At 43.0% G+C, this 288,358-nt stretch overlaps 7 protein-coding genes and 1 pseudogene across 39 annotated transcripts in view; 4 read left to right on the top strand and 4 right to left on the bottom strand.

Annotated features, from left to right (window-relative positions):
• Positions 1-5,242: 5,242 nt before the first annotated feature.
• Stxbp3 (syntaxin binding protein 3) lies at positions 5,243-52,565 on the top strand. The gene is made up of 19 exons (NM_011504.1): positions 5,243-5,325; positions 18,123-18,172; positions 18,638-18,719; positions 19,663-19,739; positions 23,152-23,230; positions 23,857-23,957; positions 29,266-29,420; positions 32,777-32,867; positions 35,744-35,868; positions 40,412-40,507; positions 40,630-40,687; positions 42,134-42,199; positions 43,554-43,634; positions 44,872-45,010; positions 45,584-45,690; positions 46,429-46,521; positions 48,279-48,364; positions 50,792-50,943; positions 51,881-52,565. The coding sequence occupies exons 1-19, from the start codon at positions 5,277-5,279 to the stop codon at positions 51,970-51,972; spliced, it is 1,779 nt and encodes a 592-aa protein (NP_035634.1). The 5' UTR covers positions 5,243-5,276; the 3' UTR covers positions 51,973-52,565.
• A 10,870-nt stretch (positions 52,566-63,435) lies between these two features.
• On the bottom strand, positions 63,436-106,186 carry Aknad1 (AKNA domain containing 1). Of its 7 annotated transcripts, XM_011240149.2 has the most exons (13): positions 105,893-106,186; positions 101,733-101,796; positions 93,096-94,195; positions 89,250-89,289; positions 88,859-89,004; positions 88,442-88,504; positions 80,508-80,635; positions 73,738-73,835; positions 70,646-70,768; positions 70,452-70,559; positions 67,441-67,519; positions 64,495-64,624; positions 63,436-63,828 (listed from the first exon to the last, which is right to left on the bottom strand). In XM_011240149.2, exons 3-13 carry the CDS (start codon positions 94,071-94,073, stop codon positions 63,694-63,696), a joined length of 2,028 nt encoding a protein of 675 aa, XP_011238451.1. In that variant the 5' UTR covers positions 94,074-94,195; positions 101,733-101,796; positions 105,893-106,186; the 3' UTR covers positions 63,436-63,693. The 7 variants fall into 7 exon arrangements, with proteins under 7 accessions (XP_011238451.1, NP_808527.2, XP_006501671.1 ...); NM_177859.3 differs by lacking the exon at positions 101,733-101,796 and having other exon boundaries at positions 105,893-106,087; XM_006501608.4 differs by lacking the exons at positions 101,733-101,796; positions 105,893-106,186 and adding an exon at positions 101,281-101,450.
• A 17,227-nt stretch (positions 106,187-123,413) lies between these two features.
• On the top strand, positions 123,414-167,475 carry Gpsm2 (G-protein signalling modulator 2 (AGS3-like, C. elegans)). Of its 2 annotated transcripts, NM_029522.2 has the most exons (15): positions 123,446-123,704; positions 134,165-134,468; positions 142,659-142,880; positions 143,211-143,346; positions 143,858-144,000; positions 144,735-144,858; positions 144,966-145,081; positions 146,672-146,827; positions 148,109-148,217; positions 148,667-148,796; positions 155,909-155,979; positions 158,746-158,925; positions 162,920-163,073; positions 163,522-163,739; positions 165,942-167,107. In NM_029522.2, the coding sequence occupies exons 2-15, from the start codon at positions 134,413-134,415 to the stop codon at positions 166,164-166,166; spliced, it is 2,040 nt and encodes a 679-aa protein (NP_083798.2). In that variant the 5' UTR covers positions 123,446-123,704; positions 134,165-134,412; the 3' UTR covers positions 166,167-167,107. The 2 variants fall into 2 exon arrangements, with proteins under 2 accessions (XP_006502319.1, NP_083798.2); XM_006502256.4 differs by lacking the exon at positions 134,165-134,468 and having other exon boundaries at positions 123,414-123,704; positions 165,942-167,475.
• Positions 166,905-191,867, bottom strand: Clcc1 (chloride channel CLIC-like 1). Of its 7 annotated transcripts, NM_001177771.2 has the most exons (13): positions 191,694-191,818; positions 190,995-191,153; positions 184,250-184,390; positions 183,712-183,813; positions 182,114-182,221; positions 177,561-177,782; positions 176,906-177,046; positions 174,750-174,843; positions 172,828-172,925; positions 172,318-172,464; positions 170,782-171,108; positions 168,767-169,060; positions 166,905-167,205 (listed from the first exon to the last, which is right to left on the bottom strand). In NM_001177771.2, the coding sequence occupies exons 3-12, from the start codon at positions 184,376-184,378 to the stop codon at positions 168,809-168,811; spliced, it is 1,620 nt and encodes a 539-aa protein (NP_001171242.1). In that variant the 5' UTR covers positions 184,379-184,390; positions 190,995-191,153; positions 191,694-191,818; the 3' UTR covers positions 166,905-167,205; positions 168,767-168,808. The 7 variants fall into 7 exon arrangements, 5 of the variants coding, with proteins under 5 accessions (NP_001171242.1, NP_663518.1, XP_030108456.1 ...); XR_001783688.1 differs by lacking the exon at positions 190,995-191,153 and having other exon boundaries at positions 170,970-171,108; positions 191,765-191,867; XR_001783687.2 differs by lacking the exon at positions 190,995-191,153 and having other exon boundaries at positions 170,970-171,108; positions 191,694-191,827.
• An 8,158-nt stretch (positions 191,868-200,025) lies between these two features.
• Wdr47 (WD repeat domain 47) lies at positions 200,026-254,522 on the bottom strand. Of its 20 annotated transcripts, none has more exons than XM_006502417.4 (15): positions 254,148-254,522; positions 235,702-235,868; positions 234,306-234,389; positions 231,328-231,412; positions 226,453-227,255; positions 222,296-222,422; positions 221,010-221,188; positions 218,285-218,542; positions 215,978-216,053; positions 212,527-212,684; positions 208,585-208,754; positions 207,682-207,858; positions 206,988-207,119; positions 202,465-202,683; positions 200,026-201,299 (listed from the first exon to the last, which is right to left on the bottom strand). In XM_006502417.4, exons 2-15 carry the CDS (start codon positions 235,857-235,859, stop codon positions 201,157-201,159), a joined length of 2,769 nt encoding a protein of 922 aa, XP_006502480.1. In that variant the 5' UTR covers positions 235,860-235,868; positions 254,148-254,522; the 3' UTR covers positions 200,026-201,156. The 20 variants fall into 20 exon arrangements, with proteins under 20 accessions (XP_006502480.1, XP_011238612.1, XP_006502477.1 ...); XM_011240310.2 differs by having other exon boundaries at positions 222,296-222,419; XM_006502414.4 differs by having other exon boundaries at positions 231,307-231,412; positions 254,148-254,497.
• Positions 241,357-243,380, top strand: Gm12517 (annotated as a pseudogene).
• Positions 254,523-263,676: 9,154 nt separating the features above from the next.
• Taf13 (TATA-box binding protein associated factor 13) lies at positions 263,677-274,046 on the bottom strand. Its single transcript, NM_025444.2, has 4 exons — positions 273,997-274,046; positions 272,787-272,865; positions 267,532-267,629; positions 263,677-264,738 (listed from the first exon to the last, which is right to left on the bottom strand). Exons 1-4 carry the CDS (start codon positions 274,021-274,023, stop codon positions 264,568-264,570), a joined length of 375 nt encoding a protein of 124 aa, NP_079720.1. The 5' UTR covers positions 274,024-274,046; the 3' UTR covers positions 263,677-264,567.
• A 9,232-nt stretch (positions 274,047-283,278) lies between these two features.
• Tmem167b (transmembrane protein 167B) overlaps positions 283,279-288,358 on the top strand; it is a 6,042-nt gene continuing 962 nt past the window's right edge. Inside the window, exons 1-3 of the mRNA NM_026198.2 lie at positions 283,279-283,474; positions 285,427-285,558; positions 286,785-288,358. The exon at positions 286,785-288,358 is cut by the window's right edge and continues 962 nt beyond it. Of these exons, the coding sequence (NP_080474.2) occupies positions 283,465-283,474; positions 285,427-285,558; positions 286,785-286,867 (225 nt within the window). The 5' untranslated portion in view covers positions 283,279-283,464 and the 3' untranslated portion in view covers positions 286,868-288,358. The remainder of the gene's footprint in view (positions 283,475-285,426; positions 285,559-286,784) is intronic.

Genomic DNA, 288,358 nt, shown 5'->3' with positions numbered 1-288,358 from the left:
TGTCTCAAGCCCAAATAGCAGCCATAATGCAAATCCCCAGTACCAAGTAACAAGTTAGGGAGTTCCTGGGAACTGTTAGATATTTCTGTCTTAGGATACGTGGGTTTGCTGATATTGCCAAATCCTTGTGTTCTGCTACAGCTGGGGCAACACCCCTTTGGAATGGACTGAGGAACATGAACAGGCCTTTAAGAACTTAAAAGAGACTCTTGTACAGACTACTACTATAACTCTCCCTGATGTCTCTAAGCTCTTTCATCTTTACATCCATGAAAGAAAAGGCACTGCCAAGGGACTAGACCCTGGGTCTCTGGGAAAGGCCAATGGCTTATGTCTCAAAGAGACTGGATCCTGTAGCCTTGGGATGTTTAAGAGCCATCACAGTTACTGAAATTCTTGCAAAAGAAGCTGACCAATTCACAGTGGGACAGACTCTAGCTGTAACAGCTTTGCACATTGTGGAAACCTTGTGGAGGGATACTGTACTGGCTGGTTTTGTGTGTCAACTTGACACAAGCTGAAGTTATCACAGAGAAAGGAGACTTCCTTGAGGAAATGCCTCCATGAGATCCAGCTGTAAGGCATTTTCCCGATTAGTTATCAAGGGTGGAGGGCACATGGTGGGTGGTGCCATCTCTGGGCTAATAGTCCTGGATTCTATAAGAAAGCAAGCTGAGCAAGCCAGGGGAAGCAAGCTTCTGATTCCACTTCTGCCTCCAAGTTCCTCCCCTGTGTGAGTTCCTGTCCTGACTTCTTTTGATGATGAACAGCAGTGTGGAAGTATAAGCTGAATAAATCCTCTCCTTCCCAACTTGCTTCTTGGTCATGATATTTGTGTAGGAATAGAAACCCTGCCTAAAACAGATGCCATCAACCGGTGGATGTCAAGTGCTGGCTTGACTCAGCACCAGGCCCTTCTTTTACACAAGGAAAGACTGACCTTTGATACATCTGTGGCCATCAATTCCAGCATTCCGCTGCCAGAAGACAGATGACCCTGGGGAGTCCATCCATGACTACCTGGAGATGCTGGATGTCATCCAAGATACCGGACCCGACCTGGCAGACATCCTACTCACCACCAGAGATTTGGATCTCTACACAGCTTCATTCAAGAAGGTATCTGGGGACAGTGGTGGTCACGGGCTGGAAGGAGGTAAGTCATTGGGCACAAGCCTTGCCCAGGGTCACATCCATGCAGAAAGCAGATATAATCACTCTAAACTAGGCTTTAAGATGGGCAGAAGGAAAAAAAAACGGTGAATATCTACACAGACAGCCAACATGCTTTTGTCATGGCTCATGTTCATGAACAGATATACAAACAGAGGAGTTTACTCACCTCAGAGAAAAAGACTACTAAAAATAAACATGAAATTGTCCAGTTGCTGGAGGCTATCTGGCTGCCAGCTGAGCTTGCTGTAATACACGGGCCAGGACACCAAAAAGACAAATGCTCCCAAACTCAAGGTAACAGCTATGCAGATCAAAGACCAAACTCCAGACCATCCTGGAACTATCTGCCGTCACGGGACCCCGCCTCTGCCTCCAGGAAGATGTTCTTGAGTACAATCCAGAAGAGATCAAGCCATATCCTAACTTGGGGGCTCAGGGGAGCCACAAAAGATGGTGACCTTGACAGATGAAAGATTCTGCATGCCGAAGGTGCTGGGTCAAAACTAGCTAAAGCTTTGCCTCACTCCATGCGCTTGTCTCCTAAGAAGATTTCAGAGCTCGTCTCCCCTCCTGTCTGGATTCTTGGACACTGAGAAAAACTTCAGAGCATTCCAGATCAATGCCTGACCTGCGTCCAGGCAAATGCAAAGAAGGACATGCTTCTCCCAGAACAATGGAGTCAAGAAAATGTACCAGGTGAATTTTGGGAATTGGACTTGACTGAAGTCAAGCCAGGACTCTATGTCTACAAATATCTGCTGGTCTTTGTCAACATCTTCATAGGCTGAGTAGAGACCTTTCCATCGCTAATACAAAGAACCCAGATGGTAGCTCAGAATATTTTTTCTTTTTCTTTGTTTTTTCCTCTCTTTTCTTTCTTCCCTTCCTCCCCATCCCCCTTTTCTGTTTTTGTTTTGTTTTGTGTTTTGTTTTTGAGACAGGGTTTCTCTGTGTAGCACTTGATGTCCTGGAACTTCCTCTGTAGACCAGGCTGGCCTCAAGCTCACAGAAATCTATCTGCCTCTGCTTCTAGAGTGCTGAGATTAAAAGTATGTACCACCACCAACTGGCTAAGAAATTAAAAATGGAAATTATTCCCAGATTTGGCCTCCCTATATTTCTGGGGTCTGACAATGGCCAGCCTTCACAGCCAAGCTATTTACTTAATTGCTCTGTAAGAATCATAACATTAATTAGAAACTTCACTGTATGTATCATCTTTGGAGATCAGGAAAGGTAGAGATGGTGAATAGAACTTTAAAGAAAATTTTAACTAAATATACATTCAAGATTGGTGGTAACTGAGTTGACTTTGTCATATTCCTATCTCAGAGTCTGATGTATCCTATACCAAGAAACGTTCATCCCATATAATTTAGTCTATGGACAACTACCTCTTGTGATCCCTTGGGTACATGCCTCTGTTATCAAATTGTCCCTCTTCAATCTCTGAGTCCTCAAAAGGATTGCAGCTAATCTTAAATAAGATTTTCCTTCAGGTTCAGGCTGTTCAACCTGGTGGGTACCACACACCTGACAACCCATTCCAGCCCAGAGATGCTATATTGGTCCACTATTTCAAAATCGACAACTTGAACATAGATGGAAAGGCCCTTACCTTGTAATTCTCCAGGCGCCTATTGCTGGGTTCCTCTCTGATTCGTCCCTCACACCTCAAGAAGGCACCTGAGGGACCTGTGGAGGAGGACAGACCCCTAGAGGTAAAATGTGACTGAAAAGGGACTATTAAAAAAATCAAACGCCGAGCGTGGTGGCGCACGCCTTTAATCCCAGCACTCGGGAGGCAGAGGCAGGCGGATTTCTGAGTTCGAGGTCAGCCTGGTCTACAAAGTGAGTTCCAGGACAGCCAGGGCTATACAGAGAAACCCTGTCTCGAAAAACAAAACAAAAAAAAAAATCAAACATTTGGACTGGAGAGATGGTTCAGTGGTTAAGAGCACTGACTGCTCTTCCAAAGGTCCTGAGTTCAATTCCCAGCAACCACATGGTGGCTCACAACCATCTGTAATGGGATTTGATGTCCTCTTCTAGTGTGTCTGAAGACAGCTATAGAGTACTCATATAAATGAAATAAGTAAATCTTTAAAAAGAAATCAAACTTTCTAAGGTTTGACCATCTAACATAACTTTAAATGTTGTGATCTTGCTGTTGGAATCTATACCATGATTGTCCTATGGCTAACGGTTTTGCCGTCTTATTTTCAAGCTTTGCAAACAGAATCTAAACGCATCTTGAAGGGGGAAATAAAGGCAATCCTATTATAGGGAACACCCTGATACTGTCTTGTTATGAAAACGATTGCTTTTATCCACCATGGATGGAGGATTCTAGAGATGACCTATTCTAACTGACCAATCCCAAAGTAATAATACAGACTTTAGCATAATCAAATATTCTCTAAAGGGGTCTAATAGTGGAAATCACAGGTGTGCTAAAATAAGAAGCAGAAAGGAAGACTCATCAATCACCTCGATTGAACTTAGCATACCCAAAGGAACCCTGTGTGTAACTAATAGTTTGGGGTATAACCTCTGGCTCCATCTACCACCAGATAGATAGTCAACAAGGAAACTCTGTGTCAGAAAAGATCCCTCTTACCTGTTACTTAAATGTAATCTTGGTTGTCAGCAATTTACCGAAATGTGCTGTTTTAGTATCTCTGATTCTTCTCATACTATTGACAAGTATTGATGGAGAAATAAATAAACAAAATCTTTCAAACAAATGTTGACCGACAACATGGCTAAGATGGCTCTCCCCTTCTTTGGCCTGCTAATGTTTCTACTGGCTACCATAATTGGGCCCTGCATCCACCAAACAAGGCTAGAATCATTGCCACTTGACAACATTATTAAAGACAGTCCCCTATCAAGGATTTGAGAAGGACACAAAGGTCAAGGGGAGAATGAGAAACCTGCCTGACTCCATTTTTAAGGTAGGAGACATTTTGTTGTATTGTTAAACACAAAGTTTCGTTTATTGTAAGAGTTGAGTTTCTGTTTTTAAGTTTCTGTTTCTTGGAACCTGCCCTGCACCACCCTGTGACCATGACTTGTTTTTGAGAACACTTTGACCCTCCCTTATCACTAAGTACTTGGTTTTTGTCCTTTTGAAATTTTCCTATACTTCCCAACTGCCCTGTTGTCTTGCTTCTGTAACACTGTTTTGCAACTACTTGTTATTTTGCTCCTTAAAAGGGACTCTCAGCACTTCTCTCTCTAACCCCTAATTGGCCAGGTCTCTGGTGCTCCTGGATATAATAAAGCTTGCTTCAATTTTAGCTCTAAAATTATGGTAGTGGTCTTACTCCTGCCTTGTGGAATTAACAATTCTAGGAATCGTGCTCTATAACTTAAAATGTAAAATTCTTCATAGGAATAAGAGGGTCTCTCATTTCTTAGACTTTTCTGAAACTCTATCACAGTTCTGGGAACACTGGTGGTTACCTTACAGCTTAAATAATCAATGATCTTCAAAAATTATTAAAATGAAGTTGAGAGGGATAGACTTCCCATATGGCGGTTGAACAGGCTTCTGAACAGTATAGTTTGAATTGCTTTGCTGAATGAAACATTATTTTGTAAAGCATAAAGTCTCCGTATTGGGGATGGCAGGATGTGTCTTGACAACTTAGGTTCCATCCCAAGACCCACACTGTGGAAGATGAGGTCTTCTGACCTTCACCTGCGAGCCTTGGTATGCACACATGCATACATACACACAGATAAATGTAAAATAAAAAAGACCCGGTATGTATAAATTCATAATTGTATAAATTGTGTTAGTTCACATATTTGCTTTCTGATGCCAAATTGGACACTGAGATATGGGTTATAGTAGGCTTCCGCTAGGGGGCGCCAGACAGTGCACAGAAGTCTGACCACACTACGCAGCCGCAGTCCAGGCACAGGCGGGACACGCCCTAGTTGATGCGCGTGACGTCACCTGAGGGCGCGGCCCGCGGAGGGGGCGGAGCCTCCCCACCGCGAGGGGAAGGGCCCGCCCCCGAGCGCAGCTTTCAGGGCCAAAGTAGGTTGCGAGTGGGAGGCGGTGGCTGTAGCTCCACGGCTGGGGGAAGATGGCGCCGCCGGTATCGGAGCGGGGACTGAAGAGCGTCGTGTGGCGGAGTGAGTGCGGAGGGGTCAGGGATGAGGCCGGGAAGGGTCGGCTGTACGGGGGTCTTCTTTCCCGCTGCAGCTCTGCAGCCTCTCTGGGAGCTGCATGGGCACTTGTTGCTTTGGGACCAAGTCCCTGGCTTGACTCCTTCCGGCTTGCCCAGAGTCGGGTTTCGTGCCAGCACCAGGGATGGGCGGGGTGGCCAGACGCGGCCTTCTCCGCGGCTTTGGCCAACTCTCACCCCGGTGAGGTTCTTCCGCAAAGCCCCACCCTTGGGCGACCTGACTCGGGCCGACTTTCCCTCCCAAGTCCCTGTGCTGTCCCGGGACAGCTCTTCCCATTGCACCCCCCTCGCCACACCAGGCACGGACGTCTCTCCATCCGACACAGTCTGAGCTCTGTGTTACTACTCTGTCCCGCCCTCGTCCCCGTGTTTTCAGAAGCCGCTTGGTGTCCCATATTCATGTTAGCACCGAGGGTTTTTACTACCATCCTTTTCAGTGTCTTGTCCTTTAAAAAGTGCAGGCGTAGCTTTTCAAGAGCGCCTTCTGCCACTGTTCCAAGAGAATATGACTTGCTTTAAAAAAAAAAAAAAAGAGTTCTTGAGAAAGCAACAGCGGACTGTTAAAGTTTTATCTAGTATCCGGTCCCTGCATAGTCTGCTCCTTGTGTTACAATTGGTCTTCTTGTTGGTTCGACCAACTTTAATGACTTTTATTAAAATGACACCAAACCTAGGTCTGCCAGGTTAGAAGAGCAATGAAAGCAGCAAACCGGAAGGACCTTCCTTGTTTGGCATCTCTGGGTTCTAAGTAATTATAGTCTAGTAGTAGAAAAGGAATAACGTCTTATTAGTGTTTCTTACTCCGACTTGGGGAACAAGGAACAGAATAGGAATTAGCCAACAGAATTCTGCCTTCAAGAATTCCTTGTATAAAATTAAAATCCAAAACAGTACAGGCATGGTGTTTACCATATAGAAGGTACTAAATAGATAAGTAGACTTTGTGAAATACAAAATTATCCTTTCATATTTATTATTTTCAAATTTATCCTTTCTGGGGGCCTGCAAGGTGGCTGAGTGGGTAAAGGTGCTTGCTGTCAAGCCCAAGGACACGAATTGCATCCCCAGGGACCCACGTGATGTAAGGAAAGCACTGACTTAGGCAGATTGTCTATATTGACTCTCATACGAAAGTGGGTGACAAATTGTGCTGAAGAAATTACTTCTGAGTTATAATGGCACCTTATATCAGGGCTTATGAGAAAAAGATACCGTTATGCTAGTAACGCCAGTATCAATAGCATGAAGATAACAGGCTTTCCCTGTTCTTGTTAACTTAGGGTAACACCAGGCTCACCACATGGAGAGTAGAATATAGATAGGCAGGCTGGATGAAAGGAAAAAGATGTAAGGCTGTAAAATAGTCTTAGGACCGCCTGTAACTCGAAACACACAACCAAAAGACAAGAATAGCCCAAAACATATACACATTAAGGGGCTGAAGAAATGGCTTAGCTGAAAAAATAAGAATAGGTCACCTTTCCACAGACTGACGCATGGCGTAACAGTGCACATACAAAGGAATACATGTCTTTTTTTTTTTTTTCAGTAAACGTAAGTACAATGCTGATATATTTTATGCTACTGCATCTTGGAAACACGCTAAAGAAAAAGCCAGTCACAAAGGGCATAGTATGACACCATTCATGAGAAAAACATCCAGGACAAGCAAATCTAGAGAAACAGGAACTCCTTCCTGTGTCCCAGCCTGGAGAGATGGGATTAAAGGGATGGGGTTTCTCTTTTGGTTTTTGTTACTGTTGTTTTGCTTTGGTTTTTGGGTTTTTTGAGACACCTTCTTGCTGTGTATCCTGGGTTGTCTTTAAGCTATGTAGTCTGGGCTGGCCTTGAACTCATAGAGCACCTGCCTCTGCCTCCTGAGTCCTGGAATGTGCCACCACACAGAGCTTTGTTACGTGTTTGAAACAGGGTCTTGTGTACCTTAGGTGGCCTCACACTCAACTTTGTAGCCAAGGATGACCTTAAACTTCCGATTTCTCTGTCTTCACCTCCTGAGTGATACAATCCTGGGTAAATCCCACCATATCTGGTTTTATACAGTTGTACTCAGAGCCTTTTGCATGCTAGGTGAACAGTCTGCCAGCTGAGCTGTGAACACCCCCAGCCCCAGGGAATGAGGCTTCTTTTTAAAGTAGTGTTAATGTTCTCAAAACAGTTGTGGTGATGTAGTAATGGATGCGTGACAGAACATACATACTGGAAACCTTTAGAGTATATACTTTTGAGTGAGAGAGTTCTGTAGTTTGACATTTTTATTTTGATAATGCTATTAAAATGAAACCTGACAAGAGCTATTAAATCTAGACCTAAGGGTCAAGCCTGGTGGCTTGTGCCCATAATCCCAGCACTTGGAGGTAGAGGTACAACTATCAGTTCAGCTTCATAGTGAGTTTAAAGCCAGTCTGAACTTGGAGGCCTTGTCTCAAATAAATAAAATCTATACCGAAGATGTACACCTAGCATAGAAAGAGTTAATGTTTGACCTGTCTGTGGCTTAAATTTTAAACCTTCGTTTAGGATCTTATTTTATACACATCATATTGCATCAGCCTCGAAATGAACCTCAGAGCTCTCTCCTTCTCTTTCCTTCCAGTCCATCCAGCAGATAGCTGCCAGGATAATCTCTTCTAATAACTGCCTTGAAGACCTGCAGAGGCACCCAGTGCACTATTGACTATTACCTAGCTCTAGTTTCCATTGTATAATATTGATTTCCCCCCGAGCCTCAACTGACTATTCCCTCTGCAGTGTCTTATCTTCCCATCTTATCTTGATGGCCCATTCCTCTGTCTTTTGATCCCTTTTCCCTGACTTTTTCCCTACTCAAATTTTAGTTTAGACAGGCTGGCTTTCTTTCACGCACCCTCCTCTGTTTTAGTGTTTAATTTGCCTTTCTTACTGCCTAAGAGCGGTCCCTTTTGCTTTGCTTTTTTGTTTGTTTCCTTTTGTTCTGTTTTCAGACAAGTCTTCCTTTTTAAGCCCAGGCTGGCCTAGAATTTGTAGTAGCCCTCCTGCCCTCTGGATGGTGAGGTTATAGGCATGAGCCTCCATTTACAGTCAGGAGTTTCTTGAGAAGCTTTGAGATGGTAGGTCCACTGTTTTGTCTTACAAGCTTTTAAATGTATGTGTGCATACCCAGATGCATGCTTGCAAAGGCCAGAGGTTGGTGTCGGAGATGAAGTCTCTCACTGAACCTGGAGTCCCCGTGGCTAGGCTGGCTGGTGAGCTCTGAGTCTTCAGCTGTGCGCCACCAGACCTGTCTTGTATGTGTGCTTGGATCCAAACCCGGGTCCTCACGCTCTTGGTAGGCAATGTTAGCTGAGCCTCTCATTCACCTCCTAGGACTGTAAGTTCTTACAGGCCCCAGTGATAGGTAGTGATTTTTTTTTTAATTTTAAATTATTTTACAATTCGTTTCATAAATTTTCTCCATTCCATAAAAGACCCCATTTGTGCAGCACTGAATTCCTATAGGAGAGTTCCCAGTGCCCTGCAAGCATTCAAGTGGGATCTAATAGAACAAGAAGAAAACAAAGAGTAAGCACCGCCATCCCAGCTTGTGATACACAGGAAGAGAGGCCACCCTAAACAGGTGGATCAGGAAACGTTTATCTGATTAGGTGACACATCTCAGACCTAAAACACAAGAGGGAATCCACTATTAGGAACTACCTTAACCCCTCTAAACAAAAAACTGAGAGGATGAAGTTCAGTAGATAAGGGGCCTGTCTCAAGCGTGAGGACCTAAGTTTGAATCTCCAATACTCACGTAAAAGTCAGGCATGGCAGTGTGGTCTAGTCAAGTAGATGATCTTGTTCAGTGAGATCAGTTTGTTCAGTCCTGTGTTGGAAACTAAGGCTGAGAATGATGGAGGAAGACACTCAGGTTGACTTCTAACCTCCTTGCACATGTGCACACACCCACAGGAATTCTTACATACACCACATGTAATGCAAGGCATTTGTTACAAAGGATACAGGGTACTGGACCAAAAGGTAGGTTGGAGCCAGTTGTTAAATGGTTTAGATATTCCCTGTGCAATAGAGAATCATTCAAGATGACTTTCCCCCTTCTTCTCAAATAGCAACACAGGCATGTTTGCAGTCTCTTAATGCTAAAAGGAAAACATTTCTTGGTCCTATTTTTAGGAGAAATTTAGTTAGGTGTAATGGTAAGTTATACTAATGTTTAGTGTACACTTAGATAGTAATTTTGTTCACATAACTACCACCCAATCAATCTATAAAATGTTTCTAAGCACTCTTTGGTTTCCCAGCACAGACCCACTCTTCCCCCACAAATGAACACTTCTGACTTACATTATCATCCAGTGATTTGTGTTTTTACCTGTACACTCATGTTTCAGAGAGCATCCTTGAAACTGTTCAATAGATTTTCATATGTGGACATGGACTGTTTTTGCTTTGGTATTTGTATTTGCTGTTGGTGTGTGGGTGTGGGTGGGTGCTGTGTGTGTTGTGTGTGTTTTGTGTGTGTGTATGTGTGTGTGTGTTGTGGGCTGAATGGAAACTAAACCCAGGGCCTTCTATGTGCTAGGCAAGAAGGCCTCTGTCACTGGGACACTGTCATAGAAGCCCTGCCTTGTATTTAGTTCTTGGAGTACTCCTCAGTTTCATAGGTTTTGCTTTCATATACTTTTAAACTAAACATGGATGGTTGAAGAAAATATCAGCCAGACATCATGTATGGAAGATACCTAAAATTGATTAATAATAGTTAATGTCCCATTAGAAAGATGAGCAGAGGAAATTAAGAGGCAGCCTACAGATAGAGTAGTCTGGTTTTGACTTTGAAAAATGCAAGTTAAGACCAGTTTCTCCCTTTAACCTATCACATCGACAGAATCGGTGATTGATGTCATGTAGCAGTTGGAAAGCTTGCTGGTGGGAATATTTACAGCATGTTGGGAAAGCTGCTGGTGATAGGTAATGAGACAGGAAGCAGTACTGTGTGATCTCAGCAATCCCACTGTGGGCCTTTCTGTAAGTAAAAGTGATAAGAATACATGCATACTTAAAAATTCTTTTCTCAAAAGATCTTTAAATTATACTTTTTTTTTGTTTGGTTGGTTTTTTTTTTGTTTTGTTTTTTTGAAACAGGGTTTCTCTGTGTAGCCCTGGCTATCCTGGAACTCACTCTGTAGACCAGGCTGGCCTCGAACTCAGAAATCCACCTGCCTCTGCCTCCGGAGTGCTGGGATTAAAGGCATGCGCCATCACTGCCCGGCTAAATTATACTTTTAAAATTGTATTTTGAGCCAGGCATGGTGGCGAACGCCTTTAATCCCAGCACTTGGGAGGCAGAGGCAGGTGGATTTCTGAGTTCGAGGCCAGCCTGGTCTACAAAGTGAGCTCCAGGACAGCCAGGGCTATGCAGAGAAACCCTGTCTCGAAAAACCAAAAAACAAACAAAAAAAAATTGTATTTTGGCCGGGCGTGGTAGTGCACGCCTTGAATCCCAGCACTTGGGAGGCAGAGGCAGGCGGATTTCTGAGTTCGAGGCCAGCCTGGTCTACAGAGTGAGTTCCAGGACAGCCAAGACTACACAGAGAAACCCTGTCTCGAAAAACCAAAAAAAAAAAAAAAAAATGTATTTTGTGTGCATGCACATATACCAGTGCATACATTGGCACATTGTGGAAGTCAGAAGACAACCTGCAGTTTTGGGGGGTCATAGGGATAGAACTCAGATCATTAGGTATGGCAGCAGGCACCCATAGATTCTGAACCTTTGTTTGTTTGTTTGTTTTCTCTGTAGAGCTTGACTGACTCTGTAGACAAGGATAGAAATCCTCCTGCCTCTGCTTCCTGAGTGCTGGGAGTTAGCACAACACAGTTGGAGAACTGTTAGAAGCAATTCTGGAAAGAAACATGTTTTCATCCAATTTTGACATGGAGTCAGTGGGGAATAGTGTCACGAAGAACATGGGTCTTGGCCGGACCCTGACCCTACTCTTGGGTTATGGTTGGAGGTGGTGGCTCACGCCTTTAATCCCAGCACTTGGGAGAAGGTTAGAATGTAAAGGGAGATAAAGAGAAGACAGATAGTAGTGGAATGTTCTGTAGGAGCTTGGAAGATAATGTTGAGAACAGTGCAGAATATGGAGGCCTGGCTTGTGAAATTTCAGAGGGAAGATTAAAGACTCTTATCAGGGCTATTGCTGTTTTGATTGTGAAAATTCTGTGGTTTTGGTTAGCTAGGGCTGAAGAATCAGCTGTGATTAACAAGATACCATAAGGACTAAAGCGGAACCTTTGTATTACTGGGACTATTGATGCTGGTTAGCTGGAGGTAAGAAATTAGTGGTGGTTAAGAAGAGACCAGCATCATTGAGGTGAAATCTTCTGGGAAATGTTTTCTGAGAGCACAAAGAGCACAGTGTGTTCCAGAGAGAGTCAAGGTTGTACCTTGTGTTGCAGCTGGATTTTGTAATGTGTAAGAGTCAGTCACCCAGGCAGTACTGGTTTTGAAGGCATGAAAGGGTCATGAAGAACAGCTGAGGCACAGCACTGTGAGAGGCCATGGAAGGCCATAGGTGAAGGTGCAGCCTCAGTTGCAATTGATGGGCCAGGACTGAAGGGGTCATACAAAGGAGTTGGGACTTGGCATCACAAAGAGAGCCTAGGAGAGGTTATTGGTGAAGCCTAGTTGCAATGGAAGACAGCAGAGTTTTGGAGATGCCAGTACCATGAGATGACCACCAAGAACAGCAGCAGCGCCGGGCGTTGTGGCACACGCCTTTAATCCCAGCACTTGGGAGGCAGAGGCAGGCGGATTTCTGAGTTCGAGGCCAGCCTGGTCTACAAAGTGAGTTCCAGGACAGCCAGAGCTACAAAGAGAAACCCTGTCTCAAACAAAACAAAACAAAACAAAACAAAACAAAACAAAACAAAACAAAAAGAACAGCAGCAGCAGTGGAGTACAGGCATCTGGAGCCTAGACAACAAGGTGTGTGCTACAAAGGGCATGGCAGGAGACGAGACCCAAGCCTTTGGAGGAGCCCAGAAGGTCGTGAGTGGATCCCAGACATTGGATGGTTGGAGGTTGATTTTTGCTTTTGATTGTGACTATGCCCTGATATTTTTCCCTCTTGAAGGAAGAAAGTATGTTAGTGGAGCCCACAGTTAAGAGACTTTTAATTGTAAAAAGACTGAATTTTAAAAGAGACTGGATGTGTTAAAGGGATTGAAATTTTAATATGAATTTTCAAAGACTGTGGGACTTTTAAAGTTATTTAGATCTTGGGGATGAATAAGAAAGTAAGGGTTGAAGCTTAGTAGTAACGTGTTTGTATGTCAAGTTGACAAGGGGTCGATTGTACTGGCTGGTTTTGTATGTCAACTTGACACAGGCTGGAGTTATCACAGAGAAAGGAGCTTCAGTTGAGGAAATGCCTCCATGAGATCCAGCTGTAAGGCATTTTTTCAAATAGTGATCAAGGGTGAAGGGCCCATTGTGGATGGTGCCATCCCTAGCTGGGAGTTCTGGGTTCTATAATAAAGCAAGTGAGCAAGCCAGGGGAAGCAAACCAGTAAAGAACATCCCTCCATGGCCTCTGCACCAGCTCCTGCTTTCTGACCTGCTTGAGTTCCAGTCCTGACTTCCTTTGGTGATGAACAGCAGTATGGAAGTGTAAGCCAAATAAACCCTTTCCTTCCCAACTGCTCCTTGGTCATGATGTTTGTGCAGGAATGGAAACCCTGACTAAGATAGGAGCTACAGTCATCCTAAACTGACATCTGGTCCAGGAGACTAAGTGGTGATGTTGCTGTTTATTGATGAAGAGGAAGGAAAGATGAATCTGGGGGAAAAGCAGTTCTGAGTTAAACTATGGTGATCATAAGTGGCAGTTTGGGTGTCTCATGGGCATTGGAGATGTAAAAGTTTACAAAGTAGAAGAAGGCGCTGAGTTAAAGATCAGGATTTAGGTCATTTTGTATAGTAGTCATGACGCCGTGGATTCAGATGAAGCAGAGCAATTAGAAAATAGTTACCTTTTCCAACCAAAGTAGAGGTCTCTTAGAACCAGCAGATTTTCCCCCCCTCTTATTCCCTTGATTGCGGTTCCCACATCATTTAGTTTTTCTTTTTAAAATATCTTTCTTTTTAAACTCTAGTTACTCAAAAATTATTTTGCTTTCTAATGCATTGCTATCATGTTCTCCACTTTTTCTCTGTGACTTAAGGTCACATATGAGTTCTGCTGGCACTGCTCGAGTACACGGTCCTACGTTTCTCCCTTCCCTGGTTCTGTCTTTTTCATCACAGTATGCGTATTTCCTTTTGTGCCTCAGAGAAGCCAGTGAGAACAGGTGGGTAGCGGTCCTAGTGGGTTGCTGTTGGGCTAGCATGTAGGCTGGGTGAGAGATGAGCTTACAGAGTAGGTAGAAGCCAGTCAGCGGCAGTGCCTTAAATGGTAGTGTTTAGGCTTCCCTCAGTGAGTGCTTGAGGGCCTTTTGAGGTGGGTATGGTTATAAACCATGGGTTATGTTTCAGGAAGGTGACTAATGGGTGTGAAGAATTGAGATTGTAGGTAGAAAACAGCAAAGCCAGATAGGAGAGTATTGCTCAGTGAAAGATGTTAGGAATCGGGGTATTGTCGATGTCAGTGGTCCCAAAAATAATGGCCAGAAGCCGAAGAACAATCAGTAATGCCTAATGATTGAATGTGGGGCAAGGTGAAAAGAGCCGCAGGCTGTGGCTAAGCATGACAAACTACCGAAATGCAGCCTAGAGCAGTTCTATGGAACTGTGTCTCCATGAGGTGTGCAAGTGCTCACACCTGTATCGTGTGGTTGACTAAAGTCCAGGAGCGGAGCTCTGTAAGACTGTTAAACTGAGGGGCTGAACTAATGGATGAGACGTGAGTAGTGAGTAGAGGCTCTGAGGAGAAGCATGGCGGAGGTAGAGCAAAGGTGAAGGAATTGAGTTTGGGGTCCAGTTTCAGTTGCTGAAGAAGAGGTTAAGGGATTTTCATTGTATTAGTGCATAAAGGGCCTTTACACTCTGCCATAGCTGATGAGGTCCCCACCACTCTCAGCATAGACCTGCAGTCCTGTCACTGTTGTTGAGTGCTCCTGGTCTCCCCGCCCACAACCGGTTATTTAGTAGTTATTTTTAAGATGTTAACATGGTTAGCATGCAGGCTGTACTGTCTACACAGAAAAACTGCGATATGAACTGGGTGAGGTAACTTACCATTTTGTAGTTAATTGTATTAAAAATATAGAAGTAAACAAAATTAACTAATATATTTTATTTAACCTGACATTTAAAATATTTAATGTGATATGAGAATTTATAAAGCAAAGGGAAGAGAATTCATAGGATATTTTATATTTCCCCCTTTTTAAAACTCCATAGTCTTTCTGTTTCTCATTTTGTTATGCTCGGGATCAAATGGGGCCGCACACATGCTAAGCTACATGTGCGCTCTGCCTCGGAGTCACAGCACAGCCTTCTCTCGTGTTATTGTCTTTCTCATGGAACTTTGTACATTTCAAGTGATTTGGTTTTTTTAAGCCAAGTTTCACTCTGGCCCGGGCAGGCCTGGAATGCAAAGTGTCTGCCCAGCCTCCCAAGGGCTAGAATCTCACAGTGTGACCGCCGCACCTGCCTTCTACAGCTCTATTTCAAGGGCTCCGAGGTCACGTGTGCCTAGTTCCTGTCATCCAGGCAGTGCAGGCGTAAGGTATCAAAGTCTAATGCTGTGACTTGTGCTCCTGCAGCATTCGTTCCTTATGCAGTGTCTTCAGTTTTCAGCTGTGGCACATACAGTGAGGCTGGCTTGCAGGAAAGTCGCCTGTCAGGGTCTGAGCTCGGCCTTACAATAGCGGACATGCTCATCCGTCAGATCTCAGAAACCTTTGCTTCCTGGACTAATTACAGTAAAATACTTTAGGGTTTAAAAAAAAAAAAAACTTGTTATTTCCCCTATAACATAACTACCTAGTAAGCAATATATAACTGTCTTTACTGACTTCCCTCTTTCTTTTTCTGGAGGTGACTGGGTGTGTATGCACCTGTAGGCATGTAGAGCCAGAGGTTGGCATCAGGTGTCTTCCTCCCTAGTTCTCCACCTTAGGTTTTTTTTTTTTTTTTAATTTGTTTGGTTGGTTGGTTTGTTTTGTTTTTCGAGACAGGGTAGTCCTGGAACTCACTCTGTAGACCAGGCTGGCCTCGAACTCCGCCTGCTTCTGCCTCCCAAGTGCTGGGATTAAAGGCGTGTGCCACCACTGCCTGGCCTTCCACCTTAGTTTTTGAGACAGGTTTTCTCACTGGCCCTGCAGCCCATCTAGGCTGGCGGGTGGGGGAGCTCTGGGATCCTCCAGACTCTTCCTTCCCCCACAGCTGAAGTAGACTCAGAATTAGAATCAGTTTCCTGTGCTTGTTCAACACACACTCTACTGTTTTGTTTTGCTTTGTTTAGGTTTGGATTGAGATAGGATTTCTTGTAGCCCAGGCTAGCCAACTCTGATGATAATTTTGAACTCCTGATCTTTCTGCCTTGTCATCCAGTTACTGGTCATTCAGGTACCACTCCACCGCACTCAACTTTTTTTTTTTTTAAAGATTTGTTTATTTTATGTATATGAGTACAGATGGTTGTGACCCGTCATGTGGTTGCTGGGAATTGAATTCAGAACCCCTGCTCGCTCCGGTGGGTCCCGCTTGCTCCTGCCCAAAGATTGATTGATTGATTGATTGATTGATTGATTTTTATATCTAAGTACACTGTAGTCTCATTACGGATAGTTGTGAGCCACCATGTGATTGCCGGGATTTGAACTCAGGACCTTCGGAAGAGCAGTCAGTGCTCTTAATCACTGAGCCATCTCTCCAGCCCCCACACACTCAAGTTTTAACTGTTATTTCTTAACACTTCATAATCTTCCTGAACTCAGGAAGTTCTAACATTCCATTTGTTGAGTGTGTGTGTTAGAGCAGGAGCACATAGGCCACAATGTGCCTGTGGAGGTCAGAGGACAACTTCAGGGAGTCGGTTTTCTCATTCCATCAGGGGACTTGGGGATCGAGCTCAGTTTGTCAGGCTTGGTGGACAAACACTCTAGCCACTCAGCCCATCCCTCTAGTCCCAGAGCACAGCTTCTGTGATGGGTGTTAACTACTTTCCCCAGAACACTTCGAACAGCAAAGATGTTGATTTTTTTTTTTTCCTTCTTACTAGCCAGTTCTCCAGCCCTGCAATTCAGTAGAATTCTGACTGCTGTGCCAGCCTTGGCAGGCTTAAGGATTCAGAGCCGAAACTCAGTTCAGATGCTGGTAGCACCACACTCCCTGCCTGCCCTTGCAGCGCAGTAATTCGTACCTTACAAGCTCTAGAAACTACTTCCTGTTTTCAGGGTTCTTGTTGTTGGGTGTTTTTTTTTCTTTTTGTTGTTTTTCTAAAGTACACAAATAAACAGCCAGGTGACAGATATAGGCTGAGGTCTAGAAGGGTTTTCGACATTGGCACTTCCCTGCCTGTGGGGCTGGGTATATCACCATTGCCACTCATGGGTGTATTCAATGACGCAGAAACTGGATGGGTTATGGGCGTTTCATTATGTAGACTTTCCTGATGAAATCTTTGGCCACTGGTAATTGAACACAATCTCTAGTCCCTGATGCCTCCTTAGAAGTCATAGTTTGGTTCTGGTGACTAACTGCTTGCTGAAGCTAGTCACGGGTCATGTCACCAGCATACCATAGATCTGTCACATAAGAAATTTCAAGGATTTTAGATTTTTTCCAGGAACTAGAAACCCAGACCAGATTTTTTTTTAAGATGTATTTTTACTTTTAATCATGTATATGCTTGTGTGGGTATGTATACAAAGCCATAGTTGTCTGTGGAGGCAGGAGGAGGGCTCAAGATGCAGGCAAATGAATATGAGCCACCCTACTTACTCACAACCACTGAGCCATCTCTCCAGCCTCCCCCCCCAGATATTTTTCATTATGTTACAATAACACCTATTGATAAGATCGTTACAATTGTATCTTTTTTAACAGGTGTCAAAATGTGATGGTAATCGCCCAAAAGCATTTGCTGAAAACATATACATTTAAAAATAGAAATGTGTAAACAGATTAGAGTTGGGCACGGTGGTGCATGCTATTATTTGGAAGGTAGAGGAGGGAGGGGGATTGCTTCAAGGTCATCTGTAAAGGATGTCAGATGCCTTGAAATTGAAGTTTACAGGTGATTCGGAGATGCCTGGTATGGATGCTCACAACTGAACCCAGGTCCTTTGCAAGAACATCGAATGTTCTTAACCACCAAGCCATCTCCCCAGCCCCAGCCTACATGTATTCTTTAACAAGAAAGTAAATGAAGATGAAACCTGTATGCAGATTAGATTGTAAGATGTAATTTAGCCATGAGCCAGTTAAGGACCTTCCTGAGAATTGTTTGTTTCTTAAGATTTAAGAAAGAAGGAAAAGCTAAATTGAATAATAGTTCAGAAATAGTTTCTGACGTAGTCATACACTTATGTCTGAGAATCCATTACAGTTTATATGTATAGGTTAGATAATATAGCTGCATTTTTACCTACAGCTTAATATATAGTATTTATATCGTTTAACACATTCCAAGTTGCAGTTTTTCTCTCATTTTGACCCTTTTGCATAGACTTACATTTTCAATTGTTGCTTTAGATTACTAAACCCTTTTTTCTTTTTCTTTTTCTTAACAGAGATAAAAACAGCCGTGTTCGATGACTGCCGGAAAGAAGGCGAATGGAAGGTAGAAGCTGTGTGATTGCTCCTCTGTGGAGGGAGGGCTTCAGTGCATTGTGCTTCCATAGGACAGAGGCCTGGAGCTTCTCCTCAGACCGAGCTTTGCCACGAGCCGTGGCACCTTAAGCAAGGCGCATAGCAGTCCCTTGCTTCCTTGTCTAGAGGATGGGACTGCAGCACATCGTAGCTGCAGATGCTAAGCGTTTGCACAGAGCTCTATAGCGATGATTCTGTAAAGGACATTACATTTTCAGAAAATTTGATGTTAAACATTGATATACTTACAATGAACAAGCTCTGCTTCAGAATAGAAATATTTCTATTTTATTACCTGTATGAAATATCTCCATGTATGTGTATTGAGAAAGGACTCCCACCAGATCAAGCTAAAAGAGGGATTTCTAAAACTCTGGGTTTTTGTTAAATCTTGACAGTCACCTTTATGCTCTTTCCTAATTTCCTTTGTTTTAAGATAATGCTGTTAGATGAGTTTACCACCAAACTTTTGTCGTCATGCTGCAAAATGACAGACCTTCTAGAGGAGGGCATAACTGGTGAGTAGTGCTGCCCTGCAGGTGTGAGATGGGGAAGTAAGCCCAGCATTCTCCAGAAATCCTCATCACGTAGGACCGAGGCTTTGATCTTTATGAATAAAGTGATTTATTTGTTACCTATTGCATACTCAATTTGTATTTGCTATCATAATAGCATGTTTTTAACACAATTTTTTTATTTTTAAGTTTTATCACATTTTATTAGAGAGAGAACGCATGCGTTGCACATGTGAAAGTCACAGAACGACCTTCAGAAGTCAGATCTGTCTGTCTGCTGTGGGGTCCTAGGGGACTGAACTTAGGTCACCAGGCGTGGCCAGTCTTTACTGGCTGAGTCATTTCACTGGCCCCAAGAATCACTAATTAAGCCATGAGGAATCATTTTTCAAGCTTACTTGACAGCAGATAAGATGTTGAAAAGCATTTTAGAGAGCACACAACTCTGCGATGTTCTTGATGTCTCATGTAGTCACCTAGACTTTCTGTGTGTGTGTGTGTGTGTGTGTGTGTGTGTGTGTGTGTGTGTGTGTCCCTGTGTGTCCCTGGGTTTGTATTTGCTTGAGTTAGTTCGTCTACTGTGGGGGTCCTGAGCAGCAGGTTTAGGGCATCGGCCTCAGTAGTAGGTTCCTTTACCTGCTGACCCAAGAATGATTGTACTTTTTAACATAGTTCTTTGTTTCTTCCTCACATTTCCATTGCTTATGCTGTATTCTGGCACAGCTACCTATGTAATGACTCCGTTGTTTTTTTTCTCATAATTCTACATAAAGTCTCAGGAGATACATTTTTTTAGGACTTAATAATTTAGCAAATGAGAAAAAAATAAGCCCAATGTATATAAATGTGCTTTTTATTATTATTATAAATGGAAAATACAATAAAGTTTATTTAAAAATATTTTAAACTTTGGTTCCATCAAATGACTTTTTGTTGTTGTTCTCAGTTATAGAGAATATTTATAAGAATCGTGAACCTGTCAGACAAATGAAAGCTCTTTATTTCATCTCTCCAACACCAAAAGTGAGTATTCCCAGGCTTGAGCGTGAGTTTTTAAGCTGTGGTAGAGTGCGTGCTTTTCATGTGCAAGACTCATTGAACGCTTGTAATTTTCCTGCTCTTTTTTTTTTTTTTCCGTATGTGCACACGTGTGTGCAGGTGCCCATGGAGGCTCTCAGAAGAGGGTATTGGATCCCCTGCCACTGAAGTTAGAGGCCAGCGTGAGCTGCCATGTGGGTGCCTGGGAACTGAACAGGTCCTGTGCACGAGCAGCACGGTTGTAACTGCTCCAGCCCCTTCGCCCTCGTTGTAAAACAAACAAGAGCCCGTTTCTTACGCAGAGAATTAAGTTGCCTTATTAGAAGACTTGCTATTAGCTGCTTATTAATAAACGTTTTCCTGTGTTCTACTATTTTATTTGTACTGCTCCCAGTGAGAGTATATAAGGAAAGATTTCTTTTCTTTTAGCATGTGAAAGCAGAATTTAATGATATAAAAATGATGGTTTCTTTGCAGCATTTGAGATTCACATAGCTCCTGTTGGCCCTTAATTTTGGAAGAGACAGAAATGTTTTAAAAAACTTTTTTAAAGGGGGTATTTATTTATATTTTATGTGTATTAGTCTTCTGCCTACATGTAACGTATGTGCATTGTATACGTGCTTGGTGCCCATGAAAGCCAGATGAGGACAACATATCCTCTGGAACTAGAGACACAGGCCTTAGTAAGGGTCTCTCATCCCCATTGTGGTGCTGGGTCCCTCTGGATAAACTAAGCACTCTTGACCTCTGAGCCGCCTTCTCCAGCCTTAATAAGTCTTTTACTTATTTTAGTGATTTTTCTATAGTATACATGTGTATATATAGATTTACATATTTGTGTGTGTGTGTGTATATATATATATATATATATATATGTTTTTTATGTTAAAGATTTTTTTTTTCAGTTTTTTCCTGTCAGTATGACTTGCTTCTTGAGCCAAATCTCAAATATAGTATTGAATTCATTTTTTCCTGTGTAATATATCTTCTTGTTTGTTTTTTGAGACATATTTTCATTATATGTCCTAAACCAGCCTGGAAATGACTGTTTATAGTCCAGGCTGGCCTTGAACTCACCAACTCCTGGTTAAGCCTCCAAAATAGTAGGATTACAGGCCTGAGCTCTGAGAATGCATTCTTGACGCTGTTTTTGACTCCCACTGTTAACTCTATTAGATATTGGAGAAGCAAGCAAACAGAAAACAATGCATAAAAATATATCTGCATATAGACTCCTAGGAACAGAATTTTTTAATGGTATTTTATAATTTATCAGTCAAGAAAAAAATTCATGACTGGAAAAAAATTGCAACCTAAAAGCTGAGCATGTGACTCCGGCAAGCCTTCAATTCCAGCTCTTGGGAGGCAGGAGGAGATGGATCTCTGTGAGTCTGGGGCCTACCTGGTCTACGTAGCAAGTTATAGGCAAGCCAGGCCTATATAGTAAGACTGTCTTAGAAAAGAAAGAAAAGAAAACCAAACCAAACTAAACTACTTTTCATCTTGCAAATTGTTGAAAGGAGTGTTTGTGTGTGTGTGTGTGTTTGTGCGCACACACACATCCTTTCTCTAACTCTCTCAGTTACTTTAGCTATCCATGGTTAATGAAGCAAAATTTGCCATATTCTCCTATACTGATAATGGGACTTTCAGTATGCGAAAATGGATTTGCCATTTTCAAGAAGCTTTTTAAAATGTTGTTTGGAGTAAGGAATAAATGGTTGAATTAAGACGATAGGAATCAATCAATTAAGTTCTGAGAATTGATAAAAAGTGGTATAAAAGACCATGTGGCCATTAACAATAAGGCTTATGTGAATCTCATGACTCGGGAATTCATTCCTAATGTTCAGTGACAAAAGGATGCACAGCTCCATACTCACTAAGTAGCAGAAGGTTAGAGAAAGCAGTACCGACTGGGACCCTTTGTCTGCCTACAACCAACCTCAGGTTTTCTCGTACCTTGAATTAGTTGCCTGCTGGCCCTCGGAGCTTCTGTGAGCAGGTGAGGCCCTGCTCTTTGGGAGCACTGTGAAGAACCATATTGTGAGATTGGCTTCCCTAGAGCCTGAGAGCAGCTCCAGGGCTCCCAGTGCGACACATAGGCAGCTGAGGGAGGTCCGCTGGTGTCAGAAGGGCCTTCGTGCTGTGTGTACTTTACTTTGTGGTTTGCCCTTGGGAAGAGAAACTTTTTTGCCTTCCTACTCTTGTAGAAGTGGCTGTATTTAGGATCTTCCCAAAGTTAAATCTAAGTCCCACATGATTGATAAAGCATCCAGCCACACTCTTAAGGTCAGGCTGCCAGAGAGAGGCAGTCTGGTGAAAGGAAGAAAACATCCAGTTAGGGAAAGAGCTGCTTGAAGAGTTTGCCACCCTGAACAAAAAAATAGGAGAGCATGGAGAGACTCCCGCAGCTCCTGAAATGCTTCCTAGAGCTCAGGGTGTGAGTGCTCGCTCGGATGGAGATGGGAGGAGGGGTTCTCTGGAAATTTGAGTGAGTGAAGGCAGAGAAATTAACTTGCTGTCTTCATTTTCCCATCAAATGAATGAGTGTGTGTGTGTGTGTGTGTGTGTGTGTAAGTGTATAATATTTAATGCTACAAAATGATAGTTTCTTTACAGAATTTGTGATTTTCATAGCTCTTGTTGATCTATAAATTTAGAAATGGGAATGTAGATGAAACAAGTCTTAGAAAAATAATTTATTTTTGTTTTCTGTGCATGTGTGTTTTGCTTGCATGTATGCATGAATACCACACATGTTCATGGTGTCTCCACAACCAGAAGAGGGCATCAGAGTCCCTGGCATTAGGGCTAAGGATAGTTGTGGGCAGCCATGTGTATGCTAGGAGCTGAACCCAGGTCCGCTCTTAACCACTAAGCAGTCTCTGCAGCCCCTCATTATCTTTCTTAGTAAACTTAGCACATTAAGGCACACACCGCTAGCTATATTATCCTATATTATGCTTCCTTGAGACAGCTGTTACCAGACTCTAAGCCTCTTATTGTAATGTCTTAGCAGTTTTAGCTCCTTGCTTACTAACACTCTTTTTAACATTTCTTCAATGATATTGGTAATTTTATTTCCATATAATACTGCCAGTACGTTGGCTTCTCAGTTCCTTCAATAATCTTGTCATCTGTTGTCTTTGTCCTAGACCTCCTCATTCCAATAATAGCATCTGGGTATTCATATTACCTTCCCGCTTGTTACCTTGTCATGTTGCCTTAATAGCTATCACTGGCTGGAGACATGGTTATTTAAAAATCAGGTTATAAGTTAAACTTAGTAAAGGCTTATTTTATTGAAACAAAATAATCTTTGTTACTTTGAAGCCAGCATATTTAAATCGGTATTTAATAAACTGTGTGTTAACATCTCACTCTTTTTAAGTCTGTAGATTGTTTCTTGAGAGATTTTGGAAGTAAATCTGAGAAAAAATACAAAGCAGCGTATATATACTTCACTGACTGTAAGTGCCTTTCTGAGGTTCTTGTCTGACAGCCTGCTAACTGTAGAGTGTCTGCCTTTCAGTTTATGTGTTTGAATACTTTGCAGTCTTAATCAGAATCCCACCTGAGGGTTATTGTGTTATGAGAAAGAAGCCTATGGGGAAGTACAAAGAAATAGCCTTTTCATTTCACATATTTATGGGAGAAAATCCGTCGTGTTTTTCCTATGGTCCACATTTTCATAGCAAAAGTGAGGAACAAAGCCCCCAGACATCTATGTTCTATGTTGTGTTGTGTAATTATATTTTAATAAGTATGAAGCCTGGTGTGGTGGCACATGCCTTTAAACCTGGAACTCAAGGGACATTGACAGGTGGATCTCTGAGTTTGAGGCCAGCCTGTGCTACAGAGTGAGTTCCAGGACAGCCAGGGCTACACAAAGAAACTCTGTCCCAGAAAAACAACAACAAAAGATGCCCGCCTTTTTCCTCACCTGCCTCATGTCTTGTCATGGGCATCTCCATCCACAGGGTAGCCTGCTTTACCAGAGCCCAGTCAGCTGTTGTACACAAAGTGTTCTTGCATGTTGGGATGACTGTTTAAAATGAGTAACACTTAGATGGGCTTATGCTTTTTCCTCCCTCAGTTTGTCCTGACAGTCTCTTTAACAAGATTAAAGCATCTTGCTCCAAGTCAATAAGAAGATGTAAGGAAATAAACATTTCCTTCATTCCACAGGAATCTCAGGTACTGGTAATTTTTACTTTAAAATTTTTGTTCATAATGAATTTTCAGAACTAGTTTTATGAGCTTGTTACTAGAGCATGGTCTAAGGGTGTTATAGTTGGTAAATTTTGTGGTTAGTCTTCTACAAGCAAGCATTTTCATGATAAATGGAGAAACATGGACAAAAATTGGAATAGAACATTAATAATGACAAGGGGGACTTACATTTCCAATTAGCACCAAAGCCTGTGTTGTGTCTGTTAAGTTCCATCACCGTTAGATGATGAAATTCAGAGACTTTTAGCTTTTCTAATCCTTTATGATAGTTAGACAAACTTTAAAATAAATACTTGATATCATATAACATAACTGTGGGATAAATGGTGTTCATTTGTTTTGCCTTTGGCACACTTAATAGTAATTTAATGATGGTCGTAGTAACCGCCAGTAGAGTATTGACTCTGTTAGATCGTTTTCTTGGTTGCTTTACATAAATTTAGTCATTGCATCTTTTCAGTAGTGCTGTGGCTTCTTCTGTTCTTCTGCTTTGCTTGTTCTGTTCTGTTCTGTTCTGTTCTGTTCTGTTCTGTTCTGTTTGTTCTGTTTGTTCTGTTTGTTCTGTTCTGAGACAAGGTCTCACTGTGTAGCCCTGGCTAGCCTGGAACTTACTATGCAGACCAAGATGGCCTGGAACTCATAGAGAGTCACTTACCTCTGCCTTCTGAGTGTTGGGACTAAAGGTGTACAGCTCTGTGCCTGGCTTCTGTACCCATTTTAAAGGTTGGAAATTGAAGAGGTTAAATAACTTACCGAAGTGAAACAGCCAGTGAATAGATCGGTTTGTTATTCTCTGATCTCTCTTATTCCTCTATAAGATTTTATAGAGAAGTATTTAGAGATATTTGCAAACTACCAGGTCAGTATTTGGGGATAGGAAGATCTTAGAGAGAGGGTTTTTCTTTTAAGCTTTACTGTCTGTGACAGAGACTATAATCCAAATCATAAAATTTTAACAATCTGTTGAAATTTTCTTAAAATTCATCCTTCAGCACAATAAATATATAAGTTTAGTGTAGATGGAAATAGGCTTCCTAAAATCATGTGTGATATAAGCAATTGTGCAGTAAATTCTATGAACATTTCTAGAACATTACTTCATAACAAACAAATACAGTTTTAGTCCCAAAACTCATTAAAATCCTATAGTTGCTGTGTTTGCAGGAAAGGAACTTCATAGCAACATGACTTGAGTTGATGACTTTTGGCAGAAAATATGTAAAGAAGTCCCTTGAGAAAGTTTCACTGCCACTCTGTGAAATAGGATTATTTAAGGTCCTCTCCATGTATTTTTTCTAAGTTTTTTTTTTTTTTTACTCCTAGTTCACTTCCTTGATCTACATCTTATGAGAATTTGCTTTTAAAAATTATTTTGAGCTAGTATCTGATTCTACTTACTAAGTACTGTGTAAGTAATATCCAATACCATACCTGGTTTTGCCTAATAAGTTTAATTGATACAGAATAATTATGGTGAGAACAAGAAATCATGTGAAAGATTACTAAGTGCTTTAAGCTAGGAACAGAGGCATATCTGAACTGTAATCCTAACATCTTTTCAGAGCCAGGCATGATGGAACATGCCTGAAGTGCCAGCACTGGGGAGGCACAGGCCATCAGAAGTGTAAAGCCAGCCTGGTCTACAGTGACTAGAGACTATCTGCTAGATCAAGGCAGTCTTCTCATTTCAGAACTATGAAAAAGATACAGCCATAGCCAAAAGTTGTGTAAATTAGAATTAGGTTCACTGAGTACAACAGGAAAATCTAAACTTTCAGTTGCCTAAAGTGTGAAAATGTATTTCTTGTCCTATGAAAGTCAAGAAATGGGCTTGATAAGCCTTACACAGTAGAAGTACAGAATTGTCGGAGCCTGTTCTTTTAGGCAGTCACTCTGTGAACTAGATGACTATAGAATTCCTAGATGAGATAGCAGGACAGCGGAAGATATAGAATAAATAGACAGAATGAAGAAAGGATCTTCATTTATACTGTATCAGCTAAAATTTAGTCACACTACACTAAGCACCTGGGAAACCCAAAGTGTCATATAGCATCCTGTAGAGCTATACTCTAATGAGCTGGAGTCATTTCTGTATAAAGTAAGCAGAGTTTATTTGCTGAGAATATATGTCACAGTCAGCCACAAATGAGTGTTTACTAGGAGACTGGGGAAGCATTTGAAAAATGAATACAATTTGACATGGTAGCAATTAAGAGAGATAAGAATAATCTGAATGCAAAGAAGCAGAGCGATGTCGGAGCAGTGGGGTGTGGGTCACAAGGAGAGCTGTGTAATAGGCAAGGCTTTCCTAAGCTGACTGAGCCTGTAGACCACAGCGGTTCCTGGTCCCACAGGACAATCGTTGCAGATGAGCTGGTGCAGAACACGTAGGAGAAGTCATTGTGATTGGCTGCAGTTTCATTTTATATCCTCTATATTCTGGGACCTAATGGATGTGTAACCAGGAGAAGAAAATATGTTGGAACCACACAGTTGTTTATTGTGGCTCTTTTGCTCAGTCATTTTTGTTTTGGGGATTTGTTTGTTTGTCTTTGGTAAATGTTAGACTCAGAGCCTTGAATAAGTCAGACAAGCGTTCCACCACTGAGTTCTTACCATCTGCCCCGCACACTCCTGAGCACATGTGCACACATGGACACACAGTGGTTCTTAGGGCTTCTTGCATGCTCCATCTCTTCCACCGTGACTCCATCGTCAAGGTATCAGTGGGTGGGAATAAGTTCCCTTAGGGCAGGGGTTCTCAACCTTCCTAATGCTCTGCTCCTTTAATACAATTTCTCATGTTGTGGTGATCTCCAGCCACATAATGCTGTTCTCCGCCACTTCATAACTATAATTTTGCTACTGTTATGAATTGTAAATATCTGATGGTCTTAGGTGACCCCTGTGAAAGGGTCATTTGACCCTCAAAGGGGTTGTGACCTCCAGGTTGAGAACCGCTGCCATACCGAGAACTCTTAGGTATAGGATAATAACATTTCCTGTTGCACTGGGGTAGTAACTACAAGGTGACAGTCCATGTACAGAGTGCTTGCCAGCTGGTAATTAACACAGCAGTTGAGCCTTTGAGAGCAGAGGCCCTGGGCTGGCACAGCTGAACTTGAGTCTATGTTTGGGCTGCAGCTATTGGTAGATGGTTATATTCTGGGAGTAAATGACTCTGAGTGAAAGGAAAAGCAGGGAAGTGTATTCACCTCTTGTTACATAGCCAGTGTTTGTTACTTATCCATTCCTACACCCAATGCCTTAGCTAAATGGAGAAGGGATTACTCCTACTAGTTTTTTCCTTTGAGACAGGGTTTCTCCATGTAGCCCTGGCTGTCCTGGAACTCACTCTGTAGACCAGGCTGGCCTCAAACTCTCACTGTGTTTGAAAACTCCAAACTTAGTTGACTGAGGAACTATCTCTCTCAGAAAACGCAGTACTACTAGACTGCTAGCCCAGTTCTTTGCACATAAGAGAGTGCATTTGTTAGTTGAGTAAGTGACTATATCTGTGAGATTTCATTGTATTTATGTGGTCTTATGTCTTTCATGGTGACTTGTGATTTGGGGAAGAAATGTTAGGGTGTGACTCCAGCATATATGTATGGACCTTGGGAAGTTTGCATTGTCTGCACTGGGTTAGGCTTCTTTATCTTTCTGCCAAGCCTTAGATATTTGTAGTTTGACTCCTCCCTACTTCAGTCTTTTCTCTGTTGCACAGGTGGTAAAAAGCAGTCAGCTCCATCTGTATATGAAAGAAAACATGAAGGAGTCAGGCAGACTAAACAAGGGAGGAGGGTGAGAAGAAGATGAAGGAAGACAGGGGAGTGAGGCAGAGGAGAGATGAAGGGAGACAGGGGAGGCAGAGGAGAGATGAAGGGAGACAGGGGAGGCAGAGGAGAGATGAAGGGAGACAGGAGACAGAGGAGAGATGAAGGGAGACAGGAGACAGAGGAGAGATGAAGGGAGACAGGAGACAGAGGAGAGATGAAGGGAGACAGGGGAGGCAGAGGAGAAATGAAGGGAGACAGGAGACAGAGGAGAGATGAAGGGAGACAGGGGAGGCAGAGGAGAGATGAAGGGAGACAGGAGACAGAGGAGAGATGAAGGGAGACAGGGGAGGCAGAGGAGAGATGAAGGGAGACAGGGGAGGCAGAGGAGAGATGAAGGGAGACAGGAGACAGAGGAGAGATGAAGGGAGACAGGAGACAGAGGAGAGATGAAGGGAGACAGGGGAGGCAGAGGAGAGATGAAGGGAGACAGGAGACAGAGGAGAGATGAAGGGAGACAGGGGAGGCAGAGGAGAGATGAAGGGAGACAGGGGAGGCAGAGGAGAGATGAAGGGAGACAGGAGACAGAGGAGAGATGAAGGGAGACAGGAGACAGAGGAGAGATGAAGGGAGACAGGGGAGGCAGAGGAGAGATGAAGGGAGACAGGGGAGGCAGAGGAGAGATGAAGGGAGACAGGGGAGGCAGAGGAGAGATGAAGGGAGACAGGAGACAGAGGAGAGATGAAGGGAGACAGGAGACAGAGGAGAGATGAAGGGAGACAGGAGACAGAGGAGAGATGAAGGGAGACAGGGGAGGCAGAGGAGAGATGAAGGGAGACAGGGGAGGCAGAGGAGAGATGAAGGGAGACAGGAGACAGAGGAGAGATGAAGGGAGACAGGAGACAGAGGAGAGATGAAGGGAGACAGGGGAGGCAGAGGAGAGATGAAGGGAGACAGGGGAGACAGAGGAGAGATGAAGGGAGACAGGTGAGACAGAGGAGAGATGAAGGGAGACAGGGGAGGCAGAGGAGAGATGAAGGGAGACAGGAGAGACAGAGGAGAGATGAAGGGAGACAGGAGACAGAGGAGAGATGAAGGGAGACAGGAGACAGAGGAGAGATGAAGGGAGACAGGGGAGGCAGAGGAGAGATGAAGGGAGACAGGGGAGGCAGAGGAGAAATGAAGGGAGACAGGGGAGGCAGAGGAGAGATGAAGGGAGACAGGGGAGGCAGAGGAGAGATGAAGGGAGACAGGGGAGGCAGAGGAGAGATGAAGGGAGACAGGTGAGGCAGAGGAGAGATGAAGGGAGACAGGGGAGGCAGAGGAGAGATGAAGGGAGTCAGGAGAGATCTGAGGAAGAGAAAGACAATGGCTTCAGGAGGCAACCTGCAACATTTGTCCTGTAATGTCTCAAACAGCAGCTGCATTTTTAAAAATATATTTTCAGAGTCGAGTCTCTAGATTGACAGTATAACTTTTTTGGCCCAACTTAGGTTTATACTCTTGATGTACCGGACGCATTCTATTACTGTTACAGTCCAGACCCTAGTAACGCCAGCAGGAAAGAAGTGGTCATGGAGGCAATGGCTGAGCAGATTGTGACAGTGTGTGCCACTCTGGATGAAAACCCTGGAGTGAGGTACAAGAGGTAAGGCTTATGTGCATCCTGTTCACTCATGCCGAGGCCGACACACACACTGAGACTCTGCTTTTTCCTTTGCAACATAGATTTTCCTTGTGTAGTTGCCATGCCCTGCATAAAGAAGATTTAAGGTGTAGGCTCCAGGTCATAGAGTAGCTAACAGCCTCTGCTACTGAATTTTAGAGCTTAAATTTGGTTCCATTTATTTATAGAAAGTTTTCTTATACCACATGCCTTTATTTACTTGTTTCTTTATAAAAATCAACTTATAGTAAAGTGCATTCAATTTATGAAGGTTTGTTAGTTTATTCCATGTGAACAGCGTTTGCTCCTCCTGTGACAAACAGCATCTGCAGTTTCCCAGAGGCCCCTGCTCTCCCAGCCGCTCCCCTCCTCCCTCCTCCCTCCTCCCTCCTCCCTCCTCCCTCCTCCCTCCTCCTGCTTCCATCCTACATCCTCCCTCCCCAGAACCAGCTGCTGCTCGCTCTCCTTTGCCATGCAGCTCAGGATTGCCTAATGTTGAGCTGGTGTAGGTGGGATCATAGGACCGTGTGTGCAATAGTTTTTGTCAGTCACTTGGATTTAATCCTAGCTCTGCAACTGGCTGTGTTTAATCTAGTCTTAGAGTTATAAGTCTCAGAATTTATAATTTTAAAATAGGAATGATGATAATAGTTTTCTCATGGGGTTGTTAGAATGAAAGGAATTTGCCTGTAAATGACTAAGAAAGATAGTAACTGCACTCTACTGCTACATGGAATGAGTGTGTCTTTGACTTTTCCTTCAGCAGGTTCTTTTTCCGAATATTGGCATTTGTCCAGTTGATTGGGGACACATTTAACTACAAGTTTATGTACTACTACTATAAACTTCATCACTCTTAATGTACACATTTTAAAATCTGCTGTTGGGGACTAGCAAGATGGCGCAGCAGATGAAGGGGCTCACTACCAAGGGCTGATGGATACTCTTGGTTTTAAGCTACAGGACCTGTGTGGTAGAAAAAGAAAATCAGTTGTCATAAGCTGTCCTCTGGCCTCTATACTTGGCACTACTCCATGCTAGTGTCCATAGATAGATAGATAGATAGATAGATAGATAGATAAATAAATAAATAAGGAGTAAAATCTACTGTTAATTATTAAACCAACATAATAAATCTCTTTAACTCAGATACACCTGGACCACTTTTTACCTTGGGAATTAGAACACTTGTAAATAATATGCTAATTACAATCAGTACTTATGGAGCTGGGTTAAATGGTTTGCCTCTTGATGGAGTTTAGTGTCCTTTAAGCTTCTACTGTTGATGGTGGGTTACGCTAAGAGGAGAGAGCAACCCTAAACCATTTTACAGGCTAATAGTTTACCTGTAGACATATTTTGAATCACTAAAAAACTGAAATTTTTGATGAATTTAAGTATTCTATTATTGATTCTTCATACTATTAATATTTTATTGATATCAATTATTAATAGCACTGATGGTTGTACTATTAATGTTTCATTGTTACGTGTTTTATTATTGCTGATTATTATGATTATGGTTATTAAATTTAAGTGACATTTTAAAATTCTGGTGCTGAGAGATGGCTCCATTGATAAAATACTTGCTGGGCGAGCATGAGTATAAGAGTTCAGATCAGCAGAGGTCACATAAACCTGGCTTTAGTGGTGCTCATGCCTGTAACACCCGCACTCGGGGAGTGGCCAGCCAGTCGAGCTGAATGGGTGAGCGCCACATTTCAGTGAGAGACCCTGTCTTAAAATAAAAAATAAAATAAAATAAAGAACAGAGGAAAGGCCCAGTGTTAACCTCTGGCTTCCACAAGCATTCACACTAGTGAGCTCACACAAACACACACACACACACACACACACACATACATATATACACACACACCAATACACAAATTCTACCTGTTCTTTAAGAATATGCTGTATTAACTTTTAAGGTAAATAAATAAAATAGAATTATTTCTTTTTAAAAACATTTTTCTGCAAAAAATATATATAAATCACTCTTTGTAAGTGTACCTTTATTTTATTTTATTATCTTATTTTATTTTTGGTTTTTTTGAGACAGGGATTCTCTGTGTAGCCCTGGCTGTCCTAGAACTCACTTTGTAGACCAGGCTGGCCTCGAACTCACAGAGATCCGCCTGCCTGCCTGGGCCTCCCAGATGCTGGGATTAAAGGCATGCGCCATATATTTTTATGTGTACATATATTTTTAAAATATAAAGCCGAAAGATTCTTAAACATTTTAAAAAGCCTTGGGCCTGGAGAGATGGCTCAGAGGTTAAGAGCACTGACTGCTCTTCCAGAGGTCCTGAGTTCAATTCCCAGTAACCATATGGCGGCTCACAACCATCTGTAATGGGATCTGATGCCCTTTTCTGGTGTGTTTGAAGACTATGACAGTGCACAAAATAAATAAATCTTTAAAAAAATAAGAAGCCTCAGATGGGGACCCCCCCATTCCTCTTTTTCTCGTGTTAGTGTTCTAGTCGAAAAGCATTTTCCAGCATTTTTCTTGTTGCTTTATAAAATATACTAATACCACTGATCATGAAGTTACCATTTGAAGTATGATGCTGCCATCTTATTTTTTTACTGTTAAGTATTTGTTTACTTTTATCCAAGTTTGTGTCTGTGCCTGTATGAATTCATGTGCACCACAGGTGTGCAGTTACCCCAGAGGCCAGAAGAGGACTGGAGTTACAGGCAGTTGTTAGCTGCCTGATGTGGACTCTAGAAACGAAGGCCAGGTTCCCAGCAAGAGCAGTGAGCCCTTTAAAGCACTGAGCAGATCTCCACCCGGGCCTCCATTTTATAAGACAGAGCATGACCATATTGGAAGACTGAGTCAAGTAGAGTATGGGAGGGAATACCACACTGCCAGTGGGACTGTCACTGTCACTTCTTCACGTGGACAGCAGATTGGTTGTGTTTAGAAAAGTTGAAAATGCGTATACCCTTTGGCCCAGGATTCATACCTTCATGTGCAGTGGACATGGAGAAATGGGTCAAGCATCCTGGCTTCCATGTTGTTGATAATGTATGGAATTGAGAATGGTTTCAGTGTCCTTCAGTGACTTCCAGGGGACTGAATGTATCGATGGAAGGAGGAATACGGGGATGGCACTTTGTGTGCACTATTCTATTTCCTCGTGCTAAAATGTCTGAAGCGCGTGCTGAGGCAGCAGCAATCACGTGACGTTTGATAGCTGAAGTTTTCCATGTTTATAATTTTTATTTTCTAAACCTAAGGTTGCTAAGTCTTATTTTAGAATTTAACTGTATAGTATTGTAAAGTGTGTCCTGACAGATAATTGTTAAACCATTTGTTCCATTTTTAGTAAACCTCTAGATAATGCCAGTAAGCTTGCACAGCTGGTTGAGAAAAAGCTTGAAGACTACTACAAAATTGATGAAAAAGGCCTAATAAAGGTAATTTCTAAATGGCAAATAATGACTACATAAAGTTTGTTTTTTCTTTTATAAGTCAACAGCAACCTGTTCATTCATTTTCTAGAATTGATTTGGGGACCACTAAGGTGGGTCTGAAGTTCTGATTTGAGAGTCCTCAAGTGGAGAGCTTAGTAGACTGTGGTTTGACAGTGTGTGGCCTAGGGGGAGGCTGGAGGCTTTGAAGTCAGCAGTGAGTCCATATCTTGGCTCTGCTATTTGATTAATAATTATGTTAATTATGGCAAACTACAGATCTTTGAACTAAGTTTTTGTCTCCTGAAAGTGGAAATAAAATGTCATCTTTAAGCTAATGAAAGGATTAAATGAGCTAATGTCTGTGAAGTCTTCAGAACAATGCCTTCTACTAAGTTAATATTTAATAAATGCTGGGATTCCTACTATCTGCAGCCTTGAGTTGCTTCTCATCTCTGAAATGAATGGGGGTAATGTGTGCCTTGCTTGGGTGGTATGAGAATTAGGTGAGGGAACATCCAACTATTTTGTACATGGAAGAGTAATAAATAGTGACCTTTGTTACTGTCCTATAAAAATAATGCAATGTAGCCAGAGACCAAGGTTGGGACCTGGGGAATGCCAGCACATAAGTGTGGCCAGAGAAGGAAGAGCCCAAGGAGGGAGATGGACAAATAATGTCAGGGCTGAGACGTCACATCTCTATAGCTACAGAGTAAAGGACAGAACTATCCTAGTCTAGAAGAGGAGGTGGCCAGGGAACCATCGACTGGCAGTGCCGTGCAGTAGGTGGCTTGAAAGGAGTATACCGAATATAGTGGCAGCACAGGCTAGGATTACCTTACCTGAACTAGACCTGGAAAGCCTCACAGGACGAGGCCCGTGAGCTTCAAGAATGGTGAGGGCATAATAAAGGGAGTTTTTGCAAGAGTAGCAGGAGTCTGAGTAGAGACATAGAAAGGTAAAATTCAGTATTAAACAACGTGGATGGAAGATGTCAATGTAGATGCAGTGCTGGTTACTTGAAAAGTTAGTGACTTTTGGCTTAGAGGCCTAATGAAAGCTATTATTCTGTTAGAAAATAGAATGGCTTAATAAACATAGTGGGCAGTGAATGGAAATATTTGTTAAGGCAAAGAATGATAATATCTCTTTAGTCATGCACAGTTTCAGTGGGAAAAGGCAAAAGTTTTCTCTCTCTCTTTCTCCTTTTTATTCTTTCTCCTGGGAAATTATTCAGCCTTCAATGCTCAACACCTTCCCTTTATTCAAGCACTTGGTAGATAAAGGCTTGCCTCTCTTTGAAGCCCTTCCCGACTCTTCAAGCCAAGTGCTACCACCATGGTCTTTCCTGTCCTGAGGCTTTTATCGCATACACATAGTACGTTTCCGCAGACTCTCACTCGTGTGTTGTATTTCATGGGACTGCATTTAACTTCACAACAATCGTGCAAGGGAGAACTTATGTCATTTTGTGTCGTTTTAGTAATAGTAATGTATGAGAAGTTGAGAATCTTGGCCAAGGTCATATAGCAAGAAACCAAATGTGGCTGAACTTAACTGATTTGACTCCAAAATACTCTCCTTATCTATCACTGTACCTTACCATTTTAGCCTTTATTAGCAGAGTCAGTAATTCATTCAAATGTATTTGGAAAGTCTAGTGTAGCATACCTCTGTCTGCTATGTGTAAATGAGTAGGAAGTGTTGTCTGAGTTGTAATCACCTTACTCCTTTGACTAAGAAGCTAAAGCATGAGGTACTTTTCCGAGTGAAGTGTGAACCAGAGTTGGCAGCACAGACCTGCGAGTAATCCCAGTTACTGTGGAGGCTGAGGAGGGAAGATCACAAGCTCAAGGACTGCCTGGGTACAGCATGAGCTCAAAGCTGGCCTATCTCAAAATCACAGTGGAAAGGGCTGGGACGTAGTCCAGCATCTGCCCGGCAGGAACCCTGTGTGGTCCCCACCACCTCCTCTTCACCCCAGAACTGTAATGAGTCAACCATTGGCAGTAGAATTGCCCAGCAAAGTCACTCACTCACTGTGGAGTGGTACATGTTGTATTTAATTAATGTTAACAGGGTTTTATTATTGTTTATAATTCTAGCTTTGATAATATGATCTCTACTCTTAAAATAGCATAATAGTTCAAAGTACAAGCCATGCATTTACAAACTCAATTCGGCCAGTTCGCAGCTGTGTGTGACCTGGAGAATGACTTAATCCTAAGCTTTAATGGCCTCTTTTGTCACATGGATATAATATCTGTCTCAAAGAGGAGCTGTAAGAACTGTGAGGTAGTGCCCCTCTGAAATAAAATGTCTTTCTTGGCTAGCAAATGCCTAATACAAAGGACTCAAGTACTAGCTACTATTCATAATTTATATCAGCCTTCTTACTTGTGGAGCTGAGTGTACAAGAAGATAACTTTGACAAGGCATAATAGTATTTGTCTGTAGGCCCAGCATGCGGGATGTGGGATGGCTAAGACCAGATGGTGAGTCCACAGCCAGCCTGGTCTACATACATAGTGAACACTCTATCCCAGAAAAACAAAGGAAATAAAAAGAATTTAGGGAGAGCCAAATATTACTTTTGTAAAGAAAAAATTGGGATTTGTATATTGTTTACTTAGCCTCTTAACCTAATTATGAAAATGTTAGTTGTGTAGCCTTGTTTTCCCTACTATGCCACTCGAATTTTTGTTTGTTTTAGTATAGCTTCATCTTCTTAAGGCAGTTATTATTTGTTTTGTTTCATTGTGTGTTTTCGTTTTATTGTGTTTTTGTTGAGGGAAAGGATAAAACTTTCTAAGATATTAAAAATGTGTTCACATAAAGGTACTAAAATTTCTTAAGATAATTTTATCTTGTTATTCTAGGGTAAAACTCAGTCCCAGCTCTTAATAATTGACCGTGGCTTTGACCCTGTGTCCACTGTCCTGCATGAACTGACCTTTCAGGCAATGGCATATGATCTACTACCAATTGAGAATGATACATACAAGCAAGTATAAACTGAAGGGCTTATAGAGGGCGTGTAGACAGACTATGAAATGACTGACAATGGGGGCAGAATCTGGAAGATCTGGAGCCTGCTTATTCAGAGACCTTCCCTCTCTCTCACTCCCGTAACTGTAACCCTGACAGAAGCTAACGGGCAGCTTGCTTCAGAGCTTTGAAGTGGACTGGTTTCCTTAACTATCCTATGATAGCAGTGCATTTAAACAAATTGAATTCAGACATTTTACTTACATTTAGAGTAAATACCAGACCCATTATTATATTTCATATATGTTATATTCAAGATGATTAAGCTGTGTTTATTCTAAATCATATACCCCAAAATTATTGATGTAACTTTTAAATAGGAATATTACTTGGGCAAATAACCAAAGTGAGCAACTTTTCTTAAGAAGCTGCTTAGGTGTCACATGATTTACACACTCACACACACACTCTCTCTCACACACACACACACACACACACACACACACACACACACACATACACATACACACTCATTGTGCTTTTTGACGTCATGATCTCTAAGTCCACATAATCTTTTCCTGGCCAAGCTTTGCTTGTTGAGGCCAGGCGTACAGCCCAGCCCGCATCTGTAACTCGGCACTCAGGAGCCTTCAGCAGAAGACTCAGGAGGTTGTGCTAACCTGGGCTGCATAGCAGCTTTCAAGGCAGGCAGATTGACTGCTTTAACGTGCAGTAAAGATGAACATTAGCTTGATGAAATCTTGTTTGGGTTCATCTGCAGAGCCGGGTCCTGTGGCTCAGACCTGTAATTCCAGCTGCTTGGAGGCTTAGGCAGGAGGATCATGTGTTCAAATGTGCCAGCCTGGGCAATTTAATAAGACTCCCAACAACGACAACAACAAATCAGATTTAAATAAATGAACAAAAAGAAGACATGTCTAAGGCCCTACAGTAAATCCATTGTACCACAAAATATCCTAATTAATTAGTTAATTAATAGTAGTTTTATTAAACAGGTACTTTGATAATTATACTTTGCAGTTTTTCTTAATTTTTGTATTTTCCATTGTGTTTTTACTTGCATTATAGTTAAATCCTGCTTTTTTATTCATTCATTCATTTTTAGTTCTTTTGTACTGTTTGTATCTACATTAGGAAATCAGCAGAGGCATTTTTCTATTATAAAAACTGTTTCCTGCAGTTCATTTGGAATTTTGAGAAGTATTTTCCACACCCTTGCTACCCTCTAGGTCTCCAAGATGGATCGCTCAATAGGTCTTGAAAAGAACCTGGTATCAGACAACAATTAGACTGGATAGAAGTTTTGGACAGTACTCACCTATTATAGAAGTGTGTTCTTTCCAGGTTTGCTGGCAAACAATTGCTTAAGAGTTAGGAAGGGAGTTAATGTTCAAAGACAGCTTTACCTTCTTTCACTGAATCACCCAAGTTCTGAAAGAAGACTGATATGGGACTATAAACTCTGCTCCATCCGTTTTTACATAGGAAATGATTTCTTATTAAAAATGAAGTACTGTGGTAGTTTACTGTGCATGTGTTTGTGTGTGTGTGAGAGACAGAGAGAAGCGGGGAAGGGTAAATGCAGGTACGCATGTGCCCCTCCATGCATGTGGAGTGTGTGTGTGTGTGTGTGTGTGTGTGTGTGTGTGTGAGAGAGAGAGAGAGAGAGAGACAGAGAGAAGCGGGGAAGGGTAAATGCAGGTACACATGTGCCCCCTCCATGCATGTGGAGTGTGTGTGTGTGTGTGTGTGTGTGTGTGTGTGTGAGAGAGAGACAGAGAGAAGCGGGGAAGGGTAAATGCAGGTACGCATGTGCCCCCTCCATGCATGTGGAGGGTGTGTGTGTGTGTTTGTGTGTGTGTGTGAGAGACAGAGAAAAGCGGGGAAGGGTAAATGCAGGTACGCATGTGCCTCCTCCATGCATGTGGAGGGTGTGTGTGTGTGTGTGTGTGTGTGTGTGTGTTTGTGTGTGTGTGTGTGTGTGTGTGAGAGAGACAGAGAGAAGCGGGGAAGGGTAAATGCAGGTACACATGTGCCCCCTCCATGCATGTGGAGTGTGTGTGTGTGTGTGTGAGAGAGAGAGACAGAGAGAAGCGGGGAAGGGTAAATGCAGGTACGCATGTGCCCCCTCCATGCATGTGGAGTGTGTGTGTGTGTGTGTGTGTGTGTGTACAGGTACACATGTGCCCCTCCATGCATGTGGAGTGTGTGTGTGTGTGTGTGTGTGTGTGTGTGTGTGTGTGTATGTGTGTATACAGGTACACATGTGCCCCTCCATGCATGTGGAGTGTGTGTGTGTGTGTGTCTGTGTGTTTGTACACATGTGCCCCTCCATGCATGTATAGTGTGTGTGTGTGTCTGTGTGTAGGTACACATGTGCCCCTCCATGCATGTGGAGTGTGTGTGTGTCTGTGTGTAGGTACACATGTGCCCCTCCATGCATGTGTAGTGTGTGTGTGTGTGTCTGTGTGTAGGTACACATGTGCCCCTCCTTGCATGAGGAGTGAGTTCTCTCCTTCCCCGTGGGATCCAGTGGTCAGACTTAAACACTCAGGCTGTCAGCCTTCTGTTGTGAGAGCTTTAATCCACTGAGCCAGCCCAGAAATGCCTTTTCTACCTCTGTTTTACACAATCCAAAAGTCTGACCCCATGCTCCTCCTTAATCCCTGCTTCTTAGGGCTGGAATGTTCTGGTATTTAGTCTGGGGATTCCGTGTATACTTTCAGAGTCACACTTAAGCCAAGGTTTGTCTTGGCTCCCACATTCTGTATATTCTGACCCTCAGCCTCAAGTCTGTAGTGAGCATCTTAAACTTGTGTGTCCACACCTGAGTTGCTGGTACCTTCAAAGTGCACAGCCAGTGCTCCCCACAGGAAATGCAACTCCTGTCTCCTAGTTACTCAAAGCAAGATTTCAGTCATGGACAGTCAAGCTCAAAAACACTCAACTGAGTAGGAAATATTCATGACTACGTTTTAAAGACCGATCTAACTTTTTAACTGGAGAGCAACCTTAGCCTTGAGCTCATGGCGTTACCCGACTGACCTCCAACTCGGTCTTCCTGCAGGTTTCTGACTGGCCTCTAGTGCTCTGCTTCTGTCTCTCCCACCACCCTTTACGTCTTTCCCCAACTCAGAGGAGAAAGAGTCTTAGTAAGATCTCCCTCTGTGCTCTCACTTCTCTCAGAACCTTTAAATGGCTTTCCATTTCTTCAGAGAGAAAGGCAAAGTGGATGCAGTAGTCCTAAGCTCATCTCACCCCTGCTCCCTCCCACCCCAACTGCAGGTCAGGCCCATTGCCTGCCCTTCACCCTGTGTTCCTGCTCATCTCTAGCACACATTTCCTCCCAGGGTCTCATATAGCCCTGGCTGGTGTGGATTTTATCATGTAGACCAGGCTGGCCTTGAACTCACAGAGGTCCACCTTCCTCTGCCTCCCAAGGTCTGAGAGCATTGCCCCTGTGCTACTGGTTTGCTTATAAGCCACTTAAACAGCAAAGGTATTATGTAAGCATACATTGGTATTCCGCATGACAAAGGGCTTCCATCCTTAGGTGAGCCTTGTAATTAAACATAGCCATTTTATCTTTAGCTATCTTAGCTAAGACCACATAGGAAGGTTGTTTTGTAAATGAAGCTTGTAGTTTGGGAGTTATAGAAATTATTGCATTTGTACAGCAGAGAAAAACTGCATGTATTGTCCATAGTTCAGAACTGAGGAAACGCTGTGTAATCCTAATATTGTCCCAAGAAATTAACATTCCCAAGAACAGCCTAGTCTTCCCCACCTCTAAATGGAAGGAGGGTATTCATTAAAAGGAAAGTAATTACACTAAGGAAATTGGTCAAAAGGCCCATTGTATGGGTTCCGAGAACCTCTTGCATTGTTGTGGACTCCAGCAGAACTTGTTAAAGCTGTCATAACATTTTTTACAAACGAATTAGCTTTTCTCATTTCTTCCTATTCTTTAAAAGAGGTGCGACTCTAGGGTTGGGTAGAGTAAAGCAGCAGATGGTGTGTGGTGTTTGAATTTTGTGCCACACACTTTTCAGCAGCCTAGCTGTAGTGGCAGCTCTTTGCTTACCAGATGCTTGATGGTTGAGCTGAGTTGTTAGCATATCAGTCATCTTAAGCGGTCACAGACGTCACCTCTTGTGCATTCAGTATTGCTGGTGGTGGTTAGGTTGTCTTCACAGTCTTTGCTATTTGGAATGGGTGCCAAGGTGTAACTCAGGCTGCCCTGGATGAACACTGTTATCAGGTTGACCTTGACTCCAGTCCTTCTAACCTCTGCCTTCCGAGTGCACTATACTTAGTCTTAAAGCTGACTGTCGGGTGCTGAAGTTTTGCCTTGCAAGGTGATGTTCTGTCAAGACTGTAACCTAACATTTGAGAGGAGAAAGATATTATGTTTTTGGGTTTTCTGCTTTGGGGTTTGATCCCTTAGGTAGCAGGCTGAATCTGTACTCCAGTTTGTAAATGTTTCTTCTGCCTTCTGAGATAGAGAATCCAAAAATACTCTCCTTGGTTTATCATAGGTACAAAACAGATGGAAAAGAGAAGGAGGCAGTTCTTGAAGAAGACGACGACCTGTGGGTGCGGGTTCGACACCGGCACATCGCGGTTGTGTTGGAGTACGTGAGCTTGTTCTAACTTTGTTCTATAGTTTTTAGGTACTAAATTACTGAAGTATATTTTATAGCCTTAAAACAGTTTTGTAAAGAACTAACTTAGACTTTTTCTGAAAATCTGACAGGGAAATTCCAAAGCTTATGAAGGAAATTTCATCAACAAAGAAAGCTACAGAGGGGAAGGTAAGAGTCTTTCAAGGCGATGCAAGGCTACATTTTTTAAAATTATTTTTAGAGACAAAGCCTCTTACAGCTGACCTCAGGTGAGTTTACTGTGTACCCTGAATAGGAGCTCCTGCCTCCGTCTCTCCAGTACCACAGGACGCTTTATTATCTCGTGTGTGTGTGTGTGTGTGTGTGTGTGTGTGTGTGTGTGTGTGTGTGTCCTTCTGTCTGTCTGTGTCTGTCTGTCTGTGTGTCTGTGTGTATCCTTCTGTCTGTCTGTGTCTGTCTGTCTGTCTCTGTGTGTGTGTGTGTGTGTGTGTGTGTGTGTGTGTGTGTGTGTGTGTGTGGTGGGGAGTTGGTTTCTCTCTCATCCTCACATGTATTCTCATGTAAAGCTCTCAGGCAAGTGCTTCGTCCACTCAGCCATTCTGCCGTTCCCACAAAGGTGAATCATAAACACAGTTGACAGTGCAGAAGATGGAGATCACCATTAACTGTCTATCTGGGGACATTTAATACCGAAGTAGAGAAAATAAAGTCCTATGCAACCATTACCTCATTTTCATAACTTAGTTACTCCCATTAAAATGTAGTTGTTAAAGGCCATTGAATCAGTTTCATCGGTGCATAGAAACTGAGTTTGTTTTGTGTGGGTTCTGGGGTCATGGCCAGCACTTTGACCTGTTGACCCATCCCATCAGCAGCTCTATTTAGACTAGTTTTAGATTTAGTTTACTTGCTCACAGTTTTAATGCCCTTCTCCTTGTTTGATTTGATTTTTCCAGCTCCCTGAGTTGGGCACTCAGAGTACTGATGTGTAACTCTCTCCCTCAGCATCTATTCCAGGTATTTCCTGGTCACTGTTGCCTAGTCTCAGAGCCGGGAAAAGCATTCTTTCTCTTTCTTTCATTTCTGGTGTTAGTTATTTGAGATGTGATCTGAATGTCTGGAGTGTTTGCTTAAGGCTTTTTGTTTTGTCTACTCAGAATGCTGCCATGTCCTTAGCACTGAGACTCTTCTGAAATCCCTGTCAGTGCTTAGCTCCCTAGCTGTTGTCCACCGGGCCTTGGAGTGCTGCACCCGTAGTTGTACAGGATAGGGGTGTTAGGACAGCCACTGCAGTGCTCTTATGTTCTGGCTGGCTCCTTTCTCCCTGTAACTCTGAGCCTGTGAAACCTGCCTATGCAGCCCTGAGGGAAGCATCCCTAGGGACCGGCAGGCTGAGCATGGGATCAGCTGCGGGGCTGTCAGCTGCCCAGAAGGTTCTGTTTTGTCCAACTGTCCACAGGGAAGAAGAACTCAATGGCAGCTGCTTTACCGTGGCAGTCAGAAGCCCCCAAAGTTCTTTTAAAACCTAGCATATTTATTAAACTTGCTAAGTTTCTTAAGACTTAAGAGTGTGGGTGGAACAGCTGTAATGTGGACTGTCTGAAGCACGGGTCTGTTCCTTTTGTTTGGTTCCAGACATCACTTAGCGCTCTTACCCAGCTGATGAAAAAGATGCCGCACTTCCGAAAGCAGATCTCGAAGGTAAGCAGGCTGCTCTGCCTTGTCTGTGTGACGCCGTGGGCCAGCTTAGCAGGGTCCCTGGAACAGTCGCTGATACCAGCTTCCTCCCTTTACTGTGGTTCTGAGAAATGCCCAGAGTGACCGAAGCAGCCACTGACGTTTCCATCTACATCGTTTGGATTTTGTAAACGCTTTTTAAAAGAGACTTGTCTTGAACAGCTGAACAGAACAATTTTAGTGTTTCTCAAACTCATAGAAAAATTCAGCGTGAGATTAACTAGTGGCATTTTGTCAACCCATATATTTCCTTAAATGAATAGTTACAAATGAGGTTTAAAATGCTTAAGGTATAGCTGTCCAGATAAATTCGCTCACTTCCTTTCCATTCTTTTCCCTTCCTATCTCCCTCCCTCTCTCCTTCCATCCATCCGTCCAGTTATCCATCTGTCCATTCATCTTTGGTATGGGGGAGGTGGGTCTCATTCTAGCTCTGACTGAACTGGAACTCACTCTAGCCAAGGTTGTGGTCAGACTTGTGGTAGATCCTCCCACCTCAGCCTTGAGATTTCGGGCACTGTAGGTGTGAGCCACCATGCCTAGCCCAGCCTTTTCTAGAAATCACTATCTTTTCACACTTTTATAATGTTGTATTCCAGTCAGAAACCAATAATATAGAAGAGACCTTTGTTGCGCCTCTTTAGGATTTGACTTTTCTTTTCTCTTCCCTGTGCCTTCATTATTCTTCAGACCCCACGCAGTCTCAGCACTGTGCTCTGTGTTTGCTTCTGTTGATTACGTCTAGCATGTTGACTCTCACCACCTCTCTTTTCTTTCTTATTTTTCTAATTTTAAAGATTGATTTATTTATTTATTATAAGGACACTGTAGCTGTCTTCAGACACAGTAGAAAAGGGCATCAGATCCCATTAAAGATGGTTGTCAGCCACCCTGTGGTTGCTGGGAATTGAACTCAGGACCTCTGGAAGAGCAGTCAGTGCTCTTAACCACTGAGCCATCTCTCCAGCCCCTCACTTCCTTTCTTGAGCTGTTTCTTTTTTTTTTTTAATGTTTCTTTTTTACACTGAAACCCATATTATCTTAAATTGGGGCTGATGAGAAGGCTCAGCAGTTAAGGGCACTGGCTGCTCTTCAGAAGGTCCCAGTTCAGTTCCCAGTACCCACATAATGGCTCACAGTCATTTGTAACTCCAGTTCCACAGGATCTGATGCCCTCTTCTGGCCTCTGGGCACTAGGCCCACACATAACTCACACCCATGCAGAGAAAACACCTATTTATTTTTTAAGTTTAATATTATCAATTATACAAAAAAGTAATTCGAGTATTGTAAATAACCAGTGTCTTCTGGTTTTCAGCAAGTAGTCCATCTTAACTTAGCTGAAGACTGCATGAATAAGTTTAAGCTGAATATTGAGAAGCTCTGCAAAACTGAGCAGGTATGTACAGACCCAGAAACACCCACATCTGTAATAGATTCCCAGAGTGACTTTGTAAGCTATCACATAAAGGTTTTGCTCAATACAGCGGTTGAGTTCCACAGAATCATAGACTCTTAGAAGGGACTCGCCTAGGCAGTGTGTGGTGCCTGACGGCTCTGTGTTACTATAGCAAACCCTGAAATGATAGTCTACTGAGAAAAGGCTGATTTTGTCTCACAGGTTTGCTGGTTGGGTTTGGTGCTGGGCACACTTGGTTGAGAATACTTGAGACGTAGGGTCTTATAAACAATTGGCTTCACTGCTTTTAGGCATGTGGCACATCATAGCAGGGATGTCTGACAGAGCACAGGAGCTCACCGCATGGTAAGGACACCAGGAGGTAGACAGAGGCGAGGACAGTTGTCCCCTTCAAAGGCACAAAAAGACCTGAAGAGCTCCCTCTAGGTCCTGCTCTTAGATCCTTCACCTCTCAGGGACACCAGAGTCAGCCTTATCATGGGGCCCCGGGGTCACTCAGATCACACTGGAGCCCTCCAACACTGGCACGAGTCCCTCCCCTGTGATCTGCAGTTTGAGCTCTGGAGTGCTATGCTAGTGGAGCGTTGCAGGGCCTTCTCGGGGGCTGCGGTGCATGTGAGCTGTCCCACAGAACTCTGCACCCAACGTTTCTGTTTTGATTCTCTTGGTTTTTTTTTGTTTTGTTTTGTTTTGTTTTTTAAATATTCCTAACCTGTTCAGAATATGACACTAAGAGATATAGAATGCATGTTGCATGCAGTACTAACTATTCTGATAGCCACACTACAAAGTTAAAAAGAAGCGCAAGTGATTGCGGTGATAAATCTAACCTAACCCAATGTGTTCACACTATTGTTTGAACATGTGCTTAATATTAAAGGTGTTGATGAGGTATTTTCTGTTCTTTCACAAATCTTCAGAAGTCCATTGTTTTGCACCCAGAGCCCATCCTGACTCCGATGGAGCACATCAGAAGTGCGCAGACTCTCATTCTTAGTGGTGACCTTAGTGTCTAGCTCAGGTCCACATGACTTTCTCTCCCGCTGATTGCTTTATGACCTTTTATGTTTTGTGAAATGAATACTTTGCATCTAACGTTCCCATCTCCTGTGAAATACCATCTGTCCCACCAAAATCTGACAGTTTAATAGTAGATACTCCTATCGGGAAAGCAAGCATGGATTGTAGAGCACTGTCTGCATTTTACTGTCCTTAGGACCTGGCACTTGGAACAGATGCTGAAGGCCAGCGGGTGAAGGACTCCATGCTGGTGCTCCTCCCAGTGCTGCTCAACAAAAACCATGACAACTGCGACAAAATACGGGCAGTCCTGCTCTACATCTTCGGGATTAATGGTAATGGAGTGTGCGCCTACTCGGTCCCAAGACTGCATTAAAGTCCTAGCTCTAAGATCACTCAGCGTAGTCACACTTTACATTCAGTTGGTATAAATTATTTTTGTGTGTGTGGTGGGAATGGTACGGTATGTGTCACAGCCTGTGACCGGAGGTGATTTTATTTCCAGATTACAGCACCCACAGGCATGGCCAGTCCCCACGTGGTGTCTACTCTGTGATCTTGCGGTTCTGGTTACATTTTGAGTTTCCATTTTCTCCTTCACCATGTGGGTTTCAGGGATCAAACCCAGGCTGTCGGTCTTGGCAGAAAGCACTGTTAGCCTCTGAGCCATCTCCGTGCCCCACAAGTCACATTTTTATAACTAGCTTGTTACTACTCAACGTAAGGGAGTTGTGGAGACCTCAAAAGTAATGCTTAGTAAGGTGGAGATAACAGAACTGTCTTAGAAAGCTGAGAGAAGCCTGGAGGGATAGCATTCCTTTAAGCTTTAGTCCCTGTGTGAGTCCTTCAGTTCTAGAGTTGGTTTCCGTAGCAGGGATCTGACTGCATGCCTGTCTCACTTCCCTAAGGAACCACTGAAGAAAATCTGGACAGACTGATCCACAATGTAAAGATAGAAGATGATAGTGATATGATTCGTAACTGGAGCCACCTTGGTGTTCCCATTGTTCCCCCAGTAAGGAAGTGTGTGTGTCTCTGTGTCTGTCTGTCTGCCTCTGGCTGTGTGTCTGTATGTGTATCTGTCTGTCTGTCTTTGTGTGGGTGGGCATATATTAACTACTTTTGAAGTCAGACACACTGCCATTCCTCCATGAGGTCTCTGTAAACTACTTTTGTATATGAGAATCTTGACTTCATCTTACAGAATTGGATTATTAAGTAAGCAATTATGGTTTTTTTGTTTTGTTCTTGTTTACATTTTCTGAGACAAGGTTTCATGTAGTCTAGGCTGGCCTCAAACTTACTATGGGAACCAAGGATAACCTTGAACTCTGTCTTTACCTTTCAGTGATGGCTACAGTTGTGTGCTACCATGCCCAGTGTCTGTGTTGCTGGGAACTACTGGGCGAGCACTCTTACAGGAGCTGTGTGCCCAGCCCAGAGTTTTGTTTTCATATGTAACCTGAGTGCATAAAGTTTTCTAGTGGGTTTGTATTTTCTGGCGTCTACTGTAATTTGCTCCTTACACTTGTCTCTTTATGATTCATGTGTGCCAATGGTTGCATTTTACATGCAGCCTTTTCTACACACTGCTGAGGTACAACATGCTGTCCTGTGACCAGCATGTCCCAACCTTGTATGGTGCTTTTTTCTTTTTCTTTTTAAAAGTAGGCAGTTTTGCTGTAATTAAAGCTTTGTTAGAAAATATAATTATATTATTGAATGAAATTATTTGTCCCTTCAATTATATCAGTCCCAGCAAGCCAAACCACTGAGAAAGGATCGGTCTGCAGAAGAGACTTTTCAGCTTTCTCGATGGACACCTTTTATCAAAGATATCATGGAGGTAAACGTCCCAACCTGCCTGCTGACCCCTGAGCACCTCCTGCGGGTCATTCCTTCCACTTCGCTGTTTACCTGCCGCTGTGGCCTGGCTCTCAGGCCCTGCAGTGCTGGAAGGTCACACAAGATGTCTGGGTCTGCTGGGACTTTATAGGCAGAGACGCTTCTTAAAGTCTTAAGGACCTCAGAACAATTCTCCACTGTCTATGAATGAATGAATAAATAAATGAATGAATGAGCACATGCCTGCTTCATGAAAAGAGTCGCTGGGTGAATATGCTTTTAGTGCTGCGGGATCTTAAGAAAATAATATTAATTTGTAGGAATTATAAACTGAACTAATTTTAAAATTGCCTTAGGCGCTAAATGAAAAACATTTTTTCTAGCTTTCCTCTGACTAATTATAGTTCTAATTTCTACTTTCCTTTGTGTGCTAATAGTTTTACTAGTTTCCCAATTTTCAAAATTTTATGTCCTCGTCAAATACATGAGCATATTGGAAAAGTCCAAAGAACTTAGACTTTGTTTGCTGCACTGTAAGTCACCTCCCACCCCGGCAATGATTACAGAAGTAGTTATTTCTTTTCTTTTGTAAGATTTACTTTATGTATGTGAGTACACTGTTGCTTTCTTCAGAAATACCAGAAGAGGGCATCAGATCCCATTACAGATGTGAGCCACCATGTGGTTGCTGGGAATTGAACTTAGGACCTCTGGAAGAGCAGTCAGTTTTCTTAACCATTGAGCCACCTCTCCAGCCCCCCAAAATAGTTTTTCTTATGATTGTTTTTTAAATGAAAACCAACCTGTTTAAACCCTCTGACAAGGTTTGCATGTGAAACCCAGAGACTGCACTTGGATCTGTGGCTGACCTGGGCTGTTAGGTTTTCTCCTAACTTAAAACAGTGCTTCTTCCTCTGGCAATCGTACTAAAACCCTCCTGAGTTGCTTTTCCTTCTTGTGTCCACTTTTCACTACCTTTGTGCATCATCTATAAAGCAAGTTGATTGACTAATAAAAAGTGTAACTATAGTAAATTGTGAACATAACCCGTTGATTGACCAAACATATATTACTGTATTAATAAAGCATTCATAATCTGTTTATTCATCATAAACATATACAAAGGTCATAAAACATAGCCCTGAGAAAAGAAGGGTTTTTTTTTTTTTTAAACGTAGCAAACAGGAAAACATTCCATAATCATTGGACTGCCTTCAGTGTCTCGAGGTTAGGTGTGTGCATTCTGTTTTGAGGAAGTGCTATGAAGGACCATGGCCTGTGGTGCCATTGAGAAACCTCTCACTTCCCTAGAGCTGGACAGTCCTCAGCATTGCAGAACCTTCCAGTAAAGAAAGGCAGATCTCAAGTGCACGTTTAATATGTAGTATGTAAACTAGTACATTAGTTTTTAATTTGTTTTTATTATTTTAACTAGGCGTGTATATGTGTGGGCATGTGCACACGAGTGCAGGTGCTCACGGAAGCCAGAGGCATTGATGCCCTGGAGCTGGAGTTGAGGCAGTTGTGAGTGTCACTGTGTGGGTACTGGGACCTGAATTTCCGTCCTCCAGAGGAACAGTGATTCGCTTAACCACTGAGCCGTCTCTAGTCCTAGTGTATTGATTTCTACTGCAGTCAGTATTCATAGGTATAAAGAAGGGATAATCTTAATATTTATGCACCTTTAATGTTCATCAAGCTGTGTATAAAACAAATCCCTGAAATTTTCTTGATGGTGTTAATAATTTTCTTCCCTAGGATGCCATTGATAATAGATTAGATTCCAAAGAGTGGCCGTATTGTTCCCGGTGCCCAGCAGTGTGGAATGGCTCTGGAGCTGTGAGGTAAGCCTGTAAGGGGAAGCCACTGTGGTGGTTCGCTGGGATGCTATAGACCAATGGTTAGAATGCTGCTCAGCGCTCTCCTTGAACAAGGGCCCTTCCTGTGTGAAACATAGAGTAACATAAAAGGTAGTTTTTCTTCTATTGTAACCTAGTTAAATAAGTTCAGGAAGGCATACTTTATAATGCAGAATACTTTTATAAAATTGCATCACCTCCCACACAGCTTCTTTACAGCATAGTTGCTTCCTTCTCCCTCTGGTTTCTTCTTGTTTTTCTTTTCCTCTTTTCTTTTCTTTTCTCTTCTTTTCTTCTTCCTCTTCTCTCTCTCTCTCTCTCTCTTTCTTTCTGGAGGCAGGATCTCACTGTGTAGACAGCCAATCCTCTGAGTAACCACACCCAACTTGATTTAACCCTTTTGATAATTGTGTTAATTATTTTCAACTTCAGAGAGACTATGTTCTCGTGCATGCCCCTGCACTCAGAGCCCAGCTTAACAAATTAAATATAATCCAAGCTTTCTGGGTTTCAAGCTCTGAGGTTACTCTCCCTCTTTATCAGATCTGTCGTAGTTTAATCATTCTCTGCATGTCCCTACCTTTTCTGCCTGCCCTGTGTAATGTATTGAATTGTTCCTGTGTGTGGATGCACACATGACAGAGCATGTACGGAGGTCAGAAGACAACTTACAGGGAACAGTTCTCTCCCTCCCCCGAGCGGGCCCTGAACATTGAACTCAGGCGTGCAGCCACTCATGACCTATGTGGGGCTTTTTCTTGAGATTTGGCTTCTATCACATGGACTGTGCTATGTTGACACACAGGTCTCTCCTGTTTACTCTTCCTGGGGTTTGCTGTGTTGCCTGCATCTTCATCAGATAAACAGGGTTTGGGGTATTGTATTTCTGAGGTGTTTTGTTGTTTCTGGAGTCACTGGGGTTCTGTCTCTCCTCTCCCCTCCCCTCCCCTCCCTCCTCCCCTCCCCTCCCCTCCCTCCTCTCCTCCCCTCCCCTCTCCTCCCCTCCCCTCTCCTCCCCTTTCTCTTACCTGTTTATTGTAGTTCCTTCAAATGGCACAGCCGCTCGAGCTCATCTCTGACTCCATGTTTCATTGTGTGGCAGATTGGTTCTTGTAGTTTCCATTTCTGCTTTTGTTTTGTGGTTTGTGGTGCTGAAGGCAAAACCTAGGCAAGCACTGACTGCTGCTTCCTCACCAACTTTCCTATCGTTTCTGCTGAACCACAATCTTACATTCAGATAGATATAGATACATAGATATGATGTAGGTATAATCTGCTTTAAAGTCTTTGCTCAATCCAACCTCTACTTTTACAAAACTAAGTTTCTACCACACTGTTTCTTTCTATATCTACAACCTTTGATTGAAAACAGACCCTTTTAGCAACTCTGAGTTGCTTTCTGTGGTGAGTTTTCATGCTTAAGTCTGTTTCGTTTTCGATTTTTGAGACAGTTTCTCTGTGTAACCCTGGCTGTCCTAGAACTCACTCTGTAGATCAGGCTAGCTTTGAACTCAGAGATCTGCCTGCCTCTGTCGGCCTAGTGCTGGATATATGTAGGTTGGGGGAAGTATGTACATGTGTGTGCAGGTGTCCACAGAACCCAGAGATGTCTGGGTCCCCTGGGGTTGGAGTCACGGGTGTGAACCAGATCCTCTGCAAGAGCAATACTGACGCTCTAAGCCATCTCTCTAGCCCATCGTGGTAGCAATTTGTGTAGACTTAAACTGTTGGCTTTCTCTCTTGCTGTGAATGGCCACTTCAGTCTTTTGAGTTTTTCAGTTTTTCAGTTTGGCTTAGTGGTTGTTTGTGCCTGTGTAGTTGCAGTCAGCCAATTGTCTGGGCAGACATTGTCAGACACTTGAGGCATGTCCCTTCCATCCTCCACTGATCACTGAGGATTTAGGGATACACTGATCTTCCAGAGGACCCAGGTTCATCCCAGCACCCACAACCATCCGTAACTCCTGTCCCACAGGATCCAGCACCCTTCTCTGGCCTCCACAGGCCCTGCATGCACATGGTGCACAGCCTTACATGTAGGCAAAACACCCATACACAAAATAAAAATGTTTTAAAATTTTAAATATTAAAATAAAATGTTCGCTTTATAAATAAAAATACTAAGCCTAGACTGTGTGGTTTTTACTATACTTTTTGGAAATAAGGTTTTATATATGTCTCCTAGATCTAGCCTTGATCTTTTTCCTACTGTCTCACCACAAATAAAACTATGTGATCTATTCAAATTGAAATCTGAAAGGGGGGGGGGGTGTGCAGCCTTTGCCTAAATTACTGTAGGGAAAGCACCACGGTTAGATTGCTTCGTTATTGCTTCCAAAGGTGAGTTTGAGATGCACGCCGCGTGGCTTTGGGAGTGCTGACAGCATGTTTGCTTTGTGTTTTACTTTCTAGTGCTCGCCAGAAACCCAGAACTAACTACTTAGAGCTGGACCGGAAAAATGGGTCAAGGCTGATTATTTTTGTAATTGGAGGAATTACGTACTCTGAGATGCGGTGTGCTTATGAAGTTTCCCAGGCACATAAATCCTGTGAGGTTATTATTGGTAAGATTTTCATCTTTTTTGTTTGTTAATGTTTAAGGCAAGATTATGCATGGGAAAATTTAAGACTATTATTACATGCAGAAAAAGAATTAATTATAAAACATTTGTAAAATTGCCTGAAGGTTTTTTTTTCCTGGTTGGTATTTTAATACTCTTATTTTTAAATATTCCAATTTTAGGAGCTTAAGCTTGCTCCTTTAAAACTGTGTCTTCTGATTTTATTTGCTTGGATCATTAAAAAGCTTTTATGACATATTAATACATTTTTACTTCAGAAGCATTTGGTTTTGTGTATATGGATCTGACATTGATGAGGCCTGTGTAGGACTGAGCTTTAAAATATCAGTCTGGACCAGCAAGAGGGCTCAGTGGGTAAAAAAAAAAAAAAAAATTGCTGAGCAAGTCTGACAACCTTCACTACCAGAACTCACAGTGGCAGGAGAAAGCCTACTCCTGAAAGGCATCCTCTGGCCTCCACGCGTGAGCCATGACATGCATGTGCACACACGTGTACATGCATGTGCACACACGTGTACATGCATGTGCACACACGGTCATAGTAAAGTAAATTAGAATGTTTTCCAGTGAAGCCGCTGCAGATAGAAAGCCGCCTAGCCCAGACAGCTGCAGGAGTTGTATGGCCTGCTTACAGTCTCTGTGTGAAAATGACAACTGCTGCAGTTCTGTAACGAGGCTAGAAAAATCCATTTTTCTCTTTACTAGACACCAATAAAGTACAAATCAGACAAAACACTTGTGATGGGCAAAATTTCTGAAGAGTTACTGAGCATGCTCAGTGACAAGGGTTGATGTGAATTTTGGAGACATGCTGTTAGAAGTATTGTTCAAATGTACCAAACATTTGTATATGAAAGGGACAAGATCTTAAGCCAAAGAAAATGATTTCATTCTGACAATTTACAATTTCTTCCACCAGGTTCCACACATATTTTAACACCCAGAAAGCTCCTGGATGATATAAAAATGCTGAATAAATCAAAGGATAAAGTTTCCTTTAAGGATGAGTAACTTTTTATGGTTGTCGTTTAGAGGTTTTGTTAATACGATCGGCTACAGCAAATGTTGCTGTTGTAATTTAAGCGGTGTAAATAGTGTATGGAGTAATGTGGTTTTCAAGTGTACATCTTACAGAAGCTTATGTGTTATGGATTTGCCATTTCTAATAATTTAAATACTGTTGCTGCTTTGTACAAGATCTGACACTACAGGGCTTTCTAATCAGGATGTCTTCACCCTAGGGACAGAATCTGTTAGGAGGGATGGGTAGTTTTTACAGCCTGCTGTATACATACTAGTTACTGTATACTTACGCTGAAATATAGTGTTGGGGGCAAAATGATTTTGAATGAAGAGATTATAAAAGTAAAAACTGTAAATGTATGTATGATAGAATTATTTCTTATAAGTGCAGTTTCTTAAAACTGAGATTCATAATTTTTTATGTGTAAAATAATTCCAGTGTTTAATATGATTTCACTGTGTATATTACCTGTGAAATAATTCTAAAGAACACAATTTTATATGTTTGAGATCATGTCTGCTTAAGTTAGACGCCAAAAATAATCATGAACATTCTAAGAGAAAATAAATATATTATTGTCAAAATTTTCTGAGTTTTTCTTTCTTTTCTTTTCTTTTCTTTTCTTTTTTTTACTCTGAATTGGAGCTAGAAAGAAGCAAAAGAAGATCCTGCGATATTCCCATGAATACAATACCTGATGATTTTCAAAAACAATGTATTATCTGTGAGGTTGGGTAATATACATAGGCCCATAGGTATCTGCATTACAGAAGAGAGTGTTCTAGTTAGGGTTTCTATTGCTGTGAAGAGACACCATGACCAGGCAACTCTTACAAAAGACATTTAATTGGGGCTGGCTTACAGTTCAGAGGTTCAATCCATTATTGTCAGGGCAGGAAGCATGGCAGCATGCAGGCAGGCATGGTGCTGGAGGAGCTGAGAGTTCTACATCTTGACCTGAAGGCAGCCAGCAATAGACTGTAATTCCACACTGGATGGTGCTTAAGCATAGGAGACCCTAAAGTTCACCCCTACAGTGACACACTTCCTCCATCAAGGCCACACCTACTCCAACAAGGCCATGCCTCTTAATAGTGAGTGCCATTCCCTGTGGGCCAAGCATTCAAACACATGGCTCTCTGAGGGCCATACCTATTCAGACCACCACAGGGAGTCTTTATTTCAGATCTCTGCCTGACCTCAGAGCATTCTAACTTTGAATTGCTCCTGCAGACTTTTATTTTTACAGGGAATGCTGCATTCTGTGGATGTGAATGTCTGCCAACTTACATAAATATTCCATAATGCAAATTGCTACCAGTGGCACAGCATGTGTGTGCTTGCTTACACTGTTAGTGGATGGAATCACTGTTGTTGTTTCTTCCAATGCTAGGGATTTAACACAGGCTCTCACCGTGTTCAGCAAGTGCTCTACCACTGAGCCCCAGCACTGCTTCACAACTGAGCCCCAGCACTGCTTCACAACTGAGTCCCAGCACTGCTTCACAACTGTATTAGTCAGGGTTCTCTAGCGTAACACAACTTACAGATTGGGTTAGCTCTCGATGGATGGATGGATGGATGGATGGATGGATGGATGGATGGATGGATGGATAGATGGATAGATAGATAGATAGATAGATAGATAGATAGATAGATAGATAGATAGATAGATAGATAGATTGAGTGAAGTATTAGAGGAAGAGAGAGATCAGAGATATTTATTGGAATGGCTTATAGGCTGTGGTCCAGCAAACCCAACAATGACTGGCTGTAAAACAGAAGTCTACCAATCCAGTAGTTGTTCAGTTGGTCTTCAGTATGTGCCAGAGTCCTGAAGAAGTAGGCTCTAATGTCAGTGAAGGAATTGACTTGCTAGGAAGGGCAAAAGCAAGCAGGCAAAAAGCAAGGGTGTCCTTCTTCCATGATCTTTATATAGGCCTCCAGCAGAAGGTCAGGCCCAGATCAAGGGTGGGCCTTCCCAGGTCAAATGGTCTGGATTGAAAGTGTGTTTTCTGACCTCAGAGGTCCAGCTTAGAAGTGGGTCTTTCAGTTCAAATGACTTAAGTAAGCACAAATCCCTTGCAGGTATGCCCAGCCATTTCTGGGTTTTAGCTAATTCCAGATGTTGTCAAGTTGACAGCCAGGAATAGCCATCACGGTGGTTATGCAAACATAGCTTTTCCATTTTTGGCTTCAGAATTGCACTCTAAGATTATAAATTCACACAGTTCCTTTGATACGGTTTTGACTTTTTGCAGTTACTTTCAACCATCTGGAATTGATGTTGCTGTAGGAATGTGTATGTTTAATGTTGTCTCCCGGCAGTTGGCGTTGTTGTGCCTTGCTTCCTTCCCACCATAGCACTGAGAGGAAAAGCTGGAACGGAAGGTTTATAGACTCTGAAGCAGGGGTCTGCCACTCATAGGCATTTCTTTTGTCAGTGTTTGGAAGGCAGGAGGGAGTCGGAGCACCTTTCCAGCTGCACTAGTGAAGCCAGTTATAGCAGCTCCACCCAGTGCTAATGCCCTGCTACCTGCCTCCTGCCTGTGACACAGCGCTCACTCCCTGTCCTCTAGCTCATAGATGGTGACAGTGACCTAGTTTCTATTTTCTGTTACTGCATGCTTATAAGTATATAAATGTATATAAATACATGATCCTAAATATAACCTGTTTAGCCTGTATAGTACTTTCTCTGAAATGCCTTTAACATAGAGGATGGGACTGGAGAGGTGGCTCAGAGGTTAAGAGCATGTACTGCTCTTCCAGAGGACTTGGGTTCAATTCGAAGCAACCACGTAAGTGGCTGTCGCGTGTATATGACACACTTATATACAAGGGTGCAGAACACTCAAAGTTAATCAGAAAATCTTTAAAGAAAAAAGATACCTGCAGAACTTTGTTTCCTAAAGAATCCCATGGTGTGGCTTCCCTCTTGTAAGGAAACTGACTGTTCACAGGAGCCCCGACCTCAGGTAGGGATGAGCCCCTGGCCTCAGTATCAGCGATACAGTTTTTCATAACTAGCTGGTTTTTCTGGTTTGCTAATGGGACAGAATTACAAGAAAGGACAGCCCTGAGCTAGAAGACAGGAGAGCACAGGTTACAGATTGAGCAAGTCAGAACTTGGTGGGTGTTCTCCCAGAACTTTATTTAAAAAAAAAAAAAAAAAAAAAAAAAAGACCAGGATCTTTCTCTGTAGCCTTGACTGTCTTTCATGGCATTGCCCCATTCCTTTATTTCTTGAGTTAGCTGCGTTTCAGTGAGTTGGCATAATGATCAAAAGAAGAAAATGAGGGGGCTGGTGAGATGGCTCAGTGGGTAAGAGCACCTGACTGCTCTTCCGAATTTCCAGAGTTCAAGTCCCAGCAACCACATGGTGGCTCACAACCACCCGTAATGAGATCTGATGCCCTCTTCTGGAGTGTCTGAAGACAGCTACAGTGTACTTACATATAATAAATAAATAAGTAAATAAACAAATAAGTCTTTTAAAAAAAAAAAGAAAATGAGATTCCCTGAACTTGTCTCAAGGAATCCATGATTTATTTATTTATATTTTAGTTATTTTGCCTATATGGGTGCCTGTGTACCATGTGAGTGCAGGCCTGTGGAGACCAGAAGAGGGTGTCAGATCCCCCGGAACAGGAATAACAAGCTTCTGTGTGCCTCCATGTGGGTCCTAGAAATCAAACCATGTGGGTCCTAGAACCGTCTGGAGAAGCAGTCATCTCTCTTAACTGCTGAGCCATCTTTCCAGCCCTTATCTGTGAATGCTTTTCAAAAAATGTGCAAAATTGTGTAAATGCAGTTATCCCCTTTTTGTACCTAAGGGAAGAAAGGCTTGGTAACTTTATCAGGGTCTCAGAGGCAGAACCCCAAACAGATTAGGAACTGATGAGTTACACAAGAAAGTTTAAACCGAGCCAGAGAAGTGTGCGATTAAAGCATTTCATTATAACCATTTAGGTTTTTGTGTGCATGTATGGTTGTTTACCACACGCATGCCTTATGCCCACAGAGGCCAGAGAGAGTTGGCTTCTCTGGAACAGGACTTACAGACAGTTGTGGGCTCCCGTGTGTGTGTTGGAAATTGAACCCAGGTCCTCTGGAAAAGCAGTCTTTAACTGCTGAGCCATCTTTCCAGCACAGCACAAAGTGTACTGTTTTACATTTTCAGCTAATTATTTTTTATTGGGGCTGGGGGTGGCTGGTGTTGAGAAAGGTCAGAGTACCGCTTGTGGGAATCAGCTGTCTGTGCCATATGGATTCCAGCTGGGGTTGTCAAGCTTGGCAGAAGGTGCCTTTTCTTAGCCATTTCAGCAGCCCAGCAGTGTGCGATTCTAAATTCGGGGGTGGGGTAATGATACTTGTCAGGTATCGTCAAGTCATAGTTAATGCAGTTATGTTCTGAGAGACAGCCCAGGTTACAGAGTCTAAAGGTACCCTTGTAAGTCCCAGGGCTTTCACAGGGCATTGCCTGTGTTACAGTCTCACCATGAAGTGCTCCCATAGGCCATGTCTTCATTGATATTCATTCCCTACTTGCTGATGCCATTTTGGGAAACTGAAGAACCTGTAAGAGGTACAGCCAACCTGACAGAAGACAGCCAACCTGACAGAAGGCTGCTACTGAGAGCAGTGAGCCTTGGAAGGTGAGCCATGGCCTGAGAGGTCCCTGCCGTGCTCTCTGCTTCCTGGGCCACCATGATGAGAACAGTCTCTGCCACACTCTGCCATCATGAGCTGATCTGCCACACCAGCTGGGATGCTCTGAAAGCCTCCAAAACCAATGAGCCAAAATACACCTTCCCTCCCTTGAGTTGTTTCTACCACAACATAGATGTATATCTACGTTATCAGTGTCAGGTCATAGCACCGCACAACGTAACTAACACAAAACATTTCATCAGAATATTCTTCCAGTACATTGAGTTGGATGATCTGATTGGCTTTTGGTGCAGTCGTGAATTGGGGAGCATTAAAAGCATAGAGTGCATCAAGAGAGCCTACGGACAGAAAGAAAGCCAGGGCCAAAAAAGCCAGTTGGTGCTTTCAGTCCTGCCCCTGGTGTAGGGCAAAGCAGAGATTTCTTTAGCATGCTACCGCAGATTGGCTAGCCCTTGTCTGAGTGGTGACTGAATCTCCTGGTTTAAAAATTAACTAAGTGGCCCAGTTTTATACCCAGGTGAGTGCTTAGCCCCTGGCATGAGTGGCTTTGTTCTGGTTTGCTCTGTTGAAGCCCAATATAGGAGCTTGGGAAAATAAATGACACCCCCACCCTCGCATTGCTGTTTTCAGCAAGTCTCATTATAGATAGAGTCCAGGCTAGCCTGAAGCTTACTATGTGCACCAGGCTGGCCTCAAACATGCAGCAGTTCACTGCCTGCCCCTGCCTCCTGAGTACTGGGATGACTGGTGTGCCCTGGTCACACCCACTTACTTCCCGTCAGTTCTGACAGCACACAGTTTATGCTTCCTTTCCTCTCTCGGGCTACCACCATGGGTCTTTGCTCTCTCCTTGCAGTGCCTCAGCCTGAACGAAGCTTAGCCACAAACAGACATCTTCAGGCCAGCCTCTGCGTTATCTCTAGGTACCCTGAACCAATTCCCAACTTCCAAAGCTAGAAATAACTGCTCCGAGTTAGACAAATAGCAGCTGCCTTGGTTGGCATGAAAACCTCAAGTGAGGTATTTGTGCCGTCTCAGAGGTCAATAACCTGCCACTCTGATTATAAGGAAGGAGCTCAGGGGCCAGCAAGATGGTTCCGAGGGCAGAGACGCTTGCCTCACAAGCCTGATGGCCTGAGTTCAGTTCCCAGAACCCGTGTAATGGTGGAGGGAGAAAGGCAAAGCCACAGCGTTGTCCTCTGACCTTTACGTGTGTTCCTCGGGGGCACAGCTACACCAGCACACATGCCAATAACAATAAAACATTTAAAAGGCAGCTGGGATTTAAAAGCTTTGCTGGGATTCTAAGGGGAATGTTACAAATTTTCATTAAGCCCAGTGACAGCTATTCTTGGTTGTCAACTTGCCTACATCTGGAATTAACTAAAACCCAAGTGTTTAGGCACAACTGTTGGGATTTTTTTTTCATAATTAAATCATTTGAAGTGGGAAGACCCACTTTTAATCTGGATCTTTTGAGGTGTGAAGATCCACCTTTAATCTGGGCCACACCTTCTGCTGGAAGCCTATAATAAGGACATAGAAGAAGAAAGCTAGTGCTCTTTGCTTGCTTGCTCTTGTACTCACTGACAAGCCTAGTCCTTCACTGACATTAGAGCCTACTCCTTCAGGATTCTGGCATATACTGAAGACCAGCTACACACACACACACACACACACATATTTTTTCAGTCAGTATGTGTGCATATATATAAATATATATGTATATTTATGTATATGTCAGTCAGTGTGTGTATGTGTAAGTCAAATAAAAGATCCACATATTCCACCTGAAAGCTGTCCTGGGTCATGTTTTGTCACAGCAGCAGAAAGCAAACTAATACAGAAATAGCACTAGAACCCCAAACAGAACAGTAAAGGAGGGGAAACAAAAATTCCTTCTTTCTCCAAACTAAGCTCCATTTCATATATTTCACTTAAGGTTTCTGCGCATTATTCAAGAAAATATGTAAGCCCTGTTTTAAAAAAAAATGTACAACTGAAGTCAGGCGTAGTGGTGGGTTTTAATTTCAGTACTTGGGAGGGTAGATCTCTGTGAGTTTGAGACTAGCCTGGTCTACAAAGCAAGTTCTAGGACAGTCAGGGCTACACAGAGAAATCCTGTATCAGAAAATAAACAAAAAGTTCAAATGGAGCCACTGCACCCATTGTTAGCCGCCTTTGCTGTTGTCTTGGCTACATTTCCCTTTCATTGCTGACAACATGGCTAACAAAGGAAAGCTCCTTAAGGACGGAAGGGCTTGTGTTGCTCACATCTGAGGGTTCAGTCTATCGTGGCCCGGAAGTGGGGAAGCAGAAGTGGGACACATCCTTGCATCCACAGTTGGGAACAGAGAGATGGATCCTGACTCACCACTCACTTCCTCCTGCTTATCCGGTACAGGATCCCAGCCCACAGAGGGTGCCGTGCAGCCTGGATCTTCCCACCTCAGTTGAACTCTCTAGAAATGCCTGCACAGACAGACACCCCCAGAAGTCATCTCCTAAGCAAGTCCTGTCAAGTTGACAATCAAGATTAACTCTCACAAGCCTGCCCCTTGTCAATTTGATGCTCTAACACATTGTTTTAAATCATAGCATTCCACTCCTAGACCCCAAAGTCTCATGTTAATCTCATGCAAAATGCCTTTAGTCCATCCTTGAAGTCCAGGCCTAGTGTTGATCCATGGTGAAGCAGAGGGGACTTGCTATGTCAGCTCAGGTTGACTGGGCTTCTCTGAGAATCTGCTGAGACTCAAAGAAATCTCTTACCTATAAGCCCCTATAAAATCAGCAAGTTCCATACCTTAGGTATACAGTGGTGCAGAGGTAACATCATCTCAAAAGGGAGGGGTGGGGGTGTAGTGAGTATTAGTAGTTAGTCTTCTATTGTAACAGGTCCCCAGACCTTAGCACAACTGATTCCGTGTCAAGTGCACCATTCTAACCTTAAAACCCAGCATCTAGGCCCCAACACCCTCCCAAACAGGAACAAAGGCCTAATCCAAGACCTGCTCCATGGTTCCAGGATCCAGCAAAGTCCCTAAGTGTTCTAACCTTGCTCTTTGACTTCTGTAGTTCTACTTCTTGCTAATGGAATTGTGCCAACCAGAATGTGGACTTCGTGCATAAAAGACAAGGAACTATGGGGATCGGGGCTGCCTGATTTGGGCAAGTTACCCCAAGCAGCTGGCAAGCAATACAAACTTTCTATTTAGTTTTAAGAATGGCTGTGTGTGCTCTCTGGTGGACTTACCTCAGACTTACCTCTTCTTGGAGAAGAACTTACTTGGCTTACAGGTTACAGTCTGTCATGGAGGCAAGTCAAGGCAGGAACCTGGAGACAGGAACTGAGACAGATTCAATGAAGGGGTGCTGCTTACTGGCTTGCTCCCCATGGCTTGCTCAGCCTGCTTTCTTTTCTTTTTTTCTTTTTTCTTTTTTCTTTTCCCAAGACAGGGTTTCTCTGTGTAGCCCTGGCTGTCCTGGAACTCACTCTGTAGACCAGGCTGCCCTCGAACTCAGAAATCCACCTGCCTCTGCCTCCTGAGTGCTGAGATTAAAGGCATAGGCCACCAACGCCCAGCTCAGCCTGCTTTCATATAAGTGATTTTAAGAACAGAGTGTTTGGGTGGGAAGGTTTTTGTGACAGTTAATCTTGGTTATTAACCTAACAGGAGTTGAAGGACCGCTTAGGAGACAACTGTGAGCTTGTCTGTGAGAACGTTTCTAGAAAGTTTAACCAAGTGGGATGACCCCAGGACAAGGAGTTTTGAAGAACACTTGAATAAACATCCTGGAGTCTGGCACAAGAGAGCCCAGAATCAGCACATTTAAACAGCACAAGACAGCCTATCAATATAATGCATATTTCAGCTCCAAGTTCTCAGGACACGGGAAGAATGCAGCCAGATTCTTGACCAGAGTGTGACATGAAGACTCTAGGCCAGTTTCCAAGACAGTCCTTGCTCCCTTCCGAACCCCCACTGTCCACATGTCTCTCAGCATTCAAGATTCTTCCTCACCCATCTGAGGGGCTATAAGCTCTTCTGTGTCATGCTAGCACTTCTGTAGCCAACAGCTTCAGACTCCTCCACATTCCTCCGTCAAACCAGTTCCAAAAGCGTTTCAACCCCATAGTCAGGTTCATCTCAGGCCCCGCCTCTCACTACCTACTCTCTGTTAGTTGCTTTTCTCTTTGCTCTGACTAAAGCAAGTTCTACAAGGAAGGTCTCATTCTCATGATGTAAGGGTACCTGCCTGTGGTGGAGGAGAGCATCCGACAGCTGGAGTGGGAGGCAGTAGGTCACACTAGCGGTGAGATGGTTGCGGGTGCATCCATTTCTTCCTCCTATTATTCAGCCCAGGATTCCAGCCCACGGGGAGCATCCTCCATTCTGGGAGGCCTCCTCAGTTAAACCTGTTTGAAGATGCCTTTCTAAGCCTGCCCAGGGTGGTCATACAGCTGCTTCTCACTCCTGTCAGAGTGCTTACCCGGCACATCTGAATCTTGTAGATCTCCACCGCATTCTTTCCAGCGTCTGCAGAGTATCCCTGGTTACCTACTGTGTGAACAAGTAAGTAAAATGCATTGTCTTTCCTGGTAGATGATGTGAAGAAGTTTTATCTTTAAGGAAATATAAAGACATCATCTGGCACAAGTCCCCGCCATTTTTAATGCATTCAAGGTTGCTTCTTCTTCTCAAAAGTTACAATTTGCCTGGCAAACACTCTTTCTGGCTAGCCTTACATTTTGCTTTTCATCTGAGCCTCCTTTAAGTTAGACATCAGCATCTGAGGGCCAAGCTCTTGGTCACACAACAGTGTCCTTTGGACTAGGAATAGAAACCCCGCAGGACTGGCAAGGGATGTGTGATTGCCCGACTCGTGGCTGCATTGCCCAAGTGCTTTGGGTGGTGTGGTCATTCTCCCAAGACCCCACACCTCCTGGTCACCATATAGCCACATATAGTTCTCCTTGAAGTAAGAACCCTCAGCAAAGTTGAGGCCATCTTGCATTTGGGAACATTCTGTGAGCTGTCTGAGTTTTCTTTAAGTTCCTAACAAGTGGGAGTACAGGTCAAGGAAGTGCTTTTTGGAGTGTATAGAATTTGGTAGCTACAGTCTTCAACTTAGCAATGGTTGATGTGGTGGTTTGAATATGCTTGGCCCAGGGAGTAGCACTATTTATAGATGTGGCCTTGTGGGAATGGGTGTGGCCTTGTTGGAGTGGGTGTGGCCTTGTTGGAGGAAGTCTGTCACTGTGGGCATGGGCTTTAAGACCCTTGTCCTAGCCAGTCTTCTCCTAACAGCCTTCAGATGAAGATGTAGAACTCTCAGCTACTCTTATACTGTGCCTGCCTTTAGGCTGCCATGCTCCCACCTTTATGACAGTGGATCAAACCTCTGAACCTGTAAGCCAGCTCCTAATTACATGTTGTCCTTTATTATTTAGTTGCCCTAGTCATGGTGTCTGATCACAGCAGTAAAACTCTAAGACAGTTGAACATACAATTTTTTTTGTCAACTAAATAGCAGTGTAAAATTCATATGCATTCAGTTGAAATTATTTCTACTTGGATTTTATTTGTTGGTTTGTTTGCTTTCAAGACAGGGTTTCTCTCTGTGTAGCCCTGGCAGTCTTGGAACTCACTCTGTAGGTCAAGTTGACCTCAAATTCACAGAGATTGCCCATCTCTGCTCCCTGAGTGCTAGGATTAAAGGTAACCCCCCCCCATTTGAATTATTTTTAAAGATTTATTTATTATTACTAAGTACACTGTTGCTGTCTTCAAACACACCAGAAGAGTATGCCAGATCTCATTATGGGTGGTTGTGAGCCACCATGTGGTTGTTGGGATTTGAACTCAGGACCTTTGGATGAGCAATCAGTGCTCTTACCCACTGAGCCATCTTACCAGCCCCCCATTTGAATTTTTAAAATGTTATATTTATTTAGTGTGTGTGTGTTTATATAGCATGCACAGGTCAGAGGACAACTTTCAGGAGTTGATTCTCCCCTTTCACCGTACAAGTCCCAGGGATCAAACTCAGGTTGTCAAATGTTTGGCAGCTAATAAATACCTTTACCCGCTAAACCATCTCCCCAGCCCTGAAATTTGGATTTTATCTTTGCCTCAGGCCAACGGTAAGTCAGCAAAGTACTTTTCTGATCCCGGGCAGTGGTAACTCCCAGGCAGCTGCTCACTTGCAAAGAGAAACAGGGAGTATTTTACGTTATGTATGTTACTAAGCAATTGTGTTCAGTAGGTTGTCATATTCTAGGCATGTTTTACTTTAAAAAACCCCTTGACTTTGTTAGTGGGTTTGTCAGGATCTCCGTCACCTTCCTCTGCAGCAGCACACGAGATCTGTTTCCCATCTCACTGACCCAGATTCATGAAACTTTCCAGACTAATAGATAAAAAGTGTTTGTTTTTCAGACGCAGATGTTGGCAGTCAACCTTCGGACTGAACACAGGGACCCCAGAGGAGGAGTTAGGGAAAGGACTGAAGGAGCTAAAGGGGTTTGCATTGCTCCAGCCACAGAGGATGGCCTTATCTGGCATCAATGGAAGGAGAGGCCCTTGGTCCTGTGACTGTGAAGGCTCAATGCCCCAGTGTAGGGGAATGCTAGGGTGGTGAGGTAGGAGTGGGTGGGTGGGGGAGCACCCTCATAAAGGCGTGGAGAAGGGGGATGGGATAGGGGGTTTGTGGAGGGGAAACTGGGAAAGGGGATAACATTTGAAATGTAAATAAATAAAATATCCAATAAAAAATAGAAAAAATAATAAAGTATTTGTTTTATTGTTTTTATTTTATTATGAATTAGGAAGAACATAGATTTATTTTCACATAAAGATATAAATGCCAGAGGGCTTGTTTTGCTTTTTTTTCTCCATTTAAGCACTTCGTATAACTCATTTCTTAAAGTTTTAGTGTTTTCTCTAGAAAACTATCTTCCTACATTATCTCATAAGTAAAATATTTTGGAGAGGACCAAACATTTTAACCCTTGGCTGCCCGGGACTGAGTTAGTAGTATCTTAGCTGGTGTCTCCATCCTTGTGCCTTGGCGAGGTCTTCTGCAATGGATCTAATCATTTGGTCGGTGTTTTTTTTCAATATGGTTGCTGTCCTTAAGGCATGCTCCAAGGGCGAGTTTAAAATCTACAGAGAAAGTCCACATACTTTAGTCACCTAAACTTACTAACATCTCTGATAATTGGATTCACTCATTATTAAACATTACAAGATGGAATTTTTGAAGCATTCTGTTTCTACACGCTTTTTATTTCTGTTTTTGAAGGTTGGTCTCCTAGGCAACCAGTTGGAGATGGAATGTATTTGTCAAGGGAAGGGAGAGGAAAGAGGTGAACACGTGACTGAGGAAAGTGAGTCAGAGGGTGAGAGAAGCAGCCAGATGCCCTGTTCCTGCCTCAGAGTAGAACAGCTCAGGGGCCAGCGACGAGGACTGAGAGTGAACACCAACTGATACCACACATGCTTAGGAAAGTAACCCGAGGTTGGTGTAACCAGTCTGAACATAGGTGGTACCCCTAACAACAGTCACTGGATCAGACTGGGGTCTTCAAGTCTGGGCCAGGGGAATCCTGCAGAGGAGGTACCACCCACCAAATGCTTTCTCCAGGAAGCTTCCTTTGGCTCCAGTTTAGGAATAATGCAAACCATGTGGCTGTTGAGGGTTAGCTCTGAGCAGAACTTGTTCTTAGCAGAACGTTTTCTGAAAGCCCATCCTATACTGACGGGAAAGCTAGCCATTCTGTGCTCATTAAGGCCGGGTGCCTGAGCTGCGGGGACTTTCTCGGTCCTCACCTTAGATTCCATTTCTTCCATGTTATCACTGGGACATAAGGACTGGATTCTAGGAATTCCCAGGCAGCAGAGGTGGGGTGAGGGTGTTGCAAGGTCTGAGGTAGAGATCATATAAGTCTTGGGATATTTTCTAGAAGACAAAGGCATATTGTTAACCTATGTATGGTTTACACACACACACACAACACACACACATGCGTGCTCTAGACTCTGTGAAGGCTGTGTGCATGTGTGTATGCATGCACTCGTGTGTGTCTGTCTGTCTGTAGTTGAGGGACCCTACCTTTTACAATATTCACAGACCCTTGGGACCACAGCTGAGCTTCAAGAAAAAGTGGTTGCTATAGTCAATGACGTCTGCTCTTCTAGAACTGCCTGCTTGTTTGTTCTTTTGTTTTCTTTCGTTTTGTTTAACAGAAAAAGCCAAGACTCCAACCTTTTATCCTGCATATTTATAAAACAAATGCACACAAATGCCAGCGATAATGCCTTGGCTTGAGTTCACCCAAGCACCAGTGATCATGCATGCCTAGGCGGTTAGGAGATGAAAGCAGAGACTCTAAGTCAATGGTCCCCTCTATGCTACCTACTGTCCTATGTCTGTCATGTGATGGATGTGGTACAGGGACACTGGATTCAGGCTGACCACTGCATAGCTCTGCTGAACTGTTCTCTTAATCTATATGAAGAGGGGCTGCCACAGAAACTTGCCTGTAGAAGGCCTATGGCAGAGCCTCCTGCATATGGTCCCTTCGCTAAACATAATTTTGGGACAGACATGTGTGAGCACCTTCAGGCTGTCACCTCACATGCACGTCATCTCAGAGTCTCTTGCCCCCTATCATGTTCACGTCAGTTGGTTCTGAAGTTCAATCAGCACATCGGATGGAGCCATTTTCCAGGTGAGAGGCATTCTGCCTCAGGGTGTGGCAGTGTGGTTCAGCAGGAAGTGTAGGGGCTTTGGAGCCCTCCCCTATATGGAGCGAGCGCTCACTGCCTCCCACAGGACCACAGTATGGTTGAGTACTTCACTTGTAAGTCTTTTAAATGTGTTGCATCATCATAAGTGTATATGACGCATTTGTATGATGCGTTCTGATTCCACTCCCCCTTCTGCCCTCTCGGTCTCCTCCCATCAGCTCCCCTGCCGAGTCCCCATCCCACTTCAATTCTTTGGGTGGGGGGAGGTATTTTGAGATCCAGTATCATTTTAATCCAAGTACCATTCTTGGTGTCTTATGTGTAGTCTTGGTGAATCTGGTCCTATCACTCTCATTTTACAGGAAAGTAGAGGCTCAGGGAGGGTGAGTCACCTTTCCAAGGACAGAGATATGACATAAACCCAAGATGTCTCCAAAAACTACATTCTTTTGTTGAGTTGGCTTTCTTTTTTTAATGATCTATTTATTTGTGGGGGGTGTGTGTGTGTATGTGTGTGTGTGTGTGTGTGTGTGTGTGTGTGTGTGTGAGAGAGAGAGAGAGAGAGAGAGAGAGAACTCACACACTCATAGAAGCCAGAAGAGGACTGTAGAGCTAGAGTTTCAGGTACATGTGAGCCCCCTGGTGTGGGTGCTGGGAGTCAGACTTCAGCGCTCTGTTTTGGCATTTTGTTTTCGTTTTGTGTTGTGAAAGAGTCACCTTTATAAAGCCCTGTTGCCCTGTCTTACTCTGTAAACCAAGCTTGCCTCAAACTTGCCCATTTTCTCACCTCCACCTCCGAGCTCTGATTACAGGTGACCTGTGCTGTGCCTGACTTCAAATATTACATGTTAAATCACTGTACTTTTCTGTGTAGCTACTCAGGCTTGAATTTGTCTGAGTGGATAGCCTGGACTATTGACTCTAAGCCCTTGGTGCCAACTCTGTCTTAAACTCCCAACACACAGCTTCTCGGTATCACCCTGAGCCAACCTTCCATGACCCCAGTGGACTCTCCCATGGCTGCCTTGTTTGGCCTCTGGCTCCAGTTTCTGCTCCTCTAACCCACTTTTTGTTCCTCACTGGCTGCAGTGATGTTTTGTTTTGTTTTGTTTTGTTTTGTTTTGTTTTGTTTTGTTTTATGAGACTGTCTCTAGCTGGCCCAGAACTTACTGTGTTACCCAAGCTAGACAGAACTCCTACCTAAGCCTTCTGAATGCTGGGACTGTAAATGCCAGCCACTCTGCCTGACCACTACAGTGATCTCCTACAGTTCTATCAGAGTCCCTATTTTAAAAGTCCCTTGGCTTCCCGTTTGTTCTGAAGAATCTGAAGACCTGCCTTCACTTGCTCCATCTTGCCCCTGCCACTCCCCTCTGGGCTCCTGGCACACTGACTGACAGGTTCCTGAACTTGCTCAAAGGCCTTTTCTCCTCAGAAAGCCTTAACCCCGAGTCCTTCACATCCCTCCTGATGTCCTGGGATAGCTCCTTCAGGCTTTGCCTTTGAGCTCAGGCTCCTAAACCCCCTAATAAGGTCAGCAGTGCTCCTCACACTCCCTTCTGCCACTCCCAGCTCCTCCATCAGAAAACAGCTCAGGGGCAGACACTGCTGTCATCTCGGCCTCCACACGGAACACAAAGTCCTGCTTTGGGCACTTCGACATTGGCTGAATGAACAAGTCAGTGACTGAAGTCACACCAGATAGGTCTAGGCTTGAATTCCCAGTCCAGGACAAGCAACTGTCTAGGTAGTTAAGTGGTTTAGTATATGCACCTGGGTAATGAAACTCAATTTCGTGTGTGTGTGTGTGTGTGTGTGTGTGTGTGTGTGTGTGTGTGTGTGTGTGTAATTTTTAGGACAGAGTCTTATTCTGTACCCCACTAGCCTCAAACTCACCATGTAGTCCCAAGTCTAGACCTAAACTTTTAGTAGGCCTTCTGACTGGGCCTCTCAAGTTTTGAGGAGACGGGCAAGAGCTGCCATACCTGGCTCTGATTTTGTTCTTAGTAATAATGAAATACTTACCCTGCCGCAGGATCGGGCTCATCTTGAACGGGTTCTGAGTTCACTCTCCAGGACCAGATCCATTTTGCTTTTGACCAAGCTGAAAAATGTTAGCTATGATTACATTCAGAGCATCAAAATGGCCTTCGCCGATCTGTGAGGTGGGGGCCAGCCTGGTACACACTGCAAGTTCTGGGGCAGCAAGAATGACAGCCTGCTAAAACCAAAAAGCCAGAGAACTCCAAATGGTGGGGATGTCTTCCTCAACTTTGCAGTATGGATGAAATCGTTCATAAAAACGTAACAACTGTGTAAGCAACAGAGTCAAGGAGCACAGAAAACAGAATTTTCTCTCAAGAACTTGGAATTCGTGAAAAGAAACTCAACTCTATTTTTAAATTTGCATTGCATCTATTGATTTATCATGTGCAGTGTGCACACGCCACTGTGCTCATGTGCGGGTCAGGGGACACTGGCAGGTTCTCTCCTCCACCACGAGTCCCTGGCACTGGACTCACACCAGCAAGCTTGGCAGCAGGGACCTTCACCAACTGAGCCACCTTAGTGGCTCTGTTTCTGGTATGTTGAGACAGTCTCACTCTGTGTCCCTGGCTGGCCTTGACTCACCGCAGTACTCTTGAATATTAGTTTTCCAGGTGTGAACTATGATGACCAACATGAAACTCTGGCATACAACTCAAGTAGAACTCTGAAGACGGAGGCAGGAGAGTTGCCATAAACCCAAGGCCAGCCTGGGCTGGAGGGAGAGAGAGAGAGAGAGAGAGAGAGAGAGAGAGAGAGAGAGAGAGATCGATCCTGTCTCAAAGTAAGAAATAAATATTTATATGTTTTATATTCATATAAATTATATTTTATATATTATTAATAGATATTATATAAATATTTACTTATTTACATCTAATTTACTTGTGGATATTTATTTGTTTATTTACTAGCCAGTAAGAGACCAGGAGTTTATATTCCCTGGATGTTCATTATGTGACCAGATATTTTTTTTAGCTTGGACCACTATTTCATCTGGTAAGCATAGAGAAGGTACTGCTCCTGAAAGGTGAAACCCAAGTGCATGCTAGACTCTTCATGAACTTTAGGAGCAAGGATTTTAGGAGACAGAAACTAATTCCAGAAGAGAAACTAAATGATGAAGAGAAACATGGACCAAGGAAACCTCCAAAGAAAGGAAGAGATGTTGGGGGGGCGGGGGGGGGGGGTTGCACTGTCTGTTACAGAGCATATCTGAAATACACAACTGTTCCCGCCCCTAGCCCCCTTCACCCATTTGAACACGTGGTTGCCAGTTGATGGGATGCTTTAGGAACCGCAGACACTTTGGGTGGAGGTAGGACTTAGCTGGAGTAGGGGAGCACTGGAGGTGGGTGTAACGGGTTATAGGCTGGCTCTGCTTCCAGCCAGCACTGTTTTCTGACCACGAAAGGTGTAAGCAGCCTCCTCCCACCCCTACCTCCATGTTCTCTCCGCTGTACCCTTTCAGCCCGTGAGCCTCAGCAAATCCTCCCTCAAGTTCCTTCTGTCAGTTATAACACGACTGTGATAAGTAACACTTCAGGTGCTGAGGAACCCCCTCCTCACCTTCCTCGGTCCTCCTCCCTCCTCCCTCCTCCCTCCTCCCTCCTCCCTCCTCCCTCCTCCCTCCTCCCTTCCCACTCTGGTCTCAGTCTCTGGTATCTCAGAGAGAGGCTCTGCTCCTTTCCACCAGACAACGGCAATCAGCAGAGACTGTTCCTCAATGTTGGTCATGAACACAGGTGCTAATGACGTCGATCTCAAGGGGCAGTTGTCTGTAAATGTGGCTTGGAGATTACTGGAAACAGAAACACACATCTAAAATGGATTCAGTTCTAGACCAGACTGCAGATCACCATCAGACGACTACACTGTCTCTCAGATGAGGAGCCCCGAGAGGCGGGTCCATCAGCTCCCTTTCCTGAAGGGTCTTTTTCAAGACTGAAGGAAAGTTGCTCTCTCATGGTATCTACACCCGTAAGACACTCCAGATCTCCTAAGGGAGTTCAGGATCACACGCCAGTGATTCTGTGGCAGTTCTCATATGTGGATTAGAAGTCCAGGTCTGGAATATGGTTCAGTAATAGGTCATTTGCCTTACCTGTGTGAGGCTCCAGGCTCCATTCCTAGTACCGTAGAAGGAAGAGAAGAAAGGAGGAGGGTATCAGGGGGATAGGAGAAAGGGGACGTAGAGGAGGAAGAGAGGCCGAAAGACCAAGAAGATAGTAAAGAAGCCCACTGTGGGCCTTCTGCAGGATCATAGTGGCTCACTTGACTTGTCACCTGGGGAGGTGGCAGAGGAGCCTGACTAAGTCACATAAGTGGCATCCTTTGGTCTCTGGCATTGGTAGTTGTGAAAAGTGAGAAACATTCTGCCTGATGCTCACCTCAGAGAGGAAGAATTCTAGAGGGATGGAGGAAAGGACCTCTCTGTCAGAGGAGTGGGCGTAGCTGGCTGCTGAATGAACCGGGATGTAGCTCCTCCCTGGCTCTCCTCCTCCCAGCATCCTCAGGCCTGGCTTTTAGTACTTATCACATTTGCTTTGAGCTTTCGTCTCTTGGGTCCAAGTCCTTTTCAATTAGGGACGTCTTGGGAGGGAGGTGCTGTGTCTCGGTCATCTTTATAAACAAATGTGGAGTTTCCATTTTTTCCCAACGATTGCAAATGTTTGCATTAGAAATTAACAACAGCATGCCTGAGGAATGTACTCTGGACAATGAGTGGGGAGAGTGATAGAGTCAGCCATTCGTTGGTTCGGAGTGTGTGCTTGCCGCAGACTTGACAGGTACAGCAGCTCTAACTTCAGAGCCTCCATGGCACCGATAGCAGTCACCAGTCCCCAGCCCCTGCTCAGCCTCTTTGCCACCCCCATGCAGACCTGAATTTGGAAGTGTCTCATAAGTGCAGGAGACCCAGGCAGCCTTCTAGAGAGGGCCGACAAATGCGGTTACTGACACAGACAGGGTTATACAGGAGATGTACTTACAAGATGCAGAGATTTTATTTTCATATAAGAAGTGAGGCTGGACAAAGATATATCCTCCACCATGATTTAAGTCATCTTGTCCTGGAGTGTTATATCTATAATAAAATTCTAAAAGGAAAAGATTGAAGATACAGTCTCTTCCCTGGGAAAGATGACTCTCTCTACCGACCCCTCCTGGAGTCAAGCCATCTCACCTTTTGGTGGGTCTTCCTCACAGACTCTCTGGGAGTTCTGAGTCTTGCTTCCGTAGGCTTCACATTTGTTACTCTGGAGCCCAGTACCAGGATCAGGACAAAAGTCGGGTCCTGGATCAGTACCTAAAAAGGTGCCCAGAGTGTAGGTTTGTTAAGCACAGTCATGCAAAGTATGGAGAGCAGAGCGCCGATGTGCTGGGCATACTGTGGCTTTGACCACGCCAAGGAAGACCAGGGTATTCAGAAGGGCAGGCCCAGGCAGGGGAGCGTGTAAGCATGAGTCACAGATGGGGTGAGTGTAAGACCTGGGGTTGAAACCTGCCTCTGCCACTTATTAGCTGTGTTGATTCTTTCATATCTTTTAACTATCTTATCTACCTATCTATCTATCTATCTACCTACCTACCTATCTACCTATCTTCTATTTATTTATCGAAGCAGGCTCTCCCTACATAGCTCTGGATGCCCCAAAACTCACTCTGTAGACCAGGCTAGCCTCAAACTCACATAGATCCCTTTGTCTTCTGAGTGCTGGGATTAAACGTGTGCACCACCACACCCAGCCAGTACTCTCTTTGAAAGATGGCACCTAGGCTAGGGTTTGACAGTAGAACATTTGCCTGGCATACATAATGCCCTGGGTTCCATCTCACCACTACAGGGGAAAGGAAGGTGTTGGTCTGAACCCTCGAGTATGGGTTTGTGTCTAACAAAATGAAGCCACAATGATAGTCTAATACCCTTCCCCCTCCCTCATCCTTGCTTGTGAGGAAGCTGTCTGTCAGATATCAGTGACAAGCAGAATGGCCTGTTAGAGGCTCCATTGAGTCTCCCTATCAAAGACCATGTGAGCCAGATCCTCTGGTCTCTAGTGAAACCTTCAGGCAATCTCAGCCCTGACAGATATCCTTCTAGGGAACTCTGCACCTGAACCCTTCACTTGTTCCCAAATACCAGAGCCACAGAAATTGCCAGGTAATGCTGGTTACTATTTTGAGTCATTAGGTTCTGGGGTACATTGTTATCAAGTGGGAGGGGACACCAGGTCTTTGAACCAGTTAATTTCTCTGAGTTGTATTTCCTTACCCGTAAAATAAATATAATTCCCATCTTACAAAGGTATTGTAATAATGAAAAGATACTATGTCGATGCTCCTTGCCTTAACATTGAGGGCTCTAGGGGATGGAGAGCTAATTCAGAAGTTAAGAGCATTCGTTGTTCTCACGGAAGGGCGTTGGTTCCCAGATCCAAATGGGCGCTCAACACAGTCTGTTACTCCAGTTCCAGGGGATCCGATGCCCTCTCCTGGCTTCCACTACTGTGAGATATGCATGTGCTGTGCATATACACACAGTCAAACATACACTTAAAAACTAGTAAGTCAGGCATGCTGGTGCATGCTTTTATTCTCAGCACTTGGGAGGCAGAGGTAGACAGATCTCTGTGAGTTAGAGGCCAACCTGGTCTACATAGTGAATTCCAGGATAGTCAGAGCTATGTAGACCAGCTCAAATAAATACATCTTTTTAAAAAATGTGTTTTTTATCTTTTTATATGGTTTTTATCTACTATATATAAGAACATAAGTCATTTTATGTACCATAAAAAAAATTCTCCCAGAGGCACACATGGCTGCTAAAGCCCATAATAATACCACTTGGGAGGCAAAGGCAGGAGGCTCAGGAGTCCAAGGCTGACCTCATCTGCACAGAAAGTTTGAGGCCAGCCTGGGCCACATGAGGCCTTGTCTCAAAATTAAAAAAAAAAAAAAAAAAAAAAAAAAAAAGAAGCCTTCCCCAGTATGAAATCACCATAGAATATTTAGTCCCAGCTACAGATAGACAGACTCGGAAAGGTATCTTAGTATGTAACGTGTAAAACAGATCAGGATCCAGATCTTCCTCAGGCTAAATGATCAGTTCTGAGGATTTTTAAAGTTTAAATTGAGACATTACAAATACTTTATTGTTTCATTTAAAAATAACAAGGGCTGGGGATGTGGGTCAGTAGCGGAGCACCCACTTAGCATGTGTGAAGCCCCGAAGTCAAACCTCTGCACCATCAGTGACAGCAGCAAGAAGTGGACAGTGCCACCTGCCTGTCATCCTAACTGCCTACAGCATAGGTAACATGGCAAGACATCCCCTTTGAAAAAGAAATATAAGTAATGAGTTCATCTTAACACAGTCTTATATTTTCAGAAAAAAAAGTTCCAAAAATGAAACCCAAAGCTAATGAGAAGTGTCGTTATTTTATGCTTTGGTAACTATCACACACACACACACATACACACACACACACACACACAAGTATACACTCAGGTGTTCATGGAGGGCCAGAACAGGGCTTTCGATTTCGGTTGAGCCTCCCAAACTTGAGTTCTGGGAACTGAACCCTGGTCCTCTGCAAGGCCAATAAGCATTCCTCACTGCTGAGACATCTTTCCAGTCCTCCAAAGCTCTTATTTGAAAGTATACCATCCCCAGAGAGGTCAATTCAGAACCAAGTGGGATCTAACAAGATGCTGAGTGCCCGCAAGGCTCTGGACACAGGGAGCATGCGCATAAGCATGCTGTGTCATCTCTGGCTTGCACCTCCAGCTCAGCTATGAGGAACCGATGCTGGCAAGTGCAGGAGCTGCCTAAGCAGGCAGGCCTCTGGGTCACCTCTCTATCACCCGCAGCGGTTTGGCCAGGGTACGCTCCTCAGCTTTAAACTGTCTACAGAGAGAGGTTCTCATGAGTCTCACGTACTCACGCCCTCTTTGCCTGCTCCCACCCACAGCTCCCTCTGCCTCTGTGCGATGCATGGGGATGAGTCAGCTGCGCCTTCCACAAGCCTGGTAACTTACCCGGTGCAGTTATGAGTCCGGCTCAGAGCGCAAGTTGCCGGGCATAACTAGAAGCATGTACTGGTACTTTACTCTGCTTAACCACTCCTTAAACAACCCATTACTAGTTCTTCATGTTTTGAGAAAGGGAAACAAACATCATCCTAGTCAAATGTCATGCTATCGCAATGGCAGATGGCAAGCCGGGACTCACAGTGAGGGATCACTAACAACTATGTACACCCAACCCCTCCAACTTACCGAGAGCCGAGTCTTGGGGCAGTGTTTTTTCATGGATGCTACTGGAAAACTTCCCACAGTTAGTTCTTCTGTGGCCCCTTTTCTCCATTTTCTGTTTCCTTAAAAAAGAAAAAAAATAATGTCTCAAAAATTTAGCACTAGTGTGGGAAAAATGAAGACTTAAATTTCCCTGGTATTCTCCAGGCTGGTGAGGTAGTTCAGTGGATAAGGTTGCTTGCCACCAAGCCTGATGGCTTAGGTTTGATCCTCAGAGCCTACATCATGTAGGTAGACAACTGACATCTACAAGTTGACCTCTACCCTCCACATATAGGGCTTGGTACATGCACACACACACAAAAATAACAAGAATTATAATTATAATTGTTATAATTCTGTACTACAAATTCTTTTTTTCTTCATAATACCATATCACAATTTTGTGTGTGTGTGTGTGTGTGTGTGTGTGTGTGTGTGTGTTGTGGATTTTTGGTTGGTTGGTTGCTTTTATTATTTTCAGGCAAGATCTCACACTAATCCAAGCTGGTCTGTAACAGCAATTCTCCTGCCTCCAACCTTCGGTACTGGGACTTCAGGTCAAGCCATCTCAGAACAATTCTTGTTTAGGGAAGAAGGCACACTATACATTAGCACTGGTACACATCGCTCTAAGTACATGCTAAACAGAGTCCAGCAAAGTGGATTTTGTGGCTGGGAGCCTGGAGTTCACTTAATAGCATATAGCCACCAGGGGGCATCAGAAAGACACAACTACTATCAGGAGACTTCTCTGGCCTGTGTAGTTTCAGCCTCCGCACAGATTCTAACTCCTCCAAAAGAATTTTAATTAATTACAGCTCTTAACAACTCTCTTGCTCAGCCCCGGGATACACTAACAGTCCCTGGAGGAGAGTGCATGTTCTTGTGTGAAAGGCATGGAGTCTAGGACATCCTGAGACAGATGGGACAGGTTTGCCCATGGCTGGTTGAAGAACTTGGCAGCATTGCTGAGCAAACATATTTCCCTCCCTCCAGCTGTGCCTGAGACTGATGGTCATGGAGAGAGGACCCCATTTGGGGTTGGAAGCCAGGCTCTTTCCAGCCCTTTCCAGCCCTTCCCTACTCTTGGAAAAACATGTCCTCCTCCTGAGTCATATATTTCCTCACACCTCATTCTGTCTCCACCCTCTGCCTCCGAGGCCTGTGAACATCTGCTCTCTGAGTGGAAAGCTTGGATATGGTTCAAGTGAGTTCAGGCCAACGCATCGATTACATTTCTCTGCCACTCTTAGACTTCTCTCCTCACTCAGATCTGGCCAAACAGAAGAGCCAAGAGCAATTCTACAGGAGGCGGCCATTTTCCAGGGAGACAAAACCGGTAACGTTTACTCTCCAATCCCAAGGCCTGCATCAGAGACAGAGCTCGGGATGTGCATTGATATATCCCATCAGAGTGTTTGCATTTAGGCAAGGCACATCATAAAGACTACAACCTGCTGACGACAGTAAATGGGGACTTAGATGAAGACTGCACAGCGAATAATGCCTCGGGACTATTACGGAGGTTATGATTCCAGTTCCCAAGTCATATTGTACCCAGTAACTTCCCACAGCGAAGTCACGAAGTCTCGGGTGTGATTTTACTTTCCTCCCTCCCCCCTCCCCTGCCCCCCTTTTAAACACTCACTCTGGAACACTAGCCCCAGCAGAGGCTGATATATTTTTGTTTTTGGACTTAAACTAGGAATTTGGAAAAGAAACAATTGATATTTTACACTTAATCAATTTTTTTTTTTAATTTTTGAGTCAGAGTCTCATCCTGGAACTATGTAGACCAAGCTGGCCTCTAACTCATAGAGATCTCCCTGCCTCTCCTAGGATTAAAGGTGTGTCACCACGCCCAGCAATCAAAGTCTTTTATAAATGTCAAAATATTTCATTAGGCCTAATAAAAATCTTTTTTTAAAGATTCTCAAATCTGGATTGCTAGTTAATTCAATCCACTAAAAAAAAAAAAAAAAAAAAAAAAAAAAAAAAAAAACAATCCCAAGCCTGGGCTGCCCAGGTGAGTAAACTCAGTGGTACCCTGTGTTTAAGGGATCGATCAGAGCTGCAGTGGGACCAAAGGCTGGAAGCTCTCGCTAGTCCATGCCAGGCAATTCATAGGGCTTTGGAGCCCAACCCCACGCTCTCTCTTTCTCTAGGGACAGAAACTTAATAAAGCACTCATGACAGGTCACTCCCATGGGACAGGTCACTCCCACGGAGGCTGGCTCTCTTAACAGGAAGCTACAGTCCTCCAGACCTCACCATCTACTCCTATCAGAGGATGTACTTAAACAGTGGTTGCAAACAGTTCCTCCCTCCCTGACTCTTGACCTTTCCAGGTAAAGCAGCTGAGGTAAAGCACTAGGAAGTGGTGCCTCTCCTAACTGATAGGAGCTACAAACAAATGTCCCGCAACCACCTCGGAAGCCAGCTGTTGTTTCAAGGGGTGTTTCAAAGCGGTACTGACTTCTCTTTAGGGTTTTATAGCTTACAGCTTGTTAATGCCAGAGGATTTTTGATTTTTTCCTTATGAATTCAAAGATCTGTCTAGAGAAGAGGAATGGAGCTTGCTTTCGATGAGACCCAGTAGGAAAGACTCTGTGTGTGTGTGTGTGTGTGTGTGTGTGTGTGTGTGTGTGTGTGTGTGTGTGATGAAGGAGTATGTCAATGCACACACTGACCGACAGAGGCGACTGCTGTTTACCTTATTGCCTTGAGACAGGGTTCCCTGATGAACTGGAAGGCTGACCGGCCTCCTTCTGGGGTAGGGCTATAGCTCTGTGGCAGAACCCTTGCATAGCATGGATTTGTTTGATCCTTGCAACAAAAGAAAATCCCTACAACACCCCAAATCTGTTCATCCTGGGGTGAAGGGTGGAGGACTTGGAAAGTGAGCTCAGTGTGGGCTCTGCTTCCTGTCTGGAAGAGCTGCCTGGCAGTTGTCTCTGGTCCTGATGTGGCCAGGTCATCCAGGTCTGACCTCATCCTGAGCTGTGTGTGCTTTGTGGCCCAGGAGAATCTTAACAGTGCCGGAGGAAAGCAGGCCTTTACAAAGATGGTGGCATACCATCCCCACTGTGCTTCCTGATGCCCACTCCTTGGTGGGTGGGGCTTCTTGAGGATGGGTAGGAGGCCGTGGTGGGTTCATAATTCCAGTGAGAGTGGATGCTAGCTATGCCAAGCCATTGGTTAGCTACTGAGGCCTGCATCAAGGGACTGGGCTCCCTCACCATGAAAATCTGCCATTGCTGGTTCTTTACTGCAGAGAGCATCAACATCCTTGCAGTTTTGAAAATAACGAACACGACTCACCCCGCCTACCATGCCAGAGTTGCTAGGAGGGGCTAGTTCGGTAGGAGCCATGCTTTAAAGTGTCCCAGGTGATTCTGATGAGCATTGCCCTAAGGAGGCGTACCCCTCAGCACCTGCAACATGCTCTTCAGTTGAACATTGCCCATCGTGGGTATTTCTGCTCACACTGAAGACTTGATCTCACTTGCACTGCTATCCATGGTGAGCAACAGTCTTTCCCGGGCTGGGGAGATGGCTCGGATGGTAAGAATACTTCTTGTACAAGCATGAGGGTCTGAGTTCGAGTCCCCAAACAAACTCCTACCAAATGCACGGCATGGCTGCAGAGGTCTGTATCCCTAGCATTTACAGGCGTGTGTGTGTGTGTGTGTGTGTGTGTGTGTGTGTCACATGCCACAGTGCATGTGTCGAGGTCTGAAGACAAGGTGCAAGTGTCCCAACCCACCCACTTTCCACCTTGCAGAGACAGGTCTCTCTTGTTTCTGTGGATGCCCTGTGTAGTCCAGGCTAGCCACCCTACCCAGGCCACTCTCCTGTCCCTACCTCCCATCTCTCTGAAGGAAAGCCATGACATCTGAGGTTTCACATGGGCTCCAGGGGTCAAATTTGAGTGGCCAGGTTTACATAATTAGCATGTTTACCTACTGAGCTATCTTCCAGCCTCTAGAAGATTAAGTTTTAAACCAATCTGACCACTGGCTACTCCAGTGATCAAGAGCTGATTTTTGTTTGTTTGTTTGTTTGTTTGTTTGTTTTCCAAAGAAATTTATCCATCATGAATTAATACAAGATCTGGGGGCTACTTGTATCATAAATGCTGGAAACGCACGGAAACACTGTTAACACATACAACGGCACAGCAGTTTGACTGCCATGTAGTTTGACCGTGGCCTTATCCTTTCATGTAAACAGAACATCAATGTCCCTTTTCCACCACTATAAACAATGCTGGCCCAAGCCTTACTGGCCATGTAGGTTTTTCCACATTCTGAATTACTTCCTGAGGAAACATCTGGGCCAAAGGTTTTGAGTGTGTTTGTGTGATGACACATTTTGCCAGACAGCTTTCTGCACGTTTCTCGATTGGCTTACACAGCTGCCAACGATGTGGGTGACTCAACTAGACCACACGGTTCTCGCACCAAGAATTATCACTCAAAAATGTTTTCGCTCACCTAACGTGTGTGTGGGCGGGGGAGTCATGTTGCTTAGCATCTTTTCTAGAACCAAAGGAGGTGAATACTTCGCTTATGGTCATATTTTGGTTTTCTTTCCTACTTACAACTTTTTAGTTCACATCCTATTTGCTCATTCAATTTTTTTTTTTTTTTGAAGGGCTTCAGTGTTGTCATTTTTTCTTTGGTGGAGACAGCTACAGTGTTTGATTTCCCACTGTGTTCCCGATGCTTCTCATACAGCCTTCTCTGTGACTCTCTGTGACTCTGGACTCCAGCTCTAATGGTAAATACAACTAACACAGAGACTGTCACAAAGTCAGTCACAGAGGGCAAAGCTGCTGACCCTATAGTGCGTGACTCATGAGCACGTGCTCTTGACCCCAGTTGTGCTTTCTTTGTCAGAGCGCTGAACAGAATAAAGATTTCCACACCAGCATTACACACGGTTCCTATTTTCTTAACTATCTGCCTTTTAAAACACTATCAGTAGCTGAGGTTTCGGTGTTACGAATGTAGGTACAGGGTTGGTGTCCAAGAGAAAGTGTGAATAGCCAATAAACAAATGGACACTGGTGAACTTCACAAACAGTCAAAAAATGAACAGGGAGATGCCAGGTTTTATGTCCCAGCTTGGCAAAGGTTGGGAGGAAAAGACAATTGGATGGACTGAGGTAGGAAAGCGGGCATTCCTGTGTAGGGGTGAGTCCTGCACACTGGAGCTACTTACTTCATGAGAAGGTTCTGTGTGCACCCTCCCTACAACACTAAGATGTGATTCTAAGATATATATATATATATATATATATATATATATATATATATATTATAAAGCTGGGTAGCCCATGAAGAGCAAGCCAGTAAGCAGCATTCCTCCCTTGTCTCTGCGTTTGTTCCTGCCCTGACTTCCCTCAATGATGGACTGCAGCCTGTGAAGTGAAACAAACCCTCTCCTTCTCCCGTTGCTTCTGATCATGGGGTCTTTATCACAGCAATAGACACCCAATCATGATACAAATCCAGGAATTTCCAATTCATTCACAAGGAAATAACCCCTAGACCTTTGCTACTCAAATGGTCATCCCCAGGTGGGAACCAGCAACAGTTGGTACCACCTAGGAGCTTGCTGTAACTGCAGAGGCATGGGCTCACACAGACCTATTGCATCAATGCCCACATTTCAATAAGATCAGGTACAGAGAACTTGGGAAGCCCTGGTCTAGGTCCTCTCCAGGACCTGCAAATCCTCTCCAGAACTGAAAGGGTGGGAAACAGCTATAGCAGCAGCACTGCCTCTAACACCAGTTTGTGCACCAGGCCTGTGGCAGAGGAAGGGCTCAGTGGTGAACTGAATTTAGAATGCAGAGACAGACCTGGAGATCAATGCCTAGCAAAAACAAAACAAAACAAAACCTAAAGAAATGACAGAAGGGAGGAAGGAAGGAAGGAAGGAAGAAGGAAGGAAGGAAGGAAGGAAAAGAGGATGGAAAGGGAGAAAGAGGACTGTGAAGGAAGGAAGAGGGAAAGGAAAACAAGTGAGCTGGGTGAACTTGACCATTTTAATGTCCGCTGTTGTATTCCTCAAAGGGTTTTGGGATTTGAGGGTTGAGCACTGGGGTCGAACCTGGGTCCCCTGCGTGCTAACTCTGCTCCACTCCTAAACCACATCCCGAGTCTTCTCCAGTTGTTAACAATCTTGAATCAGGTGCTCATGAAGCTGCCCTGGCTGCTCCAAAACTCACACTGCAAACTGGGCAGACCTTGGATTTGAGACCCATCTGCTTCGGCCCCCGGAGTAGCCGGCATGCACCACAGGCCTGGCAACAGGAAGTTTCCAGGTGATACTCTCAGGACCACAGCAGCCCGATGGCCATTTGACCAGTTCAACCCTGGGCAGCTACAGCCACACTTGGCCTATTTTGGTAAATAACTGGGCTTGTTTGTTTATTTGTTTGTTTGTTTTTCAATAAAAGAGAAGAAAGGACAGTGTATGTTAACAATTCTGAATTTCCTTCTCCAGCTGGGGGAAGTCCCATGGAATTTAAATCCATGCTCCTCACCCTGTGGAAGGAGCCACCTATGAGACACCATTGTGTGAGCGCCCTGCAGCTACTCGACCTTTGTCATTCTTTGCTGTGTGGGACTCTTGCCCTCTGCCTCTGGGCTGTGTGGCCAGATGGAGGCGATTCCCCACCCTGACCCCAGCCTATGTTAGGCTTGACACCAAGTGGTGGGAGGCATTGGGAGAGGACTCACATCTTCAGGGCCAGTTCACTGAGCTCCTTGGAGGTGGCCTCCTGTGGCCCTCCCCTCGGCAGCCCTGTCACCTCACTTCCTCGGGAGCCCCAGGGCCCTGGAAGACTGCCAGCATGTTCCTTGTTCATCTGCGGAAACATACAGAAGGACCCATTAGGCCACGGAAAATGACTCAACGAAGTCAATCTAAACACTCCAAGGTGCTTTTACTCCCTGTCCCTTGCCTAGACGCCTCACCTAGCTGGGGTCTCACTCACCTCAGGACTTAGTTTAAATGCCCTGGCCACCATTTGTCCCTTAGGATGCTGGCCTCCCACGCTTAGTTTTGGTCACATCCCATTACTAAATAGGCATGGCAAGCTAACACCCAAGAGCTGTGCTTTCTCGGGTCCCTGCCCTGTTTTAAGTACCTTTCCTACATTAACTCATTTAAATGTGCTAATAACCTTGCTGGGCAGGCATGATTATCCCCATTTTCCAGAGGAAGAAACTGAGGCTTAGAAAGGTTGCGTAACCGTCCCAAGATCACAAAGCAGATAAACGATGGGACGAATATCTGAACTGAGGTGGTTTGGCTTCAGAGTCATGCAGAAGTATTTATTATTACCCTTGAAGCCCTTTATCATTCTGATCCCATTTGCCAAGTATAACTCTTCCTCACAGAGGCATACACATCTTCATGACAGGTGATTTTCCGTACTATCCTACATCTGTTGAAAAGCACCTAACATTTATCAATAATTGCTATAAGAATGGATAAATCAATTACTTCACGTATAGTGTCATCCGTAGACTCGCTCTTAGGGCTACACATTGGACTTGTGGGTATCATCACTTCATAACAGTTGCTGAGAAGCTACCAAAGTTGCAAAGGCAAATCCAGGCTTGTTAGGCAATGGCTGGGCCTACTCAGGCTCCCTCCCACTGCCCTAAAGCTAACTGAGCGCAGGCCCAGTGGGACATCATGCTGAAAACCTGAAGCCAAGTTCAAGTTCAGGCCCAGTAGGGTACCATGCCCACAGAGTGGGCATCTTAGACAGCACTGAGATATGAGCTTCTGATATGCAGAACCCACTTCATGTCTGGTATTCAGGATACAAGCCAGACTCCGGCTAAGATTCTACAAAAGATGGAACAAGGACTCCTGCTTGGTACTGGGGGCACAGCACAGAGAAGGCCACCCTTTGAAGCTGGGCTTTGAATAAGAGAGACTTTGCCAGGAAGCAGGTCCCTGAAGGAAGCAGGCATACTTTGATGCAGGATTTATGTTTACATGATATCTTGGCTCTAGCCCATAAAAGCCTCACTCAGATGTTGAATCTCTGCTTCAGGCTGGGTCTTCAATATTGTAGGAAACTAAAGAGTCAACTGAAGGCAATTATTTGCATGACTCAGTTTCTCAGAATGTTAATTGAATCTGAATCGTGCTGACAATCGAGGCTAGAAAAACAAAGGCTCAGTTGGGTGTGGCAGCTCATGTCTGCAATCCCTGCACTCTGCAAGTGTGAGGATAGCCTTGCCTTTGTGGTAAGTTCTAGGATAGCCTGGACTACACAGTAAGACCCTGTCATTAAAATAAATAAATAAACACAAGGGAGGATGCTCAGCTTATAAAGGGCATGCGGTATAAAATCTAAAAACCAAAAAGCATAGAAATCTACTGGTGGTTGATTCTCAAGCTTGCATGTACAGAAAATGCAAAGAACTGGGAGGCAGAGTACAGAACTGGACTCAGGAAAGCATCCGTTTACTGAGCTTGCCGTTTTGTATTTAAAAGAGGGAGTATAGGAGTTGGAGAAATGGCTCAGTGCTAAGAGCACTAACGAGCTGCTCTCACAGAGGAACTGAGTTTGGTTTGATTCCCAGCATCCACATAACATGGCTCATCTTAACTCCAGCTCCAAGGAGATGCTAACACCTCTGGCCTCCCAGGGTACCTGCACCCAGGTATGCATGTGTACTTCACATATCCACATAATTAAAACTAACTTTTTAAAGAGGGAGAATAAGGTTAGAGAGAGAGAGAGAGCAGCTTTCCCACAAGGGATCCACGAGAGTTTTGTCACTTATCCTGCGAAGCCAGCTCTTCGGTGGTTTGTCATTTTGAACTGCAGCATTGGATCCTAAGCTAATAAAGTGTTCCAAAACTTAACACTTGAAATAGCTTCCAATCATGAAAAGCTGGCTCCATTTTAAACAATATGACTCATGAGGCTTTGGCAAGCCAAGAAGGATTAAAACAGAATCGGGCATGTCCATGACTTGAGAGTCTACATGTGCGCAAACAGCCTTTCTCCCAGTGCCATGTTAGGCTGCGGGCTGCTATATTACCTCATCTGAGGCTGAAGAGGATGGGCATGCTCCAACTTTCAGGATGACTGCCGAGCCTCTGGGAAGAGGGGGTGTCTAGTGCACTGCATGCATCTGCTTTCCCTTTAATGTCTTGAAGCAGCAACTTGAAAATGTCACCTTCCACCTCTCGGAGTAGACATAAACAAGCAGTTGTCTTCTGGCCTGTATAGTCAGCCTTCCAAGCAGGGACAACAAACAGCTCATCGATAGGACCCGGGCCATGCTGTTGATGGCAGGAAGGAAACAGCACATCTGCCCTGAGTAGCAGCCTGTTTAGAGTTGCATCCCAGTGCTCCAGACGCTAATCCTCAGTTGCTGCTTCCAGCATCCTTGCTCTACCCTGGCATGATAAACCTAGTGCTTCTCTAGCTGATGATGTCAAGGTCCCTCATGTTTGCTTCACCATCACCATCATCATCACCATCACCATCCTCTATGTGTGTGTTTCTGTGACTGTGTGCAAGTGTGCCACTGCACTTGTGCAGAGGTCAAAAGACAACTTGTGGGGGCTGATTCCTTCTATCTGCAGGTTCCAGGATATAAACTTAGGTCATTAGGCTAGTTGAGCCATCTGGCTAGCTGCTAAGGAAGATATTCGTTCCTCCTGAGTCCAACACTAAGTCTTTCTGCTGAGTTGTTGAAAGGGACCCCAGTTTTGCATTGAAGATCAAACCTCAGTGAGCCACATCCCCAGCCCCAACTCTTACCATTCTAAAAGCTGGGATTCTGAGGAAATAATTGTTATGTAAACTTTATAGGAGGGTAAATAAAAAAATCTACAAATAATCTAGTTAATGAGTCTTTTTATTAACATCTGTACATATTTATATAAGTTTATATGTTATCCAACACTCATCTAAATAACTTTGGATTAAATAGGAAATAGACAATGGGAGTCAGAGCTGACAAGATGGTAAAAGTACCAACAGGTAAAAGTACTTGCCATGCAAGCCTAACGACTTGAGTCACCACGTGAAAAGCTAGATGCATGTGGGGTGCACAGCTGTAATCCCAAAACACCTGCATCAAGATGGGAGCATCATCCACAACCTTCAGACCAAGTAGCCTGGCACAGACACAGCCTCACCCAAGGAGGAGGAGCTAGCCAACACCCAAAAGTTGTCCTCTGCCCTCCACGTGCATGCCATGACACTCATGTATGCACATTCACACATAGTCACAGGGCCACACACACACACACACACACACACACGCGCGCGCACATAAATAATTTTTTAAAAATGGAGCTGGGCAGTGATAGCACATGCCTTTAATCCTAGCATTTAGGATTAGATTTCTGAGTTCGAGGGCAGCCTGGTCTACAGGGTAAGTTCCAGGACAGCCAGGGCTACACAGAGAAACCCTGTCTCAAGAAAAAAAAAAGGAAAACAGAGAAAAGAGACCATAACTTCAAAGACAGTTGAACTTGAGAGCTAGAGACAGTTCAGGGGTAGAGTGCTTGCCTACGTAATTAGTCACTTTTCTGGGGCTGGGATAACATACCCTGACCAAGGAAACTTACAGAAGGAATGGTTTTCTTGGGCTTACAGTTTCTTGGGGATAGAGTCTGTCATGGCTGCAAGCAGCAAACGTTGCAGCCAGAGCATCAACAACAACAAAAAGGGAACCTGGGATAACACAAGTCTTAAAATTCTCAAAGCCTGCCCCCCCCCCCCGTGACACCCTTCCTCCAGCAAGGCCACACCTCCTAAATCTCCCCAAACAGAGAAACGGAGGCACGATCTGGGGACCAAGTGCTCCAATACATGAACCTGTGGAAGACAGTCTCCTTCCAGCCACCACGCTTAGCCTACAGACGGCCCTGGATGCAAGCCCCAGCAGGAACAATATTGAGCAGAGAGCAGCCCCCAGGTAATGTAAAGTCGGGGGCTCAAGGATGTGCCTGGACAATAGATCGTAACTGAAGGGGAAAAGGACATGGAGATATAGGAAATACATTCAGGGGGAAGTTTATGTTTCTACGCAACGGAAGACAAGATTGTATTCTGTAAATACCAGGGAAAGGGATTTATGCAGGTAGACGCATGTCTTGACTCCAGATTCTTCTGTTAATATGTAAAAAATGCAAACACATCATATTTATTCTGATGAGCAAGACACATCAGATCCAAAAATTACTTTTTGCATATTAATTTGTGTGTATGTATGTGTGTTATGTGTGTTGCTAGAGCTTTGTGAATGCTAGGTTACTAGGCACACTGTTGCTGAGATACATGCTGGTTTTCATTTCCTTACCTGAAATGGAGCCTCATGTAGCCCAGGCTGGCCTGGAATTCACAGAATAGCAGAGGATGACCTTTTGTCTCCGTCTCCCCAAATGCAGGATGATAGGTGTGTGCAACTGTATCTGATTTTGATTTTGAGATAGGATCTTATGTAGCCCAGCCTGACCTTGAACTCACTATGTAGCTAAAGCTGGCTTTGAACTCCAGATCCCCTTGTCTCCCTCTCTTGAGTGCTGAGGTTGCAGGTGTGCAATACCGCATCTGGCTTCAAAGGTAATACGGTTTCAATGAAGGCGCATCTGCTGAAGAAGCAAGTGATTACAAAACAAATTTGCCAATTTCTGTCCCTGCAAGTTAGCCATTGGGTGGATCCTCATGAAGATTCTGTGCTCTGCAAGACCCTGAAGTGTCACAGGATGACACTCCTTGCCCTGTTAGCTCACGTGAGACTGGGAGCTCGTCTTGAGCTCTCAGCCCTTGTTTGTCCTGATGTGGCTTCAAATAAGGGTGGGGAAAGACTCAGTCCCTCCCTTAGCCCAGAGAGAGAGCTTCTCCCGTATATGGGATATAATTGCAGTTTAAACGCTTTTGATTTATATTCATACCAGACACAGTGTGGTTGTAGCTAGGATATAAATAAACATTGTATAACTTTGGTCTCAATGTGGACGGAGGCCTGTCTTGAAATTGGCTGCCAAAATGAATGATTCCTTGGAAAACAAATACACTTACTCTCTTATATATAGAGAAAAAAGGCCTCCGGAGGGAAAACCAACATTAAACTAATTGCTGTTGGCTAATTGCGCAATATTGACCTCAGGTAGACAGCTTTCATTTATTTTTCTAAAAACTGAAATGAGGCCTCAGGGAAAAATACCTCAGGATGCTGTTTCCAAACATGAGTCATTAAAATATTTTGGCACCAAAATTTCCTGTTAAAATGCTGTGAGTGGAAAAAGCTGGACTTGACACATATTAAGCCTACTCAATGGATTCTTTTACTCCATACCGGGAAATTAATGAAAATAAGCCTGGTCTGGAGGTCTGGGATGGATTTTAAAATGATTTGGAGTGAAGAGAGGAGAGAATGAACCCGTTAAAATGGAAAGTTCACTGTGAGGGTTAATTCAAGTATCTGCCGCGACAACGGAGGCCATTGTTTAACTTGAAGCATTTGTAGTTGTCAGGATCTATGGGTCCGTCAACAGGAATCTAAGCCATCTACTGAATGGCTATCACATTTACATCATGTAGAGTTGAAAACCTGGTAGGTGAAACTACCTTAAGTCAATACTATCTGTGCACACTCAATACATTGTAGCTGCTGTTACTGCAAATTCCTGTTCATATAGAAATGACTAGTCATTGTGCCATACACCTTTTATCCCAGCACTTTGGAGGCCGAGGCAGAGGGATCTCTGTGAGTTCAAAGTCAGCCCTTGTCTTTGGCTGCCCTGGTGAATGTTTTCCATTTTCTCTCTATAGCCACCCTCTGTTTTTCTCTGCAGGAGGCTGGCCCTGACTCCACTGCATGATCAGGAGCCTTCTACTCTGGCTTCAGTTCTTTCTCATCAATAGAAGATAGCAGCAGGAGAGAGGAGTTGGGGACAGTCTTTGACCCTTTCCACTTATTACCCTGAGACCGTTTGGCTGGGGGTATCTCACCCACACCAGAACTTCAGCCTACAACTCTGCCAAAATGTCATTTCGGACCCAAACACTGCCCAAGATCAGGATATCACTATGACTTCCTACCGCTAGATCTTCTCATTTGCCTGTCCTCAAGGGGACCTCAAACTCAATGTCCTAGGCCAGCCTTGAGGCCCAGCCTCTTCCTGCTTTCCCTACCCTTTCTGAATTGGATCCTTCACTTTGGTTTCTGATTTCAGTTATCCAAACCAGGACTCTGTAACTATCCACACCTCCTCCTTTTCTTGACTTCATTCCTTTAAATCTATCACCCGCTGCCACGGATGCGGGTCACTACTGGAGTGGATGTGGCAACCCCCCTCTCCATCCTTCAGACCCTCATAACTTGCCCAGTGTTGGCTTCCTATTATTCCTAGCCTACAGTCTCACCCCCATGGCGCTTGCTATCCCTTGGCTTCAATTCCTGTTGCTCCACCATCACACTCAGGATGAAATCCAAGCTCCTTCCATGACATGGTCCTTGCCTGGTGCTCTGGTCTCCATGTGCACTCTGAGCCCTGTGCCTGGTGCTCTGGTCTCCATGTGCCTGCTGGGTTCTCACACTTGTCGTACATAGCCTTTGTGCTGTTGCCCACGCTGGTCCTTTTTCTGGAAGATTCTTGTTCCCTATCCTGCCGAGCTCACTGTTTCTCAAGCTGTAGTACCCAAGTGAGCAGGCATTCTCAGGACCACCCAAAGTCTCCCCTCAGTGGCAAAGGATGAACTCCTGCTAGGCTGTGCATCTGCTTGCCAATCTGTTCCTAGTAGAATAAAAGACACTTGGGAAGGAGGTGTTTCTTGGAATCTCTGGTGCCCTGGACAGGCATTCAAAAGTGCTTGCTAAGTGTTTTCTGAATGAATAGAGCAGCTAGCTAATCAATGTGGTGAGCAAATGAAGGATGGATTGGTTAATTAATATGATGAGTGAATAACTAATCACTGGGTTCTGTCCTGGGTTTGGCCCATAGTGTGGGGTTTCTGCAGCACAGTTTGCCCTGAATCTTGCTCAAGCCTTCATCAGGTCTTCTGGCTGTGGCCAGTGCTGACCCCGTGGCCTAAACTCCATCTTCTCCATCTTCAGCTCATTTGTTCTGCTCAGTTTCAACCTTTTCCCCCTTGCTCCATCTCCATTTCTTATGACAGCAAAGCTGTTCTGGTGACAACATGAATTAGTCATTCAATCGACTGTGATAACAAGCCAGGGTGTGAACGTGTGGCAAAGGTGAATGTACTGAGCCACGAAGCCATGCACTGAGCTTCCTCGTTAAGCATCTCTGGAGTCTCGTGTCCCGAGTTGTCAGATACCAGGGACTTTTACAGTTGAAATCTACCAGGGCCCATCCGATGTGGACAGATTCACCACTTACGAGGATTTTATGTTCTTCTCTGGAACAGTCCATGGTCTGGGGTTTATTATACAGTAACTGGTGAGGTAAGAAATAGCTTCCTTGGGGAAAAAAGAAGGATAAATACATCTAGAAGCAGAATTCTAAACCATATAACTCCAGAAACTGAGATGGTTTTAATTCCCCTTCTCCATTTCCTCGCCTACCACTGTGCAGACTATTCATGGCTATGGAAAGCCTCTCTGCATTTACCCACTGGAATTTCCAAATAAAGATTAAAAAACCAGATTAAGTTCATTACCAGTCTTATGTCTTGCAAATGGCAGAAAGAGTCCTGTTTTATTCTTTTGGAAAATTCTTGTACCTGCAGTTTAAAAAAAAATGCAACATTTCATTCACAGCATGGCCTCTCCTGTGTGGTGTTAGTTGTCTCTAATGCTACTGATAAACTTGAAATGTGTGTGGAGCTGGTGAGATGGCTCAGTGAGCAAAGACGCTTTCAGTTAGCTTGGCAACCAGAGCTTGATTCCCCAGATGCCCACAGAATGGGAAGAGGACCAGGTCCTTCAAGTTGTCCTCTGACTCTCTCTGTCTGTCTCTCTCTCTCTGTCCCTCTCTCTGTCCCTCTCTCTGCCCCTCTTTCTGTCTCTGTCTCTCTCCCTCCCTCCCTCCCTCCCTTTCTCCCCCATGTCTCTCATACATTCTTAATAATGATTACCTTATTCTTCAGTTGGTCAGTCTGTTCTTTCAGTTTCTGGCACATCTGTTTTCCATGGGAGATCTTTTGAAATATGTAAGAATTTGAGAAAGGATCTTTTTGAGGTGTTGGTGTCAAATTCAAGCAACATTTCTCAGGTTCAAGTCCTATGCAAAAAAAAAAAAAAAAAAAAAAAAAAAAAAAAAAAGAAGAAAGAAAAGAAGAAGAAAAGAAAAGAAAAGAAAAGAAAAGAAAAGAAGGCCAAGTTTAGCTAACATTCATTTCTTCTTACCACTGTTTTACTAAATGTTACAAATAAGAGTCTGTGCCAATCAGCACCATTTGTTTTGCTTTTTTTTCTTAAAGTTTTTTCAAAATTCTTCTCTGAATAAAAATAGTTTTAAGATACTACCTGTGAGAGGTTCTTGGCAGGTGTGTGTGGCAGGCTGCACCTGCAAAATTAAAGAGTAAGGAAGCCTAGTCAGCGACAGTATCATTCAGAAAGCCTTCTGTCCTGGTCACTGAGGAGGCAGCACAGTGCTTTGGTCCAGACTGTGATTGCCATGCTGAAGATGAATGTCACTGTGACACTGTGAGTGGCTAACACAGGAAATTGATCATCACTATGAGCCTCAAATTTCTTAGTGGTAAGGGTGTATGTGGGGGGGGGGGATGATAGAGAATGTACCTTATAGAGCTGCTATCAGGGCTATTGGAGTAGATATTCAGCTGATATTATGATTGCCCTTGAGGTTAGATGTATAATACTCCAACACATCTCTTAGACATAGGCTTCATGAGAGCAAGAGCCATTGTCAACCTTAGTACAGCTCAACAGAGCTCTGTTGATGATTAATGCAGACTAGTTAATGCAGACTAGTTAATGCAGACGTGGCAGCCAGACTTACTGAATAATACACTCTGCATTAAATGCTAAATGCGTTGACGCAGTGGTGGTTCCTACTGCTGCAGGCTAACTGCACAAGGTTAAACTCCTGAGTCTTGCTACTCCCAACTTATGGAGCTGAAAAACATATACCCACCAGAGAGACAACTGACTGTGCTCAAAATCGACTCTAACCAGGATGAACACCTCCAGTACAGGATGATAAGAAACCTATTGGATCCAGTTCTCCAATTTAAGCTGATAGGACTGGGGGTGGGATGGGGCGGGGTGGGGTGGGGACCAGAAGCCTGACCTAAAGCTTCTTGATAAGTTCAAGCATTGCTGGGGAGACATGAGTGGACACCTGCTTTGCTCCCACAAAACCATGGGCTACCAAGAACTAGTAGAACATTCTGCATGAATGTTCTCTTATAAGAAGAAAGAGAACCCCCAAGGCTTTCCAGTACCATAGGAATGTAGATTTCTCTAAGACAGAAAACAGCCCAGTCAGGCCAAGTGGACTGCTGGTGCGCGGTGTGCTGGGTAGCATTGGGTATCTGCTCAAATCTTCAGTGTGTTCAGTTGAACTGGAAGGATGTTGTAGATGAAGATAGAAATAGAAACACTCAAAATAGTGCTATTCCACCCAGTATGACTGTCACACAAGGCTTAAGAGAAAGACCATTCAGTAACAAAGAATTAAACTTTTTCCTGTGATTTTTTTTAAAGATGAATTTATGGAACTATTGAACCTTAAATAATCAATGAGATCCTGAACCCTAACAGGAAGAGAAGTTAGGTGGAGATGAGAAGACAGGGACACAGAAGGGAGAAGTAGCATAGATTAGCCATGAAAAGGTGTCATCCTAAATGGGCACTAACATACTGTTTGAATTGTGGTATAAAGAGATTAGCTTTAATTCATTTGGCATGGATAACTGAGGGAATGATTGATGTGGGTCACAAGGCCAGGCTCTGGGAGACAGCAATGGAAAGAGTGAAGATAAGGTTCGTCAGAATTTACAGATCTGGCAGAAGACACGGGTATCCCTAGGCTATTATGACTCAAATCAGGTGGAGATGAACTGAAAATAGAGCTCCTATACAAACTTGGATATTCACCCCCAAATCTCCAGCTGAGTGGCACATCATTGTTTAGTGCAGTGTTGTTCACAATAGCTAAGTTATGGAACTTGCCTAGGTGTTTGTGATGGTTTGAATGGCCCGGTGGGTACACAGGGAGTGGCACTATTGGGAGGTGCAGCCTTGTTGGAGGTGTGGCCTTGTTGGAGGAAGTGTGCCTCATTTTCTTCCTGCTGCCTGCAAATCAAGATGTAGGACTCTCCTCCTCCATAGCCATGACTGCTTGCCTGCTGCCATGCTTCCCACCATGATGATAATGGACTGAACCTCTGAACTGTAAGCCAGCACCAATTAAAAGTTGTCCTTTATAAGAGTTTCTGTGGTCATGATGTCTCTTCACAGCAATGGAAACCCTAAGACAGTGTCCAACAACACAAATGAATAAAGAAAACATGGATTAAATGCATAATGGACTTTTTGGTCATGAAGGAGGATTGAGTTATGTCACTGGCAGGATGGATATAACTAGAGATAATCACATGAAGCAAACTCAGCCTCAGAAAGACAAATATCACATGTTTTCTCTCATTGGTGGAGTCCAGATTTTATACAAATATGTAAGGTCAGAAAGTGGAAGTGGGGTGATCTAGGGAAAAGAGGAACTAATGGAAAGGGAAAATGGGGAGAAAGAAGTTATAGGGTATATGTGGGGGTGGGCAAAGATGATAATGGTGATGATGGTGATGAAGTAGCAGCAGGTAAGTGGAAGCTGTGAGCTGGAGGATTTGAGGATTTTTGTGGCCTTAGGGAGAGTTGAAGGAAGCTGTGTGAATGAAGATTCTTTGGTAGGTCAGGTTAGGCGGGTGCATGCCTGTAATCCCAATTTTGGGAAGATAAGTTGGGAAGATCAGAGGTTCAAAGCCAACCTGGGCTACACGAGATTTAAAAAAGCAATCAAAGCACGGGTGTTCCCTGTAAGGAGGAATCTGGAGAACTTGGGGTTGAGAAGAGCCATGCACTTGAAGAAGACTCTCGGGGAGGGACTGAGTTTAGAAGTCTAGATGAGGGCTGGAGAGATGGCTCAATGGTCAAGAGCACCAGCTGCTCTTCCAGAGGACCTGGGTTCGGGTCTCAGCACCCACATCATGGCTCACAATCATCTGTAACTCTAGTCCCAGGGGACCTAATGCTTTCTGCAGGCACTAGATATGCATGTGGTACACATGCATACGGGAAGCAAACACCTCTCCACATAGAGTAAAATAATAAAAACTAGCATTAAAAGAGAGCAGATGGGGCTGGTGAGATGGCTCAGTGGGTAAGAGCACCTGACTGCTCTTCCGAAGGTCCAGAGTTCAAATCCCAGCAACCACATGGTTGGTGGCTCACAACCATCCGTAATGAGATCTGACTCCCTCTTCCTGAGTGTCTGAAGACAGCTATAGTGTACTTACATATAATCAATACATAAATCTTTAAAAAAAAAAGAGAGAGAGCAGATGGAAGTGGTAGAGAAAATAGTGGAGGAAATGGGGGAGGAACTAAAAAAGAAAATGGGGTGAATTTTATTCTATGTGTGTATGGAACTCTCAATAAAAATAAATAAATTTTTTAAAAACTCTAGATGAAGTTAAGAACTATATTGGAGACTGGACATGGTGGCAAATCCCTTTAATCCTAGCACTTAAGAGGCAGAGGCAGAGGCAGGAGAATCACTCTGGGTTCAAGGCCAGCCTGGTTGTACATTTTGAGTTCCAGGTCAGCCTGGACTACATAAAGGAACTCTGTCTCAAAAAACAAAAACAAAAACCAAACCACCGGGGCTGGTGAGATGGCTCAGTGTGTAAGAGCACCCGACTGCTCTTCCGAAGGTCCAGAGTTCAAATCCCAGCAACCACATGGTGGCTCACAACCATCTGTAACAAGATCTGACTCCCTCTTCTGGAGTTTCTGAAGACAGCTACAGTGTACTTACATATAATAAATAAATAAATCTTTAAAAAAAAAAAAACCAAACCACCACCACCAGAAACCAAAACCAACAACAACTTAGAATAATAAAAAACCAATAAGAAAGGATAATGGGAGAATTTTGAGGGCTTTGGGGTTGTATCTTCCTCTGTTTTCCTGAATCTAGCCTCTGATTCTTCGTGAGCTTCCGAGAGGTTGGTTCACTTGCGCAGGATAACCCAGCGGCCTAAACCTCAGAGCTACACCGAAGCTCTAGCTACGAGCCCACCCTGGGATGACTACCCTGGGTTAGCATTGACAGGGACCATTCTTGCTTACCTGTATTTGTTGCGAAGGTTCAGGAAATTTCCATTTCTGCTCCGGTTGTTTTTCAACACGATTTGACCCAGACGTGGTTCCTAAATTATCTTGCACAACTGTTGATTTATTCGTCAACCTCGGAGAATGGCCGCCTTCGTTAGCTGTGGTAAGTGGTTTGCTAGAGAGTTTCCCTTTGGGAGAAACCTTAGGAAAATCTGGAAACTGGTAGTGCACTTGAGCCTGGCTGTATCTGAGCCAGTCGCCTGAATTTGCTTTGTCTGGCAGCTGTCTCTGGGGTGTCTGCCTCAGGCAGCTTTTATATTTATCACCTGGACCTTTAGTCCTGGTTAGAAAGCTTGGATCTTCCTGATGGGTGCTCTTCCCAGCAGCCACTGCTTCTTCTAAGGGAGAGGCGTTTTCTTCTTCTGTGCCAGGGGAGCAACAGGGCTTGCTGCTATTTATTGAACCATTTTGGGGACTGGGCTGGCCAGTGAATTCTGGGATTTGTTCTTTGGGGTAATACTTTTTTGCATAACATGAAATGATATTTATAAGAGTATCTGAGCCTTCAAGACTGTCAGCATTCGAGGTCTCTGGGAGAGTTTCATAGCCAGCACCTGGACCCCTGAAGAATTGCTCTCCGGAGAGATGATGGAGTAAAATATCTGAGACGTGGGACTTTGAGGTATCTTCTTTATCAGCTGGAACAGGAGAAGCCAGGGCGCATTGCTTATCTTTATCATGCCTATTGCCGACAAGTTCAGTCATCTTATCCCAAGTTGCCAGCAGAGCTGTGTCCTGGCGCACCTCACAGTTAGAAGCCACTTCCTGAGGGTCTTCTCCTGCCAGAACAACTTCTGCTGAGACAGGAGAGGTGTCATTTGTTATGGTAAAGTTGTAAGAAGTGCACATCTTCATCTGGGAGAAGTCCCCATCATAAGGCAGGTCCTCCTGTTGTTTATAAGTCATATCTTCTGAAAAGTCGGTTTCGTCCATGATGGTGTGGGCTGATGTCCGTGGTCCTCTGCTGCCTGGTCTTGGTGTTCTTAATGCTCAAAATGTGTTGTCTGGTTTTCATTGCATTTCATTCATTAAATGTCTGCACTGTGTGTTCTATGCTGTAAGAAAAGAAAACAGCTTCATTTAGTAAATATACCAGAATCATGGAGGAAGCTAGGATCTGGCTTCTTCGGGGGAACAGAAACAGATGTTTTTCATTTAGATTCAATTGCAAGCCTGAACACAGAAACCTCAGCCAAAGAATAACTCATCCTAAATATTACTGAGAAAAAGAATGATGGAAACGTTATAGTTTTTATCCATTAAGTTCTGAGGAGGTGTGGTCTGTACTTAATGGCCATATCTTGATCTCCCACAAGAGAGAGCCATACAGTTTGGCGGTTGTTCTCATCACTTCTCGGCTGCTTTAGTGAAGATCAAATGTGGAGTTTTTTCTTACACATCTCCCTGGCGTCCCTGAGTCACGTGATGCTGGAGGAAAGCTCAGCTCAGACACGGCCATGCATCAGAGCCAGACATCCCCATTCTGTTGCCTTTTGTAAATTGGTATTTTATTTTCTAATTGACACATCATAATTGTAGATATTTGTGGCACACAATATGGTGTTTTGATATATGTATATAAAATAATGGAATTAAAATAAATAAGTTCTCACTGTGTAATTCTGACTGACGTGGAACTCACTATGTTAAGTAGGTTGGTCTCGAACTTAGAGATCTGCCTGCTTCTGCCTCCAGAATGGCATGATTAAAGGTGTTTTGCCCCCACACTGGGCCTAAGAGTAGCTTATTTATCACCTCAAACATGGATTTTTTTGTAGTAAAATATTAAAAATCTTCTTAGCTATTTTGAAATATTTATCATTGTTAAGTACCTAATTCTGTAACAGAATATCAGTAATATCAGGATGTATTCTTCCTAGCCTAACTTTCTAGCCATTGACCGGGTCCTCCCTGTCCCTGTAACAATTCTGCTAACTACAGTTTTGTGTTTTGCTCTTTGCTTCAATAGGATCAGCTTGTGTGTGTGTGTGTGTGTGTGTGTGTGTGTATGAGACTACTGATTGCATGAGTATGTCTGTGTGTGGGTATGCTTGTACCCATATTCATGTACATATGCACATAAAGGCCAAAGGTAAACATTGGGTGTCTTCCTTACACTCAATCTTGCTTTCTGAGACAGGGTCGCTCACTGAACCTGGTACTTACAATTTGACTAGACAGGCTGGCCAGTAAGCCCCAAGGAGCCTCCTGTGTCTGTCTCCTTAGCAGTGGTACTACAGGTACACTAGAACACATCTGTCCTTTTACATGTGTGTTGGGGATTGAAGTCAAGTTCTCAATACCATGCATCAAGAGACTGAGCCATCTCCCGGTTTCAGATTAGCCTTTCTGGGTTGTACATATGAATGAGATCAAGTACCTGTCTTTCAGTGCCTGGCTTATTTCACCTCTCCTATCTCAGTGTTCCTTCCCCTATGCTATCTCCTAGTGGTTTCTTCTTTCTTTCTTTCTTTCTTTCTTTCTTTCTTTCTTTCTTTCTCCCTTTCTTCCTTTCTTTCTCTTTCTTTCTTCTTTCTTCTTTCTTTCTTTCTTTCTTCTTTCTTTCTTTCTTTCTTTCTTTCTTTCTTTCTTTCTTTCTTTCTTATGGAAGCTTCCATTATTTTATTATTCCCCTCCCTTTTTTATTAGATATTTTCTTAACTTACACTTCAAATGTTATCCCCTTTCCTGGTTTCCCCTCTGAAAACCTCCTAACCCCTCCCCCCTCCCCCCCTCTCCCATCTCCTGCTCACCAACCCACCCACTCCTGCTTCCTGGCCCTGACATTCCTCTACACTGGGGCATAGAGCCTTCACCAAGACCAAAGGCCTCTCTTCCCATTGATGACTGACTAGGCCATCCTCTGCTATATATGCGGCTGGAGCCATGGATCCCTTCATGTGTACTCTTTGGTTGGTGGTTTAGTCCCTGGGAGCTCTGAGGGTACTGTTGGTTCATATTGTTCCTCCTATGGGTCTGTATGCTCCCTGGGTCCTTTCTCTAGTTCTTCCAATAGGGATCCTATGCTTAGTCCAATGGTTGGCTGAGAGCATCCACCTCTGTATTTGTCAGGCACTGGTAGAGCCTCTGAGGAGACAACTATATCAGGTTTCTGTCAGCAAACACTTGCTGGCATCCATAATAGTGTCTGGGTTTGGTGACTGTATATGGGATGGATCCCCAGGTGGGGCAGTCTCTGGATGGCCTTTTCATCAGTCTCTGCTCCACACTTTGTCTCTATAACTCCTCCCATGGGTATTTTGTTCCCCCTTAAGAAGGACCAAAGTATCCACACTTTGGACTTCCTTCTTCTTAAGCTTCATGTGGTCTGTGAATTGTGTCTTGGATATTCTGAGCTTCTGGGCTAATATCCACTTACCAGTGAGTACATACCATGTGTGTTCTTTTGTAACTGGTTACCTCACTCAGAATGATATTTTATAGTTCCATCCATTTGCCTAAGAATTTTGTAAATTCATTGTTTTTTAATAGATGCATAGTACTCCATTGTGTAATTTACCCCATTTTCTGTATCCATTCCTCTGTTGAGGGGCATCTGGGTTCTTTCCAGCTTCTGGCTATTATAAATAAGGCTGCTATGAACATAATGGAGCATGTGTCCTTATTACAAGTTGGAGCATCTTCTGGGTATACGCCCAGGAGTAGTATTTCTGGGTTCTCAGGTAGTACTATGTCCAATTTTCTGAGGAACTGCCAAGCTGATTTCCAGAGTGGTTGTACCAGCTTGCAATCTCACCAGCAAAGGAGGAGTGTTCCTTTCTCCACATCCTCACCAGCATCTGCTGTCACCTGAGTTTTTGATCTTAGCCATTCTGATTGGTGTGAGGTAGAATCTCAGGGTTGTTTTGATTTGCATTTCCCTGATGACCATAGATATCTTTTAAATCCATTTGGTCCAAAACTTGTGTTAGTTTCACTGTGTCTCTGTTTAGTTTCCGTTTCCCTGATCTGTCCATTGATGAGGATGAGGTGTTGAAGTCCACTGCAATTATTGTGTGAGGTGCAATATTTGCTTTTAGTTTTAGTAAAGTTTCTTTTATGAATGTAGATGCCCTTGCAATTGGAGCAAAGATTTTTACAATTGAGAGTTCTTCTTGGTAGATTTTTTCCTTTGATGAGTATGAAGCGTCCTTCCTTATCTTTTTTGATGACTTTTGGTTGAAAGTCAATTTTTTCTGATATTAGAATGGCTACTCCTGCTTGTTTCTTGGGACCATTTGCTTGGAAAATTGTTATTTTCCAATATTTACCCCTTTACTCTGCAGTAGTTTTTGTCTTTGACACTGAGGTGCATTTTCTGTATGCAGCAAAATGCTGGGTCCTGTTTATGTATCCAGTCTGTTAGTATGTGTCTTTTTATTGGGGAATTGAGTCCATTGATGTTAAGAGATATTAAGGAATAGTGATTGTTGCTTCCTGTTATTATTGATGTTATTCTTATGTTTATGTGGCTATCTTTTGGGTTTGTTGGAAGGTTATTACTTTCTTACTTTTTCTAGGGTGAAGTTTCCCTCCTTGTGTTGGCGTTTTCCATCTGTTATCCTTTGCAGGGCTGGATTTGTGGAAAGATATTGTGTAAATTTGGTTTTGTCATGGAATATCTTGGTTTCTCTGTCTATGGTAATTGAGAGGTTTGCTGGTATGAGAGTCTAGGTTGGCATTTGTGTTCTCTTAGTGTCTGTATGAGATCTACCCAGGATCTTCTAGCTTTCTTCTCTGGCATAATTCTGATAGGTCTGCCTTTATATGTTACTTGACATTTTTCCCTTACTGCTTTTAATATTCTTTCTTTGTTTAGTGCATTTGGTGTTTTGATTATTATGTGACAGGAAGAATTTCTTTTCTGGTCCAATCTATTTGGAGTTCTGTAGGCTTCTTGTATGTTTGTGGGCATCTCTTTCTTTAGGTTAGGGAAGTTTTCTTCTATAATTTTGTTGAAGATATTTACTGACCCTTTTAAGTTGGGAATCATTACTCTCTTCTATACCTATTATCCTTAGGTTTGGTCTTCTCATTGTGTCCTGGATTTCCTGGATGTTTTGGGTTAGGAGCTTTTTGCTTTTTGCATTTTCTTTGACTGTTGTGTCAACGTTTTCTATGGTATATTCTGCACCTGTGATTCTCTCTTCTATCTCTTGTATTCTGTTGTTGATGCTTGCATCTATGACTCCTGGTCTCTTTCCTAGGTTTTCTATCTCCAGTGTTGTCTCCCTTTGTGATTTCTTTATTGCTTCTATTTCTATTTTTAGATCCTGGATGGTTTTGTTCAGTTCCTTTACCTGTTTGGTTGTGTTTTCCTGTAATTCTTTAAGGGATTGTTTGTGTTTCCTCTTTAAGGTGTTCTACCTGTTTACCTGTGTTCTCTTGTATTTCTTTAAGAAAGTTATTTATGTCCTTAAGTTCCTCTATCACCATCAAGAGATGTGATTTTAAATCAGAGTCTTGCTTTTCTGGTGTGTTGGGGTAACCAGGGCTCACTGTGGTGAGAAGTAGTCTTAGTTTCTGTTGCTTATGTTCTTGCGCTTGCCTTTCACCTGGTTGTCTTTGAGGTTAGCTGGTTTTGCTGTCTCTGACTTTGGCTTATCCCTCCTGCAAGCCTGTGTGTTAGTACTCCTGGGGGACCAGTTCTTTCTTGGAGAAATTTGGGTATGGAGAGCTGTGGTACAGGGTCAGCTCTGTGCTCACAGGTGTGTAGGCACTCCTGGGAGACCAGCTCTCTCCTGGAGGTATGTATGTAGCTCTGTGGCACAGGATCAACTCTGGGCGCAGACAGAGACTGGAAGACTCCTCTCCCAGGCAGCCCCTCTGTTCCTGTGTCCTGAGGGTTCCAGGGGGTTCCTCTGAGCAGCAGTGGAGGTCCTCCCTGCACTCACAGGCCTGTCCACACTCCTGGGAGACTTACTCCCTCCGGCGTTATTTGGGTATGGAGCCCTAAAACCTCCTCTTATATTTCTTAAAGAGCATAGAAGAGTGCTTCTCAACCTGTGGATGGCCACCTCCTGGGGATTGTATATCAAATATTTACATTACAATTAATAACAGTAGCAAAATTACAGATATGAATTAGCAACAAAAATAATTTTATGGTTCAGGGTCACCACAACATGGAAAACTGTATTAAAGGGTCGCAGCATGAGAAAGGTTAAAAACCACTACCATAGAAGGATTGGCAGAAATATAGCCAGGGGAGGTCTTTTGAATATCAGGCTGCAGCCAAGCATTCCCTCTTCTCCTAGGACCCAGGAAGGAAGTCTGCCAGTGAGACTTTGCCTCAGCAAGTCCCTAGTAGCTGCCCCAGCCCAGAGGACATGGAGGTGGCAGCCAAGTGTCTTGGGGATATTTCTGAAAATGGTCAGGGCACAGCTGATTGCCAGTGGGCTCAAATTCTTTTAAGAGAAGCCACAGCATTCATTTAGAAGACACTCTTCTTGTTGGTGAACAGCACCTTAGAAGTAATAAAAGCATCCCCGATTTTAGGTACGATGACCAGGGTTATTGGTCCCCAAGAACAACAGCCAGGATCTAAGCTCTACTAATTCAGGGTGACCATAACCACTGGCTGGCCCTGCTCATCTGGTGATGGGGTTAGGAGAACAGGTCTTTGAGGTCCTTCTTCATCCAAATTTTTATGTCTAAGAACTTGGGATTTATTAGTTAGCCTCAAAGGCTAAAATAACATGTTTGACAAAGAAAAAAATGAGAAAAGCTCCCTCAAGAAAAGAGGAACACGAACTTAGGGCATCTGGAAAACATCAAACAAAGCCCTCGTTCATAGTCACATGCCAGTGTTACAGAGGCCAGACTTTAAAAAATAAAAACTGTCCTGGACAGGGGAGCAAGAGAAAATTGCCACAAGATTGCTTTAAGCTATTTAGAGAGACAAAGGCTTACTACAGAGTGGGGAAGGCGTGTCTGTGTGAGCAGGGTTCCGGGTTATTCACACCCAAGTTGAAGGGGTGGGAAGAAAAATTTCCCTGGAGAGACAAAGACACAGTGGGAACTCTGGAGTCCACACTGGGTTTGGTTCCTATACCTCAGTTCATTAACTGTATGGCATCTACAGCCAGTCCTCCCCTTCCTCCTCCTCTACCTTTTCTGTTGTTGTTCTATGATAAGAAATCACTATATCCAGCGGGCCTCAAACTCTTGGGCTGAAGTTGTCCTTCTGCTTCAGCCTCCTGAGTATCTGAGCCTACAGGCATGTGTCTCTGCATGTTTTTTATCTAACTTTTATGAGTCTGATTCTCTTTTGAACAAGTAGGCACGAGAGTGCCCAGCTCACTGGCTTCTAGATGATGGCAGGACATGAGGCATGTGAGGCATGTGGCACGGAGTGAGAGTGCAGCCAGCACATGTTTAAAAATAAAAGATTACCAGGTGTGGGGGTGCACACCTTTAATCCTGGCAGGGGCAGGGGCAGGGGCAGGGGCAGGGGCAGGGGCAGGGGCAGGGGCAGGGGCAGGGGCAGGGGCAGGGGCAGGGGCAGAAAGGCAGAGAGATGGAGGAGAAGTGGAGAGGCAGAGAGACAGAGGCAGGCACATCTCTGTGAGGCCAGATTGGTCTATATAGTGAATTCTAAGCCAGCCAGGGGATACATAGACATAGATAGATAGATAGATAGATAGATAGATAGATAGATAGATAGATAGATAGATTAGATAAGAGACAGGTAGATGATAGATGACAAATAAGATAAAGGATGATAAGATGGCTCAGTAAATAAAGGTGCTTGCCACTAAGCGCCTTCAGAACCACATGAAGGAGAGAAAAAAAAAAAAAAACTCCTGAAAGTTGTCCTCTGACCACCACATACATGATATGGTACAACACAGCCACAGTATCTCTCTCACACACACACACACACACACACACACACACACACACACACACACACACACACACACACACACTTTTGTCTTAAACAAAGAGAAGACCTCACAAAAATAAGCCCAAGGAATTCTCTCATTACACACAGGAAGAGAGAGAGAGAGAGAGAGAGAGAGAGAGATTAGCCTCAAAACTATTACTGTTTCCCCATCCATGTATACATCCAAACATGGCGAGGCCTTTTTCTAGAAAAAAAAAAAAGTCACCCCACACCCTTTGCTGTAGCCCTTACAGGTGGTGGGAAAGGACCGGAACATCTTCCTGATACTACCCAGCTCAGTCTTGGAATCTGAAGGTGTCTTCTGAGAGATTCTGATCAGAACCCAACAGAACTTTTGGTGACACAGCTGTCCTTGCAGATGATCAGAGCATTGTGTGCTCAGCTGCAGCTCATAGTCACTTTGCAGAACAGAGGGACCCCAAGGCACAGCCAGCCCTGAGCAGAGGGGCACAAATGCCCACTATGCCAACAGCCCTTCCCAGTGTCATTGACAACATCATGAAATCTGAATAGGATGCTAACGTGCTGGCCTAAGCCCACAACGTTGCCGGTGGAAGAGATGAAGCAGGAGTAACTGGATTCTGAGGAATCAATTAAAGAGCTATTCAGTTTGGGGGGAGGGAGCACCTGGTGTAGGGGCAAATGCTCCTGTCTCTTCATTAGAGTTTTTATTATCATCTCACCTTACAGCTCTGAGGTCTCACTCGATCACTGAGGGAGGTCAGGGCAGGAACTCAAGGCAGGAACCTGGAGGCAGGAATTGAAACAGAGGCCATGGAGGAACACTGCCTACTGACTTTCTCCTCAGGCTTGTTCAGCGCCTTTTTTTTTTTTCACCCAGGACCACCAGGTCTTGGGTGGCACTGCCCGTAGTGATCTAAACTCTCTCACATCATTCATCAAGAAAATACACCACAGGCTAGCCCACAGGCCAAGCTGGTGGAGGCCTTTTTAAACTGAGATTCCCTCTTCCAAAATGACTCCAGTTTGTATTGAGTGGGCATAAAATTAGAGCGCTCAATTGACACCTTGTTAGCTTGACACACAAAAGCATCAGTGTTAAAACATAACCTTTCCTTGTCCCAAGATGTCATAGCAACCAATAGCACAATATAAAATACATTCCATCTTCTTGATTTTCATGTGTATTATGAATTGTATCTTGGGTATTCTGAGCTTCTGGGCTAATATCCACTTATCAGTGAGTGCATACCATGTGTGTTCTTTTGTGATTGGGTTACCTCACTCAGGATGATATTCTCCAGATCCATCCATTGGCCTAAGAATTTCATAAATTCATTGTTTTTAACAGTACTCCACTCTGTAAATGTACCACATTTTCTGTATCCATTCATCTGTTGAGGGACATCTGGGTTCTTTCCAGCTTCTGGCTATTATAAATAAGGCTGTTATGAACATAATGGAGCATGAGTCCTTATTACATGTTGGAGCATCTTCTGGGTATATGCCCAGGAGTAGTATTGCTGGATCCTCTAGTAGTACTATGTCCAATTTTCTGAGGAACTGCCAAGCTGATTTCCAGAGTGGTGGTACCAGCTTGAAATCCCACCAGCAATGAAGAAGTGTTCCTCTTTCTCCACAGCCTCAGCACATCCTCATCTGCTGTCACCTGAGTTTTTGATCTTAGCCATTCGGACTGGTGTGAGGTGGAATCTCAGGGTTGTTTTGATTTGCATTTCCCTGATGATTAAGGATGCTGAGCATTTTTTTTTTTAGGTGCTTCTCCGCCATTCGGTATTCCTCAGGTGAGAATTCTTTGTTTAGCTCTGTACCCCATTTTTAAATAGGGTTATTTAGTTCTTTGGAGTCTAACTTCTTGAGTTCTTTGTATATATTGGATATTAGCCCTCTATCGGATTTAGGAGTGGTAAAGATCTTTCCCCAATCTGTTGGTTGCCTTTTGGACAGTGTCCTTTGCCTTACAGAAGCTTTGTAATTTTATGAGGTCCCATTTGTCCATTTTTGATCTTATAGTACAAGCCATTGGTGTTCTGTTCAGGAATTCAAGAAGAAGGAAGACCAAAGTGTGGATACTTCGGTCCTTCTTAGAAGGGGGAACAAAATACCCATGGAAGGAGTTACAGTGACAAAGTGTGAAGCAGAGACTGAAGGAATGATCATCCAGAGACTGCCCCCACCTCGGGATCCATCCCATATACAGTCACCAAACCCAGACACTATTGTGGATGCCAACAAGTGCTTGCTGACAGGAGCCTGATATAGCTGTCTCCTGAGAGGCTTTGCCAGTGCCTGACAAATACAGAAATGGATGCTCACAGCCATCCATTGGATGGAGCACAGGGTCCCCAATGAAGGAGCAAGAGAAAGTACCCAAGGAGCTGAAGGGGTTTGTAGCCCCATAGGAGGAACAACAATATGAACTAACCAGTACCCCCAGAACTCCCTGGGACTAAACCATCAACCAAAGAAAACACATGGTGGGACTCATGGCTCTAGCCACATATTTAGCAGAGGATGGCCTTGTCGGTCATCAATGGGAGGAGAGGCCCTTGGTCCTGTAAAGGCTCTATGCCCCAGTATAGGGGAATGCCAGGGCCAGGAAGCAGGAGTGGGTGGGTTGGTGAGCCTGGGGGGGGGGAATAGGGGGTTTTCGTAGAGGAAACCAGGAAAGGGGGTAAAATTTAAAATGTAAATAAGAAAAATATCAAATAAAAAAATAAAAAATAATATGTTCCAAACTTTAAATATCCCATGGTTATTAAACATTCAAACACTTTAGAAGTTCAATATTTTAAAACATCCAAAGTATCAAAGTTCAAATCTCTCTAAAATATCAAGGTTCCAAAAAATCCACAGTCTTCTAAGAATTCCAAATTCCTAACTATGAGCTCCTATAATATAAAAACCTGGTTAAATAGTTTTCTTCTAGTCCTCCTCCTCCCCATCCTTCTTTTCTCTTTCCCTCCCTACAGGGTTTCTCTGTGCAGCCCTGGCTGTCTTAGAACTCACTTTATAGACCAGGCTTGCCTCAAACTCAAAGATCTGCCTCCCTAGTGCTGGATTAAAAGCATGTGTCACTGCTACCCAGCTAGTTAAGAAGTTTCTTATACAAGAGAAAATAATCAGGGCATAGTCACAGTCAAAGCAAAACCAATGTTCAAGGGTATAAACAGGTTAGTGTTGTCTGGGATCCACTCACGGTCTTCTGGCTGGGACTTTGCTAAAACTGACTGCACCTTAACCAGTACCCTCTCCTGGGCTCTCTTCAGGAACTCTGACCCTGTCTTAGTTGCACTCCATGACTCCTTCAGACTTTCAAAGCCACTACCCCCAAGTGACTTTTGCACATTGCCAAGTTTGGCTGCCAGCATGAGATGCAGTCTTGGCCTCCTCTGGTCATTGTGTGATGACCCTGAGTAAAATACACCCAGCTTTATAATCTTTAATGAGGCTGGTCTAGTTCTTTTCTAATTTCTCAGCTCCAACTGTCCAGCATCAACTGTACCAGCAAAGCAAAGTTTTGCATTGGTGGTCTTATAGTTACAGCCAACTCTTCTGCCATAGCCCATGAGAGCTACAGAGTCTTAGTTCAAAATACCACTAAAACATGTCTAATAGAATCTTATTTCCCTCTGCAACTTGGAAAGTCAAACCTCTGACAAGTGGGTTGCCTTCAGCTTTGTCTTCTAAACTCCCACAATAGCTCATTAAGCTCTCAGATCATCCACTGATTTTTTTTTCCAGCCCAAAGTTCCAAAGTCCTTCTATAATCCTCACCAAAACACAGTCAGGTCTGTTAGCAATACTCCACTCCTGGTACCAATTTCTGCCTTTGAGTTTTTATTGCTGTGATAAAACACCAAGACCCAAAACAACTTGGAGAAGGAAGTGCTCATTTTATATTACGATTCTCAGGCTACACTCCAACACCAGGGGAAGTTGGGGAGGGAACTCAAGACAGGAGCCTGGAAGCAGGAGCTGATGTGAAGGCCACAGAGGAACCCTGCTTACTGGCCTGCTCCTCATGGCGTGTTCAGCTTGCTTTCTTAAAGCATCTAGGACAACCTAGTGGGGGCATTCTCTCAGTTGATGTTCCTTCTTCCAAAACGACTCTTGCTTTTATCAAGTTGACATAAAACTAGCCAGTACATCGTGTCTCCACTTCCTGAGCTGTGGGGTTACAGGTGTGCCTCATCCTGCCAAATTTATGCTGGGATGAATCTGGGGCTTCCTGTATGCGTAGCCAGCACTTTACTAATAAAGCCCTCATCTTATCATTTGGGACAGGGTCTCTGTAAACTGCCCAGCTGGCCTGTGACTCGTTTTGCAGGCCACAACAACCCTGAGCTTGTGATCATCTTGTTCAGTCTCCTTTATGACTAGAAATATGGTCCTGCACCACCAGGTCCAATTTCATGGCCATCTTTTGACCTCAGAACTGTTCATTTCATGTTCTGTGAGCCAGATAGATGGAAAGATGCCTGTGAGCCAGCTGTGAAAGTGAGAGCCAGGATAACTTCTACTCAGCCTCATCTCTCCACTCCACACCCTATCAGGTACCCGTTAGTTCAGCCGCATCTCTTCCCCCTCATGATTCTAAATCCATGCTTCTGAGATCAACTGTGCTGACTGAAACAACACTGAGAGAGACCTAAGTGTCTGAGGCGGTGACAGAGTCGTCCCTCCCTGCTCCTCCCTACTCTGGCCTTTAAAGTATGATTGGCAAGGAGTCAGGAGCCTTGAGGACCTGTCCCATAACAGTTTTGTTCTGCACAAAGTCACATGCTGCTCTGTCCTCGCCAAAGCAATGTGACAGTCACCACCAAGAGGTAAAACAAGGGCAGGTACAAAAGAAACTCACCTGCATCTTAGGGTCCCGACATCACACAGTGAAGAAAGAGTCTTGCACCGCAAATGAGCCAGCCGTTAACTGAAAATCATTTTATTTCTTTCAATCACTGGGAAGTTGGTTGCAATTGAATGGCAGAACAGAAATAACCCTTTAAAGTTGTGGTGTGCGTCTCCTCCTGCATCCCTCTAAGGAAGAGGTCACACTGAAAACTCACAGGGAACTTCTGATGCAATCTAAGCTCTTTGTTTTAAGAGCAGTAAGAAAACAGTTGGTTTCACTCCTAATCTTTATGTTCTCTGCCTCTATATCTAGCTGTTGATTTCTATTTATCCACGAGGAGGAAAAAAAAATACCTAGCAGCTGGCTCAAAATAAGTCCTAAGCCACACCCAAGGGTCAGATATCCAGGCATTTTTTTTTTATCCAGTCTATATTGTTTCTAGATTAAAATATTTGCAGTGGTAATGCGATGCACACCTCCTCTGTGCCTGCTGCATTGGATTCCAGGCTGGTAATCGTATCAGTTAACTGGACCTCAGCCCTGTGGGCTGCCCACAAATGCAGTGTCTATAACTGTAACCGTAGCTCATTCTGTGTAGTGGCCCAGCCTCGTCTTGTCATTTTGGAGTGACAGGGAAGCTGCAGTGGAGCAACAGAGCAACCCAATCCTCCCTCGGGAGCCAGGTGATGTATTATTTATAGTCAGGCGGGAGGGCCACCAGTCTTCCAGGAGTGGGCATGAGTGTAGTGACCAGCTGTTACAGGTTATTTGTCTAGAGACTATTTTTGAAACTGAGCAAACCAGAATTTGGAAAAACACCTTTCCTTCATTGCCTTTTTTTTTTTTTAATCTAACTTTCTGCCCACATAGCCCTGTTGTCACCATAGACAGTTTTATCTGTACCATGATCCCACAGACATTGGCAATGCTCAGAGAACATTTGGAAAGCAATTGATTTTCTGAAAATAATTGTCATGATAAATTTGCTGTGTGTGTATGAAGTGTACATCCATGTGAGGGGATTGTGTGGGGTACAGGTGCGTGTGCTGAAAATTTTAGGGCAACCTCCAATGTAGGTCCCCAGGCACCTGCCATTTGTTTGAGACAGTCTGTCACTGGCTCGGAACATATCACCACCACTGGGATCAGAGCTGTGGGATACTGTACTTGGCTTTTTATGTGTATTCTGGGGATCTGAATTTAAGTCTTCTCATTTGCAAAGCAAGTGCTTTTATTGAGTGGTCCATCTCCCTGGCCTTCATAATAAGATTTTAACCACCCTCAAATTTTAAGGAAGTATTATGCTAATAACTCCTGAGCCAGTAAGATGGTTCAGCAGATAAAGGGACTTCCTGCCTGAACCTGGAGACTTGAGTTTGGACTCTGAGATATATTGCAGGCTTGATGCACCTTTACTGGCTGAGTAGCCTGAAAGAGATGGACAAAGGACTACAGTGCCAGCACTCAGGAAGCAAAGGTGGGGTGGAGGGGATCACAAGTAGGAAACTAGCCTGCTCTACATAGCAAGTTCACTCACTCAATCATTCACTCAATCAGCACAAATGTGCTAGGGATGTTGGTGGAAGGTTGAGAGCATGATGGTGAGGCTTAAAGAAGCAGAGCTGTTTAATATACATGAAATAATGAGGGGAGAAATCAAACATGTGTGTCTAATACATACGAAATGATTTGGGCAGAAACTAAACAAGTGTCCGTCCAGTACATATGGAATATTTTAGGGAAAATCTATACAAGTGTCTGTGTCCAATACATATGAAATAATTTGGAGAGAAAGTCAACAGGCAGAGGCAATGTGCTTGGGAGCGCCTGGGAGAAAAAGGGAAATGAACCTGCCTCCTTGACCAACCTCCTTGGCCACACCTCCCACTGTTTCTAGTATTGTACTAAGATCATGCAAATCAGTATGCAAATTATCTCAATGGGCAAAAGATGTAGAGTAACAGAAAGAGAAACCACAACCATAGGAAAAGATTATCTGTATGCTCACACCTTTGATAAAATTTTCTACCTTAGGCGCTGAATGCATTTGTCCTCAACTAAGCTTTAGTTTTCAAAATTACAATTATAAATTGTTTTTGAGACAAGGTTTTTGTGTCCTAGGTGGTCTTTAAACTCCCTATGTAACAGAGGATGATCCTCAGTGTGCTGGGATAGCAGGCGCTAGGAATCAAACCTAGGACTCTGTGCGCAATAGGCCAGCACACTACCAACTGAGCCACATCTCCAGCCCTACCCTAGCACAAAAATATAAAAAGGAATGAGAGGACTTTTCAGACACAGCACACCTCCCAGATGAAAGAGAAGTCTCAGTGACCTAACAAAGCTGTATCTTTGTTTTGTTTTCAAAACAGGGTCTCACTATGTAACCCTGGCTGTCCTGGAACTTCCTATGTAGGCTGGGCTGACCTCTAACAGAGATCTGCCTGCCTCTGCCTCCTGAGTGCTGGGAATAAAGGTGTGTCCCACTATGCCTAGCCTGAAACTGTACCTTATTTTTTTTAATCTTCATTATTGCTTTATTTAATGTGTATGGGGCATTTTTTTTCTCCATTTGTGTCTGTGCCCTGTAAGCATGTCTGGTACCTATGGAGATTAGAACAGGGATCCCTTGGAACTGAAGTTACAGATGGTTGTGAGCCACCATGTGGATACTGGAAATTAAACTCCCGTCCTCTGGAAGAGCAACAGTGCTATTAACCACTAAGCCATCTTTTTAGCCCCTATATCTTAAAAGTGTTTATTGGTGGTGGTGGCATCTCTGTGTGTGTTTACCTGAGTGTGTATCCCTGAATGTGTGCTTCCATGAAGTGCCCTTGAAGCCAGAAGAAGGCATCAGGTTCCCTGGAACTGGAGTTACAGGTAGTTGTGACCCACCTGATCTGAGTGTTGGGAATTGAACCTGGCTCACTGGAAGAACAGCAAATGCTCTTAACCCCTGAGCCAGAGCTCCAGCCCTAAAGCTGTATCTTCATGCACATGAAGTCTGAGTGAAAGTGAAAAGTGAATATGCTTTTCTGGAAAGATTGAGGCCATCTAAAAAAAAAGAAAAAGAAGGAAGGAGGCAGAGGAGGAGGAAGAGGAGAGAGAGAGAGAGAGAGAGAGAGAGAGAGAGAGTCTTTTGCATGTACTAGGATACTAGGTACTAGGATAGGAAATGGACAGCCACTCTGAAGTCTTGAAATGGGTGTACAATACACATTGTCTTCATCCTTGCCTGACTTAGCTTGATCTGATCAGGTTTCTCTTTTTATGCATGCACATGCACACCTGTTTTTCCCGAGGAGCCATAGAAGGGTATCTTGGCTCTTTATTCACAGCTTCTACTCCTATACCTGGAAGAGGAGACCTGCCTTGCTCGCAGGAATGAAATAAGTCTGGTAATGTCTTGACTTCAGTTAGTGTATATATCAGCTTAAGTAAGATCGACTCTCCCTTATTCAAGACATCACAATTGCCAAGAACATTGTTCAAGGAAGACAAGTTCTGAGGACTTCTAGACAAAGATCTGAATTCTGCTACTATTGTGTGTAGCTCTTTGCTACCCTGCCTTAGCTCCGGGAAGTGGCCATGCTACCAGCCCCAACCCAGCTTCCCTGGAATCTAAGGATAAAAGACACACACACAATTGTTCCCTTTCAACTTGCCTTCTTGGCACAATTGCTGGGCGTTACTATCTCCTGCCTGGAAAAGTGTGCCTTTATTACTACTCGTAGTTCTGCACCTCCCATCTGCCCTAAACTTTAGTGGCTAGTCCAACTAGGACCTGCTAAATGCCCCTGACCACCTGCCTGTAGGAGCAGCATGTGTGGTCACTTCGGTTTTTTAGATCTTACATGGCTCTTCAACCTTTCTCCAGAAGAAGCATGGCAAAACTCTCCTCTCCTCCCTTGTGGGCTCTTTTCTACTCCAGGGACCTGGAAGTCCTGCCTGTACCTTCTGCCCAGCATTTGGTCCATGGTTTTCTTTACTGACAGATCAACAACCAACTGAGGAGCAGGACCTTAGCGTCAGCACCACCCCTACATCTCTTCATTTTCATCTCTCCTCTTCTTTTCTCTTCTCCTTTCTTTACCTTTTCTTTCTCTCTCTCTCTCTCTCTCTCTCTCTCTCTCTCTCTCTCTCTCTCCCTCTCTCTCTCTCTCTCTCTCTCTCTCTCTCTCTCTCTTTCTTTCTTTCTTTCTTTCTTTCTTTCTTCAGTGCAGCCCTGGCTATCCTAGAACTCACTCTGTAGAACAAGTTGGCCTCAAACTCAGAGATCTTCCTGCCTCCTCCTGCCTCTGCTTCCCAAGTTCAGGGATTAAAAGCATGTGCCACCACTAACAGGCATTAGGACTTTCTAGTTTTACAATTTGGCGAAAGTTAATAACTTCTCTGATTCTTACTTTCATGCTTTGTAAAATCGTGGAGATAGCTGGCTGAGTCCTGCACAACTTGATCCTGGCAACCAGACTGGGTGACACAGGAATTAAGGACAGACACATGTACAGGAAAACTGGGCTCAGGTAGGCTGTGCCTGCTCTGATGGAGTGGCACTTCATGCATAGCAACCAGGAGCACCATCATGGACACAGAGCCCAAGGAGGAGGGTTAACTAGCCTTGGCAATCTCTGCAGTGGAGCAGTCTCAGGCTGTGACATCTGAAGGAGGAAGCTGCAGTCCATGCTTTCTGGACACTTTGTCAACTTTCGCACACAGACCCCAGGGAAGAATTTACCAATTCCCCGAGCATGACCTGGGTCAGGCTTTACCAATTGCCTGAGCCTGATGGGAGAAGGCTTTATCAATTCCCTGAGCCTGATAAAACATTGGAATATTTGTCAATTATAATATTTACTTGGGATTTCCTCTGCTCCTCACAATTCCTCCGAGAATAAGAGAAGAAAATGTGTTTACTTCACGTACTATGGGTCATACTGAGGAATGGAAGCCATTCCTACAGAGCCAAAGTCCTGGGCCTTAGAAATACTTCTCCACCCTTACCCCAGCATGAGCCATCCTAACCCAGCTACATATTGGGAACATTATAAACAAGTAAATGCAGCACGTTAGGGTTGGGCTGTGTCTATTTTAGGTTTAACACATGCATACAATTTAGAGCAGTGCTTGCCATATAATGTCTCATAAATACTAGCTTTAAAACAACATTGGCTGAAGCCAGTAGGACAGCCCAGGTAAAGGCTGAGGCCACCAAGTCTGGCAACCTGAGTTTGACTCCCAGGATCCAGATGGCGGAAGAAGAGAACAGACCCCTCCTCCCCCAAAAGCTGTTTTCTGACCTTCCTACAGATGCTACAGCATAGGGCACACCCATACCATGTATGCACAGAGAATAAAATTAATTAAACTGTAAAAAAAAAACATTATTAAAAGAGCTGGGGATAGCTCACTAGTGGAGCACTTGTCTAGCATCCCAATGACCCCAAATTTAACCCCTACCATTGTCAAAAGAAGTATAGCTATTATATAGAAATCTTAGTATTTCAAATGTTTAATTTTTGTTGTTGTTTTGTTTTGTTTTGTTTTGTTTTTCAAGACAGGGTTTCTCTGTGTAGCCCTGGCTGTCCTGGAACTCACTCTGTAGACCAGGCTGGCCTCGAACTCAGTAATCCGCCTGCCTCTGCCTCCCAAGTACTGGGATTAAAGGCGTGTATCACCACTGCCCAGCTCAGTCTATCACTTTTAAGAGCTAAGGATTTGAAATTAAAACCTGTTATAAAGTATATAAAATATTACAAAGTTGTAAAGTAGAATAATGTCAGTTATCAGTACTCCCCTAGCCCTTGTAAATAAACAAAACTACATAGTTCATTTCAAATACATTAGAAACCCCCCACGATTAATGAAGTATTAGCCCAGCTGGTGCTAAAATGCCAACCTTTATTGGACAACTTTGGCGTCTGTATTATATACCAGAAGTGGAAATGATGCTTGTACTTAAGGTAAACAAGCCTCATTTCGCGCTGTGAAAATAGGCTTGTGTGGGCTTAATAGGCATTAAGTAGTTAACTCCTAGGGGAGGTATTTCTTTCCTCTCTCAAGCAATGTCATCACTTAAGAGGTGGAAGCAGTATGATGCTGGACAATTTTGTAGAGGAAACAATTATCTGCTCAGAGCATAACAGCGCTCTGTACCTAAAACACACTCTCAGCTACATCCGGCCACACTACAAACCTAATTAGACACCAGGAGGGAGTTAATGGCGTTACCTTTTATATTCGTGGACTGTTCAAGAGAGAGGAAAACATTTAGGTAAAATCATGTCATGGTCAAGAGCCTTCGGTGCCCTGAAATCAAATGTTTGCCGGGGAGGAAACTCTGTTGGAGCCCTAGTACTGTTTTGTAGGTACCGTCTTAACATCTCACAGCTCTCAACAAGCCTCCTGGCTTCCTCTCCTTTTACCATGTGTCTCAAAGAAGAAACAAACAAACAAAAAAAAAAATCACAGTTATGCATTTTGCTGTTCCTTCCCCCAAATTGGTTATTTATTAGTTTCCTATTGTTACTGTAACAAATTGCTAAACAAAAATGTATTTTTTAAATTTTGTATTTATTTATTTTATTAATCATTCCATTAGTTTACATCTCAAATGATATCCCACTTCCCGGTTACCCCTCCACCAACCCCCCCCCATCTCATATCTACCCTCCCCCCTCTCTTTTGTCTGTATGAGAGTGCTACCCCACCCACCCACACTCTTCCACCCCACTGCTCCAGCACCCCCCTACACTGAGGCATTCAACCTCGGTGGGACCAAGGGCCTCCCTCCCTTGCTGTCGGGCAAGACCATCCTCTGCTACAATGTATCTGGAAGGTTTGTGTTAGTACTCTCAGTTATCAACCTGACTAGACTTAGAATGGCCTATGAGACAAACCCCTGGGTCTGTCTAAGAAGAAGGACATTTCAAGAAAGGTTTCATGGGGGTAGAAAGACTTATCCTGAATGTAGGTGGTACCATTCCATGATGCAGTGTCCCGGACTAGATTAAAAAGGTGAGGACCACGTTCATCTTTCTCTGCTTTCTGACTGTGGATGCAGTGTGACCTGTTGCCCCGTGGTCTCACCTTGATGAACTGTACCCTGTAAGTGTGAGCTAAAACCCCACCTTTCTTATTTCTAACTCTGTTTTTAGCAGGCATTTTGTCACAGCAACAGAACAAGCAATCTAATTAGCTCTTCTTGGTGCCTTGAACTTCAGAATAGCAAGTTCCTCCTCTAGGTTGGAACAGCAGGCTTTCCAGACAGGAACGGCTGGAGAGCAGAAACATAAAGGGAAAAGAGTCCACTGGGTTCAAGGCTGCACACTCCCACTTATGGTTAAAGCAGAGAGGGTTTCCTTCCCATGCCCACTTGGGTTGACTGGACCCCTTTCGATTGGTGCCTTGGAGTCTCTCTGCTGGCTTCTGAGCTCATTTTGAATACCTGGCACCTAGTATGAATACTTAAGGCCTAAGACAAGAACTTAATATAAGACAATAACCTTCCACACATCTTAAATAAAATTATTACAAATTTAGTGACAACAGTACAGAACAGTACAGAACAAATTTGTTTATCTTTCAGTACTTGAAGCTGGAAGTCTGACATTAGAATCACGGACCAGGAAGGGAGAGCACGGGCATCGCTACACTCCTTCTGGGGTCTGCAGAGAAGTCTATCTGTCATTCCCTTGTCCTTTTCAGCCTCTAGAGACTATGCAGTCTGTGACCCTGACCCCATTCTCCATCTTTAATGACATCACAGCATCTTCAATTCCCCTGCCTTTGATATTCCTGGGTCCCTCTATCACTTATCAGGATCCCTGGGATTTTCTTGAACCTATCCAGATAACCCCCAAAATATCTCCTCCTGGAGACCCTAATCGTGTCTGCATAATCCCCATTGATGTGGGGTAACAGATTTGCAGATTGGGGGGTTAGCACGAGGATAGCTAGGAGGACCATTTCACTCACTGCCGTGCCCTTTTGTGATCTAGAAAAGAACTGGTCTTCTCTTATAGTCTCCAAACAGCATCCTTTGTGTCTCCAGAGGGCACTTCTACCTCCAGAGCCCTTCCTGATACTGGGCTTTGTCACTCATGAAACCACTAGGGTTTGTTAAGTAGAAAGGCATACCTCGAAAGCGGAAGTTTAGAATCAGTTTTTAATTAAAGCTATTGATATACGCAAATACATGATGAATCTTAGTTATGCTACTTGAATTTTTAATGTTTGAAAAAAAAGACTATATATCACATTCTATTTATATAAAATTCCAGAGAAAACAAATTAGTAACTACTGGAAGTAGGTGCACAGTTGCCTAGGATAGGAGTGGAGGTTGGTTGGAGGGATTTCCAAAAGGCAGGAGGAAATTTTAGCGGTGATACCAGATAAATTGGTTTTGGAGATGGTTTTCATTAATTTTTCGCTATAAGAACTTCCCTCACAGTATATATATATATATATATATATATATATACACACACACACACACACACACACACACACACACACACACACTGTGATCTGCCATGTTGTGTCTTTATCTGTGCACTGCTTATTGTATGCTGGCTATACCAGTTCCATATAGTATGCTTGTCCAATACACACAAAGCCCTGGATTCAGGACACACAAAGCCCTGGATTCAGGGCTGGAGATAGATGACTTTTAAGAGGTTGTATTGCTCTTGCAGAGGCTGTGCAGGTCTTCGTACCAATACCAGGCTGCTCTCAACAGCCCATCCAGGGAGATCCGATGCCTCTGGCCTCTAAGAGAAACTTCATTCATGAGAACATACTCCCAGCCCCCTGACATATACACATGATTAAAATAAGCCACCACCCCCACAAAGTCCTGGATTCAATCCTCATTAACACATAAACTGGGCATGCCTGTAATCCAGGCACTTGGAAGGTAGAGACAAGAAGATCGGGAGTTTAAGGTTATCCTGAGCTACATAGCTTGTTTATTGCCAGTCTGGGCTTCATGAGATACTGTCTCTCAAAAAAAACCCAAAAAAGTGTGGAGGAAGCTGTTGTTGTGCCTCAGTGGTAGAGTATTTGCTTTGCAAGCATGATGGCCTAAATTTAATCCCCATCATTACTAAACAAACAAATCCCTACCCTCCAATGCACACAGGAACTTCATAAATGAAAACCAGGGAGAAACACGCAGCGCACCAGAGTAACCTGATCTATAAAGCTCAAATACTTCATTCAGATGTTGGTGTTTCTAGAGGAATGAAGAGTTGAGACTATCTCCTACACAGTCAAAGCTCCCTAGCTTCCAGTTGGAGCCTCTCTGTGACCTGAGGCGCCGACTCCGCCCACCATCCGTCTGACCACACCCACCGACAGTCACGCTTCAGCAGTTCCGGGTCTTACCTGGTGCTTTCTGCCTTCCTGTCTTTGAATATGCTGTCCGGGAAGCCCTTCTTCCCCGGCCCTTTTAACTAGAGGAGTGGCCCTTTCTCCACTTGTCACCTCCACCTCCCGTCTGAGCTTATAATTTCCTCACCATCATATAACTAAGCTGTTCATTACATCTCTGTCACGATTGTGCTGCCAACCTGGGCATGTCTCGGAGAGTCACCATTTATTTTATAGAATATTAAATGCTGGAACCATCAATGTGTCTGTACTCGAAAGAGATCTGGTAAGGAGAAGTTCAAAGGTCACTGGGTGAAGGGACAAAACTGCTTATAAAGTTAAGGGCAGTCATCCTCCTGCAGCAACTAGAACAACTGGTACTCAGAAGAAAGGCAGGCCAAATCCAAGGTGTCAGGAAATGGAGAGTAAAGGCTGGCCTTTAATACCCGCATACCCAGTTAGAAGCAAGACATAGAATGGTCCTGTACAATGAACAGCTCATCCAAAATGCCAGTAAGGTTATCATTAGATACATAGATAGATAGATAGATAGATAGATAGATAGATAGATAGATAGAACATGTTTTCTATGGACAGATCAGGATTAATCTCTTCCTGGGTAGTTGAGGTAGGTGTGGGAACCGTGAGTGGTGATGGCCAGAATCTTCTCCCCAAAGGAGCGGATTTTCTTAGACCCCTGGCCTGCCCTTCCTCAAATACACTGTCCCCTGCCCACTGTGGGCCATTTCTTCACGCCATTCTCTCTGTGAGCATCCCCACACTAAGGCAGGGTCCTCTGCTGCAAGTCTTCAAAACCCTTGCTATCTCCATACTGATATATATATATATATATAAAGAAAAGGAGCAAGGAGAGTGAGGGCCAAGAGGAGAGAGGTGGGAGGAAGGGATGTGTGAAGAAGATTCACTCAGGTGCTTGAGGAGACTGGAAAAGCATTAATTCAAGAAATACTTTGGGCAATGAGGGCATAGCTCCATTAGTTGAATGGTTGTTTAGCATGCATGAAGCCCTGTATAGTTTTAATTTTTCTCAGCCCTACTTTTAATAATGTTTTTAAATGCTTTAACTTCCTTTCTAGCCCACCACCCAACAGAGGTAGTGGGAAAGAAAGGATACAAGGAAGTGGACCTGTTTAGAAATGGTTCTTTGGAGCAAATCTTATTTGCATTGTCAGGAAATTGGCCGTTCAGTTCACAGGTCAGCATCAGCAGCTCGATCCACTAGCAAATATTCATGAATATACCAACAGTTTGGTAGAGTCAACAAGTGGTGGCACGATCTAGCAGGAACAGCCAGGCCTCAGCTGCATCAGCAGAGGTCAGCAGGAAAAGCCAGGACCCCAGGGATATCAGAAGTTCTTGGCTGTGCCTCTCCCAGTGAAGTGAAGATTAGCAAAGATGTGAGACTGAGAAGTACTGCAAAGCTAGCTCTAAAAGCAAGTCCCTCTCACAGCCTGTTGAGTCCTATTTATACTCCCTCCAAACATCACATATCCTCCACAGGTCTTGCCTCAGCACATGAGTATGTCTTAGCAAAACTCTCCATGAGTCTGTATCAGGTGACATCACTTTGCCAATCAGCCTGAGTCTGCAGAAGCGGCAAGAAGCCACCAGCATACCACCCAAAGGTTTTTGGTGCATTTCCCTCTATGGAGTCCCAACCAAAGAAGCTCAACTATACAATGTAAGGCAGAACAATTCAGGTGTGTCATTAGTGAAGAATCCGTCATCACGTGTCCTTCCATGTGCTTGCATTCACCTGTGAACATCCTTTCACCTGTGTCCACTTCAGGAAAGCACAGCTTCACGTGATCTGACACAGCTGACTTTCCAAAGATTCCGTCGGTGTCCACGTCAGCCCTGGGTTGTATCCTCAGTACATGGTAATGTGCACTTGGGAGCACTCGGGAGGTAGAAGAGGGATCATCACCAGTTACATGGTGAGTTCAAGAGATACACAAAACTCTGCCTCAAACTAAACAAAACAGGTCTTGAGAGGTAGCTCAGTGGGTAGAGAATCTCGCTGCCAAGCTTTCAGATCTGAGTTTGAGCCCTAAGACACACAAGGTAGAGGGGAGAAGTGTCTCCTGCAGATTGTCCTCTGATCTCCAGGTACACACTGTATCCCAGTGGATAAATACATGTTATACTTTTTTTTGAAAACACGGCAACAATAAAAACTAGAATTGGATTCTTAGCTCTGTCTTACTGAGGACCTTGGTAAGCTGTCTAGGGGATCTGTCCTGGTTTTTCATCATGCACAGAATTGGGAGACAGGCTTGTATGGGAATTAATGAGATAAGTAGACAAAGTAACTTCTTCAATGCCTAACAAGTATGGGTGCTCCATAAATAGGGGTTACCCCCCCCTCGGCCTTTCTTTCCTCTTCTTGCCCAATTGCAGGCATGTAATAGTGGACATTAAATAAGAAATCTGGACTGAAAAAGAGCTTCGAAGCTAGTGTGGGAGAGAGAGGAAGTCTGTAAGACTTCTAGATGACTTGACAAAACCTACTTAAGCAAAGCCTGTGGTCAGGCGGTGGCAAATGAGCAAGTTTTGAGTGAAAACAATGAACAGAATTCCAGATACTTGTGTGTTATTATTGTCCAAGTATTTTTAAGAGAGCCATATTGTCTTCATAATTCCAGCTAGCACATTGGTATAGTTGTCTATCAGTGTCTATGGGGATTGATTTTAGGACCTCCAGGGATGCCAAAATCTACCTTAAGTTCCTTATATAAAATGATGTAATATTTACATGTAACCCTCACACTCTTCCTGTATATTTTGAATCATTTCTAGGTTACTATACTTGTGGTGTTTGAATAGGTATGACCCCCACACACACACACACAGACTCATGTGTTTGAATGCTTGGCCCATAGGGAGTGGCACTATTAGAATATGTGGCCTTGTTGGAGGAAGTGTGTCACTGTGGATGTGGGCTTTGAGGTCTCCTAGGCTCAAGCCCAGTGTGGTTCACAGTTTCCTTTTGCTGCCTGCAAATTAAGATGTAGAACTCTCTGATCCTTCTCCAACACCATGTTTCCCATCATGATTGTAATGGACTAAACCTCTGAAACTGTAAGCCCACCCCAATTAAATGTTTTCATTTATAAGAGTTGCTGTGGTCCCCCTAGGAGGAACAACAGTATGAACTAAACAGTAACCCCAAAGCTCCCTGGGACTAAACCACCAATCAAAGAAAACACAAGGAGGGACTAGTGGCCCTAGCTGCATATGTAGCAGAGGATGGTCTAGTTGGTCATCAATGGGAGGAGAGGCTCTTAGTCCTGTGAAGGTTCTATGCCCCAGTATAGGGGAATGCCTGGACCAGGAAGCAGGAGTGGGTGGATTGGGGAGCAGGGGGAGGAGGGAGAGGATAGGGAATTTTCGGAGGGGAAACAAGGAAAGGGGATAACATTTAAAATGTAAATAAAGAAAATATCTAATAAAAATAAATAAATAAAAGCTTGAGCCATTAAAAAATAAAAGAGTTGCTGTGGTCATTGTGTCACTTCACAGCAAACCCTACCTAAGACAGTGCTTAACTGTGATAATCAGTTTTAATTGTCAGCTTGACATAACAGAACTGTTTGTGGAGAGAGTCTCAATCAGTGATGGTTTAGAACTGCTTGGTCTGTGAGCACATCGGTGGGAAATTGTCTTGACTGCCTTAACTGACCGGGAAGAACCAGCCTGAAAGTGGGTGGTAGAATCCCCTTGGTTTGGGTCCTGTGCTGTGTAAGAGCAGGCAAAGCTAGCTGAACGTTATACGGTTATGTGTCCATGTCTCTCTGCTGCTGAGCAATGCACAGCTATGTGTCCATTTCTCTCTGCTCTTGGCAGTGGGCGTGATATGACTAGTTCCTTCAGATTCGTGCACTGACTTCCTCAAAATGACAGAGCTGTGACCTGGAATTGTGAGTTAAACCCTTTCTCCCCTAAGTTGCTTTTTGTCCGAGTGTTTTATCACAGCCACAGAAATGAAACTAAAGCACCAACAAATTCAAAACCACATCACAGACGGCCTGACTTGGTTGCTAGAGAAGTGACTAAGTAGAAAATTGCTGTGAAAGACACCAGGACCAAGGCAGCTTATAGACGAAAGCATTAAAGGGAGCTCACAGTTTCAGAGGATGAGTTTACCTATGGTGGGGGAGCATGGCAGCAGGCAGGCATGGTGCTAAAGCAGTAGCTGAGAGCTTACACGTTTCGACAACAACCATGAGACAGGCTTCCCAGTCTCTACAGGGAAAAGAGAAGAGGGAGGGCGAGGGGGAGGGGGAGAGAGGGGGAGGGGGATGGAGAGAGAGAGAGAGAGAGAGAGAGAGAGAGAACAGTAACTGGGAATGGCATAGGATTCTGGAACATCAAAAACCACCCTCAGTGACACACCTCCTCTAACAAGGCCACACCTCCTAAATCCTTCCCAAACACTTCCACTAACTGGGGACCAAGTATTCAAATCTATGAGCCTATGGGGGCCATTCTCATTCAAACCACCACATGGCCCACGAGCAGTTGCTGCACTATGTTTTCTGTGAAATAATTACAAGTCTAGATATGAATGGTAACTCAATACACAAGTGGTTGAACCTACAAGATATAGGACTCATCAATTTGGAAGCCAAGAGTATCTATCTGTAGGGTGACTAGACCTGGCTTCTTGAGAAGTGAGATTTATCTTGATAGTGGCTTCCACCAGGGCTGAGATGTGAGGATTTTGGTAATTTTAAAGTCAGTATGTGCTATATAGCACACACCAGCACCGCCAGAGTAACACATAGCAAAAAAAAAACAAAAAAAACAAAAAAAACGTACTTAGGTCTTTCCATCAGTGAGATACAGGCCCTACAGAGGTCATGCTGGTTCAAAGGCCAATGTCTGGTAAGCATCCGTGACAAATATTTGAGGTGGAGTGTAACCACTGAGAATAGAAAGAATTCCTTATGATGATAATTTAGGTTGCTAGGATACTGTGTCCAATGGGACCTCTGGGCACATTTGCAATCCCATAATTAAGACTGATAATAGCATCATAAAACAGAGGAATTATCTTCAGAGGAGAACATCTGAGTAAGAACAGCGAGCCAACTCTTTAAAGTTGGACTCAGGACAGTCATAGGAGACTCCTGCGTCTCTTCTATGCAACTTACCCTGCTAAGTGGTCCTTTGAGCAATAAGGTAGTTCATTTGTACATGGCACCACGGGAGCCAAAAGCACTTGGTCTCATCTGCTGACTGGAAGCCTCCACATCGTCCCAGCCATTGTGTTTGCATTATTTAAAAGCTGGAGAAGCTGAAGTGCCTGTGGAGACCCACTGTAGCCACTGGGATTTCCATTGCAAAGGGCTGGTCCTTCTCTTGGGTTGTTGCCTTTGTTGATATTAGATCACTTATTTCCCTAACAGTTCTTTAAAAACTAAGTATTTAGTATTAATTGAAATACTAAGTATGTAGTGTTAATTTAGCCATTCACATATGCCTGTACTTATTACTTCTTCTTGAATTAGTAAGGGACAGTAAAGAGAGATGTCAAAAGCATAGCCTTGAGACAGATTAGCTCTGTCATTAACTAGCCAAGTAGATACACTTCACTGTTCACTAGCTTTCTGTTACTATGACAAAATTCCTGAGATAATCAACTTAATAAAGAAAGGAAATGTACTGGCACTAAAAGCATGCACCACTATACCCTGCCATTTATTTTATTTTATTTTATTTTATTTTATATTATATTATTTTATTTTATTTTCTGGTGTTGGGAGTTAACATGTGCCACTGAGCTGTGTTCCCAGCCTTATTTTTGAATTAAACTTTTTTTTTTTTTTTAGAACATTATATGAGCGTTTGACCTGGTGTACCACCCGCCTGGTGCCCAAGAAAGTCAGAAGAAGGCGTCAGATCCCCTGGAACTGGAGTTCTGGAGGGGTAGAAACCCACCACGTGGTGCTGAGCTACCTCTCCAGCCCCATCATCTTAGGTTTTAACTGGAAACGTGTTGGGGCATCTCAGTCTCTTTCCTCGTTTCTCTTTTGTTTGAGAATGGTTTCCTGAGTTGCACCTCATGCATGGCTCACTTTTCATCTCTTAATTTGTCAAACCTGTGCACTGAACTTAAAATGTCAGTTGCTTCCCTATTATACTAAAAGTTTCATTGGAATTCTCCTTTTCTTTTGAAAACCTTCCTGTTCTTGTCTCTTTTTTTTCCAGTTCTTGATTCATGCTTTTGTCTCTTTAAATACATTAACCTTCCTTATTTTATTACCTATGTCGTTTTGCACTTCAAAGTCTGTGTGGGCTAGGTTCTGCTGCCCTTCTGTCCTCTGAGGATATTTGTATAAGCTATCATAAATATATACATATATAGTTATATATGGTTTATATAGAGAGTTTTGGGTTTTTGTAGTCCTTGATTCATTTATTCTCATGCTTTTCTTTCTTTAAATATATTAAATATTCTATGTCATATTTCAGTTTCAAAGTCTGTGTGGATTTTATATTACATATATAATACTCTCAACTACACTTATTAAAAAGTAGGTGTATATAAATATATATTCTATTTTTTAAAAGACAGGGTCTCACTATGTAGCCCTGGTTGTCCTGGATCTCACTGCATAGATCAAGATGGCCTCAAACACACAGAGACCCACTTGCTTGTGCCTCCCAAGATCTGGCATTAAAGGTATGTGAGACAATACCTGACTCTTGTTATTTTTTGTTTGTTTGTTTGTTTGTTTTTGTTTTGTTTTGTTTTTTGACCATTAAATGTCTTCAAGTAGAAGAATGGCACAATCTCATGGATGCATGCGTTTGGAAAGAAGATTTACAAAACAGTTCAACTGATTAGGAAGATAGACATTGCTGATAGCTGAGATAAAAAGTCCAATCTATGAGAGAAGGGGGCACAGGAAAGAAACGATTCGCTTTGGCTATGCAGAATTTAAAATACTTTTTATTGTGGTTTACTGTACCAATTCCCACAAAGAATTTATGAGTATGGAAGAATTATAATATCTACCTCTGAAATAGTACAACCAGCTAATTCAGCTTTTTATAAGAACTTGGTATTAAGGGTGCTCGCTGATAATAATAAGAGAACCACTTATTGAACAGCTTCGATGTGTCAGCAGCTGTGTTAACCATTTCATAAACTTTACCTCCTGAAGCATCATGACAGACCTTATTAGAGGAGGTCTCATTATCTGTGTTTTACAGCTGAGGAAGCTAAGGCTACAGAGGACAGACGCCTAACTGGTTCAAAATCAGTCAGTAGGAAGAGGCCCGAGCTGAAATTCAAACCCAGGTCTGGCTGGTGCTAACACTATCTCTATACAGTTTTCCATGACACACATATAGTGGTCACGGCCATCACCACAGAGATGCTGAAACTAGAATTTCTTTAACAGGTGCCCAATCCTGTAAAACATTAAAATTTCATCCCAGTGGAGAAATAGGCAGTGGCTATAGATAATGTAATGTAACCAACGTCATCAGCTTCACAGCAGAGACTCTAGTTTAAACATTTGATGAACAAGCTAAGATCTATTTTTTGGTGAACTTGATATGAAGGCATGAATAGAATGGGAATGCAAGCCGCCGGAGCGGATTAAATTCGCCATCTCTGCTTTTCCTGGGAACCAGCGATCCTGCAGTCAGAAGAAGTTTGCTTTCCCAACATCTGGAAACGCCAGAACTGTGTGTGACACTGCCTCAAGAACTGAGGCTCCTTGTTCAGACTTTCACACGGGACCCTCTGTTCCTTTCACACAGGCCTCTTTCTTTCTCACATCTGCCTCTTGGAAGACTTTCCCAGGGCGGGACTGAGCCTGCAGGGAAAGAGGCAGTGGACTGGGGCTCCTGGGTTCAAAGTCTGAACTAGACCCAGCTTGAACTCTGATGTTTATTGTCCCACTTTTCGCCATCTGAAGGAGAAATTCGAGGACAATAAGCTTCTAGTTGGCGGAGGATCTATCCGCAGCAGAGGAGAATCAAGCGCTACAGTCCGAGAGGCAAACCCCACACACAGATCTTTAGAAGGAGGGAGCCCTGGCTCGTCTAGCCCCGCCCTCCACCCGCCTAGCCCCGCCCCACCGGTGCCATTGGCCGGTCCAAAAAACGCGGGGCGTTGTCAGTTTGAATGGGCGAGCCTGGAGCTAGGCGCAGGCGCAGAGGAGTACAGGCGCTGAGGGAGCCTTGCTGGCGGTGAGACCCTCTGAGAGGCCAGGGGGAGGCCGAAGCTCTGGCCCACGTGACCTGCCGGGGGCGGGCGCCCGGGGCGCTCGCCAGCCTCCCGCGGTGCCCCTGCTTGGCTCGGCGTCGCCGCCGGGACCCGACTTGGGGAAGCGCCGCGGTTCCTAGTCTACGGCCAGAGGCGCTCATCCCTGCAGCGGTTCCTTGTTCTCAGGAGCCGCGGGCCGGAGGGAGGTGAGCGGAGCCTGAGGGGGTGACCCAGTGGGGTGTGTGGGGGCGTGGGGCGGGGGTCTCTGGACCACCGAGGCTCGACGGGCTCGGGTGACGCTGGGACCCGGGAGCTCCGTGGGGGGCTTCGCACCCGCACCATTTAGGCTGTTGTCCCCTAAGTGAGGGGAGACTGGGGATCGGGCTTCTGCAGACCTTGAAAATACTTGCTGGGATGCAGCGACTTCACGCGTTTTCCGAGCGTAACAGACGGTGGATACAAAGCCGAATCCCAGTGGATTCGAATCCCAGGCACGTCGCCGGCCCCGGGTCTCCACACCAGACACCTTTGTCAAGTCACATTTAAACTCCTGAACTTTTCGGATCCCAGACTTACTGGCAAGCGAAACTGATAGATCGTTGTAACCAGCTTTATAGCAAGCGTAACATGTTTGAGATCTTAGCCGGAAAGCTGTAAACTTAGTATCTTCAGATGAAAAGTGGAAAACGTAATTTCCTTGTATTTTAATGGTAAACAATTAGGTGGCTTTAACAAGTATCATTTGAACTCTGTTGAAACGAGTAATGATGGCAATGTTTATTTGCCTTAATGCATTATTTAAACGCCGGGTAGACTTAGAATAGGTAAGTTCTTGACTCTCCTCTCGGTGCTTTGTGTTGATTGGACTGCTGTGTGGTTTGTGTTGTAAGTTTTTGTCACCAGCGAAGCAGAATTTTCAGACTGCCTCTTTGGAAGGCTAAACTGAAGATTTTCCGGCTTGTTAGTAACCATCGTGATTGCTTCTGGTAAAGAGCACTTTTGCCTGGGGTTTCGACGTGCTAAGAGCAGAGATTCGTTCCGCCTAAGTTCAAAAGCGAAGGTTCCTGTCCTTTGACTTGAGGGCAGTGGGGGAGTTCAGGGATGCCCGGCCGGTTCTAGGCATTCATAGGCCCCTCTTGCAAACTATTTCTAACTTACAATTCGAGGATTGGACTGGTTATGAATTCAGAGACTGTGGAGTATTGTGGAAGCGTGTCCCACGGAAAAATAGTTTAGCTGAATTTTCAGTAGGTCAGACATACACTATTACAAGTATGTTTTGATGTAAACCTGAGATTTAATAGTAGGCTAGTTACAAAGGTAATGCACTATATATAGTGTGGCTCCCCACACCTCACCTCCTCTGTACTTGGGTTTGAACTCTAAACCATGTGAACACTAAGCAAGAGTTCTATCACTGAGGTAATTCCAGATTATTCATTTATTAATTAATTAATTCATTCATTCATTTATTTGAGACCTATTGTTGCTAAATGTTTAGGGCTGGCCTGGAACTTGGAATCCTCCTGTCTCAGCCCAGTAGCTGGGATTACAGCTACTGGGCTGTAATATGTGCACAAATTCCACCTGGTATGAAATGGCTGGCTGACTTTCTTCTTCCTTCCTTCCCTCCATTCATTCAGTGTAGTTTTGAGACAGGGTCTCAGATAGCTGAATTTGGCCTTGCACTCTTTGATTCTCTTTCTCCATCCTCCCAGTGCTGTGATTACAGGTGTGCACCATACATGCTTAGGGTCAAATCCAGGGCAGGTGTATGCCGAGCAAAACCAAACCACATCCTCAGCCTTCACCTTTCTTACCCATAAAGTACTCCAAGACTTACCTAAAAACAAACAAACAAACATACATACCCCCACCCTCACCCCACACACCTGTGGGCATTTGTTTTTAAAACTGTGTAATTAATAGGCTACTGGTGGGATTGAGACTACTCCCTAATCTCAAAGCACCAGCTACTGCACTTAAATGGCCATGTGTTTCTGAATCCCACTTGTGGCACATAATTCTACTTAAAACCACAATACAGTCGGTGGTTTGTTATGAAGTGTGGAGGGATCTATCTACCCTTGTAACGATGGTCTCGCTTTGTGTGTGTGTTCTAAAGCAAATAACACTTCCCATAGCTTTTAACCTTTCCAAAGACACAGAGCAAAGTTTACTTGAATCTGCAAGAATATAAATATAGTCTTCTCCACTGTTAGAAATGTGTTATAAACTCTGTTTTTGCACGGTTACAGAATTCCCTTTTATCCTGATGGTTGAACCCCAGTTCTTGCCCTCACCTGCTTCCTGCTCTGCTGAGCTACACCCCAGCCTCATTCTCAGACCTAGATGGTTGGACATCTGTGGTGCACAGAATATTTACTGATGTCCTGAGTGGGCAGAGAGGCTCCTTAGTCAGTTTTGAGTTTTTGCAGTACTTTTCACCTTGTCTCCTCATCTGGCCCTGTGTGATGCTGCCTGTTTCTTGTCCTAACATGTAATTTTGCTATTTCTTTGTTGGAAAAAAAGAATAATAATAACCCTACAAGTTTCCCATTGGAAAACACACACACACACACACACACACACACACAGAGCCTAATAGGTGCTTCAGCCAGACAGTGCAAGCCTCACAGTTTGGTCATGTTCTCTTCCACTTCTGACCAATGTGCTTCCCAGGAGTGTCTACACACCCCACCTCTTTGCTTCAGTTGCTTCCCTTAAATAGAACGCCTTACTCTGTTTGCCTAATAAGTTCTACCATAGGAGCGCCTGCAGTACACATTTCCTTATTTCCACAGAGGGTTTGGGGTTTTTTTGTCCTTTTAAATTAGAGTTCTGCTATAACCTCATAAAATTAAACTGAGTAGAAACATTTCCTTCCATAGAAGGTGCTTAGTAATATGTTTTATATATAAGATTGTGTTTTATATGGGTTTTTTTCTTTTCCTACAAGGAATTCTGTACTCACTTTCTAGAGCCCTTCTTTGGTTGGATATAAAGTTTTGCAATTAAGATTCATTTTTGCTTTAAAATGTTTGAAGTTGGTACTGCCTTTTTAAGAGAACTGATCTAGTGCTGTTTACCGAGGAAAGGCCAGTTCTTTTGGGTTTCACTGTTCAGCTTGTAAACTGTCATGCACATGTATTGACTGATTAAAGTTGATGGTTGAGCACCATTGGTACAGTAGCCTGTTATCCTCAGGGGAGACACTTTGAAGGCCTCCAGTCTTGAGACCTTGAGTAGCTCCTAAGCAGTCTTTTCCTATATAAACATACCTATGATAATTAACTTATAAATTAGACAAAGTAAGAAGTTAACAATAACTAATAATAAAATAAAGCCATTAGGGGCTGGAGAGATGTCTCAGCGTTTAACGGCACTGAGAGAACGGGGTTCAAATCCCAGCATCTACATGGTAGCTCACAACTGTCTATAACTCCAAGATCTGACACTCTCTCATAGACATACATGCAGGCAAAACACCAATGCACATAAGGATGAATACATACAATAATTAAAGCAACTGTGGAAATATAATGTAATGAAATTGTCATCATCTGTACTCTTGTGATTTGAAGCCATTATTAACTAAAATAAGATGACTTGAAGGAGGACTTGTGACATCTGCAGATCAGGGTAGTTACTGGTAAATGACTAACAGGGCAGGTAACGTATACAGCATGGATACACTGGACACAGAATGATTCACGGTCTGGGTAGAATCGGGGCATTTCATCCTGCTTCTCAGAATGGTTCATAAGTAAAGTCTTAAAGGTACATTGGCTTTCTGGAATTGAGCATGTAATAGCCTTGGACTACCATTGACTGTAGGTAATTGAAACTGAAAAGGGAAGTCAGAGGTGAGAGAATTGCTGTGATAATGAATGGCTGTGGTTTTCAAGCGGTTTGGTATCTGCTTTTTCTTAGAGTTGTATACTTCCCATTTGTCTTAGTTACAGTTTTACTGCTGTGAACAGGCACCAACCAAGGCAACTCTTATGAGGACAACATTTAATTGGGGCTGGCTTACAGGTTCAGAGATTTAGTCCAGTATCCTCAAGGCAGGGAGCATGGCAGCATCCAGGCAGGCATGGTGCAGGAGGAGCTGAGTTCTACATCTTGCTCTGAAGGCAAACAGGAGACTGGCTTCCAGGGAGGGCCTTAAAGCCCATGCCCACAATGACACACATCCTTCACCAAGGCCACACCTCCTAATAGTGCCACTCCCTGGGCCAGGCATATTCAAACCGTCACACCATTGTTGACTAATATTTGTTCCTTTTTTCCTCTAATAATAGTAGTCATAGGACTATTTTATACGTATTTCTTTGAACTCTTATATAATGTTTGTTTAATTTGTGTGGTCTCTAGAAAGGTAAAATTCAAACACATTTTTACTAACTAAAAGACTACAAATAGGAAAAGGTAACAGCATAAATATTTTTTTTTTCTTTTTAGAAATTGGGCTTAGGGGTCTGGAGAGATACCTTAGAGGTTTAAGAGCACTGGCTGCTCTTCTAGAGGTCCTGAGTTCAAATCCCAGCAACCACATGGTGGCTCACAACCATCTGTAATGGGATCCAATGCTCTCTTCTGGTGTGTCTGAAGACAGCTACAGTGTACTCATATACATAAAATAAATAAATAGTTATTTAAAAAAAAAGAAATTGGGCTTATTTTTCGCTTTTAGTATTTTTGGATTGCACCCTTTCTTGTGATCTCTTGGGTGGTTTTGGGTTCTCTTTGGTTTTGTTTTTGTTTTTGTTTTGCTTTGTTTTGTTTTTTAATGTTTGTTTTGTCATGAATAGTCCTTTAGAAAGTACAGAATATATATCATTATGTTTAATTAAAATTTAGGATGTCTTTTTTAAAAGTCTCTGGATTTTCTGCTGGTACTATGTGAATAATCTGTAAAGAACCAGGACTCAGGTCAGTGCTGAAGTGCATGACCGTATTTATTTTTATTTGCTTGGATTGTGTCAAATACTATATCTTGGCACTTATGCCGGTTAATAGTAAAACTACACTTAGGACTTAGATAGCGCTGGATAATGTATCTTGAGTTAGTTAATCACCAGCTCATAGTACTCTGTCTGTAGTTTGATTATGTTACTGGCTTACAGAGATGTTAAATGAAGAGTGAGGAATTCTACATATTATTACCTTGATTTATTTTTACTCCTGGTGGAATTTCTTTTTAATTTTGCCATTGAATTACTTTATTAAATTTAGATTTCAAAAAGAAGAAAGAAGATTGAAAGTTCTTAAACAGCTTTTAGCTCTAAAGATGTGTGGAAATTCAGGCTGTTGAGTTTGCTCCCTGGACCTCATGGTGGAAGGAATCACAATGGTAAAAGATAAAACCCAGGAGCATCTCTCACTCCGACCTTTCTTCCTCCCAGACCTTTACCTGGTTTTCAGGTTTTTGTATGTCTAGCTTGAGATGCTAATGTTTTAGCTATCATTGGTGAATATGTACTTTGTGACGTGCAAGTTTAACAGGTGAAGACAGTCCATGTTTTTCTTCCGAGGTGTAGTTGTAATCCAGTTTGCCGGTTGCTGTGGGCGCCATTCCTCTTTCCCTGGTCTTGGAAGTTCTGTCAGCTCAGTTCACTGTCAGCCTTGGCCCCTGGCTTACCTCGTGGGCCCTGTCTTCATTTTCCTCTGATGACGGGGTCCAGGTCACAGCTGTTCTCAGGTTTGACCAGCTCTCTTTGGGTACTGGTTTCTCACGTTAGTCCTGTGTTCTAATGTCGGGTTTGCCATTTGTTGACTTGAGCTTTTTTATTGATTGACCACCATAAACTCAAACCTATGCTACCTTTAGGCTTTGTATACCATGCCCTTTGCCTTTCCAGGCAAACACGCTTCTTAGGTTCCCCAGTATCAGCACCCTACTCTTGTTTTGTGGGTTTTTTTTTTTTTTTTATATCAAGAGTTTGAGATTCTTTTTTTTTTTTTTTTAAGATTCATTTTTAACCATGTGTATATGCACATGTCTGTGTGTGTGACTGCAGGGGCCGTAGAGGCCTCAGGTCTCAGGTCTCCTAGAGCCAGTGTGACAAGTGGTTGTAAGCCCCCTAACCTGCAGGCTGGGAATCAGACTTGGATCGTCTGCAAGAGTAATACAGACTCAGAAGTGCTGAGCCATTGCTCTAGCGTGTGTGTGTGTGTGTGTGTGTGTGTGTGTCCACACTCAACTTCCTTAAGTAAGAACACTTACTGTTCTCTCAATTTTGCTGATATTAATTTTTATACTTGGCAACTTGTTTCCACTTGTCTTTCAAATAGAGTTTGAACAGAGGTAGAATTTGAAGAGGGAGCTTAGGATGTAGCTCAGTGGGAGAGCACTTGCTTAGCATGCCCGAGGTTGTAGGTTCAGATCTCAGCACCAAGGTGGGGTGGAGTTAGATTACTAAATTCATGTCTGTTTACAGACACATCGTTAGAAGCAAAATGACCGGCTTACCTAGGAGGGAGTTTATTCTAGAAGCGGCTGTTTTGGCACTCCGCTTTACCCCTTCCATAATTACCATGATGTTCATGTGTTACTAACGCCTGTGCTCTGAATTCTAATAGAGCAGGACCTTGTTTTGAGTTTGTGGTTGAATATTCATACATATTCCTGCTTATATTGATAGAAATGTTAAAACTAAAGGGACTTAAAGAATTTGAATAATGTACCTTAGAGGCAATTAATAGGATGTAAAAGCTTACAGAGTTTAGGTGACCTGACTCGGAGGTAAGAAAAGTAAATTATCTAATGAGTGTTGCCAATATATAGATTTTTAAAAAAATATTTATATTATATGTGTAAGAGTTTTGCTTGCATGTATGTATGTACACTGCAGGCATGTCTGGTACCTGCAGAAGTCAGAAGAGGGCATCAGATACCTTGGAACTGGACTTATGGGTGGTTGTGAGTCTTGAGAGTGGAATGGAGCCTGGGAATGGACCTCAAGACCTCTGTAAGAGCAAAAAGTGCTGGTGACCACTGGGCCATCTCTCCAGTTGCATTTATGTGTGCCTTTGAATGAAAGAAGCAGACCAAAAGTTACTGTCCTTTACATCGAAATAGGAACACATAGTTTAGATAAACTCATAGATGCTGAAAGTGTAGCTGTGTCCCGTCTGCTCCCCACCCCCATGGTGTGGTTTGTGAACTTTTGTCAGTGGGGTAATCCTGGGCAGGACCTCTAATCTACAATGGCTGTGTACCTTGGACAGTGGCTGAAGTCCACTAGCGGTGTCTGGGGAGTTTCCCTGTGTGAGTTTCTAATCAGAGTTACATGTGAGCCAGAGGTGCGTGCCACTTCTTTCTGTGTGCTTCTGCCTGTTTCTGGAGTATGGGGGAAATTCTGCATTCTCTTTGTTTCTTTATGGGCAGAAAAACTGCCACTGCTGACCTTGTTTTTCAGAGCATTGTTGGGAGGTGCTTCGGGCATTACCGTTTTTTTTTTTTTTTTTGGTTTTGTTTTGTTTTGTTTTTTTTTGCAAATGACGGCTTCTCTCTGTTCTTTCTGTGTGCAGTTTCTATCCTTAAAATCTCTTATTCTAGCGAACAGTGTAAAAACTTGTGAATATAATTAGTGTTGTTTTATATGTGTGTGTGTGTTCATATATAATGGATGTTTCTTTTTAGTATTATGGTATATCAGTATGCATATACACAAGTGTAGTGCTAAATAAGAGCCGTTAACTATGTAGCAAGGAACATAGCAAACACATAGACAGCTGTGCTTAGAGCAGTGAATCAGGAGTCAAGAGTTGCCTGTCTGCTCAGTGAGTGGTTTTAAGATGTCAGGGCCTTGAATCCCAACACTCAGGAGGCAGAGGCGGGTAGATCTCTGTAGTTCAAGGCCAGTCTGGACTATCGAATGAGCTCTAGGACAGCCAGGGCTTCGCAAGAAACTATGTCATGAAAACAAAACAAAACACAAGTCAGCTCTAAGAGCACTTGTGTAGCATGGGAGGACCTATGTTGAAAGAGGAGAGAGAATAACATGCTACCCAGTTGTTGCAAAGAGTAATGTAGAGTGAACTTGGGGGATAAACATGAGAGTTCTAAAACCATAACAACAATTGACTTAGGAGTCGTTTGTGGGGGCATATGTTAATCTCAGGACTTTAGAGTTGGAGGCAGGAGGATGAGGAGTTTCTTGCCTAGATAGGGAGTTAAGGCCAACCTGGGCTATATGAGATCCTAGAGTAAAAATATCACACAAATCAGATCACTAGTCACTCAGGCGATGTGGTTTTATGTGCGTTTTTTCATCAAGTAAGGTATTTGACAACTTCATCTGTATGCGTTTGCTAATTTGTTAAACATGGAAACAGCTTACATTTTTACAGCGTGAAGTTAACATTTTTTTTTTTTTTATCGAGACAGGGTTTCTCTGTGTAGCCCTGGCTGTCCTGGAACTCATTCTGTAGACCAGGCTGCCCTTGAACTCAGAAATACGCCTGCCTCTGCCTCCCGGGTGCTGAGATTAAAAGCGTGCGCCACCACACCCAGCTTAACATTTTCAGTTATTAGTAAAAGTTGGAATTTCATTATTATCTCATAGATGACAAGATAATTAAATACACCTTAATTTAAATTAGACAGATCCAAATACCTTTCCTTGCACCTCATTTTATACATGACTGGCTGAACCTCACAGTGAATAATAGACAACTGTCTGGCTGCCCTTTCAGCTACTTGTGTAATCTAGATGCACTTTAGAGCTATTGTTCTGAGCAGCTACACTAATTCCCTTCAGTCAGGTTTTTAAAGGGGAGAAAGATACACAATGGGATTGGGGGAGGGGGAGGAAGAGAGTTGTTGGCTTGATAGCTGTGACTTAGTCTTTTCATCTTTAAGTTATTGCTTCCTTTGCGGGAGGGGAGAAGGAAGAGGAAGAAGAATAGTGTTATGTGCCTGACATGCCAAGCTGGTTGTTTATGTGAAAGCCTCATTTCCTCAAGGAAACATTCAGGCTCCCAGGCTGAGCCCCCCTCTCCTTACTGCTCTGCCACTGGAACACATTCCCTGCAGAGCAGGGCTTGTTCATTATTTACAGTCCGGCTGTGCTCTAGCCAGATCATAAGACATTATATGGAAGTAGAATTGGGTTTTGTTATATATGGCAGCGTGAAGAAAAACCTGGCCAGATGGATAGAAATGAAGGGCCTGCTAAAAATAAGGGACAACCTTGCAGTAGGACTCAAAACAAGCAACAGCCGTTCACCTTTTGCAAAGGTAGTAAGGTGTTGGGCAGTCTCTCGTGTAAAGGCTTGTTTACAATGCTGAAGGTCCGGGACTCTACAGTTACATCTTTATTTCTCTTATGGTTTCCCTCTTTTGCTGGTTCCTGTGGAGTATCTGTCTGGGCACGGGGCATCTCTGCGGCTGGTCGGGGCTTGTGCTGTTTCCATCAACTGATTGGTGCCTCTAAGTCTGGAGGCTGCTCCACCTTTGCTCCTGGAGATCGTATCTACTCCTCTTTCCTTCTGGTGCTCCTGTTACATCCGTCCGAGCCTCTCTTCTCCTTCCTACTTGCCCCCAGTGCTCTGTAGGAATTTTTATTCTTGTATTCTTCTAATTATTTTTCTTCCTAACCACATCTACTCTGCTGTCAAATTAATAATCATATTATTAATAATCTTTGTAGTGATTAATTTAATAAAAGTAAAAAATAGAAATAGAAATTTTTACAATCCACATGCCCATCAACAGCTGATTGAAAAATACACTTGCTATATAATACACTTGCTATATAATACACTTGCTATATAATACACTTGCTATATAATGCACTTGCTATATAATACACTTGCTATATAATGCACTTGCTATATAATGCACTTGCTATATAATGCAGTGTGATATGGAGATGAAAATACGCAAATTAGAACTAAGGGGAACAGTGACTTAAGTGAATCTCAGAAAGAAAATGTTGAATGGAACCATAGAAAGTGGAATGTGTTGCTTAGGGCTGTGCACACCTTGTGGTAAAGTTAAGATAAGCAGGAGAATGAAAAGCAGAGTCCAATCCGAGGTCCTCTGACAGGAAGCGAAGGCAGCAGAAAAGTGGGAATATCCAGAAGTCTCAAGGTAGTGGGGATTCATGCTGTCTTATATTGGGTCAAGTAAATATTTTGTTGCCTCATTCTTTCTCATATATACATATTTTCCAAATTCTTTTTGTATCTATTTAATATTAATGCAACTATTTTAAAGAACTTAAGTAGACTATACGTGTAAATTAATGCAAATATAACGTAACTACCAGTGTGCTGTCACCCTTGAAAGAGCAGATTTGCAGTTTCGTTGGCTTATGCAGACAGTTGTTGGATCCTCACTTGATCTGTTAATAGCAGTTTTTAAAAGCTTAAAGAATCATGATTTTATTTTAAGGTATTAATCTGATACATTGCTTTTTCCCGTGATTCCCATAATAGTAATAATTACATAAGATGATTACAATCCCAACCAGTGAAGTGAACTTCTCAACCAGACCTCCTAAAGTCACATCGTGCCTCCATGTTGACCGTCCTGTCTGTAGTGACTGACCTGTCTGTAGTGGATGGCATTAGCTGCGTGATCGTGTACAGCTCAAGTTACTTTAGGTTAATCTTAACAGGACTTCCAGCAAAGCCTCTTCTATTCCTTTTACAGAAATGTTGCTGAAGTGCTGCTGAAGGGGCCAGCGATGCCAGGATTTGGGACACATTTGAACCTTTAAGCTGTCTGACATTGACCTCCTTTCATTATTAATAAAGAAGAAGCAGGGGCTTAGGATGTATTAACACCAGCGCATTACTATACTAACCGGACAGTGCTCTGCAAAGCCCTCTGCACTCTAAAGGACTGGACTGGCCCAGGACACAATAATTTCCCATTTTCTCAGCTTATAATATGACTGGATGGAGGGAAATTTGATAAGCATGAGGGAAGACCATTCCTTTCATGTCCGCTACAGGTAAGACTGCCGCTCGCTTAGTGCATGGCTGTTCATCTGTTTAGATGTGCATTTAATTCTTGTCCAGTTCAGTTTTTAATTTCAAAGTTCTCAAAATATACCAATTAAATTTAGTCTGTTCTGCAAGCAGAGTTTTGTGGTAGTGGAAAGTTGTGTATCTTTTGTGGGAAGATGGCAGTAGAGACTGTACTGTAATTTATTAATGTTCTCTGGGAGAATTTTTGCATAGCTGCTTTATATTTTGTAACTTGTACATTAAAAATACAAAAATGGAGTCTATATTTTACTTTTGTGGGTACTAGGTGGACGAACTGTTGTGACGGCTTCTAAGTGGTGATCTTTCCTAGTTAAGCTTTCAAGACAGACAAGTTAAATAAAGTGGGAATGAGTATATATTTTCTAAACATGGCAAATCAATAGCCAGCCTAATATTTAGTAATAAAATACTAAAGACATTTCTGATAGAATAGGAACAAAGCAAACATATCTCTGTTGTTATCTGACATTTATTCTAGAAGTTCTAGTCAAACCAGAAAATGATTATTTAAAAAGATGAATATATAACAGTAGATTCATTCTCAAAATGTGTTAATGCAGCAGACACCAGAGGCTCATTAGTGCATGCCATCGTGCATAGTGGACAGAACTGAAGTCAGTGTCTGTCTCTCTCTGTTTCTCTCTTGCTGGAATTGAACCCATGGCCTTGTGTATGGTAGGCACGTGCTCTGCCACTGAGTTATAGTCTTGGCACTCAAAATCTCCTGGGTGAAGGTGTTTGTTATTAAATCCTCCATGTCTTAATATGTGTTTATTAGGAGACTTACACTGTGAAATAGATGGTTTGGGTTAAGGCAGTGCCAAGAAAGGTTCTCTTCTCCCCTCCTTCCCTCCCTCCCTCTCTCCATCCTTCCCCTCTCTCTGTGTGTGCACATGTGTGTTGTGTGCATGTGGAGGCTAAGGACCACTTCAGTGTCATTTCTCTGGTGCCAACTACAGTTTTTTAAAGATGGGTCTTTGATGGCCTTGAGCTCACCAGAAGCGGGTGGTAGATAGCAAGCCTAGGGCCCCGCCTGTCTCTGCCTTCCAGCACTGAGAGTCCACGTGTATGTATGTAACACCTGGGCTTTTAATGGAGGTTCTCGACTCTAACTTTGTAACTTTAAAAACATATTACATTTATTTAGTGTGAATGCATCTCTCTCTCTCTCTCTCTCTCTCTCTCTCTCTCTCTCTCTCTGTGTGTGTGTGTGTGTGTGTGTGTGTGTGTGTGTGTTGGGGGCAGGGCTGTGTATGCCATGCTGTACATTAAGAAGTCAGAAGACAGTTTGTGTGAATTGGTTCTCTCCATCCACAGTGTGGGTTCTGAGGATGAAACTCAGGTCACCCGACTTGGTGATGAGGACCATTACCCACTGGGCCATCTTACCAGCCTAGAACTCATGTCCTTACACAAGCACTTTGGTGAGATGGCTCAGTGGAAAATGCACTCGGAGCGTAAGCTGATAACCTGAATTTAATCCCTTGGTGTGCACATTGCCTTGAGAGAACTGACTCTCAAGAGTTGGCTGTACTGGTGTGCTGTGTACATGTATATAAGTGCGTGCGTGTGTGCGTGCGTGTGCGTGTGTGTGCGCGAGTATGTGCATACAGACACAATAAGTAGATGTACCTTTTTTTTTAAGTCTGAGGTATGTGGCTCCTACCTGTAATGTCAGCACTCAGGATTGAAGCAGGAGCATTGCTATGAGTTCAAGGCCAGCCTGAGCTATACTAAGTTGTAATCTAGGCTATAGAGTAAGTAAGACCTTATCTCAAAAGACAAAGAACAGTGTAAAATAAAGGAGAACGGAGGGCATTCGAGCTTGGAAAAGCATTTAGTGTGAAGTACCATCTTGTTAACCTGAGGCTGGGTCTCCCACACCTGAATGTTTACTCCCCTCTTTTCCACACTCTGCCCATCCACAGCCTTCCCACCCTGCACTGGTTCACGCTCCCAGTATTCCCCCCTCCACTCACCTTCAATTTGCCACTTGGGGACTCAGTGAAAACAGACGATCTGTACAGCCCAGGGTGGCCCCTAGATGCCTGGGCACAAGCCAAGCCCAACACCTGCCTTACCTAAAACTGTGCCATACACACCCGACGCTTGCCTCTGTCCGTGGTTCTCCACCTTGTACTTGGAGCCCTGCACGTTGTGCTGCTCCGTGTCTCAGTGCTTTTGCTTACGCTGTGCGTGGTGACATGAATCCCCTTCCTGCTTTCTTGGCAAAGCTAGTTCTACTGGGTGTCTAAAAGATTCCGCCCAGAGACCACAGATAGGAACCTTTTCTAAGCTCCTTAGTTTGCTCCCATTGTGACCTGTGCATTCTCCTGTCTGGCTGTCCTTCCTCCTTTCCGTTCCCTTATTTCTTTGGTTGTTAGTGCCTCAGGGCCCCTCAGTTGCTTAGCACTTGTTTGCCTCCTGTCTGTTGAATGTGGTTGGACATAACCATCAGATGACCCTGGATGTTTATCTGTCTGATTGTTGTGTCACACCTCTGATACAGTATAAAAACTGCACATAAGTCAGAAAGGATTGGACCTCTGCCTGAGGACTATCTTAGCTTTCTTCTTTTCCATCACAGGTCCCACCTGGTTTCATGTTGCTATAGGACTTCACTAAGGAAAGACTTGTAACTGTCTGTAGTAAAAATATACTGAACACATCCCTGGCTTTATCAGCGCTCCAGTAGCCCTACCTTTCTTCCTAGTCCTTAATGATATTCAAAATACTTTTAGTAATGCACATTAAGTGTATGAGTACACACGTCCTAGAATTTACTTCAAGATAATCTGGGGTTGGAGTCAACTTTGGAGTAGAGGTGAAACGTTGATTGGTTGGTAACTGAAGTTGGAAGATGGGTATGTCATATTCATTACACTTGTTTTTATAGTTTTGTATTTCTTTGGGACCTGTCCTTGTTTGTCCTTGTCACATAAATAATAACCACTTCAGTATTTTCATATTGTAAAAGTAACACTAGTGCATTCAAATAAAAGGAGCAAACTACAAGCTGGAGAGATGGCTCAGCAATGAAGGCTTTCTGCTCTCACAGAGGACACGGGTTTGATCCTAGCACTCGTGTCAGGTTCACAACCACACATAAGCCCGTCCAGCTCCAGGGGATCCGCTGCTCTCTTCTGGCCTCTTCCCGCATCCACACACGGCACACACACACACACACACACACACACACACACACACACACGGTTGGGGGTGTCAAAGGAGGCGGTGGACAGTACTCCTGAATGGGTCCTAAGTCCTGACTCCCATCATCGATCCTTGGAAACTGTGGAGTCCCTTTGCGGAGTCAGATCTGAACATAATCTGTATTATTAGATATTTTTAAATGCAGCATTGGCATTTTTACCCTCTTTTGCTTTGACTGATCTAACATGAATGTAAGAAATTAAAATGAAGGAGGTAATGAAGATGCTAGATGTAGAGATGAGAAAATGAAAGTTGAGAAGTCAGATTAGCACCAGTGAGGAGTTACACTAAGTGTTTGATCCATCTGTAGCCATGAAGACTGTCACACAATGCCTGACCAAAACTTGACAATGGGAGGGTCTGTTTTGGCTCACAGTTTGAGTACGGTCCATCAGGGAGGGGAGTGGTGGGGAGGGCGTGGCCGGAGCCTGAGGCAGGGGCTGCCTTCAGTCCTTAATCAGGAAGCGGAGAGCAGTGACTCTGATTCTGATCACTTCTCCGTTTATTCAGACCAGTATCCCAGCCTGCGAAAGGCACTGCTCCGGGTTAGGCTGAGCCTGCCTCAGTACAGAAACCTTCACAGATGCGTTCAGAAGCTTTCTCCAGGTGATCCTGATTGACCAAACCATCGCAGATGATAGGTCCGCTTACAGTTATTCAGAGTAGTCCCTTGCATTATACAGCGAGACAGGCCACCCAGAAAGGCTAAAGAAGCTTTGTAGGAGAGGTATTGCTCTGGTCTGTTTCTACATCTGAGCATGTTCTTGTTTTCAACCCCACTGTTAGACAAATGAGGCTACTCTGTTCTCTCCCAATGACAGACAGGATAGGAAACTACTTGCTGTCATTATTATTATTATTATCATCATTATTATTTAGTGCTCTTCTGAAAGTGTAGAAGCTTAACTTGCAGTGTTTTGCCGTTACAAAATTTGATTGGAATTGGGGGTTTTGGCATAATATTAACTTGTTTCCTCATAACATATAATAGAGCCATAGTATGTCTCTGCTTTAACATTCCCCAGGAGAGTTTCGAGTTTTATTCCAGACATTAGCTGCTATAATAACTTAGGATTTCCTATGATCATTCTCATGATCTCAGAGGACAGGGAGGCCAGCAGGGTTCCAGTTGGCTGTTATGGTTTCTGGCGACAGTTACAGAAAATGTCTTTTAAAGCATGTAATTTGGGCCTACAGTCTGTGGGTAAAGTGGGTTACAGCATGAGGCCTGAGTCCAGCACCCATGTAGCAGCTGGGTGTGCTAGCACACGTGTGTCACCTCAGCACTGGGGAGCAGACACAGGTGAGTCACTCACTGGCCGGACAGTATGGCCAAAGTAGGCAGCTCTAGGTTTAGGGGCAGACTGTCTCAAAAGTAAGGTGGAGAGCGATGGAGAAGACACTGACTTCAGCCTCTGACTGCCTAACTTTACCACAGACAAGCAAACCTACACATGCATGCATAAACAAAAGTGTAAGTCTATTTTTAAAAATATTTTTTGTTTTGTTTTCAATAGATCCTGACCACAGTTTGTCCTCCCTCTAGTCCCCCAGTCCTCCCCAACTCCACTTCTCCTCTCCCCAAGATCCACTCCTCCTCTATGTCCTTTCAGAACAAAACCAGCCTCACAGAGACTTCTTACTGTACCAAGATACGATAGGACTAGGCACATACCATCATATCAAGGCTGGGTGAGGCAATCCATAGGAGGAAAAGCTTCCCAAGGGGAGGTCAAAGAGTCAGGCTCCCGAACTCCCACTGTTAGGAGTCCAACAACCATAACATAAGCAGAGGACCTAGCGCAGACCCACACAGGTTCTGTGATTGCCATTTCAGTCTCTGTGAGCCCCTAGGATCCCCGATTAGTTGATTTTTAGTTGATTCTCCTGGTGTCCTCAAGCCCTCTGGCTTCTACACATCCCACTCTTCTGCAGGGTTCTCTGGGCTCCAAGTAGAGGGACCCAATCGCTCGAGATCACCATTTTGGGCTCTCTCTGCCTAATGATGACTGGCTGTGGGTCCCTGCATCTGCTCCCATCAGCTGCTGGCAGAGCCTCTTGGATAACTATGGGGCTAGGCACTAATCTGGACTCGTGACAGCCAGTGTGGTCTCCCAGAGTGTGTAACTCCCAGAGTGTGTAACTCTTACGTTATCATTTTGTCTACAGCTAAATTTTGTTGAGTATCATGTCATTTGGATAGATGGTATCGTGTTGTATAAATAAACATGCAGCCTTTGATCCCAGCACTTGGGAGGCAGAGGCAGGCAGATTTCTGAGTTAGAGGCCAGCCTGGTCTACAGAGTGAGTTCCAGGACAGCCAGGGCTACACAGAGAAATCCTGTCTCAAAAAACCAAACAAACAAACAAACAAACAAACATGCAAGTCCAGAAGGTCATATATTTGTACTAATGATATTTTATATGGATGTTTGCTTTATACAGGTGGCATTTGTTTTCTATGGATGTAGACAAACATGTAGCCCTCATTTGTAAATGCCCTCCATAGGAATAAGTGTGTTTGTCTCTGATGTCCTGTGTAATCCAGGCACCCTGAATTGAGGGCACTGTTGTCTGTGACTGTTTCCCTGCTCTCTCTACCTCTGTGAAATCATCTGCCATGTTTGGTGGCACATCATTCATTCATTCATTCATTCATTTATTGTGTGTGGGTGTTCTGTATGCTGGTATTTCTGAGCACCATATGCCCAGTGCCAAAGGAGGCCAGAAAGAGGGTGTCTGATTCCCTGGGACTGGAGTTCCAGATAGCTATGAGTCACCAAGGAGGTGCTGGGAATTAAACCCAAATCCTCTAGAAGACCATGGAGTGCTCTTAACCACTGAGCGTCTGTCCAGCCATGCTTGTAGTTACTTTGACCAGTACTCTCCTGATGGATACTTATTAGCAACATTTTAATGCTGTAAACCCCCTTGTATAGACATCTAATGAAATTCTGAAACTTAATTCTTAAGTTCTGTTCCTAGAAGGGAAAATGCTTAATATATATTTCATACAATTAGAATATTTGGTTAAAATTTTAGAAGAAAGATTTTATATATATATGTATATATGAGTATATATATACATACACATACACACACACACACTCAAATATGCATACATACACGTTTTCTCTTTTCCGAATGGTTTCCTCTGATAATTCTTAGCTTTTCATTGGTTTCAATATTAGACAAACACAACAGGTTCAGATGACTCATCTAGCACCTTCCATGTAAAGGGAAGTTTTCAGTCATGAAAGACAAGAAGGAGCTTTATTAATGTCAAGCCTGCATATAAAGAAATGTAAATAGCTGTTTGAGGAGGTCTTTACCTGTGAATCCAGCACTCTGGAGACTGAGGCAGGAGAATCTCCAGTTTTTAAGGCCAACATGGGCTACATAGTGAGGCTGACTCAAGACAAAGAAAAGAATGAGGAAAAAAAAAATCTACAAGGTTAGCTGACTAAATCCCTGCGCCAGACTGGGCCCAGCATCAACATTCCGTCATGGACTGCGGAGGGGCTCTTGAGACCCCACCTCTTCCTGAAGAGCTGTAGGCAGTTAACAGTTGCTGGGAGACAGGAGTTGCATTGGTTGTAGCCACTGGTAAAGGTGCTCAGCTCAAGTAAAGGCCCCTCCTCGTGCTCTTTCAAGCAGCTCTAAGTTCAGTAGGTCAGCAACACCCCCCACACCCTTGCTTGTCGGGAGGAAGAATGGCTGGGCAGTGCGGGGAGGGGGTAAGAGAGGCTGTGGGCAAGAGTGCGCGTCTACTGTGTGGCACTGTGATGAGAGGATAAGTTAGCTCTAAGGATGTAGCTGGTTATATCCTAATTGGACTGATGTTATCTTCCTGTGTACTTAGTTCTTGCTTCCTCTGTCTAATTGATTTCATCTAATGCTGAAACAAAATGTCAGAACCTTGAGTATATTAACTTGATTGCCATTATAAGCTCATGTGTCCAAGGCACTGTCACCATTATAGAACAAGCACTAAACATTGGCTAGGTCTTTAGAATTGTTAAAAACCTGAGTATAAAGTTGAATGTTACCTGTTAGAGATTTGGGGTAAGTTTCCTGTTGTAAATCCAGAGTCGGTTTTGAAGCTTGCAGCTGGCTCTGTTGATCTGAGTCCTTACTTTTTCTAACTCCGTCAGATTTATTTTCTACTTTATAAACCCTAAGGACAGCCTGGTGTGCCATTCTCAGGAGGTCCATACATCTCCTATGTCAGTTTCTCATTGCTCTAAAGGTCCTACCTTGACTAGACTGGCCGGCCAGCAAGTCTGTGGACCATTCCTTCTCCAGTGCCGGGTGACAAGCATCTGCCACATCTGGCATTTATATATGGGTCGGGTCCTCATGCTTGTAAGGCAGGTGCTGTTATCAGCTAAGCTCTCTACCCCTACTGTGCCAGCAAAGCCCTCCATCTCCACCTCAGTTACTGACATTGGGATGTTTCTTGGCCTTTAGTTCTCTGTGAATCAAGATATTTGGTTCCTTTATTCTTTTAGACTGTAATTGCTTATGTGCGGTAAAAAATGGAAAGGGAGTAAGGCGTATGTCTGTGTGTGTGTGTGTGTGTGTGTGTGTGTGTGTGTGGTGGATGAGACTGATGTAGGTGGATGGAATAATGGATGGGTGGATTGAAACACTGCTTTAGATTGCCTCACTAGTAAAGTGGGTTACTCTACACAGGCCAGTTAGAACAAACTATATAAGACATTTAGCAACTCAGTTGAAGAGACCTCTGAGGCTCAGAAATCGGAGTAGGCACATTGGCTGTTGCTACAGTTAAGTTTACTCTTTTGTCAGTAACTTGTTTGTAATTCAACTAAGTGTTGGTTTGATTGGGGGTAGCCACAAAGTCCACATTTATTATAGTATTGGGAGTTAAAATCACTGATCCAGTTGTAATGTGTCTGTCATATATAATTCTGCAGAATGGAAGCTTCTTGCCTTGAGCTGGCCTTGGAAGGAGAACGTCTATGTAAATCAGGGGACTGCCGCGCTGGCGTGTCATTTTTTGAAGCCGCAGTTCAAGTTGGAACTGAAGACCTCAAAACACTCAGTGCTATTTACAGCCAACTGGGCAATGCTTACTTCTACTTGCATGACTACGCCAAAGCGTTAGAATACCACCACCATGACTTAACTCTTGCACGGTAATTTCAGCCTTTTATATTCTGTCTAAATTCACTCTTAAAACAAAACCTTCTATTCACCAACAGTATATCTGAAGTGTTTTAATTTATGATATTGCTTTTGAAAACTAACTTTTAGGCAAACTAGTAATGGAGCAACCCTAGAGTTTAATTAAATGCATGAAAATTAACTAGGGAAGGCTGTTTCAATTTGTATTTAAAATAGGTTCCAAGATGAATTCATTTTATCTTGGGTCGCTTGTCCCCTAGGAAAACTGGTCTTTTACGTCTTTGTCTCTTATGTTTTAAAAATAGTTTTAACATCATTTGTCTTTCAAATGTATTTTCCAGGACTATTGGAGACCAACTTGGGGAAGCTAAAGCCAGCGGCAATCTCGGAAACACCTTAAAGGTGCTTGGGAATTTTGATGAAGCGATAGTGTGTTGCCAGCGACACCTGGATATCTCCAGAGAGCTTAATGACAAGGTAATAAAGATGGCGGGCCAAGTGACGGTGACTTCGCTGAAGTAGTTTTGTGTTCTAGCACTACTTCCATGGTTTGCCTACAAAGGAAGGTGTGTTCATAGACAAAAGTCAAAGAGAAAACAAAAGTATTTTTAAAATAGGAGAAGCAAATAGCAAAAGAACCTTCTTTGTGAGTGAAATCACGTGTTTGACTTTCTGTGGATGGGCACTAGGGACCCGTCCTTTTCTTGATAATAGTACTGGGAATGTTGTACACATGGGGCCGGTAAGATGGCTCACTGGGTAAGGACACTTGCCGTGCAAGCCTGGTGACCTTGCTTCATTCCCGGAACCTGCAGAAGGCTGGAAGGGGCGCACTCTGAGTTCCACGTGTGCTGCGGCACACGCACTACCCACACACATCGTGCACACACACGTGGTGATAGCACATTAAGTCAGTACGTGGCAGAAGCAGTGAGAACCCCATGGCCTCTGACTTCAGAATGTAAGCTTTGTTGCCGTCTCCATCTAGGTGGGAGAAGCAAGAGCGCTCTACAATCTTGGAAATGTCTATCACGCCAAAGGGAAAAGCTTTGGTTGCCCGGGTCCGCAGGATACAGGAGAGTTTCCAGAAGACGTGAGAAATGCCCTACAGGCAGCTGTGGATCTCTATGAGTGAGTACAGTGTGGTCCTGTGGGCCCAGGCGCCTATGGGGTATGTGTTTACTCAGGAGATTTCCAAGTTTCTGAAAGATGTAAAAATTGTGAGATAATTAATTGACTGGGGTAGCACATGCCTTTCCTCCCTGTTTGAAAGTGGCCTGGTCTACATTTTGAATTCCAGGACAACATTGTGACCCCTATCTCAAACAAAACCAAAACCAAATACTGCAATCAATCAATCAATCAATAAAAGGCTAATATGAAGACTAGAAATAGTTGTTTAAATGTTATTAGTGCCAGAAATCTACAGTTTCACTGAAACTGCAGACTAGTGCCCCTTAGTGGTAAAAGCAAGAAATATCAGTGCTTAAATTTATTTGGGGTAAATTTAGTGTTTGACCAGAAGAGCTTCATAGACTTGCTTAGCTATAAGGCTTCAAGGTCATCTCTTGATGACTCTCAGTAAAGATCTACAGTAAATGTTTTAACGAATTAAGAATCCAACCATTTCACAACTGCCCTGCCTCAGAATGTACCTTTAAGCCCCTGCACATTATATATAAGCTTGCTTCTTTCTGATGAGTAAAGTTAACCCTAGGGCTGGAGTTATAGCTCTGTGGCTAGTCTTGCCTAGCACACATAGGCCCTGGCCTTACATCCACCGCTATGAGAAGAACAAACTACCTGTAAATGAGCTAAGAACTTTTCCTAAACTTACATTTTCACCACCTTTTGTCATCACTAAGGGAAAACCTGTCCTTAGTAACTGCTCTAGGTGACCGAGCAGCACAGGGGCGAGCCTTTGGGAACCTTGGCAACACACACTACCTCCTCGGCAACTTCAGGGATGCAGTTATAGCTCACGAGCAGGTAATCAGAAGGCCTGGGAGTCTGGTCATCTCCTCTATTAGGGGTGAGGGCCATGACCGGGATGGTCTTAAGTTTTGTGTATCTCTGATAAAAGTTTTCTCTTTCAGCGTCTCCTAATTGCAAAGGAGTTCGGAGATAAGGCGGCTGAGAGAAGAGCGTACAGCAACCTAGGAAATGCATACATATTCCTGGGTGAATTCGAAACTGCTTCCGAATACTACAAGTTAGTCAGATATTTTTTGTGGATGAATGTCAAATGAATAACTATGCATCCCATAAAATCACATTGGCTTTGGAGCCGAAACCTGGTTTTGATGATGTGTGTCAGCATCAGGGCCAAGACCTTCACACCTGTCTCACCTGTGGCAGGCATCAGGTCCTGGATCTGGGGTTGTTGTGAGAACTGGGTAGGAGGATGTGTTAAGAACTCAGCAACTTGTGCTAAGTACTTACCTGGTACACACAGTGCTCAAGAAACACTGTGCCCCCGTTTTATTGTTTTCTGAGAGTCTCACCTGGCGGCCTTGAATTGGCAATCCTGTCTCTATCTCCTTAGTGTTGTCATTGCAGACACACACCATCACATGTAGGCTTTCACCTGATACTTAGTGGCAGCTGTGTGACTTCTGTTATGTTTATTTTTGTCTTTAAAACTTTTTGTTTAAAGTTGTGAACTTCTCAAGTCTTTTATAAGCCCGTTGTAGCATGTATGGTGTGTATGCTTTATCTCACTCGGTTATGAGTTGTGGCCAACTTGTCTGAAGATAAAAGTTTTCAGAAAGCATAGGTCTTAGTGTCCACTGATGATCACCGAGTTTTTCCCTACTCCCCCAGACTCTTAGCCAGCGTTTACCCTTCTGCCTGCATTGACTGTCACCAAAGAGAAGGGGCGCTGTTCATTGCCAGCCAGGCTTCTGTGTCAGGGTCCCTCTGGACCAGCAGCAGGATAGCCAGGTTTAACCTGCTTCCAATTGTTGCCCTGTGCCTTCTGGACTATTCAGGGTTTTCTCTGCTTAGTGGGGTTTGAACACTCATCCAGACTGAACCTAAAGCACAGGGGGTGATTTGTGTTGAAGCTTTAGAGATTCCCAGGTGACAGAATTCACACAACAACAACAAAAACAGTCCTAGCTTTTTGGTGTATGCCTTTCCCAGACCAGTAATCTAGTCCCATTTCTAGAAGTGCCTATCTTTAGTAAACTTTCTCTCTTTTTTTGTTATTTAAAAAAGAAAAATCTGGCACACACCCTTAAGCAGTATGGGCAGGTGCATCACTCTGAACTTGATGCCAGCCTCATCTACAAAGTGACTTTCAGACCAGTTTGAGGTACACAGTGAGACCTGTCTCACATAAAGAGAAAAGAAAAGGCTAAAGTTGTTTTAGACCATCTAAAACATTAAAGGATGCCGTCTGTCTTTAAATATCTGCCCATGGTTAATATTTGTTGGTTGATTATTGATTAGCTGAGTGATTCTCTGCCTTCCCAGTGCTGCGATCCTTTAATACAGTTCCTCACGTTGTGGTGACCCCCAACCAGAAAATGATTTTGTTGCTACTTTATAACTAACTAGTTTTGCTAGTTATGAATCATAAAGTAAATATCTGATATGCAGGATATCTGGTAGCCGCTCCCTGTGTTGTTGTTGTTGTTTTACTTTAAAACATCTTTTCACTTTCTCTAAAGTAATAGAAAATATATTGGACCTTAATACAGACTTATATAAAAGGCAGCAAAAAGCAACAGAGGTAGAAAATGTTAATATGATTCTTAGGACCAGAATTTAAAATGAGCGTTATGTGAATTGGTTTCAGGAAGACACTGCTGCTGGCTCGGCAGCTTAAAGACAGAGCCGTGGAAGCTCAGTCTTGCTACAGTCTTGGGAATACATACACTTTGCTTCAGGACTACGAGAAGGCCATCGATTACCACCTAAAGCACTTAGCAATCGCCCAAGAGCTCAAGGATCGGTGAGTTCGGCACTCTGCTCCTAAGTTCTGGTAAACGCAGATGCACTCACTGATAAGCACTCTGGCTTCCCCCTGGCTCTTTCTGTCTGTCACCCTCCTAAGGAGTGTCCTGTTTGATGAGACTCCACTGCATGTTACTCTTTTTTTTTTTTTTAATTATTTTCATTTTATGTACATTGGTGATTTGACTGCATGTATGTTTGCCTGAGGGTGTTGGATCCACTGGAACAGGAGTTGTAGACAGTAGTGAGCTGCCATGTGGGTGCTGGGAATTGAACCCAGGTCCTCTGGAAGAGGCCTCTTAACCGCTGAGCTCTCTCTCCAGCCCCGCATGTTACTGTGTCAAGGGCCAGCCTGTGGCCAAGCATTAGTGGGGATGCATAGGACTTTGAGTCTGAGTGAGTGACTAGGTCGCAAGCTTAGCTGCCTTCCCAGAAGTTGTCCTGTGAAGCTCAGTGGGCATTTTGGAGAACTTAGAAAATGCTGAGGTCAAGGGATACCTGCCACTTAGCTCCAGCAGTGTCGCCTGTGGGGAACACGGGTCCTCAATAGAAGTTAGAAGTCCTGTGACAGAGATGGATCTGCCTGTTGAGTGCTGGTGCTAAGTCGATTGTTTTGGTTTGCATTTATTTATTTTTATTGTTTTTCTCTATATGGAAAACAACATCTATGGAATGTTAGTCTGCAATATTTATTTGAGAAGATAGATTTTTACCTCAATTTGAGAAAGAACTTTTCAGTGTAGTTATTCAAAATGAAGTAGATGTAGGGGAGCGAATTTTGCTAACTGTTCCCTCCCCCGATCCTGGGTTCGGACTACACCGAATGCTTACTGATAAGGCTGTAATAGGAAGATAATGTGGTTAGGATACAAGTCCTCTCCCTGAGAATTGTTGTTTCATGATGCAATGAGTGTGTGTTGTGTGTGTGTTTTGTTGTTGTTGTTGTGAGACAGATCTCACTGTGTTAGCCCCGGCTGTTCTGGAACTCACTATGTAGGCCAGGCTAGCCTCAAAATCAGAGCTCTGCCAGCCTCTGCCCCCTGAACGCTGATTAAAAATACCACTGTGTATTTGTAAAGGATCTTTCCACGTTTTAATATTTGACTTTGAGTTTGATACTCAGTATTCTCATTTCTCTGCCTAGAATCTGCATCGCTCTAGCTGAAAGGTTAAGTAAGCCCAAGGCATATTTTATACCGTTAATCATTGCTGGGTCGCTTTATCCTCTGTGAGGACCTCTTTTTGGATAGCTCCGTGTTAACGTTGAGTTCTGTTTTAGGATTGGTGAAGGAAGAGCGTGTTGGAGCTTAGGAAACGCATACACAGCTCTGGGAAATCATGACCAAGCAATGCATTTTGCTGAAAAGCACTTGGAAATTTCAAGAGAGGTATGAAACAAAAGAAATCGCCATGCATCCTGTTAGACTTTTCAAGTCAGTGACGGGGTAGGGTGTTTTCCCAGTGTTCAGAGAGCTGTGTAAACAGATAGATGACTGTATTGCTGGACCTAGGGAGACAGCACAGTGAGCTGAGCCACGTGGGGATAGGATGCTATTACTCCATCCTCTTTGTTTCATGTCATAGTTTTTAAAGAAAATATTGGTTAGAACTAAGGACTGACTGGCTCGTGTTACACCTGATGGGTATTTGAGCTTAGATACCTCTTCTCAGCTTCATGTCCCGTCCCTCGTATAGGAAATGGGAATGGCCATAGATCCTGTGGAAGTTGGGTATGTACGTATGTATGTATGTGTGCATGCATGCACGCATTCGTGCATACACACATGTGCATGGTGAACTAATGTCACTCTGACGTGGAAAATGCTTGTGGTTACAGGTTGGGGACAAAAGTGGTGAACTGACTGCGCGGCTGAACCTCTCAGACCTGCAGATGGTTCTTGGTCTGAGCTACAGCACAAATAATTCCATGATGTCTGAGAACATTGAAATTGATGGCAGCTTACATGGTAGGTAGCACCCTGAAAACCCCACTTCTTTCAGAAAAATTTAAAAAATAAATTTTTTTAAGTTGCTAGGAAGCATGTCGATTGCACGTAGAGTACATGTGTGACTTCTCCCACCCTTCTTGGTTTTTCAGTTCAGTTAAACCTGTCAGCATATAGAACATAGCATTTTATAGTTCTTACTGAGAACATAGGAATACTGAAGGTATAATTATTTACTTTGGTTAAAGAATATATAGTCAAGTGCTGTTAAATTAACTTACAGGGTAATTCAGAAGTGTATAAATATGACGATGCTAGAACTGAAACCTTTTGTCTACCTTTTTTTAATTCAAATAGTTATAATATATTTGGGTTTTAGTAAACGCCATCCATTTCACTTCTGGTAAAACAGCTTGGGGTTGTTGTCTCTTTTTTAAAGTCAGGAAATCATCTACCTGTATCTATCAGCTGCTCAGACCTTGACTCTGGAATACATTTTTAAAGCTTGACTCTATGAACCACAGGCATGGCTAAGTGGGTAAAGCACCTGCTGACAAGCCCTGTGACCCAGGTCCAAAGCCCCAGAACCTGTGTGGTAGATGGAGAGAACCAGTTCCTAGAACCAGTACACCCCAACAATATATATATATATATATATATATATACACACATACATACACACACACATATATAATTATTAATATATAAATATAGTTTTAAAAATGCCTTGATTCCTAAGCTTAATGGAATGTGGCTCAGGGTTAGGAGCACTGGCTGCTTTTCCAGAGGTCCTGAGTTCAAGTCCCAGCATTGACCTAGCAGCTCAGAACTGTAACTCCAGCTCCCAGTGATCTGATGCCCTCCTCCTTCAGTGCCAGGAATGTTTCAAACTTGAAAGCCAATAGAAAAAATTAGCTTTGTCATTGGCTGTTTTTTTCTCTAAACTGGGAGAGGTAATAATGAGAAATCCATACTGATAATCCTAAGATATTCACAGAACATTCCATAAGAGATTCTAAAGTGAGGGATGTGGAATACATAGCCGTTGTGCTTAGTAATTGGATAAACTGAAGTTTTCTGTGTTTGACTTGCGAGTCGGTACGTTGTAAGAATTCTCATCGTAAAGCTTGTCTCCTCATGACCCCCTCTCGGTTCAGACCCATGTTAGTGTCTCCTCCTCCTTCCCAGGCACTGAGGCCTCATGGTTAGCGCATGTGTCCTTGTCTAGATGTGCAGTGTTTCCTGTAGCTGGCCACTCTCACCTGCCTCCTCCACACGCAAGCTGCACACAGCTAGCTCTCCACTCACAGCTCTTTGTGCTCCTCTTCATGCTCCATCCGACACATCTGCGGTACCCGGGATGCCCTCCCTCCTCCTTCCCTCCCTCGAAGTTTACCATCTATCATAGAAACAGATCTTATGCTTCTTCCTCCTCTCCAGGCTCTAGTTCAGTGCCTTCAGTAGGACATTTTAGAATGGTAGAGAAGTTCTCAGGGCAGGAAGATGCTCAGCAGTTAAGAATACCGGCTGCTTCTCCAGAAAACCCAGGTTCCATTCCCAGGAACAACATGACATCCAACACCTGCATTCACAGTTAAAATTTGGTTCTTTAAGAGGTGAGCAAATCAGCCAGGTGGTGGTGGCGCACGCCTTTAATCCCAGCACTTGGGAGGCAGAGACAGGCGAATTTCTGAGTTCGAGGCCAGCCTGGTCTACAAAGTGAGTTCCAGGACAACCAGAGCTATACAAGGAAACCCTGTCTCAAAAAAAAAAAAAAAAAAAAAACCCAAAAAAAGAATGTGAGCAAATCTACAACAAGATTCTTTTTAAAAAGAGAGAGGGTGAAAGAGAGAGAGAGAGAAGGGGCATAGCAGTGGATGTACAGACTGAAGGGGTGAGAGCTCAGAGTAATCTTAGGACAATCCATTTCAAAACCTGGGGGAAATATCAATTTCTAGAATCATAACAATAGGTCAGTAATTAAAAGTCTTCCCTTGCTGGGTGGTGGTGGTACATGCCTTTAATCATACATAGCACTGGGAGGCAGAGCCAGGCAGACCTCTAAGTTCAAGGCTAGCCTAATCTACAGAGTTCCAGGACAGCCAGGGCTACACAGAGAAAGCCTGCCTTTTTTTTTTTTTAAGATTTATATATTTGTTTTATGAAAGTACACTATCACTGTCTTCAGACACATCAGAAGAGTGCATCGGATCCTGTTACAGATAGCGGTGAGCCACCATGTGGTTGCTGGGAATTGAACTCGGGACCTCTGAAAGAGCAGTTGGTGTGCTTAACTGCTGAGCCATCTCTCCAGCCCGAGAAAGCCTGTCTTAAATACCTACCCATCCTTCCTCTAAAAGCCTCCCCCTGGAAAGCCTGAGTGCTGAGGCTACGCACGAGCCTATTCGCAGGTGGGCAGAATGCACTTAGCATGCCTGGAATACCAAACATCAAAGCTAAGCAGTGCCACTGACTGTGGAGTGTAGGTGGATTCTCTGGTGATCCGGAAGCTGCCTCCTACTCGCGGCTGCCCAGACCATGAGAATATCCTGCTGCGTTTACCTGTGTTAAGATCCAAAGTCAGTAAACAGTTCCTGCTGAATGAGTCATTTTTATATCATTTAAAGTGAAAAATGTTCATAAGCCAGGGACCATCTGTATAACTGTTTACAACATCTTACAGATCACTGAGAAACTTCATCACCCTTAGAAACATATAAACAGTACAAGACGGCTAACTGAGAGACCAGCTTCACTCATGAATGTAGATTCAGGCCAGGTGCGGGGGGGGGGGGGGGGGGGGGCAGGCAGATTTCTGAGTTCGAGGCCAACCTGGTCTACAGAGTGAGTTCCAGGACAGCCAGGGCTATACAGAGAAACCCTGTCTCGGAAAACAAAAACAAAAACATTGAATGTAGATTCAAAATTCCTAAAAACAAAACAAACAACAGATCCAGGAAAGTTATTTTAAAGCAGACAGGTTTTAATGGAGCGTGCTGGATGCCTCTGCAATTTTGTTTGAGTGACTGCAGACCCTGGAGTCATCGCTCCTGATGATGCACAGCGTGCTCTGTTATTGCACTTTCCTCCCCCTTTTCTTTTAATAAGAGCAATAGGCCACCCATATTAATGAGAGTGGAGATAGAGGTCAAATCCCCAGTGTGCAGGTAAAGGAGCCATGTACAGGATTAGCTCTTAGGCTCACAGGCTTTTACCCAGAGCAACCCTGACCTGCTCCCGTGTCATTTTTCCTGGGGGAAGGGAACTAGGACACTGAACCTTCATGAAAGATGACATGTCTCCCTAGAATAGGCTCATATATGCCGCAGAGCCCTTCTACTGCAGTGCTTAGCCGTGCAACTCTCTCGGGCTGCTGAAGCACACTCACTCTATCCCGTGCAATGAGACTAGCCTCGTGGGGTGCAAGAGCTGAATGGCCAGCGACCTATTGCTTAAGCATAGATATATCAGGGGAAGCACCATGTTCTAGAGCTGCAAGTGCCTGGGCAATAACCACCTTGTCTCTCCTAGTTTGGGCCTTAAGCTTACAGACCAACCAGAGAAGCAACACTAATCCACAGCAAAGTGTATCTCCAAATAATATCAATCCCACCCATTCTTTAAAGAAGGAAAATGCTGAGGAGATCCAATTGGGTAATCCTTTGGTCAGGGACAGGTCCAAGCGCGTGGAGTTGACCTGAATGATGGCAAGTCTCAATTCCCGAAGGGTCTGTTCAAATTCAGCCGTCCAATTCTGTAACATATACTGAGAAAGACTTTTTAACAAATTAGCTGCCCTAGTAAATTTCTCATACTGAATGGAAGTAACGCACAATCCCGGAAACTTTTGTTCACATTCCAGCTGGGCTATTTGCCATAATACATCTAGTTGTTCCTGGACAAGATCTATGAGTTGATTAATTTCTGCCCATGGAGCGTTTTTGGGATCGGAGGATGGCAGCCGCTAAGCCTGCATTAGTGAGAGGTCCCCCAAGCTCCCGACAAACCCTGAGCCAGTCTTGTAAACCTTTGTTCTTTCTTGGGGCTATGGCCGCTCTGCATTCCTGTGTGGCTTGCTCATAAATAAGCTATTCTACCAGAGGTGCGGCTTGCTCCAAATCTGCAAAAATACGCTCTGCTGCCTCTGTCATTCTGGCCACAAAATCTGAGAATGACTCCTGAGGTCTCTGGACGATCTTTGTTAGTTGTCCAGTGGCTTCACCTGCTCCGGAGAGCGCCTTCCAGGCCCTAATAGCCTTTTCATCTGATTCAGAACTACTAAGAACTGGCTCCTTGAGCTCACCTAGTGATGAGTATAGGCTCCTTCTCCTAGAGACCTCCGCTGATTGATCTTTTTTCTTTTCTTTTTCCTTCTCCTTCCTTCCAATCTCTCCCCAGGTATTCTTACCTGACCTAAACTTTTCCTCGGGTTCAAGACCCGTGGAAAGGCCTGTATACTTATTTTGTGCATCATATTTCCTCTTTGCTCCTACTCTCTCTCCCCGCTTTACTTCTGATAGATTGCCCTGAATTTCATCCAGAATTTTCAGCCCTGCCTTAACCACTTGATAACATGTGAAAAGGAACAAAAAGGCTCCTAACACTAGAGAAAGTTCAAGGCCAAACATACCTTGTAAAGCTATTTCCCACTTTACTTCTGATAGACTGTCTTGAATTTCATTAGAAAGTTCAAGACCAGACTTACCTTGTAAAGCTATTTCCCACTTTACTTCTGATAGACTGTCTTGAATTTCGTTAGAAAGTTCAAGACCAGACTTACCTTGTAAAGCTATACTTACGCGTACCCTGTTCCCCAGCTGAAGAGTTCTGAATTCACGCAGTTGAATCCTTCTCAACAGTCTGTTTTACGGGAACACTTCATTACCACCGTTCCCCAGCTGAAGAGTTCTGAATCCACACTGGATCCTTCTCAACAGTCTGTTTTATGGGAACACTTCATTACCATGACCCGCAGTTCTGGTTCCGGAATGAGGGATCTTCTTTGCGCCAGTGATGGTAACCGTCCCAGGTTTTCTTGTCCCAGGTCTTCTCGTCCCGTCCCGGGTTTTCTCGTCCCAGGTCTTCTCGTCCCGTCCCTTTTACCAACTCTTACACGCGTTCTCACGACCGGCCAGGAAGAACGCAGCAAACCGGAATCTTCTGCGACAAAGCTTTATTGCTTACATCTTCAGGAGCCAGAGAGCAAGAGAGCAAGAGAGAGCAAGAGAGAGAAAAAGCAAGAACAAGAGAGAGAAAACGCAAGAACAAGAGAGAGAAAAAGCAAGAACAAGAGAGAGAAAAAGCAAGAACAAAAGAGAGAAAAAGCAAGAACAAGAGAGAGAAAAAGCAAGAACAAGAGAGCAAGAGAGAGAAAAAGCAAGAACAAGAGAGAGAAAAAGCAAGAACAAGAGAGAGAAAAAGCAAGAACAAGAGAGAGAAAAAGCAAGAACAAGAGAGAGAAAAAGCAAGAACAAGAGAGAGAAAAAGCAAGAACAAGAGAGAGAAAAAGCAAGAACAAGAGAGAGAAAAAGCAAGAACAAGAGAGAGAAAAAGAATGGCAAAACCCTGTCCCTTTTAAGGAGAATTATCCTCCGCCTAGGACGTATTACTCCCTGATTGGCTGCAGCCCATCGGCCCAGTTGTCATCACGAGAAAGGCAGAACACATGGCGGGAAAACTGCCCCTGCACGTGTGCAGATTATGTTTACCACTTAGAACACAGCTGTCAGCGCCATCTTATAATGGCGAATGTGAGGGCGGCTCCCAACACTTTCCCACTGCCAGCAAATGTGCAAGGTTTCATCTAATTGTAAGATGGAAAATAGAAGGATGAGAAAGGGTTGTCATACCAGGCCCAACCAAAAGGAGATAACTGTGTTATACTGGATCCAATGTCCTTAAGATCCAAGGGCTGTGCTGTGCTGTGTCTCTGTGGTCGCTTACCTAGTGCGTGCCAGGTGTAGGATCTCACACTGAGGGAGAACTGATACAACGACAAAGGTGGGATTTATACATAGTGGGACTTGCACAAGGAGACTGATACACTGGCCATATTTTAAAACTGGGTGGTAGGCATCAGGTATCCTTTATATTAGACCTTTTGTTGGAGGTATAATTGGTGCTTTGTTATTTTGAACAAGGTCTTGCTCTGTAGCCCAATCTGTCCTTGAACTCACTATACACTCAGACTGGCTTTAAATTTTGATCCTCCAGACTCAGCCATCTGAGTGGTTGTCTCTCAGTCATGCACCACTGTGTCCAGCTATATTATGCCTTTAAAAAAAATACTGCTTAGGGGCTGGAGAAATTGCTCAGTGATTAAGAGCACTGACTGCTCTACTAGAGGACCTGGGCTCAGTTTCCAATACCCAAATGGTGGCTCACAACCATCTGTAACTAGTTCCAGGGGCACCAGACATACATGTGCTACAGACAGTCATACAGACAAGACACTTACTTTTTAAAGGATTACAGTCATAGAAAGTCTGTAATTAATATTTAACAATCTTACTGGAAAGCCATTTTTGAGAAACTTTGCTTTATTTTTTTGACTTGTGTCCTGACTCACTACACACTAGAGCCTGTCTGGAAATGGAGAACTTAGAAAACCCTGTGTAGAAGTGGGGAGTTATTTTCAGTTCCCTCAGAATTGAAGGCCTGCAGCTTTCCCATGGGTTTGCTTACTTTGACCACAGTACGTTTGGGTTTCTTTGAGGCTGCATGGAGACTAGAGAGCAGTGATTATAAAATGCCTTTTCTAAATCAAGGGAAATATGAGTAACCAGTGGTTACTTGGCAACCAAAACGCGTCTTCTGACATCAAAGCATTTTAGAGGGACTGTTTTCATGAACTGTGGGAAATAATAATTACTCTTCAAAAAATGAGTGTTCCTTCCATGTGGATTTGTGAATCATATGGTAGAATAGAGTCATGTGGTGGTGCCAGCTGTGCGTCCTGAAGGGTTCCTGGTTTATTTGAGTTAATTTGTGTTTCTGTCTTTCTTTCTTTCTTTCTTTCTTTCTTTCTTTCTTTCTTTCTCTCTCTCTCTCTCTCTCTCTCTCTCTCTCTCTCTCTCTCTCTCTCTCTCTCTCTCTCTTTCTTTCTTTCTTTCTTTCTTTCTTTTTAAACAAAGGTGCAGGCGCCAAGCTGGGACGGAGACACAGTATGGAGAACTTGGAACTTATGAAGTTAACACCAGAAAAGGTTGGCGGTCTCAGCTTTCACATTCCAGGGACTGTTAAGTAAAAGCGTTTAAGCCTTGTCCTTTGTGGGTATCGCTTAAGAGTTTGCTTTTAACAAGAGCCAGGACAAGTCCAGTGCCAGGGGGACGAACAGCATGCTGTCGTGTGCTTAATAAACATAAACACATGTATACTCTGTAGATTCATGTAGCATTTCTGGGAGAGTACGTAAGAAAAGTTACAGTTACTGCTTCAGCAGAGTATTTGGGATAGGCTAGAAATATTTTATAGGCTATTTTGAACTGTCTGAACATTTTCCCTTGTTAAAAAACAGGTCTTAATTGAATGCATACCAGGTAGCACAAAAGCAAGAGCAGTACTTCTCGTTCAGCTACATAGCCACATCAGTACAGAGCTGTGTGTGTGAACATGTGTGTGTGCGCGTCCCCAGGCCACACGTGTGGAGGTCAGAGAGCAGCTTCAAGGAGTCAAGTCTATTCTTCCAGCTTTAATAAAGAAAGCATTTATGCGTGCCAGGAGGTTGGAGGGCCCCTTGTGGGAGTTGGCTCTCCATTCTGTGTGTTCCAGGGTCATTAGCCTTGGCAGCAAACAGTTTACCCACTGAGCCATATTCAGCCCCCGCCTTGCTTTTTGGGACAGTGTCTCTTCCCTACTCCTCTCTCCTTCCCTCCCTCCTCTGCACAGAGTATCCCAAGCTAGCTGGCTCACAAGCTCCTCACTGATTCTCATGTGTCCACCCCATCCCATACCCCATCCCAATCTGGGATTACAGATATGCACTGCTACTGGCGTGTGTGTTTGTGTGTGTGTGTGTGTGTGTTTCTGAGACTCAAAGCAGCAAGCTTTGGTGGATGTCAGAGGACAGCTTTCAGGAGTCGGTTCTCTCCTAATGCTGGATTAGACTCAGGACTCAGGTCTTCAGGCTTGCAGAGCAAGCAGGCGCACTTGTCTGCTGAACCATCTTGCTGGACCTGGAAGAATTACTCATGTGGGGGGTTTCCTCCATAATAAAGTTAACAGTTAATTATTTCATTATTCTTAAGGTATAAATAAGGAAGCAGAAGGCTGGAATCAGGTGCTTCCTGGGGAAATGGGTGCAGTATGAGAGAAGAGAAGTGTGAAGGTGCCTTCTCCGGCTCTCATTTCACTGATCAGATTTTGCTAACTATTAGAGTCTTGGTTTAGGTGTGTAGGTAGAGCATGCTTGAGACGCTGAGAGTACACACACACACACACACACACACACACACATACATACACACAGACCACACATGCACCCCAACACCAACCAAAACACCGAACAAGAATAATTGTTATTCCTTGATAATTCCATGTATGCGTATCATGTATCTGGGTCATTTTCACCTCCATTCTCTTCCCTTTCTGCTGAGTTCTTTCTTTCCAAGAAAGTCTCCTCCTCTATCTCTTTAAAAGAAAGAATTCTTGGTTAGAAATAACATGCCCTCATAATTTTTAAGGCACAGTTCCACTTGAGTTTTTAAAATTTTATTAAAATGGATTTTGAGGTATAGTTTTATGTTCTTAAATCCAGGCCATTTTTTTCCACTTATAAGACCATGAAGCTACGCAGAGAGATCTTGTCTCAAACAAAGAGACCACAAAGTTCCCACTAGCATGTAATTCCCCCTTACAACTGAGCCTGACTTGCTGGCTGTGTGCCTCACTCCTGTCAGCCGTGGAGCAGGGACTACCGTGTACCTCACAAGGGACTCTCCTAGGTTGGTGGAGCTGTTCTGTGTCTTGATTAGAGTGAGTTACACGGTTCCCAGTGGTACACACAATACTTGCCGTGAACCCTCTGTGATGAGCTCAAGCTCAAGTGTACACATGAACTGCAGACTTCCCTTCCCTCAGTCAGGCTTCTGTGTTTGCTAAGACTGTATGGCTGTATAGCCTAGGCTGATGTTGAATGTCCAATTCTCCTGCCTCCAATCCTGAGTAGCAGTCATTGCACCTGACTTAAACCTATCTGCCCATTTGTGTACTGAAAATGTACAAGTTTCTAGCTGTAACAGATTTTTATTTGATTCACATCCAGAATAATACTTTATCTTCTCTGACCATTCAAAATATATTTTTAAAGAATTTGGTAAACTTCATTTGTTTTTTTTTTTAAACTCATAAAAACATTCACAATATGCATTTGATACACAATGTTGAATATGTTGAATGGATTCATTAAGATTGTGAGGCTAGGGGGCTGGAGAGATGGCTCGGTGGTTAAGAGCACTCACTTGCTGCTCTTCCAGAGGTCCTGAGTTCAAATCCCAGCAACCACTTGGTGGCTCACAACTATCTGTAATGGGATCTGATCTGATGCCCTCTTCTGGTGTGTCTGAAGACAGCTACAATGTACTTATAAATAAATATTTTAAAAGTATATTAAAAAAAAAAAGATTGTGAGGCTATCTGGACATGGTGGTGCGTGTCTTTAATCCTGACAGTAGGAAGGTAGAGTTAGGCAGATCTCTGTGAGTTCGAGGCCAGCTTGGTCTATGAACCCGGACAGCCAGGGAAGTTATACAGAGAAACCTTGTCTTGGAAAAACAACAACAAAAAAGGGAGCTGAGGCCAAAGGTTCACAGGGCCAGATGAGCCTGGTAAGGCTACCTTACGAGACCCACCCTACATCTAAACACAGCAGTAAGAGCAACAACAACAAAGCCTCTCACGGATCTGTGACTGTCGCATCCTAATAGAAGTGTGAAGGTGGCTTTCCTCACGTCTTTCCACTGTCCATCTGTAGGTGCCGAATTGGAACAGTGAAATTCTCGCTAAACAGAAACCTCTCATTGCCAAACCATCTGCAAAGCTCCTGTTTGTCAACAGACTGAAGGGCAAAAAGTACAAAAGCGGCAGCGCCTGCACTAAGGTTCTCCAAGACGCCAGCAACTCCGTGGACCACCGCGCGCCACGCTCCCAGAAGGTACGCTTCCGTCCGGAGCGCTGTAAGGCCCACGTGTCGTACTTGTTTCCTTGTATTCATTCAGTTGTTGGTAAGCACATAACATGTCCTAGTGAAAGAGTGTGTCTCTCTCAGGCTTTCCTGCTCCTCAGCTAGGGCCCGTTCTGTTCATAGAGAAGTTGTTCTCTTGTTTTGGACAGTAGTTATTACTGATTTAAGTCACTGTCTGCAAAAGTACTGTTTCTCTTACTGTTGTTCTCTAGTAAGACTAACTCATGTTTGAAGCCAGAAAAACACTGACTGCAGATTCAGGGATTTTTTTTTTTTTTTTTTTTTTTTTTAATGAATCAGACCGTGTTACAGCACTGTCTCACCTAGTGGAAACAGACACCAGGGGATTTTTTTTAATCTTCATGGATTTTTAAGCAAACACTATCTCAGAGAAAAAAATTTTGGTAGCATCAGCTTTTTTATTTTATTTCTTTACAGTCTAGTCGTTACCCCCTCCTGGTCTACCCTCCCACAGTTCCTCATCCCACTCCTCCTACCCCCTGTCTCCAAGAGGATGTCTGCTCCACCCACCAGGCTTCCCTACTCAAGTCTCTCAAGGGTTTGGTGCATCTTCTTTCACTGAGGGCAGACCCGGCAGTCCTCTGCTGTATATGTGTCAGGGGCCTTGGACCAGCTGCTGTATGCTGCCTGGTTGGTGGCTCATTGTCAGAGAGATCTCAGGGGTCCAGGTTAGTTGAGACTTCTGTCTTTCTATGGGGTTGCCCTCTTCCTCAGCTTCTTCCAGCTTTTCCCTAATTCAACCACAGGGGTCCCCGACTTGTACATATCTGCATCTAACTCTTTCAGCTGCTTGTTGGGCCTCTCAGAGGACAGCCATGAGCATCAGCTTTTATTTCATCTTATTATTGGAACCTTCACACACACACACCCCATTTCCACTCCCCAAGTCAGGGTTTCTCTGTGTAGCCTTGACTGTCCCGGAACTCGCTCTAGACCAGGTTGGCCGGGGACTCAAAGCTTCACCTGCCTCTGCCGCCCGAGGGCTGGGATTAAAGGGGTGCGCCACTACTGCCTGGCCATGACCACTTCCATATTTAGACATTTATCTTAGGGTTTCTATTGCTGTGAATAGGTGCTGTGACCCTGGCAACTCTTAAAGAGGAAAACATTTAATTGGGGCTGACTTACAGGTTCATTATCATCATGGCGGGAAGCATGGCAGCATGCAGGCAGACATGGTGCTGGAGAAGGAGCTGAGAGTTCTACATCTGAGTGGGCAGTCATCAGGAAGAGAGAGACAGACTGGGCCTTGCTTGAGTGTCTGAGACCTCAAAGCCTACCCGCAACAACCCTAACCGAGAGACTTTCTCCAGCAAGGCCACACCTCCTAATAGTGCCGCTCTCTGTGGGCCTACGGGGCTATTTTTATTCAGGTTATCACAAAAGTACACCAGTTTATTGAATTTAACATACTCAGAAATAAAGGCACCATTGACTTAATGGTCATTATTAAAGAACTCTTTAAGCTTACCTAGCTATCCTCTATTCTGATAAACAGGATCAAACTAAGTCAAAAAGAACATTATTATAGGAGGAACAACAATATGAACTAACCAGTACCCCCAGAGCTCCCTGGGACTAAACCACCAACCAAGGAAAACACACAGAGGGACTCATGGCCCAGCTGCCTATGCAGCAGAGAGTGGCCTAGTTGGTCATTAATGGGAGGTCCTGTGAAGGTTCTATGCCCCAGTATAGGGGAATGCCAGGGCCAGGAAGCAGGAGTTAGGTGGGTTGGTGAGCAGGGGGAGGGGGAAGGGGGTTAGGGGGCTTTCGGAGGGGAAACTAGGAGATAACATTTGAAATGTAAATAAAGAAAATATCTAATAAAAAGTATAAATAAATAAATAAATAAATAAGTAGATAGATGGATAGATAAATAGGTAAACTAAGTTATAATTAAAAAAAAAAAACAAAACATTCTTCACCAAGTACCATTTTTAGTCAAGGAAGGTCTTTTCAAAAAACAGAATTTCAGGGGTTTCAATCAGAATTTCGGGGGTTGGGGATTTAGCTCAGTGGTAGAGTGCTTGCCTAGCAAGTGCAAGACCCTGGGTTCAGTGCTCAGCTCTGAAAAAAAAAAAAAAAAAAAGACAAAATTTCACTAATGGCTATATACCCCTTGAAGTGTTTTTTCAATGCTTTTTGGCTAATAAACGGAAAAACTATAGGGCTGGGTATAGAGTGACTGTCCAGGGATGCAGAACTAGGGCTCTAGGCTGTCTTCAGCAGGCACTCTGAACAGAGCTAAAAGCTCTGATCTTTTGAAAGCTACTGTGTTTTTTTTTCATTTGGGGGCTGTTTTGAGACAAGGATTTACTCCCTGTGGACCAGGCTGGTTAGTATTACAGATATTGTCACCATGCCCAGCATTGTACTATGTTTTTGATGTTCAAAATTGTACATTACAGGCTTTTTGTACCTAGAGCAAGGTCTTGGTGATGACGTATTGGCTATAGCTTAAGCACTCCATTCGCAAACATCAGATTCAGCGTAAGTCTGGAGTCAACTACTCCTCCCCTGTCTTAGTCAGGGTTTCTATTCCTGCACAGACATCATGACCAAGAAGCAAGTGGGGTAGGAAAGGGTTTATTCAGCTTACACTTCCACACTGCTGTTCATCACCAAAGGAAGTCAGGACTGGAACTCAAGCAGGTCAGGAAGCAGGGGCTGATGCAGAGGCCACGGTGGGATGTTACTTACTGGCTTGTTTCCACTGGCTTGCTCAGCTTGCTTTCTTATAGAACCCAAGAATACCAGTCCAGGGATGGCACCACCCACAAGGGGCCTTTTCCCCTTGATCACTAATTGAGAAAATGCCTTACAGTTGTATCTCATGGAGGCATTTCCCCAACTGAAGCTCCTTTCTCTGTGATAACTCCAGCCTGTGTCAAGTTGACACACAAAACCAGCCAGTACATCCCCTGACTCATTTTAGGATGCCATGCTGTGTCTCCTAGGAAGCTAGGTGTTACTCAGTTCTCTTTCCTGCATTAACCACACTTGATCGTTTTGTTCTTTAGATTTGAATTTCTCACTTCTAAAACATTCTCTGTACCAAGTCTTTTTCTAACACTTAACCCCTCACGTAGACTTGTAGACCAGACACTTGAACGTTTGTTTCTGCTGCTCGGATCCACTGGAGGGGCCAGCGTCTGGGCAGGAGTGTTAGAACTAGCTGTACAGCCACCGAAGGTCACAAAGCTCACAGCGGTTTTGCCTGAGAAGACTGATGCTTTCTTGTCTTGGCTTTTTTTTTTTTTTCTCTTTTTGTTGTTGTTGTTGTTTTTAGTTTTGGTTTTATTGGGTTAGTTGTTTTTGAGACAGAGTTTCTCTGTGTAGCCTTGGCTGTTCTAGAACTCTCTGTTGACCAGGTTGGCCTCAAACCCAGAGATATACCTGGCTCTGCGCCTCCCTAGTGCTGGGATTTAGAAATACACCACCACTGCTAGGCTTTTAAGAACGATTGATTGATTGATTGATTGATTGATTGGGGTGTTTTGCCTGCTTGTATATCTGCACACCAGAAGAGGTAATTAGATCCCATGAGTATAGTTAGAGATGGCTGTGAGCCATGTGGGTGCTGAGATTTGAACTCAAGATCTCTGGAAAGACAGCCACTGTTCTTAACCAGCCCCTGGGATTCTTCATTTTTGGTTCTAGAAGCAGAGATTATAGTATGAGTGTCCAGTCCAGGCCTCAGATATGTTTTATTGGCCTAAGAAATACAGGAATTAAAAGTTAAATAAATAAAAATGGCTTTTTATGGGGTGTATACGGGAGCATTTTATTACCAATTGCCACTTAAGCTCTTTTTTTAAATAAAAGGCCAGTTTTTAAAATCTGTATCCTTTGCCTTTTCTGTTTAACTACATCATGGTGTTCATTGATGACCTAAGGCCAAAGAGGGATAATTAAACATACTAGATTTTCTTTGTTTTAGAAAATCAGTTCAGACACGATTGGAGATGAAGGATTCTTTGACTTGCTAAGGCGATTTCAGAGCAACAGGATGGATGACCAGAGGTGCCACTTACAAGGAAACTGTCGCACAACATCCACAGCAGCTGCTTCTGCTACCCCCAAGTTGATGAAAGGTAAGCCTTCTTTGCTCTCCTTCAGTTTCGGTTCATCTTATGTATCTGAGGCATAGCCCAGGCTAGCCCATTAGGTAGCAAGCAGTAGGCCCTTCATCTGCAACACACACAAAGTCAGATCATGAGACATTTCATATCTGAAATTTAAAAATCTAAACTATATTACTTATATTGTTACATTTCTCTACTATAAGATGATTTCTCCCATAGATTAAGATCGGCCAGTCTTTTGACTTCACTAAATGATTCCCATCCTGAACATGGAAGGAACAAAGGAACTTATAAAGGAAAAGACAACTGTTTAGTCGCGTTCCTCCCCACTCTGCTGGGGAAGGCCACACAGCAGCAGTGCCCTGCAGGAGAGGAAAGCTAGGTGCATGCGAGTTATGTGCAGATAGAAATCTCAACACGTTTGTAACATTTCGGTGTTATTCTTTCCTGTCCGTAGCACCGTCTGTCTCTGTGGTGTCCCCCAACACAGATGAGTTCTTAGATCTTCTTGCTAGCTCACAGAGCCGCCGTCTGGATGACCAGAGGGCCAGTTTCAGTAATTTGCCAGGGCTCCGCCTGACAAAAGGCAACAGTCCATCTGTACTTGAGCGCCTGATGACAAATGACAAGAAAGAGCCTGATGAAGACTTCTTCGACATCCTTGTAAAGTGCCAGGTAAGTGCATTCTGTGGAGTGGCCTGGGCTGCTGTTGGTGGCCTGTGCTGCTGTTGGTGGCCTGTGCTGCTGTTGGTGGCCTGTGCTGCTGTTGGTGGCCTGTGCTGCTGTTGGTGGCCTGTGCTGCTGTTGGGTGCTGGCCTTTAGGGAGGTGCCAAGACACCACTCAAGGGGTGGGAAAACGCAGCCTAGGATATGGGAGGCCAAAGCTTGGGGTTCCTTGACTCCTGGGTATCCAGTCACTGCTGGGAAACTGCAGAAAAGCTGGGAATGAAGTCCTCAGGCCACGAAGAGGCTGGCCAGGACTGGATGCTCCCAAACTCTTGGACATCCAGGCGCTGCTGGATCTCAAGGGTTAGAAACAGAATTGGAGGCCTGCAGGCTGAGGATGCTGAGGGTGGGAGCTCCAGCTTAGTTCACTGGTGAAAGTCCTTAGCTTAGCAGTGGTTGTCTGGGAGCACAGAGGCCTTCTGCAGGATGTGGCTTGGTATCAAAGGCTTTCTCCATGCTCCCCACAGCAGATAGACAGTCCACGTTTATCCATGTTTATTGACTGTTCAGTGTGGAAAATGGGTACATACCGTACCAAACCAACTCCTCAGGGTGGGCCAGAAATTAAATACCTTTTGCAAGGAGGAGTGTCTAGGGAGGGAAGCCTATTGGGTAAACCCTCAGGGTCTCTAGGTACCTCATTAGCATGGAGAACTGTTTTGGTTCACGTGTGAGAGGTGTGGCACATGTTCTAGGCCAGGAATCCAATAGGGAGGAGGGACACCCCTACAGTCTCAGGTAGGTGCCTGGGTGTTGGGGACTCTGAACCCGCTCAACCATCCCACGTTTCCTGGCATGGTCTACTGTCCCACAGGGCTCTTTGTGGATCAGGCATTATTTACTTGCCTGTCATTCAGAAGGCCACTAAATGCCTTTGTTACAGGGACGATTTGGGGCACCAGGATGCTCTTGCATCATGCATCTAAGTGGAAAGTCAAAAGTGTGTACAAAGAGCAAGCGACCAAGCCCGCTCAGTCAACAGGTTCTCCAGCGCGGGAGTGAGGATTAAAAAGAAAAAAAGACAGTTTTGTAGCATGACCCCAGTCAATTCTGAGACTGAAGGCAAATTTAATTTTCCCAGTCCATTTTTTATACCATTTTAGTTACATGCAAGTATTAAGGGTGAGCAGTACAATAAGGAACTAGCAAGGCAGTGGGCAAAGTCCCGTGATACTCCCGTGACAGTTGTTTAAAAGAGCTTGTCAGAATGACCGAAATACTTGGGCCCACTTCCTTGTCCAAGCCCAAAATCTTGCCTGAAGCCTACTTCTTTTGTTGCACCCGAAGATTAAAATTCCTGCCTTACCCTACTTCCCCATTATAGCCTAAAGTTAGATTCTTGCAGAAACTTACTTCCTTAGCATATCCTAATGCCAGTTCCTGCCTGAGCTTATGTCCCTGTCATGGGCAATGTCAGATTCCTGCCTGAAGCCCATTTCCTTGTCCTTGGCCAGTGTCAGACTCCTGCCAAGCGGCACCCCAAAAGGCTCTCCACAGGCAAGCAAGAGACAGTGTGGCAGTGGTACTATGAAGAAAAAGTAAAGGTTGAAGGGCTAGTGGGTGGTCAGAATAGGTAGTGACTTGGGGAACATCTGTTTTGTATACAACTGCTGTTTTTTTAGGAAAAAAAACCCTCTGCTGGGCCGTGGTGGCACTCGCCTTTGATCCCAGCCCTTGAGAAGCTGAGGCAGGCAGATTTCTGAGTTTGAGGACAGCCAGGGCTACACAGAGAAACCCTGTCTCGAAAAACCAAAAAAAAATACAAAAAACAAAAACCAAAAAACCCTTCTGGGTTGCCATTTGAATCATTTGTGCAAACAGCTTCAAACATAGGCAGTAGATTATAATTTGTTGGCCCCCTGGCCTAGGCCATTCTAGAAACACATTATAAAGAGAAGATTTTAATTTTGAAACTGTCATACCTGACATTTTAGTGTCAAATCATTTGTGACCAGCTGTAGTAGTATAATATACTTACGAAGCCCATTTCTCCATACTACTTGCTTTAGTCCCATTCTATCAAGTTTCGGGTCTGAAGACAACTTTCTGAAAAAAGCTAAAAGAAATGCTTATGGATCTAACTTCGAACAGATGATACAGCTTGGCATTCTCCTTTCTGACTGTTATGTTTCAATTTGTCTCCATCTTTAGGGGTCAAGATTAGATGATCAAAGATGTGCTCCTCCATCTGCTGCCACTAAGGGGCCGACTGTCCCGGATGAGGACTTCTTTAGCCTCATCTTACGCTCTCAAGCTAAAAGAATGGATGAGCAGAGAGTTCTGCTGCAAAGAGATCCAAACAGAGACAGTGAGTTTGGACTAAAGGAACTTTTGCAAAATAACGCTTTGTTGGAATTTAAGCATTCGGGAAAATAACTAGCAAACCACAGGATGGTGTGGTAACCTACTGAAGAAAAGGACTGGTCCCCTCAGGACACTGCAGGGAGCTCGCCACTGTAGCAGTCACCACATTTTTAGGGTGTGAATGTTGAGTACTGAGGGACTGACATTCTTCTGTCTCAGGGCAGAACGTCCTGTAAGGTGCTCCGTCAGCTTAACTGACCTTGAGATTCTGTGTGCGTGACTAGATTCCTTGGCTAGGGTTTGTGTAATAGGGATTTAAATGACTCCTACATTAGAACTCAGTCTTTTCTTACAGAGGCCATCTTTAAGGAGCTAGTTGACAGGGACTTTTTGTACCTGCCCATGAATATAGCAGATTGCATTGTTTATTGGAAATAATGTAAATGTCCTATGTAAAAAAGATGAAAATAGTCATAAAATTCTAGTTTAAGAAAACTATATTCAATATATTTTTAGGCAAAGCCAGTGAGGGAAATGAGAAATAAACTGCTTTTAGCATGCTCTGGGTTATCTGTCTCCTTTATTACATAACACAGTTATAAAGTAGCACAAGGCCTACTTTTAGGAGATGTACTGTTAGGAAAACTACATAGGCAGAAAACTCACAGAAAGTACGCAAGGCTTAGTTAATGTTAGACCATGAGCCTTCATCTAACGAGTTTACGAGACAGTGATCTTCTGGCCCGCATTTGGTGCAGACACTTAGAAGAAAATTCACTAAGAAAGCAAAGACTGCACACCAGACCAAAATAATGTAAAAATAAGTGTTTATTTTGTGTTTACAATGGTTAAGCATTCAACAATTATTCTGTTTTAAAAAGTGCTTTAACAACTACCTACCCTGTTCTTTTCTTAAAAGCCAGTTACAATGTGCTTTAACCTCAGATAGTCACACTAATCACTTGAGACAAGCCGCTTCTCTTTTCTGCAATAAACTGGCCTTGATATCGTCACCTGTGTTAATCAAGTCTTCCCTGAATTGCTGTAGTCACTCAAGAACAGCAGGTTGCTTTGCTAGCTGTCAAGGTAGATTCCATCCCCAAATGGGCATCTGTAATGAGAAATACAAAGATGAGATTGTGAGTGCTTTGAAAGGGGGTCACTTTGGATGAAAGCCATCAGCAGTGCCCACAGTACTTCTTTCCTCTCTGTTAAAGGCGGCAGTTACTTCTCTTCAGAATTATACCAGTGCTCAAAGGACACTCCCTCCCCACCTTGGGCGTGCATTTACCGTTAGGGTGAGTGGGTCCCTCCCGTCCACAGAGAGAACTGCTTTGTACACAGATGGTCAGAGCCTGAATAAACTGCTGCTGTCCTCTCATGCATTCGTTACATGTCTGCTACGATACTGTCTTAATGCAAAATCCTTTTGTTTGGGGGAAGTTTTTACCTTCCTGATAAAATACTAAGGCATTTACTCTTCTCCTCTCTTCCCTCTGTCCATGCCCTCTCTCTCTCTCTCTCTCTCCCTCCCTCCCTTTCTCTCTGCCCCCACCCCTCTCAATGGCAATGTCTCTGGCCTCAATTTCCAATAAACCTGCCTTTAATATGATCTAATCTGAAAAAAAGAAAAAGGCATTTACAATGATAAACAAGAAAGTTATATTGGCATATAAAGTTGGTTTTTCAGATACTGAGGTAGGAAAAAAAAGGAGGATCACACATTTGTAGAAAGAAATCAAAAATCAACTGTTCAGACAAAATGTCCTTGTTGAAGCAGCCTGCCTGGTAATTAATTTCAAGACTTAATTCTTGAGCGGTCTCATCTGAATAAAATGTGCAGTGTAGATATGGTTGCAACAACAAAGGACACCTGCGTGCACAGAAAGAGTGCTAGCTAGGACGTGTACAAAATACATAAATTGCTTTTTTAAAGGTATAAAATGGAGAATGCACTTTAAAATCACCAACATAATGTTGACTCAAAAATGTTAATACATCTTGTTCTCTATCTACACCTCTCTGAAAACCAGAATTACATTTAGCCAAGACAGTATAGTAAACTGAATAGCATCAAAGCAACTGCACGATTCCAAACATGAAAATGGGGCTTTCTAAATCTGGTACTACATGGTAGAGAATAAAGCCATTCCCACAGTCACTGACAAAGTGTGAAACTCAAGTATCGCTAGAACCAGACCATCCAGGCTTGTCTTAGTAAGACCTAATGTAGAATGGATGACAAGGAGACAGGCCCCATAACCAGAAAGTCACGTCGTTCTGCAGGTAGCCTACATAAAAACACAGGTGCCTGACTCTGTGGCAGCAGCAGACCCAGCCTGCATTAAATACCCTGTTAGTAAACTAGGTTTCAGAGGACTTCTGTCAGCCAACACACTTTGATCAGTTGGCTCCTGCTTTGCTAGCTGTCATGTAGCAGTGTAGCCAAAGAAACATTTAATGTTAGTTAAACGCCTGATAGTATCAGCTCACTTAATGGTGTCTATCTGCTAAAGCAGTAACTTAAAAATGTAAATTTTATAAAACCTTGTTCTAAAATATGAGCTATATCCTAACAGCTAAGAGGTACTCTGATGGTCTGTAAAATTACTAATTTAAAGTTGGCAGCTTTGTAGTAAATTTGTAAGGAAGGATGAAGAGTCAATACAGACTTCAAAGATGGCTGGAGCTGTGGTTGCTCTGTGCATTGTTCTTTAGCCACATGGGCTGCTGACAGGTTCAGTCCCGTGTGCTGCCACTGCAGCTTCCTTGCTGGGTGGGCAGCCTCCTGGTGGGCTGCACTCGGAGTCTGTCTTCAGCTGGGCCTTGTCCACTGTGGGTGAGCTTTTGCCAGCGCTGGGAACTTGGCCAGAGACATCCTTGGCAGACTGGCTGTATTCTGTCGGGGTGCTTTCTCCTGGGAGTTCACCAGTCTCAAGGTTTGTGTTCATAATGGGTGATTTATGCTTTAAAATATAGAATTATATTAACTATTTAGTAAAATGTAAAGTTTCATTGCCAATTCTTATCCAAATCTATTGTAGCTTACTCTAAGTATTTTAAATTCCTGGTTTTTCATCTGCATAATTAAAGCACTAAGTGTCACAAAACTACATGAAGGAATGGAGACACTTTGAGGTGTTAGACGGTCTGCTGACCCTGCTCAGGAAAGGTCAAGAAGATTGGCTACCAGTAATGTGTCTCTTCCGGCCTGGTGAGAATAATTATTTCACAAATGCTTGTTGACCCTGTTTTAAGTTCTAGGTGCTAGGAATATTGAAGGAGCAAAACACAAACCCTGCTCCACAGTTAGTTGTGGGGATGAATCAGGCAGGGTACATAGGAAAAAATAAGGTGGGTGGTAGGTAAATTATGTTCAGACTGCAGTTTAAGATGATGTGAGTAAAGGCTGAAGACTGTGTGTGTGTGTGTGTGTGTGTGTGTGTGTGTGTGTATAAACATACAGTGAAGCACAAAAACAGACATCCAGTCACAATGGCAGAACAAGCACACAAGACAACAGATCAGTATGGTGGTGGACGTGAGACATGGTGAAACAGGGAGTCCCTGGGCCACTGGTAGATGGCTTTTGGAAATGACACTAGAGAGGTTTGGAATGAGTGACAGGTGATCAACAGGAAGAAGAGTCTCAGGTTATCTAGATACATCAGCATCCATGGCTAGATCCCTCATTTCTCGAGTCTCATGGACTTACAGCTTTCTAGAGGTTTCTAGTTACAACTATGACATTACACATCATTCCTTTCTAAGGCAGAAATGGAAATGTCCCTTTAAAAAACAATAGTGGTGCTACAAAATGTAGTTCAGTGGCCTAACATCGTGAGACCCTAGATTCAATCCCCGGGACTGCTAGTATACAATTATCAATAATGAAGAACTTATCACCTTGCAGATAAAAAGCCCAGTCCAGCCAACTGTGCTATTACTTTCTTCTATACTATAGAATTTATGGGGCTTCTCTTCCATCCAGGCTGGGCCACCAGAGCTCTACAGCTAGTCTCCTCGCACTCTTAGGCCCTAAGTGAGGCCTCTGATCTTGTTCTTGTAAGTTTCCAAATACCATCTGTTATAAAGAATACAGTCAAATGGTATTTGACATACAAAGAAAATCTCCATTTTCTGAGGAAGCTGGACTGGTGACAGTGAGAAGAGATGATGACTAATCATGTCATTAATGACTTGACTGACAGAGGGTGTACTGGCTAGTTTTGTGTCAACTTGACACAGCTGGAGTTACCACGGAGAATGGAGCTTCAGTTGAGGAAATGCCTCCACGAGATCCATCTATAAGGCATTTTCTCAGTTAGTGATCAAGGGAGGAGGTTTGTGGGTGGGACCATCCCTGGGCTGGTAGTCTTGGTTCTATAAGAGAGCAGGCTGAGCAAGCCAGGGGAAGCAAGCCAGTAAGAAGCATCCCTCCATGGCCTCTGCATCAGCTCCTGCTTCCTGACCTGCTTGAGTTCCAGTCCCCACTTCCTTTAGTGATGAACAGCAATGTGGAAAGTGTAAGCTGAATAAACCCTTTCCTCCCCAACTTGCTTCTTGGTCATAATGTTTGTGCAGGAATAGAAACCCTGACTAAGACAGAGGGTACAGAATAAAAGCAATCAAAGCTCTGTAAAAAGCACTTGGGCCTAGAGTAAAAAATAGACAATTTCTGACTTACGCTGGGGACCACTTCTGGATGTTCTTGTGCCTCTGTGTCAGGTAAGTCAAATGCCCGGAGCACTTCAGGGCTCTTGTTGCCAGAGTGAAATCTCTGTCTCAAAGCATCTCTCTTACTCGCATGCATTTTGTCATAAGGGCCTTGCTCGATGGAGCCAGCTGGGCCCCTGTAAGAGAAATCTGCATCACCTGCTCCACCATGGAGTCTATAGTCAAGTCCCTTCTGTCGTCTTCTGTCATCTGGCTCAAGTGCTCGGGGAGGTTCTCTGTCAGGACCACCGAAGTGTCTCAGCATAGGAACTGACCTTCCAGCACCATAGCAGAAGCTCTGTGAAGAAAAGAAATAGGCTCCAAGGACTCAGTAACTGACAGATGATAAAGTAGGAACTATGTTATTCATAGTTAACAAAAATGTCTAACTGTATGTATGTATGTGTGTGTGTGTGTGTGTGTATACACACACATATACACACATGTTAATTTCACTCTAATTAAAAACCTCTTTATTAGAAGCCAAAGTAGCCAATAAAATGTACATAATAACTAATATTAAATACAATTTTCAATCAGCTTGACACACTTTGAATATGTAACAATCACTGAGACCTAAAAACTTAAATTACAGAGTTCTAGAAATTTAAATTTAAAAGCATGGTCATTGCTTGTGTTTCTGTTCATACTCATATGGGCAAATGATGAAAATGATTAACTGCATCTCATAATAAATCATTCACCAGGACAAAACTGAAAAGGAGACAGTTCAGTCAGTGTGCATAGCACTATAGTCACAAATCCTGGGGCACTCTCTTTTTTTAAAGATTTATTTTATATGAGTGCTCTGTCTTCACTCACACCAGAAGAGGGCATCAGATCCCATTACAGATGGTTGTGAGCCACCATGTGGTTGCTGGAGATTGAATTCAGGACCTCTGGAGGAGCCATCCCTCCAGTTAACAGCATGTATTCTGGAGAGGTCATGGCTACAAACAACAAGATGCTGAACTGGGGGGATAACACATGACAAGGTGCGTGCATGTAAGAGAGACGTTTTGAGACAGAGACACATTGACCTTAGATTTCACTCTGGCAACAAGGGCCCTGAAGTGCTCTGGGCATTTGATTTACCTGAGGCACAAACACAGAGCCATGGGGGAACTAAGAACAGTATTTGTAATATTTGCTCTTGGAGTCCCAACTGCTTTTCAGGGTGCATACACACTCTTGCACCCTCTCTGCTCTCCTGCTCAGACTAGAATAAAAGCCCCATTTCTTCACAGAGGAAGCAGTCAAACAATTTCCTGTGTATTCACATTAAATTTAAAAATAAATTATTCTAAACCATTGCTATGATGCATACAAACTCGAGAACTTCTGATTAGAGGAATATATGAAATCTCAACTCATTAAAAAATCACCTTATACGTGTAAGCACAGCATTATTACTCCAGTTTGGTCTACAGCAGAGAAATCGAATGCCTTGAGAGTTGCTTTCTTTTTTATAAGCCGTATTCACTGTGAGCAGTGCTAAGGTACTAACCAGGACAGCCAGCGCCAGGATCGCCAGCACCGGAATCTGAAGTAACACTGGAATCTCCTTCATGAGCGCTTTAATGAATTCACCTGCTCCTTTTCCAATGTGCTTTAATGGTTCCGTTACAAAGTTAGTGAATGTAATCGCCAGAGCCTAAAACCAAAGACCAGAGCAATTTAACTTCAAGACTGAGACATCCACATGCAAAACTTCACTGTGCACTGACGCTCAAATTACACAAATTAACATACATGTTTTTATGTCTGTCTGTCCTGAGAGTGAATCTCTCATAGAGCTCAAGCTCAAACTATAACCCAACCAGGCCTTGAACGATGTCCTCCCGCCTCCCTCCCATGTGCTAGTATTAGAGGCACACCTCCAGGCCCACCTAAATTTGAAAGCTAATGTTTAATGGAACTATTTTTTTTCTAGGACAAAGGTTTATTATTAGCCCTATCCATTATAAAGGCAAAGAATTTGTGATACACTGTAATTATTACAAAACATATTCTATACCTTTGTTGGTGGAACCAACCAAATAGGGTTGACTATTAGGAGCTCATAGTACTTTTGGCATGGGTCATCCTTATAGGTCCATGAACTTGTAAACCATTCTGTATGGAGAAACAGACAAACCATCAAGGGAAAAAGAACAGAGTTGTATTTCTTTCACAAGATCAGTTTGGTTTTGACTGTGCCCACCCACTAGTAAATTGTGAGTTGTTTTATATTTTAAATAGACTCTCTATAATGTTAATTATTTCATCTCAAAATCATATTTTCAAAATCCATTCAAACTCAACAAATTTTATGGACATGACAAAATGTCTGCTTTATAGATTTTCAAAGGGTAATTAGTTTTTTACACACAAAAATAAATATATAAAACTGAGAAGTGGGAATGAGACCAGTCATTAATATCCTGGCTAGATAGCAGTGTTGTAGCTGTGTAAAATGTAACAGGGAAGAGACCTATAAATCTCCAATCGTTTCAGCAAAATTCTCTTTAAAAAGTGAGCTCTAGGGGCTGGAGAGATGGCTCAGAGGTTAAGAGCACTGACTGCTCTTTCAGAGGTCCTGAGTTCAAATCCCAGCAACCACATGGTGGCTCACAACCATCCATAATGAGATCTGATACCCTCTTCTGGGGTGTCTGAAGACAGCTACAGTGTACTTACTTAAAATAAATAAATAAATTTTTAAAAAAAGTGAGCTCTGACACATTTTCTTCATTAATTTATTTATTCACTTTATATCCCAATCACAGCCCAACTCCCTCTTCTCCTTCCCTAACATAATTTTTAAGTAGAATATTCTCTTAATTTTTCTAGAGCAGCTTTATGCATGTTTGGAATCTGGCCTGCACTAGAGGAAGCATCCTGTCTCCTGAAGCCAAGAACCCACGCTGAACTGGGTTAATCTCACAACTTAAAGAAGGGGAAGGAGGTCTGGAGATGGCTCAGGGGTTAAGAGTGTTGATGCTCTTGCAAAATAACCAGATTCAGTTCCCAGCACCCACATGGGCACTCACAGCCATTCCTCCAGTTCCAGGGGATCCAATCGATGCCTTTTCCTGACCCCCTTGGCCACTAGGCACACATGTGGTGCAAAAACATACATGCAAGCAAAATATTCAAACACATTTTTTACAAATTAAGAAAAAAATTTTGAGTTAATTTTGGGACCTACTTGTAGACTACTGAGAATCTATTCTGTGTCAGTCATCACAGACTGGTGTTTATATATGTCTGACTACTATGCTGTTCCAGTCTAGATTTTGAGAGTTAGTGGTTAATATTAGAGTTTTTATAAAGTCTTAAAGGATAAAAAACAACTTTTCACTTAGGAACAACAACAACAAAAAACTATAAGAAAGCTTTATGTCAAATCTAAGGAGATTAAAGCTAAAATAGCTATTATTTTACATATACATTCACTTTTAGTAAATTTCTGCTGAAGACCTAGAAAATACCGTGGCCTAGGTGATGAAAAGGGAGCCTAGGACCCTTCAGTCTAATGCAGTAGACTGAAAACACCATGCCACCACACCACACCACCACATCACGTTCACGTGGCTGCTGTCTTTCCTGTGACTGTGGATGAGCTCAGTAAGTCACTACTTTTTACATTTAAAGAAGTAGGCTTTATCTACAGTTGTTCTGTTTATTCCTTGGGGAGGGATCAAAGCTAGGGTATTTCAGGAGGTGGGCAAGCATGCTAACATGAGCTGCACCCATCCGTCCCTTTTAACTTTGAGGCAGCTGAGCGTGGCTGGAGCCTGTGAGCCTCTGAGTTGCTGGGTCACTGCAATCCCTCTCCCCACCTGCCATACGCAGGCACCCTGTTCACATCTCATATTAAAGACTCAGTCACAGGCAGCTTCCTGGGGCATTTCATTTTGTTATTACTGGTCATTTTGTTGTTGGTTTTCACCTTACCCCAGAGACTTCCAGTCCAATCCATCTTCTTAGCACATAAATTGTCGAAAGGCTCCATCCCAGCAATGTTAGCCTGATGCTGAGCAAAAGCCATCTGTGGAGCAAAGGGAACATAAATGAAACTGAGGGCAACCGAGCTGGGAACGCAAATCCAACAAAACTTACTTTAGCACTTTCTATATCATTTAGCCAAAAAGACTTTAATGTCTTTTTTGTAAGTTTTTTGAAACTGTCTCACTGGCTGGCCTGAAACTTACTATGCAGACCCTGTGTCCTCAAACACAAACCCACAAAGACACCCTGCCTCACAAATGCTGAGATTAAAGACTTGAACCACTATTGTCAGGCCTAAACTTTTTTTGGTTTTTCTTTTTTTTTTTTTAAAGATTTATTTATTATTATATCTAAGTACACTGTAACTGTCTTCAGACACACCAGAAGAGGGCATCAGATCTCATTACAGGTGGTTGTGAGCCACCATGTGGTTGCTGGGATTTGAACTCAGGACCTTCAGAAGAACAGTCAGTGCTCCTAACCGCTGAGCCATCTCTCCAGCCCTTTTTTGGTTTTTCGAGACAGGATTTCTCTACATAACCTTGGCTGTCCTGGAACTCACTCTGTAGACCAGGCTGGCCTCGAACTCAGAAATCTGCCTGCCTCTGCCTTCCAAGGGCTGGGATTAAAGGCGTGTGCCACCATGCCTGGCTACAAATGCAGTCTTAATGCAATAAAATGGTTAAAAAACGAACTATAACACTTCATACCATCTTTGTATATAAGTATGATGCAGAAAAACTAATTTTTTTGGTAATTTTGGGGGGGGGGGTTCAAGACAGGGTTTATGTATTGCCTTGGCTATCCTGGAACTCACTCTGTAAAGCAGGCTGGCCTTGAACTCAGAAATCTGGCTGCTTTGCCTCCCAAGGGCTGGTATATTAAAGCCTTGTACCACTTCCACCCAGCATGACTATTTTTGAAAAGGAATTCACATATGGTTCATGTCATGACTGAAAATATTAACAACAATTCAGGATCTTTTATAGTTCATGATAAAATGGTAGTTTTCTCAGGGTGGGTTTAATATAGATGGCTGCTATCAAATAGGCTGAAAAACCTGCACAAGTATTAAACATGTATAGCTCCTTACACTGTATTAGGTAGTATACATGACCCACAGGTAAGGTGAAGTACCGAGAGGATACACATAGCTTATATGCAAATGCCACACGACCCCTTTTATCTGTGAGGTGGAGGCCAGACCCAAGCCTCGTTCCCTCTAAGGCAGGTGTACAGCGTCCAGCAAACCACACTCCCAGAGAACTCCCTGAAGTAAGTAGCACTCCACCAGGCAAGGCTTAATGAGCAAGCGAACCCAGAGCAAAGGGGAAAGAAGTGTAACGCCGCCATCGTCCCCGGAATCACTGCCAATCCTCACCCACCCTTGTCAGGAAGACTGAAATTAAATTTTCCCTTCTGTGATTATACTATTCTGCTACAAGCAGTAATCTTCTTACATTCCTACAGTCTATTCTCATTTTGAAAGATAAGAAAAAAAATCTGGAAAAAAAATAGCCCTCAAAAATCAACAGGCTCGGTGTGGTGGCTGACGCCTTTAATCCGAGAACCTGGGAGGCAGGCAGAGCTTTGAGTTCCAGGCTAGACTGGTCTACATTGGGAGAGTCGCAAAAAAAAAAAAAAAAAATAATTTAAAATTCAACACTAATTATTCATCAGTAATGTGATTATTAAAAATTTGAAAGTGAGTTTATCTATATCTTAGTTTTTCAATTTCTCTATGGTGAATATACCCAACTTTTATATTCAAAAAGCCAATCTTTTAGGGATAACCTTTTTAATCATGACTGTGGTATCACTTCTAAACAGAGAATAAAAGCTCATTTCCCGAATTATGAGTCTCTAAAATGTGTCCATTTTGCTGTGTGCTAGGCAACAGTAAGCCAGAGACAGAAGTCGAGCTGTGTCTTTTTGCTAGGATCTCTAAATCATCCGTGCTGACTGACAGTGCTCACTGACTTCCACTGCTGAGAACCCAACCAGAGTCTTCAGCAAATCCGAAGCTGCTGAGACTGCTGAGTGGATAAACGTCTCCAGTTACTCTGAATTTATATTTAATTAAAAAAAAATGTATTTAATACCTTATACAGATATATCCAATTCCATGCTAAACTCAAGAGAAAGCTGATGATGAAAATCCGTTTCATCTGTGTGTACCAGCGAACATAAGTCCACAGCTCTGTAGCCACCAGCACCACAAGGCAGAGCAGACACAAGAGAACCTTATAAACAGAAATGGGAATCAGTCATCGCTAAGTGGTTTTCCCCACCAAACCCCAGCAAAAATCAGTTTGAAAACAAAAAAAGGCTAGACTCGGCCAGGGAGATGACAGCTCGCGAGGTTAATGAACTTGTCATCAGTCCTAACGAACTGAGTTCAGTCCCAGGACCCACACAGGAGAGAGAGAAACCAAATCCAGCAAGCTGTTCTTGACCTCTTGAGGAGCTCTCTCTCTCTCTCTCTCTCTCTCTCTCTCTCTCTCTCTCTCACACACACACACACACACACACACACACATACACACACACACACACACACACACTACACACACAGAATAAATGAATACAGCAGTGAAACAGCCCTAAGAGACCCAGCTTCAGATGAAATGACCTGTACATTTACAGCTATATCATCCCTATAGTAAGGGACTAATAAGCATAGCTTCTTAATTATGTTCATTAATTTTGGAAGTACTTTTTCAAAGGAAGTGTCCTGTCACCCTCATGCCATCTTACCATAAACACATTATATGGATCTACTCCAAAATAATCTTCAAACTGCCACTTCCATGCTTCTGAATCATGGCACTTAAAATTGATTAAAATGTCACTTAGTGCGTCGTCCAGGGCTCCGGGCTTCCACTCCTCTCCGCTGAGGAACTTCTGAATCTCCAACAGTGTCTGTCTGCTCAGGAGAATCTCAGCATCGTAACGCATCTCTACTTTGTTCTCATCAGGCTACGTCAGTTACCAAGAGACCAACAACAGAGAAAGAACTGTATTATTACACCATTCAATGAAACATCAAGTTTAAAACTGGTTTGGGTCCAACATGGTGGGGCACATCTGCATTCCCAGCTCTCAGGAGGATGAAAAGAACTTTAAGTTCAAGGTTAGCCTTGACCTTATCTCAAAAGGTAAAACCACCTTGGAACTTGATGTAACAAGGTGTAAATAGTTATAGGTGCCAGAGCCACAAAAACCATCCTTCTCAGAGGCTGGCATGGAAGGCAGATACACATAAGAAGCATGAGAAATGGTGCAGACACTTCACCGAGGCACAGCTGGCCTCCCTGTGTGAGGTACACAGGGTCTACAAAGCCACTGGAAGTCTGTCCCACGGTCCTACACAAAGCATAGGGTTAGCTCTCTGTGCACCCCTGGCCATAACACTTGTCAACTGATCAATATATCTTTGTTTCTGTTGACACCTATGTCATAAATAAGACGGAACACACTGCCAACCATCCTATAATGAATGCCTGGATATTTATATAAATGTGGGGTTTGGGTTTTTTTTCCTGTAGGGTACATCATAGGCTTCGTGCATTTAGGGATAGTAGGTGGCACTTCACATTTGAGATGTCCCAAATGATGAAATGACTTTAAACAATGGAATCCCTCCCTACCCTGAAGTGTGGCAACCTTAGCACTTAACAGCCACAATAAACTGCAGGGATAAAGACAATGGCTTCAGTATGAGAGCGGAAACAAGGCAGCAGTTGGGTTGCCTTGTTCCACCTTATATGAGACCCACAGTATCAAGCAACTCCAACTTGCACATGTACAACAGTGACCACAGAAGCACCTCAGGGATGCTCAGCTGGCAAGGTGCTTGCTCTACGAGGATCAGGACCTGAGGTTAGATCCCCAGCAGCACATTACAGCCAGTCGTGGAGGGGCAAGCCCACAATCTTACCCAAGAACACGAGGTCGGGAGGACCCCCGGGCTTGCTTCTCCTGGCCACTTAGTCTCGAAATGATTGAGGAACACACTCCAAACTGAGCTCTGGCCTCCCCATGTGTGAACATACATGCATGTACATGTGCATGCACACACACAACCAAAGAAAAAGGAAAACTTTAAGAAATGAGTAATTTTTTAAAAATCACCATGTATTGATCTTGATGGGACAAACTTTAATGAACAGGTTGTAAGGAAACTGCAAAGAATAAGGACAGATTGAATCTTTATAATTCAATCTGAGTTTCCATTTGCTGACACAATTTTCAGATAGCCTAAAATTTACAGTAGGTCAAATAAAAAACATGTTTTAAATTACTGAAAACACAGATAGTTTCCTTGAAATATAAAACATTTACCTCTTTATTAGTGCAAGTTCAACTCAGAGAAATCATTGAAAAAAAAAACCTGACATTCACTGACAAATTGATACACAATTTAGATTTGATTTGATTTTTTTTTTCTGAGACAGAGTCGTGCTATGAAACTTGTCTTAGGGTTTCTATTCCTGCACAAAATCATGACCAAGAAGCAAGTGGGGGAGGAAAGGGTTTTCAGCTTACACTTCCACATTGCTGCTCATTACCAAAGGAAGTCAGGACAGGAACTCATACAGGGCAGGAACTTGGAGGGATGTTACTTACTGGCTTGCTTCCCCCTGCCTTGCTCAGTTTGCTTTCTTATAGAACCCAGGACCACCAACCCAGGGATAACACCACCCACAATGGGCTGGGCCCTCCCTCCTTGATCACTAATTGAGAAAATGCCTTACAGCTGGATCTCATGGAGGCATTTCCTCAAGGGAGGCTCCTTTCTCTGTGATAACTCCAGCTTGTGTCAAGTTGACACAAAACCAGCCAGTACAAAGCCCAAGAAGGCTTCACGCTCCTGAGCACAAGGATTATCGGCATGTGCCAGCACACCCGGGTTTTCCAGTCTGGGTGCTCAGGATCCCCCAAAGGGCCATGTGCTAAGAGCTTGGTGCCCATGGTAACACTATAGGAATGTAGTTCAACTTTTAGGAAGTAGGAGTTAGTGCAAGAAGTTAGCTGACTTAGGGGTATGTCCTTGAAGGGAATCATGGGAGCAGTGTGCCTTTATCCTTCTCTTTGGCTTCCTAGCCATGATGTGAACACGTGTGTTTCATCACTTGCTTCCAGCCATGAACATCTATCTGCTATACCTACTAGAGACCAGATCATCTAAGACTGCAATGCCGAAACAATTTCCTTCTCTCTCTCTCTCTCTCTCTTTCTGACTGTTGTTTTTGTTTTGGATTTTTATTTGTTTTCTGTTTCTGAGACAAGGTCTCATATATCCTTGACTGGCCTTGAACTTGCTATGTAGCCAAAGATGACTTTGAAATTCTGATCCTCCTACCTCCCATTGAATGCTGGGATTGCAGGGATGCACACCTACGCCTGACTTATGGAGCGCTAAGGATCAAACCCAAGGCAAAGACTACCAACTAAGCTACATCTCCAGGTCTTTTCTTTTTTTAATATTTTATTTATATGAGTACACTGTAACCGTCTTCAGGCACACCAGAAGAGGGCATCTGTCCCCATAACAGATGGCTGTGGGCCACCATGTGATTGCTGGGGATTGAACTCAGGACCTCTGGAAGAGCATTCAGTGCTCTTAACCTCTGAGCCAACTCTCCAGCTGTTTTCTTACTGGTATTTTTTTAATTGTGAGAAAAACTGCCTAGTATTACAAATAGGACATTTCCTGTGCTTGCTTTGGCTGCCCATATACTACAGTGGGAATGGAATGATAGAGATTAGTATGACCCTGGCAAGAGGATGACATGCAAATTCCATACTTTCCTTGGCTACATGGGACACTGTCTCAAAAGCAAAAATTGGGCTGGAGAGATGGCTCAGTGGTTAAGAGCACTGACTGCTCTTCCAGAGGTCCTGAGTTCAATTCCCTGCAACCACATGGTGGCTCACAACCATCTGTAATGGGATTGGATGCCCTCTTCTGGTGTGTCTGACAGCAACAGTGTACTCACATACATTAAATAAATAAATAAGTATGGAAGGAAGAAAGGAAGAGAGAAAGAGAGAGGAAGGGAGGAAGGGAGGAAGGGAGGAAGGGAGGAAGGGAGGAAGGGGGAAGGAAGGAAGGAAGGAAGGAAGGAAGGAAGGAAGGAAGGAAGGAAGGAAGGAAAGACGGACAGACCTACTTCTGGTGGCTGGCCCAGACCAAATAAAAGTCTGCCTCTGCCTCCAACCCCTAGACCAAGTCTGGTGACATAAATAATAAGGAAAAAGGCCTTCTACACTTACAAATGAGCTTTAGACACCACTTCTCAGCCTTCTGACTAACTGTAAAAGTGAGCTTTGTGAGTATGATGTAAGATGCAAAATTATAAATTTTTATCATGTCTTGATTTCCTAAACTGAAACAGTAATTCTTAAAAAAATTATGGGGGGGGGGGGCTGGCGAGATGGCTCAGTGGGTAAGAGCACCCGACTGCTCTTCCAAAGGTCCTGAGTTCAAATCCCAGCAACCACATGGTGGCTCACAACCATCCATAACAAGATCTGACTCCCTCTTCTAGAGTGTCTGAAGACAGCTACAGTGTACTTACATATAATAAATAAATAATCTTAAAAATTATGGAATGAATAAATAAATAAATAACATAAGAGCTAGGGTTAGTGCCCAGTGGTAACACTATTGCCTAGCATGTGTAAGGCCCTGGATTTGCTCTGCATCACTACAAAATAGTATAAGGTACTCTAACCAGTATAAGTAACACATGAGGAAGACACGCAATCCCACAAAAGAGAACCTACCACAATAAAGAGACAGACTACTAAAACACACTTTTCTGTCCTCAAATGATGACTTACATTTTATGGCTCTGAAAGTAAGGGAACAGGGAAATGACAAGAAAGGTTAGGGCAGGATTATTTCCCCATCACCTCAGTTCCATCAGTGGGGCAACCGTGCAGTTGACTGAGCAAATCCTCAGAGGCCTAGGAAAAACCACAGTGCTCTGTACTGCTTACCTTCCACCAAGCAACACTGTAATGTCAGGGGGTCCTAAAATCTGTGTCAACAGCCTTTTGGGAAAGTGTCAAGCAGTATTTTCTGTTAAAGCACGTGAGGTTCCATTACTTCACTTTTTTGGTAGGGATACAGGCTGGGCTGGAACTGGAGATCCTCCTGCCTCAGCATCCTAAGTACTAACTAGGACAACAGGTGTGTATCATCAGGCATGGCACACAACTTCTTACACTGGGAGAAACAAATACCACAAATAATGAAAGTATCTACTACAATGATTAGGATCTTGTCATCAAATACTTACGAGTCCAAGCTTGCCAGCTTCAATTAAAATCTTATTTAGATATCTCCTGAAAACAGGATTACTTTGACTTTCATAATCTTTCATTTTCTTCTTTTCACAACTATCAACCTGTAATCATACAATAAAGTCAACAGCATCAAAGGCTACCAAGAAAGTCAAGTTCTAGATTGATAATGCCCTTAGAATAAGGAGTTGGCTGTTATTTTTTGTTTGACAAGTGTGGTGGTTTGAATATGCTTGGCCCAGGGAGTGGCACTACTGGGAGGTGTGGCCTTGGTAGAGTAGGTGTAGCCTTGTTGAGGGAAGTGTGTCACTGTGGGCGTGGGTTTTCAGACCCACCTAGCTGCCTGGAAGTAGTCTTCTGGTTTCTTTTGGAACAAGATATAGAACTCAGCTCCTCCCATGCCATGCCTGCCTGGATGCTGCCATGTTTCCTGCGTTGATGATAATGGACTGAGCCTCTGAACCTGTAAGCCAGCCCCCAATTAAATGTTATCCTTTATACAAGTTGCCTTGGTTATGGTGTCTCTTCACAGCAATGGAAACCCTAAGACGACAAGGTTAGGATTTACTGTAAGTATGACTACAGAAAGCTTGGCCAGGACACGTGTGGGCCTCACTTAACCCTCTCCCTGCCTCCCAAGATAGACGCAGCACTTGTCCACTCTGTCTGCCTATCGTCCCTTATCCACATCTCTCTCTTCTCTTCACTGCTGTCACTATGATGTCAGCACTGCTGCACCTTCTCAGTGACCACAGGGTAACATCCCTCCCCATTCCAGGGCCTTTCCGTAGTACAATGTCACTCATGGGTATATATATGTAAGTATGCATGCATGTACGCACATATTTATATTTATAACCACCCTTCACATTTGGAAGAACGACTACAACCTTTAATAAGCCAATTTACTCAGCTGCTCATCCCTTATGTTATCAACAGCGCAACAGTATGACAGGTGATAACAATCAAGATAAAATCTATTCCTTGGCCCAGCAGTGGTGGTGCTCGCCTTTAATCCCAGCACTCGGGAGGCAGAGGCAGGCGGATTTCTGAGTTCGAGGCCAGCCTGGTGTACAGAGTGAGTTCCAGGATAGTCAGAGCTATACAGATAAACCCTGTCTTGAAAAAACAGAAAAACAAAACCAAAAAATTCTATTCCTTGTACCAACAAGTTTATAATCTCAAAACTATATTATTACAAAAATACTAAGTACTATTTGAAAAAACAAGATGCAACTAAAAATTATACTAATAAAACATATACTTGTAGAGTACATAGAAACATTACAAATATAAAAATTAGCAAAGACACATAAACAAGTAACCGTCTCAGTCAGGATTCCATGGTGTGATGACAGACCATGGCCAGAGCACCGTGGGGAGGTGACTCCACATGGCTGCTCATCACTGAGGGACGGCACTAAATGGAACCCTATAGGCTTGCCTGTAGCCTGATCTTATGGAGACATTTTCTCAATTGAGGTTCCCTTCTCTCAAACTACTTCAGTTTATCTCAAGTTGACATTAAACTAGCCAGCACAGTAACTTAACATAAATAATATCTAATTTGTGAATGGGAAAAAAAAAATCACACCTTGTGAGTTAAAGAATCCAGTCTGTGCAAACAGTCTGACAGTTCCTCGGCTTCTGACGAGTCAGGGCTCACTTCCTTCTTCTCTGATGTTCCAGACCTCACCTAGATCAAAGCAGAGACTTTATTCTTTACGCTTCAGTTGTAAAGACGGGCTCCAGGGAAGAAAGACTCAAACTCTATCTCTTATGACTTGGCTTCCTAAATTCTTCACTTGCATTAAACCACCAAAGAGTAAAGTCTCAACGACACAGTCTAAGAACCAAAACTAAACCGGCTTTCTCCTCGATGGGCCTGAGAGTCAAATTCAAACTGAAATAGCCAGATGGATGTGAGGGTTTGTCTAGCATCTCAACACCCAGCATGGAGGAAAAAGAAAAAAGTACTCTGCATGACAGCTAATCCATCGTTTGTGACTCTCACAGCTCTGCATAAAACAGCAAAACTGCACTATTCCCATCACAACAGATAAGGATTTATCAGTGCCAAAAAAAAAAAAAAAAGTAACAACAACAAAAAAAAAGACCCCAGACCCAAATACCTGAGATTTCCTCATCGTTCCTGAAGCAGCGTCATAGTTAAGCATATCTGTTGGGTCAATCCAGTCGTCATCATGAGCATAACCCGTTATCAGCAACAGACATTCACAAAGGAGCAGCCGACACAGCATCCTGAATAAGGCCTAAACATAAAAAGCAATGAAATACAATTTTTAAATAATTATTTTTATTATTGTAATTGTAATCAATTGTAGTAAAAACTACTTCCTTCTAGAGCTAACACTTTCTGAATAAAAGACAAAAAAAAAATGTAAGTTAGGGCTGGAAAGATAGCTCAGAGGTTAAGAGCACCAGCTGCTCTTCCAGAGGTCTTGAGTTCAGTTCCCAGCAAGCACATGCGATCTGATGCCCTCTTCTGGTCTGCAGGCATACATGCAGGCAGAATGGCAGAATACTGTATACATAAGTAACTCTTAGGAAAAGAAAAGAAAAGAAAAGAAAAGAGAAGAGAAGAGAAGAGAAGAGAAGAGAAGAGAAGAGAAGAGAAGAGAAGAGAAGAAAAAGAAGAATGCACATAAAAGTCAAACAAAACCACCCAGTAAATGGCTGCAGGTATAGCACAGTTAAAAGAGAACTTGGCCAGCAAGTACAAAGCCCTGGGTTCAATTCCAGCCCCTCCAAGAATCCATGTAAAGACGGAAGGAGAGAACTACTGTGGGGCTTTCAGGAGTCCCACCTGGGGTTCAATAAAGACGTAGAAACATCTGTATAGTATAAAGCTACTGGCCTGTTTGCTGGGGCAGCCATCAGCTAGCCTCCTAGCTAAGGGAATTCTCTGCCATTGTGTCTCTCCAGGTGGCTCTCACTGCCCAGCTAGCTCCCTTTTCTGTTCCCCTTCATGTGTCTGTCCTGCCTGGCTTCTGTCCCACCCAGCTTCTCTCCCCCTCCCCAGTCTGCCTGGCTGTTCTGCCCCAGGCCCTAGCTCTTTATTTACAAAACGCTGCATTCCTTATTCGTCCAGAATGAACCAATCACCAGCAGAGCAATGCCCTGTCCCTCTCTCTTCCTTACCTTTTGGCATTGAGGGCTACAGGATCTTTACTGTGGCTGCTTGCTTTCTAACATGATAATCTCTGAGAAGCATCTCTTGGGCAGTGAGAAACAAGCATTTACATATAGAAGGCAGGTGATGGACCATAGAAATGACAAAACCAAATGTCGGCCAGCACTTGGCTCTGCCAGCACAGCAATTAGCAAAAGAAAATACAGGGGCATATCTACATAGCCATCTGATACAATGTGTGGGGGAGTGGGGGTAGGTTACCTCAACAGGGAACAAAGCTGTCCTTAGTGCCCCCATGCACATCACACACACCCATACAAAATAATAATAAAAAGTCAATGAAATAGATTTATATACACACATACGTGTGTGTGTGTGTGTGTGTGTGTGTGTGTGTGTGTGTGTAGTATGTGCCTTAGAGCACAATACAATTTGCCAAAAAACAAGTATTTCTTTTTAAATTTATTGTATATGTGTATAGTATATGCGTGTTTGTAGGGTATGTGTTGAGGTCAAAGGTCATTATCAGGTATCCTCTACCGCTTTCCCATTTCATTATTGAGACAGGATCACTCACTGACCCCAGCGCACATCAGTTCAGTCTCTAGCCACTGAGCTCAGGAATCCTCTGCCTCCAACCCTCTGATGGAGTGTGAGATTCAGGCATGTGCCATTGAGCCCGGCTTTTTAAATGAATTCTGCAATATCTAGCTAGACTCAGATCCTCATGTCTGAGCAGCAAGTACTTTACCAACTGAACCACCTTCCCAGGTACTTTAATCAGACCTACCTCACCAATTAAAAAGAAACATTTATGGGCCGGCCAGAGGGGGACACATATTAACAACCACACACACGTGGAGGTCCCAGGACAACCTATAGCAGTTGGCTTTCTCCTTCACCATGTGGGCTCTGAGATCTGAAATCAGCTCTCTTAAGCTTACCGACAAGAGCACTTACCAGTTGAGCCATCTTGTCAACCCTTCCTTAATTTTTGAAACAAATAATTTTAAAAGATATGAAATGAATGCTAAAAGAAGTATCTAAAGCAGTGTCTCGTTGGCTAAGAGCACTTGCTACCTGAGTCCAGTTCTCAGCATCCACACAGGGTGGCTCGGAAGTGCCCATAACTTCAACTTCAGGGGATCCAAGCTTCTCTTTTCGATTCTGTCGGCACTCACATGCACATGCACCCACATAGACACAGATGTGAAAAAAAATTTTTTTAAAGACTCAAATGAGGAGAGTGAACGCCATATCATTCAGAGAATATCCTGCTTGAGAATCCAACTTAGTCGTTATGAGGATACCGAGCACTGGAAACATACCTAATGTGAAAGGTTGAATATTTTAACTGCCACATAATCTTAAAAAATCTAACTTAAACTCTTCTCTGTGCTTCCACAATACTTTATTATTATAGCAAAACACACGACTGAGCCCTATACTTGTCAGTCTCCCATCAGCACAGGGTCTCTCAGCTATGGCTATATACTGACCATCCAAAGAGCTCTAACACCCACAGCTCTGGCCACTCCCCAGTTAAATCAGCCTCTCCAGAACTGAAGCCCAGCCAGTGGGAGAGTTCACTGTGCAGCCCGGGTAGAAAACCTCGTGCTGTGTGAACACGTACGTCACTGAAAGGGGGTGTCTCACCCACATCTATACTCGCCTCCCTCACACATCCACATCGCAAGCCGAGCACCCAGCCTTGGAGCTAGAATGGAGCTCAGTAAGTGTTAGGAAGCAAATGCAGATGGCACAAGCCTTAGCAAGGAGCCCAAGGGTTTCAGAAGTTCAGAAATGAAGGAAGCTTATCTGATTATGAAAATCCAGGAAGACTTCACTGAGGAATCGCAACGTTAGTGAAACCTCAAGTACAGGGAACCTTCTAGTACTTCATGATACGGAAGAGCAGAGTAGACTCTTCTGTGACTGTGAGCCAAGGATGAATATGGTGGAAGGGGGGAGGGGAGGGAGAGGGAGAACTTAGCAGTGATGAGGATCCCACTGTAAGAATTTAATAATTTCACCTGTGGATGAGCGTGTTCAAGAATTAAGAGAAACTACTCTATTAAATATCTACTATTGGGCCGGGCGTGGTGGCACACACCTTTGATGCCAGCACTCGAGAAGGCAGAGATGAGACAGGTGATCTCTGTGAGTGTGAGGTTGGTCTGGTCTACAGAGTGAATTCCAGGAGAGCCAGAAAGCTACCTAGTGATACCCTGTCTCAACACACACACACACAGAGAGACAGACAGACAGACAGACAGATCACAGTAAGGCAATGTGAAGATGCAGGCCATCTACAAACCATCCTGCAAGCTGCCGCCTCTCCATCAAACCATTCTCTTCCAGGGAGCCAGGCAGGCTCACAAGCCTGAGGAAGCCCCTCTCTAAGCTATAAAAGTGGTAAACGATTGCTGGGGGGAGGGACTCATCAGAGACATAGCTTCCTCTAAGTGTCTCACCCATGGTACTGTGTGCCTTTTCCTTCTATAGATACATACAGTTGCCCCAGTCGGTCACCCACGCACCATAAGGAGCCCCAATAAAGCCACTGTTCATCAAGCTAGACTTGGATGGAACTGTTTCTCCGGCCTGTCATTTACATTTTTAATCTGAAGGGAATAAAAATAGAATTGTCAAGGGGCTGGAGAGAGAGATGGCTCAGCAGTTAAGAGCACTAGCTGTTCTTCCAGAGGTCCTGAGTTCAATTCCCAGAAACCATATGGTGGCTCACAAGATTGGGATCTAATGCCCTCTTCTGGCATGCAGTCATACATGCAGACAGAGCACTCATACATAAAAAAAAAAAACAAAAACAAAAAACAAAAAACAAAGCCTGTCTTGCCAGGAAAGTCATTCAACAAAAGCCAAGAAGAGAGGCCTCAGGAGAAACCAACCAGGCTACACCTTCCGCTGGGTCTTCTTGGCCTACAGAACTGTCAGAAAACTAGTTTGTTATTTACACTACCCAGTTTAAGATACTTTATTACGGCAGTCCTAGAAAACTCATACAGATTTCTTTAGACACAAAAAACTAGAGGTCTATAACCCACAGTCTCCTCTTATGATATATAAACCCCTATGCAGAACAAGGGTACACAGAGTAGCTAAAACAGTGACGATCAGGAATCGATCAAAAATAGTAATATGCTGACTAGCTGATACTTTTAATGTTTATGCTTGAAAACAAACTAACTAAATACTAACTGATGTGTTTATAAAAGATAAAGAGATGTAAGATATGTTCATGGGGATGTGGCAAGGTGGGGGTGGTAAGGTGCAGGAAGGGGGTATCTTGGCGGGCCCATGCCAAGGCATCCCTTCCCCGAGGGACCAGCCACACGGTATAGCATAGAACAGAATTTAATCAGGGCATGGGGAGGGGAGTTAAGAGGGTAGTAGAAGCAGAGAAAGGCAGAGAGAAGGAAAGAGTACAGAAGTAGAGGCCGGCCATGGTCATGAGCACATGGAGAGAGGGGGGAAGAGAATGTGGAAGGGAGAGGGGATGGGAAGAGCCCAAGAGGGCAAGAGAGAAGCAAGAGAACAAGAGAGGGAGGATGGGGGGCAAGCAGCCTCTTTTATAGTCAGGTCTACCTGGCTGTGGGGAGGAGCATACCTGACTGTTGCCAGGTAACTGTGGGGTGGAGCTTAGACAGCATGCTAACATTAACATCATCTCATACTCTGGAGACAGAAAAATTGAATAACTATGTGATTAAAAGTAAAGATATGAAATAGAGCCTTAGAAGAACTACATACAGAAGAAAGTGGAGGCTTAACTAGAGCAGCCAGCAAGCAAGAAAGAAAAAACAAAAAAACAAAAACAGCAAAGGGAAGACATCAGGGAAGGGGCCGGAGAAGCTACTCTTCCAGAGGACCCAGCACCCACACAGCAGTTCAGACCCGGCTGTAACTCCACTTCCAGGGCATCTGACTCCCTTTTCTGCCCTTTTGTGCACACACGGTGCACAGACATACATACAGGTAAAAGACCCATAATTTTTTTTTTTTTTTTTTTTTTTTTTGGTTTTTCGAGACAGGGTTTCTCTTTTAGCTCTGGCTGTCCTGGAACTCACTCTGTAGACCAAGCTGGCCTCGAACTCAGAAATCCGCCTGCCTCTGCCTCCCGAGTGCTGGGATTAAAGGCGTGCGCCACCACGCCCGGCTATAAGACCCATAAATTTTTTTAAAGGAAAAAAATTTTAAGGAAAAAAAAAAGAGGAGGGGCTTGGCTGAAAAAAACAAGTATTGGTTATACTCAATATGTCAAAGACATTCAGTAAAGCCCAAGAAAAGGTCACTTGATGAGTTAATTAAATAACCACTTACTGAAAGAGTAATAGGGAAAGGACCAGTATTAATGAGTGAAGAAGTAATTAAGAGCATATAAAAACTGAAATAAGGGCTGGAGAGATGGCTCAGCGGTTAAGAGCACTGGCTGCTCTTCCAAAGGTCATGAGTTCAATTCCCAGCAACCACATGGTGGCTCACAACCATCTGTAATTGGATCTAATGCCCTCTTCTGGTGTATCTGAAGACAGCAACAGTATACTCATATAAACATAAAATATTAAAAAAAAAAAAAAAAACCTGAAATAAAAGCTACAGAAACGGCATCCTGTATCCCTTTCGTGGGCATGGCATACTTCTTCATCAACAGAACGAGTGAGAAGGAAGACAAATTTTCTCAGATAAAAACAGGAGTTTAGGGTGAAGGTAACGGACGTTTAGAAAACAAAAGCAAGAGGGCATCACTTATGGAGGCTGACAGCCTGCCAAGTACCACTCACAAAGTTACACCACGGGCAACCACGTGACTTTCTCCAATAGTGACCAGCAGGTGAAGAGTTAACCAAGACTACAGAATGAATAAAATGATGGAAGGCAAAAAAAAAAAAAAAAAAAAGGGGGGGGGGAGGCAGCCAGAGTTAGATTCCACACCAGAATGAGCTGGGAAGTCAAAAAGGGGGGGGGGGGGGCTATGGAAGAAACCAAAACCACAATCAATTGGAAATTCAATCCCTCCTGTCAGAGGCCGGTGGTCATCTAAGACTAGAACTCTTTGAAAACAACAACACTTAGAACTGATCCCACACTTCCTCCAAAGTTGCAATCTGGACCTGCTTCGAGCTTATTTTAAAGACAAGTCTCTGAGATAGGGCCAGCCAGTGCTACATAGACTGACTCGGAAAAACAAAAACATCACAAAAATCTTCCTATGTTGCCTCAGTTTATGAAAAAAACCTGCGTTACTCTATGACTTGTCGGTGGACACCAGTTAGTTTGTATCATTTTCTCATTGCCTCAACTACAACACATGTACTCCAGTGCGCACAATAATAGTATATAAAAAAACATACTCATACAATAATAGAGGACATTTTGTTACTGAAACATATGCTCCTTTAATCCTTACAAAAACTCTTGGAAAGGGCACCACTGTCTCAATCCCAGAAAAAACGGGTAACATGCCCATGGCCTCTGAGCTCTGAGAGGTTCCTTGGAGGTTAGGGTTCAAAAGCGGGTGAGGAAACTCTGCTGGGTCTTATCACACAGGTGGGAAAACCAGAAAAGGGGCTTCTCACAGGGGCGGCCTCTGGCTTAGCTCTTAAGATGTGCAGGCTGATTGACAGCCACGAAATGGAAACCCTCAAGAAAGTCACTGATTTCAAAGAATCAGAGGTCTAACCAACCAGCCAAGCAGGACTAACCGGGTTAAGGGAAGTCAAATTCTCGGTTATCTTAGAAGCGGGAAGTCGCTATTTAGCTCACGCGTGTTCTTGTCCTTTCCTGGCAATTGAGGTTGTTTTTTTCTGTTTGTTTGTTTGTTTGTTTTTCGAAACGAGGTTTCTCGGTGTATCCTGGAAACGCTGTAGACCAGGCAGGCCTCGAACTCAGAGATCCGCCTGCCTTTGCCTCCGGAGTGCTGGGATTAAAGGGTGCCCACCGCCCACCAGACAATTTTCATTTCCAATATGTGCCCAGACAACGCTGAGAAGAGCACTTTTATAATCAGTATCATGGAGAAAACCTGACGTTTTGCACCTAATTATAAACCCACAGACTTACAGCATCAACTAACTTAATATACTCAAATTAAATTTGGAGTTTCATACCATTACTCCAACAAATCCAATATATATATATAATTTTTTGGCCGTCAGTATTTGTTGCAGATTCTGCCAAGGTTTCAGATAACACAAGCAAGGATGCTCTTGCCCCAGGGTGGGCCGCTCGGTATATTCGCAGGGTTAGCCGAGACAAGGGGAATGACTGGCGGGCGCTGTCTACCCGCGTAAGACGGAACAGGGAATCGCCACGGGCCCAGGCCCCGGCACCTCTCACGCTGCCGCGCCGCCTCCCACGCAGACCCGCGGGCCGCCCCGACACACCGAAGAGCGCCCACTCACGTCGAGGGTCCTGCCTGCTCTTTCAGAGGGACCCGGGCCAGCCCGGCCGCGGAAGACGCCGAGCCGCCTACCTCAAACACGGTGCACTCGGACTGGAGTCCCGAGCGGACTCATCGACTCGCTCGGCCCGCAGCTGTGCGGCCTTCCCGCGCGCGTTGCTGATTGGCTGCGCCGCGGGGGCGGAGGCGGGGGCGGGACCAGGCCGCGCTCCTCTGCTCTGAAGTAAGGGCTTTTCAATTACCCAACCACCAGTTCAGTTCAGACGGTCGTGGCTAAAGGAGCCAAGTACGTCTAAATAAGTAAATAAGTAATAAGTAAATAAGGAAAGAAAAGAAAGAAAGAAAGAAAGAAAGAAAGAAAGAAAGAAAGAAAGAAAGAAAGAAAGAAAGAAAGAAAGAAAGAAAGAAAGAAAGAAAGAAAAAGAGAGAGAGAGAGAGAGAGAGAGAGAGAGAAAGAAAGAGGGGGGAGGGAGGGAGAGAAGGAGAGAGAGAGAGATAGAGAGAGAGATCTACTTCGAACATAACTTTCTAAGTGGAAGATAATGGTTAACTAGTACTATATATAGTGAGGGAGGCAAATGGGAGTTTGGACGTAAGGTTTGTTTTGTGTTTATCTTCAACTTCTGGCTTTGCAGTTTCCAAAGTGTCCAAAGAGGAACCCCACCCCAGAAATGAATACAAAAACTAACTGGCAATGAGACACTGTTAGTATTTAATTTGGTATTCTTGGGTATACATACATCATTTACAACTTTTTAAGATTTGTAGTCGTTTTAGATTTATTTCATATGTATGAGTGCTTTGCTTCATATAGTATGTGTTCCACGTGCGTGTCTAGTACATACAGGGGTCAGAAGAGGGGGTTGGATCCCCCTAGATAGGAAGTCCCAGATAATTGTGGCACCAACACGTATTTTCTTTTTAATTCTGATTGTGTTTCTGCATATGAATGCAGTTGCCAGCAGAGGTCAGAGCTGCAGTTGCCAGCAGAGCATCAGGTACCTGAGATGCAGAGTTATCGGTGATCTTGAGCCACAAAACTCGGTTGCTGGAAACCGAACTTGAGTTCTTTTAACAGCTAAGCCACTTCTCCAGCCCCATTGCTACTGTGGCTGGTAGCCTTTCAGATGTAGATGATAAGATCCTACTGCTGTAGCAACCATGTGTGTACAGAAGTCAAGATGGAACTGGACTGAATGCTTACTCTGGAAGGTTAGCTTTCATAACATAAGGATGCCTTATGGAAGAAGTCACCAGCAGTCTTGCCCTGCTGTGACCTTGTATGTTACCCGGCTGCCCTCCCAGGCAAGATGTACCCACATTTGCAATAGTGGCAAACTGTTAAGTGGGTAGCCATCTTCTTTCCAGCTTGATTTGAGGCCCACTCCATAGGAGGGGATTCATGTCCGGCACAGTAGACCTGATCAAATCTGCGTCTGGGAGGTCAATGCCCTAGGGGGGAAGCTACTGTTCTTTTGCTGACTAAATGTATCATACATATCAAGCAGCCTTCCAAATATTTATGTTTACCCAAACATTAGTACTGCCTTCAGCTTTGGGCAAAGAAGCTTCATTTTGCAGTAGTAGTGCTTAATACAGAGACTCATAACTGCTCAAAGTGCTGAGAATAAGTGGCTTGAATGCTCAGCCCTAAATGAAACATCTAACTTGCTCCTTCCAAAACTCAAAGAACATCATTTGGTGGGTTGGGGGGTGGGGGTGGTAATGGTAGAATCTGAGAGCCAGAGGAAGGGTAGAAAGGTAGGCGTGTTGTGGACTCTTGTCTCCCTGGCACGACATGAACTCACTAGTAGCTAAGAACTGTTACAAGGCAGTATCTGTCTTGACGTTGTGAACATGACATGTGAACATGGAACAGGGCTATGGGCAGTTAATGATTGCTTGAGGAGAGGAGGTATTTTCTTCAATGGTATAGCAACTAATTAAGTTGCCAATCTATACTGTAAATAACCTTTCACCTTTGCTCACGTAACCAACCCTAATTAAACTTATATTAGCTGAGTCTCCACTCTTCTTTTTAATAGCATGCATTAATTATAGATAATGGTTTCATCGTATTTTCATGTTTATAATGTATTTTGATCAAACCCACTTATTATAACCCTCTTTTGTCCCCTTCCCCCTCCTCCTGACCCACTTTCCACATCAGTTCTTGTACAGTCACATTTTATTTGTGTGACTCAATAGGTTTAATTATGGATGCTTACACATGAGCATGGATAAGGAGGAGAGATTATGAAGTTAAGGTTATCCTTGGATATAGGGATTTGGGGCCACCAAACTCCTTTATCCATCTTTATTGGTTATTTTCCTGTTGCTGTGATCAGAAGCTCTGACACAAGCATCTTAGGGGAGAGGGGCTTATTTGAGTTCAGAGTTCAGGGGAAGACTGGAAGTCATGAAGCAGGAATGTGACACAGCTAGTCACATTAGGTTCTTGATCCGAAAGTAGAGTGACAAAGGAATGCTAGTGCTCCACTTGCTCTCTCCCTTGTAGCCAGTCCAGTACACCAGTCCATGGGGTGAGGCTGCCCACAGTTAAGGTGGGCCTTCCTACCTCTGTGTCTTAGTCAGGGTTTCTATTCCTGCACAAACATCATGACCAAGAAGCAAGTTGGGGAGGAAAGGGTTTATTCAGTTTACACTTCCACATTGCTGTTCATCACTAAAGGAAGTCGGGACTGGAACTCAAGCAGGTCAGGAAGCAGGAGCTGATGCAAGGCCATGGAGTGATGTTCTTTACTGGCTTGCTCAGCCTGCTTTCTTACAGAACCAAAACTACCAGCCCAGAGATGGTACCACCCACAAGGGGCCCTTCCCCCTTGATCACTAATTGAGAAAATGCCTTACAGTTGGATCTCATGGAGGCATTTCCCCAACTGAAGCTCCTTTCTTTGTAATAACTCCAGCCTGTGTCAAGTTGACACACAAAACCAGCCAGTACACTGTTAATCTAATTTTGAGATATGCCCAAGGACTGTTTGTCAAGTAGACAGTATTAGCTGCCACACTATTCATCCAATCATAGCCAAGTTGATTATCCTGTCCTTTGTCATCTTTGAAACATTAGGATAGGTAGTTGAGTCAGGCACATCAGGACATAGAGACAGAACTCTGGCCCTAAAACTCCATTAGCATATATGTTAATGTTTTTTAAAGATTTGTTTTATGTGAATGAATGTTTTGCCCATGTGCATGTATGTGCATCACACATGTGTACCTGTTAGCTTCCCCTGGAACTGAATTTACAGATGGTTGTGGTAGTATTTTGAAAGAAAATGGCCCCTGTAGGCTCATAGGCAGTGGCACTATTAGGAGGCATGACTTTATTGGAGTAGGTGTGGCTACTGAAGAGTGTGTCACTAGTGGGTGGGCTCTGAGGTCTCTGAAGCTCAAGCCAGGCCTAGTGGCTGAGTCTTCCTTTCTGCTGCCTCCTATCTGATACAGAACTCTCAGCTCCTCCAACACCATGCCTGCCTGCATGCTACCATGGTTCCCACTATGATGACAATGGACTAAACCACTGAACCTGTAAGCCAAGCCCAATTAAATGTTTTCTTTTACAAGAATTGATGCGGTCATGGTGTCTCTTCACAGCAACAAAGCCCTAAGACAGTTGTGAACCACCATATGGGTACTGGGAATCGAATCTAGTTATCTGCAAGAGCAACAAGTGCTGTTGACCACAGAGCCATATCCCCACCTTCAGTGATATATGTTTGAATTACTGCTGAGTAGTATTTTTCTTATTTTTATTTCTGTATTTTGTAACAGGGTCTTATTAGGCAGCCCACCAAGCTTCCAGCTCCTGATTGCCCTCCTCAGCCTCCCAGTGCTGGGAATGCAGGCAGGTGCCACCACAGCTGGCTCCAGTTTTAACTTGGTAGGAACTGCCAACATCTCTATAGATCAGTGATTCTCAACCTTCCTAATGCTATAACCTTTTAATACAGTTCCTTATGTTGAGATGACCCCCACCACCACAAAATATTTCGTTGCTCCTTCATGACTATAATTTTGTTTTGCTGTTATGAACCATATTGTAAATATCTAATACATAAGACATTTGATATGTGACTCCTGTGTTGAGAACCACTGCAGTAGAAAATAATTTTGTGGGCTGGAGAGATGGCTCAGCAGTTAAGAGCACGGACTGATCTTCCAGAGTTCCAGAGGTCCTGAGTTCAATTCCCGGCAACCACATGGTGGCTCACAACCATCTATAATGGGATCAAGTGCCCTCTTCTGGTGTGCCTGAAGACAGCTACAGTGTACTTACATATAGTAAATAAATAAATCTTTTTTAAAAATTGTGATCACAGGTGTGCCCAAGGGGGGGGGGGGGGAAATATCCTGAATCCTCAACTGTTTGAGTCTTTTTTTTTTTTCTTGGATAATATCTTTTTTGTTGCCCAGGCTGACCTCAAACTCTTGTGTTGTCTTCCAAGTCCAGCAGTGAATCTTTTCATGTGCTTCTTTGGTGAATTCAAATCCTTTCTAACCAGGGATTTTGTTGGTTGGTTTTGAATGTTGTTACATTTTAGTAATATTCTGTCTCTCTTGTGTGTTTAGGACAGGAGGGACATGCCCCAGAAAGGCCTGAGATTTACTATGTAACCCAAGCTGGCCTTAAACTTGTGGCAATTCTCCTGCCTCAGCCTCCCAACTGCCTTGTCCAAATAATTTTATATTCTTATTCTTTTGGTTGTGAGCCTAGCCTTTAATAGTGGAGCCATCTGACCAGCGACAATTACATAGTCTTAAAGATTTGTGAATGCTTTCTCACATTTCATGGGCTTCCTTCACTGTTTAGTGTATCTTTTGGGCTTATAGTTTTTGAGGAGAACGAAATATCTTTGATTGAAAAAAGAAAAACAAAAAGAAGGGGGAAATTTTAATTAGGCTGTGAAATTTAAATTAGACCTGGGGAGTCCGACACCTCTTTGGGACAAACTCCTTTCTCACATGCTGAGAGCAGCTAGAAGCACAGACACCTTGGCCTTGGCAGTTCCTTTTGTGTATAAAGTTCAGAATCTGTTCAACCCGTGGGGGAAGACAGTGTAGACAGACAGAAAGTGAGCGCATGTACCTGAATAGTTGCTAAAATCATTTCTGGTGCTATAAGACAATGCAATAAAAGAAATGAAATGGAAGCCAGTGAGTGGCTCAAGAGTAAAGGTGCCTGGCCACAACACAAGCCTGACAACTTAAGTCTGACCCCTGGAACCAAAATCTGTGCACACACAGAAGCACACACACCTACCCTGTGTGTGTGTAATACAGACAGAAAAGTTTAAAGATGAACTTCATACTGCATCTGAGGGTCCTGAAAGCTTCCTGCCTCACAATTTAAGTAGGATATATGCTTTATGAACTTGGGGGAGGTATGGGGAGTGTTGAGAATCAAACCCAGAGACTCATACATATCAGTAAGGGCTTTACCATAGATCTATATCCCTGGCGCTCGCTCTCTCTCTCTTTCTCTCTCTCTCTCTTTCTAGATAAATGTTTTTGAGACAGGGTTTCAGAACCTCCAACACGCTATATAGGAATATAACACCATGCATATCTGCTGTCATGAAACTTAACAGGGCTATATTGGTAAAGTTTTGGTATTTTATTATATGTGCCCTTCCCCCAGCCTTGAGTAGGCTAAATAAACCTTAAGCGTTTGCCACTGTTGAACCTTAACTACTGTCTTAGTCAGGGTTTCTATTCCTGCACAAACATCATGACCAAGAAGCAAGTTGGGGAGGAAAGGGTTTATTCAGCTTACACTTCCATGCTGCTGTTAATTACCAAAGGTTGTCAGGACTGGAACTCAAGCAGGTCAGGGAACAGGAGCTGATGCAGAGGCCATGGAGGGATGTTCCTTACTGGCTTGCTTTCCCTGGCTTGCTCAGCCTGCTTTCTTATAGAACCAAGACTACCAGCCCAGAGATGGCACCACCCACAAGGGGCCTTTCCCCCTTGATCACTAATTGAGAAAATGCCTTACAGCTGGATCTCACGGAGGCATTTCCTCCACTGAAGCTCCTTTCTCTGTGATAACTCCAGCTGTGTCAAGTTGGCACAAAACTAGCCAATACAACTACCTAGGTGGAGTCTACTGCCTAGTGGCATCAGCTTACAGGAGTAGACTGCCTGCTGAGTTTGCTTTGCAACGTAATCCAGCTGAAACAAAGGATGGGATCTGTGGGCTCTTCCTATATAAATGCAGTGCTTGATCAGAGACTTTGTCTTGGCTTCATCCTTCTCCCGGCCCCGCCCTTTTCTTATTTCCGCCCCCACTTTCAGGTATACCCAGTTGGTCCATAGCCACTGGATAGCTACAATTATATACTAAGATGACAACACATAGTGAACCACTTCAAAACGCAGGGAGAAAAAAAATATACAAAGGAGTTGAAAAATCTCACAGTATCCTATAAATACAATTTTAATGGAAAAGAAGGTGGTGGGAGGGAAGGGGAAAGGGAGGGGAAACGAAAGAGTCAGGTAGGAGGGAAGAACGACCTGCCCTACAAGGTCTGAGTAAGGGTGTACATGGAGGTCCTGAACACAGCTGCCCGGGGAAGCTCCCTGGCTCTTCCTTTTATAATATGTTTTATGATAAACGAGTAATTTTGCGTTCAGGAAAAGCAGCCCACAGGGCCTGTGAAATCTGCTCTCTACAGAGAGCTCAGTGCAGAGCTAGGGGAGGGCTGCAGCTATGGTGGTGTCCCACGCAGACCTCCAGCAGCAGAGCCTGCAGAGGACAGCAAGGTGACCCAGGTGACACCTGCTCTACAATGCATTCTTGCTAAGCAACACTTCTGGGCTGTCAGAGCACAGCAGGGCAGAATACCTAGCCCATCCATGAGCAAAAGAGGCTGCCTTTAAATAACAACTTCTGCTCAGGATTCCCCACACACACACACACACAGGCCCCCCCCCCCCCCCCGCACCTGGTACAGACCACAGGAAAACAGCAACACCACACTGGGTGTACTCAAAACCAAGTGGACAGAGGACTTCAGTGACACTCATGTCCCACATCCCCTACACACCATGCAGAGAAAGCTGTGTGTTTTTTGAATGTTCTAATTTCCTGAAAGGAAAACAAAGTCACTTTCACTTGGTTTGGTCAAAACTCTCTGTTGTCCAAGGATCAGGAAACCAAGCTTGACTTGGGAAGGAGGAGCAGCGGCATCACATCGGTAGCTCCCTTTTCAAAGTAGGGTAAGATCCTGTCTGCCTTTCCCCACCCAGGCTTTAAACTTAGCAAAAAGGACCTTTCAAAATTCCTCAAATGAACAGGGCAGTGGTGACACACAGCTTTGGTCTCAGCACTCAGGAGGCAGAGGCAGGTGAATCTGAGTTAGAGGCCAGCCTGGTCTACAGAGTGAGTTCCAGGACAGCCAGGGCTACACAGGTAACCCTGTCTTGAATGAATGAATGAATGAATGAATCCTAAAATGGGGCCTACATTTTTAATCCCAGCACTTGGGGGGCAAAGAGGATCTCTGAGCTCCAGGCTAGCCAGGGTTAAGAGTGAGACCCTGCCCAAAACATCAAAACAAAAAGACCTAAAACGTGTGAAACTGGGCCTTAAACCAAATTAAGGAGATTTAGTTTCATTCAAGATGGCCTGCGGTTTGTAGCATTCCCTACCCCCTACCGAGTCACTCACTGTGAGTGAAAAATCTGTCCTTGTTAAACATTCAAAAGCTTCCAAACCCTGCCAACGCACGGTTAGAGTGTGTGTGCTTTCCGAGGCCCACTTTACTCAGCCTGGGTGTTTATGTGTTTTATAGCTCTGGGACTGAGCTCAGGGCTTCTGCATGCTTAGAAAATCCTTTACCAGGCATTGTTCCAGCCCCTGCTGTGCCAGGTTTTGTTAACTAGAAATCACAACAAAAAGCTGGGGAGGCAAGCTGGGCATGGTGGCGCATGACTGTAATCCCAGCATTTGGGAGGCAGAGGCAGGCAGATTTCTGAGTTCGAGGCCAGCCTGGTCTACAAAGTGAGTTCCAGGACAGCCAGGGCTACACAGCAAAACCGTATCTCCAAAAACCAAAAACCAAAAAAAAACAAAAAAACAAAAAAACCTGGGGATGCAGCTGGGGTAGTACACTGCTTGCTTAACGAGTGCAAGAATGGAGAGGACAGAAGTGCTCTGTGTCGCCAGGGGCTTCAGGAGTCAGGAAGAAGCAGAGCTAGGATCCACTCCACATCCAGGAAGTCTTCCTTCCCTTGGACCTACCTTCTCCAAGTAAACTGGAACAGCATGAAGAGAATGCCATGGACTCAGACCGTGAGAAAAGGACAGATTGAGTGTCAAGAGGTCTTTATTGAAATAAAAAGCACAGTTACACTTCTATTACCTCCCACTTGTGTACTATAGATTTAAAATGCTTGCTACATATAGTGCACAGACAGGTCAATACCACTGCAGCTGAAATAAATAAAGTAGCCTATTTAATAACTTAAAGTAAAATACTGAACAATATGAAAATAAAGATACATAAAATGTTAGGATATATAGTACTGTACAAATAAAATCATTATTCCTCATTACACAAAACTGTGCAAGAAAATCCGAATAAGCTTCTGGAGTGCAAAGTTTCAGTTTTCCATTTTAAATTATCATGCAAACATAGCTTTTCAAGCCATGCTAGGGTCATGGCAAAGTCTTAATTTTGAAGAGGAAAATGCTACCTGGTAAGTTAACCTACCATTGACTATTGTTCCACGTAACAGCTGCCGCTCTGCTTCTACAGTGCTGTTTGGAGGGGGGGGGGACCTTGTGCATTCAAAAAACTGAAGTCAACAAGTTCCCAAAGCAAAATGGTTATTACCTTTTAGCCTGAAACAAAGTGACGTGTCAAATTAGCAACCACACCCCTGGGTTAAGAGGAAGAAGCAGCTCTCCTTTCATCTGGAGGCTCTGTGGTGAGCCCTATGCAAAGATGATCAGGTAAAATTGGAGACTTACCAAACCCTGACCTCTAGAAGACACGTGATACAGTATGGGATCGTGACAAGAGCAAAGTCATTTCTGAATACCTCTGTTTTAGCTGGGGGAGAACCTGGACCTAGTATGTGTAACAATTACTTAAATTATAATTCCATGTCAGTGTGAGTATAAACTGTGACCTGGGTAACACCCAAGGAGTGCACTTAATAACCATGAACCCATCCTGGACCATGACTTGGGATGCAAACCAACAACATAAGAGCTCTTCTGCAGACTTTGGCAAGGAAACTACACAGCAGCATGAACACACATGGAAGACTGAAAACCACCACCCAACACCTTCTGTTCATAGGAAATGGTAATAAGGGGGCTTCCTCCACTTAAGCTCTTTCTGGGGCAGGACGCGTTCTTCAGGCCTGTAGTCCTAACAGTTCAGTAGTCTGGGGTCTGTGTTTGCACGGCATAGGCCAGTGCAGGGTGGCCTCTAGCCACTGTAAGTCCAGAGGGTCACAGTTCTGTCCGCAGAGGATGAGAGGAAGGAGAGATCCTGGGTGTGCCATCTGCACTGGATCACCTTGTCCTTGTGCTCCCCCACCACCATGAGAGGAAGCTGCTTGGTGAGGTCCCCTAGATTGAGAAAGAAGAGATACTGGCTTATAAGGAAAAAAGCAAGTGGACACTCAGATTATACAGACTTCCTGTTACTGAGAGGGCCAGGGTTTGGTAAAACACACAGGCATTACCTGTCACAACTGCTACTCTCCCCACCTCCTTCTCCAGTGCGGCTCCACCGCAATCAAATCAAGGCCCTTCCCTGATTTCCCTTCCTTTCCCAATTTAAAGTTTGGTGGAATCTTAGAGTCCCCATCTTGTAAATTTCTTCTGTCTCCCCTGTATCTTGCTTCCTCTGAAATTCTATCTCATATCCTGGGCGTTTATATGCCTATGCTTCACACTCACATTATCTCCAAATTTAAACCTCCGGTTAGGAAACAATAATCTGCAGGGAGGAAAGCCGACCTAGCTTGATTAAAGGCCCTGGTGTGACTGTATCGAATCCGCTCCTGACTGGTTTTTTGGGGTTCACGAACACACCCTTGCTACCACATCTCTTTCCTGGGTTGACTATGTTCCAACACGTCAACTTCCTACAGTGTCACGACTGTTCCAAGTCTGCCCTGCCTCAGCACCCTGTATCTGTTGTGCTCTTCACTGAGGGTCTTGGTACAGTCTGTTCCTCCTCACTAAGGTCTCTGTGCAAACGGCATCTCTGCAGAGAACTACACTTATCACCCTGTCTACAACAGCCATCCCCTAACTGTAGTCACTATTCCTAGCAGCTAATTTATAATCACATTGGCAATACCAAAAATTACATCATTTGTTAGTTTATTTTTCACTGGCCTCTAAAATATAAGCTCCATTAAGATAAGAGTTACTTCATCTGATCCCAGTTACTATTTAACAAACATTTAGTTAATGAATGTTTAAAGATAAAACTAGACATTGAAGAACTAACCATACAAATTGTACAATACTATTTTTAAGATGTTAAAGTAGTATATATAAACCCATCACTTATAACACAGAAGAAGTCATTGTAGTAAATCAAATTAATAAAATGTATTTTATTAAACAAATTTCACTCAACTTACTACAAGAAATCTTAATATAGTCTTCGCAATAACTATAGAATTAAAGCTTAAAAAATGTTAGTCAATCATATCATATTAGAAAAAAAATCTACAAATAGAATAGGAAATTAAAAACAAAGGGAGCCAGTCTCCATCACCTTGCAGGTCTGTCACCTTTATTTTCATATCGTAAGAGCCTGTCAGCAGATAGTGAGCTCCAGGAGAGAAGCGAACAGAGCGAACGTCACTGGAGTGAGGGTGGTAACTCTGGACCATTCTGCCTCCTCTTATGTCGTACAGCATGCAGCTAGAGTCCTCCTGACCTGTAGCTAAGAGACGGCCACTGGGGTCCACAGCCACAGATGCCACTGCACTGCCTATAGGGGGAAATGAATGTTGCAACACAGAAAATTAATACTTATGCCACAATGTAACTCCTCAAGTTCACTGAACCACACACTAATGATCTGGTATAGCTTATCGATACTGTTGTAGTGATCTGATAAGGAAAAATCAAAATTAACCAATAACCACTGTATCTTTTTCAGAAGCCAGGATAAAACAAGTTCTGGAAGAAATGAAACACGTCTGTCCTGTGAGTTGAAGACCCACCAGCATAACATATGTATAACTACTAGGGCACGTCCTAAAACTACCCCGATGCTCAGCTTAGAGCATTGAACAAGGGAACAAGGAAACTCACAAACAAGGTATACTTTAAAGAAACAGTGTGGAAATATCTAAGGCAACCCAAGATCTATTAACAACAGAAATTAAGTTCTGAATCTGAAGGATATAGCCCTAACTTTACCATGTATTCTCAACGGGGATATTCATAACCCCCAAAACAAAAAAAGATGGTGGTTAAAAAAAATGCTAACAAACCTTGTGGATCTAAGCAAATGTTATTATTTAGCATTTAGTTTCCCTTGTTAGGATAAAGATTTGATTTTTCTTCTTAAAGAAGAGCAATCATAAAAATAAGATTGAAGCCAGGCAGTGGTGGCACACGCCTTTAGTCCCAGCACTTGGGAGTCAGAGGCAGGCGGATTTCTGAGTTCGAGGCCAGCCTGGTCTACAGAGTGAGTTCCAGGACAGCCAGGGCTATACAGAGAAACCTTGTCTCAATAAATAAATAAATAAATAAATAAGATTGAAGAGTTGTACTCAATACCCAAGTAGTTCAAGTAGTCTCTGGAAATTGCACAGAAATAAAAGGATATAAATTAAAACTTGAAAAACGGTAAACAGCATAAATAATGGTGTACATGAATGTCCAAACATAAACACATCTATGTAAACTAAGATAATCTTTTCTTGAAACTTTGGGAGAAAAAAAAGAAAATATTATTGGCTGGAAGAGTTACATAAGTAAACATTTAAATGAAAACCATATAAAAGCTGAAAGGCTCGAGTAGTAAAAGGAAGAAAACAATTGGAGCTGAGACATGACAGGCAGGCTAGGGCCAGACCGCTAAGCACCTTGCACTCCATTCTAAGGGGTAGGATCAGCGAAGCACCTCTGCAAGTTTCTAAGCAAGAGAACTGAATGATACACGATTAATCTAAGCAAAAATGTGTACATAATTAAAATAGATTATTATAAAAGGAGAAAAAAGCAAATAATGAGGGAATCAGGGCTGAATGAAAAACTAAAGGATAAACAATATCGGAAGATAGCTACTTGACTGGGTCTTTAAAAAGTATAAATGGGTACTAGAAATCAAATAAAACAGCTCTCTGCAGACTAGTATCTAGTCATTTAACAACTCACTTAAATGCCTGACCTCAGTTGCATGAGAAAAAAAAAATTAGAATGAGCCATTGTAGTAAATAAATGATCAAAATAGGAAAAGCTGGTCCAAGCAGAGCACAGCAGGTGAAAGTGCTTGCTAGGAAGCCGGACGACCTGAGTAGATTCCTGAAACCCACATGGTGGAAGGAGAGAACTGACTCTCTCTAAACTTGTCCTTGACCTCCAGGAGATCATATACACCGGCACCCCCCACATACATACATACAAACACACACACAAAGTAAATATCATCCACTACGACTTTTTATTAGAAAAGCTGAGGACCAAGGGTATGACTTAGTGAGAAAGTGAAAGACCTGAGTTTAGATCCCTGGTGCCATGGGACTGCAAGGCCAGGCATGCACATGTGTGACCTTGAGCTGATGGTGGAGGCAGGCTCGCTGGCAGGCCAGTCAGGCAGGCATGGCAAGCTCCAGAGTCAATAAGAGATCTTCAAAAAATAACAGTCATAAGGTGGCGAGTAATAGATGAGTCACCTGATGCTAACTGACCTTTGGTCTCCACATGCATACACAGTGCAAGCGCATCTGCACACATGTGAGCACACAGACACTACATATATAAACATGCACAAAAGAATTAGGGAAAATGAGAAGAGCTAACACACAGGAAAACTATAAAAATTTGAGTTTAAATATAAAAATATTTATTGTGCCAAATTTCAGTTTATTTCTTTAAAAAGCTAATGATTAATTCAGTTGTCCCTTGGGCCAGGCACTTTACAGAAGGTGGTTTATCTATTCTGAAACATGAAGCAGATATGATCACTTAATATGTATTATAAGAGGCAAGCGATTAATAAGGATAAACATTTTAAACAGATATTAAGAGTTCTGTGACAGAACATAGTGGTGAGTTCAGAATTAGAGCAGTCAAAGGAGGCTTCTTCCGGTAACGAGGAGATGCTGAACTGAAGCCTAGAGATAAGGAAAAAGCCTGGGAAAGAGACGACAAAAGGACGAACACGCATGCGGCAGAAGCAGCATGAATCACGGAAAATCTTGGAAGGTTACAAAAAAGGAAAACAAACCAAACGTCCGAACTAAGACTAAGGGGGCATGATGCCAGGTCAGGCTGGAACCTGAAATTACCTCTCCCCTCTCCTACAGCTTCATGTTTTGAATACTTTTGGGAGGCTATGACATATTTAGGAGGTGGGGCCTGGCAAGCAGAAGTGGGTCACTAGCATCAGGTGTTGGAAGGTCATGAGAAATGAAGAAGGCCTCTACATATTTAAAAAGAGAACAATCCACCAAGAAGATGCACATTACATTTTCTTTCACCCAAATATCAACAGATTGTTTGTTTTAGGTTTGGATCAAGTCTTGATAGAATAATAGTGGGTGATTTCAGTACCCTACTCATTTCTAAACAAATCATCCAAATGAGAACCCAGCAATGAACATTAGAGATAAACTATCCCTTGCTGGGCAGTGGTGGTGCTCGCCTTTAATCCCAGCACTCAGGAAGCAGAGGCAGGTGGATTTCTGAGTTCAAGGCCAGCCTGGTCTACAAAGTGAGTTCCAGGTCAGCCAGGGCTACACAGAGAAACCCTGTCTTGAAAAACCAAACCAAACCAAAATAACAACAAAGACAACAACAACAAAAACTATCCCATACATACAGTAAATGGACTTAATAGGTATTTAAAGAATGTTCCATTCTACCAAAACGGCCCCCTGAACCCACACTAGATAAGCATACTTTTAAATAAAAGACATAGCTGGTTCATAAGAAGGAGCTGGCACATGAACATTCTTCAGGAAGTAGTGAGGTTTATAAGAAAGGGCTTCAGGCCATGACCTGGCCTTAGGTCAGAAAGCATTAGAAAGAAGAGGTAAAATATACTAAAAACAGTGCAGCAGAGCTTTAAAGGTAGCCCCGAACTTCAAACCTAGAGCGTGAATTTTGTTAAGAGAGTCAGAAGAGGCTGCAGAGATGGCTCAATGGTTAAGGGCACTCGATGCGCTTACAGAAAATGAGGGTTTGCTCCCCAGCACCCACAAGGTGGCTCCACAGCCTTCTGTAACTTCAGTTCCAGGGGATTGATTGTCTCCATAGACAATGCATGCACATGTGCACAGACATAAAGGCAGGCAAAACACCCATACATAAAGTAAGAATAAATCTTTAAAAAGTAATTTTAAAGATCTGGAGTCATAGGCCCAGTGAGATGGTCCAGACAGGTAATGAATAACACTTGATGTCAAGCTGATGTCAATTCTCATGACACAGACTGTAAAGACAGAGTGACTCCGTAAGTTACCCAGTGACCTGCAAGTGAACACATGCCCTCACATAAATAAAGAAGGTAATTAATTAAAAATGTTATATATGTAGACCTAGGCAGGGGATGGCTCAGCAGTTAAGGAGACTGCATCCAAGCCTGGACTCAGACCAATCCCCAGAGCCCGCAGGAAAGAATGGACTTCCACAGTTGTCCCACATGTACACACTCACATACATCACATATAATAAACAAATGAATATACAGTAAAATTGCCAATTTGGAACACAATAGTTAATCTAATATCAGTTTACAAATACAGTAATGTATCAAAGAATTCTAAAGGAATTGAAACTAAGCAATAAAATACAAAGTCGGTCTTCCCTTTAACACCCACCCCCAGCATCCTTTTCTTTTCTTTAAAGCAGTCTCTTGTATCCCAGGCTGACTGGGTCTATTCAGTACTACGAATTAAACTCAGAGCTTCATATAAAGTAGTCCAGCAATCTATCAGTAAGCTACACTCCCAGCCCTACTTCTCTTTTTTTACATGAAGATGGGGCTAGGGAAGCAGACACTAGAGTCATTTATAAAGTTCCTTTCTCATAGAACTTCATTCAAATCTATGGAAAACTTACCAGTTCCATGGAATGTTGTGCCAACCACACGAACACAGCTTGGTACACGAAGATCCCAGAATCTAACAGTCTTATCCTGGGAACCAGACGCAATCATCCACCCACTCCAGGTATAAAGTGCTAAAATGTGCCCTACAAAAGACCAGAACCACGAAGTCACTGATGTGGGAGAGGCCCTTCCACACGTGTGTAAAAGCAAGTTCTTCTCATCACCAGCTAACCAAATATGCCATATCACAGAGACTGTAGAGACTAGAAAGTAGATTTAAGGATTTTTAAAATTCATCAAAACCACTCTGAACAAATTCAGTCCTTCTTTGGTGACTCTATTAGAAGACTAAGTTGTTTCTGTATTTCAAGATATAGTAACTAGTAAAGACAAAAATCTGTCACTTAAAATAATGGCAACTTATCTGAGCTGTCCCTTACCAGCTTCACCCCCTGTGCCTCACTTTCTTCAAATACAAACAGGGATAAAGCTTCCTACATCACATAATGGCTGTGAAGCTAAAGTAAAGGAATCCCGTGATGACTAAACGGATCGTAGTGCTATTAATATTTCTCTGATAACCAACACTCACAATGCAAGTTTTTGAAATAAAAATCTGTCTCAGAAAGATCCATTACAAGGAGATCTCACTGATAAAACAGCACACAGCACAGACTGAGAAAAGGAAGACTGAGTATCACATACCAGTGTGTCCACTCAAAGCATGAAGACCCTGTCCTCTTTGACAGTCTGTTGTATAAATGTTACAATCTCCTGCTCCAGCACTTATTAAAATAGCTCCACCACTTTCTGGGCCTTCCATAAATGCCAAATCTCGAATTGTCCCATCATGCATGCTAAATTCCAGATCTGGTCCTGAAACAGCAATAAGAATTAAAAAAAAAAAAATGCTGCTCAACTTACTGTGTGAAGAGGATGCTAAACTGCCTAAGCTCTGGCCAAGGGTAACACAGCAGTGTTAGAGCAAAGCACAATGACACATCTGTAGGAAAACATCATAATGAAACCCATTATCTCATGTGCTAGGCTATGCACTAACATACTTAATTTAAAAAATAGTGCAATATGATTTATATTTATGGACTGACATAATCAATTCATTTACTGAACATAAAACTTCAAAACATTAAAATACTGATTATTAACTAATTATTACTGCCTTTAAAACAGAACTACAGAAAATTCATTGCTTCCCTGTCTTTTACTTCAAACAAAAAAGGAAAGATACACTGTAGAAAACACCCATTAATTCAATGATGGTAGTTATTTAAAAGGCTCTCTTAGTCTCTGTCTGTCTCTTTCATGTCTGTCTGTCTGCGCATGCACACTAGGCAAGTGATCTATCATTCAGCTACATCCCTAGTCCTTAAAAATTATTTTTTCCTTATGCTTTTCTAAAATTCATATACTACTTAACTAACCTGTAAGACTTATTTAAAAAAATAATGCCTGTTTGGATCAGAATAATCAGAACAAAAAGTAATTCTTCAAGACAGTGTTCTTGGATGTCATCAGTGAAGACAGAGAGACAGAGGGACAAGCGTACATGCACACTGGCGCGTGAGGCACTGCTGCACCGGGCCCTACCTGTTGCATTACATGTCTCTGCATTGAAGGGCAGCACTTTTACATATTTGTCATTTGATCCTGTTGCTAACAACTGTCCACACGGACTCCAAGCCACACAATAAATAGATCCTTTATGATGTTTGTTTCTTTTAAATCGCACCACTGGCTGCTTAGGATTGTCGTGTGCACTGGAAAGAAAAAGCACATAGAGATACTTCAGGCTCCTGCTTTTGAAAGTTAGTTAACATGAAATTAGAATAAAAGAAGGAGGAAAAGAATATCCAGCACCAAGGCTTTATTTGGGGAGAGGCTGGATTACTTGCTTCTTGAGATATATCCTACCAAGCCTTGAGATATATCCTACCAAGCCTTGAGATATATCCTACCAAGCCTTAAGATATATCCTCCCAAGCCTTGAAATATATCCTACCAAGCCTTGAGATATATCCTACCAAGCCTTGAGATATATCCTCCCAAGCCTTGAGATATATCCTACCAAGCCTTGAGATATATCCTACCAAGCCTTGAGATATATCCTACCAAGCCTTGAGATATATCCTACCAAGCCTAGCTCTGACTCAATAATCTTCCTGTCTCAGTCTCCAGAATGCTGATGTCAAATGTGGGTACCACATGCCTGACAGCAGATGATTAGATTTTCAAAATCATAAAAGAAAATATTATAAATCACATTTAAACCAAATCAGTAAAATTATAACTATTACATGAATCTATCATTTCAGATCACATAATAAATAGGACATACAGGTTTAAAAAAAAAAAACTCCATTTATCTTATTTTTTCATATATTTTCCAGGGGGGCGGGTGGGGAACTAGGAAAGTGAAATAAATACTTATTAACAAATAATAAACAGTGTGCCTGGGTTTAAGAAAAGGTAAGAGGTGGGTAAGAATTAAAAGGACAAGGCCTCTTTGGAGAATTTAACAACTTAGCTGGGGTGATTATGGTAAGGTATGAAGTTCTGAACTCTAAAAGTCACAGAAGAGCTGCAGGGAAAAGACGACAGAGATGTGACAGTGCTCGCTGAGAATGTAGCATGGACCCCAAGCTCAAGGCCAGCCTCAAAACAAAACAAAACCCTGGTCTAAAACTCTGCTGTCTCTTTTCAAGTATTTCTACTTAGTAATACAGAGCTGGAGAGACAGTTCAATGGTGAGAAGTATTTGCTGCTCATGTGGAGAACCTGTGTTCAGTTCCCTGCACCCACATGACTGCTAAAATCTCTCTGTACTCCAGTTCTAGGATCCCACACCTTCTCCCAGCCTCTGTGAGTACTGCATTTAAATGCATTATGTGTTGCATTTAAAAACATGTAAGAACACTCATACGCTTAAATATAAATAAATAAATCTACTTATTAATAAAAAGAGCAACAAAAAATGAACACTGAATTAACAGGGTTCTATTATTCTTTTTCCTAGTTTTTAATTTTTATTATGTGTATATGTGTAGTCTGCATATGTGTATGGCTATGTGCATTCAGGTGCCCTTGGAAGCAAGAACAGGATATTAGACCCCTTGGGACTGCATGCAGTAAACAGATGGTTGTGAACCACCTGCCATGAGTACCAGGAAATGAACACTGGTCTTCTGCAAGAGCATCAAGTGTTCTTAACCACTGAACTATCTCTATAGCCTCTTATCTAACTCTTTAAATGCTTTCACAGGGCAAAGATCAAAATTATTATTTATTTAATTATCACATGTGTGTGTGTGTATTAAAAATACTATGAAAGCCTCCATCAATTCTATTCTATTAGGGTTATAATAAGTCTTAAAGTGTACTTTAAAACTTATTATACTGCTAACCTAGTCAAAAGCTCAGATAAGGGGAAAACACAGTCCCTGGGAGGTGTTTTGCTAAATGGTCACACTGTCAAACTGTCCTCTAAATATTTATGTTGAAACCCATAGATCTGTGCTGGTCTCAACATTAGTCTCAAAAAAGAACCTTCTTTTTTGGCAGAGGCAACAGTTAATACAGAGATGCATAACTAATCAAATAAAATGAGACAGCTGCATGAACCAACACAGCATTACAGAAAGGGAGGAGTGCTGTGAGATGGGGTCGTCCGTATGTGACATGGCCACTGCACTCAGGAACGCATAGCAGCCGTGTTACCTAAACTAGACCTGCAAAAGGTCAAGCTGCTCAAAACTGCAGCAATGGACCAGAGATGAGCTCAGGATGGCCCACAGCCAACTGGAGCTATTGGCAGTTGACTGCTGTTAGCAGAGGGACAGTCAGTTCTCTTTGGCGTGTGGATACTAACAGGTTAACCATGCCCCAGTGCATGGCCCCCACACTCATGTATATGGGAAACACTGACTAGATTCAGTGTGTATTTAACTTTTTAAAAGTGTATAAAGTTGGGGGTGGGATGTATATCTGGGGGAGGCTTACGAGGAATTAAAGGGGAGAGGAGTGAATATGATCAAAATACATTATATGCATGCATGAAATTCTAAAACTAAGCAGTACATTTAAAACTTTGCTTAAAAAGCCAACATAATATGCTGCATAGTACCTGTTAATACTTTTAAAGCCTTCTATAGCTTATTTGCTTGGGTATCTTTCCTTTAGTATGAAAATGAATTGTTTCTAAATAGGCATACTCTCAGACTTTTTCTTTAATTTAAACCAGCAGTATATAAGCTACCACTTGAATAAGAAGCAACTGTTCTAACAGGCCCTGTGGTTTCTAGAATACTAATACAGTCTTATTTCTCTAGTCACAAAATTTTACCAAATAGCTCATAATCTTTTTTATATTCTGGGTTTTTTTTTTTTTGTTGTTGTTTTTTGTTTTTGTTTTTTTTGGTTTTTTTTTTTTTTTTTTTTTTTGAGGCAGGGTTTTTCTGTGTAACAGAGTCCTGAACTCCTTTTACAGACCAGGCTGGCCTCAAACTCACAGAATCCACCTGCCTCTGCCTTCTCAATGCTGGGATTAAAGGTGTGTGCCATCACATCCAGTAGTCATAATCGTTATAATACTTTTTTAAAAAAAATGTATTTCATGTGTATGAATGCTCTGACTGTATGTATGTCTGTACCTGACACTGGCTCTCCTGGAGTTACAGAAGGTTATAAGCCACCATGTGGGCACTGGGGCTCAAACCCAGGTCCTCTGGAAAAAACTCTTTGCTCTAATGCGACTTTACTCATAGCAGACATTTAATAATAAACAACAAAAAGACAAAAATAGTACCTTATCACAAAGATCCTATCTAGATTCCTGTGAAGTTATATCTAAAACAAAAAATATATTTTTTACTTTGCTGGGGACTGAACCTAGTCGAGTGTCTTATGCACCATAGGTAAATACTATATCACTACTGAACTATAACTAATGAATATTACCATTTCCATGCCTTGTTGAGGTTTCCTCTGTTGCTAGAACAAGATAGTAAAACCATTGTTAAGTTAACCAAATAAAATTTTAATTTTTGTAGGTTTAAAAATGCCCAATATCAGTAATTACTATAATTTAACCATAACTCCTCTGAAACTATAAGAAATGTAATTCAGGTTATGATGGCATGTACTTGCAAAGGAAAAAAAGGCAGAAGAATCTAGGTCTTAAGGCCAATCAATGCTACAAGTAAAATGCTACCTCAAAAGAAAAAAATGTGGATTTTCTCAATCTGTAATGAGCCATGATCTAGTTTTTGTCTTGCATCATTTAGATGGACTATAAGAACTCTGTAGATATAAACGTTTTAGACATAATAAAGACTTTCTGATGCAAAATGGCATACTCAGAAATATTTTATAGGAAAATGAATAAATTACTAATGATGGATATTGTCCTAGGCACTGATTAATAAAGTTTAACAGAAGGAAAGGAAGAAGTGAACATTAGTAAATGGCGACTCAGAGGCAGTCAACAGAGCCAACTGCAGAACAAGGCAGCAGAACACAGACAGCTGCTCTCACCTTGCATCCATTTTTTCTGGATAGGCACACACTCTCAGAGTTTTTGAATTTGAACCAACAGCATATAAACTACCACTTGGATGAAACGCCACGGCTCTAACAGCCTGTGTGTCTTCTAGGGTATTAATACAAACAAACTGCTTTTTCGACTTGTCATCCTATGGAAAGAACAAATATAAAAGTCATTATATGGAAAAAACAAGCTTGAGTTACCTTTATTCCACTTTAAATCAATTACCATATTATACCTGTTTGATAATTTCATAGTAGCTACTAATAATCTTTTAAGTGACAAGTCCAATTAACTATAATGTTAGTAATTTTAAACCAAAGTCAGATAAAAACAAAATATGGGGTCTGGAGAGAAAGCTCGGCAGGTAAGAGTATTTGTTGCTCTTGTAGAGGACCTAAGTTCAATTCTTAGCATCCACACAGCAGCTCAACATCATGATAACTCCAGTTCCGAGGAACTCATGCCATCTGACCTCCTCAGACACCAGTCATATATGTGATTATATACATACACACAGAACATGAAGTACTGCCTTGAAAAAATATGTATATATATTCTCAATCTGTAATGAGTCTTACTATTTTTGCTGTGCATCATTTAACTGGAATATAAGAATGTTACAGATAAAATATATAAATGTGACAGAAATAAGATTGGGGGTGGGGAGTGGTGGAGAGATGGCTCAGCAGTTAAGAGCACAGGCTGGTCTTGTAGAGGTCCTGAGTTTAATTCCCAGGAACCACATGGTGGCTCACAGACATAAGATTGTACTGAATGCACAACACTCATAAACAACAGTTAAGAGCACTGGCTGCTCTCCCAGAGGACCTCAGTTCAATTCCAATCAACCACACATTTATAAATCCAGCTCCTTTACTGGGCTCTGTGGACACCTGGCACAACATGGTGCACATATATAAATGCAGACAAAACACCCATGCACATAAATAAACACTGAAATTAAAATAATTATAACATTAGAATGTATATTCCCATCTTAAGCTTTCTTTAACTTTCAAGGGGGAACTCATATACATAGTTTTAACAACAACAACAACAACAGAGCTTCATTTGTGTTTTAATAGGAAATTCATGGGCTGCTAGTTGAAACTGAGGCAGGAGAAGTAGTTCTAGATGAAAGCGGGCAACACAGACTGCTCTCTCGGGAAGAAAAGAAGAAGAAGAAATATAAAAGGCTATTATTAATTTGATACAATTACAATTAAAATCAGACAGCTTATGGCAATTAGTATCTCATTATTTCACACTGAATTGTAGAATGGCCTTTTAAAATTATGAAAGTGATTTTAATAAAAATATTTGAGTTTCATGTTTACTTAAAGTGTCAGTCTCTGTCCACACACTCTCAGAGAAGTGAGTTGAAGCAATTTTATACAAAGACTCACAGAGCTCTTGCTCAATGTCCTTTAAAACAGCACTGCTAACTTGAGCAGGACTGCCTGGACAAACAGGGGTCTACAGATAGCATGGCTGACAGCCTTAATGTAATCTTGTCTTTGGGAAAGATCAATGTCAGGTTTGCAAAAATGCAAATTGTTTCAGCTCTGGACACAGCCTGAGAACTCAAAAATCACAATGACCAGTTCACAGACTCTTACTACCCAAGCTTTTATGCATACCAACAATGGGCTCTCCTTAGGGAAGCAAGGGATGTGTCTAAATATGTGTATAGATATGTATTTATACAATATACGTTTAATATGTATTTTTCTTATCTAACTGAATTGTTATTTATATGAGCTCCAAAACCATGTAGAGGAAAGAGACATGTAAATGTATGTAAATAGTATGGGGGAAGTAAGATAAAAAGGAGAGGGGACTGAAGAGATGGCTCAATGATTAAGAGCACTGACTGCTCTTCCAAAGGTCCTGAGTTCAAATCCCAGTAACCACATGGTGGCTCACAGCCATCTGTAATGGGATCAAATAGTGTGTCTGAAGAGATTGACAGTGTACTCATATACATAAAATAAATAAATCTTTAAAAACAGAGAGAAAGGAGAGGGATGGATGGTTGATTAATTACCCTTCTGAACACTAATACGAAGAGATTTTTTTTAATAGCACAAGTAACATAAGTTGGTTTTACTTGTACTGCAATGTTTTAATTTTTTTAAAAAAATGTAGTTATTTGCATAATAGGAGACTGCATATAAAAATACAGATACTAGGTTTTCTTTCTTTTGTTTTTTGTTTTTTGTTTTTGTTTTTTTGAGACCGGGTTTCTCTGTATAGCCCTGGCTGTCCTGGAACTCATTTTGTAGACCAGGCTGGCCTCGAACTCAGAAATCCGCCTGCCTCTGCCTCCCGAGTGCTGGGATTTAAGGTGTGCGCCACCACACCCGGCAGATACTAGCTTTTCTTAAGAAACTGGAAACACCAGTGCTTTCCATTTCTTTGTACAAGGAACAAATATTCCTGAATACTTATGAAAATGGTGGACACTATTAATTTATTTCCTGTTTGACCTCTACAGACATCTGAAAACATATCTTTATTTATGGGGTTACATTTTGAGCTGGAGAAAACAAGATAGAATATTCTAGTAAGAAAAAAAAAATGTCTGATTCCAGAGCACACAACATACTGAGATGAAAGGCCCAGTAGAAATACCAATATAATCTCAACAAAGCCACTATAAGTTCAGAGAGTAGTAGTCTCAGCTTGAAAATTCAAGGTCACCTAGGTCATTAATATGAATTATCTACAACTGTGTTTTCATTTAACTATTATTGGGGGGGGCGGTGCACATATGCACATGGAAGTCAAAAGACAACATCTGGCAGTCAGTACTCTATTTCTACCATGTGGGTCCTGGGGGCTGCGCTCAGTTTATCAGGTTTGGTGGTGAGCACTGGTCCCCACTGACCCAGCCATCCCAATTGATCCCAAGATGTGTTTTTGAAGGCAAATTATAAGGCTGATTCCTACAAGTACACATCTCAAAAGGAAATTAACCACACCTGAGAAGTATTTTATGGTGGTGCAAGAAAACACCTCTTGACACTTCTCACTGCATAAATTAACCCCTGTTTACTAGTGACAGGAAGATAAAAATGCTCTAACTAGTGAAAACATGAATATGCAAAGTCTTTAGCTGCTATAATGCTCTTCACGGTTGCCAGAATTGTCTTCCTATAATCACTCTAACGTGTAGTTCCATGAGCTCTATCCAACTATTTTGAGATTAACAATGACCATTTCTATAGTTTTTTTGAAGGAAGAATTTTTGCAGCAGGATGGTAGTGGCACACACCTTTAATCTTAGTGCTGGGGGCAGATGCAGGCTGATCTCTGGGGCTTTGAGGCCAGGCTCCATGTCAACCAGAGCTACACACACAGTGAGACCCTGTCTCACAAAAGACATTTTTTTTTCCTTTGCAACATATACAAACAGAAACTTCTCAAAAACATTACCTCTTCCCCTTTTGACCTTGATAGATTTCCTGAAGAATCTCCAGGTGATGGCTTAATGACAGAATGTTCTGATGAGCTGTGGGATAGACATTCAAATAAAGCTTACTGTGAAACTAGAAGCAGAAACTAAGTTAACTTAACCTTTCAATCTTTATTTTTTTTTCTCTTAGCAAACAATCTTGAATAACTCCATTCAAAGCTACTATATGGAGCCACTTAAGGGCCCTGGATTTGGTGATACAAAGGAGAGATGTAGAGAGAAGGTAAGAAAAGAGGGTCAAGTCTCTACATTGTATAGGAAGGAGGGAGAACTTTTCCTCGGCTTGTCCCACAGTCCTGTCTATAACGCCTATTAATCCTACCCCAGGCACAAGCCTGGAGATTGCTCTTTAGGAAAATTATCTGGAGAAAACAATAACTGAAACTGAGTTTTCACTTCATAGAACAGTGTGTCTATTTAATCTGTTTTTTGTGAGGCCAAGGACAGACAAGTTGCCAGCACATGCAGCTATTTTCTAATTACTTAAGAAAACTCCTCAGGAATTACAGACAGCCAGAGGCTTCCAAACACAAAGAAGCAAAAGCGCTTCTCATAAAAGGGAGACACCGAAGGAAGCGAGGAAAGAGCAGCACTTCATAGAACAAAGCCCACGTCTAAAACCATAATTACACTCTTTATAGACACAAGGATTTCAGATCAGAAAAAAAAAATGGAGTGCTTTTTTAAAGTAAATTTTTAGAAAATGGGAACATCACACGGGGGTGGGGGGTCAGTAGAGACCAGAGGTGAGGAAATAACTACACCCTTTTTCTAACCTGCTAAAACTTAAGTTTCTAGTTTTAGGAGGTCCATGGAGGATCTGACAGAATGAAATTACAGAATATCAGGAAAGAAAACCACCTAAAAATTTCAGAGTAGAAAAAGCAACAGGCCTTTCACAAAGGATCAAGAATCAAAACGACATTGGATTTCTTCATAAGAGTTCTGAAACCGGAATATCATGTTGCAGGACTTTAAATACTGAGAAATGATCCCAAATCTATACCGACACTGAAATACAGCAGACACTGGCAGATATACAGGGTCTAAGAAACTACTTCTGACACATATCCCTTTTCTTTTTTTTTTTTTTTTTTTTTTTTTTTTTGGTTTTTCAAGACAGGGTTTCTCTGTATAACCCTGGTTGTCCTGGAACTCACTTTGTAGAGCAGGCTGGCCTTGAACTCAGAAATCCGCCTGCTTCTGCTGGGATTAAAGGCATGCGCCACCACGCCCGGCACATATCCCTTTTCAAAGAACTACATGAGATCCTACAGACAGGGATCCAACACAGGAAAAGAAGACCCCAGGAAGATGAGGAAAGTCCCAGAATTTTCTAGGCCTGTTTTGTTGTCTGTTTTTTAAATGGCTTAAAGTCAGTAAGTAAAAGCAAGAACGATGCTGGCGCCAGTCATGTCCCAGAGAGAAAGAAGACAACAACTCACTGGATGCTTTTTAAAATACTGAGAGAGTTTTGTTTTTTACATTTATTTGTGTGTGTGCGTGCATAGGTGTGTGCAATGCTGTGCATACAGAGGTCAGGGTATTAACTTGCTGTCTTCTTGGATCACAGGCCCTCTGAATAAAGCTTAACTTTAAGATTTAGCTCCTGTCTCTACTCATAGACATTTGTGTAACAGCCTGGGATCCAGTATCCTAGTTACAAAAGTAGAATATGACATTAATTACAAGGCGAATTCCTACAAGTACACAAGTCTCAAAAGGAAATTAGACATTTCTAAATTAACCACACCTGAGAAGTATTTTATGGTGGTGCAAGAAAACACCTCTTGACACTTCTCACTGCATAAATTAACCCCTGTTTACTAGTGACAGGAAGATAAAAATGCTCTAACTAGTGAAAACATGAATATGCAAAGTCTTTAGCTGCTATAATGCTCTTCACGGTTGCCAGAATTGTCTTCCTATAATCACTCTAACGTGCTGTAAAAACACCCTCTTGTCCCCTAAAATTCTGTGAAATTATCTGTTGAATGTCAAAGGTACAGGGATAAAAATCAAAATAAAGTCTAACACTAAAGACTCAGTAAGCCTCAGGGTACAACTGTCCTGGTACTGGTGAGGAAGCAAAAGACACCAGACAGGAAAGATGACTATAAAGAGATGAAAACAGACAAACGAAGGCAGGTCAGAGAGAAATTGGGAGCAGCCCTCAATTCCGGAAGGCTCCAAAGCAAAGTTGAAGTTTATGTTCCTATCACTACAGTAAGAAGTTAATATTTCAGGTTTTATAGTCAAGTACTTACTTCTGGCTTCCACAAGGTGAGTCTTCATGAAAAGGGATGTGATTCGTTGATCCAGGATTACGAGGAGTGCTTGTGTGAATATTGGCAGTATCATGTATTAACCTCTGACTGGAATCTTGGGGTGGTGTACTGAAACTAGTCACAGAGGAATTATTTGATCCATTGTTTTTGCTCCCGCTGCATTGCTGGTTGAGCACTGGCACCTCATTACCAAGACTATCCATTCCAATATTTAATTCGCCAAGCTTCTGAATAGACCTATAGAAGTGAACAACGCAAGTGTTTTTTCAAAAATGTACTTTAAAACATTCATGATATGTCTAAAGCTTGAAAAGTCAAACTTGTGAATATATATAATCAAGGGGAAATTTTTTCATAAAAAAATACTCATCATCAACTGAAGACATAACCAAGATACTAAAAAAGATAATCCAAATTTTCCCACAGTATCACACTGTAAAGGAGACAGGTTTGGTGGTTGTTGCTTAGCATATGTGATGCTTTGAATTTAAAAAAAATCATAATTTCCAAATATTGTCAATAAAAATATCAAGGTATCAAATTTTCCTCTAACAAAATAAGCTGTCTTCATTTCATTTATCTCTAGAAACATCCTGTCAACATGTCAAGACATGGATGATGAGAGCAGACCACAAATGTCTAGAGGTAGCCTATTACTCAGGTCTGTATTCATTCACTCATCCTTTAACTATCATTTGCCACTCTCACGGGGCACTGGAGAGAGAACGTACTAAAAAATGTGCCCTCAATATTTCTCTCTAAACAATCCTTCTATCTGCATAGCCTGACTCCTCAGAAGCTCAGGCTTATGGGAGGCACAAAGAAGATGGTACTAGGCTCTCTTAGATCTAGGATGCCTTGATGGTGTGTATCTGTAATCCATCGTGAGCGGTGCTAAGGCAGGAGAAGACCAGCCTAGCCTGCACAGTGAGATCATCAAAAAGTGCTTAGGTCTAGCACTGACCCAGGATCACGCTTCAGTCAAGAGTCAACATAAAAGAAGACTAACACAATTGGTATGATTACTGAAATATGGTAATTCATTGTGCTTTTTCACTTCCCTTACTAACCATTGTATGTGTATTTGGTTTTTAAAGTCTTTTACAAAAGACAGGCATACTAACAAATGCCTATCATCATGCCAGTACTTGCAAGGCTGAGGCTAACCTGAAGTACACAGAGACAACTCAAAAGCCAAAACAATAGTATAACAAAAATCAGGAGAAAGTCAATATTTATTAACTATGTATTAGGTACAAATTTAATTAGAAAGAATTTCTGAAAATGTTTGTGAAACATTAATCCTGTGATATGCCCCCCCCCAAAAGACCTAAGTAAATCTGGACATTAAGTGTAAAGAGACTTCAAAATGCTCACATCAGTCTGATTGTCATTTTAGAGTCTTTTTCCTCTCCTCTCTCCTCTCCCTCTCCCCCTCTTCTCTCCCCCTCCCCTCCCCTCCCTCTCTCCCCCTCCCTCTCCTCTCTCTCTCTCTCTCTCTCTCTCTCTCTCTCTCTCTGAGACTGGGTCTCATTCTATAGCCCAGTCTCTTGAAGTAGGGTAGGATGAAGGCTAGACAGAATAGACCTTTAAGCGCCCAATCACTGGTGCCAAGTATAATACTGAGCACACAATCAAGAATGTAAAATTTTGGTGCAGTATTATTAAGAGAATAACAAAAATTGATGTGCAAGTCATGTGCACACAGGACAAGTACACACAATATAGACCTTAATATCCTGTGGACTTAGAATTTGATCGTGCTAGGTGGTGGTGGCACACACACCTTTAGTCCCAACACTCAGGGAGTAGAAGCAGGCAGATCTCTGTGAGTTCAAGAACAGCCTGGTCTACAGAGTGAGTTCCAAAATAGCCAGGACTTTATAGAGAAACCCTGTCCTTTTTTTTAAAAGCAAAATTAATTAATTACTAATTAATAACTAAGGGTGTGTGTGCATATGCTTCAGCATGCTTGTGGAGGCCAGAAGACAACATAGAGGAATTGGCTCTCCTCACTGGCTGTTCTTCCAGAAGGCCTGGGTTCAATTCCCAGCACCTATATGGTATCTCACAACTGTCTGTAACTCCAGACCCAGGGGATCCAATGGCTTCTTCCAGGCTCTGTGACCACTAGTCATGCTCTGGCACACAGACAGGCACAGAGACAAAACACTAGCACATAAAATGTTAGAATTTAAACAGAAAAGAAACAGTAACTTCTCCTATATCCTCATCTACCTTGGGTAAAAATGGGATACCCCTAGCCCACAGCTTCCAGCCATGAGCTGAACCACCACACTGCAGCTGTAGCTACTCAGGGTAGAAAGACAAAAATAGGTTTATAACTTAAAGACAGTATGTAATTTTACATTACAAAAAATTTCTAAAATCTTGAAAATTCCAAACTACATGAAAAGTAGCAGATACTGCATGTTTAAAAAGATTTATTTCATACACATGAATGTTTTCCTACATGTACATATGTGCACCCTGTGTTTACTTGATGCTCAAAGAGGCCAAAAGAAGAGTTGCAGGTGGTTAGGAGCTTTGCGTACCACTATGTGCGTGGTGGTAACTGAACCTGGATCTTCCCTAAGAAGCATCATGTAATCTTAATGGCGAGCCACCTCTCCAGCCCTAGCCCTCACTGTGCTCTTCGGACAGCTTTAAACAAATCTCTTATTTACAGAGGCAGACAGCAGACCTATTAAGGAATTGTTCAGTAAGATTCTGCTGCTGATCAGGACCATCCTCTTGGTTCACGCCTCCTTCAAGTAACATCTGCTGGTACATCTGCCGCTGTTGCTCCTTCTGTTCTAGGTGCTGCTGGTACCGCAGTCTTTGCCTGTAATATTCCTGAAATTGTTCAGTGGAATCTCGAAGCTTAAAAATATTAGAAAATAATACATATTGTTGAACAGACCATTACTGAATTATGGTTTTTCATAATGCTGAATAAAATTACAATTAGAACAATTTAAAAATCACATTACTCTATGAAAAATAGCATAGCATCAACATCTTAACCGTCCCCGATGGCGGGTCCCTGTGCTTTACTCTGACTGAAATGACTGCTTACTGGCCATTCCTGACTAGCTCAAAGTAAACATGCAAGCTGACAGTAATAGTGAGGGAATATACATGGAGATAATGATAAATTTGGTATTACTTAAATTAGATACCTTTTTAAAGACTGTATTACTATTTAGCGAAAATATTAACCTTATTAAACATATTTAATACTGAGCATATAATAGGTTTCTATAGATAGAAACATATTTGCCCAAAACCTGGGCTAAAATATGCTTTCATGAGTAATAGCTAATTTTAAATTCATCTTCAGTCTCAGTATTTCCCATTCATTCACTGAAACAATCATTTAGGGGCTGGAGAGACAGACAAGTGGATAAAGGTAGCTCCCATATAAGCCTGACAAGCTGAGCTTGATTCTGAAGAGAACTGTCTCCCACAGATTCTCCTCTGACCTACACATATGCACTGTGGCATGTGCACTTGCATACATCTCACACACACACATAATTTTTTTAAAAAAAGGAAAAAAAATCACATGTAACACCTCTTCAAGTCGAAAATGTATAATCTATTTCCTGTCAGAAACATAAAAATGGAGCCTTAGGGTTTAGATAAAAGTATTGCTCTATATTATAAAATTTGTTTATTATATAGTACATGCCTTTAAAATGAAAATTAGCCATATTTAATGCAAATTCAATTATTTAAGTCATGCAATGCCAATATGTGGCATTGCAGATTTTTTTTTATAAATTCCTCTACTTAAAAGTTACAAAATGCTTGATGACAGCTAAACATACTATAAATTCTCTGGGGAGAAGCTAGAAAATGATCCAATAAGAATATCTAAAATCTTTGTACTACTCCAAAATATTAAAAATCTTTTAAAATTTATCCAATTCTATTAATTTTTACAAAGAGTATAACTTTGAAAACATGGCATCCAATAAATATTACCTCATTTTTTTCTTGTTTAGCTGGAACTGGGTTCTGTGCTCCATTTGCAGGCTCTTTTTCTAACCCTGACCCCTGGCACATGGCTTCACTGCTCACAGGCTGCTGGGCCTCAACAGGCGTATCACTTCTTCCAAAAAGTAGAAAAAAACAGACGTGAGTGGAAAAAATACATTTAGAAGAATTATTCTTGCATTAAAAAAGAATATTGAGGATTTAGTGCTTATTAATTATTTAAAAAAATAAATGTCTTTATTCTTTTAACTATAGAAAGTAGATTCAAAATATAGAACATGCTTAGAGAGAAGGTGTTTGCTTTTGCGACAGGTGCCATCAAACTCCTGAGCTAAAGAGAGCCTCAGCCCCCTCACACTGCAGCTGCAGGTGTGTACTGCAGGGATGGATCCTCGGCCCCCTCACACTGCAGCTGCAGTTGTGAATTGCCTGGATCCTCAGCCCCCTCACACTGCAGCTGGAGGTGTGAACTGCCTGGATCCTCAGCCCCCCACACTGCAGCTGGAGGTGTGAACTGCCCAGATCCTCAGCCCCCTCATACTGCAGCTGCAGGTGTGTACTGCCAGGATCCTCAGCCCCCCACACTGCAGCTGCAGGTGTGAACTGCAGGGATCCTCAGCCCCCTCACACTGCAGATGCAGGTGTGAACTGCACGGATCCTCAGCCCCCCACACTGCAGCTGCAGGTGTGTAGAACATACATTTACTCAGAAAGCAGGATCTCTAGTCTAAATCTGTGTTTTCAGGAAATTCATTTCCATTCTTGTGGCCCAGAATCATCTACAAACTGAATAGGCTGAGAGATTTAATACTCATGGTCTCTTTATGCAATATGAATTATGATTTTGTTATTCAAATATTTATTTTTTTCCCTCTCATATGCTTCTACAGAGTTTTAAGACTTTAAATTTTATTAAGAGACTTTATTTGACTTATATATACTGAAGTTAAAAGTAAATCATATCTTTCTACTTTTTTAAATTACTCGATTTTTTTTTAAATTTTTTGAGATAGTCTTTCTCTATATAGCCCTGGCTATCCTGAAACTCACTATGTAGACTAGGTTGGCCTTGAATTCAAGAGGTCCACCTGCCTCTGCCTCCCAAGTGCTGGGATTAAAGATGTATAAGATGTATACTATACCATCATGCCTGGCCTATCTTCCCACTTTTTTGTTTTGTTTTTGTTTTTGTTTTTCAAGGCAGGGTTTCTCTGTGTAGCCCTGGCTGTCCTGGAACTCACTCTGTAGACCAGGTTGGCCTCGAACTCAGAAATCCGTCTTCCTCTGCCTCCTGAGTGCTGGGATTAAAGGCGTGTGCCACAACACCCGGTCTTCCCACGTTTTTAATAAATGATCTTTTTAATGGCATAAGCAATAGGGTTTTCTTTTTATCAAGTTGTTCCTAATATTCTTTTAAAACACTAACAGCTTCTGCTTTTCATAAATCTCAAAAATGTTAACAGTAACCCAGGTGTGGTGATGCACACCCCTAATCCCAGCACTTACGGGGCAGAGGCAGGCTATGAGTTTAAGGGCAGCCTGCTTCACACAGTGAGCTCCAGGCCAGCCAAGGCTACATACCTTGTCTCAAATAAATAAACAAACAAACAAACAAATAAATAAATAGTAAAGGAAGGAAGGAAAAAAGGAAAACGTTATCTGATGATGAATACCAAACATTTACAGAGATTTACCTATTGCTACAAAACACCATGGAAACAACTATATTAGTTAAATGACATTCCACTTTAAAGAATTTAGTTATAAAGTACTCACCTCTCCTGGAAGAGTATATAAGGATATGGGGATCAGGAAGATAAAGTTAGACTGCCACTGTCCCAAAGGCACCCTCTACTTAGGAGCTTGTCCTTCTGACTACCTAAGTATGTGTGCATGTGGAAGATGCACACATTCTCAGACTGCTGTGAGTTACTAACAACTATGATAACCTTGCCTACACTGAACCATACACAGAAGCAGAGACTTTCTGAGAGGACTCCAAAAGCACAGAAAATAATCCCAAGAACTGCAAGAATGATATTACATGAAAGTAAAAGGCTTCTGCTGAGCATACTGCCTGGGAAAAGCTCTGCCAACCATACATCAAACAATACTTAGTAGCCGGGCGGTGATGGTGCACACCTTTGATCCCAGCACTTGGGAGGCAGAGGCAGGAGGATTTCTGAGTTCGAGGCCAGCCTGGTCTACAAAGTGAGTTCCACGACAGCCAAGGCTACACAGAGAAACCCTGTCTCAAAAAAAAATAAATAAATAAAATAAAATAAAATAATACTTAGCATAGACCAAGAACTAAAAAAAATTGAACACCAAAGAGAAAAACCTCACCAAATCAATAAATGAGCTAATGACTGAACAGATGATTCTCAAAATGAGAAATACAAATAGCCAATAAGTATTATGCAAAATGTTCAACGACCTTAGTCATTAGGGAAATAAAAATTAAAACTGCTTTGAAGTTCCACCTCACAGCCAGTTATCAATAGAAGAATATACGATAACTAAAGCTGGCAAGGATGTGGAGAAAGAACCCATACTCACTGGGAACTTGTGCAGCCTCCATGGAAATCAAGATGGAGGTTTCTCAAAAACCTAAAAACAGAACTACTGTATGACCCAACCATATTACTCTGAGTATGTCCCCAAAAGCTGCAGGTCAATACATTGTAGAGACACTTGCACATCCATGTTTCTAAACAGCTGTGCAATTCACAACAGAGAGAAAATGAACAAACCTGGATGACCAACAACAAACGGATACAGAAAATGTAGGACATACCCACAGTGGAGCTTTATGGACATCTTATTTATTCTTGTACATTATAATATATGCTTCTGATCATTTGTGTTTTCCTACTGATAATGTAAAAATATAGACTGTCTGTGATCATTCTCGCCCCATCACCTTCCTTCTCCCTTCCCTCTCTTGATGACTTGCTTCTCCTCAACTGTTCCCCTTTTACTCCCACATCTGGTTGTTTTTGTACAGCTGGTCATGACTGCTGTGAGCTGGTGACTGGGATGGTCATGCCACTTCCAGAAAACAGTGTTTCACGGCACTCAACAACCCCCCCCACACCTTTGGTGGTGTTTCCTGGACTTTGAAGCAGGTACTGATGTTCCATTTAGGACTAAGCACTTGACAAACATTTATTCTCATTACTTTGCCCATGTGTGAGTCCCTACATTAACTTTCGACCTCTGCTAAAAGAAACTTTTCTGACCCAGGATAAGAACAGCACTGTTCTGTGAGTATAAATACAAATATTTAGAAGGCACTTTGATTAGATGTTCTCCACTAGGGCCTATAACCTCTCCAGCCTTAGGCTCAGTACCAGGCATACATTCCCTCCAATGGAGAGGGACTCAGAATCTAGTCTGAAAGCAGTTGCTTGTTCCCCAAATAGTCCTGCCATTAGTGTACCAGTGGGCACATCTTGCCTGGCAAGTCAGAGTATACAATGGGATTGAAATCATGGCATCCACAGGAAAATTGATACACCTAGAAATGATTGTCAAATCAAATAAACCAGACTTGCTGGGCAGTGGTGGTGCATGCCTTTAATCCCATCACTTGGAAGGCAGAAGCAGGGTGGTCTTTGTGAGTTCAAAGTCAGCCTGGTCTACAGAGTTAGCTCCAGAACATCCAAGACTATACAGAGGAACCCTGTCTTGACAAAAAAGAAGTAAGACAAACTCAGAAAGACAAACACTACATTTTCCCTATGGAGGACCTATACTTAGAATTATATTTCTGTCTATGGTGTGTGTATAGGTCATCACAGTAGAAAGGGTATTATGACAGGGAAGAAAGGTATCTTAAGGAAAGGAAGAAAAAAGGAATGGAACACATGTGCATAAAAACATTGAGAGAAGGAGGAGATACAGTCAGAAGCTGACAGGAGCATGGGGGAGCACAGTGAAGGAGACAAATCAGAATAATGTAATAATAACACATATGTATAAAAATGTACGTCACTATTAAACCCATTACTTTATAAGCTAACTTTGAAAATAAACTTAAATTCTTAAAATTACAAAGTACTGAACACCAAGATCATTTGCACACACACGCTACAGATTACTTGGCAGTGACGACATCCTAGTTTTTAGGAGTAAATGCTTACCGCTCAGGAGATTCTTCATAGATGCTGTGACACTCTGTATTCTCAAGCATGAGACTTCTGCTGAGGTTCTGTACCCCTGGATAGTGGAAGTTAGCAAAGGAGTGTGACATTGGAGAAGTTTTGTTCCCAAGATCTGAGATCCTCTTATCATGACTGGTTAACCCACATGTGAGGCCATCCAAAGCAGGATTGAGAGAGCGAGTCATATAGGCATCAGCTGACTGAGGTCTTCTCATTGGAGATGAAGGGTAGGGAGACAGTTTGCTGATAAGAGGAGTCAACAGATCAGCATATGCAGCTTTTGTAGGCTTCAGAAGTTTGTCAACATGAATATTAAGCATTTTCTGTTCAAATGCACAAGAAAAGACTGAAGAAGGGAGATTCTGAAGCCAAGACAATAAACTTAGATCTAAATCGTCACAACCGTTGCCACATAACAGGTCGATGCCAAGAAGGACTTCACTTTCTGTAATTTCTTCACCAGTTGCTTTACTCTGACAAAATTCTACGCAGCATTCATAAAGTAGGCCCTTCATTACGAGCTGGAATAAGCGATTGTTACTTGCTTTAAAACCAGCCTCACTTAGCTTCCTGTCAGCAGGAATGAACTCTGCAACCATGACACAGACCTCTTCAAAGCAGTGAACTCGTGCAGTGCTGGGATTCCAGTCCTTAAACTCAGCGTGATTGGTCAAACGAGGCAAGGTGAGGAGCAGACATAGCTTGCTGTAATCGTCTTTAGAAGGGCAGTACTCCTCCAGAGCATGCAGACACTGCACCGCTTCCTGCATGGTAAATTCCAACTGAAAAACAAAGGATGACTATAAAGCGGTGCAAGGCAAATGATCACCTTAAAATGAAACATGAAAGCTGAGAGCATAAAAGATAGATGTTGGTGCCAGAGAACATACACATAATTTGTACAGTGTAATAATTTTTAACTGCTGATGTTTTTACAACTTAAAAGTGAAAAAATTAGCTAATTACCAAATTAAAATTTTACCTACCAAAAAAAAAAAGCATTCTAATTCAGACTTAAATTCTGTGAAAATGTGTGTTCTTTAATGGACTTTCACTTTGTCAGTAGAGTTAGATACAGGGTCTCTCTGTGGCCCGGGCTGCTCTGGAACTCAAGCTCTTCCTGTCTGATGAACACTGGGTTCATAGAGTTCATGCACAAATCAAGGAGAGTTAAAACTGAAGGATGACAATAGCTTGTTTTAAAAACTTCATTATTTAGTTTAGCTCAAATGCAAAAGAGCCATTTTCTTAGTCTCAACTTCTCTTAGAATAAATTCTAAGAGATATAGGGATAAAATGCAAAGTTCACACCAGGGAGCATCTATATTACAAAACACTACAAAAACAGTAGAAAGAGCAGAAAGAAGCTTAGCTGAGATGACTGACGACAATGTGTATACTAAATACTGTCAGATACCCAGACTGCATGACAACCTGTGGCCTGGGAGTAGTATGTGCCCCAGGTTAGCTATGAATGTGGCCCAATCCAAAAATGTAAACATTAAGGTGTTTTTCTTCCAACTCAGTTGTGTGGTTCTTGAGTGTAAGCACTGTAGATGACAATATCATGTCCCAGTGTCACAAGTCTGGACACAGCTGATAGAATTTAAGTATATGGGCCTAACTGAAAATACAAACTGAATCAATTAGTGACAAACTCAAAATAACAAGTTTAGTTTTAAATAAAACTTGTTCTACTGTTTTTTCTACTCGTGACATCATCTAGTAAAAATTTCTTCACCATGGGAAAAAAATATTATCCGTTGGTTTTGCTATGCTCTGAATTCCCCATAATTCATCTGTTGTGGGTGGAGCTCAGTGGGTAAGGTACGTGCTGCCAAACCTGACAACATTGAGTTTAATTCCCAGGATCCACGTGCTGAAGGCAAGAACTGACTCAAATTGTCCTCTGATCTCTACATTTGTGAATGGCACAAGTGTGTGTGTGTGTGTGTGTGTGTGTGTGTGTGTGTGTGTGTGTGTGTGTATGTGTGTGTGTGTGAGAAAGAAAGAGAGAGAGCACAAATAAACAAATAAATGTAGAAAACCACTGTTTTAATCCTTGGTGGTTAAAATCTACTTTAGATTTTAAAAACCTCAACTCTGCTTCAAGAATTTCAATTCAAAGTTTATGTTTGAGTTGCTTGCTTGAGTTTCATTTTAAAACTTTTGATTAATTCTGTTTTGAGATTAAAACAAAATTTCCAATGATTTCTAAAATCACCCTAAGCATACTTCTGCCATTTTGTATTATGTATTTATGCAATGTATTGTCATCATTAACAATTATAAAATAAAAATACTGACCAAGGGCTGGCAAGACAGCCGAGAGAAAGAGTTGCCTGCCACCAACTCTGAAGACCTCAGTTTGGTCCCTGGGACCCAGATGGCAGAAGGAGAGAACCAACTCCTGCAAGCTTTCTGCCATCCTCCACGGACTTTTACCCTGAAGTGTGTGATGGACCCCCCCCACACACAAAATAAATAAGTGATAAAGATTTAAAACTTGATCCAACATTGAGTTAAAGATTTGCTCTATCCTGTAATATAAAATATCTAGCCAGTGTTTACTCCTTTATATGACAATGAGCATCAGGAGGCAGAGGCAGAGGCAGAGGCAGAGGCAGAGGCAGAGGCAGAGGCAGAGGCAGAGGCAGAGGCAGAGGCAGAGGCAGAGGCAGAGGCAGAGGCAGAGGCAGAGGCAGAGGCAGAGGCAGAGGCAGAGGCAGAGGCAGAGGCAGAGGCAGAGGCAGAGGCAGAGGCAGAGGCAGAGGCAGAGGCAGAGGCAGAGGCAGAGGCAGAGGCAGAGGCAGAGGCAGAGGCAGAGGCAGAGGCAGAGGCAGAGGCAGAGGCAGAGGCAGAGGCAGAGGCAGAGGCAGAGGCAGAGGCAGAGGCAGAGGCAGAGGCAGAGGCAGAGGCAGAGGCAGAGGCAGAGGCAGAGGCAGAGGCAGAGGCAGAGGCAGAGGCAGAGGCAGAGGCAGAGGCAGAGGCAGAGGCAGAGGCAGAGGCAGAGGCAGAGGCAGAGGCAGAGGCAGAGGCAGAGGCAGAGGCAGAGGCAGAGGCAGAGGCAGAGGCAGAGGCAGAGGCAGGCAGGTGCTACAGAAGCTCAATATCATCCTGTTCTAAGCCAGCTCAAAGCCAACCCAGGCTACATGGAAGCCTGCCTTTTCTTCCCCCCCTTTCCTTCCTTTATGTACAGGAGTGCTTTGCCTGCATACATATATGCGACCTTATGTGTACCCAGTGCCCTGGGAGGCCAGAAGATGGTGCTGAATTACCTGGAACCAGAGTTACAGATGGTCATGAGCCATCATGTAGATGTTAGGAACCAAACTCAGAAACCCTTTCTTTAAAAAAGAAGAGAGTGACATGAGAGATGACTGAGTAGGTAAAGTACTTGCTGTGCAATACAATAAACTGGGTTTGAATCCCTAGAACCCACTGAACTAGAACACACTAAAGGTTTGCAACATGTTCATAATTCTAGGGCTGGTACAGAAAGATGGGAAGTGGCCACAGGAGAATCTTAGGAAGCTCACAGACCAGCTAGTGTGGCATATAAAGACGCAAACAACACAGAAACTTTGTCTCAACAAGCTAAAAAGTGAGGACAGACACCCAAGATGTCCTCTGACCTCTATACATATACCATATGTATAGCATGCATACATTTATTCTCTCTCTCTCTCTCTCTCTCTCTCTCTCTCTCACACACACACACACACACACACACACACATATACAAATCATACACACATACTATTTTTTATTAATTTCAATAAATATATAGAGGTGAGGCCAGAGAGAGGATTCAAATGTTAGGAACATTTGCTCTGCTTATGAGAAGACCAAGATTCTAGCACCCATGTAAAAACCAAGCATGCCTATAACCCCAGCATTAAGTAGGTGGACACAGGATCACTGGGGCTTGCTGGCTGCCAGCCTTGCTAAAAAAAATTAAATAAATAAAAAAAAACAGCAATCCTTCCCAGACCTTGTCTCAAAGAAACAAGGCAGATAGTAACTAAGGAGGACAGCCTATAAGGACAAACTGGACTCCATCCATGTGTACACACACACACACACACACACACACACACACACACACAAGGGGGGACATATACCTCGCATATATACATATACAAATAAATGAATATACATAAATATTAGGTAAATATACATATCTATCTCATTAGCATGTAAATTTGCTTTCATTGCTAATAAACAGTATGGTAAAACAATATGTATAACATTTTAAAATAAAATTCCTTAGATTTGTGATCACTAAATTCTTTTTTTTTGTTTTTTTGTTTGTTTTTTTCTTTTTTTGAATACCAATAAATCCAGGGTCATATAAATTTTTCTAGGATAAAACAGTGTAAAAAGAGGAAAAAGTTTAACAGGCCCTGGTTTAACTTACCTTAAAGGAGAATATATACCTTTGGGTTATTCACATAGCACTTTGGTTTAATCAGAGAATAAGTTTAGAAAGATTACAGATTAAAAGTACTCTGTCTGCAAAACTACAGATCTTGCCTCATCATAGCTCACAAACCCTTGAAAAATCCATGATAGGGCTGGAGAGATGGCTCAGCGGTTAAGAGCACTGACTGCTCTTCTGAGGGTCCTGAGTTCAAATCCCAGCAACCACACGGTGGCTCACAACCATCCGTAATGAGCTCTGATGCCCTCTTCTGGCGTGTCTGAAGACAGCTACAGTGTACTCACAAATAATAAATGAATAAATCTTTAAAAAAAAGAAAAGAAAAACCCATGATAATAATCTTCTGATTTAGTAAATAAAATAGCTGAAAACAAGACTAGGGCGCAAACCTTCAGGAATAAAAATCTTACATGCTGGGGCTCATCTTCTGCAGACATTGCATTGTTAACACACAAAGCTTCTAGAAACTTCTGCTTCAGGATAATATAACGAAACCTGTGAAAGAGGAAACATTAAAATAATTAAAAAACTGAATGCTACCAGGCATGGAAGCGTACATCTATAAATCCAGACTCAGGAGGCTGCATAAGGACACCCGTGAGCCAACCTGAGCTACACAGCAAGAATGATAACAAGGCACAGCCTAGAGAGGCTTCAGGAGCACAAGTCTGTCCTGGGCAGGGCTGCAGACCAAACCCAGGGCTCTGCGCATGCCGGGCACACAGTCCATCCATCATTGGGCCAGAGCACCATGCTAGCCATTTTGTTTTAAAACTGGTCAAATTGGGCCACAGATAAAGGTGCTTGCTACCACACCTGAAGATCCAACCCTTTTCTGGCCTCATATGCACATATGCCCACACAGACACACATGCATGAGCATAATTGAAAATAAAAATAAATCTTTAGGAAAAAGTTTCTACCACCCTAGTTTGATACTGCTAGATCAGACAGAAAACGAGTGAAGAAACAAAACAAAAAACAAAAAAAAGGAAAAAGAAAAAAAGAACCATGGTAAGAGATGAGAGATGCATTCAAATGTACTGTATAAATTCAAGTGCCCGAACTTACAACTATTTTCCCAAAATGGTTAAGACAAAAAAGAAATGCCAAGGGGCACTGAGAAAACAACAGAAAAATGGTGGGGAGGGAAAAAAAAAAAAACAAGAAGAAATTTCACTACAATCTACCAGAGAAAAAGCAAAATTTGTATTTTGGACTACACAAGTTAACTACTTGCTTAAATAAAAATCAACCCTTTTAGGAAAGATGGCTCCATGGTTAAGAATGCTTGCTGCTCTAGCAGAAGGCCCAAGTTCAGTTCCCAGGACCACATAGGGCAGCTCACGGCCGCCTCAAACTCCGGCTCCAGGGGACTGCACACCTCTGGTGTCTGCAGGCACCTGCTCTCACATGCACATACCCACACACAGACATACCCACATGTAGACATAATTTAAAATAATAAAAATAAATGTATTAAAAGCCAACACTTTTGCCAGGCAGTGGTGGCGCACGCCTTTAATACCAGCACTTGGGAGACAGAGGCAGGGATTTCTGAGTTCAAAGCCAGCCTGGTCTACAAAGTGAGTTCCAGGACAGCCAGGGCTACACAGAGAAACCCTATCTTGGGAGCAAGACATATACACACACAAAAAACCCAACAACAACAGCAAGAAAAGATATCTCAGAGAAAAATTAAAAAGACAAAAGCTTTTGAGTTAGGCACAATGTATAGCACAGGCTGATATGAAATTCTTTATTAAGCCCAGGAAACCTCAGACTCATGATCTTCCTACCGCTGCCTTTTAAGCACCAGGATGACTAGTATATACCATCATGCCTAATAAAAAAATTGAAATTGAAATGTATGCTATCTGAAATTTAAAATCTCATGCTTATTATGTAGCTAAGAGAAAGTTCAGTGAAGATTCAATAAAAAATAATCCATACAAACATAAAGGAAATGTGCTTTAAAAAAGATTAAGATGTGGTGGCAAATATTGTAACCTCAGTATTTGGAATATGGAAGCCAGAAGATTCCAAGTTCAGTCAATTCTGTAGAGCCAGACACTGTCTCTGAACAAACTGTTTTCAGGTTGGGGTATTAGGACGGGAAGCTCAGCTGATGCAGTGTGCCCTCAGCATGTACAAACACCAACACTTTATTAACTATGTCTGGGGCACACACCTACATAAATCCAAGTGTCCCAGAGGTGGAGGGAGGAGGATCAGAAGTTCAAGGTCATGCTCTAGTATCAAGCTTGAGGCCAATCTGAGACTAATGAGACCCTGTCTCAAGAGAAAAGAAAGAAAAGGGAGGAGGGTCTTGCAGATGTGGCTTATTCAAGAGCATTTGTTAAGCATGCAGCAGCCCCTATGTTCAAGCCCTAGAACCACAAACAAAAAACTAAACAAGTGAAGTCCTCAGTGCTGTGGACAAATTCAATTTTATATGATATCCCAGAAGGAAAATACACTGGGAGGTATACTTTTGAAGAAGTATGGCCAAAAATATTTCAAATTGGAAGAATAAACACACAGCTACCCCCCCCAACAAATAAGTGAGGAAATTAAAAAACACTTAAGCATATCATAATTGTAGTGGTCTGAAGAGACCCATAGACTCATGTGTTTGAATCTTGGCCCATAGGGAGTGACACTAGTAGGAGGTGGGTCCTTGCTGGCATAGGTATGGGCCTTGTTGGAGTAAATGTGTCACTGTGGGTGTGGAATTTGAGGTCATATGCTTACGCTCCACCTAGGGCAGAAGAGCCAGTCTGCTCCTGGCTTCCTTTTGATGAAGATCTAGAACTCTCAGTAACTCCAGCATCACATTAGCTTGCATGCTGCCATGCTTCCTGCCATGATTATAATGGACTGAACCTCAGAACCTGTAAGCTAGCACAATTAAATGTTGTCCTTTATAAGAGTTGTCTCAGTCATGATGTCTCTTCACAGCAAAAAAAACTCTAACCAAGACAATAATCAAACTACCAAAAACCAATGATAAAGCATAAAACTTAAAGGCAGCCAGTGGAGGGGTGGAGGAAGGACATTGGTTACACTAAGAGAATAAGGACACAAATTACAATTGACTGCTCATTGAGCAATAAAGGCCAAGAGTCAGCAGAAAGATGTCTCTGAAGTATGCGCCTCACTACTTCATATGCACAAGTCTGCATACACACTACTGACTGAGTAGATCTGCTCATGGAACTTACAAAGACTTCCAAGAACTGTAACTGTAACCAGGCTGCTCTAACACAGCAGGATCCAGCGGGTGCTGTTTCATAGGAAGGCTGCACTTGACATGCATTGATTGTTCTGTTTTGTTGCTAGGTTTCTGTCAATGACAAAACACTAAGACTTTAGAATAAAATCCTACCTTTTTTTGTCAAATTTCTCCATACATTCTAGAGGCTGAATGAACTGAAGAACTTCATCCCATTGGCCATCCAGGATCAGCTGCCTAAATAAAGAAAAATCTAGAATGCTCACCAATTCAAAAATAGACATTAAAGCAAATAATGAGATGATCGTCTCTGGCTCTTCAAACAGTAGTAGTGTTCTTTTACAATAACAATTTCTCAATTTTGAAACTATGATAAAAGTAAATTTATAAAATGGATGGATGGGCAGAAGGATCAACATAAGATTTCCAATATTTTAATTTAAAGAATAATAACCAATCATAATATATGTCATAGTAGTTTTATAAAGAGATGTTTTAATCTTGAAAATGGAGAAAGGATACGCCGGGCAATGGTGGCGCACACCTTTAATCCCAGCACTTGGGAGGCAGAGGCAAGTGAATTTCTGAGTTTGAGGCCAGCATGGTCTACAGAGTGAGTTCCAGGACAGCCAGAGATACACAGCGAAACCCTGTCTTGAAAAAACAAACAAATAAACAAGAAAGAGACTAAATTGAAAGTTTTAAGGTATTTATTTGTAACCACAGAGAATTCCTGTGAAACAAAATTACGTGTGTGTGTGTGTGTGTGTGTGTGTGTGACAGAATCGCTTTGTATATGTTGTTCTGGTTGGCCTGGAATTCTGCCTGCCTCTGCCACTCAAATGCTGGGATTAAAGGCATATACTACAATGTCTGGAAAAATTTTGCTATTTTAAAAAAATATACACAAAAGGGGCTGGAGAGATGGTTCAGTGGCTAAAAGCACTGGCTGCTCTCCCAGAGGACCTGGATTCAACCCCTAGCACCCACGTGACCGCTCACAATCATCTCTAACTCTAGTTCCAGGGCATCTGGGACCCTCTTCTGGCTTCCACAGGTACCAGGCATATACAAAACACACACACACACACACACACACACACACACACACACACACACACACATATATATATAATTAAAACAAAAAATTTAAAAATGCAACATATATAAATGTAAGAATCACAGTTGTTTCTATGTAGTGGTGAATTTTCTTTACTTTTAATAATTAATATATTCTATAATAAATGCTTTATTTTATGGAATTCATTTCTATACACTCCTTGTGCATATTTTAGAAATGTTTGATCTTCCCAGTGCCTTGGATTTCTTGTGTACTTGTTAAATTGATACCATACTTAAGGCTGTAACTCTGAAGACTACACATGTTACTACTAAAGACATTCTGTACATATATTACTGTGCATTACAAATATTCCATTATGAAAAAAATTTAATTATACTTATAGTATTTCATGAGATATTATGCATATTACCATATTCTTCTTAGGAAGAGCTGCCTGTAAGCCTCATAGTAATGATGTTACCGTACCTCAGGAAGAGCATATCATCTGAAAACAGGCCATTTATGACTCCACTTTCCTTCTCCAGCGCCAGCATACTAATGTGAAGCTTCTTTGAATTCAAGAAGTCCAAAATCAGCTTAATGATCTCAACCTCTTTCACATTCACCGTTTCTTCAGCAGTCATATTGCTAGCCTAAATAAATAGGAACAAGGAAGAACTTAGTCCTGTAGTTTTATGAGGAAGTTTAATCGCCTAGAAATGAGAATGTTGCTTGGGAATGTTTAGTACATTGTTTCACAGTGAAATTAACTATCAAAACTGAGTCATTCTTTAATGTGTTAAAAATATGGCTCATGGTTTTAAAAGTACTAATCTGTGAGAAATACCCACTGGAGTAGTGACATTAAATTTTGAGGTCTGAAGTACCTCAGAATAGTCTAGCAGTGACAGTATCAGGCATGCCTAAGACTCAGACACTGTGCCACAATGCTGTCACCGACAACACCCATCTCAAGAACACCTCCCCTTCCCCAGTGAAGTTACCAAAAAAATTCATAATTCTAAGTAAGTTTATAATTTTGTTCTGGGCTGAATTCATATCTATCCTTGAAAACATGTAGCCTGTAGATCAAATGTTGGTCATTTGTGAGTCAGTTTGGAGTAAAATAAGGCTCAACTGAAATATACAACTAGGTAATATCAGTGTCATAGTGGTAATATCAATTATAGTTCAACACTTTAAAACTCCTTCCATTGAGATTGGATTGGAATGAAATACTTGTTCTGCCAAAGGAACATAGCAACAAAATAACAGGATCCTAACAACCTTCTGTTGTACCTGTAGATCAGTATCTCCCTCTGACATCAGCAGAGAAGCTTCCTCTTGCAGTAGATAGGAACTAACACAGAGACCCACAGCTGGACCGTGTACAGAGAGTGAGAGAGTTTAAAACACTCAGCCATAGACGATGACTTCATCATCCTTCCCCTCCCGCAGGGCTCAGTGAACTATGCAGAAGAGGAAGCAGAAAGATTCTAAGAGCCAGAGGGGATGGAAGACACCAAAGAAACAATGTCTTCCCCAGCCATAACAGAACAGTACTGGGGGCTGGAGAGATGGCTCAGCAGTCCAAAGGTTTTGAGTTCAAATCCCAGCAACCACATGGTGGCTCACAACCATCCGTAATGAGATCTGACGCCCTCTTCTGGTGTGTCTGAAGACAACTACAGTGTACTTACATATGATAAATAAACAAACAAAAAAAGAACAGTACTGACATGCACATGGATGCACAGGCAGCATGCACGGGGTCTGTCCAAGAGCTCCCATCCCTAACCAAGAAGCTATCACCAACTGACAACCACTGGCAGAGGAAAAATGTGTTTTGTCCAACAGAGCCTCATTGGGTATATAAACCACACTTAACGGCAGGTCCATGCCCAGCAGAAGATGCCAACACAAAACAAACTCAATGATATTTCTGTACATTTTTGTCTCATATTGCTTTGTTTGGGCACTTTTTTAAATCTTACTGGTCTTTTGCTTGTATATTATAGTTTCCAATTTTGTGGTTTTATGGATTTTGTTTGTGTGTCTGTTTCTTGTACTTATTCTTTCACTGTTTTATCCATATTTTGCCTGTTTGTTTTCTCAAAAGAGAGAGAAAGAACGTATGGAATCGTATGGATGGTGAGGTGAGGAGGAGTTGGGGGAGAAAAAACCATGACCAGAATATATAAAAATAGTTTCCAATAGAAAATAGTTAAATAAAATTCCTCCTAATGCTTTTCTACACATCTGTAATGATACAACTAAATATATACATTATGAAAGTAAAAAGATTTATAGCTTAAAAATATTTTTTTTAAAAAATCATTAGATCAGTGCTCTCATTTTGCATATGTCATATGCAATTGTATTTTTCGAATGTTAATACTCATAGGAAACACTCGGGCCCCTGACAGATCACAAGAACAGAGATGAAGGTGGGTCTCTCTTTGCTGCATTTACTGTGAAAATGAAGGCTTGTTGTAGGTTCCCATGGTGAACGCTGAGCGGGTGCTATTTACTGGAAAACCTGTCTCTAGTTGTGGTGTGAGAATGGGTCTCTGGTTGAAATCTGAACTTTCTTGGATGAAAAATACATCCTCAAGGTTTGGATGAGTTCAGATGCTGCTGGTTCAGTTTCTCAAGCCCAGGTGATGAGTTAATCCTTGAAGAAAATGATACTGAACTTGTTTCAAATCCCATGGCTTCAATTCAGCAAGGCACACAGTTAAGAACAAGGACAGCAGGAAGATTTGGATAGCATCTGTGTCTGAAAGGGAACCCTGCAGCAAGTGAGAGGGAGACTGCAGTTACCCAGCCAGATTATAAGGATGACATGGGACATCTCTGGAATGATAGAAACAAAGCCCTTCTATTAAAGAAAAACTTATAGTGGGGCTGGCAATATGGCCAGCATCAAACACGCTATTAAGCCTGACAACCTGAGTTCAAGGTCTAGGACCCACATAGTCCAAGGGGAAACTGACTCCTGGGAAGTTGTCCTCTAACTTGTGTACTCCATGGCATGCAAAGACTCACATATAGACACATATACAGAATTCCTCAGAGCAATGCAAAAAAAGTACACTAATGGACTGGCTGCAAGGAAATGTTACCTGATGGTTAACGTGACTATAAAGAGGTGTGGTCTTTCTCATTGGACCAAGCCATTTTAACCAAGCTCACAGAAACATAAGCACAAGTTTGTAGATAACTAATTTTGTTCCTTTCAATCTGCTTTGACAATTTATTTCTTCATAAAAAGGAATACAAATGTACAGCGAACTAGAATGTCCTCATCAGCAAATAGCATCTTGTCTCTTATGCAAAGAAGCTAGCATGGAATGTGTTAAGAAAATTATTCAGTCAAGAAACAATTTTTTTGAAACATAGTCTCACTACGTAGCCCTTGGCTAACCTACAACCCCCTATATGGACCAGATTGGAATCTATCCACTGCCTCTACCTCCTAAGTGCTGAGATTAATGGCATGCACCACTATACCGGGCTAATTTATTCATGTGTATGGGTGTTTTGCCTTGCTTGTATGTCTGTACACCATATGCATGCAGTACCTGAGGACTCCAGAAGAGGACATGAGATTCCTTGGACTAGAGTTACAGATGGTTGTGAGCTACCATGTGGATGCTGGAAATCAAACCCAGGTCTTCTGGGAGAACAGCCTGTTGGGATAACCTACCACCATACATACTATATCAGCTGGCTATGAAGATGTGTCCCTGTATTCTCAATTGTTAATTGCTGTACCTGCGGAGTCAGGTGCTGGCAGAATATATGATATTGTATTTTCTAGAGCCCACAAGACCTGCTTTATATATGTTGCTTCCTCATCTGCCCAAAAAAAGAGGATTCTCTGAGATTGTCCGGTTAAAAAGCAAGCTGCCATGGGGGAACACCTTGCCTTCAATCTGCCAAAAGGCAACACTAAGATATGAATGGATGTAGTCTGGCTGCTGATTGGTTCAAAATGAGTATGCTGTGGAAGCTCTTCCCTCCCTCCCCTGTGCTAGTAGCATTTTTGTATGAGAATAGAGTGTGGCTTTTGATAAATAAAGAGCAGGCTGCTGGAGCTGGGGCAGGAGGGAAGCAGAGCAGGAGCAGGGCAGGAGAGTCAGCTTGAGTCTAGATGGGTAGCGAGGGTATCCCCCCCCCCCCCAGCAAGCAAACAAGCTAATAGCCTTATATTATACAGGTATCCATGTCTTTATCATTGAACCCAAAGTGGGGCCCCTAGAAGTCCCCACAACAGTATCCAGTGTTCTTAACTGCAGAACCATCTCTCTAGCCACTCAACTCAAATACTTACTTAGTGATAGAAGAGTAAAATAATTGGGGCCGGTGGGATGGTTCAGCAGGTTAAGATGCCTGCTGCTGAACCAGAAGACCTGAGTCTGATCCCCAGGACCCACATGATCAGAGGAGAGAACCAACTCCTGCAGGTTGTCCTCTGACCTGCAAGTGGTGTAGGTCTGCACAGGCATACAAACACGCAAACACAAATGTAATGTTTAAAACCTTTTAAAGAATAATATGTCTATTCCCACATACTGTAATGCCTGCCACAGTTGACAAATAAGCACAAACCTTTCTCACAACAGGCCAACTGTTCAGTTCCTCACACTCCCTTTGCTACATCCTCCAGTTTGTCCACAATTATAAAATAAAGTTAGTGAGAGCTCTACTTACTAAATTCTGGCCATATTTCAGAACTATCTCCCTGAGATTCTCCCAAACACATGGATTAGCAATTTAGACAGCCCCCAAATCGTCATATAATACTTAAAAAAAATAGACTTCTTGCCAACAGTGCTTGCTGACAGGAGCCTGATATAGCTATTCTCTGAGGGGCTCTGCCAGTACCTGACAAATAGAAGTGGATGCTCACAGTCATCCACTGGACTGAGCACAGGGTTCCCAATGAAGGAGCTAGAGAAAGTACCCAAGGAGCAGAAGGGATTTGCAGCCCCATAGGAGGAACAATATGAACCAATGGGTACCCCCAGTGCTCGCAGGGACTAAACCACCAACCAAAGAGTACAGAGGAGGGACTCAAGGCTTCAGCTGCATATGTGGCAGAGGATGGCCTTGTGGGACATCACTGAGAGGAGAGGCCCTTGGTCCCGTGAAGGCTCGATGCCCCAGTGTAGGGGAATGCTAGGACAGGGAAGCAGGTGTGGGTGGGTTAGTGAGCAGGGGGAGGGGAAATGGGATGGGGAGTTTTTGGAGGGGAAATGAGGAAAGGGGATAAAATTTGAAATGTAAATAAAGAAAATATCTAATAAAATAATAGACTTTAACTAAATTCACTTGCAGAAAAATATTACTCCATCCTCATAATGAGAACTTAGGGGACGCGTCATTAATATTACCGTGTACCAACCACACATTTAGCAAGAACTGAAACTATAAATTTCTTAGGTAGTACAACATAAATACTTTACAGGTCTTATAGTCAATATTTAAACTAAATATTAAGTAAGTAATCTTAGAATGGAACTTGTGGCAATTTTCCTTCTTTAACTCATAACTATGCTTAAGGGTGTGTTGTGTTGCCCAGGCTGGTCTCAATGCTTAGCCTCACATGATCCTCCAGTCTCAGTTTCAGCTGGAAACTATAAGATTACCAGTTGAAAATTATGGTATTTTAATCACTTCAGAAATTTTATTCTTAAAAGTTCTATTATTACAAGATATATGCATATATAGATATATACATATTTGGAAGATGTAATTACTCTTTTCTAATCCATTACTGACACATCCATCATACCCCATCATGCCCATTTGTTGTTTATTTGCTTGTTTGATTTTTCTGTAGGGTTTTTTTTTTTTGTTTTGTTTTGTTTTTTGTTTTTCTGGTGGGGGAAGTTGGCAAAGAGAAGAAAGGGCAAGACAAGGGCTTGTTGCCCAGTCTAGCCTCAACAACTAAGTTCAAATGAAGGTCATCTCAACATCTTGAATAGCTCAGACTATAATTATATGCTACTACATATAACTCTGAGGTGATCTTTTTAAACATATGCAAGTCAGGTATAGTGGCACACACCTATAATCCTAACATTCAGGAGGCTGTGGCAAAAGGATCTCAAATTCAAGGCCACTCTGGGTTAGATGGGGAAATTTCTGTCTTTAAAACGGTAGGTGTGGCAGTTTGAATAGGTATGTATGGCCCCCATAGATTCAGGTGTTTGAATGCTTGGCCAATGGGGAGTGGCACTGTTAGGAGGTATGGTCTTGTTGCAGTAGGTGCAGTCTTGTTGGAGGAAGTGTGTCACTGTTGGGGTAGGCTTTGAGGTCTCCTATACTAAAGCTCTGCCCAGTGTGGAACAAATCAAAAATCCTCCTTGCTGCCTTTGGATCAAGATGCAGAACTCTCAGCTCCTTCTCCAGCACCATGTCTGCCTGGAGGCTGTCATGCTTCCCACCATGGTGATAATGGTCTAAGTCTATGAAATTGTAAGCCAGACCCAATTAAATGTTGTCTTCTATAAGAGTTCCCATGGTCATGGTGTCTCTTCACAGCAATGAAACCCTACAACAGTAGGGAAGGATAAAGGGATTAAAACTCTATAATGATAGAGTGCTTGCTTTACATGCTGAAGGCCTTAGATTCAGTTCCTACTGGGATTGGGGCCAGGGGAATGACACCAAGTATGTTTAATTAATGCTACTTAAATGAACGTGAAATGCAAAAAGCATCACTGAAAAAAAATGCTTCTTCTAAGGCTAGAATAAGTTACTTTTGTGTTTCCAACATCTCTAAAGGTTTCTGGTTTTGTTTGTTTGTTTTTTTTTTAAAGATTGATTTATTTATTATATGTAAGTACACTGTAGCTGTCTTCAGACACCCCAGAAGAGGGCGTCAGATCTCATTACGGATGGTTGTGAGCTACCATGTTTTGAACTCAGGACCTTTGAAGAACAGTCAGTGCTCTTAAACAATGAGATTTGAACTCAGGACCTTTGAAAGAACAGTCAGTGCTCTTAACCACTGAACCATCTCTCCAGGCCAAGGTTTCTGTTTTTTAACAGGGTTCTGGCTTTTTGATCCTACTATTTTGTAAAAGTAAATTCTCCAAGATCTTAGTAGGAAGGCTTCCCAGACAACAATTGCTGGAAACACCTACTTAGCAAAGAACTCACAAAGAGACAACATTAGGGTATATTACATTGAAATAGGGTAGTGTCAGTGTCAGTATTCCCATTAATAAATGACAGTTCTTTTGAAGTCACAACATGAAATTCTGTGTTTCTTGGGATTTTCCTTTGAGAAATAAAATTTTACTCATACTCAATAACCGGACTAGGTGACACAAATAATCTTTTTTAACATAAGAGAATAGGGACTAGAGAGATGCCCCGAGACTTAGAACAATGGCCACAAGTCTGGCAGTGCTGGCACTGCCTTTTGATCCCAGCCCTCAGGAAGCACGGGCAGGTTGATCTCTGAGTCTAAAGCTAGCCTGGTCTACAGAATGAGTTCCAGGACTGCCAGAGCAACCCAATCTTGAAACACCTAAATAAATAAATAAATAAATAAATAAATACCAGAAACACTGGCTGCAGCTGGGTATGGTAGGCAGACAAATCTACATAGTGAGTTCTAGGACAGCCAAAGCCACACAGAAAGACCCTGCTAAAAACAACACTCTCTCTTGTGCCTGTGGCGCCGTCAAGATGGGTAAAGTGTCATGGTCTCTGAACTGCCCGGAAGCTCCGCAGTCACCGACGGGACCAGAAGTGGCATGATAAACAATACAAGAAAGCCCACTTGGGCACAGCCTTGAAGGCCAATCCGTTTGGGGTGCCTCTCATGCAAAGGGAATTGTGCTGGAAAAAGTAGCGGTTGAGGCCAAACAGCCAAATTCTGCTATCCATCAGGAAGTGTGCCAGGGTGCAGCTCATTAAGAACGGCAAGAAGATCACAGCGTCCGTGCGTGCCCAGTGATGGCTGCCTGAACGTCATTGAGGAAAATGAAGTTCTGGTTGCTGGGTTTGGTCGAAAAGGTCATGCTGTAGGTGATATTCCTGGAGCCTGCTTTAATGTGGTTAAGGTAGCCAATGTTTCTCTTTTGGCTCTATACAAAGGCAAGAAAGAAAGGCCAAGATCACAAACATTTGACAATGGAAACTAATAAATTTTCATATTCTGAAAAAAAAAAGAACAACAATAACAAACCAAAAACAAAACCACTGGCTGCTCTTTCAGAAGATATGGGGTTCAATTCACATCACACACATGGCAGCTCACACCCTCTCTAACTCCAGTCCCAAGAGATCTGATGCCATCTTATAGACTCTTTGGGCATTATATATAGGCAAAAACCCTTAAACACAAAATATAAATAAAAGAAAAAAGTTTAAATATAAAATTGGTTTTAGAGTTGGGTATGGAAGCGCAACATTTAACCCCAGTACTCAGGAGACAGAGGCAGAAGAATCTCTGTAAGTTTGAGGCCAGCCTGGGCTCAGCATGAGATCTCAGTGAGAGATCTAGGACATCCAGGGCCACACAGAAAAACCCTGTCTTGATGAGCCAAAATCAAACAAACAAACAAACAAACAAAAAAACCCGGGCTGGTGAGATGGCTTGGTGTGTAAGAGCACCTGACTGATCTTCTGAAGGTCTTGAATTCAAATCCCAGCAACCACATGGTGGCTCACAACCATCTGTAAGGAGATCTGACTCCCTCTTCTGGAGTGTCTGAAGACGGCTACAGTACACTTACATATAATTAATTAATTAATTAAACCTTAGTTTTAGAAATCGAAGATTAAAGGTCAATGTTAACAACAGATTAAAAATAACAAATGTATTTTCATATATAGAAAAAGAAATTTTTCATTAAAAATATCACTAGCTGCAAGTGGTGACACACTACAGTTATCTCAGCACTCAGGAGGCCAAAGCAGGCCTACTAAGAATACGAGGTCAGCCTGAGCTATCTAGTATGTCCAGGGCAAACTTGGACTATACACCAAGATAATGTCTCAGAAAAACCAAACCAAAACAAAAAACAGTGTTAGCTTTCTAACCAAATATAAAGATAACTTCAATGTTTCTTTGCAATGATGTTGCTTACTTAAAATACAGAATTTAGGAAGAAGGAAAACATGGGAGACTAAGAACAGTTCAGAAGTTTAGGCTGAGAAAATTAGAATAGTCTAAAACTTCATGATCATGAAAAAGTGCTTACAGTCTCTTTCCTATGATTTTTTTCATTTATGATTTAATTTTGTGATTTATTTCAATTCATTCTTTAGTAACAGGAAGCAGATATTCTGGTGGGTACTATGAAGTCTGGAATAATCAGAAATTTTGAACTTATAAGGTCAGTTAAAAGTTTTTTTCTTTAGATCATTTACAAACAAAACTGCCCTCCTAACTACAAAGCTCCATTGTACCTGCTAATAAACTGTTTATAAACATGTCCTTTCTTAACGTTTATAACCACCTTTAGATCATTGATTATTTTAACTTACTTTATAGAACTATGGGTGATTTTCATCCCAAAACTATGGGGGGTGATAATATAAAGTGCTTGGCTACCATGCAAGAAGTCCTGTATAGCATAAATCAGGTGTGGTGTCCTGCACCTACAATCTAGCCCCCAGGAGGAAGGGGACAGAAGATCAGAAGTTGAAGTCATCTTTGCCTGTGGAACAAGTTCAAGGCCAGTGAGACTACTAAAAAAATTAAAAGGGACACAGAGAACTGGTTCAGTACCTAAGGGCACTTGCCACCAAACCTGAAAACCTAAGTTTGGTCCCTGGGTCCACCTGTTAGTAGAGAGCCTACTCCCACAGCTTATTCTCTGACCTCAACCTGTGTACAATGGTATGTAAATACAAATACACACACACACACACACACACACACACACACACACACGGAGAGGGAGAGGGAGAGGGAGAGGGAGAGAGAGAATAAACCTTTTAAAGTTTTAAAGACACCTGGGCATGGTAGCACATTGATAAATTACAGTGGAGTAAAACGCTGGAGTAAGACAAGAATATGAGCCGGGCAGTGGTGGCACACACCGTTAATCCCAGCACTTGGGAGGCAGAGGCAGGTGGATTTCTGAGTTCGAGGCCAGCCTGGTCTACAAAGTGAGTTCCAGGACATCCAGGGCTATACAGAGAAACCCTGTCTCGAAAAACCAAACAAAAAGACAAGAATATTAGTTAGAGCCAACTCAGAATATAGAGAGACACTATATCAAAATAAGAAAAAGAAACAAATTATGTTTAAAGCCTGGTGCCGCTTTAGCTATAGAATAAAGTAAGATTAAATCATGTTGTACATATACCTAAAATGTCTGTAGAAAAAGACGCACAGAATTGGTAGTAATGGTTGTGTCCCAAAGACCTTGATAAATAGGAATGGCTTCATGACATTTTATCATGTACCCTATTAAATCTTTTGAATTCTATACCATGTATAAATATTACACATCCAAAAAATTTTAATGTGGGGTTAGAAAGATGGCTCAGCAGTTAAGAGAGCTTGTTGCTTTTCCAGAAAACCCAAGTTCAATTCCTAGCCCCATCAAATGGCTTACAACCACTTGTAACTCAAGCTGTAGAGTATCCAACCTCCTCTCTGCTTCTGCAGGCACATGCATCCATGTGGCATGCACACATAAAATTAAAATAATAAAATAAAAGTTCTACATAAAGTTTGGTGTTACCCACTACAGGAGAAGTGAAGCAGGCAGATTGCAAGCACAAGGCCAGCCAAGACTCAATCAAGGTGCAAGCTGACCTGACCCGCACAGCACAACCCTAGGTTGTTAAACATTCTTTAACAATAAAACATAAGCAGTTATGTCAGCCATGGTAGCACATACTTTAAAAATAACAGCACTGGGGCTAGAGAGATGGCTCAGAGGTTAAGAGCACTGACTGCTCTTCCGAAGGTCCTGAGTTCAATTCCCAGCAACCACATGGTGGCTCACAACTATCTATAATGGGATTGGATGCCCTCTTCTGGTTGTCTGAAGACAGCAACAGTGTACTCGCATAAATTAAATAAATAAATATTTTTTAAAAAAATAACAGCACTCTGGAAATAGAGGTAGGCAGAGTTCTGTGAGTTTGAGGCCAGTCTACATAGAATGCTAGGCCAATCAAGGATGTATATTGAGACCTGTCTCTCTCTCTCTCTCTCTCTCTCTCTCTCTCACACACACACACACACACAAAGTGTGTAAGGCAGAGCCAGGCATGGTGGCATACATCTGTAATCCCTGTACTTGGCAGCAGAAGCATTAGCTCTAAGTCAGCTTAGTCTATATAGTGAGTGTCAATATGGACAGGCACCTGCACACATGTGCACATATTCCCCCACATACATAACTAAAAATAAACCCTAAAGTAACAAATTTGCATATATAAAGTAATATTACTTCAGAGTGATTTACTTTCTCATAACCCAAGACAACTTCTCACACTTGTACCAATCTATAGATATAGCAATATGTAATTAGGAATAATCTAATTATTTCTATGATCATTTAGCAGAATAACAGGAAAAGGTGGTCCCCTAGGGCCCATGACTTATCTAGTCATTACCAGGTATGGATTCCATCTTATAGACCGGGCCTTAAATCCACCCAAAACTGGTAGGCTGCTCTCGTGACATCTGTGCCACTACTGCATCTATGGACAAATCTTGCAACATATCATTATTATAGCTCAGAGCATTCACTGCCAGGTGAAATTAATCATTAGTTTTCTCCTCTGATATTGCCAGCACTATCAACACTATGAACAATAGCTAATAATGATGACACTTCCAGTTGAGTACCGGCTAGATTTCTCCTGGTCCCATGCCTTGTGAATGGGTGTAATCACCAATAGTCTCTTACTGTCAACTTGTAATGCAGTGTCAAATAACACTGCATTGGCAATAGCTTGTAATGTTAGGGGGTGTCTATGGAACCCCACTGGTCAACAAATCAAAAAGATGTAATCCATTCTTGGTGCTAGGGTTTTATTTAGTGGCATACAGTATATAGTCAGGCTATTGTTCCCCTCATTATATGGTAATGCTACTTAAACTCCTTTTATATATGTTTACATTTTAGGAAGCTTCTACTGTAGTAGGTTTCCAGATAGCTTTTCAAGAGGCAGTTAAAGTTAGTTGTCCCTCTTTATAGTCCCTCCTTCACCCTGTCCTCCCATTCCCCCAACCCAATTAATCCTCCTGTTCTTATTTTCTCTTTATCCCTTTATAGCATTATATTTCTTCTTCCCTAAAACACCCCTTCTTTCCCTCAAAGTGCCCTGCTCAGTTAATAGCTACCTAACCCCTGCATTTAAGTGAAACACACATATCTAAAGAGAAAAAAAACATGCAATTCGTGTTTTTCTGGGTCTGGATTGCCTCACTCAGCATGATTGTGGTGTGCACTTGTAATTCCACATATTTGAGAGGCTAGGGCAGGAGTATATGGCTGAACCTCAGGAGTTCTGGGCAGTCTTAAAAACACAGAAAGATTCCACTTCAAAGGAGGCTATCATTGGTATATCATCACCATCATCACCATCAATATATATCGCCAGGCTGGTCTCAGAATAACTGCTTCGGATAAAGATATGGTCCATGACAGTGGGTTTCTGGTACGGAGACAACTTTTAATTTTAAAATTAAGAATCTAGAGTTGAAGAGATAGTTCAGCAGTTTAGCGCACATACTACTCTTACAGTGCACCCAAGTTCAGTTCCTACACCCATATTCACTAGTAACATCCTTTAACTCCAGCTCCCAAGGATCCAATAGCCTCTTATGGCCACAGAAGGCATCTATACTCACACAGCATTTACACACACATATTCACATGTGAATAAAAGTAAAAATAAACCTTTAAAATGTTTAAATAAAATTAAGCTAAAAAGTATAAAAATGACCGTTTTTAGAATTAGATCACAAAAGTCTATTCTATTACTGAGCTAAAAAACTGGAGCAGGATTGCCAAAGCAAGAATAACTGCTGTGTTTTCAATATATAAATACTGGGAACTATTCTTAGATCTTATGTATATTGTTAATGGAGCCTTACAAAGCCATTCTTCACGTCTCCTACCATCTGGATGGCACTCTTATGAATACACATGAATATCTACCTTAATTAAAGCACCTAGACTAGAACGCAGTATTTCTGGCATAGTCTGGACAGTAACTATATACAGTAAAACTAACAGTTCCCATAACTTGCGATCTTCTTTTTGTACCACCTAAAATTTCATCACCAAGCCTATTTTCCTTCCTTCCCTCCACAGCTCCTCTTTTTTCTTTTCTTTCTTTGAGCTTACTATGTAAACCATGCTGCCTCCAAACTCACAACAATCCTCATGCCTCAGTCTCCGAAGGGCTGGATTATAGGCATGAGACACCATGCCCAGCTGCTTTTTTTGAGAGAGGGTCTCACTTAGCTCAGGTCAGCCTCAAACTTGCTGAGTAGCAGAATCTGGCTTTAAACTAATGATCCTTCTGCCTCCATCTCCCAAGGGCTGGTATTACAGGTGCCACCAGACCCAGCCTTTAAGTTGTTAAACAAAACTTACCTAATTCTACCCCTAAGTTTTCAAAGTAATGTTTGAAAAAAAATTAAAACCAGAAGTTGGAGAAATGGTTCATGAGTTAAAAGCATGTACTGCTCTTACAGAGGAGCTGAGCTCAGTTGTCAGCACCAACTTCAAACAGCTCAGAAAACCACTTATAACTCCAGCTCCAGGGGATCTCACACTCTGGCCTCCTTGGGTACCAGAACTAACATGCACATACCCCTAAGATACATATATCTCAAAGATAAAGATACAGACACACACACACACACACACACACACACACACGTGTAAAAATTTATCTAGTGGTGGTAAGATGCCTCAGTAAGTAAAGGCACTTGCCACCAAGCTCAATGACTTGACCCACCTGATGGAAAGAAGGAGCTGACTCCTTCAAGTTGTCCTCTGACCTCTGCACATGGACTGCGCATGCACATACAAGCAAAATAAACAAATAAATATAATAAAAAAATCTTAAACATATATTTAAGTATTTTTATGTTCTAGTACTAGTCTGCATACCTCAGATAAAATGGTTGTTACTATGGTGAATACACACACACACACACACACACACACACACACACACATATATATACACTTACATACACACACACAAACACACTCAGTTTTAAGAAAGTGTGACACTAGCAAGATTTTGCTGAAAGCACCCAGATATAGCTGTCTCTTGTGAGACTATGCTGGGGCCTAGCAAACACAGAAGTAGATGCTCACAGTCAGCTATTGGATGGATCACAGGGCCCCCAATGGAGAAGCTAGAGAAAATACCCAAGGAGTTAAAGGGATCTGCAACCCTATAGGAGGAACAACATTATGAACTAACCAGTACCCCCCTGGAGCTCGTGTCTCCAGCTGCATATGAATCAGAAGATGGCCTGGTCGGCCATCAGTGGAAAGAGAGGCCCATTGATCGTGCAAACTTTATATGCCTCAGTACAGGGGAATGCCAGGGCCAAGAAGTGGGAGAGGGAGGGTGGGGGAGTGGGTGGGTGGGGGAGTGGGTGGGGGAGCGTGTGGGGGACTTTTGGGATAGCATTGGAAATGTAACTGAAATAAATACCTAATTTAAAAAAAAAAGAAAGTGTGATATGTTATAAAAAAATGAAGAAGTATCTAAAAAATTAAATATAAAATATCAAGGAAGTTCAGGAAGCAGTGAAGTTTCCTGTTAAAAATATGGGTAAAGGGTTGGAGAGATGGCTCAGTGGTTAAGAGCACTGACTGCTCTTCCAGAGGTCCTGAGTTCAATTCCAAGCAACCACATGGTGGCTCACAACCATCTGTAATGGGATCTGATGCCTCCTTCTGGTGTCTCTGAAAACAGCTACAGTGTACTCGTCATATATATATATATAGAAAATAAATAAATAAATTCTTTTTAAAAAATGTGTGTAAAAATTTATTCTTCTTTCTAAATTTTGTATTTTATTTATAATATGTATGAGTGTTTTCCCTGCCTGTATATCTGTGCATCACCTAGGTGCCTGGTGCATACAGAAGTAAGAAGAGGGTGTTATGTTAGATCCCCTGGACTAGATTCACAGATAGTTATAAGCCACCACATGAGTGTTGGGACTTGAACTCAGGTCCTCTGGAAGAGTAGCCAGTGCTCTTAGCCAAGGAGCCATCTCTTCAGCTCCAGATTATTAGTCTTTGACTCTACAAGGAAAAAGTGAAAAGGTACTAACATTCATTTACATTGGGTCCTAGCTGGATCCTTCCATCCATCATCTATATAGTTCCCATGCCCCTGTGATCATCCTTTTATAGGTGATTACTTATGCTCAGAGGTGTGAAATCTGCCCGTAGAGAAAATAAGTTCAAGCCCAGAATGAAATGAGTTAATCAGTCTATCTAAACCAGTGCTTCTCAACCTTCCTAATGCTGGGACCCCTTAATACAGTTCTTCATGTTGTGGTGACCCCCAATCACAAAATTATTTTCATTGCTACTTTGTAACTGTAATTTTTCTACTGTTATGAATAATAATGTAAATATCTGATATGTAAGGTATCTGACATTCATCACTGTGAAGGGATAGTTCAACAAAATGGGTAGAAACGCATAGGTTGAGAGCCACTGATGTAAACTAAAATTCTTCACCATTTCCAATACAATACTCTAACTTTTTACAGGGCTTAAAACAAGAGGGAGGGCTGGAGAGATGGCTCAGTGGTTAAGAGCACTGACTACTCTTCCGAAGATCCTGAGTTCAAATCCCAGCAAACACATGGTGGCTCACAACCATCCGTAATGAGATCTGATGCCCTCTTCTGGTGTGTCTGAAGACAGCTACAGTGTACTTACATTTAATAATAAATAAATCTTTGGGCCAGAGCGAGCAGGGCCAAAGTGAGCAGGGCCGGAGCGAGCGGGGCTGGAGCGAACAGAGGTCCTGAATAAAATTCTCAGCAACCGCATGACGGCTCACAACCATCAGTACAGTTACAGTATACTCATATACATAAAATAAAATAAAATAAATAAATCTTAAAAAATAAACAAACAAGAGGGAATAAGGTGGACAGTGATGGCACACACCTTTAGTCCCAACACTCCTTGGGAGGCAGAGGCAGGCAGATGTTGTATGTTGGAAGCCAGCCTGCTCTATGGAGAGGTCCAGGGCATACAAATAAAAAAACATAAAACCAAGAGGGGAAGTTAGAATTTAAGTAACGGTGAACCTTTTTAAAATTGGAACTGTAAAAATGAAAAAGGCCGTTTTTCCTGTGCTATGTGAGGATTTTCCATTCATTAATTAAGAATGCCTAAAACAAAGCTTCTTAAACTTTTGCACTTAGGACAGAAAAAAACTAAACACAGCTTAGAATTCACTTAGCTTCAGTCAAGTCCAACAGGAAGTCTATTTTGAAATCTCTAAATGTTATCTTAGAAATTAATGTTAATATTGCCTTCTCTTTGTGTCATCTTTGATTTGTATGAATTTATCCAATTCTTCAAATGAAATTAAGGACTATTTCATGTGTCATTTACACACCTACAGATCTTTTTCTTGAATACTGAAGCTTATTCAACAGAACTTTATTTCTGTTGTTCTGGGAATCAAGCTAGACAGTACTCAGCCACTGAACTACAGACCCAGCCTGAATTAGTGTCAATACCTCAATTTGAAAAACTTAGGTCAGAGGGGATAAAGTTATGTTTGCATTAGTCATGAACCTGTGACCTGCAGTGAGGATTATCTAGTGCCAAATATAACTCCTCAGTTATTAGCAGTAGCCTTATTTGCAAGAAAGTATCACTAACTCATATACAAAAGCAAAACCCTCCTTCCCCACATCACCACAACTGAAGCAAACCCTCTACTGAGAATGAGGAAACGCCTCCATTTTTCTCATAAGCCTTTTAAGGCCACTGTAATAAAAAAGGTCTTGAATCTAGAAATGTTAAAAAGATTACACAGAAAATGATAATACTCCCTCTCAGTGTTCCCCTCTGGTAAAAGGTAGTCAACAGATTCCTTAATATTTTCCAAAGCACTTGCAACTGAACTGATTTATTCAACATCACAGTCCACTCTCAGACTAAAACAACACCAGGCATTATCCCTATTTCACAGAATAAGAAAACAAGGTCAATGGTAGGATAAATATCTCTTCCAAGACTGTAATTACAGAAGCAAAGAGAAGCTTCCATCCAGGCAATCTGATTTTCAGGCAACTGACCTACCAAGGAAAATTGGACATTTTTCTTATTTTGACATATTTCTTATTTGCTTTTCAAACTGTAGCATATACTAAACAAGTCATACGGTGTCCATTCAATAACAAACTATTTGACAAACAGAAAGAAACTGCACAATTATGTAACTGCAAACACTGATTAGCACTCTTGCTCTCTTATGATACATTCCTACTACTGATTTTCACAAAAAAAAAAAAAAACCTAGAAAAGTGGCAAGGTGGGAAATAAGTTAAATCTCTCTCTCTCTCTCTCTCTCTCTCTCTCTCACACACACACACACACACACACACACTCAGTAATGGCAGCCCAATTCAAGTTCATGATCTGGTTGTTTGCCTTACATATACTGTTATGGATTATTTCCTTGTCTTTCCCATTTACGTGTTACTTTGTTGTTGGAAGCAATGTTCCTCCCCCTCCTCCAAACCTTAATGCACAATGATTCGTTATATCTCCCACCTAAATAAGACCTCCAGAATGTGCCATATAAAGAAAATTCGACTGCTAGGCGTTTCTCCTTTCTAGTAAAATGCTAACATAACATATGCCAACACTTGAGACCCCCCCCCAAAAAAAAGAAGTGGTATTATCTGTGAAAAAGATTTACAGCCCTTTTAAACCTGTATGTTAATTCCTGTGCCATTAACTTTTTATAGCATTCTATGAACTCTCTACAACAAAGGGGGGAAACTAAGTGTCAGGATTTCAACCGATGAATCTGGGTGGAACAAAGACTTCTCCTCTCATTATGCAGTGAGAACCAAGTTGCCAAAAAAAAAAAAAAAAAAAAAAAGCTCCCCTCAGACGACACCCTTCGTAGTTACTAGCTGCATGTCTGGATGTACAGGGGGGAAATCATCAGGTCAAATACTGCCGCTGCCTACTTGGTTCCTACCCCTTTGCCAAAGGCGTCGTCCCAGAGCTAGAGCCCCAATCTTTTTCTCCCCAATACAGCTAAGCAGCTTAACCCTCTGAGTTCCATAACCTCCGGTGTCTTACGCAGGCGTCCCCGGGAACAAATCACGTTCGAAATTCAGTCGATGCCCCTGTCCCCACCCTCCCAGACCCCACAGGACTGCTCCTAACAGCCACTGGCCTGGCGTCAGAAAGGGCAAACCCGGATCCCCCACAAACCCTCAACCCCGCCACTCCCTACCCATTCGCCGGCCAAGGCGAGCAGGGAAAGGGACCAGCGCGCAGCCCTCAGTCTCGCCCCAGCCCAATAGAGGGGCGAGGCAGATGCAGCCCAGTCAGCCCTCCTCGCGCCCCTCAGCAGCGGCGAGGTGGATACTCCATACCAGGGCGAGGGGCATCGCCCAGCCGCCCGAATCAGACTGGCAAGTAGGGGAAGGTGTGGTCCAGCAGTGGCGGCCTGGATAGATTGCCTGGCGGGTCCCAGGTCCTGTCCCCGAGACACCCGGGCCTCGCCCGCATCCCATCTTCTCGCAGTCGCCACCAAAGCCTACCCAAGACACTCCTCCCGGCTGCGAACGCCGCCCAAGGGGCTGTGGGGTCTGCGCCGCATCAGGCTAGTGACAGGTGGCGACGGGTGACCATGGCAACCCACGGTGCACGGCGGCCCGCCCCCGCCTCCTGGAATCCGCTCACCTGAGAGCTCCGGGCGGAGCCGGCAGAAGCGGTGGAGGAAAACGCGGAGGAGAGGCCGGCGGCCAGAGCCCCGAGACAGCCAATTCCAGTCTAAGGCGCGAGCGCGAGGGCGGCGGTCTGGGCTAAGCAGCCCGCACGTCAATCCATCAGCTCGTCAGCCGGTCCTGCTCGCGTCCGCCCCGATCCCGCCTCCGACCGCTCCGCTCCGCGGACTGCGGTTGTCAAGCGCCGCTGGAACGGAGCTCCAGCCGCCAGCTGCAGCCAATCACTGCTCGTCCCTGGAGCCGCCTCAGGACCCCTCCTCGCGAGGCGGCTAGGCAGGTGCCTGAGCAGAAGAGTCGGCTGGGCCAGCCCAGGAGGGTAGGGCGGGGCCTAGAGGCGGGGCCTAACACGGGGGCGGGCAGAATCTAAGACTGACGCCTGGAGGCTCCTGGCCCTCGCCTTCTCTGCTCTTATGGTTTAGGAGATGACTGTAAGGAGAATGTAGGCCCAGAACCTTCGGGTGACGCTATGTTATGTCCCAAAATAGCGTGGACAGGTGTGGTAGTTTGAATGAGAATTGCCCCCATACTCATGCATTTGAATGCTTGTCCCCAGTTACTGGACTGACAGGAAAAGATAAGGATAGCAGTTCTCAACGTATGGGTCCCAACACCTCCTAGGAGGGTAACATATCATATAATTTCAATTCATAGCAGTAACCAACTGGTCTGAAGTAGCAACGAAAATAATTTTATGGCTGGGGGTGAGGAGGCCACCAAAAGATGAGCAACTGTATTAAAGAGTCGCAGCATTAGGAAGGTTGAGAACCACTGGATTAGGTGTGAACAAGTTGGAAGAGATGTCACTGAGGGTGGTCTTGGAGGTTTCAAGAGCCAGTCCTTTCTGGCTTTTTTTTTTTTTTGTAAGATTTATTTATTATATGTAAGTACACTGTAGCTGTCGCCAGACACCCCAGAAGAGGGCATCAGATCTCACTATGGATGGTTGTGAGCCACCATGTGGTTGTCAGGATTTGAACTCAGGACCTCCAAATAGAGCAGTCAGTGTTCTTAACCGCTGAGCCATCTCTCCAGTCCCAAGCCAGCCTTTTCTTCGTTTTATGTCTGGTGCTTGTGGATCACGTGTAAGCTGTTAGCAACTGCTCCAGCATCAGGCCTCCCTGTCTGCTGGCACATTCACTGCCAAGACCGTCATGAACTAACCCTCTGGAACCCTGAGCTAAAAATTAAATGCTGTCTTTTATAAGTTGCCTTGGTCGTGGTGTTTCATCACATCAATAAAAAAAGTAGCTAGGACAACCTGTCTGACACTTCCAAATGTCTTCTGTGCACTGGGTTTGACTCTTAATTCTACTCCAACGATTAACTAATAAAGCTTAAGTGAAATAAATACTCCTTCCTTGCCCTTTTCCGTACTCCATCTCCCTCCATGAAAACCATCCCCTTCCAGGCTCTCCATGTGTAAAGCTAATCCTATCTTGAAGCACTTAACAAGGCTGCTGTTTTGAACTGCCCTTTTATTTACAGTAGTAACCTCACTCCTACACATTTGTGTAGTAGTATTCCCCCAGATACGTACTGCTCAAGGAGCTGAACCTCCAGGAACCTTAGCATAAAGAATCCAGAACTCAGGAGGCAGAGGTAGACTTATGAGAGATTTACCTGGCCTGGTTTACATAATGAGTTCCAGCCAGCAAAGGCTGGGACCTCAAAAACAAACAGACAAAAAATCCAGTTCAAGATAAATGGCCAGGTGAGTCACAGCATTGTGTATGCACATAACATATCCAATAAATAAATACAATACTTTAAAGACCAAGTATGTTGGTGCATGCCTGTAATTCCAGCAGGATAAAGAGTATTGCAGATTGGAGGCCAGTCTGAGCCCAGCTACATAGTAAGAGTCTGTCTCAAAATAAGATGGGACTGCAGAGATGGGTCTGTGGTTAGTGCTTGCCATGCAGTCATGAAGAACAGGGTTTGGATCATCAGTAGTTATTCAAGGCTGGTGGCCACCTGTAAACCCGGAGCTTCAGAAGCAGAGATGGATCATGGGAGTGAGGGACACAAGCTGACTAACTGTCAAACTCTGTCAAGGAGAAACGTTGCCTTAATGAATAGGATGAAGAGTGATCAGAGTCAAGCACTATCAATTCTGGCTTCATACACATATACACATGCACAGAAGAGGGGGAGAAGAGGAAGGAGGAGGGAGAGGAGGAGGGAGAGGAGGAGAGGGAGGAGGAGGGAAACCCAAAAAGATAAGTCGTAGTTTAAAAGTTGTAGAGAGAACATTTTTAATTTCAGGGAGAAATTAAAATATCTGAACTTCAAAACATCAATTGCCCAGTTCACCTAAATCCTAGAAGAAAATCATATAGTATCTTAGTCACTATTCTATTGCTCTAAAGAGACCACCTGATGAAGGCAAGTGTTATAAGAAAAAGCTTCTAGGGATGGAGAGATGGCTCAGCAGTTAAGAGCACTGACTGCTCTTCCAGAGGTCCTGAGTTCAATTCCCAGCAACCACATGGTGGCTCACAACCATCTGTAATGAGATCTGATGCCTTCTTCTGGTGTGTCTAAAGACAGCTACAATGTACTTACATATAATAAATAAATAAATTAAGAGGAAAAAACCTTTTATCTGGGACTGGCTCACAGTTTCAGAGCTTCAGTCCATTATCAACATGACAAGAAGCAAGACAGCCTACAGGCAGATACTAGAGGAACAGCTGAAAACAGACATCCTGAATTTAGGCCAAGAGACTCTGGGCCTGGCATGGGCTTTTAAAATCTTAAACCCCACCCCCAGTGACACACTTCCTCCAACAAGGCAGCACCTCCTAACTCTTTGAATTCTTTCTAATAGTGTAACTCCCTGGTAACTAAGCATTCAAATATTTGAGCATAGGGGGCCATTCTCATTCAGACCACCACAAGCAGCTTGGCAGGAATGAAGACATTTGAAGGGAAATGTGGGCCCCTCCTTTCAGTTACCAGACTCTTGAGACTAGTCCCTAGGAAATTAGAATTTCACTGGGAATCTCACGCTGGGAAAGGCCTGGTGCCAGCCAGAGGAAGACCTTGTCTGGGGGGGTGGGGGGCGCCCCAGGAAGATTTCCAACAATGTTGACATCTGGTTACACTGCCAGAGGCAGAAATCCAGACCAAGAGGGCTTAGCCAATGCATGCTTCTGGCCCTCTGATTGAACCTAAACTCCATGAAGAGGGACTTGGAGGGTCACTGTTCTTCTTTGTTCTTCTTCCTAATGTGGTCACATTGAAGAAATCTTTCTCTGCCTTTTGCTATTGCTTTAATTGGCATATTGAAGAGCCAGTGACTGAACCTAGGTTACTAGGGCTGCCAGGATCTAGGCTCTGCCCCTAATAACTCTGGTAAGATTTATTATGAATCTTCTCAGTGTTTGGTTTTAGACCATGGGACAAGGGGCTGAGGTGTAAACTTTACTTGTCAAAGCAGACTGGCCTCCAGGTCCTCCCAGCATTCTTCAGTCCCTACCAGGCATACCCTGCCCCCAATCCTGAACTTGCCAGCCCAGGGGCTGGGCTGCCCTTCCTCCAGAGGCTCTTCCCTATATAAGACAGACATTTTGATCTCTTTCATGCTCTCCCTCTCCCTACCCTCTCTGCACATGGCCTCACTCTTTCTCTCTTTCTCGTCCTCATTCCCTTTCTCCCTCCTCCTGGCAATAAACCTGCCTTTATATATTTTAATCTGACTTTTCTTCTGACAAGCAGGGCCTCCTTCCCCCTCACCAGTTTGAACTGGTCAGATATGTTCAAGGACAGTCCTGAACACATTCATGAAGCGGTGGGTCTGTTAGCTCCCCTTTATTTGTCTCAATAGACCAAACCAGTCTCAGGGCAAGGGAAAAGTCCCTGCCCCATACCACTGTAAATACATGTTTACCTGAAGCTGGCTAACTCAAAATTAGGGGAAGGGGACCTGTCTCAGGCCACCAAAAGCACTTAAAACTCCCAGTCCTTCCCTGGAAAAACAGACTTCAGATCCTGATGGCCCCCTCTGCTCTGTGGGGAGTCTTTCTCTGTACTTGTGGCCTGTGTTTCACTTGTAATAGCTTGTTGCATGCTATGTCTGAGATTTTTTTTTCCTGCCTTTTATTTCTTTAGTTGGCTGAGAAAAACAAACATGATCAAGACCCCCACAGACAAAACTCTTAAAACCTTACTCCTTATTTCCTGCCCTAATTCCTTGTATCAACCCCAAATTTTAACTTAAAGAAAATGAACCTTTTCAGGCAATGGTGGGGCACACCTTTAATCCCAGCCATGGGAAGGCAGAAGCAAGAGGAGTTTGAGGCCAGCCTGGAGTTCCAGGACAGCCAGGGAGGGCTTCATACAGAAACCCCATCTTAAAGAAAAAACAGAAAGAAAATGAACCTTATTGTGATGAGTTGTGGAGGATTTGAGGTTGTGTGTTTATGTTCTCCATACCTTTGCCAGCAGTTCAGCATACATCTGAATTTTCAGTAAAACTCAGACTGTTAGAAGCAAATACACACTCTTCATACTTCTGGGAAAAGGAGGTACCAGAAAGAAAAGGACCAGACTGGAATAAGACAGCTGGTCTACCTTACCATTGTATGTTGGTAATGCAATGACTATTTGTATATTTGCTTCCTAATGTAACATCAGGTCTTACCACACAACCTTAATATCTGTAAGGCTAAGGTATCGCTTTTCAATACTCAGCCTCAGGGCTAAGATTAGATCTTCTTGCCTTTCACTCTCCTAGCTGCATAGCAATGAACTGTTCAGAAGACAAAGCTTTCTTAGATGGACTGTCCTTAGATCCTGAGGTGCTGCCTCAGTCATTCACTAAACATCTACTGAATGCCTACTGTGATTCAGGAACTAGGTCAGGCATCGCTTGAAAGCACAGGTTCTAACACGACAAAATGACTCATGGTGCCTTATGACTTAAATGCCTACAGGCTTAGGTGGGTACCTTTGAATATGATTCTCAAATCTCACTTCTAAAAAGGTGAATAGAAGCTTTTGGTTTTCCCCAGATGTCACAAAGGAATCCGAGCACAAACCTAAACTAGGACATTTTAATCCAAGGTATTCAGAGAGAGAGAGAGAGTTCCGTGGAAATAAGAGGGCTTATTTTAAAAGAGCCGCTCTTATGAAAACTTAAGCACACCAGAAGTTTTCTGCTTCAGGGTCAGCAGCATCCTAGCCTTGGCTTCTCCTTCAACAGATTCAAGGATTAAATCCAGGACCATGTGAGGTGGCCCATATCTGTATTCCCAACTAACAAGAGGCATGAAGATCAGAAATTCAAGGCCAGCCTCTTCTACATAGGAAGTTCCTGGAGAGCCTGGGCTACATGAGACCCTGTCATAATTCTTTCCCTTCCACTCCAACCTCCCCCAACCAACCAACCCAAAAACAAATGCACATGGATCTAGCCAAGGCTCCTTGACAAAAGCTTAGATTATACATGTATGGTTAAACCTAGTTTAAAAAAATACACCATTGTTTCAAATAAGGACATTTATATTTATATTAAGTAATTATATGAACATTAATAAAAATTTTGTAAAAAAGAAAAATCAATATTCTAGGGTCAGTAAGCTGGCTCTTCAGTTTAAGGCACTTGCCACCAAGCCTGATGGCCTAACTTTGAACTCAGGGACCCACTAGGTGGAAGAAAAGACCCAACTCGCATAAGTTGTCTTCTGATCTTCACATGAGTGCTACGGCACATGCATGCACATAGGCAAACATACACAAAATAAGTAAGTGTGATAAAAAAAATAAGGAATGAGCTTGAAGCTACTTAGTAGAACTTTCCATAAAGTCTGGATAGATACTGTATGCTATATGTTGTATTTATTGTTTTTTTTTTTTTTTTAAATCAGTGCTATCAAATACCTAACAAAAGCAACTTGGAAAGAGAACACACAGTTCCTAATTATGGTGGGAAAGAAGGACCTCTAAACTCAATATTTAAATAAATTATATATTCTAAGTCACATTAAAGAGATAAGCAGAGCTGCATGGATAACTCTTGCTAATGACTCTTGCATAACTCTTGTAACACATCAAGCTAAATGGACCATCTGAGGGCATTCCCCAGGCCCTACCCCTCTGCACTGCTCAGATCTGGTGAGCTACTTTTCCCATGTCTACATTAACGTTGCCCTAGCTGATGCTTGGCTGCATATCCCTATAATTTCCCTCATTGTGATTTAACCCCATACTACTGTTTCTGTTTCTGTGCGTGCCCGCCTAGAGGCAAGAAGACAAGCTTTACTTAATTTGGAAGCTGGTGTTCACTTCTTTCTGAGCACGGTTTCTACGGCTGCTCCACTCTGTGAAATGGATGTGCTCTGCCTTTGCTGATGAAGTTGACTTAATACTGCTCTCAGAAGGCAGGTTGGCAAAGAACTGGTTATTTGCTGAAGCTGTGGCTCATTATGCTTTCCTATAATACTGTGTGTGTGTGTGTGTGTGTGTGTGTGTGTGTGTGTGTGTTAGTGTCAGTTTCACTGCAGTGAAGAGACACCATGACCAAGGTAACTCTTAGAAAGAACATTTCATTGGGGCTGCCTTACAGATTCAGAGGTTCAGTCCACTACTGTCAGGGCAGGAAGCATGGCAGCATAGAGGCAGACATGGTGCTGGAGAAAGAGCTGAGAGTTCTACATCTTGATTGGAAAGCAGCCAGGAGAGACTGTCTCACGGGCAGTTCCTAATAGTGCCACTCCCTGGACCAAGCCTACTGAAACTACCATAATGTGTTTATGCAAAACAGAGGAACTGAGTGGGGAGCACCTGTGTCCTCTAATCATCATTCTTCTTTTTTTTTTTTTTCTTCTGTGAAAATGGAAACGTGTTAGGTCAGCTCTGTCCAATGCTATGCCAGCTACTAGCATGGGGTTGGGAACCCGGAATACATCCAGTGCAACTGAGAAACTAAGTTTTCAATTTTATTTATTTTAAAAGAAGTCGCCACATAGAGTTGACATCTACTTTAAGTAGATGTTGGAAGATAGCTATAGAACTCAAAATTAATAAACTCTGCCTGTAACCTCCCCAGCATGTGGGAGACCAGAGCTGGAGGAGGATCCCTGAGTTCAATCATGGGCAGGTGGGTGATGGACTGTATAGTGAGACTCTGTCTTGGGGGGGTTGGGGGTGGGGAAAGCAGTCATGAATCAATTCACTGTTCATCTGTTGTCTATCCAATCTCCCTTTCTTTTTCTTTCCAGGCCTACTCTATGCCATTTTTCTTGGAGGAGGGAGAGTCTTAAGGATCTCCTGTATCTCAGGCTGGCCACCAACTTAGGGCTTCTGATCCTCCTGCTTCCATCTCCCAAGATCCAGATTACAGGTTTGACCTATACTAGGTTTACAAGGTGCTGAGGCTTTGTGCATGATTGGTAAGCACTCTACTAACTTAGTGACAGACATCTTCACCACAGAGGTGAGACAGGAGGAGGTCCTGGATTTTACACACTTCTTCCTGTCCAGAGTCAAGACAATAGTAACTCTCACTTGGAATTTTCTGTTTAGTTACTGTTATTGCTGTGAGGAGACACCATGACCAAAGCAAGAGAAGTGCATTTAATAAGAAGCTTGCTTACAGTTTCAGAGGGTAAGTGCGTGATCATCACGGTGAGAAGTATGGCAGCAGGCAGGTAAACATGGTACTAGAACAATAGCTGAGAACTTATATAAGATCTGAACAGGGGAGATAGAGAGACAGAGATGGAGAGGGGAGGGAGGGAGGGAGGGTGACAGGGAGGACACTGGGCCTAGTGTGGGCTTTTGAACTATCAAAGCCAAACCCCACTGACACATCTCCTCCAACAAAGCCACACCTCCTAATCCCCCAAATCCACTGAGGACCAACCGTTCAAACATGAGCTGATAGGGGCCATCCTCATTCAAACCACAACATTCTCAGGTTGTTAAGGATGGAACCCTAGAACTGCCAGCCATGTTTAAAGTCCATCAAGAGAGTAAAGACAGGTTACCATACAAACTGGAGATAGTCTTAAGTACCTGGGTCCAGTCAAGCCTGAAGTTAGCCCCATCCCTTCTTTCCCATTTTTCAACTAAGTAAGCCAGTAAGATCATTTTCTTTGCTGGGCGTGGTAGCACACACCTTTAATCCCAGCATTCAGGGGCAGAGGCAGGCTGACTTCTGAGTTCGAGGCCAGCCTGGTCTACAAAGTGAGTTCCAGGACAGCCAGGGCTATACAGAGAAACCCTGTCTTGAAAAAACAAAAAAAAAAAAAAACAAAAACAAACAAACAAAAACAAAACAAAAATAATTTTCTTCTTCTTCTTCTTTTTTTTTTTTTTTTTTTTTTTGGTTTTTGAGTCAATTCAGGGTGCACACACTTTTCTGTATAAAGTGGGTAAAAAATGCGTAGTACTCAGTACAAATTCTTTAATACACTTTTCGGAATAAAACAGGCCCTGATTAGCCACTGGTATATGCCTTTATTCCCAGCACTGGAGAGGCAAAGGCAGGTAGATCTCTATGAGTTTAAGGTCAGCCAGGTTTACATAGTGAATTCTAGGACAAACAGGGCTATGTAGAGACCCTGTATCAACTTCATCCACCCTCCCTCAAAATAGTGACAGATAATATCCCACTGCATGCTTTTTTTTTAATATTTAAAATTACATTTATTGTTTATTCTGTGTCCATGTTGGGTAGATACTCATAGCAAGGAGTATGTACAGAGCTTAGATGCCAACCCAAAGGCAGAACCCAAAGGTGGTTCTTCCTTCCACCATCTGGGTCCAAGGGATTAAACTCAAATTGCTATTCTTGGTAACAAGTCCATCTAATCAATGTGCCATCTTGTCAGCACTCAGCTGCCATTTTTCATTTTTATATAGAGTGAGGTAGCTTTAACTGCTTTTTGTACATTTTAGTTTATGTATATGAGTATTTTCTTGTGAGCATGTTGTGTACCACTTGCTTGCCTGGTGCCTGAGAAGGCCAGAAGAGGACGCTGGATCCCCTGGAACTGGAGTTAGATGGTTGTGGGGCACCATGTTGAGTGCTAGGATTGAATCTACATCCCTCTGGAAAAACAGCCAATGTTCTTAACCGCTGACCTATCTGAGCTCTGTCTCCAGCCCTTTCAACTGTTTTTTTTTTCCTCCAGCCTTTTCAACATTTTTTTAAATAAAATGATCAGTCCAGTTATGCATTAAATCTCATCATCAACTGAGGTGCAATATAAAAATAACAGAAAACAAGAGCAAAGAGCTAGGACTATCATACAGTAGTGGATGCAGTATCCTGAGAAGGGGTTAAATCACAAAATCAGCAGGATGTGATAGTGCACGCCTTTAATCCCAGCACTCGTGGGAGGCAGAGACAGATGGATCTCTGTGAGTTTGAGGCCAACCTGGTTCTAGAAAGCAAGTTCCAGGACAGCCAGGGCTGCACAGAGAAACCCTGTCTCATAAGAACCATGCACAAACAAGCAAACACAAACTCAAGTACTGATGTGTTTAATTCCTCATTCTTTATTCCTTGTATCAGTAGATTAAACAGCTAGTATTTCCCCAAGTACTGATTTAGATGTTAAAAGCACCACTAAGTTTCAGAGTAACATTCAGTAACCTCTTTAAATGCAATTATCCTTATTATAAGCTAAGCAGAATAATAATTTAATACCGTAAGTGAACTACACACAAAGCCTGAACCGCGAAAATGGTTTGCACAGCCACATACAGATTTAATCAACTCTCCGTTCTCACAATTAAAGTACTTACATTTCCGTCACTAGAGCACAGCCAGAAACACCTGGGCTGGCATCGGCTCTTTAAGCCCTGCCGTTCCCACTACTGAGGCATTTGTATTGGAAGCTTTACAGTCATCAAGGAAGACGAGGACTGCTAACACTTAGCAAATATTAGTTTCTTTTAAAAAAAGTGTTCTTTAGAAAAGAATATTAAAAACAAATGATCTATTAAGTCAAGAATTTCGTTTCTTAAAAACCCCCACAAGCCAGCTCATTCTCTTTAATAACTCCCCCACCACTGTCCTCTAAAGCCTTGAGATACACAGAGCACAGCCTCACCATTTATAAAATCAAAGGACATTCAGATTGTATGCTATGCAGCAATGGTATACAGCTTGGAACACACACGTCTACCAGAAGAATAAATACTACTTCCACCCTTTCGGGTGGAACCGCATGGTTTGCAATGCTTTAACTTAGGAGTTATTAAAGCCAGGAAGCAATTCAGATATGGTCAGATAAAGACAGGCAACGGAGGCTCCAGTTGAAGACCTCTTTCATTGCATACCGAGCTATCATGTTACTGCAGACAACAACTTCAATGTATGGCTTCCACAGAAAATACCAAAATCTCGGGAAGTACGAACGGTGTCAAGATCCATAGTTGGCTTCGTCAAAAGCTTTTCTAGCCCGTTTCAATTCTTCATTCATAGTTAGTAAGTCTTTAACTCTAGCAAACTTCCTTGGATCCTTTCGAATTAGGAAGACAATATCTTCAACTTGCACTCGACCTTGTCTTCCAATCGACATTGCCTTGTGAGTCTATGACAAGGAAACACATGAATTTTTAAAGGTTAAATATTTTTGTGTTTTAATTTGCTGTTAATCGCGCTGGTGTTTACATTTGTGAACCATCTCTCTGGTCATATCCTTATCCCTTTTATTCCTTTAGGATTTATTTATTTATTTTATGTAGGTGAGTACACTGTCTTCAGACACACCAGAAGAGGGCACTGGATCCCATTACGGATGGTTATGGCCACCATGTGTTTTTTGGGAATTGAACTCAGGACCTCTGCAAGAGCAGTCAGTGCTCTTAACCACTGAGCCACCTCTCCAGCCCTCCTTATCCTTTTTTTTTCCATACTTAGCAGCATTTTCTTTATGCTTTATAGGCTTTTTTTTTCATTAAGGACATTAAAACTACCAAAGTTAGCTGGACAGAGTGATGTACACTTTTAATCCCAGCACTTGAAAGATCGAGACAGACAGATCTCTGGGAGTTCAGGATAAGCCTTGGTCTGCACAAGTTCCAAGTCAGCCAGAATTATATAGTAAGACCCTGCCTTACTGACAGAGAGACAGACAGACAGACAGACCAGAACAACAAAACCTAGCAAATTTCTCTCTCTCTCTCTCTCTCTCTTTTTTTTTTTTTTTGGTTTTTCGAGACAGGGTTTCTCTGTGTAGCCCTGGCTGTCCTGGAACTCACTTTGTAGACCAGGCTGGCCTCGAACTCAGAAATCCGCCTGCCTCTGCCTCCCAAGTGCTGGGATTAAAGGCGTGTGCCACCACTTCCTGGCTTTAATGCAATACTTATATGGGAGAAATCAATATGTATGTATACACTTATACAGTAGAAATAGATATATATGTATAAACTGACAACACAGTTGCTTCCTGGTATGGGAAGTTTTTATTGTAGATATGAAAGACAGAACAGCCAGAGGCTAAAACCTAGCAAATTTGAAGATACTTCTGTTTTGTTGTATGATATATGTGAAGTTTTTTGGTTTGGTCTGGTTTTCTTCCAGGAGGTTGTCTTGTTAAATGTTCTGGGGATGGCTAATGAATAGGTAATAGAGAATAGGCAAATAATATCAATTAGGCTTTAGTAGGCTGGAAGGAAGGAAAGTTTATGGAGGCTAAATAGTAAGTCTGATCCTAAGACCGCTTAAGCCTTTTATATCAAAATCTATACTTGGAGATACAACGGTAATATTTTTTTTGTTGCTGCTTTTTTTTTTTTTTGAGACATGTTTTTGAGTTTCACTATATAACCTAGAACTCACTATGTAGACCAGCCTAGCCCTGAACTCAGACCAACTTGTCTCTGATTCCTGACTGTTTTTTATTGAGACAGGATCCTGGAATATAGGCTAGTCTCAAACGAGGCAATCTTCCTGCCTCTGTTACAACTTCTAGAATTAAAAGCATGTACCATTATGCTTGGCTTTGGTTTTGTTTGTTGAGACAGGGTCTTACTGTGTAGCCTAGCCTGGTCTTAAAACTGGGGTCCGCCTACCACAGCCTCCTGAATGCTGAGGAATTCTGAGCACACTGAAATGACATCTTCTCATGCCTGGCTGCTTTTTTTTTTTCTGTTTGTTTGTCTGTTGTTATGTAGCTCTGAGTAGCCTAGAACTTACTATAAAAACCAGGTTGGATTTTTTAACTTGTAGTAGATCCTCCTGTCTCTCTCTGGAATTCTGGGATTACAGGTATGAGCCACCATGTCAGGCTCTGTCATTTAATGTGGTGCTGGGGGCTGAACCCAGGGCCTCACACATTCATATTAGCATGATCTAGCATTGCTACAGCTAATGTTTTCCTTGAGCTGAGTTAAACTGGATTAAATACTTGCCACATGTGCAGGCTCTTGCACACACACCAACCAGCCTCTGCCCTGGCTGAGTAATCTTTTCACTTTTATTCTGTAGTAAGGAGATAGCCCAAAGCAAAGGGTGAGCACTCATAAGAACTAAAAACAACCAAACTCAGTAACCCCATCCCTGCTAATACAACCACACAAAGGAAAGGAAGAAAACCATAAAAGTGGCCATCCAAGATGTTAGACTGGCTGCTTTGCCAGAGGACCTGGGTTCAGTTCCCAGCACCCACAAGGCAGCTCACAGCTGTCTGTAACTCCAGTTCCAGAGGATCTGACACCCTCACACACACACACACACACACACACACACACACACACACACACACACATATATGCAGTAATTCAATGCACATGAAATAATTTTTAAAAATCTCAAAGGTATTACATGAACTGTATATACCTTTAAATAAATACTAGAAGAAAAAGATCTTAGGCTGGATGAGATTATGGGCAGTACTTTTAATTTTACTTAAGGATATTATGCTTTTACAAATAAAACTCAGGGGCTGTAGAAACATGCCAGTCCTTAAGAACATTGGGATCCTTCCAGAGAACTGGAGTTCAGTTCCCAGCACCTGCAAGGCAGCTCACAAGCATCTGTATCTCCAGGTTCAGGGACTCCAACACCCTCCTCTGGCCTCTGAGAGAACCAGACACACACACCATCCACAGACATACCTTCTAGGCAAAACACCTGCGCACACCAAGTGAAATTAGATAAATAAATAATAAATAAAACAAGCTCTGAAGCACTGGGATACATTGATGTGATATTCAGAGTAATGGCAAATAGAAACCAGGAACTTGCACAAAGCAGGCACTCTAATGGATAGCTTATTTCAAAAGTGCTAGTGTTGTCTAAAGGTTACACTTCAAATCTTCAATTAACTAACAGTTACAAAAATAACCACAACAGAGAAGTCATAGTTACAAAAGCGTCTTACCATTTCAGTGATGAACTCTATGACAAGGTCTTCGAGAATGTCCACGGACTCCGTGTAAGGATTCTGGTCGTCCCCAAACCCATACATCATACAGCGCACTGCGAGAGAGCAAGAGTGTTGCCTGACTCAGAGACTGACCAATGCCACCAGTATACTTTCCATACCAACTAGGATTAAACGCAATTAGAAACAATGGTTCAAACACAATTATAGCTGGGCATGGTACTATTTGGTTTTCAATCCCAGCAGTCAGGAATCAGAGACAAGTGGACCTGGTTTGGTCCAGGCTGGTCTATGCAGTAAGACAATGTTATTATATGCACACATACACACATATGCATATGCACACCTTTCAAGACAAAGTTTCTCTGTGTAACAGCCATGGATGGCTGTCCTGGAACTCACTCTGAAGATCAGGCTGGCCTTGAACTCACAGAAATGCACCTGCCTCTGCCTTCTGAGTGTTGGGATTAAAGGTGTGGACCACCACTGCCCAGATTAAAAAAAATTTTTTTTTAAAAGAGGAAGTTAAAAAAGATAGCAAGATGGCTCAGTGGCTAAAGACGCTTGCTGTCAGCTGGGCGGTGGTGGCGCACGCCTTTAATCCCAGCACTTGGGAGGCAGAGGCAGGCAGATTTCTGAGTTCGAGGCCAGCCTGGTCTACAGAGTGAGTTCCAGGACAGCCAGGGCTACACAGAGAAACCCTGTCTCAAAAAACAAAACAAAACAAAACAAAACGATGCTTGCTATGCAATCCTGATGACCTAATTCAAGCCCTGGAACCCACATAAAGGCAGAAGAAGAGAATCAACTTCACAGAGTTGTCCTCTGCTCCTCAATGTGCCTTGGCATGTGCACACCCACACATACACCAACAACTTTTTTCCTTTTTTTAAAGATGTATTTATTTTATATATGTTAGTTACTGTCTTCAGACATCCCAGAAGAGGGCACTGGATCCCATTACAGATGGTTGTGAGCCACCGTGTGGTTCCTAGGAATTGAACTCAGGACCTCTGGAAGAGCAGTCAGTGCTCTTAACCACTGAGCCATCTCTCCAGCCCCACCAACTACTTTTTAAAAGACAGGGTCTCACTATGTAGCCCTGGCTGAGCTGGAACTCAATAAGTAGACCATGCTAGCCTAGAACTCAGAGATCCACCTGCCTCTGCTTCCCTAGTGCTGGGGTTAAGACAAGCAGCACCATGACCAACTATAATTGTTTTTAAAGGGGTGCAGAATATACTTGTAAAAACAGAAATAAGTACATTAGCAAGTCCTTTCAGATTGTTTTAATTTTTTTTTTACAGATTTATTTACTTATTTTATGTATATGAGTACATTGTAGCTGTACAGATGGATGGTTTTGAGCCTTCATGTGGTTGTTGAGAAATGAATTTTTAGGACCTCTGTCAACCCCGCTTGCTCTGGCCCAAAGATTAAGTACACTGTAGCTGTCTTCAGACGCTCCAGAAGAGGGCATCAAATCTCATTACGGGTGGTTGTGAGCCACCATGTGGCTGCTGGGATTTGAACTCAGTACCTCCGGAAGAGCAGTCAGTGCTCTTACCAACTGAGCCATCTTGCCAGCACCATCGTTTTTACTTTTATGACTATTATCATTATCTAACTAACTACTTGGGAAGAGAGAGACTTGAGACAGTGTCTGTCAGTGTAACCCACACTGACCTCAAACTCAGAATCCTCTCACCCCAGTCTCCTGAGTATTGGGATTATAGGTATATATCACTATACCCAGCCTTAGGACAATTCCTCTTTAGAAGTAAACACTGGCCAGGCAGTGGTGGCGCAGGCCTTTAATCCCAGCACTTGGGAGGCAGAGGCAGATGGATTTCTGAGTTTGAGGCCAGCCTGATCTAGAGTGAGTTCCAGGACTACTACTCTGTGTAGCTCCAGGACTACACAGAGAAACCCTGTCTACAAACAAACAAACAAACAAAAACCCAACCAACCAACCAAACAAACAAACAAAAACTGGCAGAAGCAACAAAGAGAAGAAATGAATGGTGGGACTTGGAAGCCAGCTTGGAGTACAGTTATCCGATGGGTTCACAATGCCAAGAGACTTTAGGTCCCAACACAGAAGAAAGAAAACAACTAGAGCAGCCAAAATTCTATATATATTTCGAATTCTAGTTTTAAAACTTGTCTTTTTAAGAGATAATTTTAGACTTACAGATGAGTTTAAAAAAAAAGAAAGAGGAGAGTTCCCATATGCCCAGTATCTAGCTTCCCCTTACTTTTATATAACAAATATTCATCAAAATTAAAAAATTAACACTAGTACCTTATTCAGATTGTACTGATTTTTCTGTTCAGGTTCCTTGTTTCAACCCCATCCCCCACCAGAGCTTCACACGTGCTAGGAAGATGCTCTTACCACGGATCTACAGTGCCCAGGCCTCTTTTTCAGACTCCCATCAGACTCTACTCTGCTTACCCATTACACCTCTATAGTTTGTTCCATCCAACCTGTGGCAACTCCTTATCTCTTCCCTGTCCTTTAAGACCTCAACAAGCATCCTAGTCAGATATTGCAGATGGTCCTGTCTGCTGTTTTCTTGTGATTATACTGAGGTTAGAATGCTTTTACATGCTATTGAAAGAACACCAAAGTCAAGACACTCTCAGATCAGGGGTATATGCCAATGTATCACTGATGATGCTAACTCTGATCATTAGCTAAAGTGATATATGTTATCATTTCCCACTATGAGCTGTTTTTTCCTTAAATATTTGAGGAAGATACCCATCATTAACATTTTGATGGGCATAATTCACCTATCTCATTGGGAGTAGAAAATTTGTTATATAAGATGCACATATTTGGCCAAAGGGTTAGTAAAGCATAGACAAATGACAGGAGATCCTTTGAAACTCCATGTTACAATAAGAAAAAGAAATCTGTAGGGCTGGGCATGCGGCTCAGTCAGGAAGGTCCTATTTAGCATTCGTAGAGCCCTGGGTTAGATTCCCAGAAGTGAATAAAACTGGTTATGGTGGCACACCCCTATAATCTCAGCACTTGGGAAGTAAAGGCAGGAGGATCAGAAGTTCAAGTTCAGTGACAAAGCAGCCTAGGCTATAGGAAACCCTGTCTCAAAATCAAACAAGCTGCCCAGGGCAACAAAAACAGACACGCTAATGTGGAGAGGGGGAAGCCCAGGAGGCTTCAACTCTCCTAGAAGAACTGCAGGCAACTAAGGAATTCTGGGAAAGGGTGGAGCAGTCTTCCCAGCCTTAAGCACACCAACTGGCTGTCCAAACCAGTGGTAAGCCCTTGAAAACAGACAGAGCAAGTTGTCCTGACATACTTGGAGAGAGAGAGAGAGAGAGAGAGAGAGAGAGAGAGAAAGAGAGAGAGAGAGAATGTATGTACATATGTGTATATATACAACAACAATTAATAAAGAGCCTATGAATTTGAAAAAGCAAGGAGGAGTATATGGGAGGGTTTGGAGGGATGAAAGGGAAGGGGGGAAAATGATGTAATAATAATAATAATAATAATAATAATAATAATAATAATAATGTAGCCCAGGGAGATAGCTCAGCACATAAGGTCACCTGCTGCCAAGCCTGAAGACCTGAGTTCCATATCTGGTACCTTCTGAGTACCATCACATGGTAGAAGGAGGGAATCATGGAGTCAAGAGAAACAATAGTTTAAGGTCAACCTGGACCACACAGCAAGACCCTGTCCAAAACAAAAAACAAAAACAAAACAAACAAACAAAAAAAACCCCAGCAAAAATAGAAGAGACATGAAGATTCTATTAAGTCAGTGGGAGAAGCCTGCGAAGATTCCAAATTTTTGTCATCACAAAAGTAGAGCAGTTGAAACTGAACTAAAGGTTTGGACAAGCAGCAGGGTGAATACCATTCCTAGAGCACTTTAGTGTAAGGGTCGTTTTCATATGTCCACATAAGGAGTAAAACCACACACAAATCACGTAACTAGCATCAGTGAGACAGAATGGGAAGTGGTCAGACTTGAACGAAACTGGAAGGTACTAGTGAGGATTTCTGTTATGGTTGTAAGATACAGCCGAAGTTGCCTTCAAACTCAATGAGGAAGACCCTGAACTCAAATTCTCCCATCCCTATCTCTCCCAAGAGCTGGGATCAAAAAAGATTTAGAGAGTTAAAGGCTGATCTTGCAGTTTCTAGAATTTTTCAATCCTACTGTACTCAGGCATTTATAAATCTCTGCCGCTGTACTTCCCAAGGCTCAGCCAAGGAGCCTGGGAGAAGGGATGGAGAGTGCAGTCTCATGGGCCTTTCAGGAATTAGTATGGGCACAACAAGTGGACACCGCTCACCCTGCGCTGCCCCAAGGGCTACCTGTCTGTTTAAGGAGCACCATGGAAGGCTAGTGCACTGTCATCTCCACAGCACACTTCACCACCTTCTTGCCCTGAGCTATGCCTTAGTCCAAAGCCTCAACTTACATCATTTGAAAGGTGGACACAAGAGGGATACAACGTTCAAAATGTCAACTGGGAGCCATGGCATATGCCTGTACATCTAGAGCCAGGGAAACAGATAGGAGAGCAGAAGTTCAAGGTTCTTGCAAGGTTCTTGCAAGTTCAAGGTTATACGCATATGCATACCAAGTTTGAAATCATGCTGGGATCTAAAAACCCTGCCTCAGCTGGGTGGTGGTGGTTCACAGCTTTAATCCCAGCACCCAGGAGGCAGAGGCAGGCAGGCACATCTCTGTGAGTTCAAGACTAGCAGATCTTGATCTATTCTAAACTCCAGAAAGAGTTCTAGGACAGCCAGGGCTACACAGAAAAACCAAGCCTCAAAAAAGGAAAAGAAAAACAAAAACAAACAAAACAAAAAAACCCTGCCTCAAGGAGGAGGGCAGAGGTGATCACATTCATTATTTTATGTCACACAGAGAGAATTAGTAGACATGAGAGAGACTTATACTGACCATGGGATGCACACCTGCAATCCCAGGACTTGAGAGGCTAAAGCAGGACTACCACCAAACCAAGGCTAGCATGGGCTAAACAGTAAGCACCAGTATAGCCTTGGCTATACAGAGCCTATCTTTAAAACAAACAAACAAACAAACAAACACCAAGAATAAAAACAGGCAACCTTATAGGCAACTCTGAGAACACTGTCCCTATAAACAAACATATGCAGAACAATATACTCTGAAAAGACATGTTCAAAAGCTTTCACCACCTGTAATAAAAACACTAGAAAGTACAACTTACATTCTTTCGAGAAAAGTCTCTTTCTCTTCCCCTGGCCACCTTCCGCTCCTCCTCCAATTTCTTCATTCTCCTCCTCAAACTAGAAATTTTAAAACACGGACATGGCAAATGATTGCAGTGCACGTGATATTCCCTCGAGTCTCCTCCTGCTCGCCCTCTTTGTGGAGTGCTGTGAATTGAACCCACGAGCTCACGATGCTAAACAGATGCTTGACCACTGAGCTACACCTCCTGCACTCTTTTCATCTTTTTTTTTAAAGGCATTTATTATTTATGTGTATTGTGTGCCTACATAAATGTGCCTGCTGTTGCCCATAGAGGCCAAACTAGGTCTAATCGCTGTAGGTTGCCAGATGTGACAGCAAATGCTCCTAAGCACTAAAGCTATCTCTCTACACTTTTTTTTTTTTTTTTTTTGAGACAAAGTGGTCTCACTATGTGCCCGTGTCTGCCTGAACTCACGGAGATCCGCTTGCCTCTGCTCCTGAGTGCTGGGATTAAAGGTGTGCGCCACCACGCCCAGTGACCCTTTTTCATTTTCGAAAGTGAGAAGCTAAAGCAAACTGCACAAAACCACGAAAATTTAGCACCAAAGGGCTCATAAGCCCTAGTCCAATTCTCAAGTCGTGCAAGAAGGCTTTTATTACGGCTGCTAACAACCTTACAACCGTGCGTGTGTAAAGTTCTAACGACCTCAGGTTCTGGGTTTGGTTTTAGCCAATTTAGTTGTCACACTGCTAAGCAAGACTACTGTAAAAACCTGGTAGTTTAAAATCTACTCTCTGCTGTCATCGGAAGCAACTGATAAAGGGCTAAGAACTTTCCTTAACTGGGCTGGACTCTACCTCACAAGAAAACCGATGCCAAAGGAGAATTTGGATCCCAAGCTTCCTGTCTTTAGTTCATCGTTTCTCCGCTATCTTCACTAGTTTTGTCAGCATCTGGGCTGCTGGTTCCGCTTTAATCAGCTTTGATCTCCTATGACCCTCTAGATGTCTTAGTGTCGGGAAGATCCAGGTCAAAGAGAGACCCTTTCTACTCTTCCTTCCCGTCTTGTCCCACGCACTGACTAAGGTAAACCAAAAAAGGAAAACACCGCGGAGCCCCCGGACTCTCGGCGGGAATCCCTAAGGCACAAGCGGGTCAGACTCTGCCTCCGCTAGTGATCCGAAAGGAGTGAGGAACCAGGCTGAGACAGGCGCTCACTCACGGTGGGGTCTTCCTCCTCATCTGCCATGCTAGCTGCTCGCCAGCCTTCTGAACCCGCCCACCGGCGGCTGGCGAGTTTTATAAGATACGTACGTCACTTCCGGCCTGGCCAGCGTTGCGCAGAGAGGCGTGCGCGTTCATTCTCCTACCCAACCCCGGCCTTGGGATTGGCTGGAAGTCAGTGACGTGCTCTTACGTGTGGAATCCTGAAGGAGGAATTAAAAATTACAAAGAAGCCAGGCGTGGTATACTACGCCGGGAAATCTCTGCACTTGGCAGGCAGAGGCAAGAGGGCTTCGAGTTCGAGATCAGCTCAAGTTTCATGAGCCCATGTCTCAGAAAACATAAGTGATAAATTTGTGCATACTTACGGAGGCTCACAAATGCCTGTAAAAATAGGATGACTTTTTGCCTCTGGGGCTGATCCACTCAAGTACACAAGCCCCATGATATTATATATAGTATCTATATTATTATATAATTATATATCTACTTTCTTTTATGTAAATAGGTGTTTTGCCGGCAAGTATGTGTACCATGTGTGTGCAGCACCAAAGAAGCCAAAATAGAGCAACCGATTTCCTGGAACTAGAGATAGACGATTGTGAACCGCTATATAGGGGCTAGGAATCAAACTCAAGTCTCTTGAAAAGCAGCCAATACTCTTAACCACGGAGCAATCTTTCCTGCCTCCGTTAATACGCAATATATATATGTAGTTTGGGTTGGAAGGTTGTTTTGCGCTTTTTTTTTTTTTTTTTTTTGGTTTTTTCAAGACAGGGTATCTCTGTGTAGCCCTGGCTATCCTGGAACTCACTCTGTAGATCAGGCCGGCCTCGTTCTCAGAAATCCGCTTGCCTCTGCCTCCCAAGTGGTGGGACTAAAGGCGTGCGCCACCACTGCCCGGCCGTTTTTTGCTTCTTCTTCTTTTTTTTTTTTTTAAATTACAAAAGATGTGCTAGAGAAATGGTTCAGTCAATAAAAGCTCTAGCGGAATAAGCCTAAGGCTCAGGTTCAATCCCTGGGACCTGTATAAAAAGTGAAAGGTGAGAAGACAGAGTCTGCAAGGTTGTCCTCTGGCTTCCATACACAATAATAAGAAAATATTTTAAAATTATGAAAGAGCTAAGTGTAGTGGCACTCGCCTTTAATCCCTGCCTTGGGAGGCAGAAGCCAGAAGATCTCTTTGAGTTAGAGGCCAGCCAGGGCTACATAGTCAAAACAAGAAAACCAAAGCTCGGCAGTGGTGGTCCATGCTTTTTGTCCCAGCACTTGGGAGGCAGAGGCAGGCGGATTTCTGAGTTCAAGGCCAGCCTGGTCTACAGAGTGAGTTCTAGGACAGCCAAGGCTACACAGAGAAACCCTGTCTCGAAAAACCAAACCAAACAAACAAATAAACAAAAAGCAGAGACATTAAATATATCAGAAAGATGGCAACACAGAAAAGGTGGAAATAGGGCATAAATAAATATGTATAAATATGTATAAGTAAAAAGGAAAGGACTATAGACACTTACGCTATCAGCGTATAAACTATGAAGCATGGATAATTCAACCCTCTTAACTCAAACTCCAAAATGGAAACTGGGAAAAACAAATGAGCAGAACAGGCACAAAGCAGAGTGAACAGCCCTGTGCTTCCTCTACAAGTTTAGCGTGGACTCCGGAGTCTAGTTTAGAGTTGGAGGAAAGATGTCAAATGACAGAAAAAACATCTCATAGCCAGCCATTGCTGAGGGTGGACAGGGCTCAGAGGGCAAGGACCCACAGAAATTAACCAAAATGAGGACCTTTAGAAAACAGAGTAGCAATGGCTGACAATCATTAGCTATACTGTCATTTGCCAATTTTCTCTGGATTGAAATATCCCACACAGGAGGGAGAGAGAGGCTCATGTCTCACATATCTGGAGGACAGAAACACGTGATTTTTGAGAGCCTGACCCCAGCAACTTAAAACAGAGTCATTAACAACTCAGGGAAGGGCTGGTGAGATGGCTCAGTGGGTAAGAGCACCCGACTGCTCTTCCAAAGGTCCAGAGTTCAAATCCCAGCAACCACATGGTGGCTCACAACCATCTGCAACGAGATCTGACTCCCTCTTCTGGAGTGTCTGAAGACAGCTACAGTGTACTTACATGTAATAAATAAATCTTAAAAAAAAAAAAACAACAAAAAAAACAACTCAGGGAGTCACAGCCAGTCCAGCTCCCTGCCAGCGCATACGGAGCGGCAGGGGCGCAGGTTTTGTGCGTTATATCATCTGTGTTGCAGTGGGCTTTGCGGTGATGCAGTTGCTTTTGAGTCATCTCCATCCCTCATATGTGAGCCCTCACCCATTACTGTTAGTAATCCCAACAAAGTTACATCAGGTTACCAGGTAAGCCGTTGGTGCAGTTGTTACTTGGGTTTGTTCTTGGCTCCCTTTCTGACCTAATAGATATGTGTGCCTGCATAAGTGTGTGTGTGTATGTGTGTAAGTTGCCTCCCCAGGAAAAGTGTGCCATATCTTCCTCACAAATTCTGACAGTCCGGTTCTATGTATATGACCACACTCAGCTATTTACGTAACAGATTTTCAAGTTTTTTACATTCACTTGTTTGTTCCTTTGCTGTCTGTTGTGTGCATCTGTACATCTGTCCCGCCCGAGGTGCCTGGGTAAATGACAATTTGCAGGGATTGGTTCCTTCCTTCCACCACCTGGATTCCAGGGCTTGAACCCAGGCTGTCAACCTTGGCAGCAAGCGCCTTTACCCACGGAGCCATCTCCCAGCCCCCGAAACAAATAACTGACAAGCAACTGCCAAATATATTCAGCATCCACAAAATGACAAATAATGCAAGAGAACATTACAGTGTAGCCGGCTCATGAATTTGATGGCATATACTTTCTAAGCGCCTGTTGGGGTGGGGGAGCCTATGTCTGAGGAAGCCTCCTTGGAGTGGGCGGGGATTCAGCTAAGACGTGAGGGATGCACGGAGTGAGCTAGTAAAGAAAGAAGTGCAGTGTGCTCCAGACTGGTCTTGAGCTTTCCCTCCCCAGCCTTTGATCAAGGCTCCTTTCCCACTGGAATGTTTTTCTTCCTATTGAGAGAGGCTGCATGCTTTTCAGGCCCAGTGAACGGTCTGTTCTTTCATAAAGCCTTCTCTGACTGAAGGCAGTGACTCTTTCATCCTCCTGTGGCACTTAGTTTTGGTTTTTGACAACTCTCACTTTCTGCCCCATTTTCTGCTTGTTTCTATCTATATGTGGCTTACCTATAAGCAGTTTCTCTTAAACCTTAAACTTATGAAAAACAGACTGTTTCTCAAACATCTCTTGACTCCCTAAGGTTAGCTTATACCTTACACTTAAAAGTCTGGAAACAAATGTGCGTAGCATCCATCAATGCCTGTTTGAAATCCCTTTTCAAATAGTTTTCATTCAAAAGAAGCTATTGTTGCACGCTGCGCCTTCGGGACTGAACTTATCCTTGGGTTAAACCAGAATGCTCTGGTCATGGTCCCCAAGACTGATTGGCATTCACCACAATGACCACAATGATTCTAACAAACAGGCTACTGTTCTGGACTGACAGGCATTTGGCAAGAACTGGCAGCTCTCCGGTGTCCGCTGAGGTGAACTGATGAAGCATGAATTGAGATGCTGTGGTCCAGCAGGGCTCTGTTTATTCCTTGAATTTGTGCTCTAAGAGCCAGAGTGACCCAGTCGTTAGCCTGACGAGAAACATGTCTGTCGGGCACTGAGGCCATCCGGGTGATCCAGCAAGACAAAAGCCTAATGCTTGGGACAAAAATCCTCAAAGATGGATATGGGTGGAGAGCACAGAAATTTGAGGCAATGCAGTAACAAACAGAGGGGAGCTTTGAAGCTCCACAGACCTATCTGGACCCCAGCTACCAACAGGACCTCATCCAAGTACCTACTTTCAGATCCTCACTTAATGCTATTTAAAAATAGTCTGCAAATATTCTACAGAATAAAAAATAATGTCATATATATAATGTATATTCTTAAATTTGCTTATTCATCTGTCTTACCCAGTATGTTTTATTCTCTTGGCAGGCAGGGTCTTAATTTTGCCTGCAAAATCTAGCAAGCCCTCAGCATGCCATGGATCCTGGTAAATACTTTGTTTGTTTGATTGATTTTTTAAAAAAGATTTATTTAACTTTTTATTTATATGAGTATACTGTAGCTGTCTTCAGACCCACCAGAAGAGTGCATTGGATCTCATTACAGATGGTTGTGAGCCACTGTGTGGTTCGTAGGAATTGAACTCAGGACCTCTAGAAGAGCAGTCAGTGTTCTTGACCACCGAGCTATCTCTCCAGACCCTGTTTGTTTGATTTTGAGACAGGGTTTCCTCCACTCACTTTGTAGACCAGGCTGGCCTCAAATTCACAGAGATCCACCTGCCTCTGCCTCCTGAGTGCTGGATTAAGGCATGCACCACCACGCCTTATTGGTAAATACCGTTTTGTTTTGTTTTGTTTTGTTTTGTTTTGTTTTGTTTTGTTTTGTTTTTTCAAGACAGGGTTCCTCTGTATAGCCCTGGCTGTCCTGGAACTCACTTTGTAGACCAGGCTGGTCTCGAACTCAGAAATCTGCCTGCCTGTGCCTCCCAAGTGCTGGGATTAAAGCCATGCTCCACCACTTCCTGGCTTTAATGTAATACTTATATGGGAGAAATCAATATGTATGTATACACTTATACAGTAGAAATAGATATATATGTATAAACTGACAACACAGTTGCTTCATGGTATGGGAAGTTTTTATTGTAGATATGAGAGACAGAACAGCCAGAGGCATCTGGAAGAGTCCAGAGAAGAGAGAGAAAGTAGTAGACTGGACAAGGCCAGGGCTAGGGATGTGGGAGAAAGTAAAGAAAGCATCTTGAGATAGCAGGAGCAGGAACCTAAGGGGAGAATAGTGAAAAATGCTGCATTTCAAGAAGGATAAGTAGCTGTCAGGAGGGAAGCAAGCCCATGAACTAGAGGAAGTTTAGAGTAATGGAAGAAGTGAGAAGAGCTCGGATGCTAGGATGGACTTTGAACTATCTAACAGGTACTGAGGGGGCCTGGAGGCCTTCATGTGCTTTGATTGCTAGGAGATGACTCCTATTGATAGACAGTAGCCGGCTTCACAAGGTCCCAAGGAATGCTGGCTTTTACCATGCATAGTCCAGACTGAGCTCATCTCTAGATATTTGAGTTGCCTTTTGGAGTTTGGGGAATTTGGGCCTGACATACATACACGAGACCAAACTGGTACTGAATTCACAAAGACTGCATTATCTGTCTCCCAAGTGCTGGGACTACAGACATGAGCCACCATGTCCAGCTGGCAAGGAGATAGAAACTAGTTAGTTATTATGAGGGTAAGAACCTGCCTAAGTCATTATTCTATCGCTATGAAGAGACATGACCATAGCAACTCTTACAAAGGAAAAGCATGTAATTGGGGCTTTGCTTACAGTTTCAAAATCTTTGTTCATCCTCATCATGTCGGGAAGTCTGGTGGAGGGAGCATGATGGCAGGCAGGCAAAGGTTAGCGAACTAAGAGATATGCCCTGATCCATAGACTCAGAGAGAGACTGTGCCTGCCGGTGGGGCAGCTTTTTAAATCTCAAAGCCCACCCCCCAGTGACACACTTCCTCCAACAAGGCCACACCTTCTAATCCTTCTCAAACAGTATCACTCCTTATTGACTAAGCATTCAAGTACAGGAGCCTACGAGGGCCATTCTTATTCAAACCACAACAGTCACCTAGAGCAAGTAGTTTTTTTTCCACATTAAGGCTCTTCTCTTAAATGAATCTCCTGCTTTGTAAACTATGCTTGAGTACCTACATGAAACCAGGAGGAAATTCCTGAATACTTCATGTGTGGGCCAACTGAAGTGACCACTCTCTCCCCAACATCTTATCTTAGTTTTAGCTGTGATTAAAATCCTCCAGGCTATCAGCTTGATGGCAGGTACCCCACTTCTTGGTGTTTGGCCCTGCTGTCCAGGAGCTCTGCCTTCTTTCTCTTAAGCTTCCTCTGATAAAACTTTTAAACTCACTCTCTGTGGGCTATGAGTTTCTTTTTTCAAATTCAAGAGAGAACAGCCTGAAGCCACTGATCCACTGAGCTCCTGGCACCTTAACTCCTGGATTAACGCCCATCTCTGGCAAGAGACAAGGCTTCCAGCAAACTCAACAGTAGTACTTTCCCAAAATATTTTTATTGAACATAGTTTTTAGAATATATAAATCTTTCATGCTAAATAGGATATCAAATTACAAATTTTCTATCAAAGAGACCAATGTGGCTAGTAAAATGGCTCAGAAGGGAAGGAGGCTTGCTTCTAAACCTAACAACGTGAGTTTGGTCCCCAGGCCCCTCGTGGTAGAAGGAGAAAACTCACTTCTTTGAGCCGTCTTCTTATCTCTACATGTACACACACACACACGTACACACAGAAAAACACACAGAATAAAGAAATGCAAAAGAAAAGTGATATTTGCAAGCCGTGGAGCAGAATGGGTTACCAATGGAGTTAGCAATGAGAAAAATGGATTTTGTTTACAGATGTATTAAGAAAAAGCGAGAAATAACTTCTAAGAATGGGAGGAATGCCTTTCTTTTCTTTGACACTACTGAGGATTGAACGCAGAACTTTGAACCCATTAGGCATGTGTTCTATGGCTGAGCCACATCTCTGGCCCTTGTTTTATTGAAATGAAGTCTCACTACATGGCAAAGGCTGATCTGAAACTCACTCACTCACTCACCCACCCACCCACCCAAGTTGGTTTCCAACTTGACATTCCCCCAGCTCAGCCTGTTTTATTTTTATGTATGTGTGAGTGGTTTGTCTGTGTGTATATTTGTGTACCACAAGCCTGCTTGTGTGCCCACAGAGTCCAGAACAGCAGTGTGGGGCCCATGTAGAAGAAACTCAAAGTAATAAAATTAATGTTATAGAGGACTTAATGATAGATTTCCTTCACACAAGTAGAATTTAGCTACTTTTGCCTCCAAAATAATTAAAGGTAAGTAGCATGCTAACCAGCTCTGTTAGATAAATGAAGTTTTGGATGCTAGGATATAAATGTTTATTCATCAGGAATGACCAGCACACATTAGATCATATCTGCCATTAGACAGAATTGATTGAAGTGTACTTTGGGACTGGGACCCAAGATGACAGTGTTTGTGAAATGCATGCTTGTGAAGTGTATAAGCCAATGTGTATATGAGTTAGTGTCTTAGAGTTTCCATTGCTGTGAAGAGACACCACGGCCAAGGCAACTCTTACAAAGGTGCTGGCTTAGAGGTTCAGAGGTTCAGTCCACTATCATCATGGTTGGAAGCATGGCAGTTGTCCAGGCAGGCATGGCTCTGGAGGAGCTGAGGGCTCTGTATCTTGATCTGACTACAGCCAGGAGAAAGGGTCTAAAAGCCCACCCTACAGTAACACACTTCCTCCAACAAGGCCACACCTCCTAATAGTGCCACTCCCTGGGCCAAGCATACTGAAGCTACCAGTTAGTACAATCCTGTCAAGGCTGACTCTAATTTAGGCATTAACCACAGTCAGCCAGGCACTTTAGTACAGATCTTTGCCTTCATCTCTAAGTGTGAGGAACAATTTTTATTATTATTTCTACAACAGGATCTCCTGGAACCAGAGGAACATATCGTTGTGAGCCATCACTTGGATGCTGGAAACCTAACGAAGGTCTTAACAAGAGAAGCAAATGCTGTCAACCACTAAGCCATCTCTGCAGTCCTGTCTTGCTTTGTGGAATGTCCTGTGTGTATACACACATATGTAATCCAAGTGATTATATTAGTGATTATGTTAGGGTTTTTCTATATATCTTTTGGTTTTTGATGCTGTAATTTCTTAATTTGAGTATATTTTTTTCAATGACTCTTTTTTTTCTTCTTCTGGTTTTTCAAGACAGGGTTTCTCTGTATAGCCCTAGCTGTCCTGGAACTCACTCTGTAGACCAGGCTGGCCTCGAACTCAGAAATCCGCCTGCCTCTGCCTCCCAAGTGCTGGGATTAAAGGCGTGTGCCATCACTGCCCGGCTCAAGTACTCTTTCCTACATCAAACACTGTGGCTACTCTACTAGTGGTTTCCTCCTCTTGACTGTCCATTCCAAGTCTTCTGACAGTTTTGTTCTAGGTAACCAGGCGGTTCACAGCCAGCAGATGGCACTGTAGCAGGAATGGACAGAATTCTTAGGTTTCTGAGTGCAGCACTTTCAGTCAGACTCTAGAAAAGCAGACCCAGCTGTCTATAATTGAAGGTCCCAGTTTACAAAGCAGAACCTAAAGCTTTGTTCCCTGCACGCCAGCCCACCATTAGACTGTCATCATCTAGTCAAAACATCTTCAGAGAAGCCAGGGTACATTTCTGAAGAGGTGAGGCCAGCATGACTTAAACTCTGCAGATAAAGGAAACTATCCTGGTAATTTAAGGAAAAGAAAGTCATTCTAACAAACAGGAAGCTGTCTGAATGCTTCTGACAACCGAAAGCTTTAGGATCGGAAGCATGTGGCTTTTGTTATAGTTTCTTATTCCGTTTACGAAAGTCAGAGGCAGCTTGGCTAGATTTCCGCAAGAAGCCACCTAACAAGGGCTGTCCCAGGAGTCCGAGCAACTACTGTGGTATCCCCCTCAGCACTCAAACTCTCGTCGGGTTTCAGATATTACAGCACATATTACTGCTGCAGAGCATAGAAGCAAAACAAACAAACAAAACAAAACAAAACAAACAAGCCGTGTCCCCAAGAACGGTCCAACTATCCTGACAGTGGTGACGTTTTCAGCTTGGTATGGTAAGATACAGTGACCCTGCTGTAGTATACACACGTGCGCCACCTTACGTGCAATTGCTTCGCATTATAGCCTGGTTCCCAAGTGTTTTCTCTTGGAACTGTACCTGATTTCACTACCAGTTGTCACCTAAATAAGTTGGAGGAAACGGGATGGCTTTCTTTTGTTTCTTGGTCATGAATCACTGGAACCCTAAGTTTTGTTCTCAAGTAGATACAACGGGGAACGACATGTTCTGGCACACTGAACATGTGTCACAGAGCAATCCCTACAGCCTTTATTTTTCAAACACACTGTCTGGGTCCAGTCGGTCTAATTAGACAGGAGCAAGCAGGCGGACTTCCGGTTGCCATGACCACAAAGGAAGCCTCGCCCAACACGCTCTCCTCCCACTACGTAGGGACGCAGACGCTACGCAGGCAGGGCGAGGCTTTGGCTCGACGATCAGCTAATTATGCCTGATTGAGTTCGGCGTTTCTCTCGCTCGGCTCTCGCGCTTGCGTACTACGGCTCGTTCCCCGTCACCACGGCCCGGATCGGGAAGTGTCAAGTGGGAGCCGGGTTCCCCCGCATTTGCAGCCGCCACAGCTGAACCCGGACCCCTCACCCCAGCCGGGCACTACCGCCATGACGAACGGTGAGAGCTGGGGGCCCGAGCGGAGGGTGGCGGTAGAGGACTGGGACCAAACGTGGCGGGCGGGGCTAGACTGACGTGGCCGTTCCCCCCGCCCCCTCCCAGCCCGGCCCCCCTGGACCTTGGGGAGCCCCTAACTCCTGTCTGGGATGCTCCTTGCAGTTTCTCTTTTCTCAAGCCCATCAAGGTACCCTAGTGCCACACCTGACTTTTCGTTATCACCCTTTACTCTCTTTTCTTTCCTAGAAGTTGGTTCTGGCCGCTGGGGAGGTCGTTCACTATAGAATTATGTTGTTAGTCCCCAGGGGAGAGAAGCTGTTATCCAGTTCCCTAAGGTCTCATACTTTCTGACAGTAAGCTGGTTGAAAGGACTTAGTAATGGTATCAAATCCCACCGTTTGCGGGGGAGGTGATTGTAGACAACCCCCAAAGTTTTTTGTTTGTTTGTTTATTTTGTTAATTTAAAAGACACCAAAAAAAGCCTTCATTCGTTTGACTAAAGTCCTAGTTGGGTGGCTCCATCTGGAGCTTCTGGCTAATACCGCAAAGGGTGGATTTAGAAGCCGCCTTTTATTAGTGATGGAGCACTTGTAATTTTTCCAGATTGCTTCAAACAATTTTATAGTCATGATTTTCAGGTTCTAGAGCATGAATTAAGACCTTTATAGTCAGTCTTACAGGAACGGAAATAAGAAAGCCTTTTCTAGGTACTATGATTGGAGAGGCTCGGGAAAGTATTTCTCATAGACTTCCATAGACGTGACACTGAAGACTGAAATGTCATTTCCTTGTGAATTTTGGCATTGTCTCTTAACTTATAGGAGTAAAAGAGCAAGACATAAAGGCATCCATAGAAACTGTCTGTGAGCTGACTGATATACTGGAACTAGCTGTGAAATAGTTTCACTGGAAGAAGTCAGTATAGTCCAGAACTGGCGGGAACCGACAAAGACCCTGATTGTATATAATATCCATTTGAAGCTTTCTGGGTAGTCAGTCTTACCATAGTACACAAAGTTAAAGAAGGAACGGAGGAAGACATAGTGTAAACTAGGAAATAAAATATTCTGGCACAGTTGATTACTGAATAAAATCTGCCTTTATGTAATTCATTTTGCTTACCTGGGTATCACATGTAAGAAGCAGAACTAAGAGCTTTCTGTGTCACCTAAGCATCAGATACATTTTTGTTTTGTTGTTTTGAGAGTGGGCTTTGCAGGTTGTATTTGGCATGCCTCTAAGCCGAGCGTTGAGTAGGAGGAGGCAGGCAGACCACAAGTTTAAGGCCAGCCCTGCCTACACAGCAGGACGCTGTGTGGAGCAGAAGCAGGATATGGGCTCCCTTTCCCCTTTGTAACTTGGGCTGCACTTAGCTAACACCAGTGTTCCAGGGGTGCATCGTTCTGCCTCATGGACACCAGTGCTTCCTGTCTTCCATTTTGTGCCCATCTTTTGTCCTGGCAAGAATATGATTTGTTAACTGTACTGTACTTGAAATAGCAACGGAGTATAGCAAAAGTGTAGCCATATGAGGTTTAACTCTTGGAATTTCCACTAACGTTTATGGTCCGCCGTAACATATGCTTTACCAACAGATGCAGATCTGAAAATCTTGGCTAAAGACTGAGCTTTCCTGCATCAGATGAGTGATTTATATCAAGAACATATGTAAATCTGTATGCTCAGACTCCGAGGACTAGCCGAGTACTAGCCTCAGTTACTTCCAAGAGTGCCACACAAATACACGTGTGTCTTCTAGTTTGTAGTGAGGGCGGGGGAGTGGAGTGATAAAGGGGCTTTTTACAAGCAGGTTGGGGAAACAGTGCCAAGATCATGGACCCTTCCTGTTTACCGTTGGCCCTGCCGTTGAGGTGGCCTCAGCACTGCAGTCTGGGCAGCATCACCTCCTCAGGCACAGCAGCATCAAAGACTCTCTCTCCTTCTCTTTGTGACAGTGTACTCCTTGGATGGGATCCTGGTGTTTGGTTTGCTCTTTGTTTGCACCTGTGCCTACTTCAAGAAAGTACCTCGTCTCAAAACCTGGCTGCTGTCGGAGAAGAAGGGAGTGTGGGGTGTATTCTACAAAGGTAAGGCCTTATCTGCATGCAGAGAGAGAACATACGTAGCTACTTCTCAGCAACGGAGTATAGCAACAGTGTAGCCGTATGAGATTTAACTTTCGGAATTTCCACTAACGTTTATGATCCGCCTGAACATATGCTTTACCAACAGATGCAGATCTGAAAATCTTGGCTAAAGATTTTTGTGGTTCTAGAATAGAAGGCGTAGGACCAGGGTGATATTTGGACTCATGTTTACTATATGAGTGTGTTTGTGGTGTGTTGTAATTGTGTGGTTGCTGCTGTGTACACTTGGCTAGCTGAGCTGTGAGCTTCTGGAACTTGTCCTGCCTACTTAGCCTACAAGTACTGAGAGCACAGGTTTGTATTACAATAGCCATATTTTACGTGATTTCTGGGATTTTGACTCAGGTCCTCACAATCATGTGGTAAGTGCTTTGCTTAGGGTCTGCTAATAAGATAAAGTTGAGGGAAGAGGTAAATTTTAAATTAGCCGTTACTTAAGGCATACTTGTTTGTTTTACTTTCTAGGTAATTTTGGTGTTCTAGGATTAAATAATGGACACATAACAATGCCAGGTGTGGCACATGCTTGTAGTTCCAGCTACTTGGGAAGCCAAGAAGTGAGCTTGTTCTTGGCCAATATTTGGTCTCATGGGGTGAGGTGGAGATATTTTACAAGTTAGATCATTTTAGCCTGGCCTGAAACTCCTCTTAGCAGGAAGAATAGTTTTCCACTTATTTTTGTTTTTAAGAGAACACATTGGATCCTTACCTTATATTTTGGGCACCTTCATCAGGAATTCTATATAAATATTTTTTAAATAGGGTAAAATAAGGACTGGCATGGTGACACATCCCTAGAATTCTATTGCATAGTGAGCCTTTGTCTCTAAAAGGGTTAGGGAGGACAGGCATGAGAGCACACACCTTTAATCCCAGCCCTGGGAGACAGAGGCAGACAGACAGGCAGATCTCTTAGTTCAAGGACATTCTTGTTCTAGGTACAAATTGGAAGCCAGCCAGGGCTACACAGTGTGGTTCTATCTCAAAAAGGGAAAAGGGGCCGGGGTAAGCAATCCATGTAGAGCCTAGAGCATAAGGGTGTTCTTTAAGAACATTTCCAGACTCTCGAAACCTGTGGTTCTCTTTAGAAATTCAGAACGTGGTTTGGAAGCAGCAAGGCTTTTGTGAAGAGCCTGGTATGACGTCTCTTTCTGTTTGTCCTCTAGCTGCTGTGATTGGAACCCGGCTGCATGCTGCTGTTGCAATTGCCTGCATTGTAATGGCCTTTTACGTCCTGTTTATCAAATGAATTCCAAACCCTCCAACTCATCAACTGCCAACCAAGGGATAAAGATGAAGAACTTGTCGGAAACCTGGACCCAGTGTAGGAGAGTTGAGCTAAAATCATTAGTGTCTCCAAGATGACACTGAAGCCTCTGCCTGCCATATGTGGGGAAACCTCATGGTCACGAACATTTTTGCTTCAGGGGATTCCAGAAAGCCAACCTTTAGATCTCTACGTTAATCAGCCCTCAGCAGCAAGTCTGTATGTCCAGATAAACCACGCCCCCATTGATATGATTATCTATCTCCTGCTTAAACACCTATGCTGGGTGGTAGAGCATTTGGTTAGCATTGGCAAGGTCTTGGGTTCATTCTCCAACACTGGTAAAAACAACCTACAGCTGGCCGTCTATTTGGCTCTTTAGTCCCTCATCAGAATCTTTGAAAACTGAGGCTCACTGGGGAATGATATAGGCTTTGTTCAGACTTCCCAGAAGGTAAAGAGAGGCATTCTGCATAGCCTTGGCTGTCCTGGAACTCTCTATGGAGAGCAGGCTAGCCTCAAACTCACAGAGAGCCGCCTGCCTCTGCCTTCTGAATTAGAGGCAAGTGCCAGGAGATAATTTTTCAGGCTTCATTTTCTTCATTGGCTAATTTGGATCTGGATCTGGTGAACTGAAGAGAGGGAGAGGGGCTAGATGAGAACTGGGAGTTACGAAAGGCGAAACAATTGTTTGGCTGTTGGAGTGTGTTCTTTCTGTGCATCTGGGAACTTGAGAGAGGGTGGTTCTGCAGAGAGAACAGATTGCCACATGCTGGCAGCCTGAGGGATTTCTCAAGAGAACCTGAGTGCATAGGAAAGCCAGGGTTATCAGTAAGAAGCAGTAACAGAAGCAAGCAAGGCAGCAGTCTTCCGCTTACCAGGGTCCCCAGAGAAGACTTCACTCAACTGACAGAGAAAAGGAACCAACTCTCGCTATTTCCTAAAGCTTTTTAAACACTTTCTAAATCACCTAGTGCTAAATACTGTTACTGGGTTTTAAATACGAATGCTGGGGGAGGGGACTATTAAAAAAATCATTGATTAATATTTGAAGTTCTGGTAGAAGAGATAAGTAAATTAGTATATCAGTTCATATACTAGTAAGCTCATCTAGTGTAAGAATTTGCTGCGATGAAAATGTATGTAGATGGGAGTTTTGCCATGTTATAAAAGACACAAGCTTGTTCTCTAATCTGGTCTCCAGCAAGTTTTAGTTGTGTCTCTGCCAACTCTTAGTGTTGTCCATACTGCAGTATTTCACTCTCTGTTAAGACCATGAGAAACTGAAATGAGAAAACCCACTGATACTAACATTTGGTCAGCTCGTAGAATTCATTAATGAGTGTGTTTCTGAGGAAAGAAAAATGAAGCTTTGCAACTGAGTGTTGAGGGCTTTTCCTCGGAGTTGGGGGACTCCTGAGCAGGTGATGTCAGATGTCTCTGCCTTTGAAGGGACGATTTCTCCCTTCCCTC

Source organism: Mus musculus, chromosome 3 (assembly GCF_000001635.26).
Source record: "Mus musculus strain C57BL/6J chromosome 3, GRCm38.p6 C57BL/6J".
In the NCBI taxonomy this organism is placed as follows: domain Eukaryota; kingdom Metazoa; phylum Chordata; class Mammalia; order Rodentia; family Muridae; genus Mus; species Mus musculus.
This window is presented reverse-complemented; position numbering and strand designations above follow the sequence as displayed.

Excerpts from the sequence above, each read along its gene's own strand:
- Stxbp3 (NM_011504.1), top strand. The coding sequence starts at position 5,277 with ATGGCGCCGCCGGTATCGGAGCGGGGACTGAAGAGCGTCGTGTGGCGG. Across the intron at positions 18,173-18,637 it reads GGAAAGAAGGCGAATGGAAG|ATAATGCTGTTAGATGAGTT; the intron begins GTAGAAGCTGTG and ends CTTTGTTTTAAG. Across the intron at positions 32,868-35,743 it reads ATGAAAAAGGCCTAATAAAG|GGTAAAACTCAGTCCCAGCT; the intron begins GTAATTTCTAAA and ends TTGTTATTCTAG.
- Aknad1 (XM_011240149.2), bottom strand. The coding sequence starts at position 94,073 with ATGGACGAAACCGACTTTTCAGAAGATATGACTTATAAACAACAGGAG. Across the intron at positions 80,636-88,441 it reads ATTTGCAAGACATAAGACTG|ATGAACAAGGAACATGCTGG; the intron begins GTAATGAACTTA and ends ATGTTTCCGCAG. Across the intron at positions 63,829-64,494 it reads TGGAAGAAATGGAATCTAAG|ATTTTAAACTCGCCCTTGGA; the intron begins GTGAGGACCGAG and ends CTTTCTCTGTAG.
- Gpsm2 (NM_029522.2), top strand. The coding sequence starts at position 134,413 with ATGGAGGGAAATTTGATAAGCATGAGGGAAGACCATTCCTTTCATGTC. Across the intron at positions 134,469-142,658 it reads TCCTTTCATGTCCGCTACAG|AATGGAAGCTTCTTGCCTTG; the intron begins GTAAGACTGCCG and ends ATAATTCTGCAG. Across the intron at positions 146,828-148,108 it reads GCCCAAGAGCTCAAGGATCG|GATTGGTGAAGGAAGAGCGT; the intron begins GTGAGTTCGGCA and ends GTTCTGTTTTAG.
- Clcc1 (NM_001177770.2), bottom strand. Across the intron at positions 174,844-176,905 it reads ATTGGATATATCTGTATAAG|ATGGCTTTTGCTCAGCATCA; the intron begins GTATTAAATACA and ends TTTGCTCCACAG. Across the intron at positions 172,926-174,749 it reads TTGGACTGGAAGTCTCTGGG|AATGGTTTACAAGTTCATGG; the intron begins GTAAGGTGAAAA and ends TTCTCCATACAG.
- Wdr47 (XM_030252932.1), bottom strand. The coding sequence starts at position 253,978 with ATGGGATGCGGGCGAGGCCCGGGTGTCTCGGGGACAGGACCTGGGACC. Across the intron at positions 235,869-253,837 it reads GGGCGATGCCCCTCGCCCTG|GCTAGCAATATGACTGCTGA; the intron begins GTATGGAGTATC and ends CTATTTATTTAG. Across the intron at positions 202,684-206,987 it reads CACAACATTCCATGGAACTG|GCAGTGCAGTGGCATCTGTG; the intron begins GTAAGTTTTCCA and ends TTCCCCCTATAG.
- Taf13 (NM_025444.2), bottom strand. The coding sequence starts at position 274,023 with ATGGCAGATGAGGAGGAAGACCCCACC. Across the intron at positions 267,630-272,786 it reads GAGACTTTTCTCGAAAGAAT|TGCGCTGTATGATGTATGGG; the intron begins GTAAGTTGTACT and ends GCTCTCTCGCAG. Across the intron at positions 264,739-267,531 it reads TAGAGTTCATCACTGAAATG|ACTCACAAGGCAATGTCGAT; the intron begins GTAAGACGCTTT and ends TCCTTGTCATAG.